The 288,358-nt window shown below is 41.9% G+C and overlaps 3 protein-coding genes, 1 non-coding gene and 1 pseudogene across 5 annotated transcripts; 3 read left to right on the top strand and 2 right to left on the bottom strand.

Moving 5' to 3' along the window:
- The first annotated feature begins 3,265 nt into the window (after positions 1-3,265).
- LOC138800236 (U2 spliceosomal RNA) lies at positions 3,266-3,455 on the top strand. The gene has a single exon (XR_011364431.1). It is a non-coding gene; the product is annotated as a U2 spliceosomal RNA (small nuclear RNA).
- A 44,385-nt stretch (positions 3,456-47,840) lies between these two features.
- REEP3 (receptor accessory protein 3) lies at positions 47,841-172,961 on the top strand. The gene is made up of 8 exons (XM_069980278.1): positions 47,841-48,112; positions 101,974-102,046; positions 139,694-139,770; positions 142,955-143,075; positions 146,528-146,641; positions 158,302-158,443; positions 167,405-167,553; positions 169,775-172,961. Exons 1-8 carry the CDS (start codon positions 48,081-48,083, stop codon positions 169,829-169,831), a joined length of 765 nt encoding a protein of 254 aa, XP_069836379.1. The 5' UTR covers positions 47,841-48,080; the 3' UTR covers positions 169,832-172,961.
- A 44,676-nt stretch (positions 172,962-217,637) lies between these two features.
- LOC138800023 (C-type lectin domain family 2 member B-like) lies at positions 217,638-227,839 on the top strand. Its single transcript, XM_069981833.1, has 6 exons — positions 217,638-217,720; positions 220,870-220,953; positions 221,253-221,372; positions 222,777-222,925; positions 225,782-225,891; positions 227,716-227,839. The coding sequence occupies exons 1-6, from the start codon at positions 217,696-217,698 to the stop codon at positions 227,837-227,839; spliced, it is 612 nt and encodes a 203-aa protein (XP_069837934.1). The 5' UTR covers positions 217,638-217,695.
- A 1,679-nt stretch (positions 227,840-229,518) lies between these two features.
- LOC138798548 (uncharacterized) lies at positions 229,519-250,002 on the bottom strand. 2 transcript variants are annotated; one of them, XM_069979060.1, is made up of 10 exons: positions 249,908-250,002; positions 247,610-247,693; positions 246,821-247,012; positions 245,462-245,533; positions 240,424-240,705; positions 238,798-238,881; positions 235,453-235,644; positions 234,412-234,483; positions 232,919-233,200; positions 229,519-230,162 (listed from the first exon to the last, which is right to left on the bottom strand). In XM_069979060.1, the coding sequence occupies exons 3-10, from the start codon at positions 247,002-247,004 to the stop codon at positions 229,630-229,632; spliced, it is 1,701 nt and encodes a 566-aa protein (XP_069835161.1). In that variant the 5' UTR covers positions 247,005-247,012; positions 247,610-247,693; positions 249,908-250,002; the 3' UTR covers positions 229,519-229,629. The 2 variants fall into 2 exon arrangements, with proteins under 2 accessions (XP_069835161.1, XP_069835162.1); XM_069979061.1 differs by lacking the exon at positions 249,908-250,002 and adding an exon at positions 249,599-249,662.
- A 16,186-nt stretch (positions 250,003-266,188) lies between these two features.
- Positions 266,189-267,289, bottom strand: LOC138798547 (programmed cell death protein 2 pseudogene; annotated as a pseudogene).
- Positions 267,290-288,358: the final 21,069 nt, after the last annotated feature.

Below are 288,358 nucleotides of genomic sequence, written 5' to 3'. Positions count from 1 at the left end.
CTGCAGGACATACAGCAGCTGACAAGTATGGGAAGACTTGATATTTTTAATTTGAAGTAAATTACAAATCTATATAACTTTCTGAAACTAGATGATTTGAAAGAAAAAGATTTTCGCTGGACAACCCCTTTAATGAAGTATAAACACTGTTGAAATTGCCTATATTTTTCATTTTCATTTATTTATGATGGTTACATATTAAATGAGTTCTCTCAAAAGACTTATCCAGGGTTAGAAATACATAGCCGCTTTATTCCAGAACAAATACCACTTTTTTCCTTAGTTTGTGTGTGCCATTGGAGTTCAGTTCCATTGAGGTGAATGAGTTATTATAGTGCACACAATCTGAGGACACATATGGGGCTATTTTTACAAGAAAGCAGTTTTTTTCTAATCCTGGAAAACTCCTTTAAGCTGACCATATACAATACATCACCCATGCACATGCATGCTCAGCTGAGCATGTATCTGTTTTCAATGGAGAGAGATTAGGCTGCTGCCAGACTCTTGACAGTGGTTTATTGCTTCAAGAACAAAAGCATTTGCCATTCAAGAAGAGTCAGGATGCCCCCAAACACATTAGATCATTTGCCACTCCCACCAAAATTGACCTTATGACCTATTCACAGAATGAGTGCTAAGTGTCTGGGCCTCATTGCTGGGACCACCCTAGATAAAAACAATGGGGGTTCCATGTTCCATGTTTAAAAACAAAGGCAGTCAGTCATGTACAGTGCGATTATATCCGTTAGTCCCATAGAGTTAAATGCAGGGGCAGCGCCCAAACACAACCACTGTTCAATTCAAATAGAGCACACAAAACAAGACACTTATCGCATCAGACACTTAACACTTAGGTCAGAAGTGGTGTTTGTTAGAAAAGGTGTTTTGTTTATTGTAAATGAGACTTTGAAAAAAGAAAAAACATTTACACTTTAAAAAAAAAAAAACAGGAGAAGTCCGGCGAAAATTTTTATTTAAATATTGTATTGCCCCCCAAAAGTTATACAAATCACCAATATACACTTATTACAGGAAATGCTTATAAGGTGCTTTTTTTCCCTGCACTTACTACTTCATCAAGGCTTCACTTCCTGGATAGAATGGTGATGTCACGACCCATTTCCCAGAGCTGTGCGGGCTGAGGATGCTGGAGAGAATGATGGCAGGGGGACACTGAGGGACACAGGGCACTGGAGGGACACTGAGCATCCTTCTGCTATCATCCTCTCCAGCAGCCACAGCTCGCACAGCTCTGGGAGTTGGGTCGTGACATCACCATTTCATCCAGGAAGTGAAGCCTTGATGCAGTAGTAAGTGCAGGGGGAAAAAAGCACTTTATAAGAATTTCCCGTAATAAGTTTATATTGGTGATTTGTATAACTTTTTGGGGGCAATACCATACTTTAATAAAAATTTAATAATTCCTTTAATAATTCCAGACTTTTCTTGACTTACAGACATAAGATGGACATTTAAATCCTTACAGCATTAAATACATAGTAAAAACCCATATCAAATGCATATTTCTGAATATGATCATTCTATGGCTGGGTTCACACGGCGTATGACACCGGCCGTGTCACTGAACGGCCAGTGTCAGTGAAGATCATCCCGGATGATCTTCATTTGTGCTGAATTGGGATGTGGGCGCATCCGTGTGCGCCTGCATCCCAATTTACCATACCCGACAATGGAAAGTGTGGCCGGAGCCGCACTCTCCATTGTGTGACCTGTCAGGCTTGTGCGACCGCTATTCAATGAATAGCAGCCTCACAAAACTGACTTGTCAGTTTATCGTGCAGCCGCTAGGGATCCCGGCCAGAGTGTATACTATATGTATACACTACGGCCGGGATTCTCTCTAAATGCAGTGCATGTAAGTTGTATATTAATCATGGCTGTTGTTGCACATCGGCAACAACGGCCGTGACTAATACTCAGCTTACGTTGTGTGAAGGAAATATTAACAATTTCATAAGGAAAAATTATTATTGATGTGTAAAAATACAAAAACAGCACTAACATGAAATCTCCTGGTTAGAATCTATGGATCTGGTCAGCGATTTGAATGGCTGGGATGTAATGCTACGTTTCCCTTGTAGATAGGACTTCCCCCTGGAAATAACAGCTGATCCCTGGGAATTATAGAAGCTGGAGCTGTCAATATTAGCTGATCGCATTGCCTGCTTCTATTCACTACCACCCTACGATACTACCCTATGTATGAGGGTCAGAGGGCAGACAAGGACTTTGCTTGTCGTCAGTATGTAGTTTACTGAACACACTGACATTTTACTGTTTGGAAATCATAGGTTCTACCAATATAAGTAATTATCTTTGGAATGACTTCAAGATCCAAATAAGAAAATTGTGTTTGGCCATATCTCCTAAGTCGTTTCTGGCTAATATCCATCGTTCACTGCTACATTTGCTAAATGTTAGAGCATTAGGCAAAAATAATTCCAGGACTTAGTAAAACTACTTACTGTTCTGCCATTGGTGAGTCCTCGGATGACGTGTATACATTAGTCAGCTGCAACAAGACACAGCTGCATCTCCAAAATGAATGCCGGAGCTTGTACATCAGGTTCAGATAACATTAGAGATATTTATAAAACAGAACAACATTTCTGCCACAAAAAAAAAATTGAAGTATATCAAAGATGTAATATGGTATTGCAGTAAGTCGCCTAGAAAACACAGATGTTCCAGATCAAATGGTTCTTCATTTTCAGGGACAAACCAAACATTTCTAAACAACGTAAGAGGATTCACAAATGGAGCCAGGCCCACACAGAGACTAAATTAATCTCAGTCCATTCAATTTCCACCCTTTTTTTCGTGAAGGGATTACAGTGTTCTCCAGGACGGAACAAGTGATGAGGATAATTATTATTATTACTTAATATATTCGACATAAAAAAGCTCATAGTTTGACATTCTGAATCCTACAGAGCCATTTCTGTATTATTTATACCTAATGTGGAAGATTTTATTGTGGGGGAGGGGGACTCTTTGGCAGCAGTACTCACACAGAGACTTCCTTTCCCTTATTTCTATGGCCAGTCATAGCCCAGTAGATACTGCTCACTACTGTACCTTGACATAGTGCTAGTAAAAGTGCACTGAACAGGCTGCGCTGTACTGGCGGATGATTTACACAGTACACATTTACATTTACAGTAAAGATTGAATGTTGAGGGAGAAAGGTGAAAGATGCACTGGCTCTGCAAGGTACTGTGTGACTAGAAAGATAAGAAACATCGCTTTTTTGGACTTTTGGCTAAGATCAAGTGTAGTATCTGTTCTTATCAGTTTTATATCTGATACGTTGTCTAACTGGGGACCATATAGTAAATCCATCTTTAGAACAGGGCAATGGAAAAAGAGCTTGCTCTGTTATCTCCAGGCATGGGCAAGATCTGCAAAACATACAGATAGGTGAATTTAGATTGTGAGCCCTAATAGGGACAGGGACCAAAACTGCCAAACTATGTAAAGTGCTGCGGAATCAGTTGGCGCTATACAAATAAAAGTATTATTATTATTAGTAATAATAAAATAGAATTTATTAGTAAAGTAAAAGAATCAATGGAGCTGCAACACAGAAGGGAGGGGATATGGTCCCACTGGGGGGTGTCGGGCCTGCCCCCAGTGCATAGCGTACGACAAAAGAACAGCATTGAGCACGGGAATTGGGCAGTGTTTCAATAAAAGACAGTGCCACAGGGATCCCTGTGCCAGCACCGATCTGCTACTTTAAAAAATAAAAAAGTGATATGTCTAATAGTACATTCACTTTTAAACCGAGATACAGTTAAAGCAAAAAATCTTTAGCACAAATATCCTTGCTGTACTAATGACTGGCCATCAGTGCTGTAAAGGCAAATAAAATATTTATTTTCCATATCCAAGTAAACACTGTGGACACCATGGACAGCAGCTAGATAAGCCAGGGTGACTCAGTAAGGTCCTGGTAGGTTGTCACAGGTATCTGGAGCCATGTTTACTGCAGTGCATCCCACAGCTGCTGAACAGTGTACCGGCCGAGATGATCCGGCCAGAGACCGGCCGTTCCGTGACCCGGCCGGGGTCACGGAACGGCCGGTCTCTTACGTAGTGTGAACATAGCCTAAGGTTGCATTCACACGTCCTGTAAGCCACAACCACGGACAATTTTAGGAAGCATTAAAGTCAATGCAGCCATTCACACGATCCATGCCGCTCCCCCTACTGCGAAAAAATAGGACATGTCCTAGTGCAGATGGCAGCACGGATCCCCCCACCCACCCCTGGCAGTAGAGAGGACAGGGGAGCATAATGTGCACTCCTTTCATCGCATCTGACTACTCACCTCAGTGGCCCCCCTTGCCACTTCCTCCTGTGCTCCCCCAAACCGCCGGACCTCTTTCAGTTCAGTGAGCTTCCGGGATGCCGGCCCTGGCTGGAAGCTTACTGATGCAGGACCGCGGCGCCGGGACTTCTCCTCCTCCTCCTCGGCAGCTGACATGTGACGTCATCACGTCACATGTCAGCCGCCGTGCAGTAGAGAGGAGAAATCCGGGCGCCGCGGTCCTGCATCAGTAAGCTTCCGGCCAGAGCCGGCATCCCGGAAGCTCACTGAACTGAAGAGAAGCTGCCAGGCCTGAGGGAGATCAAGGATCCAGGTGAGGTGAGTTTATTTAGTTTTTTTCATTTTTTACATAAATGTTGCAATGTGGGGGGCTGCACAAGGGGTCTATACAGGGGGGGGGGGCTGCACAAGGGGTCTATACTGGGAGGGGGGCTGCACAAGGGGTCTATACAGGGGGGGGGGGCTGCACAAGGGGTCTATACTGGGAGGGGGGCTGCACAAGGGGTCTATACTGGGAGGGGGGGCTGCACAAGGGGTCTATACTAGGAGGGGGGGCTGCACAAGGGGTCTATACTGGGGGGGGCCGCACAAGGGGTCTATACTGGGGGGAGCTGCACAAGGGGTCTATACTGGGGGGGGGCTGCACAAGGGGTTTATACTGGGGGGGGGGGGGGCGCACAAGGGGTCTATACTGAGGGGGGTGCACAAGGGGTCTATACTGGGGGGGCTGCACAAGGGGTCTATCCTGGGGGGGGCTGCACAAGGGGTCTATACTGGGGGGGGCTGCACAAGGGGTCTATACTGGGGGGGCTGCACAAGGGGTCTATACTGGGGGGGCTGCACAAGGGGTCTATACTGGGAGGGGGGCTGCACAAGGGGTCTATACTGGGGGGGGGCTGCACAAGGGGTCTGTACTGGGGGGGGCTGCACAAGGGGTCTATACTGGGGGGGGCCGCACAAGGGGTCTATACTGGGAGGGGGGGGGCTGCACAAGGGGTCTATACTGGGGGGGCTGCACAAGGGGTCTATACTGGGGGGGCGGCACAAGGGGTCTATACTGGGAGGGGGGGCTGCACAAGGGGTCTATACTGGGGGGGCTGCACAAGGGGTCTATACTGGGGGGGCTGCACAAGGGGTCTATACTGGGAGGGGGGGCTGCACAAGGGGTCTATCCTGGGGGGGGGCTGCACAAGGGGTCTATACTGGGGGGGGGCTGCACAAGGGGTCTATACTGGGGGGGCTGCACAAGGGGTCTATACTGGGGGGGGGCTGCACAAGGGGTCTATACTGGGGGGGCTGCACAAGGGGTCTATACTGGGGGGGCTGCACAAGGGGTCTATACTGGGAGGGGGGCTGCACAAGGGGTCTATACTGGGGGGGGCTGCACAAGGGGTCTATACTGGGGGGGGGCTGCACAAGGGGTCTATACTGGGGGGGCGGCACAAGGGGTCTATACTTGGAGGGGGGGGCTGCACAAGGGGTCTATACTGGGGGGGCTGCACAAGGGGTCTATACTGGGGGGGCTGCACAAGGGGTCTATACTGGGAGGGGGGGCTGCACAAGGGGTCTATCCTGGGGGGGGCTGCACAAGGGGTCTATACTGGGGGGGGGGCTGCACAAGGGGTCTATACTGGGGGGGGGCGCACAAGGGGTCTATACTGGGGGGGCTGCACAAGGGGTCTATACTGGGGGGGCCGCACAAGGGGTCGATACTGGGGGGGGCTGCACAAGGGGTCTATACTGGGGGGGCCGCACAAGGGGTCTATACTAGGGGGGGGCTGCACAAGGGGTCTATACTGGGGGGGCTGCACAAGGGGTCTATACTGGGGGGGGCGGCACAAGGGGTCTATACTGGGGGGGCCGCACAAGGGGTCTATACTGGGGGGGCTGCACAAGGGGTCTATACTGGGGGGGGCTGCACAAGGGGTCTATACTGGGGGGGCGCACAAGGGGTCTATACTATGAGGGGGACTGCACAAGGGGTCTATACTATGGGAGGGGGGCTACACAGGGGGTCTATACTGTGGGGGGCTGCACAAGGGGTCTATACTATGAGGGGGGCTGCACAAGGGGTCTATACTATGGGAGGGGGGCTACACAGGGGGTCTATACTGTGGGGGGCTGCACAAGGGATCTATACTATGATAGGGTTACACAGGGGGTCTGTACTGTGGGGGATCTACACAGGGGGTCTATACTGTGGGGGGGCTACACAGGGGGTCTATACTATGTGGGGGGCTAGACAGGGGGTCTATATCTACATTATCTGTACTCAGAGATATCACTGTGTTGTCTGTGGCGTTACATAGGATTGCAGGTGACTACTACATTACCTGTACTCAGAGATATCACTGTGTTATCTGTGGTGTTACATAGGACTGCAGGTGACTACTACATTATCTGTACTCAGAGATATCAGAGATATCACTGTGTTATCTGTGGTGTTACATAGGACTGCAGGTGACTACTATATTATCTGTACTCAGAGATATCACTGTGTTATCTGTGGTGTTACATAGGACTGCAGGTGACTACTACATTATCTGTACTCAGAGGGATATCACTGTGTTACCTGTGCTGTTACATAGGACTGCAGGTGACATCTACCACATTATCTGTACTCAGAGATATCACTGTGTTATCTGTGGTGTTACATAGGACTGCAGGTGACTACTACATTACCTGTACTCAGAGATATCACTGTGTTATCTGTGGTGTTACATAGGACTGCAGGTGACTACTACATTATCTGTACTCAGACATACCACTGTGTTATCTGTGGTGTTACATAGGACTGCAGGTGACTACTACATTATCTGTACTCAGAGATATCACTGTGTTATCTGTGGTGTTACATAGGACTGCAGGTGACTACTACATTATCTGTACTCAGAGATATCACTGTGTTATCTGTGCTGTTACATAGGACTGCAGGTGACAGCTACTACATTATCTGTACTCAGAGATATCACTGTGTTATCTGTGGTGTTACATAGGACTGCAGGTGACTACTACATTATCTGTACTCAGAGATATCACTGTGTTATTTGTGGTGTTACATAGGACTGCAGGTGACATCTACTGCATTATCTGTACTCAGAGATATCACTGTGTTATCTGTGGTGTTACATAGGACTGCAGGTGACTACTACATTACCTGTACTCAGAGATATCACTGTGTTATCTGTGCTGTTACATAGGACTGCAGGTGACTACTACATTATCTGTACTAAGAGATATCACTGTGTTATCTGTGCTGTTACATAGGACTGCAGGTGACTACTACATTATCTGTACTCAGAGATATCACTGTTATCTGTGGGGTTTCATAGGACTGCAGGTGACTACTACATTATCTGTACTCAGAGATATCACTGTTATCTGTGGTGTTACATAGGACTGCAGGTGATATCAGGTGACTTCTCCAGGTTGCAGAAGTTCAAACTTCATCGTGCCCTGCTGACAGTTTATTATGGGAGTTTTGCAGCATGTGGCTCTTTAGGTTGCAGCACTACAACCCCCATCGTTTCCAACTGGCAGTTCATGATGAGAGTTGTAGTTTTTCAGCTGGAGAGTCAAAGATTGCAATCCAATGATTAGACAATGACACAGTACAGTCCATTAATTATAGGGGGCAGTAGTGCAGTACATGAGGTGGACGCAGTGACAGTGCATTAGAACATGGTGGCACATTAGAGTAATTGGATATAACGTTAGATATGACTTTGCCTGATCGGGTGAGATGGGGGGCCCCAAGGTAACATTTTGCACCAGGGCCCATCAGCCTTCAGCTACGCCCCTGACTCACCTACTTGATAGCCGACATTGACCTCTCACATCAGTGGCACGTGATGCTCTGCAGTTTCCCCATTGCTTGTTCACAATTGATCCATTTGTCCACTCACAATGCATTATATATAACCAGCAGCACAGAAACAGTTCCCACACTACACTTTCAGAAATACTGCCACCCAGGGTCCTAAAATTATCCCATTTTGCAGCTCTGATAAAGCAACCCTTTTACCTATGAAAGCAACGAGAGATATGTATCCAGCCTATCTCACACCTTATTTACCCACCAAACCAGCTCTCCACATATGATATTCTTTATAAGCCAGGCGCTCATAGTCAAATGTAGGAAGCAGTCATAATAATGTGACTCCATTGTATGACTCAGAAAACAATAGGATGAAAACTGATCCTGCAACTCAAATACTGATGTTCCACAAAGTAAATAACACTATACCCCTATGGTTACAAATCATCCTGATACAGGTGCATCAATAATACAGGCAACGCTGTGCCCATAGTATTGTGTTTGAACAACTCAAGATTATATTGAGACATAGACAGAATGTCCTGAATGAGGGGACAGTAAAAGAACTAAGGCCATGCACTTCCTTTACCCATTTGTACTAACAAGAAGCAGTAGTTAAACACGGACAGTACATATCTAAATGTTTGTACTGAGGATTAATTTATGACAAATTATAAGAAGAATGTTTCTTTCTGTTTATTGCCTGTTAGTCTCTTATGCAATTTCTGTAGTATTAGAACTGATCTAAGAACATGTTTCATCACCTTTTGGGGTTGTTGGGCTGTTAATAATAGTAGGGGGCGCTGTAGAGAGGATGCCCTGTATGTTAATTGGTTTGTTGTCACATCTATGGCAGTGTTCTTAAGAAGCAGTCATTGACTCATCTACATAATCCCTCTCGGCCACTTAGTTGGGAGGGAAGTGCTGACTGATATACATTAGCACCTACTAGCTTACTTTTATTAGGATATCTAATGGCCCTATTCCACGGATCGTAATAGAGGAGCAAACGAGCGCTGTCAGCGCTCATTTGCTCCTCGTTCCCCGCTCGCTGCCGGGGGGGCTGCCCGGATGATCGCTGATTGTCCGGGCAGCCCATAGGATATTCAATGGAGCGACGGCAGCAGATCGCTGCTATATCAGTCGCTTGTTTTTCAACATGTTAAAAAACAGGCGACTGCAACGATCAGCCGACATGAACGATGTCGGCTGATCGTTGCACTCTATTCCAGGGGACGATTATCGTCCGTAGCGGCCGATATCGGCCAAATAGGCCCATAATCTTTCCGTGGAATAGGGCCTTAAAGGATATTGGTAATGACAGATCTGTTCTTTTAAAAGCCTGTACCTATTTCCAAAGCAATTGCAGAGCTAGCCATACACACTGGACATGTTTTGTCTGAATCCTTTCATTTTGGTAGGACAGGGCGACCATCTAGTGTGTATGGGAGCTTTCCAACCATCCCTTCCCTGGATAATGTTGAGGGAAAGTAGGATTGGACACGTTGAATTCCAACTGCCACGTCCTTTTGTTCTTGGTCTTCTGGAAGTGACAGCTGTAGAGATAGTTATTAGCTGAAGATGTTTGGCCAACAATGATCTTACTTGTATGACTAGTTTAATGGTGCATTTACACAGAGAGATTTATTTGACAGATTTTTGAAGCCAAAGCCAGGAATGGATTTGAAAAGAGCATACATCCCAGTCTTTCCTTTATGACCTGTTCCCTGTTTATAGTCTGTTCCTGGCTTTGACTTCAAAGATCTGTCAGATAAATCTTTTGAACAACTTTTTGTTCAGATGACACCTGTGGACATATCGGACAAAATAGAACATTTAAAGGGGTATTACCTTTAAACAATAAAATGGTTTTAAACTGCATTCAGAGTGCACTAAAAACAAACAAGAACATACTCCTCTGCCCTGATTCCCCCATAGCTCTTGGTCAGACAGGTCCCAGTCCCTGCTGTTTTCTTCTTCCAGTGACATGTCCGCTGTGGCCAGTGATTGGCTGAATGGACATTTGCCACTGGGACAAGCGGCGGGGGCAGGGAACTATCAGACCGGCAGCTTGGGGGAGGGGTTTGTAGATTCTCTAATACACAACTCTTGGCTCACATTTTAAAATGCAGTACACAATATTATGATATATATTATATATTACTATATAGCTATGTAACAGCATACTATTGGTGCTATGGTGACACTGTACAGGTCTTTCTCAAATAATTAGCATATAGTGCTAAAGTTCATTAGTTTCCATAATGTAATGATAAAAATTAAACTTTTATATATTTTAGAATCATTGCACACCAACTGAAATATTTCAGGTCTTTTATTGTTTTAATCCTGATGATTTTGACATACAGCTCATGAAAACCCAAAAATCCTATCTCAAAAAATTAGCATATCATGAAAAGGTTTCCTAAACTAGAAAAGGTTCCCTAAGCTAGCTAATCATCTGAATCAACTAATTAACTCTAAACGACGGGGATGTGGTCATGTGAGCGGACGTGAGCACGTAGCGTCCGCCCGCCCCCCCCCCGGACCTGACCGACGAGACCGAGGGTTATGGAGGAGGTGTAGAGAGGTGATCCGCGGCGGGCGAACTGACGGCAGACGAGCAGCAAGGACGGAGTGAGCGGATGGTGGCCAGCTGAGGACCTAACCGGGGACGCGCAGTGGAGATGGAGAGCGGACGTGTGGACGAGCCGAGTGGAGTCTGAGGCACGGCGTGGACGCGGTGGCATCGCGGTGGAGAGGACAGAGGGAGACCGGGTCCGAGGAAGTGCTGTAGCCGGCAAGGGAGTGAAGCAAGGCAGGAGCCAGGGACGGTGTGGAGACGGAGTGACGCAGGGGTCCTGGCGGTGTCGGTGTGGAGCGAGTGGAAGTCCTGAGAGCGAACTGTGCCACCGGGTGAGATCTTCCTGAAGGGGGGCCAGATACGTGGAGGACAGAGGGCGCACTTGGGGAGGGAAAGAGAGGAAAAAAAAAAAAAAAAAAAAGGGGGGGGGGAGTGTTGGCAAAGAGAGACATTTCAAAGAGTGACATCAAACCCAGGTGCCAGAGTGTTGAGTTATTGGGGGGAAACGAGAGGGAAACTGTGTCTTCAGTGGATAGGAGATCCATCTATGGTATCAGCTGGCTGCTGGTCTGAAACGTGGCCTGCGGGAAGGACTAGAGACTGGCATATTTGCCGTGGCCGCAGGCAGCCTGCTGGGGGGACTTGGCTGGTAATAACAGCATTAGGTTATACCTAGCACGTTGGTATATGGTCTATCAGTAGTACTATGAACTTTGGGTATCATAAATGAGAGCTGTGGTGGATTGGGAGGTTTGTTTCATAGTACAAATAGGGGGTAATAGTGGCATGTGTTTGTCTCTCTCTTCTCCTTTTTTCTACCTACTTCATTTTTTATGCCGTAATTGGGTGTATTCGGTTGCTACTCTGTTTATTTGCTCCTTGTCCTGAAGGGTGTACCGCTCACTGTGTTCGTCTCTCTCTTCTCCTTTGTCCATCTACCTCATCTTATATGACATAACTGGGGGAGTTCTATTGTTGTTTTGTCTGTTTGCCTTTTTTTTTTTTTTTTTTTTTTTTTTGGAGGGTGTATCGCTAACTGTGCAACTTGGCCCCTAAAATGGCCCCTAAAAAGGCTAAGGAGGATCCTAATGTGCGAAGATCAGGGGGAGGGGGATCGGGGGCTGGGAGTCAGCCCAAACTGAGTGGTCAGAAAATGGATAGATTCTTGCAATCCCCGTCAACGAAAGACAAGCCCTCAAAAGTTACCTCGGTAATACAGGGGGAGGGCCCTGAGGAGGAAAGAGAAGAAATAGAGGGGGGTTGCCCACGGCCTGTCTCATTAGAGGCAGAGGGGGAGTTGGGGGTGGGCAATACAGACCAGTTGTCAGCAATGGTATCCATGATTCAGAAATTGGATTTAGCAGTTAAGGAAGTTTTGGTGCAAACAGGAAGTATTGGATCGGATGTGTCTATTATAAAAAATGAATTAAGTAAGATGAGAGAAAGGGTGGGGGAGGCGGAAATCAGAATATCACAGGTAGAGGACGAACAAAACATTCTTAAAAAAGAGGTGCAGGATTTGAAAAAAACAGTAGACTTGAACCAGAAGAAAATCTTGGACATGGAGGATAGACAGAGAAGAGCCAATATCAAATTGGTGGGATTTCCTGAGAAGGCGGAGGGGGAAGACTGTGTATCATTTATCTATAACTGGTTATTGTCTGTCTGTGGAATGGATATCCTGTCAAAGTTCTTTGGGATAGAGAGGGCCCATAGAGTCCCCATGCGTCCGTACCCTACAGGATCTAACCCTAGGCCGATATTGGCTAAGCTATTTTTTTATGGCGATAGAGATAAGCTTCTTGCCTTCAGTAGGAGGAGAGGAGACCTACACTTTGAGGGCAGTAAGATCGCAATTTACCCAGATTTCTCGTATACAACAAACAAACTTAGAACGAGTTTTGTTGGGGTAAAAAAGAGATTGAGGGAAGCTGGGATAGGTTATTCCTTGCTGTTCCCTGCGAAACTGAAAGTCATTTATGACAATAGATCTCATTTCTTCACAGATCCGGGAGAAGTGGATAAATGGTTGGAACTAAAAGGGTTATAGACAGTAACAAAGGGTAAATACTAAGTCTAGGGTTAAGTAGTATTAGTCGGTTGGGGGGGGGGGAGGGTTTTGATCAAGTAAGGGGTTTTTTAGTCTGAGCCTAACGGTGAAGTCTAGCCAGATGTGGGGGTGGGGGGAGGGGGGGGGGGAGGGGGGGGAGGGAGGGGGGGGGAGGAGGGAGAGGGAAGGGGGGGGGGGGAGGAGGGGGGGGGGTGGGGGGGGGAGAGGGGGTTGGGGGGGGTTATTTATTGATTTATTTATTTATTTTTTTTCCTTCTGTACCTGGGTTTCTTTACATAAGTAAGAGGAGTAAGTGGAGGAATAGAGGGAGCGGATTAGGGCGGTGGAAAGGAGGATGGGCAAGTTTAAAATTGTGACATGGAACATAAGGGGTTTGGCGAGTAGAGAGAAAAGGGTTGCTATCTTTAATGCCTTACATGGATACTTGCCGGCGATCATATGTCTCCAGGAGACCCATTTGACACAGGAGTCCCTGAATGGTATTAATAGAAGATGGGTAGGTACTAGTTTCCACTCCATTTTTTCTAACTACTCTAGAGGAGTGAGCGTGCTTATCCATAGATCCCTGAAGGTGGAGGTATTTCAGAAAAGGGTGGATGAGTTAGGGAGATATATTATACTACACTTAGTTTGCGAGGATGTGGAGCTCCTCCTCTGTACGGTATATTGCCCCCCACCGTTTACAAGGAAACTGTTTGTGGAGATAGATAGAATAATGGATAGGATGGCAGGGTGCCCTAAAGTGTGGTTAGGGGATTTTAATGAAGTATGTGATATTGAGAGAGATAGATGCTATACGGGGGAAAGGGTTAAGGGGAAGGGGAGATCACAACTGGCTAAGATCTGTGCAGAGCTGAATTGGCATGATATATGGCGAATTAAAAACGGTGACAGGGAGGAGTTCTCATGTGTGAACAAAACCCATAAATGTATGTCTAGAATAGATCTGGTGCTGGGCGATAGACAAATGGTTGAGTATGTTAAGAAGGCTAAATTTGGCCATAGGGGGTTCTCTGACCATACACCCCTGATGATAGTAGTAGAAAGCAAAGGAAGTGGCCCAGGTAAGCCATTTAGGTTGAATGCAGCATGGCTGAATATGATTGACCTAGATTGGCGGGATAATATAGAAGAGTTTTTCCGGGTTAACAAGGGGACAGCAGAGAGTAGAATAGTGTGGGATGCCATGAAGGCAACACTGCGGGGTTTGCTCTTTCAGAAAATCGTACGTAAGAAGAGAGAAACGAAAGAGAGAGAAAAGAAATGCTATGAAGGGGTGGAAGAAGCAGAAAGAGAGTATAAAGCGGACCCAGTGCAGGAGAGGTGGTGTAAATGGGTGGAGGAACAAGAACAGCTGGAGAAAATACTTTTGGAGAAGAGTGCGGTTAGGCAGATGTTTTGGAAGGCTAGAGGGGGAGTGGAGGGAGAGCGCCCAGGAAGAATGTTGTCTAGACTGGTGGAGAGTAACCGGGGTTTGGTAGGGATAGTGGCATTAGAATGGCAGGGAAGACAGGTTTCTACAACCAAGGAGATCTTGGAGGCCTTCGTACAGTACTATAGCAAGATATATACCTCGGAAGGAAGTTATGGTCCAGAGGAGTTAGAGGACTATTTGGAGGGTATCCCACTACCGGTACTTGAGGACAATGAGAGGGAACAGTTAGATGAGCCATTTACGCTGGAGGAACTTAAGAAGGCATTGGGGGAGATGGGGGACGGTAAGGCTCCGGGCTCGGATGGTTTACCAGCTGAACTATATAAAGTAGCTGGAGGGAGGGTGTTAGAAGAACTATTGGAGGTGGTAAATGGTGCATGGCAGAGTGGGAGGCTGCCAGAATCCATGAAGGAGGCTATAATTATTATGCTGCCTAAGGAGGGGAAAGGTTCTAGGGGCCCGGAGTCTTACAGACCCATCTCCCTTATTAATGTGGATGCTAAGGTGGCCACCAAGATGTTAGCCAATAGGCTTAAGAGTGTAATTAGTAAATTAATACACAAAGACCAGTCGGGATTTATACCAGGGAGAGGGGTGTATTATAATATTAGGAGGGCCTATAGTAATATACAGGAGGAGAGTAAGGATCCAGGGGGTAGGGCCATTCTTACCCTGGATGCGACAAAAGCTTTCGATAGGGTGGAATGGCCCTACCTGTGGAGAGTCATGAGGAAAATGGGTATTGGAGAAGGATACATCAACTGTGTTAAACTTTTTTATTCAGAGCCTAGAGCAAGGATATCGGTCAATGGGCAGGTATCAGATCCGTTCCCGTTGTCCAGAGGTACAAGACAGGGGTGTCCGCTGTCCCCTCTCTTGTTCGCAATAGCAATGGAGCCACTGGCGGAATATATTAGACGCTCAACAGAAATTAGGGGTTTCGAGCATTCCTCACGATCCGAGAAAATATCCTTGTTTGCAGACGATGTGATGTTGTTTCTGGGGTGTGTGGGGCCCTCAATAAGGGGGGTAATGGAGGCAGTTGAGCTTTATGGGAGGTTTTCGGGCTTCTCCATTAACTGGGGGAAGTCATCACTTCTGCTGTTGGATGGTAGGGAGGGAGACAACTATGGTCAGCTGAAGGTTTGTGCTCCCGAGGCTCCAATTAAATACTTAGGGGTAGAGGTGTCACCTAAGTTGGAGAGCTTTATAAAATTGAACTGGACCCCGTTAATGAGGAAAATTCAGGGGAAAATTAAAGTCTGGGGGAAGTTCCCGCTTAGCTTGGCCGATAGGGTGGGGTTAGTTAAAATGATCGTGTTACCACAGGTTCTGTATGTTTTGGCCAACAGCCCGGTATGGTTAGGGAAAAAAGCCCTGGGTGAAATAAGGGGCCTATGTAACGAATTAATTTGGAAGGGGAAAACCCCAAGGGTTAAGTATGAAATGTTGACGAAAAAGTGGGAGCAGGGGGGTTTTAACCTTCCGAATTTTGAGATCTACTTCTTGGCGGCGCAGTTGGCCTACATAGTGAAATGGAAAGAGTATGACTCTGGTAGAGTGTGGCAAGATCAGGTAGATATATGTAGCCCAAATTTAATGGCAATGTTGGAAGCAGGGAGAGTTGAGGTGAAAAATAAACCCCTGAATGGTCTTTATAGGAAGGTATGGTCTTATAGTAAAAAGTTACTGGGCCTACATAAGAGTAACCAATTTACTCCACTATGGTGCAATAAAAACCTAGACCAATTTGGTACATTCTCAGAATGGCCATTTTGGGCAAAGCGGGGGGCAGTAAACATAAATGATATATTTAAGATTGATGGTGAACTAAAATCCTTTGAGGTCCTGTCAGAGGAGTGGGGATTGAGTAAGGGGGATGTTTTACGATACTTGCAGCTCAAACATCTGGTGAGAGATTCGGTTGAAAAAGATAGGTTCGTGGTGGAGGATTTTTTTTTATTTAATGATATGATAATGAAAATGGGTAAAGGCACGGTGGGGAAGTTGTATAAGATGTTGATAAACACGGTAAATGAGTCACTGGAGGAGAGGTTTAAATATAAATGGGAAGAAGATTTGGGGAATAATGAAATAGATTGGGGGAGTGTTCTGAGTAATATAAAGGAGTGTAGTTTGAGAATGAACCACAGAGTGTCGCAGATATTTATAATTAGAAGGTTACACTATACACCAGATAAGCTATTCAAAATGAAATCACGGGATACAGATTTGTGTGATAGATGTAAAGTGGATAAGGGAGATTTAATTCACTTAATGTGGAGATGTCCTAAACTTAAAAGGTACTGGGGAGAAATATTTGGTAGAATTAAAGATAGATTAGGGTTGGAATTGAAGGTATGTCCGAAGATTGCAGTGTTGGGAGATATGGGGGGGTTAGAGATAACTAGAGTACAAAAGAATATAGTAAATAGAGTAATGTTTGCAGCTAGGTTTTGTGTACTAAAAAAATGGATTTCCCCGAGTGCACCGTCAGTGGAGGATTGGGAAAAAGAGATAAAGAACTTAAAATTAATGGATTATGTAAAAGCCCTACAGTCCAATAGACTAGAGGAATACGAAAGCAAGTGGTTAAATTGGTAGAAGGAAGAAGCCCGGGGAAAGGGGGGAGGGGGGTGTTTTTTTTTTGGGTTGCGTTGGGTGTGGGGGGGGGGGGGGGGGAGGGTAATATGGGGGAAAAATAAGGGATAGTGTGGGTAAAAAGGAGAGGGAATATTAAGGGTAGAACAAGTGGTAATAAATAGGAAATACAGAGAAAGGAAGAGGGTAGATGTTGAGGTGGGCTTAAGCTTTCTGTAATTTTGTATGTATTTGTAATGGAGGGCAGGCCTGGATAGGTAGGTAGTAGGTGAGGATAAATTATGGGAAAGTGTAAAAGGGAAGGGGCGCCAACCCTCTCCGCATGGTTAGGGTTTAAGAGGGTAGGGGGTATACGGGGGGGGGGGGGGGGACGCGCGAGGTGGCGAGGTTGAGAGTGTAACGAGATCAAGAGAAACCCCATGAAGAGAAGTTTAAGTAGTAATACAATAATTTGTTAATGAGAGCATAGGCTGGCCAGTGCCCTCTGTTGGGGACGGGTGACCTTAATATAGGGTTATCTGTGTGCCCGGGGGAGGACTAGGGACCAGCCTGATTAAATAAAGGGCCCAGGGGGTCGTAGCTCCCATGAATGGGTCCTCCTGAGAAGGGGGTGCCAGGCGGTGGGGGTGAGACCATATGGGCCAGGACAATAATTAGAGGGTGTAATAAGGAAAAGGGGTTTAGTCGGTGAGTAAGAGTTGAGTAAGAGTTGAAGGAGTGTGTTGCCCGGCGCGCGCCCTCTGCCCCCTCTGCCACGAACATGTCTCCCAGGGGCGGTAGATAAAGATATGAAGTGGAGGGTGGGGGAGTAATGGGATACCTTTGGAATATATATTAGTTCTAATGCGGATTGGGGTGGTGGCTCGAGTAATCGAGAGAGGATTTAGGGGGTAGAAAGGAGGAGGGATGGGGTAAGTAGTTGTGATAGCTATTTAGAGAAGGTTGTACCATGCCGATCCAGGTCTGTCCTTCTAGAGGGGAAGAATGTAAAAAAGGGGAAAAGGGAGGGGGGGGGGTAGATTTTATTGGGAGTTTTGTTGGCCTCCCCTTGGATTGGGGGAGTAAAAGAACTAAAGCCCTACCTCCTATGGGAGAGGGGAAGGGAAAAGGTTATTGTTAAACCCTGGATGTTCATTTTTAGTGTTGGTGTATATATGAGAAGCTTAATAAAAACTATTTCTTGTAAAAAAAAAAAAAAAAAAAAAAAAAAAACTCTAAACACCTGCAAAAGATACCTGAGGCTTTTAAAAACTAGCAGCCTGGTTCATTACTCCAAACAGCCATCATGGGTAAGACTGCTGATCTGACTGCTGTCCAGAAGGCCATCATTGACACCCTCAAGCAAGAGGGTAAGACCCAGAAAGAAATTTCTGAACAAATAGGCTGTTCCCAGAGTGCTGTATCAAGGCACCTCAATGGGAAGTCTGTGGGAAGGAAAAAATGTGGCAGAAAACGCTGCACAACGAGAAGAGGTGACCGGACCCTGAGGAAGATTGTGGAGAAGGACCGATTCCAGACCTTGATGGACCTGCGGAAGCAGTGGACTGAGTCTGGAGTAGAAACATCCAGAGCCACTATGCACAGGCGTGTGCAGGAAATGGGCTACAGGTGCCGCATTCCCCAGGTCCAGTCACTTTTGAACCAGAAACAGCGGCAGAAGCACCTGACCTGGGCTACAGAGAAGCAGCACTGGACTGTTGCTCAGTGGTCCCAAGTACTTTTTTCTGATGAAAGCAAATTTTGCATGTCATTCGGAAATCAAGGTGCCAGAGTCTGGAGGAAGACTGGGGAGAAGGAAATGCCAAAATGCCTGAAGTCCAGTGTCAAGTACCCACAGTCAGTGATCGTCTGGGGTGCCATGTCAGCTGCAGGTGTTGGTCCACTGTGTTTTATCAAGGGCAGGGTCAATGCAGCTAGCTATCAGGAGATTGTGGAGCACTTCATGCTTCCATCGGCTGAAAAAATTTATGGAGATGAAGATTTCATTTTTCAGCATGACCTGGCACCTGCTCACAGTGCCAAAACCACAGGTTAATAGTTTACTGCCCATGGTGTTAGTGTGCTCAATTGGCCTGCCAACTCTCCTGACCTGAACCCCATAGAGAATCTGTGGGATATTGTGAAGAGAAACTTGAGAGACGCAAGACCCAACACTCTGGATGAGCTTAAGGCCGCTATCAAAGCATCCTGGGCCTCCATAACACCTGAGCAGTGCCACAGGCTGATTGCCTCCATGCCAAGCCGCATTGAAGCAGTCATTTCTGCAAAAGGATTCCCGACCAAGTATTGAGTGCATAACTGAACATAATTATTTGAAGGTTGACTTTTTTTTTATTATTATTATTAAAAACACTTTTCTTTTATTGGTCGGATGCAATATGCTAATTTTTTGAGATAGGATTTTTGAGTTTTCATGAGCTGTATGCCAAAACCATCAGTATTAAAACAATAAAAGACCTGAAATATTTCAGTTGGTGTGCAATGATTCTAAACTATATGTAAGTTTAATTTTTATCATTACATTATGGAAAATATATGCTAATTTTGAGAAGGACCTGTAATTTTGAGAAGGACCTGTAATTTTGAGAAGGACCTGTAATTTTGAGAAGGACCTGTATAAACTGCTCCAAGTATTCGGAGAATTGTTCTGTAGACCACATGGAAGCCAAATAAACATCAATATTCTGAGGATTGCTGAAGAATTAGACCTTTTGCCAGTCTGGCAGAACACTAAATGTCCCCATCATTCTTTCACCTGCCACATGAAGCAACACATACGCATGATGCAAAACACACTGGGTTTGGTAAAGTATCCATTGTTTATTTCAAGCTTTCTTGCAGTGGTTGAGTTATATGTGCAAGAACTCTAAAGGAATTGTGGGTACTGGCAGTAAAACCAGCCCGCAGAACACAACAGTATTTTAGTTTCCAAGGCAAATTTCCAGAATCTCTTCTGTTACAGTAATAGTAAAAAGCTGTTTCACATGCAAACCTTATATAACTCAGCTGTGAGTTGGAATTCTGCATGTGTTGTTGTCCTAGAGCAAAAAAAAAAAAAAAAAGAGAGACTTTTATTATAGTGATGTGTGTGACCATCCTGCACATTCACATTTCCGGATAGCAACAAATCTAATATGCCATGTGGATGCCAAGAGTGGCATCTGGATCCTTTGCATATTTCTGTGGCAGCTGTTGGCAGCTCTGGAACTGGATATGATGCTGTCATGGGGCAAAGCTGCAGATGGTCTGCCTTTTTGCTTTGGAAGCATTTTGATTGAAATTTCTTTGCGCACAAATTAAATTTGGATGATCCTATGTATCATGCACCCTCCTTTTTTTATACTATATTGACTATTCACTTTTTTTTTTGTTTTGTTTTTTAGAAAAAATAAACTTTACAAAAATGTTTGTGCATTTAAGGCCTTGTGCACAAACATGCGCATTTCTGTGTGTAGTACAGTGCACAATATGGCCCAATAGGGCTGTCTAGTCCTGTGTCATAGATGCAGTTTTCCCCTGATAGACAGAGCCTGTTGAGTCATATGTAACACTGTGTTTGGGATGCATATATACAGGCTCAGACTGGCCCACAGGGGAACAGGGGTATCCCCCGGTGGGCTCTACCCCTTGGTGGGCCCCTGGCAGGAGGTAGGCCTCCCAGTCTGACTCTTTCTACCAAAGAATAAAAACATTTTCTATGCTATAGAATCAAAGACAAATATATGTAAGGTACCATGTGTCTTCTCGACCTAACAGCATCTAATAGTGTCAGCAGTTTGGAATTACAGCTGACAGAAGTCTCGTAACAAATGATAGGCAGGCAGTGGAGTGTGGGAAGATAATAAAGAAACTATACTCACCAGTCCCTGTGCCCCTGGATCACTCTCTCTCCTCCAGCTGCTGGAAGTAATTTTCAGTCATTTTCAACCAGGTTCTGTGTATGTCACGGCCCCAGCTCAATGTCACATACTCGGCTGATGGATCGCCTGCTCAGCCAGTCAATGACTGCAGCGGTATCCATCCTCAGTCAGTGATTGGCTGAGCGGGCGATCCATCAGCCAAGTATGTGATGTTGTAGCTGGAGGAGGCTGGTGGCTACAGGATATCATTAAGAAAGAGCTTCGGGGGCACAGGGATGGGTAAATATACTTTCTTTATTATGTTCCTGCACCCCCCCTGCCTACCTGAGATTTGTTTGTTTCATGGGACTTCTCCTTTCAAGAAGCTTAAGTGGCATGTTATGCTGCTTGCATAGACTGACTGAAGAGTTACTAGTAGTGAGCCAGCATCACTGGTCACATACACAGCTCTGTGCAAAGTTGCTGTAGTAATGTGAAAGGTTTGGTGCTGGTTATATCTGGTTATGTAGGGTGGGCCCTCTAGTATTAAATTCCCTGGTGGGCTCAAGGTACCCCAGTCCGACACTGCATATATATATATATATATATATATATATATATATATATATATATATATATACAGTTAATAAGGGTAATAAGCATCAATTTAGTAGATCAGCGCTAGTTAAAGGGGTAGCTCACCCAAATGTTTTTTCTTTCAAATCAAATGGTGCTAGAAAGTTCCAGAGATGTGTAATTTACTTCTATTTTGTCTTTCTGTACTTAGCAACTGCTGTATGTCCTACAGGAAGTGGTATTCTTTTCAGTATGGAGAGCAGGAGAGGTTTTCTATGGTGATTTGCTACTGATATGGACAGTTCCTGACACTGACAAAGGTGTCAGCAGAGAGCAGACTGGAAAGAATACACCACTTCCTGTGGACAGCTGATAAGTATGGGAAAAAGTTTAGATTTTTTCATAGAAGTAAATTACAAATCTCTGACACTTGCTGGGACCAGTTGATTAGAAATTTTTTTGTGAACTAGCCCTTTAAAGATGCCTTTTACACTGTTCGGACAGGGCCACTTTTTCTATCACTGGGTCGTTCGTGCAGCCCTTCACATCATTGTTGCTTATATTTACATGGTCTTTTGCACAGTGTAGAGCCTCTTTAATGGCTGGCATTTCCATCTTAAGCATGTAGGATATATCTGCAGGATATGGCATAATTGTCTGGTAGATGATATTCCTAAGTCTGGGACCCACACCTATTTCTAAAACAAGGGCCCTCTGGCCCTTTCCGGCTTCACATATAGAAACAGCATAGATGACCGTTTTACACTGTTTCCCTAACTCCCATAAAAGTTAATAGGAGTTGCAGAAACAGCCAAATGAGAAAATAAAATTGTTAAACATACCGCCCTGGTGTCACCTGACAACAGCAGTCAGGAACCAGCTGTCGCTATGGATAACAGTATGGGCAACACATTGTGGCCTTGTCCTTGCTTGGCTGGTAAGTGGCTGACCCTGGCACCACGAAGAAGAGTGCAGCGGAGACCGTGCTCCAGGATAACAGAGGCTGCGGAGAAATGAGAGTGATATGTACAGGCTCTTTTTATTTTGTCAGGCAGCCTGGGAATATTTTACTATACAACTTCTTTAAGGCCATGTTCACATTAACATATGTTTTTCATAAATCACGGCCATTGTTGCAATTTGCAACAATGGTCGTGATTTATGTAAAACATACGTATTGGAATGAATGGAATTCTGTCCGGAGCATATACACACAGTATACATTTCAGCTGGGATTCAATCCTGCCGCACGAAAAACTGACATGTCAGTTTTCTGCGGCTAAATTCATTGAATAGCGGCCACACAGAACATGTCAGTTCACACAATAGAGCATGCAGCTCCGGCCGCACACTCCATTGTGTGCAGCATTGAATTGGGATGCGGGCGCACCCCGAATTCACCAGAAATTAAGATAATCCAGCCGGTTCTGCAGTAATGGGTCACAGAACGGCTGGTTTCTTACATAATGTGAACATGGCCTAAGTGTGTAAAAAGATGTGAATGTGCCTTTGCTAAAAATAGTAGTGTCACTTACTTAATATGTATGTAAAGTAAATAACATACATTCTGTAGTGAAGAATACAAAATCAGTATGTAGGTTAACAACCATTTGCTCCTAACTGAGGTGCCAGGTAGGGGAGCAGTTCTGAAGAGGCACTGCAGCCCCACCTACTGGACAGAACAACACTAAAGCACGAATCACTCATTGTCCCAATGATCTTATAGCTTATTTTTTCTGAAACTTTTTCTAACAAATAAAATAAAGGTCTGTGGTTGGTTGGAGCCACTTTAAAAGGTATTGTTACTATGTTACAAATTTACTGTAAATCCCAAGAATATGCCATTATTTTGTGATGACATCTTGAGAAAGAAGGGGACGCAACAGTGGTGTAAATGTAGCTGACAGTAGTTGCCTAAACAACCAAGTGGTTGGGAGAGATGCTGTGCTGGGAATCCTTACACGGAGACTAAGTGCAGTGGCAGTGCTACATCTTCATCCACATGATATTGACACCGACTGATCTATAAAGTGATGGCACATCCTTGTGATATGTCTTTACATTTTAGGAAGCAAAACTGACAACTGCTGTGTGAAACCCGGCATAAGAATGTCACAATGGTCAGATTTGCTGTTGGAAAATTCAGCAGCAAAACCACAAACAATTTGCAAAGACATCCCACACCATTGACACCAAATCAATAGTATGGATTTTGTTGCAAAATTGGTGCAGAAGTGGCACTGCATATTTTCCTACAAATATACAAAAAGAAAAAAAAAAGAAAAAATCAATGTGATGTGAACATGGATTTTGTTGCAAATCTGCAACAAATTCCACAACAATAAATATATATATATTATTATGATTATTATTATTGTAAATTTAAAATTTTTACATATAGTCACATTGCAGGTCGCAGTGCAGGCCGACTTACGTGTTGGAAAATTCCTGCAGTGTGTGGATGAAATTATTTAATCTATCATTCACTGATACTATATCCGGCTGAGGATTATTCTACCTCGAATCCACCGGAAAAATTTGCAGAATTTCCATCCTGTGAGAACACTGGAATAAGGTCTAATATATATGTATTTTCTTTCACCCAGTCTCAAAATGCAACCTTCCATGAAAAAACAGATAGGTAATGTGAGCCATGTGCCTTTAAAGGCTTAGATCTCTATGTGAGAGCAAATTAAAGAAGTCGTCTAATGAAATCACCCTCTTTGCTTGGAAGTCAGCCAACGGGTCAGCTGTTTTCCACAGTTTTGATTTCTAACCTTCAGTGATTTGCTGTTAAGCAGGAGAAAGCCACATCTGGTTATACTTGTTATCTACAGCTGTCTCCAATGGCCACCACTGTAAAGCTTGGATGTCCATGTTCCTATGTAGTCCAAAAATGGTTGGTTGGTTGGTTGGTTTCTTGAGGGTGCGTTCACACTTACCGGATCTGGAGCGGATCTTTAGCAGATCCGCAGCAGATTTCATGGTCCAGATTGGATTTGCCTTGAATCTGCAACTTTAAATCTGCGCCATCAAATCTGCTGCAGATCCTGTATGTGTGAACGCACCCTTAAAATACAAAATGCACAATAATGCCCCAAAATGTCCTGCCATTGAGATGGAAGCTCTGTACATTATGTAGTGGCTCTTCTGGGTTACTGCACATTAGCTCTCATTCACTTCAACAGACACAGAGCTGCAGTAAGCAAGAATAACCACTATACAATGTTAGGGTGCCTTTACACAGAGAGATTTATCTGAGAGATTTTTGAAGCCAAAGCCAGGAATGGATTTGAAAAGAGGATAAATTTCAGTCTTTCCTTTATGACCTGTTCTCTGTTTATAGTCTGCTCCTGGCTTTGGCTTCAAAAATCTCTCTGTGTAAAGGCACCTATAGGATCTGTCTGCTTTCTGCTGTCTCTCTGTGCCACCAAAATTACATCAAGCTGATCAGCTGGGGTACCAAGTGTCGGACACAAACAGATGAAAGAGTAATGGCCTAAGTAGAACATATGTCATCTATACAGTGTGTATAGGCAGAGTTTTGACCAGCAAACCAAACACAAGAGAAATAGAACATATTTAAGAGCATCCTGGGTAAATCGTGTGAACGACACATACCATATGGGAATAAAAGTAGTAGAAATAAGAGAAATCCAATGTGGTTAACTTCAGCTGTAAGGGGTGCAATAAGTGATAAGAAACAAGCATTCAGACTACTAAAACAAGAAGGTAGTGGGGAAGCATTGAGCAACTATAGACAGAAGAATAGAATGTGTAAAAAGCAAATAAAAGAAGCAAAAATAGCAACAGAAAGAAGGATAGCCACAGAAAGTAAAACGAATCCCAAAATGTTCTTCACCTATATAAACAACAAAAGACTTAAAACTGAAAATGTTGGTCCCTTCAAAATAATCTGGGTGTAATGGTGGAGGGGGAAGAGGAAAAGGCCAATCTATTAAATACATTTTTCTCTACTGTATTCACAGAGGGGAATCCCATAACAGACGACATGACTAGGGATAATATAAATCCTCCCATAAATCTCACCTGCCTAACACAACAAGAAGTGGGAAGACGCCTTAAAAACATTAAAATCCATAGGTCACCAGGCCCAAAAGGTATCCATCCTAGAGTTTTGCAAGAATTAAATACTGTGTTAGACAGACCGTTATTCCTAATATTTGAAGATTATATTACGACAGGGATTGTTCCACAGGACTGGCGCATAGCTAATGTGGTACCAATATTCAAGAAGGGGTCAAAGAGTGATCCTGGAAACTACAGGCCCGTAAGTCTAACATCTATAGTAGGTAAAGTATTTGAGGGGTTTGTAAGAGATGCTATACTGGAGTATCTTAATGAAAACAATCTTGTGACGCAGCATCAGCATGGATTTATGAGGGATCGATCCTGTCAGACTAATCTGATCGGCTTCTATGAAGAGGTAAGTTATAGACTGGACCTGGGGGAGGCTGTGGATGTTGTGTATCTGGACTTTTCAAAGGCATTTGATACTGTGCAGCATGAAAGGTTGGTCTACAAAATGAGGATGCTGGGACTCGGTTAAAACGTATGCAAATGGGTAAGTAACTGGTTGTGTGATAGAAAACAGAGGGTGGTCAATGATGGAACATATTCAGATTGGGTTTTATTTACTAGTGGGGTACCACAGGGGTCAGTGTTGGGTCCACTTCTTTTTAATATTTTTATTAATGATTTTGTTGAGGGGCTACAGAGTAGAATCTCCATTTTTGCAGATGATACTAAACAGGGTAAAGTAATCAGCACAGAGGAGGATAATATCATATTACAGAGGGATTTGGAGAAGCTAGAGGCTTGGGCGGTGAAATGGCAAATGAAGTTTAATGTGGATAAATGTAAGGTTATGCACTTGGGCCATAGAAATAATAAGTACAGTTATGTGCTAAATAATAAAACACTGGGTAAAACTACTTCCGAAAAGGACCTGGGGGTATTGGTGGTATATAAGAAGGACACAGCTGAACTGGAGCGGGTGCAGAGGAGGGCAACAAAGGTCATTAAGGGAATGGGTGGGTTACAGTACCAGGACAGGTTATCACGCTTGGGGTTATTTACGCTAGAAAAAAGACGTCTTAGGGGCGATCTGATCACAATGTACAAATATATGAATGGACAGTACAGAGATCTTTGTAGTGATCTTTTTACTCCTAGGTCTGTAACCATGACGAGGGGGCATCCTCTACGTCTAGAGGAAAGAAGATTTTATCATCAGCATCGACGCGGGTTCTTTACTGTACGAGCGGTAAGACTGTGGAACTCTCTGCCACATGATGTTGTCATGGCCGATTCATTAAATAAGTTCAAGGGAGGCCTGGATGCTTTTCTTGAACAATATAATATTACAAGTTATGGGCATTAGATTTCCGGTGATACGTTGATCCAGGGATTATTCTGGTTGCCATTGGAGTCTGGGGGGGAGTTTTCTCCCTGTGATGGGGCAATTGTCGTCTGCCTCATGGGGTTTTTTGCCTTCCCTGGATCAACACAGTAGGGTTCCCCTAGGTTGAACCTGATGGACTCTAGTCTTCTTTCAACCTTATTTACTATGTTACTATGTATGTTAGTTTAATTTTACGGCTGTTAAATTAATTGTCAGGTACTTTTTAGATGGTGACGTGCCACAATACATCTATATAATGCCCAAGAAAACTAAAGCTGGCTGTATGTTTTAATGTCAGCCAGTCCTGCTGATTTCAGTGAGATTAGCTAACCATCTGATGGAGGTCTCCCAACTTCCAACTGGATTTCAAGATGCCAATAGTTTTGCACCTCATGCCAGCTTTCTGCCCACTGCCCATCCAGGCTACATACTCACTCAGCAAAACTAAACAAGTTTCGGGAATCAGGAAAGATAGTTGTTGGCACCTGTAGATAGTGTTGGTACCTGTATGAGGGGGCCTAAGGATATCAAACCTTGTTGATGTGCTCCATTATAGAGTCCCCCCTCTTGGAGAACACCGCATTAAGACTATATTGAGATGGGTAATGGCCAAACTCTTTCCATGGTTATAGGAGGAGATGGCCAACAGTTCTGGAACCCAAGACGTGCAATCAACTAGAAAGGCCTATAGGGTCCAGTCTGTTTTGTGAGGCTCCTATCTAGCACTGGGCAGAGGCGATCTCTTTAGACTCATCCATGTACCTGTTGGACAATCAAGCCCAATAATGTATCAATTCTATACAACAAACTGGATGTGAGGGTATATTTTCCAGCTCATATCTCCATTTAAATGTAAATGCCTTTCTTCACTGGGGACAGTCAGACTGTTTCCATGGCGACGGGGAAAGGGAGTAAATCAATGTCTTCTATGGCGCTGAATTCCTTTTGTTTTCTGAAGTAATATTCTTTGCCTTCAAGCATCACACTATAGGACCGTCTGCAGTGATCCGCTATATTGTCCGTGTAAAAAAAAAAAAAAAGTCTAGACATATAACTGCATTAACAAGGCTAGTTTTTTTTACCAAGAGCGTTTTCACTAATAAAGTCACAGGAAAAAAAATAATTTCATAAATTAAAATAAACAATATAGTTATGTTTCACTTAATTACATTTTAGGGCTATTTCCTAATAGATGCCAATACTCAACTGGTACTAAAACCTATAGAATAGTCTTTTAAACAGTCTTTAAAAAAAAAAAAAATTCACTGTACAATTGGTGTACATTATAGCAACAATCTTTATACTTTGATTTTAATATATGAACAGTAACCCTGGCCATACACATAGGCATTCAGCCAACGGTCATGTCCTCCGACACCCCTTAAACATGTATGCTGCCATTGGCTTGGCCCCTTTAAAGGGGTTGCCTGCTTTAATACATTTATTTACATATACTCAATGAATTCTGGGTTAAGGGTATGTGCACACTGAGGAAAAGGCGAGGAATTCAGCTTGAAATTCAGCTCAAAATTCAGCTTGAAATTCCTCCCGTAAAAAATGTGCAGAGCAAAGTCCCATTGTGTTCAATGGGTTTTCTGCTCTGTTGTTCACACTGCAGAATTTCCGAGCAGAATTTTCTGCTGTAGATCTGCTAGAGGAATCCTATAGTAGTCAATGGGGGCTTAAATTCTGCTTGAATTCTGCCTGAAAACTTTCAGCTACAATTCCTCGAGAATTGCTCAGTGTGCAAGGGCCCTAACAGAGGAGGTCCTATGTTCAGGATACAAGGGGAGAGTGGTTACAGAGAATGCGGTGTACCTGTTGTCATGCATTACACAAACAACTCATTGGTTGTAATGGACAATGTGTAATACCTAATTTCTCCTGTGGTGGCACTGCATGGAAATTAAATACTTATTGCCAGGCTTCTGCACAGATTAGCTAATTGTTTGATATCCAAACAGAGGACTCTGTGATCAGATTATTGTCAAGGGACCTTGTAACAAGCAGAAATTATCCAAAGTGGAGAACCCCTTTAAGCCAGGCTAACTAATGACAACATGGGTAACTACTATTACTAAATACTTCTTTGCCTTTTCACTAAAGCCCCTATTACATGGGGCAAATCAGAGGAGCAAACGAGCGCCAACCTGTCAGATCAGCGCTCACTTGCTCCTCGTTCCCCGCTTGCTGCCTGCACTATTACAGCGGCAAGTGGGTAAGAGCGGGGGGCTGGGGAGCTGTGGGGGGCTGCCTGGGTGATCGCTAGATCGTCCAGGCAGCCCATAGAAGATAGCAATGGTCTGCTACATGGAGTGACGGCAGCAGATCGCTGCTATTGTGATCGTTCAGCTCAATCGATCAGCTGGCAAATATTTGGGTTATTAACATAACATTCTGTTTTGGGTAATCTCTGTGACTTTTAGAATAACTATCGAGTGTAAAAATGAGAAGCTATGGATTACTGAGATGCTTCTGTAATTTATACTTTTCATACTAACGTTCTTTTATAAGTAAATTTTAGAGGTTTTATAAGCAGCTTTATTTTATTCTACAACCATCGTCAATAATTTATGTATCCCATTATCAGTCATGTCCTCTGGTTTGCATAGAGGATGTTAGTCTTGTCTTTTGAAAACCCCATGGCAAGGAGTGAAAGATCTTGATAAATAACAACTTCTCCTTTTTTTGTGTCATAGCTTCTGCCATTAAAAAAGGTTATTTGTTAAATGTTGGCAGCCGTTACCCAACGTCAATGATCATTTATTTAGATGGACATTAAGAATCCTTAATGGCTTACAGAGCTGAACTGGTGATCTTTTCTTTTAACTGGTTACTTTTAAATTCTAGACCATGCTCTGTTCAATCAATTCCAAAGAGATGTATATGTTCCATAGTATTAATTATTGAATTTGATAAACATGACTTGCTAAAGAGATGTAAGAATGGGTAGCTCCGCCATGTGTATGTAATCTGAAGGATGCATTTCTTTCTGGCCTAATTGATACACAAATGGAATATAAATTGAATTTTGAAAATTTCTTGTTAATGTTCACGCTGTAAAGTGCAGCAGACCTCTGTCACCTACCAAACAGGTAATATATTTTTCCAGAGCAGAAATAATTCATTTTTCACTCAACCAATGAAATCAAAGCCTATTTTTCAAAGGTCAGCTGGCTAGAGAAAATCTTCCTCTGTATTGCTTGGCAACAGAGAGAGTAGTGAATTGCAAAATACCAATTGTGCTGAAATGTTATTTTCTGGACTCTAAATCCTCACATCACTATTATCAAAGTTGATGTCCAGGACATTAAGAAATTAAGCTATGGGCTGGAGATCATAGAAAAAAAAAATAGTACTCACCTCTTACACCTTCTGCAGCTCCAGTGCTAATGCTCTGGTGGTCTCTACCATTATTCTTTATTTTTTTCACAGCTGTAATATGCCACACATCTATGTGACTGCTACAGCCAGTCACTAGCTACAGCGGTGATAATAACATGTTCAGTATCAGACCAGCAGGGACCACTGGCACGGGAGTGGTGGGAGATAAACAAGTGAGTAATGTGTGTTTTTATCTGATTTTCTGCTTTTAGATTTACTTAGTACAGTTCTTTTAAATATTTACTTTGCTATGTGCAAACTATAATGCTTTTGTATTTATATCATACATATGTACTTCCTGGGGTTAAATATTAAATATTTTATATATGTAATATTATCATATATGTAATATTATATAAACATATATATCTATACGTGTGTGAAAGGACATTCCATCAGGGGTTTAGCAAGGTTCAATCACAGGAGGAATAGCAAAGCATGTAGAGTTATTATTATGGTCATAAGGACTACAACCCATTATGAGGCAATAGGGTCTGTCGGACATGATGCCAGTGTTTACTAGTGATGAGCAAACATCCCAATGTTCGGTTCGGATCTCAAACGAAAAGACTGAATGTGATCAGTTCGTGTTTGCCAAACATTCACGAACATTACGCAGGTGCATACAAATTATCAGGTGCAAAGTGTAAAATATGTAACAGCGAAGGAAATTGTAATAATAATAATATTTATTTGTATAGCGGCAACAGACTAGAATATCTTTTATTTTTCCTTGCATATATACGCAATGACATATATACTACTATGTATATTAATTACACTCAGCAATCACTGGCACACAGCAGAGTGAGACAGAAAGATTCATGGACAAAATTTTTTTATATATATATATATATATATATATATATATATATATGATTTTTTTTTTATGAATTAGCCCTAAAAAGAACTGTTGGGTTAAGTTGTTTGTTTTCACAGAGAATGCCTGGTCACTACAGGGTTAAAAAATTAATCCTTATAGTGCTTAAAGCGACTTCGTACCCACAATCTGTCCCCCCCAAACCACTTGTACCTTCGGATAGCTGCTTTTAATCCAAGATCTGTCCTGGGGTCCGTTAGGCAGGGGATGCAGTTATTGTCATAAAAATAACTTTTAATCCGGCAGCGCTGTGTCTAACGGCCGGAGCTTAGTAATGCCTGTACTGAACATGGCTACTACATTACCTGATGTGCCCTTCCATCCCCACATGCTCATTGGCTCTTTCAAATTGGTGGGAGGAACCTTGCGCAGTTGCGTACATCCGCATGTTCGAAAATGTTATAACCATTCCAATCATCCAGCAAATTAGTCGTGATCAGCAAACACAAACAATTTGCGGCATACGAACATTTACGAACATGTTCGCTCATCACTAGTGTTTACAGAGTCTAAATGTTTCAACTGGTACAATAAGTAAGGCTTCTTTAACTTGACATTTTGCTAATCTATTGATAGTATATGTCTTAAATTGAGTTTGGTGGACTGTGTTTTGCATAGTGAGCTGTGAAAGTTGTTCCCAGACAGCTGGCCTCAAAAATGATTGAAATTAAGGAAAAACAAAATAGTAAGGTCCTAAAGGGAAAATATACAGTAGACCAATGAAGATGTCAAAGCATCTGGGTTAAAACTCCAGTGTACTATGTCTTGGAAATTACTTAGTAAAAGAAAAGGAAAATAAATGGGTGGAAACAGGAGCTGGTGACGAAACAGTAAAAAATGGCTGATTGAAGTGATATATATATATATATATATATATATATATATATATATATATATATATATATATATTAACTTCCTTGTATTTTGCACTCTTGGTAATAAACACTTTTATTCATCTATGCTGGTGTGCTGCGGACCATTGCTTCGTATATATATTAACTAGAGATGAGCGAACCGGGTTCGGATTCGAGACAATCCGAACCCGAGCATTTGGTATTTGATTAGCGGGGGCTGCTGAACTTGGATAATGCTCTAAGGTTGTCTGGAAAACATGGATACAGCCAATGACTATATCCATGTTTTCCACATAGCCTTAGGGCTTTATCCAAGTCCAGCAGCCACCGCCAATCAAATGCCGAAAGGTCGGGTTCGGATCGACTCGAGCACTCGAGGTTCGCTCATCTCTAATATTAACCTAATTAAAAACAGCACAAACAGATCTCATTTCCTCATTCGGTTATTATATGAGGCTACAAGATTTCCCATTTCATAGGTTTGGTGATTAGGTTGTTTGATGATGGAGAAAACTGTTCACATCTTAATCTGATGTAGACTCATATGGTGGAAACTAAAAATAAATTGGTGCACGACAAAGTTAATTCCTGCAAACCTTCTCTGTCAGCACTCTTTAAAAAAGTTGGAACCAACTTTGAGGCATGCCTCTAATACTTCAGATCATCATAAAAGCCCAAGGTGCAACAACAAAGTAATAGTAGTCGATGACCGCATCATTTCTTTTCTTATTGTTGAGTGATTCTAGAACTGTTCACTCTACTTGACCTGTAAAACATAATTTATTAATTAAAATATGTTCCTCTTATTTGTTTGAGGTATATGTCATGAAGCCAGAATGTTCAGCTATTAACCCCTTCACGACCTTGGGTCATTGATGCCTCGATGCTTAGGTCAAAATTTTTACTTCAGTCATAGGATCAAAATGATCCCATAATCTGAAGCGCTGTCCCTACCTTCTCTTCTCCCTCCCCTGTCTCTGTCACAAGCTTCCCTTAGCTGGGGGATCTTAAAATCCCTTACTGTAATGACAGAACTGGTTCAGTCATTCCAATAGCAGCATCATAAAATATAACATAAACTGAAGAGCACTGCTGTGATCTGTGCCCACCCTCCCTATTCTCCCCTGTCAATCAGCTGATCGGCTTCCGTAGCAGGACATTGGAGGCCTCAGTGAAGCCTGGTGTCCATGATGACCATCTGGACTCTGCGATCATTTCCCAGAGCCCTGATCATGATCAGAAGGAGAATTCCTCTGTTAGATGCTGCTGTCACACTGACCGCATCATCTATAGGGTTAACTGACAGGATCTGAGTGCAGTCGTTACACAGATGCCCAGCTATTACTGACAGCTTCTGTGCCCGTGTTATCCTCTGCACATTAAAATTAACATGGCTGCAGCATCAGGCATTGATTAACTGTGCAGCGGAAGGAGGGGGTTAAACATTTTTGTGCCCTATGTTTGATTTGTCTATTTCCTATAGAAAAAAAAAGAAGAAAAAGCTTGGTGACCATTGTCTAAGTGTGGTAACTCATCATTTTGGGTGCTGTAAAGGCTTTGGATTATTGCATTTATTTTATAGCTTCATATCCTGAATAGGAAAGGAGGAGGCTGGTGCTAAAATATAGACATATATGAACTATGAATTCACATGTCCATTCATGTGTACAGAATCTGCTAGATATCATTGTAACTAAATTACTGTACACAACATTAAATCTGCAGCTTCAAATCTGTGCAATCAAATCTGCTGCAGATCCTGTACGTGTGAATGGACTCTTGGTCTCTCCTGTTCAACTTTTTCTACAGGTCAGATACCTGGACAACCTTATAGAGATCCGAATACTTCTGACAGCTACACAAAAAAGAACAGCAGAATTGTCACTCTTAGGCAAATGGGATGGGAGGCTTCTTGATAAGAAGTAGTTGTCATGCCCTTTAAAACCTGCCACGACCAACAGATTTATGAAGCAAACCATAATTTTTTGACCCATTTTCTATTCCTAAAACACCTTGCAGCATTTGAATCTTACCAAGACAGTTGCCAGAATATGTCTGCACCTCCTGTGGTTGTATGGGTTTACTCGTATTTGGGTGGGTCTGAGGAACAGAAATCCATTGTGAGCAACATATTCTTTGTACAGCACAGCAGAATATGTTGGCTCTATGTAATCGGATAAAGTATATTGGTTTCTTGAGTATCTCTACTCCCTGGGGGGAAACAGTCAGAATGGTAACTATAAATAAATCAATAGGCTAATACATCTAATGCTACTTACATCACATCTAAGTGCTGCATGTGTTTTATGATGGATACAGGGGTACAAAAATAATATGTGTGCGCCAGTTAGTTTTTGTTTTCATTTTCTACATTTCTAATGTTGAACGCTCAGGCCAAGACTGGTGAACCTGGACCTCTATTCTCATGAATGGTGAGACTCCCAGACACTTATCACTTATCCTGTACCTATCTTTTTTGTCATTTCCAATGCTTCATATATAAAATAACACCACCATACTGTATTTGTGTAATCCTACAATAAAATACCCTTATAACCATGACATATATTGCCTACTACCATTCAGTGTCTACATAATACTGCCAAATAATGCCTTAAAAATCTATACATTGTCCATATAATATAGCCATAAGCTCAAACAATATAGTCATATGGTGCAAAGCAAGAAACAGAGTGGAATAGCTCTCAGTATTGTTAGGCCATGTTATTTGACCTATATTTTTATACTAGCCCTAAACAGGGACAGATCTCAGGAAACCAGGCACATAAACCAATCTGTCAGCGCTCAGGAGTTTGATAAAGGGCTGGGGATTTCATTTAGCATTAACCAATTCTTATTGATGCAGAATATACCATTTCACATTTTCGAAAGTGCTTGTTAAAATACTATAGGATTAATATATTTACAGCAGCATGTAATATTGTCCATTTATCCTTGTAAAATGGAATCTTTAAATAGATGGAGTAGACAGAATAGCCGATCACAAGAAGGAATTATGCGCCATTCGAAACCACTGTGGCTTTTTCAATGCTCCATTCTGCTGATAAGGAAAGGGTAGGTTACCCCTAAATGTTTCCCTGGAGGGGGCAGAATTGCATCTGACATGAATCAGAACTCTGCTCTGACAGTCTGAAGACCTATTGAATGACCATCAAAGTGCAAAAACCTTTGTGAGCCTGGATTTCAGATATCATGGCCCTGTGTTTCCTGGCACATTAAACAGATTCCACTCAGGTTTCAAGCTATGCCTCACCGAGCGAATACTCCAGATTAATTCAAAACCAGTGCCGCACACACATGGTCCTTGTTCACATGCTTACCAGGAACATTGAAAATTACATGTGTGTTTTATTATTGTCATCCATCACATCACTCCCTGTTACCAATGGGCTTCCCATTCTAGCTTCCCAATCTCAAACACATAAAAAATACAAGGACTGCCATTTTTTATTAGTATGTTTTATTAGTATGTAGTATGGCACAGAAAGTTCAATGGTTGGAGTCATATCTAGACATGATACATAATTTTAAACCTGGGCACAGAATCTTAGTGCTTTCAGCAAGTTGCACTGGTATAACCCTGTACTCAAGCTTACTCCACAGGTACCACACACCAGGGCTGTGTTACTTCACAGAAGCCTCAACTCTCTCTCAGGCCCACATCTTTAAAGCTCTCTACATTTTGTTTATCACTCTAAACAGCCCTATTCTTCTTCTCCTAGTCCCTGCTCCTTCATCCTCACTCCCTGCCATCAAGAATTCCCATTCATACACACTGTGGTCTTTTTTCCAAGGGTTCCTCAGCACCCTAGACCTGCACTGAAGGGTCCTATTTGCACTATCCACTTAGTCTGGAACACTACACAACTGAACACACTAGTCTGTACCTTTGGCCTCATAGAACCACCTTATCTCACAGCCCAAAAAGACCCAGCTAAAAACTCACCTTGGTGTGAGCTCAGTACCATTTAGCCCTCCATGTCTTAACATGTACAGTGGACATCTCTATAGCCACTCCACCCAGGCTGACAATACACACTCCAATACAAGCAACTTCCATAGACCTATCTCACAAGTGCTCATCGTCCAGGTCCGCAACAAGCAGGCCGCACACAGCAACGCAGCCAGACCATTTACTACAAAAGACTTGCTCCACCCAAAAGGCACCCTGTATAGCTCTCTATAGACTCTACGTCACACTCCTGGCCTCCAGCCCACTGCCATTCTTTCCATTGGGCAACCCCCTGACAGCCTTCCATGATGTCCCAGCCTACACTGGCTACATCACACTCCCAGGTAGAACAACCTTACCAATCCACAAGCAGTTTCAATAGGCACCAGATGCAGAACATCTGCTCATCTATCTATTGGCGCCAAATCTCTATTTTTCTCCTTCTTATAGACGTTTTACTTAAAGCTATAAAATAGTAAAATCAGAACAATTTTCCCAACAGAAGACAGTTATGCTCATGTACAAGGTATGAGAACAAATCCCCTAATATTGAAACATTTGTCTTATCGGAGCCATAACCTGCCTGTAATTGCTCAGGTCAAGATTCAGGATGTGACTCGAATCCATTATTTCCTTGAGTGAAAAGGTGTTCTTTTTATCACTTACAGGAGAACACTACTGGCTATATTCCATGTTATCTTTTGTGAGATAGGAGATTAGCTGTCAAATGAACTCTTGCTTGCAATTTCCATTGATAGTTTATCTCCTTTAGATAATGTACATTGGCAGTTCTCCTATCTTAACAAATATGGTAAAAAATGCAAGTGATCTGACATCTCATAGGATCATGTATTCTAATCTAAATATAACAGGTAACAATATGGACAAGTGTATTTTTCTAAAGTAAAAAAAACTTCCCACCAGGACCAGCTTGGGGCAAATATGAAACCAATATGACACCAAGCATGCTAGTTGGAAGCAGTGTCAGTAGCATAGGGTTAAATGCCAGGATGGCATACATCAAGGGATACAAAAAATGGGTATATTCTCATATCTGTCATGTTGGTTACATGTTTTGCAGAATTGGTCATATTGCCATTTATGTTACTAAATGTTCTTGATATTTTTGAATAGATGAAAAGCCATATTTGGTACCCATGTATATAGGATAAGATAGCAGGCATAGTAGAGGTGGCAGGTGGTCTTAGAAAGTTAAATAGGACTCTATTGCACACAGGGTCATCATTGATTATTGTACCCACCATGTCCTAACTATGTTAGACTCCCAACTTGCGCAGTATTCCATCATCTGGTGCAATGCGGATCTTAAAAATGTTATAAGCAGATTAATCATGTGATAATGTTTAAGTTACAAAGTATTTAGGCATATAGAAATGCATTTTTTTAAACTTCATTGTCATTATTATTACTGCCTTTCTCCAAAATACTAGTGACTGCCTATCCGCTCTCTCTAACACTATGACCTCTCTATTTCTCAAACTTAATCTCTCTAAAACTGAACTTCTTGTATTTCCTCCCTCTAACAAACCTAAACCCGACATCTCCCTCTCAGTCTGTGGTACTAGCATCACTCCTGTGCATCAGGCTCGATGTCTGGGGGTTATGCTAGACTCTGACCTATCCTTTACTCCCTATATCCAAGCTCTTATACGCTCCTGTCATCTCCATCTCAAAAACATCTCCAGAATCCGCCCATTCCTCACCACTGACACTGCTCAGACTCTGACTGTCGCCCTGATCCACTCCCGTCTTGACTACTGTAACTCCCTACTAATCGGTCTTCCTCTGTCTAAGCTCTCCCCTCTCCAGTCTATCCTGAATGCAGCAGCCAGACTCATCTTCCTCTCCAGCCGCTATACCGATGTCTCTCCTCTGTGCCAGTCACTGCACTGGTTACCCATCAAATCCAGAATCCATTTCAAGCTCCTCACCCTCACCCATAAAGCTCTCCACAACTCTGCCCCTCCATACATCTCCTCCCTCATCTCCACCTACCATCCTTCCCGTGCTCTGCGCTCTGCAAATGATCTAACCTTAACATCTTCCATAATCAGAACCTCTCATTCCCGCCTCCAAGACTTCTCTCGTGCTGCACCAATTTTCTGGAATGCCCTACCCAAACACATCAGACTCATACCCAATACCCACAGTTTCAAGCGTGCCCTGAAGACTCATCTCTTCAGGCTCGCTTATAACGTTCCCTAAACTGTTTCCCCCTTCTGTTTCCCTTGCTCTATTTCTCTGACTGTTCCTGCACTTTATATGTTTACCTGCATCAGACATTGGCGTTGTTACTGGCTCATCCTGTAATTCTAATTATGTACAATGGCTGGACCATGGACAAATAAAGCACTTATGCCTGGTGTCTATGAAAATTAGTCTGTAAGCTCCAACGAGCAGGTCTCGTCTATACTCTGTATTTTGTATTTTTTGTTATTTTTATTAACTATGTACTTATTTATTCCAATTTAACTGCGTATTATGTACCTCTGTACTGTATGCATAGAAAAAAAAAAAAGCGCTGCTGAATCTGTTGGCGCTATACAAATAAATTTATTATTATTATTATTATTATTATTATTATTCTTTTTTTTTCTGGCATAAAAATAAGAATAATAAAATAAGCCTAACCACCTGCCTGATCCTTTGCCATTGCTACTCCAATGGTGCCTGACCCTGCTGCTCACCACTTCCTAGTCCCTGTCTTGAAAGAAAGAATTGCATGCTCTGCCAATTACTGGCTATGGTGGGTGACCAGTCACGCCAGTGGTCGGCTGAGAGGGCATTTCCTTGTATCCAGAGTGGGACCAGGAAGTGGTGAGCAGTGGGGACCAGGCAACGGTGGATCACCATTGCCATGGGATCAAGCAGGTGAGTACAGCTTTTTAAACTTGGCCTGACCACCAAAATGCATGAATCTGGTGTATTGAGTCTAATGGGCTGATAGACAAGTAGCTATCGCAATATATTTAGCTAAATTCATAGTAACCATTAGGCTTTGCCCTTAACAGCAGCATCATTTTACATGGAAATACATAATTTACTGTCCTGTCTAAAAATCTTTGTTCTTACTTTAATTCACTGATCTGGACAGCCAAAAATATACTGTTGCAGAAATTAAATTGTCTATGTGGGTTGGTACTTTAGTTTTCATTCTGTTTGTGAATGAGAAATACATACATATCACTGTCACTACATTAAATGCTACCCCCTTAATCCACAGATGGCCTCAATGGGGAATTTATTAGGTCAATCGCAGAAAGTTTGCTTTTGTTTCCACACCATTAATATGCATTCCAGGAAGGAATTACATTTACTCAGGTCTGCAGGAAAATGCAATATATACTAATTTAAAAGTATATTTCTGTAAAATATCCTTTTAGCGTCTGTTTCTGCCAAGAAGGTAATGCCGTCACAATATATATCAGACCTTTATTTACGCTACTCTGTGGAAATTTAATACCTAAGCATGTCCTTCCTAAACTCTGAACAGGTAGCTGGTCTTTTTATGAAATCAAATTTAAAGAGGTTGTGCGGGAAGCAGGGGACATCTCAAGCCTTCTGCTTTCTGATGCTAACTCCCCATTTTTCTAGGTCTTGAAAGTATACTTTCCAAGACAGAAGGGGGAAGGTGATAGTCCTGATCATGATGACTATAGCTGCACAATACTGCCATAACATCGTGACATTGTCCATCTATCGGACATCATGGGTGGGTGTTGTTTTACACACATGTCATGATCGGGACATACACCTGTTCCTTCCCTGTGTTCTACCATATTTTACCGAGACCTCGAAGCACAGGAAGGTGGTGCCAGGGAGCAGAAGGCTTGAGCTATCTTCTGCAAAACCCCTTAAAGGGGCTATCCCATAATCACTGAGACCTCCATTGATTACTAAAACTGTACAACTGTTGGGAGGAGTTTTAATGTATTCAAGCATGCTCCCTGCTGCTCATTTAATTTTTAAGGAGTCACAGGGGTGGATTAAACATACCCTGGACCCCATGTGCCACTTACGTCAAACCCTAGAGAGACAAGCTTGCTTGTGTCAGTACGTCAATGGTGCATCAGCAAGATTCGGACAGTGAAAGGGCCTTTTTGACCCCACTGCCACTGGAATAAAAGTCCTCTTCTTCAAAAATGCCCCCCTGTGTAGTCCCCTATACAGTAAAGTGCGCCCTCTGTGCATCCTGCCATAGTAAATGGCCAATGTGTAGGTTCCCCTATAGTAGATGCCCCCCCCCTGCTTAGTTCCCCCTATAGTAGATGGCTTCCGTGTAGTCCCACAATAGTGGATGGCACCCACTGTAGCCCCTTCATAGTAGATAGCCCCCTCTTTATTCTCCTTTAGTACATAGATCCCTCTGTAGCCCCCTATAGTAGATAGCCCCCTCTGTTTTCCCCTTTAGTATATAGCCCCCTCTGTATTCCCCTTTAGTATATAGCCCCCTCTGCAGTCCCCTATAGTAGATGTCCCCCTCTGTATAACCCTTTAACTAGATGGCCCCCTCTGTAGCCCCCCCCCCTATGGTAAAAAGTCTATTGTGCATTCCCCCTATTGTGCATTCCTATAGTAGATAGGCCCCTGTGTATTCCCCCTTTAATATATGTCCCTCTCTGTAGTTCCTTTAGTAGATGGCCCCCTGTGTACTCCCCCTTTAGTTGTCCCCCTCTGTAGCCCCCCTATAGTAGAGACCCCACTGTGTATTCCCCCTATAGTAGATAGCCCCCTTTGTATTACCTTTTTAGTAGATGTCCCTCTCTGTAGTCTCCCTTTAGTAGATGGCCTCCTGTGTAGCCCCCCACCCTTAGTAGATGTCTCCCTTTATAGCCACCCCTCTAGAAGATGTCTCCATTTGTATTTCCCCTTTAGTAGATGGCCCCCTCTGTAGTCCCCTTTTAGTACATGGCCTTCTGTGCAGCTCCCCTATAGTAGACGGTAATAAATGTTAAAAATAGAAAAAAAAACTCACCTCCTACACATTCCCCCGTTTCTGCAGTCTCGGCGCATGCTCTCCTATTCTGTTATCAGGCACAGGCAGCATGTGTTAGGGTCCTATTGGACAATGTGAATTTTTACAATTAATGATCGCGAACGAGAGCTACCTGAAATTGTTCACCATTACACAGAGATTTTTAGCACAATAGTTGTCTTGTGTAATAGGGCCCTTACAGACTGTCCCTGCACCAGAAGTCCTGTCTGTCAGCAGTCGGTCCATTGCGTGTGTACCTTAAAGGTTAGATGTTGGTGGTTTATATGGCCCCAGAGCCCCCCAGTGGTCTTGGGCCCTGGGCAGCTGTCGCTAAACCACCCACATTACAACCTGCCCCTGTAGGATCAATGGAAACAACCAAGTTGTACTTGCCACTGAATGAGGCCCCCAGTGATCATACATATACTGCATATCCTATACCTATACATTTTAACTGGTCCTATAGATAAGTGATAAATGTTTTCCTTGTATAACCCCTTTAATACTTGCTATCATAATCCATATCGCTGAGCAGGCACACACATGAAAAGTGAAGGGCACAAACACATCATCTTCTCATCTTCAAAGTCAAATGGAACAAAAAAAATCTTGAAATGTATTATATGCTAATTTATGAATTCTTATAGCAGCATGGGGTAACAGGGAAGTGCACAATTTCAAGGTTGTAGCGCTACAAAAACAAATGGCATCAAAATGTAATGTTTATCAGGCTTTAGAAATAGATTGAAAGCCTGAGATGATGTGTTGCCGGTGTCCCGCACACCATGTGGTAGAAAATGTTTGTTTGTTGTTTTATGTTTTGCAATATTTTTTTTGCAGCCAGATGTTACATCAAAGTCTTTAGTGAAACATAAAATGCATTACATACAAAGTCTTTTAGCACGTTTGTGGCACATCTTTAAGGGTCTTGCAGCATGCTGTGGGTATGGTATTTTTTCCTGCTGTTTAACCTATAGGCTTCTCTTGAAAAACACCAGGAAAAGTACAGGTATAAAATGGCACTAAATAAAAAAAATGCCACCAAACGGCTATAATATATACATTTAAAAACAATGAAATTTTTAGATGTATATTTTATACATTTTAAAAACATAAAGTATTGTATTTAGAACCTGACATGATGCTCTCTGCTGCCACCTCTGTCCGTGTCCGTGAACTGTCCAGATCAGAATAGGTTTTCTATGGGGATTTACTACTTTTTTGGATAGTTCCTGACATGGACAGAGGTGGCAGCAGAGAGAACTGTGTCAGACTGAAAAGAATATACCACTTTCTGCAGGACATACAGCAGCTGATAAGTACTGGAAGACTTCAGTTTTTTACAAATCTGTATAACTTTCTGACACCAATTGATTTAAAAATATTTTTTTTTCTCTCAGGAGTACCCCTTTAAATCAACAAGTGTACACACGACATATGGTATAGATTCACCATCTTGAAAACTATCATTGTTGCATTTTGAAAGTTTAAAGGGAGTCAGTCAGCAGACACCAATTGATTTAAAAATATTTTTTTCTCTCTGGAGTACCCCATTAAATTAGCAAGTGTACCCACGACATATTGTATAGATTCACTATCTTGAAAACTATCATTATTGCATCTTTAAAGTTTAAAGGGAGTCAGTCAGCAGTTTTGAATCCTCAATATCACTAACTATGGGTAAGGCAGTTTAAACATACTTGAGTGGATGCTTGTGCCATTGGGTGGTCCCTTCAAATGCAGGTCTCCTGGATGGATGCTGGAGCTGCTAGCCATAGCAGAGGGGAGAGGTTAAGGATTGCCAAGCACCCAAATGACAATTGCATTTGCAGCACATGGAGGATAAAATATGTTTTCCCCAGTCATGCAAGTGGCATGCCCATCCACTGAAGTATGTTTAACCTTGTTTAACCCTCGCCTATCATAACTGCTGATAGATTCCCTTTAAAATAGAAGTGGGATCATGTAACCTAGGTTCAGTTCTCTTTGCAATAAACGTGTTGCTTCTATTTCTAACAGTCTTGAATACTAAGCTGGGTTCATGTTTTAATGGATCCCAATATATCTTAAGGGCTCCTCTTGACAGATGTGAGTTTTTCATTGAAGTTCCTCAGCACTTGGTGGCAGATGCCTATTATAGCATGGTGGTTCATTGGTTAACACTGTAGCTGTGCAGTGCTTGGGTCCTAGGTTCAAATCTCTCCAAGGACAATATATGCAAAAACATACAGATAGGTGAATCTAATGGGGACAGGGAACAGATGACTAATACCAGTATGAACAGATTCTTGGAAATCCAATGGTGAGATCCGTTTTGAGACATCATTAAACCATATTTCCAAACATCATTAATAAAAAAAAATTATATTCACAGACTGCCAGCTATGGTGATCTCTCCAAAACATCAAATATATCATGAATCAACACTTCCTGGTAATCCATGTTTTTTTACTATAGTGGCTACAAATTGGAATGAAGACACTGGGTTCTGTCTGACACATTCCGAAGGGACAACCACGCATCTTCTTACTGTTACTAGCTCATGCCTCTATATTAACTCCGGAAATGGATTGAAGAAGGGTCCTCTAGCTGTAATGGATTTCCAGGGAAACCCAAGGATTATTGTTTCTTCTTGAGGAAAGCATCCTAAAAATATTTGGTGACTTACAGGCCATTCATGCTCCATTGGGAATTCTGGGAAGGATATGCAATGAAACTCCTTAGGAAACCTTTTGGAGGCGTTTGCCTCCAAAAAAGAAGTTGGAACCGATTTCTTGCAAATGTATGCTTTTGGGAATGACCTGAATTCATTCACCATAATACACAGAACAATAGTCGTTAGTTACAATCACAATTATGATTGTTCGTATGCCCTAGTTAAAAACTTCAATCAGCTTGACAGGTACTGCTTCTGTTTGGCTTGATAACCATATTACTACATTGTTTTATCTCTTTCCTTTTCAGAGTACACAGCTATGAGGTAACACTGAGCGGTACCATTGGAATGGCCTGTTTAGTGTAATGAAATGTTATATAAGATTAAGGTATTTTAGATCTCTGCTTCCTGTCATTCAGTAGGAATCATCATTATTCACTAGTAAATCTAACCTGTCATGTGGTGATCACACAGGTAATCTGCGACACAGCTTTAAGTGTCATCAGCCATTTATCTGAGTGTCCATCACATAACTGTGGTAGTATGGGCGTAAACAGGAGTTGCAGTAGACTGCAGTAGACAATGAAGGGTTTGGTCTAAGGTAGAGATGAGCGAACTCTCAGCATCTGATTCCTGCTGTCTGCCCACTCCGTGGAGAGGGTGGATACAGGTTTGCTCATCTCTAGTCTAAGGGCGCTATTACACGGGGCAATTATCGTGAAAAAAAATCGTTATATCGTTCGAATTTAAATGTTAATTGTTCTGTGTAATTGTGGGCAAAGATCGAAAAATCGTTTGTGTGTCGTTCATCGTTTATTTAAGGCCCTATTCCACAGAATGATTATCGCCTGTATTCGGCCGATAATTGTCTCATGGAATAGAAGGCAACCATCAGCCAACATCGTTCATGCCGACTGATCGTTGCAGTTGTTTGTCTTTCAACCATGTTGAAAAACCAACGACTGTTATAGCAGCGATCTGCTGCCGTCTTTCCATGGAATAGGAGCGTTGGCAGCAGACCGCCACTATCCTCTATGGGCTGCCCGGACGATCTAGCAATCACCCGGGCAGCCCCCCACAGCTCCCTGTGCCCTCCTCAACCACTTGCTGCCGCCGCATGTACTAGCAGCATCAGCAAGTGGGGAACGAGGAGCAAACGAGCACTGATAGCGCTCGTTTGCTCCTCACAGTCGCCCTGTGATCTGAACCTAAAATCATCATTAATCTATCGCTAATCGTTGGCTAATCGTTCGCTCATGTTCCGCACTTTTTTTCTAATCGTTCAGTGTATTTGCACATTGTTCATTGTTTTGCTGGGATCGGATGGAGTAAACAATCATAGTAACGATCACAATAACGATCGTAGTAGCGTAGCTAACGATTATCGTTCTGTGTAATATGGTGAACGAATTCAGATTAATGATAAACAATCTTGTTTGTGATCGCTTATTGTTAGTCGTTAAAAATCACCCCGTGTAATAGGACCCAAAAATTGCCCACAGTCTGCAGAGATATAGTTATGGTAGCCTGCAATGTGGAAATGAAATCTAGACATATGGAACTGTGGGGAGTTTGAAATGAAGATTCAAGGTTTTATGGTTAAATTTAAAGGTGTTATCCCATGATCGAAAGTCATCCTCTATTCACAGGATAGGGAATAACTAGCTGATGAGTGGGAATCCATCATACAGGTGCCATGTGATATACAGTACTTGCCTAGCCTACAAAGAATGCTAACAATTTTACAATGTACATATTACAACGGCAGTTTCCTCTTCTCTGCCTGCAAATAACTGCACATAAAGCGTCACACTCAGACCAGTTTACATTAATATGAAAACCCCCAGGGCAGAGGAGAGTGCCCATGGCTTCAGGTGACCACATATAGGTGTCCCCTATTTATGTAAAAATCTAAATCAATGTACCGGTGGTACATTTGCTTTAAATTCAAAGAATATTGTCTTGACCAAAACAACTAATACAACTGACTAACTTTATGAGCTGTAACAATTTGTTCTGATAAAGAAAGAACATTGTATTTCTCCCATTCCAGACGTCACAGAGGGATATAGGGCACAGTTACCATTGAGCTGTTTCCTCTACAGCACCTAATGATCAGACACAATGTACAGACTCCCTGTTTTTGTGATTGTCATGCCAAGGGCTTTACATGAGGGTCTCATCACCCTGACGGCCGGTTCTGTATGTGCGCTCTAGACAAGCCTTGCTCTCATAACATCTCCCTCATAAATTGCTGAAATGCTAAACATGTGATCGTAAAATACGTGTGCTCCTAAAAACACATCTGAGCTGTGAAGAGTGACCAGTTTTAGCTCTACCAATTCTGCTTGAGGAGAGCATCATAAAGAGATGTGGAGACTTAAAACGGTCTTACAACATTAACTAAAGATATATGCCAAGCCAAAAATCTCTCCAAAAGGAAAGAATATCTATCTACAGACAGCTGAAAAGCAGGTTTGCCGAAATGTACTGTAGATAAAAAATATTACGTTTATTGTTTACATTATAAGGACCTTACAATGAGAGTAGTATAGAACAAGGCGATTGCCCACAACTGAGATCTCAGATGTTATTTGCTTGTAAAATTACAGTTCACTTCCGTCCTTTACAGCAGTACAACTCCACTTCATCTCCATATGGGCTGATAGGACACAGGGTACTTTTGAGAAGTAATGAATACTGATTGCTTATCCAATAGGTAATGGGCATTTTGAAAAAAAAAACAAAAAAAAAAACACCCCCTGACCTCATTTACATTTGACGTGATTGGTGGGTTTGACCAGCAATTACTAAAACATTGGCAGCTTTAGGTTACAATCACCTCTGAAAACTACCTTTACACTCCTGTATTACATGGCCTGATATTATTTGTAAGCGAGCGCCGATCTGCTGCATCAGGTATGGGAGACTACCTCCCTTGAGGCTAAAACTTACCAACCAAATTTTTGTGCAACAAAACCGATCATGCTTGCAAATGTACCGAATGTTGATGCTATAAGACTACATTTGGTTTGTTAAAATCAATGCATCTGGCACAGATGTGCTCTCTGGTACAGGTTGGTATACAGGTCGGTCGGTTTTCCAGGTATACCACAAAGCTTACAGGTAGTTTTAGGGTGCGTTCACATGTACAGGATCTGCAGCAGATTTGATGGCCCAGATTTGCTTTGCATTGAATCTGCAACTTCAAATCTGCTTCATCAAATATGCTGCAGATCCTGTACGTGTGAACGCACCCTTAGATGTAAATTTAGGTTTAGAAAAACCGAATTATGTTGCTCAATAATCCATCCAGACGGGGTGTAGCATAATGTAGGATGGATTATTTATACCTCTGTTGTTATGCAAAGTTTTGACTTATGAGGAGTCTTTGCCTACTTGAGTTGAAATGTTGCATTTTTTAGAAGAATAAAGAATCTTCTGTACATTTTGCTATGCCCTGCCTGGACTGTCATTGTAGAGGTTTTAGGGACCTGTGGATTCCTGATGCATATCATTGTGTCAGGACCCCCCTATTTACCTTGTAAGACTTTGCTGTTGGTAACCCCCTTTTTGTTGTTAGAATTATATAGCATATCATAACATGGTGCATTGCTGTGCCCATCACTATGTAGCAGTCTGTTCCTCAGTGCTGAACCCACCCATACTGCTGTTTACTGTCTGCACCAGTTATTAACCTGGCTATGGACACTGTTGGTGGAAACAACTAATAATCTACAGAAGAGCCCCCCAACCTGTGGCTTCCTAGCTGTTCCAAAACTACAACTCCTCAGGTCATGATAGGAGTTGTAGTACTGCAACAGCTGGAGGGCCACAGTGAAGAACACTGAGGGTTGTCCCACAACTAGTCTAGCAAAGTGAATTATAAGTAGCTGCAAAGATTATATATATATATATATATATATATATATATATATATACTGTATATATACTGTATATATATGCTGTATATATATATATATATATATATATATATATATATATATATATACATACTGTATATATATGTATGTATATATATATATATATATATATATATATATCTTGGAGGTGAAGCCCTGAATAGCCTGCATTATGAGCAGGTAACTGCCTTGTTTAAGGAGAATCATTTTATCTATTAACATAAATGTATATGTGTAATGTAATCTGTAGGATGCTGAGAGTTGTAGTGTGACAGCAGAGGATGTGTACAGGTAAGAAGCAGGTAGCTATACCCATCACCGGCTCCGGTCACCTCCGCACACTCCTCCTCTCCCCCCTCCCTCGTCTCTCTGCGCTGCCGGGCAGCGGGCCAGGAATTCCTCCAGCAGCCAATCAGGGAGCAGAGAAGGGCGCAGAGGGGCGGGGCTTATTCGGTTCCCATTTTTTTCTCCTTCTCTTTCAAGCCCGAGAATTCGGGAGTGGGGCGAGTGACGTAGCGATAGTTTCACGGGATCGTGGACGTACGGCAACAACAACACACCGTGCAAGGGGGCCTGAGCCGGCCGGGCCGTGCGGTGTGTGTACCGGGGGCCCGCTCCGGAGACTGGGGACCCTGCAGTGCCCGCTGTCGGAAGGGGGAAGCAGCCTGTGCCAGCTTAGATCCCGGGCGGTGCCAGCGCTGTCAGCAAGATGGTGTCGTGGATCATCTCTAAGGCCGTGGTGTAAGTCATCCTAGAGATTGCATGGGACTGCATGTATCCTGGGCCTCATCTGTGGGTGGCACATCATACTCATCTATCTATCTCCTATCTATCTATCTATCTATCTATCTATCTATCTATCTATCTATCTATCTATCTATCTCCTATCTATCTATCTATCTATCTATCTATCTATCTATCTATCTATCTATCTCCTATCTATCATCTATCTATCTATCTATCTATCTATCTATCTATCTATCTATCTATCTCCTATCTATCTATCTATCTATCTATCTATCTATCTATCTATCTATCTATCTATCTCCTATCTATCTATCTATCTATCTATCTATCTATCTATCTATCTCCTATCTATCATCTATCTATCTATCTATCTATCTATCTATCTATCTATCTATCTATCCATCCATCATGATTGACAGCTGCATAGTGTCGCCCCTTTGCACAGAACTCTAGAATCTTTGACATTTTGATACAATTGTTTACATAAATAGACAATGTATGAAGATTCCATAGCCAGGTATAAGCCCCCCAGTCCTAGATGATACTGGATGATGTCCTTGAATTGCTGAGTATGGGACACACAGGCTTGGGAATGGCTTGGTGTGAATGGGCCTCTATAGAGTTTGCATCTGACATCACCTTGTATAAGAATGAAGGTTTATACTAAATCTAAATCTGGGTGATCACACCTTCCCCTATAGGAAACTATAGACATTGAGTAGACCAGTGTTGGCCAACCTGTTGCAGAACTGCAACCTTTGGCGTTGGGAATTGTAGTTTTATACAGTTATAGGTTGGAGAACATAGAAACCTAGAAACAGAAGAAGACCACTGGGTCCATCTAGTCCGCCCTTTTAGTATTTCCTTTCTTATTATATTAGGATAGATATATGTTTATCCCAGGCATGTTTAAATTCTGTTATTGTAGATTTACCAACCACATCTGCTGGAAGTTTGTTCCAAGTATCTACTACTCTTTCAGTAAAATAATATTTTCTCACGTGTCTTTATATTATCAGTAGATTTGAGGAACACCAGCACAGAGTGAAGAACAGCGAAGATCATAGAAAGTGGATTTGCATGAAAGTTACATCATGTTTTTCACTTTGAGCTGGGATTTGTAGTCTGATTTTCAATGTCTTGCAGTGATTATTGGTTTGCTCTGGAGATGACAAGTTCAGTATCAGTTCTTCCCAACTTGAAGGTTTTAAGCTGTTGCAAAACTACAACTCCTATCATACGTGGACAGCCTATAATGGCTGTGGGGAACACGCTATATGATGGTATAAGTGTTTGTTATCACTATATGGTTTTTACCTAAAGCTCCTGAGAAGGTTGAGGTTGGAGATCAATGCCATGCAGTGATTTGGGCTTGCAGATGTGAAGGTTTTATCTTATTTCTGGCACTATGGCCTCCAACCTGTGGCTTTTAAGATGTTCTGTAACTACAACTCCCAGCGTCACCATTGTGGCCGTGCCTGCTGCTGCTGTCGCTGTTACTTTGAGTTGGACGCTGTTTGTACGAGTTGTATCATGCTCTGCTGCTTATGTTTTTTGATCTTTGCATTTAGGGCAATATTTGTCACAGATCGTTTTGAAGTCTGACGTATATAATAGTGGGCGTAACAAAATAATCCGCTGTAACTTCTTATATATTTGATGTGGTTTTGTGGACACTGTTCTTAATGTAAATGTTTACACTTGTGAAATAGGTTTCCCACGTTCAGGGCTCCTAGTGATAGTGTCACGTGGCATATTTGCTGAAGATCTTCCATATGGACGTAGCCAATACAGTAGCACTCATGTGAACGAGGATTACAAAAGTTCTCATCCACATTCTGCATAAAAAATTTGCAGCGGAAATAGACCTGGTTAGAGTTGAGCAGAACTGCAGTAAGTCCGTTCTAAAACTGCCTGGATAACATGGATACAGCCTTTGGCTATGTTCACACAACGTCCAAAAAAAGAAAAAAAAAACGTCCATTTTTCGTGTTTAAAAAGACGTCCGTTATTGCATCATTTTAAGTTGGTTGACAAAAATGCATTGAAGTCTATGGAATAACGGATGTCTTTTTCTCAAATTGTATTAAATGCGTCCGCCTCAAAAGATGTCAGTCATTTAATACAGTGTGTGAAAAAGACGTCCGTTTTTCCATAGACTTCAATGTATTTTATTTAAGTCACTTAAAATGATGCAATAACGGACGTCTTTTTAACCACAAAAAGTGGACGCCTTTTTCCTTTTTTGGACGTTGTGTGAACATAGCCTTTGGCTGTAGCCATGTTGTCCAGGCAGCTCTAGGGCTGCATCTATCTTTTCCAGGCATCTGAATTCAAATACTAGACTTGGAGATTTTTTTGAACCCGAACTTACTGTAGTTTTGCTCCTAATCTCTAGACCAGGACAGCACATCATTTGATGTTGGATTTTGTGGATTTTTCTTGTTGACTTTAGTGAGGAAGGTAAAATCCACAATAAATCTGCAACTGCAGATGTGATATATATCGATTTTGTTTATTTTACTTTTAAAATAATAACATATTTGTCCACATGTTTGTAACATATAAGTCCACAATTTGGTGCGGATTTGCCTCTGTGAATCCTTTTCTTTCTACCCATAGAAATCTATTTGCATCAGATTTTCCTACTAGTGAAAATCCGATGTCAGTTTTTGTGTCCACAAAAATGTGTTTTCACTTTTCTCCTATTGACGTTAATGGAAGACATTGAACTGGGTGGAAAACAAGTGACATATTACTTGTTTCCACCTGATTCCCCTCTGAATTATAATAGGAGCTTCAGCACTGGATTCCGCCATGCTGCTTGTGGCTCAAAGAACGCCATGGGACAGGAGTGCACGTGGGTGCGGTTTTTGCCTGTGTGCACCACCTATAAGGTTATAGCCAAGGAAATCATGGAGGCATTTAGAAGCCGAGAGTACACTGAATAAACAAGTTAGATGTTCATCTATGCCTGGATTTTGATGGCGGATCAGTAAGTTGATAAACCAAGGTGTTCCAACACAAAGTTAAAGGGGTTATCTTGGTAACAATAACAATATTCTAAACAATCCCCCTTCCCAATACCACCCTATGTCTAATATACATGTATAACCTATCTTGCGCCATTTCCCTGTTTTTTTCTCATTCTTATCCGCTCTTGATGTCTAAAGTCCTCTACTCTGGGTCCACTCTGACCATGCTGAGCTCCCTCTCCCCCCTCCCTTTGTAGTCACAGGACGTGATCTCCTCTTTGGGGGCAGGGTTAGCTGTCTGTTGACCTGGTAACTGAAACCCCAGGAGACATTATCTGCATCATCTCCATGCACCTGTGCTGCTTCCATAGACTTGCATGTGTCCCAGAGCCTAGGTTTCTGTAATATGAAAAGTTTTAGTTCTATCTCTGCTTGCTGTCACTGAATGCAGACATATATACCTGTCTTTGTGTCACAGCTCTGTATATTGTAAGTGTTATGGAGGTTTTTAGTGTCTGGATGGAACTAAAATGTTTTCATTCACAGTCAGCAAGCATAGATCTAAACCTACACTATACCCCTGGTAAACAGATGCCGTTATGCAGCACATAACTACACCATGCACGCGTCAGCTCTGCTACTTCATCAGCTAGTATGGAATACATATTGGGGTAATATGATGCAAAATTAGTGAAAAAACTGTCCTGTGATTATGCAATAGTAATGACAGCAGTGGGCAGGAAAGAAAGCTAAGGGAGCGAGTACACAAATGGACCAATCAGGCAGATGCATGATGGGAAATGTAGTTTCCTATCTTGGTTATAGATCGGCTTTTAGAAAAACGTAGGAATGACAGCAGCTAGTAAGACGGGAGACAGCTCAAAATACTTAGGGGGACTTGGTGAGTAAGAGCAGCTAGCATTTCATTTTTTGCTCTTAGGTGGAAAACCCCTTTATTGTCATGACTGAGCTTTCCACCTCCTGGACCTCCAGTGATGGAATTACTTTACATTTCTGTCATTGCGGAAAATTGCTTTAAGCCGGTGACATATGTGAAGATTTGTGGCCCACTTCATGGTCATGTTCTTTATCTGTGACCATTTTTATGAGCGACGGCTTCATGATTGAAATAATGGCTGTGTGATAAGATAATGTTCTTCTGAGAACAGTCAGAATAATCTCTCCATTCTGTGATAGTTATCATTGGCAAAGAATTCTTTCTTTGGTGTGTGTCCTCTGTAAAAGTCATTGTCAAGTTAAGCTCTGGTTCAAAGCCAAATCAATGGAATGGGAGAATTGCAATAGCAGTGATTTTCTGTTGTAGTGTTATAATTGGGGTTATATATTATGGGGATCATGGGTAGACAAATCCCAGGAGCCAGCCAGGTATTGCACTTAGAAGTTTGCTACATTGTTTATGTGTTAATGGTTTCTATAGATTGGCTTACTGTAGTGTGCACTGGAGAGCACAGCCCAATCCTGCTATGTGAAGAAAATAAACTTAAACTGCCATGTGGTATATGCCAATGAGCCATAACCAGGCATCTGGGTGGGCAGCTCTGGACACCTATTGAGTCGTGATTGGCAAGATAGGGGTGGCAAGGACGGGTTGGGCTTGGGGGAACGTCAGGGGCGCCGCAATCATGAGGCGACCTGAGTCGTCTGCCTCAGGCGGCGCCACCAGCTGTCTTCATGGGGGCGGCATTCCAGGGCCGCTTTAACCAGAGGGCACATGGTGCACGTGCACCGGGCCCACTGGTTAAAGGGGCCCCCCCGAGCAGGCCGGCCGTTGCTATGTGCGACCAATGCGGTCGCACAGGGCTCCGGCCACCAGCCTGTCAGGGGGGAGCGCCATGGATGGGTAATCTACTTACCCCTCCATGGCGCCCCCTGCAGGGCCCCCCCGTCCGCCGCTGCCCCCGCCCGCCCGCTGCTGCTGCGGCGCGTCAGCGCTGCAGCAGCAGCGACACTGACAGAGAGAGAGCCATTGGCTCCCTCCCTGTCAGTCACTCTTGTGGCCGCACTTCCTGCGGTCACAAGAGGCCGCACTCTCCCTCTAGCGCCCGACGTCACTGGAGCGTCGGCGCGAGGGTAAGGGGAGTGCAGCCTCTTGTGACCGCAGGAAGTGCGGCCACAAGAGGGAAGAGAAGAGGAACGCGTGGACCCAGGTGAGTAACAGTGTTTGTTTTTTTCAATGTTATATGGGAGGAGGAGCTATATACTATTGGGGAGCACAGGGGGCTATATACTATGGGGGAGAACGGGGGCTATATACTATGGGGGAGAACGGGGGCTATATACTATGGGGAGAACGGGGGCTATATACTATTGGGGAGCACAGGGGGCTATATACTATGGGGGAGCATAGGGGACTATATACTACTGGGGAGCACAGGGGTCTATGTACTATGGGGAGCACAGGGAAGCTATATACTATGGGGGAGCACAGGGGGCTATATAGTACTGGGGAGCACAGGGGGCTATATACTACTGGGGAGCACAGGGAAGCTATATACTATGGGGGAGCACAGGGGAGCTATATACTACTGGGGAGCACAGGGGAGCTATATACTACTGGGGAGCACAGGGGGCTATATACTACTGGGGAGCACAGGGGTCTATATACTATGGGGAGCACAGGGAAGCTATATACTATGGGGGAGCACAGGGGGCTATATACTATGGGGGAGAACAGGGGGCTATATACTATGGGGGAGAACAGGGGGCTATATACTATGGGGGAGCACAGGGGAGCTATATACTATGGGGGAGCACAGGGGGCTATATACTATGGGGGAGGACAGGGGGCTATATACTATGGGGGAGCACAGGGGAGCTATATACTATGGGGGAGCACAGGGGGCTATATACTATGGGGGAGGACAGGGGGCTATATACTATGGGGGAGCACAGGGGAGCTATATACTATGGGGGAGCACAGGGGGCTATATACTATGGGGGAGGACAGGAGGCTATATACTATTGGGGAGCACAGGGGAGCTATATACTATGGGGGAGCACAGGGGACTATATACTACTGGGGAGCACAGGGGTCTATATACTATGGGGAGCACAGGGGGTCTATATACTATGGGGAGCACAGGGGAGCTATATACTATGGGGGAGCACAGGGGAGCTATATACTACTTGGGAGCACAGGGGACTATATACTACTGGGGAGCACAGGGGTCTATATACTATGGGGAGCACAGGGAAGCTATATACTATGGGGGAGCACAGGGGAGCTATATACTACTGGGGAGCACAGGGGAGCTATATACTACTGGGGAGCACAGGGGGCTATATACTACTGGGGAGCACAGGGGGCTATATACTATGGGGGAGCACAGGGGGCTATATACTATGGGGGAGCACAGGGGGGCTATATACTATGGGGGAGCACAGGGGACTATATACTACTGGGGAGCACAGGGGTCTATATACTATGGGGAGCACAGGGAAGCTATATACTATGGGGGAGCACAGGGGAGCTATATATTACTGGGGAGCACAGGGGAGCTATATACTACTGGGGAGCACAGGGGGCTATATACTACTGGGGAGCACAGGGGAGCTATATACTATGGGGGAGCACAGGGGGCTATATACTATGGGGGAGCACAGGGGGCTATATACTATGGGGGAGCACAGGGGGCTATATACTATGGGGGAGCACAGGGGAGCTATATACTATTGTGGGAGAGCACAGGGGGGGCTATATACTACTGGGGAGAGTGCACAGGGGGGCTATATACTAATGGGGGAGCGCACAGGAGGGCTGTATATAACTGGAGGAGCACATGAGGGGCTATATACTACAGGGACACCTTAAAACTATGGAGGCACAGAGGGGTGTAACTATGTAGGAGTACAGAGGGGTGTAACTACTGTATAGAGGTACAAGGGACCTAACTACTGTATGTGTTGGAGCCTAAAATATTTGTCTGGCAGATTTTGGAGAGAAGATTCACAGCCAGGAGAAGACTTCAAGGTGGCCCAGGCTGGATGGAGAGAAAAAGAAAAGGTGACAGACTCTGATCGGAGAAGACGCCCCCGGTGAGTCACTGGATGTAACTGCACTCTGTTATAGGATTGTAGTGTTAGGGGTCATGATGTGGCGGTTTTATGTAATGGTATCATTGGTGATATCTTTCTGTTTTGTTTAGTGCAGTTTTTATGTAATATATAATCACTGTATGGTGGAAATAGTGTTATAAGGTAACTACTGTATGTATTGGGGCTCTTGATACAGTGTGGGGGCAAATTCAGTACATTATACAATGTGCCGAAAGGGAAGGGGGGGGCCCACTCTTGAGGGCTGTGCACTGGGCCCACCAATGTATTAAAACGGCCCTGCGGCATTCAGTGGCAGACTATAATATGAGCGGTTCGGGCGGCCGCCCACATTATAATCCGCCACTGATTGTACCATGTACCGGAGTCCCCCTGCGCCCGGACAGCATCTGTAATGAGATGCTGTGAGCGGGGGAGACTGTATTCATAAGCGCCGCGCTGTAATAAATCAGCCGCGCGGTGCTGTTACTACAGCGCGGCGCTTATGAATACAGTCTCCCCCGCTCACAGCATCTCATTACAGATGCTGTCCGGGCGCGGGGGGACTCCGGTAAATGCATTCCACGTCCGTGATCCGTCAGGATCACGGAACGTGGGAATGCAGCCTTAGTCCCCCGGCTGATGTGCGGCTGCCGGAGGTGTCCCATCCTGTCCCCGGCAGCGCACGCATCAGAGAGATCCCCGTGCGCCGGAAGTCACAGCCACAGGCACACGGGGAGCTCTCTGATGCGCGCGCTGCCGGGGACAGGACGGGACACCCCGGGCAGCCGCACATCAGCCGGGACCAGACCAGAGAGGCTCGACGGGGGAACGGAGGGCAGGTGAGTTGTGTGCTGTTTTTTGTTTTTGTTTTATCTGCTGTGCAGGGGGGGGGGGAGAGGGGGACCATATATAAGGTAGGGGGGGAAGAGGGGGACCATCTATAAGGTAGGGGGGGAAGAGGGGGACCATCTATAAGGGAGGGGGGAAAGAGGGGGACCATCTATAAGGTAGGGGGGGAAGAGGGGGACCATCTATAAGGGGGGACCATCTATAAGGGAGGGGGAGAGGGAAGAGGGGGACCATCTATAGGGGGGGGGAAGGGGACCATCTAGAAGGGAGGGGGGAAAGAGGGGGACCATCTATAAGGGGGGGGAAAGAGGGGGGCCATCTATAAGGGAGGGGCGGGAGGGGGACTGTCTATAAGGGGGGGGGAGAGGGGGACCATCTATAGGGGGGGGAAGGGGACCATCTATAAGGGAGGGGGGAAAGAGGGGGGCCATCTATAAGGGAGGGGGGAAAGAGGGGGACCATCTATAAGGGGGGGACCATCTATAAGGGAGGGGCGGGAGGGGGACTGTCTATAAGGGGGGGGGAAGAGGGGGACCATCTATAAGGGGGGGGGGAAGAGGGGGACCATCTATAAGGGGGCATCTATAAGGGAGGGGGGAGAGGGGGACCATGTATAAGGGGGGGAGGGGGACCATCAGTAAGGGAGAGGGGACCATCGATAAGGGAGGGGGAGAGGGGGACCATCTATAAGGGAGAGGGGACCATCTATAAGGGGGGGGAAGAGGGGGACCATCTATAAGGGGGGGGGGAGAGGGGGACCATCTATAAGGGGGGGAGAGAGGGAAGAGGGGGACCATCTATAAGGGGGGGGAGAGGGGGACCATCTATAAGGGGGGGGGGAGAGAGGGAAGAGGGGGACCATCTATAAGGGGGGGGGGAAGAGGGGGACCATCTATAAGGGAGGGGAAAGAGGGGGACCATCTATAAGGGGGAAAGAGGGGAGAGGGGGACCATCTATAAGGGGGAAAGAGGGGGGAGGGGGACCATCTATAAGGGAGGGGAAAGAGGGGGACCATCTATAAGGGAGGGGGGAGAGGGGGACCATCTATAAGGGAGGGGGGAGAGGGGGACCATCTATAAGGGAGGGGGGAGAGGGGGACTATCTATAAGGGGGGGGGGGAGAGGGGGACCATCTATAAGGGGGGGGGACCATCTATAAGGGGGGGAAGAGGGGGACCATCTATAAGGGGGGAGGAGGGGGACCATCTCCTAAAAGATCAGCACCCTCCTCTCCTGACATTCTCTGTGCTGCTGTGACCTGTCCTAAAAGATCAGCACCCTCCTCTCCTGACATCCTCTGTGCTGCTGGGACTTCTCCTATAGGATTAGCACCCTCCTCTCCTGACATCCTCTGTGCTGCTGGGACCTCTCCTATAGGATTAGCACCCTCATCTCCTGACATCCTCTGTGCTGCTGGGACCTCTCCTATAGGATTAGCCCCCTCCTCTCCTGACATCCTCTGTGCTGCTGGGACCTCTCCTATAGGATTAGCCCCCTCCTCTCCTGACATCCTCTGTGCAGAAAGGGACCAAACATTATGTTTATTGGGGACAGCAGTGGGGGGGGGGGCAGTAGTGGATTATAATGTGGGCGGATTGACGGGGGGGGGGGGGGGGCGTCATTCTATAGTTCGCCTCGGGCAGCAGAGAGGCTAGAATCACCCCTGGGGAACGTCATGAACTGCACATGCTCAGAGGTCCCAGAAAGGACAGTGAATGAGGGGGTGAGACCCTCCCTAGTTGATCACTGCTCACTTGTGAATACGGTTATGATACCATGAGTAGTTGTCTGGAACTGCCTACCCGGATGATTAGTTAGGTTATGTGCATGGGCACAAGAACCATCACACTGTAGCTCTTTCTGAGCTGCAGGCAACACAAAGAGGCCAGCCCTGAAGTGCCTATGACCTAAATGGAAGCTTCATTGCAGAACCACTCTTAAAAGAACTGGCATGTCACTACTTTTCAGCACTAAATCTCCCATTAAAGTCAGTAGGTGCAGGATTTTCTTACTAAACACTGCTATTTTTTGATAAACAGGTGGATTATTTTGCCTGTGTGAACCTTCTCTTACAGGTCATTAGTATGCAGCGTGCACTAGTTCAAAAGTTCATTTTCTTAACATATTGGGATCGGGTTGCGCTCTTTGACACACAGTAGGATGAGTTATTTTGTGCTGCTGCCACTTTTCCTGGCGTCGGGTTCCCTTTAAGATTACTTTAATTGGTTTGTGCAGTCTACAGTATTTTGTCCAGCTCTGTTGAGCCTTTAACGTCTATCAGATTTTCATCACAGTTCATGGGTAACACATGCAGATTTTGTTGCGGATTTACTGTGACCAGATCTGTTTGTCCATCTCCCTTGAGCACAAAGCATTTCACGCCAACTATCTGGTGAATTTTGTTCCTGCTCCATGTAAATAGCATTTTTTAAAACCTGATTCCAAAAGGCCAGCTTTTTTGGGTTACACAATGTCTGACAAAATGTTCTTATCTTATGTAACCTAAAGGGATGGGCCTTGTTTATATAAGTAAGAACATTCAGCCATACTTCTGCTGCTCCTGCCCCTCCTACATGTATTATATCCTATTGTTATCTTGTAGTGAATCCGCCCTAATGTTATACTTAGACATGGAAGAAAAGCGATCGTGAATGCTGCAGAGTTCATTGACCTTTGAGTTTATATGAGGTATAGTAGTAAATTATTGAATAATATTATGTAGCTAGGTGTCTGACATGGACAGGTGCCTGCTGTAGTCTGGAGCATTTGTTGCTGGCTGTTTGTATGACATCTTGTGAGCGCACGGTTGTGAAATAGTTTGGATGGTGTTAGTGGTTACCAGCTTAAGAATAGATGACTGATATTTTTGGGAAGGGTTCATCACTCAGGACAAAGCAGATGTGTCAGCAGTGTCACTCTGTTCTACAAAGGCCAAGTTATGGCATATTACTGGTCTAGAAGAACTTGCAATGATGACATGGTTCCTTTTCTTTATTCCAAAAATTACATGAACCTAAATGAAATTAAATATATTGGTTAACCAATACAATTATGCTGGACAAGGCTCTTTTTACATTGAAAATGTATGTTTTAAAAAGGATCTGCTGTTCTTCCTACATCCAAGTTCAGAACACAATGAGCAGCCAACAGGCACACATCGATACATGTAATAGTAGTGATGTTCTGCCAACGGCTGATGAATGGGTCAAGAAAATAATAAACTATACTTACCTCTCCGCGCTCCCTGATGTCCTGCTAGCTTCTGCCCGATCCCTGCAGTGTCTGAAGTGACAGGCCGCTCAGCCAATCACCAGGACAGTGCCGCGGCCAGTGAGTGGGTGAGCGGCATGTCACTTCAGACACTGCGGGGAGCGGGCAGAAGCTAGCAGGACATCAGGGAACATAGAGAGGTAAGTATAGTTTATTATTTTACAAAGGCTGTGCCGACATTCATAACAATAGATATATACAGCCCTTGCCATACAATTATTGGGCTGTATATGGGCTCAGTAAGCGAGCGCTGGTCTAGCAGATTGATGCTCGCATGCACCAAGTCATTGTGTAATACGGCCCTTAAAGTGTCTGGTCTCCTTGCTCAAGATAAACAGGAATTTCCATATGAGACATTTATGGCATATTCATAGGTTGTCTTCTACTGATCTGCTTCTGATCAAAGGGGTTATCCAGCTTAAAGCAAGTGGGTAAGAGGCGGTGGAGGTGGGTGGGGGTGGGTGATCATCCAGGCAGCTACCTGGCTAGATCATCCAGGCAGCCCATAGAGGATAGCGACGGACTACTGCCATCGCTCCTATTACACGGAGCGACGGCAGTATATCGCTGATGTCCTCATCGCTGTTGTTGTTGATCGTTCTATTACAATAAGCGATCGGCCGTAACGGTCGCTTTGTGTAATAGGGCCTTTTAGCTTTAGAATGATTTTTTTTTTCTATACTGACCACAGGACCTCTTTAAGGCTAGGGCTGCATAGTCATTTTGGTCATGACAGAGGTTGCATGATCAAAGATGGCTGTGTGAAACGCAGTGCAGCCAAGGCAAGTGAACAGTTAACCCAAAGGTGCAGTGACTGCAACCTGGCAGTTGCCTAGCAGTGGACACGGCCACTTTTGGTCACAATACGACCTAAGTTACTATTATTAGGTGTGGTGTAGCACGATGCACACTGTGTAACACAGTGATCTTTGGTTGCTTGACCTCTGTTGTAGCCAATATCACCGTGTAACCCCAGCCTAATGGATCTATTTTTCTTTTAGTACAATATTTATTTCATGCTCCTCCTTTGAAAAGGTTTACGTTTACCATATACTATACTATATCTGCAGCAGAAGCATCCTGAGAAGAGGTAACCATCTGGATAACCCTATTTCACATGATATACTTTCACGTTCAGTCCATTGCTAGTTGACCGATTGTAATATTATTCTCTGCTGATATATATATTTTTTTATTTGCTTAAATCAATGATCATGGTGGATCAATTGTGTGTCCAATACAACGATGCTCCGAGCCCTCTAAATGATGCATAGTGTAAGAGAACACCGTAAAACCATCTAGTATACATATTTTATAAGCCCTCCGCTTTCAGCAAACAGAAAACCTAAATCAGTTCAGTTTACAGCTCAAAGCTCTCAGTGAAGTCAGCCACTTACTCATATACTTCTCCCCCTCATCGGTTGACTTATCCTAGAAGTGATTCCAATCCAAGGCTCTGATGTCAAAAGTTCAAGTTTCCAAGACGCATTGTCTGGGGAATAAATATTGGCGAAGGCCATTCTCTTGTTAAGTGACAGTATCTTCCCGCTGGATTTATAGCACACAGCAGCTATACTGAATATATCTCATGTGACAGGAGACACAATATATATAATATAGATACATTCCATTTTTTTTTAATGATGGCTGTAGGGAAGGGAAAGGAATGGAGGGAGGCACTAGACTGATAGGTGGGATAACAAGGGACTGCTGTGACTACTGTGGATGAAGAAGGAGGCAATGGCCTGATGGGACTATCTGGTGAAAACTTACTTTTATTAGGTCCCACACTGTATACAAATGATCTTCATCTAGACATTGGATGGTCTTTGTCTCCTGAGTAGATACGGCTGGCGGGTTGTAATTGTGCCTCTCTGGGTGTGATTTACAGTGCAGTCAGGCCATGTTACACAGAAACTTTATTGGCCGAATGATTGTTAAATAACGTGGTGCCTTGAATTACGAGCATAATTTGTTCCAGGACTGTGCTTGTAATCCAAATCCACTCTTAAACCAAAGCAAAACTTCCCATAACAAATCATAGAAATGCAAATAATTGGTTCCACACCCAAAAAATTATTATTATATTTTTTTTATTCTAAATAATATGTAAAACAAATGAAACAAAGATTTAGAAACAGCTTATTATGTGATATTGTAAGTTACTTACAGTATAGCAAACAGCATGTGGAGTATAATGTATAGTAAGGGCATAAACCTGAAAAACAGCAGAAGTTTGTAGGTACAGGATGAAACTGCTGATCCCCATAATGGCGAGGATGGGAAACACAAGGATTGACAGAGACTGCAGGGAGCTTGAAGGAATGAGCAGGGCAGATGTGGGCACATACATGCAGCACTCTCTGTCCGGGGAGAGAGAGGTTACAGCTATGAAGAGATTACCTCCACAGTCCTGTCCTCTGATGCAAGCCCCAGCCTGAACGGGATCTGCTATGATTTGAAAGGTGAGGGAGACTTCCTGGGTCAGAGTACAGTGCTGTAGACCACCCTGTGCAGACTATGCCCCTCCCCCACTCCCCCTGGTGATGACGTCACAGGGGGGGGGGGGGCGTATCCTACGACGATGATGTGGGCGGGGCTAAGTGGCGCTGTTGCAGTGAAGCCCCGCCCACTTAACACGATCTGCAGATGATAAAAGATCACTTTTTACTGAAACATGCACCATGATGTATGATATAAAATAAAGTATGAAAACTGATAAATTTACCCTTTACACCTGTGTAGAGAAGTCAGAATGCAAAAAGGGGGTGACAGTGTCACTTTAAACTTAGGTTTTTGGTGTACACAATTGTTGAGTTTAATGGTGAGTTTACACAGAAAGATTTATCTGACAGATTTTTAAAGCCAAAGCCAGGAATGCATTTGAAAAGAGGAGAAATCTCAGTCTTTTCTTTATGACCTGTTCTCTGTTTATAGTTTGTTTCTGGCTTTGGCTTTACTGATCTGTCAGATAAATCTGTCTGTGTAAATGCACCATAAGGGTTCTATTACACGAAACAATTATTGGCCTTACGTGGCTTTTCCGGACGATAATTGTTTCAAGTAATAGCTCATATTGAAGGGCAACAATCAGCCGTCAATCGTTGTTTTTCAGCATGTTCTAAATACAGAATGACGATAGCGAGGGTCTGCTGCCGGGTTCTCCGTGTAATAGGAGTGGTGGCAGCTCTCTTCTATGGGCCACTCATAGATCCAAAGATTCTCTCGGCTTGTTGTATGTGCGTGTAATAGCACAGACAGTGAGCAGGGAACAAGGAAAAAGCGAGCGCTGATCTGACAGGTCGGTACTTGCTTCCTCCTGTAGATTGGGCTGTGTAATATGGCCCCAGAGTTTGGACTAGAGGGTATTTCATCTCATTTCTTTATGATATAGTTCATGACCATCTCTGTACTGCACTTAAGAATATGTTGGTGCTATAGAAATACATACAGTGGTACCTTGGTTTAAGAGTAACTTGGTTTAAGAGCGTTTTGGTTTAAGAGCTCACAGTTTTTCAAAATTGTGACTTGGTTTAAGAGCATTGCTTTGGTTTAAGAGCTCCATGTTCTGGGTGGGAGCGCGAGTGGAGGAGGGGCATGGTCTGCATAGCGGGGTCTACAGCCCTGTACTCTGACCCAGGAAGTCTCCCTCACCTTCCAAATCATAGCAGATCCACTTCAGGCTGGGGCTTACATCAGGGGACAGGACTGTGGGGGTAATCTCTCCATAGCTGTAACCCCTCTCTCCCCGGACAGAGAGTGCTGCATGTATGTTCCCACATAAGCCCTGCTCATTCCTTCATGCTCCCTGCAGTCTCTCTCAGCTCTTGTGTTTCCCATCCTCTCCATTACTGTACAGTAGTTTATGATATCACATATTCTGCTGTTTCTTAATCTTTGTTTCATCTGTTTTACATGTAATTCAGAAAAATAAATCATTATTTTTGGGGTGTGGAACCAATTGTCTGCACTTCTATGATTTCTTATGGGAAAATTTGCTTTGGTTTAAGAGCAGATTTGGATTACAAGCACGGTCCCGGAACAAATTAAGGCACCACTGTATATGTTACAGACTCTCTTAACACATAATTCAGCAGAAGAGTCGGAGTGTCTGAGCCAAGTTGATTTTTCTTATTAACCCATGTGCTAGATCAGCATCCTGTAAGGGAACATTTTGGGTATAATAAAAATATTTTTTGGAAATTACTTATAGACCCTCATATACACATCTGAATATTGCACAGTGGTGGCCGCCTCTTTGGTCACGGAACAGTTAGAGCACTTTGTGAAATATTTCACTGGTGGGCTGTAGATGTGACCTGGGTCTGACATGGAGTACCGCAGTAACCAGAACCTCGTGAGTACTGCCTGATCTCTTATCACATTAGTTTGTTTACTGGAAACTTTCCCTGCGCTGACTTTTCTGGGTTACATAATGTTTGTTCCGTATGGTCTGTGGTATTTTACAAGCACAAACCTGCTCAGCTATGTACATGATAATCCGCGCTTCAAACCTGTTTTTCATAACTGACATTGCTATAAGGAGTCCGTCACAAAGACTTATATAAGGTCCATGTCTCAACCTTTAGTATCGGAAGGTGACCATGCTTACTATCCCACCTGTCCTGATATTGGACGGGGAGAGTCGCAGCTGTTTGCTGGGTGGTCAGGTTGGCAAAGAAGCAGCTGGATGCCCATTGAGTGTTGAGCACACATCCTTATAATTAGAATGTGACTTGTGCATGATGCTTGCAGGGCTTGGAATTATGTATGTATGGAGTTTGTATGCTTGATGTCAAATCAGGTGGTAGTGTACCTGGCCAACCGCTTGATGGTGGAGAATGCAGAATACAGGTTGCTGTAGACAGCAGTCAATATATTACAAGTTTATAGCATTGCTAATGTTAGTAAAAGAAACAACTCTGATCTAACTAAAATTCTTTAAGCAAGCTTCTAATAATTAAAGAAGTCTGGTAATTGGGGTAAGTGGGCCCTTTTTTCTTTAGCTGCAATAGGATGTGGACAGTCACCCTAAGGTCTTAGTTGCCCCTAGCAACCAATCAGATTCCACCTTTTATTCCTCACAGACTCTTTGAAAAATGAAAAGTGGAATCTGATTGGTTGCTAGGGGCAACTAAGACAATTCTACTTTACTTCAGTTTGATAAATCTCCCCCTATGTCTATTTTTTTGTCACCTGAAGCTACTGTAGCCTTCCCTGTAAGTCCCTATGAGACGCCCCACTTATTATAAGGCTCTAGTATAGTATGGGGAGAGCCACACAAGTGATTGTTTGACTGGCTCTTAACTACCATCACTCGTTGGCCACACATCCCCTATTACACAAGGAAAAGTCTAGCCAACAAGACATTTTATTTTTTTAAGAGGTCAAAATAAGTCAGTAGGATTTGCTCATTTGTCGGCTGATCATTGATCCTATTACACAGGGAGATGTCCGTCTGATTTGCTTATCATCATTATACTTAGTAGGGCCTTAAAGAATAATATATTTAATTATATTGTAAAAAGCCCTTAAAGGGCCACAGTAGAGGCCCATGAAACCTGTACTATACCCAAATATGCCTCAACTCGGTATGTGTGAACGTACCCTTAAAGAAAGTTTTCCATTCATTCAAAGATAAACAAGCACCATACTAAATCTGTTACATGCTGGGTTCCTAATATAGATGTTTCTCCATATAGTGAACCATCTGTGTTTCAGGTGTTTGAAATGAGAACCACAGTGTCCATTTATATCTCTTCCCATTGAGCAGCTGTCCTATCTCTAACAGAGCCTCTCATTGTAGTACTGATATAAAGTGTCAGCGGTGCAGCTGGCAGGAGTGACGTCTAGACTGTGCATGCCTCCATCATGTCTGTTTACAGGGAATCTGTCTGCTGTAATTCATGGTCCTAACTGTTGACACTGTTAGATAGCTGTTAGGTCAAGAAGATACACGGTACCTTTCATATTGTCATATTCTCTGGAGCAAAGAGGCTTTTCCAAGCTTCGGCTCTACAGCAAGCTGTTATGCTTCCTTAAAGGGGAACTTTCAGCAAGGTAGACAAATCTAACCTGCTGATAGCTCCCTATTGCACATGGGTCGGTGAGGAAGATGGTATGTCTCATGTCTTCATCTTCAGTGCTGTTCCCATGCAGTATGTAGTGTAATCCTGTGTCCGGTAAGGCGGTTTGGAGCACTGGGGGAGGGGCTACGGCCCCCAGAGCACCGATTTGGACTGTCCATGGCTGGCCTGCTCCGCTGATAATCATTAAAAGGGACGGGCCGCCTGGGGATGAATCAGCATTCTGGGGCAGTAGTCCCACCCCCAGTGCTCTAAATGGCCTTACTGGAGGAGGCGGGATCTGAGCGGACTTGAAACGGATCCCGCCTCCTTCACTGAGTGGCTGAGCGGACCTGAGACGTCAGACCCACGTCAGACACCCTGAAGCGGCCGGGAGCGCTGCGATGCGGGACCCGCCGCTGAAATCGGGGAGGTGAGTGGACGTCTTTTCCCTCGGCCACCTCCTCCCCGGTCCCAGCAAAAAAGTGCCCCCCCCCTATCCCCCCCGCTGGAATACCCCTTTAAAGCTTGGTGCAGGGAAGCAGGAGCTATGGAAAGCCTCTTTGATTCTTTTTACTATAGAATAAAATAATTTTTCTACATTATAGAAGCACAGACTGATATATAAAGGTACCATGTATCTCCTTGACCTAACAGCTACATAACAGTGTCAGCTGTTTGAAATGTGTATTGCAGCTGACAGATTCTCTTTAATTTTTATCCTTTTACTTATATTTACCATTAAGTCAAATTCTATTTTAGTAGCTCAATGGGAGTCATAAAGTCATAAAAGTAAACTAGTGCAGTAGGTAGCCTTCTGCAGATGTGTGGTAGCAGACTTGGTTTAATTGAATGGCTTTATATGACATAATAAACAGTAATAGAGGAATTACCATAAACTTTTGGAACCAGTTGGACAAATTCAGGATCCAATTTGATGACCAAGCAGGCATAAGTAGCAAGTCACCAGAGGCATTGGCATTGCTGGCATAACTTTTGGCCATTAAAAGTACATAGACACCTTTATAGACATATGCTGCTGTACTGGGTTTTCTAAAGAATAATGGAACCAAGCTAGGAGGATCAAGTAATGGAGGACCCCAGGGTCATGGTATCTCTTCAAATGCACAATGTGGGCTTTTTTTCAAGCAGAGTGCGGGCGAGCTGAAACATTGCTTTTGAATGGGTGAATAAATCATGTTTTTTCATGTCTAATTGGAGTGCTGCCGTCATAAAATTTTTCCTTGAAGTTGCACCTTGATCACGGTGAGGCGGCAGGCACCCACTTTATTTTTCAAGTTGAGTGCTGCGCACTATACTTTTGCTCTACACAGTAAAGGGATATTATTGAGGGTTATTTCTGAGATATATGCTTTATTAGACTAAGGGCGACATGTATCATCCAGCGTACGGATGATTTTCGGTGGAAAGTGCCGATTTGCGTATTTTTTTTATTCGCAAATGGCCGATTTGCGAATAAAATATTCGCATATTGGCACTTTCTGCCGAGTACGCCGGGGGGCGTGGAGGGGGCGTTACGGGGGCGCGGACTCAGAGTCCGCGCGATTTATCATTTTTTCGGCGCAAATATACGCCGAAAACCTACTCCACCTTTCAGGTGGCGTAGGTTTTCGGCTGTGCGCACCGACGCGCACGGGATTTATGTAGAGGCGGTCCACCTCTACATAAATCTCCGTAGCGCCGGAGATGCGGGGACAAACGCTGGACTTAGGGGGACATTTATGAAGTGTTTAATAGAAATACATGAAACTGAAATATTACATGTTCTGGCATGTAGAAGAGGAGACTCTCCTATAGATTATACATGGCTAAAACTACATAGCATGTTATGTCCTTGTGTCTTAGCATGTAAAGATGATTCTTTGTCATGTCTTGGAAATATGCTCCCAGTTTCCTTATAATAAGCCTGTCGTCACTGTACAGACTCATATCCTGGGCATGCAGAGGCAGATGAGCTAAGTATCCAACTCCGTGCTATGAGATTTAATAACCTCTTGTAAGAGATACTCCCTTTACTGGAATGTATCCTTAATTCTCTGTGTTTAGTAAATGTTACATCATGTTTTGTAAGGAAAAGCAAGAGCCAAACAGCACAAATGTGTCACTTTATTGTGTTATTTGTGTTGTAACAAGTAACCTATTAGACTTCAGTGTGCCTTTCTCTGGGACATCAATTAACAACAACCTCTCTTGGGTGGGTTAGGGGTACCCGCTTTACTTAGGCAAAAACACCAAATACCCTCAGGTACTTAGCCTGGGGTAAAACACCCCCTTTTTTAACCACACCCCATTTAAAATGTATTAAATAAAAATAAATTCAGTGCATTTTTTCATTCACAGTCCCCATTGCTTATAATGTAGACCACAGGTGTCACACTTAGGCCCTCCAGCTGTTTTCAAACTAAAGCTTAAGCATGATGGGAATTGTAGTTTGACATCCCTAATGAAAAACATAAATGTGGAAGGTCCTCTGTCTCAGGCCTTCTTCACATGTTCAGTGTTTTTACCAGTCTGCATAAAGGTCCGCTGTTTTTACTCCATGCGATTTGGACCTTAACTGCATCCTGGTGCCTCAGTATCCACATTAGCATCGTAAATGTTGCTGGTAAAAAAAAAAAAGAAAGCTGGTAAAAAAAAAAGGAAAAATTGACTAGTTTGCTTTGATTTGATCTGCATTTTTACGGAGGTCATAGATGTGACATCTGTGATGTCCCTGAAAAACATCGATCTCCTAGACTTCTATTGGCTTATCCGTTCCGTGATCACCTCCGAGTTATGACATGTACTATTGTTTCCCGACATGGATCGTTTGAATAGACTCATAGGATTCAGTGGCCCATAAAACTGTCCTTGGTTGTGGTTCTGTGATTACAGACAGTGTGAATGCAGCCTCAGTGTGCTATCATTAGAGGCTGCAGTATTCTACTGTGATAGGGAACTGCTAATTTAGAACAGGTATATTTCCTCTCACATGATTCTATTCCAGCTCTTCCTTTGGGGCCCAGCTGTGCCCTGTAAGATGTCATACAGATTTTATTATTTATGTCTTATGTTTAGACTTATGTTTAGAAGTATGGCAAGATAATAATTGTCATCATTATCCTATTGTTTATATAGCACCAGCATATTCCAGAGCTTTGAATAGAGGTGAATGGCATCAGTCCCTCTGGCACTCACCTTAAATCCAAAATAATCTATCTCTGATATTCTTGACACTCAGGAAACCAAGAAAACACTGGAACATACAGTTCTTAAACCTAAGACCCCAGTACTACAATGCAACAATCCTAATCACCGTGCCATATGTTCCATTGCACCCTATAGAGGTACTCTCCCCAAGAAACATTGGTTATTCTCTACTACAGTCATGGAAACAATTACTTCTGACCACCACTGGCAGGTTTGATAGGGTGGGGGATAGGGATACCCCTTTAACCCTTCTTTGGCATCCTGTATTTGTGTTATGAACACCTGCAGCAATAGCCAGTCTGAATTTTTGTGTATGTCATCACTTTGCTGTATAGTTGACTGCGGCCCACTGTAGGATATAAATAGCTATTTAGTGATTGGGGGTAGCTGACTGTGCCGGTCTTTAAAGGGATTTGTAATCAGAAGTCCATGAAAATGCTTTCTTGTATATCTCCAGCTGTAAACACCAACATAAACATTCACTAACATATATGTGAAAGATTTTAGTAGCTTCTATTGTATACTATATATATTAGAATGTGTTGGATTTTGAGCCCTTCTCATATAGTCCTGGGAAGCCCTTTAAGCAAACCAGGAAATTAACTTGGAAGAATCCTGGCAGTGGTAAATGTGGGATAAATCAAGCTGGAACATTTCTTAGATGAATATCCCTTCTTGATCACATTCACAGACTGTTCCACGTACAGAAAACCATGAACATTTATAATACAGCCAGAGAGTTTTGTTGTCTGCCTACAAAGGAAAACTGCGGCCTCTGTTCCAGCATTAAACGCCTGAGGATCATTTGGTTGTTCCCGGCGTCGCTTTACAGCATCTAATGGCTTTTTGTTTTTCCTGCACTTTCCAGGCAACCATTGTTCTGTCATTTCTACATTTCTCCTAAAGATTATCACATTGTGTGACCAAACTGATGCACATGTGTTTTGTTTGACTCATCCCTCGCCGTTCGTTTATTTTGTCAGAGGATTTCAGAATATTTCCAGATGTACGTGGGTGTGAACATGTGTAAAGTGGAGAGTGATGTAACCCTTATTATCTGTCTTGCTAATATCAGCCATTCTTCATTATTGTTTGGTTTTATGGGGGCAGCGGCCTACAGTCTAAAACCCTGTTTCCCCAAAAATAAGACATCCCCTGAAATAAGACCTATTAGAGGTTTTGCTGAATTGATAAATATAAGGCCTCCGCGGAAAGTAAGACATAGCAAAGTTTTTGTTTGGAAGCATGCCCGCCATACAAAACAACAGGACATGCATCTGTGATCCTTTCTAGCCCGTCGCCGTTGTCCCCTACCTTCACCATCTCTTGCAGAGCAGCTGCATGCAGGACATGAAGACCGTCACCTGCCGCCAACTCTGTTGACCCCTATTGCCAGATGTACAGCTGCACACAGTGTGCTATTATCCCATCGCCTGCCGCCACACCGTATGCTGTCCCTGCTGTGCTGAATGAGTGTACCGGGGTGAGCTCCCCCTGGTGGTTGGAAGTCGCCATACAGTGCGCTCCCTGCTGTGCATGGGTCATGTGAATCCTTCTTCATGGAAAAATAAGATATCCCCTGAAAATAAGACCTAGCACATCTTTGGGAGCAACAATTAATATAAGACGCTGGGAAACACTGTATGTATGATGGCCTCCGTACCAGTATAAGGGGAGGGGAAGGAATGGCCATGTTGTATTTCAGCAATGGCATGTACATGGCTCCTGTATGACAGTACATGCCATTTCACCGATTTATGAGAACTCAGTGTGTCACCATATGGTATCACTATGTACGTTCATCATGTAATGTGAACAAGCATGCCTCTGCTTAAAATTGGACACACAAACGTACAATATGGGCCCATATACTTCTAAGGATGCTTTATGACAGATGCGTTCTACAGAGTTCAATAATATGCATAACGCCTTCATGTCAGCTTCAATTCACTATCCAAACTACTGACGCTGCCAGATAGTTGTAACGGCAAAGACACATGGTACCTTTCATATACCTGTCTGTGCTTCCACAACGTGGGAAAATACTTTTATTGTTTGGTGCCTATTCCTGCTTGATTGACATACAGATGGAAGGTAAGCCCGGCTTCCAAATATCACACCTGTGCATCGGAACAAGATTTGGAAGCAGGGCTTATTGCTGGAGTTGTAAGCGAGGATAGGAATGGATATCGAAGAGGTTTTCCAGCCCTCAGCACTTCAGGGACTTGGGAAAGCCTCTTTCATTTTTAGCACCAGAGTATAAAAGCATTTTCTATGTTATGGAAACTCAGGCTGCTATGTAAAAGGTATTGTGTGTCTGTTTGCTATTATAGCTATCTAACAGTGTAATGATATGTAGTCCTGTGTGCCCATGATATGCAACCAGTAGGTAAATTTAGATTATGGATATAAAGGTCCAAAAATAAATTTGAAAATATAAGAATTAATGAGGAGGCCATAATACTGGAGAATACATTGAGATTTTTGACATTGTGATCATTCATTCTATTATATATGTGTCAGACAGGAGTAGCCTTCTATTAACATATCCGTGTTGGTCAGTCCTTATGTTAAGTGGATGAGTGTTTCTCATAATACGACTTCAGTTTCATTTGTATGGACTGGAGTAGTATTATTTAGGACAGGTTTTCCTATGCTGTAATTAGAGATGTGGAACAATGGACATTTATCATGTCCCATGTGGATGGTTGAGAAATGTTTCATTTCTGGGGACTGCATGTCTAAGACCCCATATATTGTATGGGGAAGGTTTACGAAGTCTCATATTAGGCCCCGCCCCCTTTTCTCCGGCAGGATTCACTAAGGGGCGCACGCTTCTTAGTGAATCCGGCCGGCCGGGCGCCCGAATCTGCGCCCGGCGTACCAAATCTACACCTCCTCCCCACCTTATCACCCCCCCCAAAGCTCCGCCAGCCCACCCATCGGGGAGGCATAGGCCAGGGAGAAGGGGCGAATTTGCATTTCTCCCTGGTGTACACCTCTGGCTTACCTTTTATAAATCTCCCCCTATGTTTTAGCGTCGGGTGTGGCAAAAGGTAGTCTGACAAGATACAGACAGTGAACCCTAAGCTGACCCCGCCCACTGTCCCTGCCTACTTGCTACAAGAAAGCCCTAGGCAGCTGCAGACAACCACGAGGACGGTCCCTATGCTGGTAAGGTGTGACACAAAACAGAGACAGACAAACACAATAAAGGGAGGTCTGGTCAATAACAGCGGGTAGCTAAGGTACAAAAGCGGACCAAGCCAAAATGGTCAGGGCAGGCAGCAAAACAGAGAGGTCAGAGAATGAGAAAAAGGATGAGGAGAACTACACGTAACAGCAAGAAAATGCTTAGCCTAGCAGGAACACTAATAGCCAGCGTCTGTCTGCTGAGGTTACACACTATTTATTAAGGATCAGGGACTCAATCCAGCAGCTGATTGGACCGGCCCCTGATCCTCTACACAACTCACCTGCACAGCAGCAGCTTAACCCTGAAGCTGCCAAGGCATAACAAGCAATATGGGGGGGGGGGGGGGCTAAACAAACCTAAAATAGACCTGTGTTCAGGCAGGGTTCTGGAACTGCACAGAAACACCAACTCATTGTCTTCGGCCGCACTGCCTGAACCGAGGAGCGCCAGTGCACTGTCCTGACAGTATGTCTGTATTCAGAACTGGTGTGTGTGCACTTTTGTTTTTTTGTGTAACTTCATGGAAAATATTAGAGAGAGGTGGGCACACATGCATCCACCTGTGCCTGAATGCTGCAGCCTGTGGCCATCTCACCATACAGGAGGAGGGGTCAGATAATTCTTATCTTAAAGGGGTGGTTCACCCCAAATTTTTTTCTTTCAATTCAAATGGTCCCAGCAAGTGCCAAAGATTTGTAATTTACTTCTATTAAAAACAATCTCAAACTTTCTAGTACTTATCAACTGCTGTCCAGCAGGACGTGATGTATTTTTTCCAGTCTGACACAGTGCTCTCTGCTGCCACCTCTGTCCATGACAGGAACTGTCCAGAGCAGCAGCAAATCCCCATAGAAAACCTCTCCTGCTCTCCAGACTGGAAAGAATACACCACTTCCCGCAGGACATACAGCAGTGTAATAGACTCACTGGGTAGTTTACTGTAGTTATTAATAATTATGTAATGTTCTGTAATAGTTACACTTATTGCACAGTTTACTGTACTTAATAATTAAAACATATCTTTTGTTTCCCAGCTTATATTAGTATATTTTCATATAAGTAAAAGTTACATTATTGTTTTATGGTTAAATGGTTAATTTCAAAGAAGCTTACAAAATTTGGCGTGAAATCCATCCAAGTGGAAAATGAAGAAAGTATCTTGAAATAAGTACAGATTACAGTGATGCATTGTGCTGTTTTGTGTTGATCCATCATGTGACACGTCTAGACTCGGTGGACTTTCAGTGACAAATTCCATCTGTCCAGTGAAACTACTGCAAGCCTGGGAAACAAAGTCAGACATACAGCTTTCTTGTATTTGGTTAAAACAACCCTGTATCATTGAGCAAGACTGTTATTAACTTGTTCATATATACAACGTTGTTGCATAAGAATACGTTCACACCTGTGCTTTTATTGTGACCGATTCATCATTCGAGAAAACTTAATGGTGACCCTCTTGACTTTTAATTGGGTCTGTTGGGGTTTTGTCTATTGATGCTATCAAAAGTGAAGAAAATGAGTTGAACAGAGCCAATACTAAATTTATTTGACTGTGCTGTCATTGTAATATAATAGTACTGTGTTTTCCGGCGTATAAGACAACTTTTTTAACCTTGAAAAATCTTCCAAGAAGTTGTGGGGTTGTGTTGTACGCCGGGAATGGTCGCCACATACAGTGGGGGAGCTCAAAAGCGGTTGCATCGCCACCGTGTGTGGCGACCGCTATAAAAAACAATAATTCAACTCACCTGGCACCCGCTCCTGGCAGACGCGCATCTTCCGTCATGTTCCCGGTGCAGGCAGTGTGATGCAGAGACATTGCCTGCATCAGAGGTCCCCGAAGCTCTTCCCGAAGCGGAGCCTCTCCGAGCTTCTCCGATGAGACACTCGGCTGCCTTGGAGAGCTTCCGGGACCTCAGGCACAGGCAGTTGATGCAGTTATTGTCCTAAAAAACAACTTTTAAACTTAAAGCCCTGTGTCAAATGGCTGTGGCTTGGAGTATCTGTGCCCTAACTTTGCACCACCCCTCCGTCCCTCCTCCCCACCCTCTTCACCATTTTTCCTATTCCTCTGCAGTGAAAACTACACAGGTGCCTTAACGATCCAGCCCATGTGCCGTGCTCACACAGCTGATGAATAGGAGACAATCTGCCTGGAGCATTCCTAATAATGAGGAGGGTGGGGAGGAGGGACAGAGAGGTTGTGCCAGCCTAATGCATACACAATCTAGGCCACACTCGTTGGGCACAGAGCTGCCAGTTTAAAAGTTGTTTTTTAGGACAATATCTGCATCACCTACTGAACGGACCCCAGGACAGATCTTGGATTAAAAGCAGCTATCTGAGGGTACAAGTGGTTTGGGGGGGTCAGATTGTGGGTACAGAGTCACTTTAAGGAAGAAATCGGCTGCTGATCCCTTGCCTGTTAGTTTTTATGAGAATCCATACTCACAGCGGAATTGTCATCCTGCTAGAAGTATGTAAATGCCGCCCCTTAACTTCCTACCGGCCGGAGCATACATTAACTGCTCCACTATCTGGCTTGCTTCATTGGCTGATTGGCTTAGCGGGATGTCCAGACACTGGGAGCCCCCAAAGCAAGCCGGATTGTGGAGCAGGTAATGTATGCTCCGGCTGGTAGGGAGTTAAGGGGGGCGGCATTTACATACTCACAGCGGGATGACTATGTAATCGGATTAAAAATGACAGGCAAGGGATCCTCAGCAGGTTTCACTGCAGATCCGGTATGTGTGAATCTGGCCTGAAAGTCAGGGGTCGTCTTATACGCCGGAAAATATGTTATATAATATGGAGCCATGGACATATAATAGTGTATGTGTCTTCTTTGAAAATACACAAATCCTTACTTACTGTAGCTATTAGCTTATAAAAACACTTATAAAAAAGCTTGGTTTGTCTGTTTCATAATTTATAAGTGGGTTCCAGGGCATGGGGGTAGGAAAGTTAGGATGAGGATCACCTAAAAAAGTTCTTAAAAGTAAAGCTTCGGGAAAACATCAATGAGACAAGTGGAATGGCAGTATAATTCTAGTGGAAGGTTTTCTTTTAAAAAGGCTGGACAACCATTTCAATTATCAGAGGACTTATATACCTATACTACTTGAAAAGTGATGTATTAACATCTGGAGAGTTAATGGGTCTATATTCAGTGGGCTAAAGGTACCTGTATATGTTTTGTTTAAAGCTTATGAAAGGGTGATTTCCCAGGGAGAAAGATGGGAGTGGGTGACAGGAGTGGGGAGAGACAGGAGCGGCGATAGGAGTGGGGAGGGGCATCTGTGCAGTGCTGTGCACTATGACTTGTCCTATTTTTTAGCGACAAGGTTCACGGCGTGGATGGTATGAATGTACACATAGGATTTAATGGTTCCTAAAATTGTCTGGACAATTTCATGGGATGTGTGAACAAGGCCTAACAAGAAATTATCTTTTTAGCTGACTAATGGCAGACTGTCCTTGGCTGGAGACAAGTCGGCAGTATTTGAAATTTTTGGCCAATAGTCAGAGAAAAGATCTTTTGTTCGGGAAGAATCAGGAAAGAATGTTTTGAGAACATTTCCAGAAATATTGTTCGTCCTTTGCCAGGTTTTATTGATCATGCATAGTCCTTACGAACAACTGTAACGGGCAGAGTGGAGTAAACTCCTATACTATATGTTATTTCTTTGTGCTCTCTAAGTATTTAGTTCGGTATTTCAGAGTTTTAATTAAGTGTTAGTGAAATGGGAAGTAGTCTTTTACGGTGCTTAATGGGTGTGTAGATATTTAACCTGCTTTAAGATGCTGCTGGGTTTATGACAATAATGTGAAATATCTGGAAAAGCTGGTGGCTTCTTCTGCGTGATCGTCTTACAGCCTTGCTGCCACGTAGCTTATGTCTGGAATTTCAACATTTTATGGAGTCAGAGTGGAAGAGTTAATTCTAGGCTTTCTTCCTGTGCTGGTAGCCTTCTTATGCTCTAAAAACAAAGTATTCTCCAGCGTATGTTAGAACCTGGTATTCTGAAAATGAGTATTAGTTTAATTGGATACAAGTACTCTATTTGTTAGTGTTGAACAGATTTATAACATGACTGGGCAGATATCACGTTGGTGTTAAATTTTGGAACATTATAGGTCTTTACTGAGGAAGACAATCTTTTTTCTTATGCCTTATTACAAGAAGGTGCACACCAGGGCCATTTACTTCTCTGGACAGTTCCTGACATGAACAGAGGTGGCAGCAGAGAGCACTGTGTCAGACTGGAAAGAATACACCACTTCCTGCAGGACATACAGCAGCTGATAAGATTTTTACATAGAAGTACAGTATCGTCTGATGCGCCAGCTTGGGATTTGGAGGGACAGTCATTAATTATTTTTTTCTTTCCTGCTTTTACATTCTTGAAAAGTGTCATCCTTTAAAAGAGTTATCCAGACCATATTTTTAATGAACAAATGACTTATATTGTTATAAACTAACAAAAGGTGTAATACTCACCTGCTGACTCTTGCTGGATCCCCCACAATCTCTCTTCATCCAATGCCAGCAATGACGTGTCTACATCACATTTCAGCAAATCACTGGCCATAGAGGTGACATCAGTCATTTGGTTTAGTAGTGATGTTGTGTGAACAGAGACTGGCAGGGAAATAGAAGGTGATGCCAGAGATGTGGCAGAGGACTGGTGGGGCTTGTATTACTAAATCCTTTAAAGGGGTAGTGTGGCGCTAAACAATTATTCACTAAATAACACACAGTGGCTGAGCAACTGATGACGCGGCAGAGGGGGGCCGGCACAAGGGACGGTTGGAGCAGTTCGGCCGGCCTCCTGAAGATGACATCATTGTCACAAGATGGTGGACGGGGGTCGACACGAATTAATTGAGTATAATGCACTACACTTCCGGGTTTAGCGTGGGTAAGGGAGAACACGGGGAAGAGGGGCCATTCACTAACATAACATACATTACAAAGTTGTATGACTTTGTAATGTGTGTTATTTAGTGAATAATTGTTTAGCGCCGCACTACCCCTTTAACTTCTAGACGGTATAGGACATACCGGCAGCCGGGCCCTCACTGTTAATGACAGGCTGCAGCAATCGCAAACGGAGCAAAACAGATGCATACGAAAAAGGATTGCAAAAACGCAGTGTGAACCCAGCCTTAATCAAAAACTGGGCCATGGAAGACGAAAAGAAGACTGGTGCTGGGCTCTGCAGTTCTGCCAGTACAGGTGCCTATTAGCAGACACTGAACAGGTTCCCTATACAATACATAGCATACTGCTCCAACACCTTCAGTTACTAAAGTGGAAATGTAAGAAAGTGTTTTCGGGTCACCTTTTAGTTTTGTTGTGTATATTATTTCTCTTGTCACTATCATCATTTATTGGTAAAATTACAGTAAAAGCAAATATATTATTTTCTACCTGTGATATCGGTGATTCCACAAAGACAATAATTCACATGTCTAGACAAACAAATAATCTATCTGGTAGATATAGAAAACCTGCTGCTACTCAGGAACGTCTCAGTTTATACTTGTGGGAGTAAAAGAAGGACAACCACTTCATAACAAATCACCCAAAATGGAATTGAATGTCTTAAGGGTTGAGACTGGCCATATAGCAAATTCCATTTCGAGTACATAATAGAGCACAGCTACTCTGTTTTAAGGGCTATGAATTTGTCCCCTCATAATAACATAGGGCATAGTAGTAATCTAGCAAGAAGTAATGGTCCTTTACTTCAAAAAAGTTAAAAGTAAAATAAATTGATTTGCTGGATCAGCACACTGAAATTGAAATCTCATTTTATTGCTTCTGCATAGAATTTGATACGTTTCCATGTATTTTTTTCAGAGTCTACCAGCATGAAGGACTCTTAGCGGCTATTGGAATGGCTAGGTCCATCTTTACAACCATTATCTTTCTTCAGCTTCAATGTATGAAAAACTAGCCAATAATTAAAATGTCCTATTGTTTTATTTGTCTCCATGGTAACAGACAACTTACCAACTCTTTGTAGTCTGATCCCTGAACACAACCTTATCTATCTGTTCTGTACTGTCCCTTTATACTTAGGGTAGGATATGAAAAAAGGGGAAAGACTAAAAGATCACCCTTCACATAAGGCCCTATTACACTAAGTGATTAGCGGCTGTATTTGGCCGATTTGCAGCCATTACGGATGATAATTGCTTTGTGTAATAAAAGGCAACAATCAGCCCACATGCCCACTTACCAGCTCGCTGTCGGCACGTGTAATAGAGAGCAGGGAATGTGCAGCAAGCGAGCACTGACCTAACAGGTTGACACGACCCCAAAACAGTACGGCACATTGCACATAGCCTACATTGTCTAGAAAGGTGATTTTAGCCTAGCAAATGTACAACCCCCCCTCCCCTCCTTTTAAGCAGTGCTTACCTGCAATTTATTTCTCATATACTGGTTTCAAACATGACCAGAAGTGAATTTAAAGTAATGAGTAAAAAAAAAGGAAGCACTTATATGTCTCTTACCTGCTGGATCCACTCCTGTAGCTGTGGCTCAAAAACTGCAGCGGTAGTTTTCCAAAAAACTGCCATGTGTGAAACCCGCATTAGGCTACAAACCCACTTGGCGGGTCTGCAGCGAGTCTCCTTGCTGCGTTTTTGCAGCGAGACTCGCTGCAGATCCCAGCCCTATACTTTCATTAGCAGAGAAACCCGCAGCAGGGGCGGGGACCTGGTAATGTATATCCTGCCCGCCCCCCTGCAGCCCCTATCGCCCCCGGCCGCATGATCACCCCCCGCACCCCCCGGCCGCATGATCGCCCCCCGCACCCCCCGGCCGTACGATCGCCCCCCGCAGCCCCCGGCCGCATGATCGCCCCCCGCAGCGATCGGGGCAGCAGGGGGGGCGGGCAGGATATACATTACCAGGTCCCCGCTCCTGCTTGCTTCGGCGGCTCCCGGCATGTTCCGCCCGGCCAATCAGTGCGCTGCCCCGCCGCAGCGCACTGATTGGCCGGGCGGGCCGTGAAGACACCGGGAGCCCCGAAGCAAGCAGGAACGGGGACCCGGTAATATAATATGTCCGGCGGCTAGGGGGTTAATGGGGCGGGCTGCAGACAAAATCACAGCAGGGATGTACATCCCTGCTGCGAGTTTCTCTGCTAATGAAAGTATAGGGCTGGGATCTGCAGCGAGTCTCGCTGCAAAAACGCAGCAAGGAGACTCGCTGCAGACCCGCCAAGTGGGTTTGTAGCCTTAGGGCTGCACGGAAATCGCTAACGATATATATACAGCGCTTTCTGCATGATGGTTGAGCTGTGTAAAATCTAGCAGATTGGCAGGCGTCTACAGTTGTGATCGGGCCATCTAATACGGCTTTTAGCGTTCTTTAGGAAATAAAACTTACAGTAAATTAATAGGGGAAGAATAGTGGTATGTTTATACAGGTAAATTTCATGTAAAAACTGCATACCATTGTTGTATGTTTACATAGCCAGGCTTTTTCCATTGTGGATTTGTAGCTCTTTGTATCAGGTAGCTTAGATGCAGGTTGGCCTCTTCGAATGTGGCAAGTCTGCACCCGAAACCTTGACAAAATCCATTGCTTAAAAATTGAAAAAATCTGTAATCTGTGTCTGTTAATGTAACCTAAGAATTTTTTTTGTTTTTGCATTGCTGCGTTCAGAGATTTTCCCTTTGATGTAGCTTATTTTTGGGATTAGTTGTACCGTTGCACTATATTGCATTTGGTGGGTACATATAGCCTATTGTTATTAATTACATTAAATTTTTTGGAGCACAATGGGGAAAAAGTATCAGTTCTGCCTTTTTTTGTGTTATTTATGCCAACACAGTCTTATGCCATCATCATCACAAGACATTGTTTACCTTGGTACGCAGGGTTATGTGCTCCCACTGCAAACAATTGGATTTTCAGCAATCTCTATCCTTTCAATCTTTTAAATACGAAGCAGAGGAACCAAATTTTTACATGGTGTCGTTCCTGAATATTTAAAAATAAAATTGAGGTGCATCCTGATATTTGCTGTGTACAGCTCGGAAATATATAGTGTAAAGTTGACTGTATAGTAATCAGTAACATAGAGACAGCAGCAGCTTCTCGCAGCATTTGCTATGGACTCTTTCTTAGGATTGATTTCTAGTCTGTTTCCATGGCAGTATTCTCAAGTAGAACAGGGTGTGCAGCCAATGAGAGGAGCGGCTCTTCTCCCAGTGGTGCCAATGAGCCTAATCTCCTCTCTTCAAAGCATCTGTTTCTATGATGCTTCTGTCACTAGAGTGTGACCTTCAGCGCCCGGCAGTAGCTGCACCTTACCCATCACCGGCAGTGTTGTTTTGCTGGCGTATGTGACAGATGTTCAAAACTCTGTATAGCAACAGTGACCCTGGCGAGGGTATAAGCCGCTTGATAGAAGACAAATTACCATAACAACAATAAATGGTGACATCACAATTCACCACCCATAAGAAATGTATATTACAGTGTATTTATCTGCATATCATCCAACAGCACAGAATTGTGGCACTGAAGGCATTAACTATTAACATACTGTATAAGTATATCCAGATTGGGTTATGTATTGGTAATAGTAAATGGCAATTCTCTGATGTATGGGTGTCAGATATAATGTAGATGCTCTTAGTTCTTGTATATAGATTATACTCTTATATCTAAGAGTAGCATAAACTAGTGACACATACATGTATCACATTGTTCTGTGCAGCTGATTCAGTATTAAGTATTAAGTATTCCTCTCCACTATGTAAGTGAGCCCAGTAGTCCTGGATATTCATGAGAAGCAGAAAACTCCGCCCACCAGCTTATGATTGGCAGTTATCTATACATGCTGTGCATAGGCAGTCAATTGCTAATCAGCAGCTGGAGGGCAGGGGGAGGGGTGTGTGGGTGTCAAGAATCCTATTCTCCTGCATATCAGGAGAACGGCTGAACAAGTATTACACCGATCTGTTCAGCATTTCTGTCACTAGTTTTAGCTACCCTTATTTAAGGCATTATAAACCTGACAGATTCCCTTTAAACAAGCGCAGATCAAGGGAAATATTAAGACCTGCTCAACCTGTTTGAAAGGGCCTCTAATATTTGAAGAAATTCTCTGATTTGAACAATTCCAATCTGTTTAGAACAGGAAAAACAATGAGCTGATCACTGGGAGACCCCCTGCCCTTAGTTTAGAATGGAACAGCATGCATTTATATGCATAAGGGCATAATCTGTCACCCCCTAATTGCATACTAAGCTTGCGGCACTGCTGGATAGCTGTCATTAAAAGCAATCAGAGTAGTATTGCCTGAGACTTTTTATTTTCATAAAAAAAAAACACTTTATTAGGGCCATGAAAGGTGTCAATGAGGCGGGCCTATCATATTGGTGGCCCTAGAACCACTATGCCTCATTGTGCTATATGTCCGCTCCTTTGCTTACAGTGCTTACAGTAACACAGTAACACATGGTGCTGGTGCCCAGGAGATGAAAGGCCCCACCTCATTGACAGTATTCTTGGCTCGAACAGGTTTTTTCCCCCCCTTTTAACATGACTTTTTGTGTCAGAAATTTAATTAGGATTTCCTATGTGGATTTGCACACAGAGTCAGACAGATCAGTCCTTGGTGTTAATCTGCGTGTCGCTACCTGACACAGTTCTGGTGAAAAGAAGTGAACTTAATTTTTTTTTTTCATTATAAAGAAAAAAATGTGTGTATCATCTGTGGCTTGGATTCCCATAAAAACTAGTTGGATGTGGATTTCATGTACATTCCACCATAGAATCCACTTAAAGGAACAAACTGTGAACGTACCATAAGGCAGGACAGGTCGTCCATGTAGATCATCTTTGTTCATCACTTTGAGAGACTGGAAAGCAGCAACAGAGGACCTATCTCCAATAACAGAGAAATACTTTATCCTATATACAAGCATAGATTTTCTAAACTGGACAACCCCTTTTTATGATAGTACAAGGTAAAGAATCTGTAACAAAAACCGAGATCTCTGAGGCCCTGAAAGGGTTAACCAGGCGTTATATGAAGTACTTTGTTAAGACGATAAAAGAGAAGTTGCATTCTTCCTCCTGTCCTCACTCTTCTGTGCAAAGGAAATAATAATGGAAAATTCAATGTCTCCCAAGCAATTGAGAAATCCATTCCAGAGAGCTTTCAGAACAGAAATAGGCCAAACATTTACAGCTTCATCTAAATTCTCGGCAGAAAGGAACATGTTGTGTGCAGGCTGCCAGAACAGACTGTTTACTTAATGGTGGAAATGTATATACTGTGTGTTCTACGTTTTATCCATATGTCTTCATCATTAGCCTTTGTCAAACCTCTGCTGTGTAAGAGCTCCACTGTAACAGCATTTATGTTTACACTATCTCACAAGTTCATCTAGTGCCATCTAAATAAATATGCCTCCATATAACGTGACCTGAACATGAAGGAGACCGAGCGGCGAGATGTTCGCTTGTAGACATGAACACGTTGTACTTGCAGATGATTCTTTTGTTGCAATAAGAAAATCATTATGGTTTTAGTGAGGTAGAACACAATGAAACTGAAATGATGCAAAAGGTTTCAGCCGTCTGATGTCTGGCGGAGAATGATTGCACAAGGTCTCTGATAGATATGAATTGTTCCCGTCTTCTACTATAAAAATATGCGGTACAATGAAATGATCTATTTTATATTATCCTTAGAACAGACCCTAAGGCGGGGTTCACACGCTGTAAAACACCGGCCGTGTCACAGAATGGCTGGTGTCTGTTGAATTGGGGTGCCCGCATGCCAATTCACCATAGCTGACAATGGAAAGTGCAGCCGGAGCCGCACTTTCCACTGTGTGAACTGTCAGTGTTGTGCGGCCGCAGTATATACTGATCCTTAAAAACCCACAAATCTGTTGTAATCTTTATGAAAACCTAATTTCAGCCCCACCACAATGAAAATGAAGCATTATATGGTGCCAGTTGAAGTTATTGGGTGTTTGATGTAACCAGTAATTTGGTGCTCCTGTATTTGCTGCTTGCATCTAATAGGAATGCCCTGCCTGCAAGACTGCCTTCACCTCATCACTTTATAGATAAGACATGGAAATATTTATTGAGTAAATCTAGTGGTGCATTCGATATAAGATCTCAGCCAGGCCCTCTTTATAGAATGGCCTCTGCACAGGTAACAGAGCATGCCTAGAAAATGCTCCCATTCCTATCCTAGTGATCAGTGTCTGTTCCAGACTAATGTGTCTATATCCGTAGGGCTTGCTGTAGAGCATATGTCCTAATGCTACTTACAAACAGCTCAGGCAAGATGGTTGCCTGAATAATAGAGTGCTAAAATAAAAAATTACAATCAGAAAATATTAACTGATTAGAAACAAAACCTGTATCTGGCTCTAATCAGTGTGAAAAAAAACTAGGTTATACGTTAACTTTCCCTTTAGGCTAGGCTAATAGTCATCTTACATAATAGGTAATTACATCTGATGACAAGTACTCCGTACTCATGCCAGCAACCCCCCCTCCGAACCATTCATACACATTCCTACTCGTTTCGGCCAAGCATCAATATGTTCTAAATAGGAAACAAAGATGTCGGCAGTAGCGGATTATAATAGGTCCGTTTTGGGCCCTGAGCTCCAGGGGGGGCCCATGGCCACCCAAAAAGACTTATACTTTAGTGGTGTCTTGTCTCCTGGCTACAGTTCTGCCATGATTTGCTAAAAAAAACATCAGGGCATCATGACATTATTCTGTACTATTAACACTACGCTAGTGCTGCCATAGTTACAGTGGGGTGGTGGTGGGGGGGGGGGCAGGCTTGGTGAACAGCCCGGGGCCTATGGTGAAGTTAATCCGCCCCTAGATGTCGGCACCTCTTACTGCAGCTTATCTCCCCTGAAAACAAAAGGATCGGCATATTGAAATCCAGCATGCCTGATCCTTCTCTCCCTGACATTTGATATGGTGATAAATGTTCTACATGTAGCTGTGTATGTATGATATGTAACAACAAGCTATCCAGTAAAGCAAAATATTGAATTCTCCCTGGTAAAGAGTAATGTTTGTGTCTGACCGAGGCTTGCTGTGGTTGTCTTTGCTTTCCTTCTTCCTTTGGTTTGCTGCCATGGTGTGAACCCATCAGAAGGGGCAGGTTTACACTGACAGGGTACTAGTATGTAGGAACCATAAATGTCTTTTCAAGTCTTTGGTAAAAAAAACAAAAAAAAGCAGAACAGTTCACAATTCTTTCTTTTTATGTATGCCACCAGCACATTAAGTCTTTTGTGAACAGGTAGATACACAGTGCCTTGGATTACGAGCATAGTACTTTCCGGGACCGCGCTTGTTATCCAAATCCACTCTTAAACCTAAGCAAATTTTCCCATAAGAAATTATTGAAATGCAGACAATTTGTTCCATACCCCAAAATAATCAGGTTTTATTTTGAATAACATGTAGAACAGATGAAACAAACTATGAGAAACAGCTGAATATGTGATATTATAAGTTACTGTACAGTATAGCAATCAGCATGGGGAGTATAATGTATAGTGAGTGCAAAATCCGGGAAAAAACTGCAGTTTGTAGATACAGAATGGAACTGCAGATCCCCATAATGCAGTAGCATAGGCTAGAATAGAGAAGCACAGCTGCTGTCAGAGGTCTGTGTGGTCACATGACAGCAATGAGGGGGGGGGTTGTTCAGCATAGACCAGTCAGGAAGTGAGAATCACAGAGCTGTGTAGGAGGACCGTGACAGAAACTTTTCTATACAGCAGTGTGAGTGGCTGAGTGTAAGTGCAGACACATTATAGCAGCAGTGTGTATAGCTGAGTGTAAGTGCAGGCACATTATAGCAGGAATGGAGAGGATGGGAAACACATGGGCTGACAGACTGCAGGGAGTATGAAGGAATGAGCAGGGTATATGTGGGCTAGTGATGTCACGATACCAGAATTTTGAGTTCGATACCAATACCAACTTTTTTTTTTTCAATGCTCGATACCAATTCGATACTTAATAAATTATATATTTTTTAAAAAAACACAAGAGTAGAGATCCCCCCGACTGTCAGGTCTGTACGAACCATATTACTTTATAAATAAAGTTTCCATTATTTCAAATAAATGTTCTTAAAAAAATAGCCCTATTCTGATTCTTAACATGGCTATGGGGCAATCTGTAGTTTTATTTAGTACCACGTTTTTATGTGGTACTGAATTTGGTGGTTTCTCCGCTTGCACCATTTACCATGCGTGATCAGGAAGGTGATAATCCTATAATATGCACAATAACACTTCAGCTATCAGGGGGGATGATGGGAACTGTAGTCATGTGATACACCCTTTAGCTATCAGGGGGATGATGGGAACTGTAGTCATGTGATACACTTCAGCTATCAGGGGGATGATGGGAACTGTAGTCATGTGATACACTTCAGCTATCAGGGGGATGATGGGAACTGTAGTCATGTAAAACACACTTCAGCTATCAGGGGGGATGATGGGAACTGTAGTCATGTAACACACACTTCAGCTATCAGGGGGGATGATGGGAACTGTAGTCATGTAACACACACTTCAGCTATCAGGGGGGATGATGGGAACTGTAGTCATGTGATACACTTCAGCTATCAGGGGGATGATGGGAACTGTAGTCATGTAACACACACTTCAGCTATCAGGGGGGGTGATCGGAACTGTAGTCATGTAACACACACTTCAGCTATCAGGGGGGATGATGGGAACTGTAGTCATGTAATACACACTTCAGCTATCAGGGGGGATGATGGGAACTGTAGTTATGTAATACACTTCAGCTATCAGGGGGGATGATGGGAACTGTAGTCATGTAACACACACTTCAGCTATCAGGGGGGATGATGGGAACTGTAGTTATGTAATACACTTCAGCTATCAGGGGGGATGATGGGAACTGTAGTCATGTGATACACTTCAGCTATCAGGGAGATGATGGGAACTGTAGTCATGTAACATACACTTCAGCTATCAGAGGGGATGATGGGAACTGTATTCATGTAACACACACTTCAGCTATCAGAGGGGATCATGGGAACCGTATTCATGTAACACACACTTCAGCTATCAGGGGGGATGATGGGAACTGTAGTCATGTAACACACACTTCAGCTATCAGGGGGATGATGGGAACTGTAGTCATGTAACACACACTTCAGCTATCAGGGCGATGATGGGAACTGTAGTCATGTAACACACACTTCAGCTATCAGGGCGATGGTGGGGGTTGTAGTCATGTAACACACACTTCAGCTATCAGGGATGATGGGGGTTGTTGTCATGTAACACACACTTCAGCTATCAGGGGGATGATGGGAACTGTAGTCATGTAACACACTTCAGCTATCAGGGGGGATGATGGGGGTTGTAATTGCACTATTCCAGCTGGATTCGGGCGGCAGAGTAATGTGCAGGCTACCGCCCCCCTCCCACTTCCCTTCACAGTCGCAGCCAGGCCGACCTTTTGTTCACCCCCCACATTGCTGATGCCGGCCCCGGGGATGTCCTGACGGCCCGGCCTCACAGCTACCTCCTGTCAGATCTCCTCCTCGCCTCCCCCACCTCCAGCCTTCTGCGTTCTCCTCTCCCGGACCGTGCAGCTCTCAGACGCTCTCCTCCCTCTCCTGCCGCCGACCCTGTGCTGCCCCTCTGCCCTTGTCAGACACTCACCGGCCCAGCTGTGTCTCATGCTCGGTGCCTGTGGAGGGGGGGGGGAGGTCCTCATCTTAGCCCATAGGACCTGCAGTGACACACACGTGTCCCGGGGCTGGCGATGTCAGAGGCAGGAGCGGCGACCTATAATTTGCCGGCGGCAGCTGCATGGTAGGTGGATGATCTGGGCCCGAGTGAGCGCGCAGGGTCCCGGGTCTGTGTTCGCAGGGGTGGCACAGAGAGAACATGACAGGCGCTCAGGTAGCCACCTGTCATGTTCTCGGCACTATATGTTAAACTACGCTATTTTGTAGTTTAACATAAAGTATCGATACCAGGAAATCCTAGTATCAAACTGTTTTTTTGCCCCGAAAATCGATAGTAGTATCGATTTTTCGGTGCATCGTGCATCCCTAATGGGGGCACATAAATGCAGAAGAGAATACCCCCACAGCCCTGTCCTCTGATGTAGGCCCCAGCCTGAAGTGGATCTGACATGATTTGGAAGGTGAGGGAGACTTCCTGGGTCAGAGTACTGTAGGGCTGTAGACCCCGCTATGCAGACCATGCCCCTCCCCCACTCCCCCTCCCACCCAGTACAGGGAGCTCTTAAACCAAAGCAATGCTCTTAATCCAAGTTACAAATTTGAAAAACTGTGAGCTCTTCTTCCAAAATGCTCTTAATCCAAATTACTCTTAAACCAAGGTACCACTATACTTTATTTTATTTCACTGTAAAGTTTCTTTTCAAACTGGCAAGTGGAAAGTCTCTTTAGCCTTGGCTCAACTTCTGAACAACGTCTGATAGATTGCTGTACAGGAATCACAGTGTGCAGAGCGTGTTCTGATTACTTGGACTCAATGCTATCAAGCATAATGTAGCTCTTTCTGCTGACTCCGCACTCCACGTAACCATATGTGCTGTGAGCTCTCCTGATAGCAAAGAACACTGCAGACAGATTACAGGTTTCACAGTAAAGTCATAGACACATTTTCCTATTTCCTTGTTACTAATATGTAGGGAACAAACTAAATCTTGTATAGAATCAATCACAGACATTCCTTTTTTTCCAGCTCTTGGAAATGTCTCATCTCTCCATCTGTTGCAGAACTACAAGTCTCAGCATGCACAAGGAACCAGGGTCTTTTCGGACAGACAGGTGGAGAGACGCATGTTGAGGAACACTGTCCTTCTTCTTATGTTGTTTTTTTTTTTTTTTTTAAGAGCAACGTTCTCTATCATTGCCATAATACCAGTAAGTGCTATTATATGAAAAGGCTATAGAGTCAGATCCTAGGGGGGACGGTAACTGCAAACAGGAGGCTTAGTTGTCACGCCAAGATTACCTAATGCCATAAGTATATCTGAATGCTGCATCTGGCATACCTATATCCAGCTGGACAGAGCTGCAGTATATTAGGTTGCCCTATTCCTGTCTTTGGTGCCTTACTCCCACCAAGTTTAGAATTTTGGTAATTATGGATCGATCAGTTGATCAGCGTTATCGAGAACACAGCTTTGGTGGCAGCTTATCTCTCCCAGAACAAACAGGGTAATATTTATGTGACCACTAAATTCAGTGAAAAAGCTACAGACTGTGCATGAGTAAATGTGGCCTAAATGTTCCTTGCCTTTCCAACTATCCTGAGGGTACTCTCACACTTGCCTCCCCCCCCCCAAAAAAAAAAAACACCATGAAAAACCCATTTTATTTCATATTGATGTCTGTGGGAGAAGAAAGCCACAATTTGCCCAAATAAAGCCACATGCTCAGCATGCTGCGTTTTTGGAAAAAAAAAAAAAAAAAAAAAGATCCTTAAACACGCCACAAAAGAGAGAAAACTTCACACAAAAAAATCGCTGTAGTGACCTATGCTCTAATTCTGTGTAAGGAGAGTTAAAGCGTAACTGTCATATTTTTTTTTATTGCAGAAATCAGTAGTATAAGCGATTTTAAGAAACTCTGTAATAGGTTTCATCAGCCAAAAAAGCCTCTTTCTGTACTCAAGAAGCAATCTCCCAGCCTCCCCCCCTGACTTCTTATCTGTACATTATCAGGCAAACACGTCTTCATTACAGGGAAGCCAATTCAGGCGTCAGAAAGGTCAGTGCTTATCTATGAACTTACTGAGAGAAGATTGCAGGGTGTCGTGCTGTGCAGGACTGCTCCGTGCTCAGTCACTCCTAACAGCCCCTCCCCTCTCCATAGCCACATAATGGAGACAGAAATCCTGCTTCATTTGATGTGAGGGGGGAGGCTGGGAGATTGCTTTTTCACTACAGAAGGAAACTCTTTTAGTACATAAAACCTATTACAGAGTTTCTTAAAATCGCTTGTACTGCTGATATTTAATGTTTTCAGAAAAATGACCCTGAAATGACAGTTACGCTTTAAGGATTTCTTTCTTGCCTCTTTATAAAGTTTGGTTTATTCTATGTGGGTGAGAAGGAATAGTTGGGATTTCTAAACCCTGTATGGCTGCTTGTCTGCTGCTTAACTCTTGGATATTCTTGGAATATGGAACATATTTTTTTTTCTCCTTGCAGACTCAGAACTCTGCGTTCTCTTCTTTGACTAAACACTAATGTTCCAGGTCTGTGTAAATCTGCCAGGGATCTTTTTTTTTTTTAAGACTCTGTGCAAAAGTTCCTAAAATGAAGAGATATAAGCCTGTCTGTAAGTCGAGAGCACAAATAAATAAGGTTGGCTTGGCCACTTGTCAGCGCCATATTTACCATTCAATTTCTGCTGACATCCAGCTCTGTGCGATATTTGGCAGGAGGGCAATGATGTTTTCCAGCTGGTCAGCCTCTGTCTGTCCAGATATTCCGCTTTTTTTTTTCTTTTGGCTCAGACATGGAAACAGCAAATGGAAATCTCTTCCATGAAACTTGCTAACGTTGGAAATGAAAGAACGTGAGAGAAGAAGACAAATTGACCAATAATATATCGATTGCGCGGCTTTATGAGTAGGTAGCGCTTTTCTGCCAAAGATGGATGGGTGTTTTAAAGAGAAATAGCTTGGTGAGAATTTATCTTGTTTAATTCTCAAGTAAGGCATTGCTTTGTCTTCAGGGCTGGGGTTCGTGTTGGGATCATAGTATAGTTATAGGGAACATCAATCTCCCTTTCCCAACACTTAATTGGGTTGTTTCTACTGTGGGGGTAAATAGCCAAAAATATGATCTTATTACTGGCTCACTGTGTACATACCAGATGTTATCGGCTATTTATTATACATCTTGGCTTACTAGTATTATCTCGCAGCAGGAAATATATTGCTTATTGGCTGCCCCACATCTTGTACGATGAATTGTTGTGGCTAACCAGTACACTGGATCTTGTTGTGTGTTGGTTTCCTTGGCTGCTATCCATATCCATATAACTAAACATGGTGTGTTATTGTATTATTACTCGCTACTGCAATAATGCTCAGAGGTATGTTAATTGTAAAACGTCTTCTCATTACCAGCAAAGATGATGGCAAGATGAGAAATCTGTGTGAGATGTGTCTTTGTTTTTGCACCTTACCCAATATCGGGAAGAGAAAGCAGAGTATATAAGATGTATTATCTTAGTTCGGGTGTATCACCAACAAAGTGGTATATTCATAGCGAGATTACCAATAGCTTGTACAGTTTTAACTTTACTAGAGATAAGTCCAACTTAAGCATGCTCGGGTCCAATCCGAACCTGAGCATGCTGCATTTAGTTAGCAGTGGCTGCAGAAGTTGGACACAGCCCTAAGGCTGCCTGGAAAACATGGATACAGCCATAGCCTATGTTCCCACAATGTTTTTTCTTGTCCGTTTATAATTTTTTTTTTTTTAATGACGTCCATTATTTTGCATTTTTTGCATTTTTTTTTTGGGTGTGTCTTTATTTTAAAAGTCCATTGAATTTAATAGTAAGGGCGATATAAAAACTGTGTGTGAACAACTAAAAAATAATGCCTGTTGTTTGAAAAAGACGTCCACAAATAACTGTCATGATCATTATTTGGCATGTCAATAATACACTGTGTGCAAACAATGTCCGTTATTCCATAGACTTCAATGCAATTTATTGACGTCAGTTAAAATGGTGTAATAACAGACTTTTTTTTTATTAAAAAGCGTATGACTTAGTGTAAACATATCCATGTTTTCCACGACCCCCTAGGGCTGCATCCAACTTCCTCAGCAACCACTAATCCAATGCTGAACGCTCGGGTTTGAATGGACCTGAGCATGCTTGAGTTGCGCTCATCTCTAAACATCACCATTGGTTAGGGGGAAAAATTGTTTACTTCCAGATCCCACTTACAAACATAGATGTATTTGGTAAATGTTGCTCCATAAATGGTTTGATCATAGTAGGGAGTTTAGAAAGTAGGGGGTGCCAGGTTGTAGAAAGTATATCAAAAATTCTTGCCTGGATATGGAGAGTTGTATTTGTTATGGTATGGTTTCGAAAGAAGTCGTCGTTATAAGTAATATGTGTAGTAGACCAGTTGTATGTTGGATATGTTGGATATTAGGATGTCTAGTATGCCTATGCAGTGTTGTTCATGTTGGCCAAAAGTCAATCATTATTGTCATTGGGAGTTACTCATAATGCATAAAGACCCAGCTATTTCTGTTTCCTGACCACCCCCTGGTGTTGCCATAGGGGCCAGGGAGCCCTCGATTTTGGGACAGGTGCAGGTTACCTAGGTGGAGCCTACGTCTATCAGACCTATATGAAATGTTCTATAGATATGCTATCAATTTTGAAATGAGAATATCCCTTTAGTTTATAATAAGATATAGTAACAGATTCCACTGCGATGTCATATGTTGCATGGAAAGGAGATGATATTTCAGATTTAGGAACTGGTAAGTCTGATTCTATGGGGCTTTTTATTATAAAATTGTAAACAGGTGATGATCTTATATGGGACACCATTTTGAACACAATCATATGTATATGTTTGCTATATGCTTAGAGAAAGCTTTTGGCTTATATAGTAATTGCATCTGTAGGTCCCCATTACCTGGCTGAGGCCAAAAAAAGTTATGTCAGCATCTGATTATTTTCTCTCTCTCTCTCTCTCTAAATATATTTTATTTATTTATTTATTTATTTTTATTGCTGTATAGCTTAGCATGATTTGCTCAAGTAGCCTGTTCATTGTGGAGATTTGGAGATGGTCCTAAACACTGGAGAACTTGATGTAATGAGTATGGATCTTAGTCATCTCATAAATATCATACGATGTACATGCATAAAGTAATAGGTCTATATGTAGAATTTGTAAAGCGTTTTGTATGGCTGATAGTGATTGTGTTAAAACGCCACCTTTCATGTGCTGTCTGAGATATTGGGTAAATCTTGTATGCAGAGCACACTAACTAAGCTGTGAAGATAAATGACAAGTAATGACTAGCAGAGAGAGATGTGTGCTTGTGATGCTGCGTGCATGCATAATAGCTTGTAATATGTGCTGTTACCAGCCCTCTTTACCACATTAATAATTCCTCTTGCATGTGCAGGTTTCTCTTACAGTTAATACTGTACTATTTTCTGGTCTATCCTAGAAAGCAGAGCCCTATGGGACTTCAGAGCCTGATAAAGAGCATGTTAATTTCTGTATTGTATGGGGATAAAGGGCATAGAAATAAACTTCTCACTACTCCTAAATATATATGTTGTAGGATATGTTTCCATGCTGTGGCTAATGTGTGCTCCATTGCAGTAGGCAATGGAAGAACTGTGCATCCATTAGCCACTACATATTGCTATGGTTCCGCCCCACTTTGGCAGCTGTGACATCTGTAACACCTTTATCCAGTCATTCAGTACCTGTGCTTTGACATCCTGCTGAAGTATCCTGCCATGTGAACTGTTTTCATTTGGCAGCAGTACTGTCCCCTTTCTCCCCTCTCCACCATTGGCAGCAATACTGTCCCCTTTCCCACCTCTCCACCATTGGCAGCTTTACTGTCTCCTTTCCCACCCCTATTCTACTGGCAGCATTACTGTCCTCTTTCCCACCCCTCCACCATTGGCAGCAGTACTGTTCCCTTTCCCGCCCTCCACCATTGGCGATAGTACTGTTCCCTTTCCCGCCCTCCACCATTGGCGATAGTACTGTTCCCTTTCCCGCCCTCCACCATTGGCAGCAGTACTGTTCCCTTTCCCGCCCTCTACCATTGCGATAGCATTTTTCCTTTTCCCGCCCTCCACCATTGGCGATAGTACTCTTCCCTTTCCCACCCCTCAACCATTGGCAGCAGTACTGTTCCCTTTCCCACCCTCTACCATTGGTGATAGTACTGTTCCCTTTCCCGCCCTCCACCATTGGCGATAGTACTGTTCCCTTTCCCACACCTCCACCATTGGTAACAGTACTGTTTCCTTTCCCAGCCCTTCTCTACTGGCAGCATTACTGTCCTCTTTGCCACCCCTCCACCATTGGCAGCGGTATTGTTCCCTTTCCCACCCCTCCACCATTGGCAGCAGTACTGTGACCCCCCCCTCCACCATTGGCAGCAGTACTGTTCCCTTTCCCACACCTCCACCATTGGTAACAGTACTGTTTCCTTTCCCAGCCCTTCTCTACTGGCAGCATTACTGTCCTCTTTGCCACCCCTCCACCATTGGCAGCGGTATTGTTCCCTTTCCCACCCCTCCACCATTGGCAGCAGTACTGTGACCCCCCCTCCACCATTGGCAGCAGTACTGTTCCCTTTCCCACATCTTCACCCTTGGCAACAGTACTGTTTCCTTTCCCAGCCCTTCTCTACTGGCAGCATTACTGTCCTCTTTCCCACCCCTCCACCATTGGCAGCGGTATTGTTCCCTTTCCCACCCCTCCACCATTGGCAGCAATACTGTCCCTCATCCCACCACCACTTGCAGCAGTTCTGCCCCCATTTGGGCTGACATTATCAGTGCAGTTCCTGCTTTCTGACAATGCCCAACACTGGCAACCCATGTCTCATTAGTAAGTTGTTTGTCTCAGCTGTTTAAGAAGCTCTGATTTAAAGTGATTGACTATAATCTTTGTTAAAAGTTAAATACGACCTTAAGCTGCAAACAAAATTGGTTAAAAAACACACTATATAAAGGCACCCTATACTAGACCCCATGACCATACATCCTTCAATGAAGTGGCTGCTAAAAATAGACATGAAAGCTTATAGTAAGAGATGTTACAGGGTCATGACTTCCTCTAAGCCACTATAGTGTCATTAATCCTTTTACACTCTTCAGTTATTATTACAATCACTTGTAAACTAACAAATCTTGACAACACTTGGTTCATGTAGGGTGCAGCGTTACACATTTTTAGGTGCCATAAAGCACCTGTTTAAAATACATAAAAAAGAATATACAGCCTCACCTTTTACTGGAATGTGATTCCCTTCCACAATGATTTTCCCTGTGCTCAATAACACGGTACATTTGCTGTGCGCGGTGCTGACACAGACATTTTACTATATGATTTTCGTGCATTATTCTTTTCCTGAAACTTTTTCTTTTGTTACCCTGTAGATTTTTTTTCTTATACTTTATTTTTGCTTTTTTTTTTTTTTTTTCTTCCCATTTTTTTCCATTCCCCCATCCCCCCACATAGATGAAACCTTGATAAACAGAAAGCCTGGAGTCTGGCCAACTGCAAGCTCTGCGCCGCTTCCTAAGGCCGTGAATTACAATCTGTTGTTGCTGTGCTGTTCCTCGGGTTGCCAAAGCAACAGCAGAAGAGTGAATTAAAGGCTGGGTGGACCTCCTCATCTAAACCACTGGAGAGGAAAAGAAAATAAGATTGCAAGGGCATAAAAGCAAACGTGATATCAGTGCGGCGAGCCTAAATGAGGAAGTGGGGTGTATTTACAAACTGTGCATACGTTTGGATGGGGATAATTATGTGTTTTTGAATTTTGTTTTGAAATAGAATTTGCTTGGCTGCTTCCCAATGTGAAACAATAGCTTTTGTTTTGGCACATGATGTGCGGTACTGCGGCTCGCCATCGTCTTTTGCTGAACGCTGTTATTTCATGCAGACCTGGAAATGAAGGTGTAGGAACTGCTTCGTGACAATTGGCAATCTAGAGCGTTCGCGCTTAATTCTTGGCGGGGCTAAATGGCCAAAAAGGACTAAATGGCCAAAATGGACTAAATGGCTCAGTTTCATCTGGATATATATACGTAATCACATGATAACTGTAAAAGGGTAGAATTGCATCGCCTACATTTACGTCTTGTCTTATCTAGCTGTATATAACATAGGAACCTGTCCAGCTGGCCCTTTTAATGTTGCTTGTATCTATACCGTGGGGCAGTGTAAATGTAGATAATTGTCTGTTCAATATTTTAACATCTGCCCAATCCAGTATTCATTGAATTGTTGTGTTCTACCATTGTAGTTAAAGATTGTATAGATTTCATTGACTATGGTCAATGAGAAACTTGTGGTATTTGACAGCTCCCAAAGCATAAAGTTTGTTTTTACTTAGTTGATGGTTTTTAAGTTGCAAAATATGGATGTATTTTTGTTCTAGCAAAACCTATATCCCCTTAAAATGTCTATTTTTATCAGGCCATATTTTGGCCCATTTAAAAGTATGGCCAGAGTATGGCCATAGCTAAAAGGCCTGATACTTAATTTCACAGCCGTAACAATTACATGGAAACATAAAAGATTGTCATCAAAAAAAGACCACTGGGTCCATCTAGTCTGCCCTTTTATTTCCCTTTTTATTATCTTAGGATAGGTATATGTGTATCCCAAGCAGGTTTAAATTCAGTTTACCTACCTATTTGTGCACTGGTCTTAAATAAGGCCCAGTCCCCATTAGCCTCATTAGATTTACGCACACCTCTCTGTGAATCCGGCAGGACTTGCACCTGCTGCTACGTGGGCACAAATATCTGCACCTTGTCCGGAGCAGGTGTTACATTTCTGCCATTATTTATACCCGTTTCCAGGCGTAAATCATGATAAGTTGGCCATGCCTCTTTTCTGCCTTGTCTCTTTTCCATTGCATATGGCTCACTTGCGACGGCTCGCATATCAGGCAAGTAAGCCATATGCCATGGAAAAGACACAGAATCTGCACTTGTGGGGCACGCGAGGGTCACATGTGATAGTTGTGTCCCAAAGTGTGCAGCATGTGCAAATAGTCATACTAGGCTTTAGCATACTTACCTGAGGACCACCCAAAATACTTGTGAACAATATTGGCAGTTTCTTTTTACTATTATAACTTTCCATATTTGTACTAAGTCACTTTTTCCATAATCACCCCCCCCCCCCCCCCCATCCTTCTCCAGGCTGAAGCACAGACCAGCTTTTTAGTATCCTGCTTGGCAATGGAGCTTTAACTGTAAACAGCTGTGATCCAGTGAGCTTTATTGTGAAACTAAGGAAATACTGGGGCATGCTTTTATCCCTGCAGTAAAATAACATATACTAAGCTGAGTGAATGCTATGGTAGCCCTCCAGTAATGGGAGTCCCAATGGTAAATGGACAAATGCCCTTAATCGTGACATTTATTCACTAATTATATCATATCAGATTGACTTTTATTTATTTTATTTTATGTCTTTTTTATGTATTTTATGTATTTTTTTTATTTTATGACTTGTGGCTTTATATCCATATATATATATATATATATATATATATATATATATATATATATATTTTTTTTTTTCCTGTATGTTTATAACAATGTGAAATTGAAATGTGTAAAGAGACAAATTGGTGCCTACACAGCAAGGGGTATTGAGCCCTAGTATCCTGTGTTCTTCCAGGATCATTAACTACATGGGGTTTGTATGTTGGCTGCTTGTTTTCTGGGATTTCTCTAGGTGTCCTGGCTTCCTCTCGCACGCCATAAAGATGCTTGCTAATTGGTTTACAGGGGAATTTGTCCGGGTGGATGTCTGTAGCTTAGATTCTAAACTGTATTAGAGACAGGAGTTGACGTGAGACAGTACTGTACGGATCTGCAGAACGGATCGGGGAGGTAGATTAGATAGGAAGAATTGCAGAACTAATTGTGGCTCTGCGTTTCATAAACCCGACCCTATAGCTCTGCTGGGTCTTCCTGGATGCTTGGGTGATTGTGACATTGCTTTTGTTAGGCTTGTGGTTTTGTTTTGCTGGTGTGAGCACTTTTGAGGACATAAAATGAAAGCCTTGTGATAAACAAGTTGTGATTTAATTGCGTTGTAATGTGGATGTTTATAGGAGGTTTTAGAATGATGCTTTAAATACAGTGGTTCTGGCTGATGGGATTTTTGTTGCTTGCAGCATTAATATTCTATGGAAGCGATTTGCAATAAAAAGGGCAGACAGAATGTACTGTATATAAAATACAGGATCAGAGCGGTCTGTAATAATGGAGATGTGACTGGTGAGCTGATGTGAGTTGTTTACTGAGGAAACTTTCTACTGCTACTTAGTAGCAATGCTTCTGGGTGGGGGTGGGGGGGATACCTCTGTATATGCAACATCTGATGAATCTTGCCACAATTTTATGCCTTTATATGTCATCAGATTTCCAAATTGTCAGTCATGCACTTAAGTCTGCTATAGAAGGAAAAGCACTGGACGGTCTTTTGTGCCATAAAGGTTATGGAGACTTCTCTTTGGGTTGATGGCTGCACTAAGCGGTGGTGCAACTCCTGGGCGGATTGGAGGGGTTTAAAGGAAATGTATCATAAGAAAATAACATTTAAATAAGGCTTTTAATTATAAATATGTAACAAAATAATTGGTGGTGCACAATTTCTTGTTCTACGTTGTTCCATGTGTCTACTTTGTATTATATACAGATACAAGATTAGAAGAATCATCACTTTATCATTAGAGTAAGCTCATGTTTTCATAAGGATCAGCTATCTCTCCCCTCCTCCCCATACACAGCCAAGCGTTCCTGTGTTCTCTATAGAGAGGGTTGCGCCGCAGTCATAGAGCTCTGGTTGTGGCATATCTCTCCCAGAACAAAGTGGTCGGGCGGTGATTTTCCACCATGCCTGACCCTATCTTCACCAACATCATCTGTTGGTGGATGGTCAGGAGAGACCTAACACCGGCGGCATGTACAGCCGACAAAAGTATAACGTGTATGGGAACCTCTAGAGGGAACTTAGATGGTTAAAATTTGTCAATACAATAGAATAGTATAAACTGGATCTTGTAAACAAATCTATCTATTAAACACATACCATATTAGCCTATGGGTGATGGATGCCACTGTATGGCATCTTTCACAGACATCCATTTAGTGGATAAATCATGAGCTTTTTAATAGCTTTTCATGATGTATCTGATAAACTGATGCCATTATAGCCCATGGGTGATGTATCCTTTAAATGAATGCCTTACAGTTGTATCCATCACCCATGGGCAATCATGGCATCCATTTAACAGATAAACAAAATAGTTTACAGTGTATCTGTTAAATAGATCCCATATTAGCCTGTCAGTGACGGATGGGACTACTGGATATCCTTCACAGCTTCCGTTTATCGTGTCGGTAGTGTTTTCTCGGCAATATGTTAAAGGAAAGTCACAGCATCTCAAGGGCAGGGCTTAAATGTCATGCTTGTGCCATATAAAATGTTGTAATTGTGTTGTTGTACTGCTGGAGGCAATAGGATATAATAAAGGCCCTTTTAGGCCGGTTGATGGGAACTTGGTGACGAGCACCAATGTCAGCGATTAGTGCTTTACTTTAAGCCTTTACTTAAAGGGAACCTGTCACTAGGTTTATGCTGCCTTAAATGAGGGCAGCATAAACTAGTGACAGAAATGCTGAACAGATCGGTGTATTGCTTACGTCATTTTGTTCAGCCGTTCTCCTAATATGCAGGAGAATAGGATTCTTGCTACATCACTTCCCCCACCCTCCAGCTGCTTATTGACAGTTGACTGCCTATACACAGCATGGATAGATAACTGCCAATCAGCAGCTGTTGGGCAAAGTTTTCTGCTTCTCATGAATATCCAGGACTACTGGGCTCATGCACATAATGGAGAAGACTACTTATTGTCCATCTATGAATCAGCTGCACAGAACAATACAAGTGATACATCATCCTGTTCAGCTTCTCTGCCACTAGTTTATGCTACCCCGAGATAGGACAGCCTAAACCTGCTGAGTCTCTTTAACCCACTTTCTGGTTCCTGGTCCCATCTTAACAGAAGGAAATGCCTTTTTCTGTGTGTTGGGACTAGGTAGTGGAGATTATTGGGGACCTTGTGTCAGAATGGTAGTGCTGTTGAATCAAGGCAGTGACAAATGTTATTTTTTTTTAACAAAACCGTATTACACCACACAATTCATTTAAAGAGGCTTCCAACAATAGGAAGGTTACGTCCTAATCAGCAAGGGTAATAAGTGAGAAGTCAGCTGAAACCGATGATTGAAGCGGGAGTGGCTGACCACCCAATGTGGAGGCCAGTCTTAGATTGCCAAGGAAGAGAAGGATTAGGCATGTTGACTTTCAATTGACTAAAGCCCCTATTACACTGGGCGATTTAGAGAAGCAAAGGAGCGCCGACCTTTCAGATCACGGGAAGCTGCGGGGGGAGGGGGCAGTAGGGGGTGTTGGCTGCCCGGGTGATCGCTAAATAGTCCGGGCAGCCCATAGAAGATAGCGGCAGTCTGCTACCACCACCCCTATTACACAGAGCGACGGTAGCATATATCGTTGAGCTTTTAACGTGTTGAAAGACAAAAATCAGCCGACATGAGCCGTGCATGTCGGCTGATTGTTGTCTTCTATTACACAAGACGATTATCGTCCATAACGTTCTATTTCGGTCAAATACGCTGATAATCGCTTTGTGTAATAGGGGCTTTACCTTTTTCTTTTTGGAGAGATAAAGTGCCACCAGAGGTGTCTGGCAGCAGCTTACTTCACCTCTCCCTACTCAGAACACATGAATGCTCAGCTGAGCCAAATGTTCATGTGTATGGAATGCATTGGAGAGATAGCTGTCGGACAAGAGAATGTTCAAATGACAGCTATCTAGGAACGTCAAAAGGCTGCAGCACTTGGTAAACTCTAATACTAATTTAATCTTCATCAACTCTATCCTTGATCATTTCTAATCCTGTAGATAAGGCAAAGCATTCTTAAATAGTAATGCCCTTTAGAGTACCCATAGGGATTTGATTGCAGAATTATTAAATTGGTTATGTCGAAACAGAATATGGCTTTGTCTCCTCGTCAGATGATATCTTCACATCTACTTTATCCTTCTGTTTTTTCCCCGATAAAGGAGATTCTCTATGCATACAGCCCACCCCCTGAGTAGCCTCCATCAATACTTGTATTATTAAAAAGACCATAAAGCTGTCATCCGAATACAGGTTGTGTTTTGTTGCGGGTTGTTTGCATATAGAACTGTCATAATTATATGTAAGCCCCCGGTAATTTATAAAAATGACACTCCAAGAGCGAATTCCCCCCGCGTTCCTTTAAGAACACACTGTCAAGGTTTTTTAAGGTTAGGCTGCAGTGGAAGAATGCTACATTAATTGCTGTGTGCAGCCGGGAAGCTGAAAGCAGGGCATTTTACTGGCAGACATGGCCAAGCAAGACTAGCCATAAATCTCACAGTGCGGAACGTAATAAATTAGATTCAGCTGAAACCCGCTTCCAGATTATATTAAAAAAAAAAAGTTTCTTTGTTCCAGTTGGTATATCAAATCTGTGACTCTTATTGTCTGCAAGCAATATATTCTTTTTTTTTCTAGAACATTTGCTTGTTCCATGTGCAGGCTGCAATGTGGGGAAATGGGATGTAGGCAGGGAATAAAAAAGAAAAAGTTTATGATTTCAGATTACAACCATTTCCTTCCTTCCTTCCTGGTCTGGCAGGAGTGTTAGTGACTTGGTATGAGTGCAGTTACGTTCCTGTTCTCCCCTGGTTTCCAGACGGCAGTAGATAGAGCTCAGTGGGTAATGGTAAATGCATGTTGACATATTTAAAGGGGTTTGCTGAGTTTGGAGTAACGTTTTTCAGGCATCAGTTCGGAACATGTTTATCTACACAGGCAGGCCATGTTCACATGGCATAAGACACCGGCTGTTCTGTGTCCCGGCCGGGTCACAGAACGACCAGTGTCAGAGAAGATCATCCCTGCCGCTACTTTTGTACCGGCTGAATGAACTTAGTTTCTGATGAATTGGGATGCGGGCGCATCCGTGTGCACCCCAATTCCCCGCTGCACAATGGAGCATGCGGCCAGAGACGCACGCTCCATTGTGTGAACTGACAGGTTCTCTGTGTATGTGTATACCCTCCGGCCGGGATTCCATTCATTCACATACAACATATGTGTTGTATAAATCATGGTCATTGTTGCAATTCGCAACAACAGCCGTGATTTATACAACACCTACACTGTGCAAACACGGGCATAAACTGTATGATCGAGTGAAACAATTTCTCATAGGGATCAGTCAGCATACAGGTTTGATTTGTCAGAGCCTTGCAAAAAATTAAAGCCATACTGGTTGCTAGGGACAGCATGTTTTGAGGATATCCCATACAACGAACAGCTGTGGTGATACCTGATGCACTGACTATACCACCTGTGAAATACTAATGGCCTATTCCCACGTCCCACGTACCTGTGTCATTACAGTGCCGTGGAGATTCAAAACATTTCCCTACTTCCGGCAGGATATTGATACATCATGCCGCGTGGGGAAATACTCCATTACAGGACTTCCCCGTATTCATATGGGATATGGGAATAGGCCCTTAAGAAAATCCTCAAAACATGACCTGTTGGTGGGTCTTGAGCCCCTCCTGCAGCTCCCCACTCTTACCCGCTAACCAGACCCCCCACTCCCCCAACCCTGTGCGCTCTTACCTGCACCTGTAATAGCACCTGTAGGGAGCGAGAAACGGGGAGCTAGTGAGTGGTGATCTGACAGGTCGGCGCTCTCTTGCTCCTCCAGATCGGCCAATGTAATTGAGCCTTAACACTTAACACTCAGACAATGTAGACAATGAATGGGGTGCTGGTCGCTTATTTTGGAACCCATTTTACCTCTGTTCTAGCGATTTTCAGGGGTGCCAAGATTGGGATCACCTTGTTATCCAGTATCCTAGGGACAGGGGATGACTTTTGATTGTGAGAATACCCCTTTTAAGATATGGTGTGGATTTGCCACTACATATTTTGGCGAATAGTTGAAAAAAATAAAAAATAAAATAAAAATCAGTGTGTTTGAAATCCTTGTTTCCACAAAGGATCATGGATTGTTACTCATTGTGGAAACTGTGAAATAAATATGCAGCATCCCATAGAGGTGCAATGGCAGTGTATTAGGAAATTCCTTTATGTACAGGTGCATTGAACCATAGGGAACCTCATTTATCGGTATGTTTTTTTGCTTTCTAATGCTAATATTCTATGCTCTATTAGAATCTGAACATGTCAGCATGCACAATTGGCATATCATCATGTATGCTCTTCTCTAAGTGTAACCCCGCTTTCCTTCCATTGCAGGCTGGTGTTTGGTATGCTGTACCCAGCTTACAATTCATACAAGGCTGTGAAGACGAAGAATGTGAAAGAATATGTAAGTAGCACATTATAAAATTCAGAATATCTAAGGCTTGTTACGCTCCAGGTACATTCCATATCTGTGCTGTGCAGGTCTTTATAGAGTTTGTGTTATTCATGCCTTTGTGCAGATGTTCTCGCTCTTCAGGGAGGTGATACTCTGCAGCTGTATCGTTTTACAGAACCTGTTCTTTTAGCATTTGCTGGCTTGTTGGTTTAGTCATTGTGTCTGTGTTTTTCAGACACAATGGGCTGGATCTATAAGAGGGAAAAAAAGGTTAGAGCTTAGCTATGGGAATAGGGAAGCTGGAAGCATATATATATATATATATAGGAGTCCTGGTCTGGACTACAGAAGTCTACAAATTCCAGTCGGATTATTAATATTACTTTTATTTTAATGGGGGCGTTATCAATAAGACAAGGGCTACAGGAATTAAGCAGCTGTCAGATACTGTTGCTTGTATATCTTTCCCATTCGGAACAATTGAAGTTGTGTTGTATATGTGCAATGTGAAACCCTATGCGTTAGAATGCGGTAGAATCTAGCACATTTATTCATTAATCTATGTAGTTGTTACACTGAAAGGGTTAAAATCTTCGATAAACCCACAATATAATTGACAAACTGGGGATTTGAGAATCCGCAGCATGCTGAGTTTTCTGTTTGGAAACCGTCTATGATTTGTGCATGAGACTTTTCCCATCTCATCCACATATATTGTAATATAATCTGCTGTGAATTGTACCTGCACAAATCGACAATGTGTAAGTTTAGCCTAACAAGAGAAGTGGGCACTGCAGAGATGTTCAAGAGATGTTACTTTTGTTTTACACACGGGCTAGGTTCACACTATGTAAAAATGACGTCCGTCATAATAATGGCCGTCATTGCGTAAATAATGTCCATAGTCTTTAAATGTTGGATATAGGCAAGACGGCACTTTGTGATGAGGTAGTGTTTGTGGTAGGAGCAAGTCCAAGTAAGTAGTAAAAGGATATCCCGGCACTCACCAAGTTCTTTGTGCTTTTTAATAAAGTGTCACATCATACAGGTACAAGTAAGGAGGATGTGGAAAAGCATCCTCCGTACTTGTACCTGTATGAGGTGACACTTTAAATAAAATAAAAACTTGGTGAGTGCCAAGATATCCTTTTACCGCATAGTTTTTTAAATGGCGGATGTTATTTGCACAATGACGGCCGTTACTATGCAAGACGGCCGTCGTTTTTACATAGTGTGAACCTAGCCTCATTTTAGTGAACTTGAATACAACATAAGGCTAGGTTCACACAGTGTTATTACTGTAGACCAAGGTGTATGTTGGCAACCTGCTAAAAAAAATGGATGGCTATGTATACGGCAGGGGACACCAGCAGGTCTGTTCACTTTAATATCCAGAACATGGTCATCTAGTTACTACATTCTAGACGCTTTCTTCATGTACACATAATTTTGCTGGACTAAACAGCATGGTCTGCTGCATTATCGGGGACAGCATAATAATGTGTACATGTAGAAAGTGGCCCGAAAGGAGTCACCAGCTGACTACATCCAGAACATCCAAGTGGGTCCACCTCTTCTGTACTTTGTGATATTTACCGACTTCCCTTTTTTGGCTGGATGAGGATGTATACCTGGAATATACAGCTATAACTGTTTGTGAACTGGGTTCACATTGTGATTTAGTGTTCATTTCACTGTTTCTGTTTTAAAGGGGTTATCCAGCACTACAAAAACATGGCTGGCCACTTTCTTGCAGAGACAGCATCACTCTTGTCTCCAGTTCAGGTGGGGTTTGCAGTTAAGCTTCATTCACTTCAATGGAACTGAGTTACAAAACCTACACCCAAACTGGAGACAATAGTGGTGCTGTCTCTGGAAGAAAGTGGCCATGTTTTTTTAGAGCTGGAAAAACCCTTTAATACTTTTGTGTTTTTGCTGTATACATAAGTATAGCAAAAACCTATACATTACTATTCATTTTTAGAAAGCGGGCATACAGCAGCATAAATTTTGATGCTGCATTATGATGTCATTGTTATGAAATGACATACAGTACCAGGGACAGCTAGGGTGGGTAGTCCTCGACTGACAGCTGTTGTGTCTGTTGCCTTTTTATGGGACTTTTTAAAGGCCCAATTTGTAAATGCTGTCTAGATATCAGCAAAGGTCTCTGCTAGACTAAAAGCCTGTATATACACATGGTCAGGATTTGCAAGATCTAATTCCATTGTGGCTTTCCTGTGGAGCTCAGTATTTCTCAGATTTGCAATTTCTATATATGGATTTGCACAAGAACTGGCACCAGTAAAATTCAGTGGAGCCAATCTGCGGCTTTTCAGCAGATTTTTTTTTTTGTTCAGTGTATGAATCAGGATTAAAAAAAGAAACCCATTCCCATGAATGCCTGGTAGAATTGCAGTGGATTCTCTTCTGATTTACTCATGTAATAAAAGGGGTTATCCAGGGAAAATCTTTCTCTTTCAAATCAACTGGTGTCAGGAAGTTATATAGATTTGCAATTTACTTCTATTTAAAAAATCTCCAGTCTTCCAGTACTTATCTGCTGCTGTATGCCCTGCAGGAACTGATTATTTATTTCCAGTCTGACACTGTGCTCTCTGCTGACATCTCTGTCCAAGACAGGAACTGTCCAGAGCAGCAGTAAATTCCTATATATAATCTCTACTGCTCTGGACATCCTGTCTTGGACAGAGATGTCAGCAGAGAGCACTGTGTAAGACTGAAAAGAAAACAACATTTCCTGCAGGACATACAGCAGCTGACAAGTATGGGAAGACTTGAGATTTTTTAATAGAAGTGAATTACAGATCTATAGAACTTTCTGACTCCAGTTGATTTGAAAGAAAAAGATTTTCCTTTAACCTGTGAACATGGTCCAAATAGTAAACTTATATAGGAGGTTGAGAAGCACCTGGCCACTTAAAGCAGAAGCTGGGCTCGCAAACTTTCCTTTTTGGCCACCTACGTTGAATTCCAAGCAGCTAGTACAGAGGCAGCTGTGTATGAGGCCATTTTTAACTTTGCCAGCATTAAGGGTGCAGTCATTTAGTGAATGGAAGTAGCAGCTTGTAGTGTATGTGAGCCATTAGTGCTGTGTTATTAGCACTGTGTTCTCAATGCTGTGACTTTTCTAACTTATATCGTCTCTGCTTTTATTTGCTACTGAATTTGCCATTCCTCTTAACACCTTATGTGCGTAGCGCTTGGATTCTAGAGGCAATTCTACTCTGGGCGCATCCATCTGAGATGCCTACATAACCACAATACGGATTTTGTGGAAAACAATATATGTGTAAAAGCTCCTGCAGAGTTCAAGAAAAAAAAAGATACTGTGCTTGTAATATTTTCATCATGGCTGCTATATAGCATGGCTGATCTGTAGTTCTGATGCAGACCTGTTTGTAGAACCCATGTGTAATGTTTTAGATACTCTCATATACCGTACATGCATAGATCAATATGTGAATGGTTAACATGGAGGCTTCCTGACTTATGATTCTTCTAAATAAATGAGCATACGGAATTCCCAAGGATAAGGAAGCCAGATGGTCTTGCTCTCACATGTGAATCTTGTGGCAGCAATAACATGCATACAAGAAGAAAAGTTCTTGCCAATAATAATTCAGCAAAACTCCCTTTCGGGCCTCAGAGTCATAATTTTAGATCAGAATTGCTTCCCGTATCCCGACGTGTCTCAGTTTTTTTGGCAGAACATTTGTTGGGTCTGAGGGAAAACTGCTGCAGGATTCTCAAGACTTGACAAACATAAAGTTGGCAAGTTTTGTTGTTTGTTGCAATTGTAGAAGGAAATGTTTGCGGTTTTTGTGTTTATTATGTCGTTCCAACTCACTGTTATGTCTTATCTTGGTGCTTAGACCATAGAAATAGAATTTCTATATACTTTTTTTTTTAGTTCGCTGCTTTCTACATAAAATCCACAACCTACCTATATGTAAATTTGCATCAAAGTTTACCTGTCGATTTAAGTTTCAAAATGTAAATCAGCAGTAGGTGTGATATAACGCAAATTTGCAATTTACATTCATTATTTTGTTGTTCTTATCATGCTGTAAAACAAAGCTGTACTTACCAGAAATCCAGGTCCAGTCTCCTGAAGGCAGATATTTAGACTTGTGCTGGTTGAAAAAAAGAGACTAAACACAGGAATTCCGGCCAGTACAGAGAGTCACGGCTCAATGTGTCCGTCAGTCACATGACTGCCTTCTCTCTGTGAGCGCTCAGATGGCCTGGGATACACTGGTCAGGAAGTAACGTGTTTTCTATGAAAACTGAAAAAAAAAAAGAATGGAAATTGCAAACTTGTGTTATATCACTGTATATCTACTGTTGATTTAGGTTTTAAAAGTTATAACAACAGTGACCCCTTCAATGTACAGATTCCCTTTAAGTGCTATTTCTCCTGAGTATTTTGAGAAATCTATCATCCAAGGCAGGTGGGGTGGGCAGACGCCAACAGGGACCACTCCATTGATTTGTGGTTCAGTTACCATGAAAGTGATGGAAAATGAAGTGGATTCAAAATGACGGACGTCATTTTAAAAATGATAAAGGGACACGAGAAAATGTTGTGGGAACATAGCCTTTATGTTAAAATAATTAAATAAATAAATAAATGTGAGTTATTCTAAAGTCAACTTCACACTGATTACTTTAGGGTTCATTTTTGCAGGTTTTTGTGTTTAAAATGGGCAAGTATTTTTTTTTATTCATTAAATTTCATATCGTTTTTTTTAAACACATCCAACGAATCCAGTGATAAAATTATTTGTTGTTCTTTTATGCAATAGTAATCCACTTGACAAGGCATCAATAATGCCCGGCCCTAGCTAAATGAATGAGATTTAATGTGAATGATTCATGAATATTTTACTAAAGTCCCACAGTACTCGGCAGCCGGTGCATAAAAAAATGTATTTCCCACATCTGTCAATCAGAAAACAGGAATAGGTTACTGAGTGCAGAGATTTGTTTTTCTAATTTCCAGCTCTGGTCTGTTTCCCATGCTGCCTGGTTTTCCTGTGTCCAGTGAGAGATGCCTTCTCTTGCTGTCTAGCGCTGCAGATAGACATGAGCGCACCGTGGCAGGCTGCCAGAAGAAAACGCAAAGTCTTAAACCCTAATTTGTTTAATTATCGTGGTGGTTAAAACGAGAAAAACTTTCTGTCACATCTTTTCAGCCCTGTTGGCAAGGATGAGGAATCCTAATATAGCTTCCAGTAGCCAGGATCCCTGAAATACAAGCTTACTCATTGTTAGTAAAACTCACCAAAACTTTTGCCCTGCAGAACATTCTTAGTGTATTACAGTAGCAGCAGATTATATTAAAGAGGTACTCCGGCGAAGATCTAAAAGTTATATAGAATTGTAAATTTACTTCTATTTAAAAAGCTCCAGTCTTTCAGTACTTATCAGCTGCTGTATGCCCTGCGGGGGTTTTCTTTTCAGACACAGTGCTCTCTGCTGACATCTCTGTCCGAGATAGGAACTGTCCAGAGGTTTTCTATGGGGATTTGGTGCTGCTCTAGACAATTCCTGTTTCGGACAGAGGTGGCAGCAGAGAGCAGTTTGTCAGACTGAAAAGAAAACACCACTTCCTTCAGTACATACAGCAGCTGATAAGTATGGGACGACTTGAGATTTTTAAATAGAAGTAAATTACAAATCTATATAACTTTCTGAAACCAGTTGATTTGATAGAATTTTTTTTTCTCCCGAGTACCCCTCTAAATATCAGACAAACACAGCTGAAAACAATGTGCATAGAGTATGTGCAGAAAATTGATCAACAAATGCAAATGCAGTTATTTTCCCCCACTACTTTCGCACCACAATCACAGCTGTATATCTGCAGCAAGTTCCAAACCAGGTCTGACTGCTGGGTTTCCCTGTAAGCTCAAGAAAGGAGCAATAAATGGAGCAGCAATGCTCATTAAAGAGTCACCAGTCTGATCAAAACCAATTAGCTGGGGCCCCATTCTCCAGATGACTGGGGTCCCATCGGTCAGACTCCCTGCTATCTGGCACTTGTCTCCTAACTTCCCCATACATTGTTAGATGATGATGTTTGCCATCTTATATGATTAGATGAGATGTTGAGGGCTAGTTAATGTTCTGCTAGCAGCTACTTATTATCAGAAGTGGTAAAAAAAAAAATACTTAAACTAGCCATACACGTTAGCCAATTTGCCAATGTGTTTGGAGATGTCCGACCTTGCCCGAATATTTTTGATATTAAAATATGAAAACTGTTAGAAACATACAAATGGGCTGAGCTGCAGAATGCACAGCCCTGCATGATTGATGTACAGGGCTCAGTGCTAGAAACTGAGTAGGGAGGGGTGGGGGAGAGAGAAAGCATGCATGCAGCAGTTCAACACGTTCCCTTCGACTCTTGAGCATGGAAGAAAAACATGATTTTATAACTTTACAAACAGCTATCAGCTAAGAGACAGGTAGGTATAATATATACAGGTAGGATATAATATATCAGCTGTCTACCCATGTGTGCAGCTCTGAGTATGAAAAAGATACAGATTCCCTTTAAATGAGAATTTTATTTAGCATAGAATCGGGAAACCACCATAAGTAGGTAATTGGCGGTGCTATGTTGCGTTATAACCGTTTACCGATTCCATATACATTTTTCTAGAACAATTTTTTTAAAGCAAGGTATACCTTAGCAACCACTGATTTACTTCATCTGAAATAAACTAAAATGATCAGCTTTACAAATAGGCTTGATTAAAATTTCCTTCCTGCTGGTTTAGAACTACAGCTTTTATGCAGACCTATGTGTCCCATGGATTCAGACTACAAACAAGCCCTGTGCACCCTCCTACTGCTATCACATCTGTCTCCACCTATTTCTTATGTATTAACCCCTAGACGACCTAGGACGTACCGATACGTCCAGGAAGTCTGTCCCCAGACGACCCTGGACGTACTGGTACGTCCTGAGCTATGAAGCGCGCTCCGGAGCGGAGCGCACTTTATAGCAGGCGGGGGCCGGATGCAATTAGCAGCCGGAACCTCACCGTTAATGACATGCTGCAGCCTGACATTAACTCCTTATACGCCGCGGCACGGAGTCCCCTGTCACTTACCGATCGGGACCCCTGCAGTGTGACTGCGGGGGTCCCGATTGTTAAATTGGACTGCCGGAGGTCTCTCACCTGCCTCTGTGTGGTCCGATCTACGCTCTGGTCACTGAGCCAGCACAGGCAGGCTCAATCAGCAGAGCGCCGATAACACTGATCAATGATATGCCTATGGCATAGCAATCATCAGTGTAAAAAAGGAAAGCAGTGTATGTACAAGTCCCCCAAAGGGACTTAAAATGTATAAAAAAAAAGTTAGAATCACTAACACACTACCCCGAAGCCCCTCCCCCAATTAAAGTCTAAATCACCCCCATTTCCCATTATATAAATAAAACATATAAAAATAAATAAATAAACATATAATATACCGTAGCGTGCATAATTGTCCAATCTATTGAAATATAACAAGCGTCATTGCGAACGGTAAACGGCGTAGACGAAAAGAGGGAAAAAGTGCGCGGATTACCGATTTTATGTTACATTATATATAAAAAAATAATAATAAAAAGTGATCAAAACGTCCGATCTTCACAAATATGGTATTAATAAAAACTAGAGATCATGGCAGAAAAAATGACACCCCATACAGTCCCGTAGGTGAAAAAATAAAACTGTTATAAGTGTCACAATAGGCCCATTTTATTAATATTTAATTGCAAAAAAAAAAAAGGATTTCATTAAAAAATATATATATAACTTTAGAAAATCTGTGTTACCCTGCATATGGTTGTGTTCGGACTGACCTATAGAATAATAGTATCATGTCGCTTTTACCATATAGTGCATAGTAGGAAAACTATTCCTGTAACAAACAAGCCTTGTATGCCTTACATGGCTTTGTAGATAGAAAACTGAAAGTGCTAGAGCTCTTAGAAGGGGAGAAGGGAAAAACAAAAGCGCAAAGATCAAAATTTGCGCGGTCCACTGGGTCATTTTGGGCCTGGTCCTCAAAGGGTTAAGTGAAGGATTACACCACACAAGCCACACATCTGCACAGGAGCTGTTACGTACAGCATGGTTGGAGATGATAAATTTTGTTTTCGTAAAGTTGATATTTTAGAATTTTTTTTGCATTTTGTAACCATTACAAAGGTTTAGGGCCAGTTCACATGGAGTAAAACTGGCGGAATTCGCCACAGAATCCCGCCAGCCTCTGTGTCATATGGGCAGTCTATGGGAGGCTCGCGCGCCTTCTCTCTCTGCGCAGAAGAATTGACATGTCAGTTCTTCTGAGTGGGAGGTGCGGAAAGAGGAGGCGCGCAAGCCTCCCATAGACTGCCTGTGTGACACAGAGGCTGGCGGGATTCCATGGCGGAACTCTCAGCCAGTTTTAGGCTGGGTTTACACTATGTTTTTGCAATCCATTTTTGCAAAAAACATATGGAGAAAATGGATGCATGTGTTTGCATCCGTTTTGATCCATTTTTCCATTAAATTCCATTATACAAAAACGGATCAAAATGGATCCGTCTTCTTTAACGTACACAAAAGCGCAGTCGACCTCATTTTTTTACAAGCCAAAAAGACAGAAATGGCTGCACATCGCACCCATGGTTGACACGAAAGCTTGTTCAGCTATATTAAAAACAAACATCAGATGTTAGTATATAATTTGATCAAATCATATTGCCTCATGTACCACATGCAGGTCTCTGTTACACATGAGTCCCTAACCAAAAAACATCACTGTGCCGGTCAGCGAACACAATCCCCGCAAAGCGCACCAAGCAGAGAAGGGGGGCCACGGAATGGCCTGTAACCCCAATGTCAAAGGGCCAAACTCCAAAGGTCCCCCCCGCCGGTGGAGAGAGTGGGCGCCAAACAACACAACAAGCTCTTACCTCTCACCATGTGAACAAGCTCTTACCTCTCACCATTACTCCTGCAGGTAGAATGGGAGAATCAAAGGAGATACTTACCATATGTACACAGGTGTTTCCTGCTAATTTGGATCACATGAGTCCTGATTTTTGTGTCTGTTAAAAAAACCAGATCCGTTTTGATTTTTTTTTTTTATAATGGAATTCAATGGAAAAACGGATCAAAACGGATGCACACACAAGCATCCATTTTTTCTTTCAAAAAACGGATTGCAGAAACATATTGTGAACCCAGCCTTACTCCGTATGAACTGGCCCTTACATAGTTTATAGACAGAACATTCATCAGAATATCTAGTAGCTAAGTAGGACTAATACACTTTGCCAAACAATGTACGACTTCTCTTATGGGTACATGAGTTTAGTGTAAAAAAAAAAATCTACGTTTTACTTTCTCCTTGCTTTTACACGTCCCTTTCAGGGAGTCGTTTTTTTCCTTGGTGGAGAATGGAGAAGCATACATGTTGAGCAGAATAGATGTTTGGTTAAATAATTCATAGGACTTGCATCTTGAAAAGCTTCCAGAGGACATAGGAAGCCACTAGGGCTCACATTCCTGAAGACAAATAACTTGAGAGCACACAACGGGGACATTTAAAGTACATACAGAAAGCTGAGTAGAAAGGCTTCATTTACATATAAATAGTTTCAGAATCCAGGTCAGGAATCTGTGACAGTCGGTCTGATTGATGAGGTCTCCAGCTGTCCATATGAGAAGTTTATATGTGCAGCTGTGACTCAATTACGACAATGCAATCATTGCGCTAATCTCTGTAATGTGAGGGTCTTGCTAAATACTTGATATAGAATCTTCCTCCGCTGTATCCAAGCTAAAAAAAACACAAAAAATAAAATTTGGATTTTTTTTTTTTAAAATGTTTATGACGATGTTGGTTGTCTATGAAACAGTTTTTCCTGTGGTCTGCAATAACAGACTGGGTTCTAATCTGTCGCTAAGGAAACAATTGAACGAGACTTGAATTCGCTTGAATGAGACGGGGCTGAAATACGGTACACATGCCGTGGACTAGAGTGCATGGCTGTTTCTGAATGAAAGGAGCCATGTTTGGTCTAATCTCATGCAACCCCCTTTAATAGACAGTTGCTTTGTTGTAATGATTTTTTACTGCGATTGGATTGGAAGGATTTTTACAAGAGTAAATAGCCATAATCGGAGAATATGTATGCTCTGGTAGTATATCAGTGATTTCTTCTTCTAGCAGTGATTTCACTGGCAATTGGACAGTGCTATGTCTTATAAGGGGGAAGTGCACAATCTGAACTAATAACACCGCAGGACGATGAGTAGTGTTCAGTGGCTTACCAATGGACACAGCCATAGGAAGGCACTGTGGCTACTTGTAGAAATGCAAACCAAAAAAGAGAAAAAGCTATGCCAACAATATACCAAAGCACACCAAAGGATACATATCAGAATAAAAGTACTTTATTATAACAGGTTCAATGTTATTTGCCATTTACTTGTCAGGTCAGTGCTCGCTTGCTCCTCATTCCCCGTTTTCTGCTGGCACAAACCTTTATGACAGGTTGCCGACAAATACCTTTGATGTATGGAGAATGTTCATGTGATTGGGGCCTTACATTGCCCCATGAATTTATATTTTTCCAAGGTGGCTACCTTGCACCTCTCATCTTTAGAATATCTCAAAACAGTGAGGAAAGACAATCTGTACATATGCAGAACCACACTCCATCACGCCACAGCGTAGAAGAAAGGTCCCAGGTTTCTTTCCAGTGATGCTTATTAAGTCCACACAATAAGAAAAAGCAGCAGTGGATACAATGCCCTTTGTGCTTAATAAAGGTGGTTGTATCCACCGGAACGTCGCTATTTTTTCTTATTGTGTGGACTTAATCATAAACATCGCTGGAAAGAAACCTGGGACCTTTCTTCTACGCTGTGGCCTGGTGAAGTGTTGTTGTGTTTTAACGGGGTTAACCCCCTGTTAGCCACGTGCGAAGTCAGGGTATCCAGTGCTGGTTCTCTTCTTGGATGAGCTTTACATATGCAGCAAGTCTTCTCAAGTAATGGATGCCAGCAACCAGCAGAGAAGACTTGTCTCTTTTGCGAGGAATTCAAGAAATATGCCCTATTCATGATATGTGTACATGGGTTTTATTGGTATTGCTGCTAAGCATCATTGAAATGAGTAAGGCTAAAGGCCCTATTAAATGAAGTGATTATCGTCCGTATTTGGCCGATTCCGACCATTACAGCTGATATTTGCTTAGTGTCATAGAAGATAACGATCAGCCGACATGCACAATGTTGGCTGATCGTTGTCTTTCAACATGTTGAAACGTGAACAATCCTGATAGCAGCGCTATCCTGCCGTTGCTCCGTGTAAGACCGCCGCTATCTTCTATGGGCTGCCCGGATGATCTAGGGATCATCCTGGCAGCCCCCTTGCAGCTTTCCCATCCCCCCCCCCCGCTCTTGCTTGCTGCCTACGCACGTAATAGCTGCGGCAGCAAGCTGGGATGAGGGGCAAGTAAGTGCTGACCTTACAGGTCGGCGCTTGTTTCCTCCTCGGAATCACACCATGTAATAGGGGCTTTAGCTCCATCACCCCACACATCCCTTGAATAGGTGTGGCACTGTCTTTGAGAGTTGACAACTAGAGATGGGCGAATCTCGAGCACACTCAGGTTTTTCCAAATGCGAACGCTTGCCATTTAGTTCACGGTGGCTGAGAAGCCAAGAAGTTGGATGCCTGGAAAACATGACCATAGGCTGAATGGGTCCGTGGATCTGCAGGGCTGTTCATTGCAGTATCCATTTTTTCCAGAACTCCTTAGGGCTGCATCGAACTTCAGGTTAACATGGCTGTATCCATGTTTTCCAGGACTCCAGGGCTGCTTCCAACTTCTTCAGCCACCAAGAATCAAATGCAGAGAAGTCGGGTTTAGATGAACTTGAGCTTGCTTGAGGTTTGAGGTCAATTGACAACCAAAAATGCTCTTCAGCCCCCTGTAAATATTGTCATCCCTTTGACATTAATAGTACCAATGACTGATAAATTGGTGACATTTAAGAATCCATAACCTATGTTATAACCATCACCCAGAGTAAATGAATACCCATACCTTGTGGGTGACATAGCCGAGTTCTCACTATGTTTCTACATCCTACTAGGTTGCAGCTACATAATAGTTTATATTTTAATGAATGAAAGTTCTTAGCGAACGTCATCCTACCCAAACAGGAAACTTGATTTGTTCTTTCTTTTAGGTCTAGCTAATAATTTGGTGCTTCACATAGGGGAAAACTCGCCGTTCATTCATCCCCCCCCTAATTACAATAAGTTGATTTTGTAGACTATAGGAGGAAATGAGAAAATAAAAATTCTGTCAGAACATCTCTCCATGGAGACTGGATATATTTTCTCCTGTTTTGAATGATAAAATTACATTTTGCTAGGATACAGAAACTAGGCTGATGCGTCGCTTTCTGTGTTTCCATGGAAACTAGCGTAAATGAAGCTTGATGGTAAGGTGAAAATTAGCCTTCCCGCTAGTGTTAGCTTCTAGCCTTGAAATAATCAATCATCTTTTAAAGTAACGCACATAAAGGAGAAAAGTTATTCATTTTTTTTTTTTAATTTGACTAATTTTACGATTTTATTTCGGTGACCGTGTAATGGGTTTTTATGTCTTTCTTTTACTAGTTTGTAATCTCATTAACGGCCTCATTTATGATTCCCATTGAAAGTACATAAGGTCGGCCCAAACCATAGGAGGATAGATATCTATGCGTATTTTTGGTATTTGGATATAATAAATATGCAGACATTTTGATACCTTGTATATAAGATTGTCTTTTGTATAGTTAGGCAGTGTTTGCAAATGCCAAAGCCATTACTAGTACACGCGATTAGATCTCGGAATTGACCTCGCTGTTGTAGTTGCTATGTGCGGCATACTTTGGTTACTGTTGCTAGGGATTTGGAGCCTTGGGGAGAATGAATGCAGCAGATCTATATATGTAGCTTGTGAACAAGAGCTGAAAGAGCAAAATATAGAAGTATGGGAAAAGCAATGCACATACATCAACACAATTCTAACCTAGCATTGAATGCGGAAGCGACCCAAGGGTCAAGGCTCCAGGAGACTAGAGAAGGAGTTGTGAATGTTAATGGTATTTGTAGACAATATGGACACGTACAGACTATTACAGATGATAATAAGTGATGTGGTGTAAATAAAATGTTTAAAGTAATAAAAAAATCACATAATATTTAAAATATACTATTAGTGCATAATGTTAAAGGACTAACGTCACATTTAGCCTACAAAGACAATTTTTTTTTTTTTTTTTTTTACTTAATATACATACTTGCCAGGAAAGGCAAGCTACAGAAGACATTTGTGTCTTCAATTAATGTCAACCTTGTAAGCAGAAGTGTATACCCCCATAGATCTTTGGCTACATTCACACGTTCCATAGCTATAGAGCCCTGCGGATGTGCATCCATAGTTATCTGCAATCCACGGACCCATACATTAGAGAATAGTGATCTCAGATGCTATTGAAGGTCGGAACTAGGACTTGTTAGTATTTTTTGTGGCATGGATCATGACCCCATAACATGTGTGAACTAAAATTGCGTGTGAATGCAGCCCTAAAGGGAATGTATCACCTAGATTTTTTTTAGTGATCAGATCCAGATATAGAAGCATGCTCTTTGAATTTAATAATCTGCTTCTATTTTTTGGTTTGTACTTCAGCAGGGGTGCCAGTCATTGGCAGCCTACTGATCAGTGACTGATAACCTACCCTGTGGATAGGCCTTCAGTCTGTTTTGCGAGGAAAACCCCTTAAGCCTACTGACTAAAATAAAAGGGCATGATGGGACATTTACAGCTAGAGAGCCACACTTTATCATTAGTTTTATGGGTCCAGATTCCAGCATTAACAGAAAGCCAATGTTTGTGCCATGGGGTCGAAGACACCGCTGGCACATCGGACAGGACTGTTACCATGCCCAAAGCCTTTTGTGCAAAGCAGTAGAGATGAGGGAACCTTGAGCACACTTAGGTTTTTCCAAACCAGAACACTCTGCATTTGATTACCGGTGGCTAAAGAAGTTGGATGCAGCCCTAAGGCTGCCTGGAAAACATGAATACAGCCATGTTAACCTGAAGTTGGGTGCAGCCCTAAGGAGTCCTGGAAAAAATGGGCACAGGTATGAACAGCCCTCCAGATGTGCATCCATAGTTGTCCACAATCCACGGACTCATTTATTAGAGAATAGTGATCTGTGATGCAATTGCGGGTCCGTACTAGGAATTGTTAATTGTTAGTATTTTTTGTGGCCCAAGCTGCATCCAACTTCTTCAGCCACCGGTAATCAACTGCGGCACGCTCAGCTTTAGACGAACTCGAGTGTGCTCATGTCTACAAAGCACAACTGCTTGAGAGAGCATGGTTTATATTAGAGGTTCACAATTACTGTCAGTCCTTTAAGGACTTACTTCAAGTGTCATTTGGAAATATGGCTCTGGCGCATTTGTCAGATGAATAATGACAATTTGGTTTTATTGTACACAGTCATACACTTCCGAGAAGAGCCAAGCAAATCTGAACAGATACTAAGGGGTTCTGCTCCTTGTTTTAGTGGTGAGTGTGAGCATAAGCGCCCAGATCAACACCAACCAATTTTTTTTTGAATGATAAGAATCCTTTCACCTCGAAGTGAATCTATGCTAATCTTCCCAGGAAGCTATCGTGAGTGATGTCTTGTAAAGAACTGAAGGGCCTGGTATAAGATGATGGATGATCCAGTGGAGAAAGAAATAATTAAATGTACTGTTTTTGATAATAAACTTCAGTATTCAGGTTTCCTCTATTCAACACGACATCATTGTGTCTGCTTTTCAATTTGCTTCCAGCTGCATGAGCCAATGTATAATGAATTCCTGAGGACGTACTGCATGTCTGTGGTGTTTCATTGGGTCTGCAATTCCATTTCCCACTGAGCGGTTTATGTAACATGCTTCAACATCTAGTTATTGTACACCCTATTTTGGAAGAACGCCTTCTGCTACATTTTCAGGTTATCGAGTGTTTATTTTATTTCAGATGGACTGTGTAATTACACAGCCTTATATTACATTGATGGGAACAGAGAAAATAGAAGCTTTGACTCACTAGGCTTATTTGCTACAAAGTGAAAATTTGCCAAGAATCTTTCACTGATCTACCCAAAATGAGAGAGATGCAGCCATCGTCTCGTGCAGTAAATTCTTACGTTCTTGTTTGTGCAGCCTACTATAGCATATTATACATTTACATAAATGGCCATTTATAAAAGATCAGTGTATGATCATTCCCATTATCACATTCTTAAAGAGATACTTCAACTATTTTTAAATATATATTACATAGTAAATAAGAAACACCCTATTCGTATCTTACAACACTCCTCTGGGGTCCTCCTGTGGCACCTTCGGGTCCCCCACTGAACACTCCCACTGCCACTCCTGAGACAGACTCCTCCCAGCAGTGACTGCCCGCTCAGCCAATCGGTGACACAGGACAGCACTGTGGCCATTGATTGGCTGAGCATGCTGTCACTTCAAAAACAAACCCATCTTGGAAGTGGTGGCAGAATTGTTCAACGGGGGCCCCGAAGACGCTGCAGGGGGGAACCAGGAGAGCATGGTGAGGTAACAATAGGCTCTTTATTATGTTCTTTATAAGGGCAGCAATATATAAAAAATGTTAAGTGGTAGGAGTACTCCTTTATTAGTCAATCTGTCCTCAGTAAGCTTCTCCTATTGGTGGCCTAAGCAGTCACAATTAACTTGGCTGTGGAAAAGAGGGATTTTGTACCTTTATAACAGAAGAATCCAGGTTCGCCACTATAGATCGTTGCTGAGGCATTTTAGAAAAGTAATCAGAAAATGTTAGACCTAGTTTGGAAAAATAAACTATAACTCGTAGTGTCTCCATTCTAACAAGCAATGCCCAGGAATGACTTGCCTTCAGGGCTGCGTATCTGATCAGCATTCCAGGCAGGTATCACTAGTCAATATGATTTGAGGCCATGCTTCCATTACCACAGTGGAAGCCAGATCTTCAAGGCAGGCAGAGCTGTCTGCAGATGAGGTCCCCTGCCTGCATCAGGAGTCAGGTGCTGCCAGCCGACAAGGAAAATAAACATGTCTCTCGGCAGTGCCTTCCAGGGGGTGTCAATCACCAACAAAGTTCTGGACATTCATTGTTTAATTTTTAATTTAGATTTTTTTCTTTTTGTTTGTAATTTATATGCCCCTCCTGATGACACTTAATAGAGACTTGTTGTGCGTTTGCCTTGTGGCGAATCAATGATGTGTAAAAACTCTCGGCTATAAATTGCCTGGGTCCCATCCCCCATGATCTGGTTTTTATCCTATGTAAAATTACTTATTCCTGTGAGTATATGAAGCTGCCTGCCGTTGCTGTTGTGTTGCCTGCCACCTACTGACTAAACATATGCCTGTTTTCTTATGTTACTGAACTGTGTTGGTTTGGGCTTTTTCTTATGGCTTTAAACTGTGTTTGCTGGAGTTGGCAGATTAAATTCCTAAATTTAAGGGAATTGCATATACTTCAGTCTGTAAGCATAGTGGACATATGGAAAATGCTTCACAAAATGGATACATAGACAGTCAGGGACATTTCTCTTTGTTGCAAAGCAGAATAGTAATAGGGTTTTCTTTCTATATATTCCTTTGTATAGGTATAAGTGATGCCCCCCCCCCCCCCACACACACAGGTCCTACTCTAGACCTAACAGTGTATCTGTTTTGTCTGGGGTTGTGTATCCACAAGCTAGTCGGTGAATGGAGTGGCGGTGCATGTGTCAGACTGCTATTTCATTCCAACAGGGGCTTTAGGAATCCTGTTCTTGAGATCTTGAGATAACAGAAAGGAGGGGGTGTCTCTGCACTCGGACCCCATGCAATCATTCTTTGCTTTTATGTTATTTTAAAAAAAGAAGTAAGCAAGATGATCAAGAGTTATGGAAACGTCCTAATCAGGGGCCATAATAAAAAAAAGCAACAGCTGTGTTCTCTCCTGACGCTGTACTGTGACCCAGGAAGTCTCCCTCACCTTCCAAATCATAGCAGATCCACTTCAGGCTGGGGCCTGCATCAGGGGACAGGACTTTAGGGGATAATCTCTCCATAGCTGTAACCCCTCTCTCCCCGGACAGAGAGTGCTGCATGTATGTGCCCAAATCTGCCCTGCCCATACCTCCATGCTCCATGCAGTCTGTCCGCCCTTGTGTTTTCCATCCTCTCCAATACTGTACAGTAACTTATTATATCACATATTCTGCTGTTTCTGAATGTTTGTTTCATCTATTTTACATGTTATTCAGAATAATAAATCATTATTTTTGGGGTGTGGAACCAATTGTCTGCATTTCTATGATTTCTTATGGGAAAATTTGCTTTGGTTTAAGAGTGGATTTGGATTACAAGCACAGTCCTGGAACGAATTACGCTCGTAGTCCAAGGCACCACTGTATATATATATATATATATATATATATATATATATATATATATGGAGAATATTAGGATTAGGTCTAGTGGTTGAGGGTAATGTGTTGCAGAAAATGGATGCAGCGTGAGAGAAGTCCTACAGACGAGAATGAGAGAATATAATTAAGGAGAGTGAGGAGTAGGGGTGAGCCATATAATTAAAGCTACAGCTGTACTTTTAATATGTGTTGTAACTCACTTTAAGGACACTTGAGATATACATAATAAGGCTAGGTTCAGGCTAGGTTCCCACAATGTAACAAAAAGAGCGAATAACGGATGGTTGTTATTACATGATCCTTAATAACAGCAGTTGTTTTGCAACAAGGACCATTTTCTGCCCTTATTTTTACATTGTGGGAACATAGCCTCAGACTGCGTTTTTGCTGTCAGTTTAAGGCAGGGGTAGAGAACCTTGGCTCTCCAGCTGTTGCAAAACTACAACTCCCATCATGGCTTGGACAGCTAAAGCTTTAGCCAGGGTTCCATACTCCTGGTACCGTATCAGTTTTATGGGGAAAAAAAACTGAAGCTACTGGTCAGGATCTGTTTTCCATTGACTTACATTATAAAAAAAGGTTTCGTAATGGATCAGTTGTTAAAACATTTTTTTAGTGTACACAAAAACACAGTTAACCACGGTTTTCTGTAGTTAAAGTGAAACGTTCCAAAACAGATACAGTGAAACGGATGCAAATGCGAACCTAGCCTAATAGTGATGTAATAATAATTTGCTAACCCTGGTTACAGGCGATAGAGGCTTATTAGACTTGCTGTTGTCTATGCTACTGAAATTTTAAGGGACGTTGTACAATCTTCACTTTGAATGCAGGAAATGGACAGCAAAAGCATACCTATAGGAAAATCAATGCATTTGCTATATAGTGCATTAGCTTTTCAGCTCTGTTTTCATGCATTTAGTGTCCATGAATACATTTGTTATATTCTTTGAAACCACGCGTCAGACGGTTTTCAATGTGCCTTTTGTGGTGCTTTTGCACTCATGACACCCTCTTAGACTGTGATGCAGAAACACATGGAAAACCACTTACATGGTGTATAAATGTGCATTCATATAGCCATGTTATAGACCTACTGCAATCCCGTCACAAACACGTGGAAACCAGGAGGCTTACATCCTCATTTCCTTGCTGAGAAAACATTGAACAAAAATGTAGGTTTATGGTCCACAGTAAAAAAATTGTTAAAATGTCACAGAGACACGTCAGGGTTTTGGCATTCAGACACCCACCAGTCACTAGAATGAGCCAGCAGAGTTGTGCAGCTGTACTCTTCTCTCCCCAGCTTGCTGCTCTCCCAGTCTTGTTGCAGAAGATGGGCGCCATAGGACAACAGGCGGAAATTCCGAGTGGAATCCCTGCTGCAGACTCCGCTTGGAATTCTGACTGCCTCATTGTCTCAATGATAACTATAGGGTGCCTTCACTCTCCGCCTCTCTCCGCTGAAAAAATTTACATGTCAATTCTTTCATCGGAGAGCCATGGAGATTGGAGGCACCCTATACTTATCATTGAGACAGTGAGACAGGCAGAATTCTGAGCAGAGTCCACGGCAGGGATTCCACTCGGAATTTCCGCTGTTTTTCCGCAGTGTGAACAGGCCTTTAGACTTACTATAAAATCCTTTACAGATCCCCCACCATTCCTATTCCAAAGAGTCCCAGGTCCCTCATCATTCTCTATACTTTCCCTACCCTCTTGGCTGGAACATATGGTTACTGCAGCCAATTTTTGGTCACATTGGTGACCGACTGCAGCATTTGTATAGGGACCAAATAGTATAGAAACTGTCCGGAATCGGGAAGTCTTAGAACAGGAGTGGTGGGTGATCCATAACACGAGTATGACTTTTCTTACATTCTACCTTTCTGAGCTATGAATGGCCAACACCACCTTTTAGGAGGTTCCACACATTGTTTTATGGTAGAGAAGTACTAGTCCTTCCTTTATATTTTCCATTTCTTGTGAATCCACTGCTGGCTGCGGCTAAAAACAGAATGAAAAAGTGGCGATGTTCTGTATGGGAACCACCCCTTAAAGATGGGCAATATACTAACAATAATCACTTTGTTTCTGAGTATAATAACAATTTCATAGTGGCAACATATTATAATAAACATCCGAAACAAATAAACAAGGAGATAAAAGAAAACGTTTCACAACAGCTTACAGTCTTAATAATCATAAGCTCAATAGTGGATCCTTCTTTATGTTCCACTGACAAAAGCAAGACAATGGTGGCGCGAAGGGAAAAGTCTCCGACTGATATTTTAAAATGTATGTTTATTGTGATGCAGTTTTTGCATCTGGGCCAAAGAAAAGTAGATCAGACAGCAAAACACACACAAGTTTAGCTGGCTCAAAGAAAAGCAGCTTTTACTAATCACTGGGGCTGCTTAGGTTTATGGGTCTGCAAATCACAATCTAAACATGATGTTTATATTCCCATAATTTCTGCAATCCCTTAGAAAAATGGGTACGGAAATGTAGTTCCTCTCGATATTTAACAAGAAATGCACAGCCTAATAGGATGTTCAGAGAAGGGTTTTGTAGCTGGACTGAAGTTGACATTCACAGATTCAGAGTTGGAGCTCTTCCTGAAGTTCAGTTAACAGATTTTACATGATGAACATGAACATGCCTGATTCTTCTCTGTTCCGACTTCATCAGGAGTGAATTGAGAGTCCCCCATACACGTTGGATAATTGACTGGCCCAGCTGGAATTGTCTTGTTTAGGGTATAAACCCACACACCGTATATGCAGCAGATATGCAACAAATACGCAGCAGATTTGGTGGTGCAGATTTGATGCTGTGTTCAGTTATTTAGATCTAATCTGCTGAGATTTTGCTGCGAGTTTGCTGCGAGTTTGCTGCGAGTTTGCTGCGAGTTTGCTGCGTATCGCAGCAGTAAATACGCTGCATATACGGTGTGTGGGTTTATACCCTTAATGTGTATATGGGCTTCTAATGCTGCGTTAACACGGAACGATTATCGTGCGAATTTGCACAATAACGATCGAATTCTAACGATAATCGTACGTGTAAACGCAGCGAACGATCAAGCGACGAGCGAGAAATCGTTCATTTTGATCTTTGAACATGTTCTCAAATCGTCGTTGGTTGTTCGCAAAAAATTTGCAGATCGTTCTGTGTAAACAGTTGTTCACCGATTTAACCTATGTGCGAGATAGGCTTAATCGATCGCGAAACGATTTTTCCGTACCATATATGGTTCCGTCTAAACGCTGATCGTTATAAAAGAAATTGTTATTTCGAAATCGTTAATCGTATGATCGGGCGAATTATCGCTCCGTGTAAACCCAGCATAAGCCAGCCATCGATATGCAATGTATGTCATCTGTCCGCCATGAATTTATCCTATTGTATAATAAACTGACTACTGTTAGTCTATTAAAAAAAAATAAAAATCTTTGTGGAATCAGCATGTGGCAAGAAACATTCAAAACAAAATTTTTCTTTTGAGAAGAAGTAACATCAATGACATCAGTGAGGTGGCCGAGACGCCTTGGCTAAATGTTAAGGCTCTGTTACACAAAGCGATTATCGGCCGTTACGGCCAATAATCGTCTCATGTAATAGCAGACATGCACAATGTTGGCTGATCGTTTTCTTTCAACATGTTGAAAGATCAATGATCAGGATAGCAGCGATTTGCTGCCATTGCTCCGTGTAACAGGAGCGGCAGCAGCAGACCGCCAATATCTTCTATGGGCAGCCCAGACAATCTAGCGATCACCCGGGCAGCTCCCCGCCCACACCCTCGAATCTTACCCATCCTCGCTCATTGTTGGTGCGTGTAATAGCATTGGCAGGGAGCGGGAACAAGAAGCAAGCGAGCAGTGACCTGACAGGTCAGTGCTTGTTTGCTCATCTGAATTGCCCCGGATGATCGATAGATTTTCCAGGCAGCCCATAGAAGTTAGCAGTGGTCTGCTGCCGTCACACCTATTCTGCAGAGGACAGCTGCAGATCATCTTAGTCGTTTGTCTTTCAACATGTTGAAAGACAATGATCAGCCGACACCGTTCATGTCTGCTGATCAGTGTCTTCTATTACACAAGACGATTATTGGCCGATAATCATTTTGTGTAATAGGGCCTTTAGTCATGTGCATCTATGCATCTATTTATGTCTCAGACCCTAAGTGGTCAAACTGTGTAGTGTAAAATGCAATAAAAAATACTCATGTTGCTATACCTTAATGTATTCTGCAAAGAGCCATAGAGCGCCAGGTGAACCATACTCCATTATTCTTAATTATGGTCTAACCATTATGCCAGTAAAAATACTGTTTAATTCTAAAATAGGTAATGTGTAGGTTTTGGGTTTCAAGACAATTTTAAAAATATCAACTTTCCCCTAAAATGTTTGAAAACTAAATATTTTGTAGTCAGTGCATAGCAAAAGCTAATGTGTGCTTACCCCCCACAGCACAAATGACCAGCTCCACTGTGCTTGCTAGGAGCTGCTATTTCTACTACAGTACGACTGTAAATTTGTCGTGCCAGCTGTGCTGTTCCAATCTACAGAGCCTCTTTATATAACCCTTCTCTGACCCCGGATCGGAGTACGGCTTTTATGCAGGGATAGACTTGAGGATCTGGTGCTGCTTTGTTTGCACGCAGATGTAAACACATGGATTTGGTAGTTTCAGCGCAATCCTTTTATTATGGAAGGTCAAAGAAAAGATGACTGTCAGATGACAAAATAGCAGCTTCTGATGAGGTTTTGAGTGCCAGTAAAACACCAGTTTGTCCCTAGTACTTTTTTATGGGTCAAAACAACTATGCCTTTTGCAGCCGCTTCTTGGCACTGAGCATGCTGATATAAAGCTGTGTACTCACTGATTTATCACATATAACGTCGTGTGTGGCCTCAGTTCACATGTTGTAAAATAATTACATCAATGTGATAAATGTAGTTGAAAGATAGCAGCCAAGAGTAACAATGCAGATGTTTACATGGCAGACATATATTTATTTTTTTATTGTACTTACAGTACTGACTGTACTGAAGTGTGAATGGGGCATGTCCTGAGCATATTTCTGCTTGGTGTTATCTTTTACTATGCACCACTGAGAAACTGAGAGTTGTTATATGTGTATAATACTATTATATATAGTTATAGGCACATTCTTATGGGTGGTCCTGCTTGAATGGTGCTAGGAGAGGTTGACATACTCCACACCTGCCGAGCAGAGAGAGAGAGAGAGAGAGAGAGAGAGAGAGAACGCACATAGCAGCTGTCTGATGACAGCTGCTGCGTGCTTGTTCTGCATCGATCCCTACAATGTTTTTGGTCTCAAAACTTTAAAGAGGTTGTCTAAGGACTATTTCATATATAAATGTGGGCAGGCTGAGCTAAAAAAAAATTAAGGAAGCATGTACTCACCTGCCCTGATCCCCTGCTGCATCAGCTCAGATGTTGCTTAGTCCCCTTTTGGTCTTGGTCTCAATGCAAAAATGAGTCCTCACTAATCTAAACTAATCTAAGCTAATCACTGACTTATGGTGCGTTTACACAGAGAGATTTATCTGACAGATTTTTAAAGCCAAATCCAGGAACAGACCATAAACAGGGAACGGATCATAAAGGAAAGACTGAGATTTCTCCCCTTTTCAAATCCATTCCTGGTTTTGGCTTCCAAAATCTGTCAGATAAATCTGCCTGTGTAAACGCACCGTTAGATGAGACATCACTGAGGCCAGTGATTGGCTGAGCAGGTGCTTCCATGCTTTCAGAGCAAGACCAGAAAGTGCTGAGCAGCAGGACTGAGTACATGGTGGGAATCGATGTAGGTGAGTACACATTTCTTTAATTTTTTTTTTCTCCCAGACTGGACATATTTACAAATGTAAATGATGTTTACAATATGGATTTTTCCATTGAAAAAAAAACTCTCCCAGGGAATTTGTGGAAAATTAAAAGCACAACCTGAGATTTTTGCAGTGAGTTTTCACTTTATATGACATAGATTTGGATGCTGCTTTGAACATGGATTAGCCTAATTGAATTGGGCTTTTCTGCACATTTGTCACCCGTAGTATTTGGAATTCATGCAAAAGCTGTAGTCAATAGTCTACCTGTTTGGTATCAAGACATTAATACACTACCTATTTGGCATCAAAAAGTGAAGTATAACCTATTTTTCTTTTTTTGTTCTATGGCATGCATTTTAAACCAGTGTCAGGTTAGAATCTATATTGTATGAACTAAAGCATTTAAAACTGTAAATCCACAGCAGAAATCCAAGGGTCTGCCTTAGATTTCTGTCCTGGATTATCTTCCAAGTCTGCAATGGACTTTTTAGTAGGAAAATTCCATTGAGTAAACATGCCCTTATACGTGCAAGGAAAAAATAGTGTGCTGTGAAAAGATCATAAAAAAACAAATCCAAATGATCCAAAATTTGCAGTTTGCTGGTTTTACTTTTCACCTTTTAAATTTGAAAATCTGGCAAACTAACAGCAGATTAGAGGAATCTAACATGCTGTTATGTTCTTATAAAGCAAGGGATGCTGAAGAAGAAGGTAATATTCTTACCTTCATCCTTGGGACTGTTTTGTCTCTGTGTCAAAAGACATAGTAACAACGACCTGTGTTTCAAGCCTTTTAAAATGTTCACTATTGTTTCAACAAACCTTACATAAACCAATAGTTTAAGCAAATGTAAAAAAAAAACTTTGTAATGCATTTTACCAGAGAAAAGTTCTTTCTTGGCAAGCTTCGTTCCTCCCTCTGCAAAGTTTTTATTCACTCTGGAAAAAAAAACAAAAAAAACAGCGCAATTCTCACAGTGAACTAGCTGACCACTTGAGAGATCATGTTGCGTGCTGCCTATACAAGTTTATTGAAGAGGGGGTTTTGAGATGGAAAATGAGTTTATAGAGCAGAAGCAGACAGAGAAACACAAACTGCAAGGTGACTACACAAGCTTACTGTAAGTCTAACTCACAGTTTAAAGGGAATCTGTCACTAGGTTGCCACCTTAAAAGAGGGCAGCATAAACTAGTGATGTATTACTTGTATAATTCTGTTCAGCCGTTCTCCTAATATGCAGGAGAATAGGATACTTGCCACACCCCTCCCCCAGCCCTCCAGCTGCTGATTGACAGTTTACTGCCTATACACAGCATGGATAGATAACTGCCAATCAGCAGCTGGTGGGTGGAGTTTTCTGCTTCTCATAAATAATGAGGACTCCTGATAATGGAGAGGACTACTTATTGTCCATGTTATTCAGGAGGATATCCCTGGATTAGCTGCACAGCACAATGTAATTGATACATCATTCTGTTCAGCCTCTCTGTAACTTGTTTATGCTACCCCTAGATAAGACAGCATAAACCTTCTCACAGAGTCTCCTTAAACTGCCATAGGAGAGAATGTGTGTAGTATAGGGAAGGCATCATAGAGGCTAGGCCTTACCTACTAGCTCTGGGACAACTGAAATTTAGAAATAAAGCCTGCAGAGGTGTGAAAACTGGCAAAAATGCAATGTACTAGTTATATAATGGTTAAAAATAGCACTACTCTACTATTACTACTACTACTACTACTACCACTATGTAGACACACAACAGCTTTGTTTTGGTACGTTGTAATTCTATTGTTTGTTTATGCTAGGCCTCCTTTGATGTTGATTCACAGTTTTCAGTTTTATTATATTGAGAAATTTTAATGTCTAATTACAAACTGTTTATCTGAATTATAGTAGGATTGAAGTTAGCTCTTGGATTACTAGGCATCTGGTCTTCAAATGTGGTTTTTATTTCTTTATTTAATTTTCACATCTGCAATAGCTGATGATTCTATTGCTGGATCGATAACTTCAAAATGTGCTGCTTTTGATCTTTTTGGATGGAAATGGCCTCTAATAACAATGGTAGAAAAGTTGAGAATTTACATCATTTAGCTTCCTATGTATTCTATAGTTTGCCTCGCATTTTCTGAATAACCGAATCCTGTAACCACAGCCCTACTCTCTCATTAGACTGCTAAAAATGTGAAACAACAATCAACTGGGCTAAAAATATTTTAATATGGCCACAGAATGGAGTATGTAATTTTAAAGTAGCTACATTTGGTTGTTATGTGTGTGTGTGTGTGTGTGTGTGTGTGTGTATATATATATATATATATATATATATACACTGTATATCAAATTTTTTATGTTCATAATCTGTACATGTGGTTTTATTGTGTGGATATTTCATTGTTATAATTTTTACTGCTTACAGAAAATTGATATTGCATTGGTGAGATCTATTTCATCTTACCAATGTGCATAGGTGACAGGTTTATGTTCAAGCGAAAAAAAAACTATTGCACTTTTTTCCTTTCTCTAATTGTGTTTATTTAGGTTTCATCCCAGGCACTCTGAAAATGTGTCAGTTTTTCGTTAAATTGCATTGGAAATAATAGTGTGGGAAATGTTTGGGAACAGTTTTGGCTATGAAAAGTAGTCTGCCCCTATCCACAGTTCAGCAATGAAACAACATATCTACAGCCCTACGTGTTTTGCCAGTCTATAGCTGTGGGCTTCCCAGGGGGGCTGTAAAGTATACATGCTGTTAAAAAACCAACACCTTGACAGAAAGGGAAAGTCCAAGTTAAAATAGAAAGTAACATAATTTTTTCTAAATATTTTCTTGTAGCAAACACCCTTTAGTCTGGTACAACATACTGGTATTGGTTATTTTATTGGTTTAGGAGGGCCTTCATAATATACATTATAAACGTAATGCTGAATAGCTTACCTCGGTTTTTGTGGCTGCATTGTAAAATGTAAGTATGGCTTTAGAGGCACTTGTTCTTTTTTGTGGCTTGTGTTTTTTGCTAAGTGTAGAATTCTGCACAGCAGGTTGCAAATTCATTCTAGAATTTTTTTGCCCCATCCAGCAATGGGCTATAGTAATGGGAAAACCCCTTTAAAGATTGTTGTCCTGACTAGAGAGCTAAAATTAAAAGTATTGGCTATAAATGAAGTTGCAGTGGAAGAAAAAATGTGAATAAATAGTGGGCGGGAAATAATGAGTTCAAATGATGTATTTGGGGCAAATCTGGCTGCGGCTTAACCCTCCCCTCCCCATAGAGAACACAGAATTGCTTGGCTGTGCAATCTTTTGACTTTCAGTTATTGAAGGTATATGGCCACTTAAAGTGATCCGAACAGAAATAAGTGACAGATCACCCCAGTAGATATTTAGCATCAGTATAAGACAATGAAATGACCCCTTCAAAGGTCACAGAGTATGCTCAGTAATGTTTCATATTATCAAATGATTTGGTAAATTTGGAACTAGATTCTCTCTTTCCCGGGTAGGGGGTCCAGTATAGGAGAAATATATGGTTCCAAACACATAGGGGGGTATTTACGAAGACCGGCGTACAAGTACGCCAGTCTTATATAAGGCCCCGCTCCCTTTTCCTTGGCAGGATACACTAAGAGGCGCAAGCGTAAATCATGCCAAATGATGCACGGGAGGAGGCTACACCTCCTCCTCGCCTTATCACACCCTCATAAGCTCCGCCAGCCCGCCCAACGGGCGAGCGGGGCGTACGCCAGAGAGAGGGGTGAATCTACACCTTCTCCCTGGCGTATGCTTCATAAATGTCCCCCGTAGTGTAAAGGGGAGAACGTGCTAATGGCTGAGGAACTGTCATATCAGAAATGTTGCCTGGCTGAGGAAGTGGGGGTGATCTGGCGTGTGACCCTCTATCAGGAATCTGCTAACACCGGAAAGGCCATATTAGACAAAATGATTATCGGATGTATTCGACCGTCACGGGCGATAATCGTCTTGTGTAATAGAAAACAATGATCAGCCAACATGAACGATGTCGCCTGATCGTTGTCTGTCGTTTGTCTTTCAAGATGTTGAAAGACAAACGACTGTGATAGCAGAGATCTGCTGCCGCCGCTCCGTGGAGTAGGAATGGTGGCAGCAGACTGCTGCTATCTCCTATGGGCTGCCCTGACGATCTAGTGATCACCCGGGCAGCCCCCCCCCCCCCCCCCCCCTGCAGCTCCCTGCTCGCTGCCAAAGCATGTAATAGTAGGGGCAGCACCCGTCACCCTGTGTAGGGGCTTAAAGTGTCACTTTTGTTAAAATTTTTATTGCAGAAATCAATGGTCCAGGCGATTTTGAGAAACTTTGTAATTGGGTTTATTAGCCGAAAAATTAATTTTTATCATGAAAAAGCAGTTTCAAGCTCTCCCTCTGTCTTTATGGTTTTCCTATGGAGAAAGTAAAAGCAGCAAAACAGGACAACAAAAAGTTAATTTACATTCACATTGCAGGCTCTCTCCTCTGACAGTCACCAGGAACCTCTCTGACCTCTGAATAGCACTCTGAATAGCTTCCCTGCTGTGTTGTCCTTTGTTCTCTGCTCTCTGCTGCCCGCTAATCTCGCCCGTTCCCCCCCCCTCCCCTCTTCATAGACCAGACAGATCTGACTGATGAAAAAACAGTCGAGATTTCCTGATTCTGAGCAGTGGATGACAGAAAGGAGAGGAGGGGGGGGGACCTGGGAAAAGGCTTTTTACATGCCTAATGCATAATGGCATATTTGTCTAATAAACCCAATTACACAGTTTCTTAAAATCGCCAGGACTATTGATTTCTGCAAAAAAAAAAAAAAATGTTAACGATGTTAGTGGGAAAGTGTAGTAGGTGTTATGAGGGGAGATTAATGTTGGGTTGGGGGTATTCGGGGAGTACCTCTCGGGGGTATAAAAATGAGTAAAACTAGATTAAAAGTTATATGAAGTGGATAACAACTATTTATATCAATTGGTTTGCTTTAAACATCCTTGTGTCTATTGTATGACCCTTATTGTATGGGTGTGGATTGATTACATATATTTGTATCTGTTTCTTATATATGAAAAATAAAAAATAAATTTAAACTCAATGTTTCACATTCATCAAGGGGACCGGTCCTGTCATTTGTCGTCTATGTCCATGAGGCTTGCTGTAAAGCATATCACTCAGCTCAGGCAAGATGGCAGCCTCCATAACAATGACTAAAATTTTAAATAACAAAAAAATTACAATAAAAAAATAAAAATATATTAGAAATATTTAGTATCTGTGTGTAGTCAGTATACGAAAATCTAGAAGATACATTCTCTTTAAGTAAATTTTTTTATACATTACAGATTGGGATTGAAAGGTTGGGCTTATTATTCCCTACAGAATTCTAGTCTAATCTATTAAAAAGCATTAGTGACGGCGGCATATCTTACCTGTCAGTTTGTACTTCTGTCTTGCTCTTCTAATTCATACTTACCTTGAAATGCACTTGGCCGTTTGTATCTCAGCAATACTAAATGCAACTGGGAAAGACATTACTAGATTGAAAAAGCTATTAGTGTTGTAGCTAATGCCATTTCTTTAGATGTATAGAAGGTAGGCCATATAGACCTATAAAATGATCTGCAAGTCAAGTACATCAACATCATCTCTGAAATACGCTGATATAGCACATAAAGCTCTATTGTCATCAAAGAAGTAGACTTCCATTAGCTACCGAGTGCTAAGAAACAGGGACACTTTGTCTGTCCTTATATGACCTTAAATCCAAGTTGTAGGGCAGGCAGCAGACATTCAGATGATGCCCTTTTCATTGTGATCAAGAACAGTGTTTTGTCTTGTTGTTTAACCTTAAAGTGTACATACAAACATTTGTCCTAGAGAACTGTCTAGAGGTTCTATCAGGGGGGTCTTTGTGCTGAGACCCCAACCAATCGCTAGAACCAGCAGGGAGAAGCAGAGAGATGAGTGTTTTTTTCACTGGGAGAGAAGCCGTGGGAGCAGTATATATAGCAAAGAGGAGACCACTAGGAGCAGTATATGGGGGGTGCTTTAGGGAGAAGTGTATTTAAGAGGTGCTATAGGGAGCAGTATATGGGGGGTGGGATAGGGAGAAGTATATGGCGGTGCTATAGGGAGCAGTATATGGGGGGTGGGATAGGGAGCACTATATGGCGGTGCTATAGGGAGCGGTAAATGGGGGGTGCTATAGGGAGCAGTATATTGGGGTGCTATAGGGAGCAGTATAAGGGGGATGCTATAGGGAGAAGTATATGGGGGGTGCTATAGGGAGTAGTATATGGAGGAGGTGGAGGTATTATTGGGTCTCTGAAGCTGGCAGTATAAGGTGGTTTGAAATCTATACTATTAGGGGGTCTCTTAGACTGGGGTCCCCATATGTCTCCACCACTGGGGCTGGCACTATTAAAGCATCTCTCTATGTCACCACTACTGAGTCTAAGACTGGCACTAATATACGTGCATAAAACTATTACATTATATGCAATGTTGGTATATAATCATATATACAATATGTTTACTGCTGGTATATAGTTATGTATGCAGGGAGTACTGTTCCAACTTTTGCCTCAGGCAGCATAAAATGCCCTAATGCATAGTCTGTATTGGAGGCTTTTCACTGCTACCTGTCATTAATATTACTGGTCTCCTCATATAGGGTTGAGGCCCCTTTAGACTTCATGGCTCTGGTGCAATGTCATGCTCAGGTTTGGTAAGTTAGAGATCATTTGTTTTTTACAGTTGCTCCTGCATTATAAAATAGAATAAAAAAATCCCAGAACCCCCCTCAAACTGCAATACAAACACTAATTTATATAGTGTTATTTTTATGATTTCTAAAAGTAGCACACTGATTGGGTACGGGGATAGTAAGGTTATGATATGCTTTAAATTTAAGACCTAATGGTTGCAAAATAAAATTTTGAAATAAAGTAATAATTAAAAAAAAATTTTTCTGAAATAAGAAACAAGTTTTCTTTCCCTTAGAATTACTATTACCCTTATCCACCGTGAGATGTCTGTGATTTGCATCTCACCCACATTGACTTATAATACCAGAAACAGCCCAGGGACAATGATCTACTTTACATAATATAATGCAATAGAAGTGGCATCTTCTAGTTAGATTAGATTTTAGTTGTTGGATTCTGATTTTAATGGGATCTGAAAACCATCTAATCACTTTGGGGGCTTAACAGACAGTGCCCCAATATCTGGTGTTCGGGTATTAACATAGATGGAACCCAGTTGGATTTTACCACATTCTATCAGTTCCCCAACATGTGTGAGCCACACATCTGCCTGAACTCTATTCAGCTATCATGGCCATTTGGCGAACCACCAATTTCTGTATGACAAGGGGATTGAATCGCTTTGGGCATCAACATTATTTGCAATAATTTGATACGTGGCCCCAATGTGTCATCAGCTATATCATCGGTGCCACATGCAGAGTCCTTTCACAACCATTTATTGAAGACACAGTTGGCTGAATTTCTCACCAGCTCGACATTTCAGCGTCAGTATTTTGCATCTGGTCGCGGCACTGTGGTCAGTGCTTTACATACAGTCCGTTCCATTTGAGATGAACTAGATCATGAGAGCCTCTCCAATTATCTGCTGACTTGTATGGTGCTATTTAGAGTCAGCGGGTCATGATGACTTTGTTCGGGGGTCAGAGCAACTGAAAGACAAAAGCGTAGAGGAAAAACTGAGTTGTATCTGGTGTTCTCGTCAATAAGACATCTTGAGCTAAATTAACAGGCTGTTTTGTATAGTGCTTTTGGAAAAATAAACCTGATGTGCGGCTACGAAAAAGATTTCAGTGTATTTAAAGGGGTACTCCAGTTTACACAGGGAGATGTACCACCAATAGTGATAAATTCATAGCATTGCGTAAAAGATGCAACAAGCCGATGAGTGGGAAAACACCTGCTCATCAGCAGATCACTGTTACTGTTCCATTGGCCGATTATCGGTCTCTAGAAGGGCTCCTTGCCTATAGTCAGCCTTTGTAAAAGGGCCTTAAAAACAAATAAATATTTGGTGGTTTCAGATTTTGGGCAGGCCGGTAAGTAATGCTCTTTGCTTCTGCAGCATATTTATTTTTTCTTTATCTTTTTGGCTCATGGAATAGGGTTGCCATGTAGGTCTGATCTGGAATAATGGGTACATTTTGTCTGATAAAAGGGACTTATCGGGAAGTTCCTAAGCAGGTCCCTTTTCTGCATGGGCACAATGGGGGACGTTTATTAAGTCCAGCATTTTTTTGTGACGGGCTTAAAAATGTCCGTGTGACACAAAGGCTCCCAGGACGGCTCCCAGGAAGTCCGTAGATTCCTCACGCTATCCACCCTTACAATCCTCTAAAAATTACGGATTAGGCATATATAATGCATCCTTGGTGCATTTGTATTTTTTTTTTTTTTAAACATGTCAATTATAACATATTATTTTTATTATTATAACTTATTATTTTTTACAGAAATACGGATGCCAAACAGGTTACAATCTGTAAAAAATAGCGGACCCCATTGATTTCTATAAGAGGATCCGTAAAAAAATCTGCATCTGCACTAGGACATGTCCTTTTTTTTTCAGCATTGGTTTGCGTCCTTGTAATCTACTGATCGTGTGAATAGCCCAAAAGACAACAATGTGCACTAACTCGAATACGGAAATACGGATCTGTAGATTACAGGACGTGTGAGTAAGGCCTTATGTATAGGCGCAATGGCTCTACCGTAAACCAGTGCACAGCGGAGCCTCTCTGTTGGCACATGGTGAAACCTACACCAGCCCAGAGCTAGCGTAGGTTTCACTGACATTTTTTTGGTGGAAAAATGTTAAATGCAGCTCATGCAGATGCCACGCAATCTGAGCCTGAGGAAGATGGCGGCTCACAATTGAAACGCGCCGTTCTGCACTTTTATGTATTTGTCAGACTGAGGTTTTATATTAAAATAATCTATTTTACCACTTGGAATTTCCTCCTTTCTTTTGCACCAAGGCCATAAGTGTGATCCATCCCTTTGGTTGAGGTTCATTTTGTGTGACCAATTTAAAATTTTACTGTGTATTTTAGTAAATAATAATTTATTTTGTAAATCATTAATTTGGGTCACATATCTATGATACTTTGCTGTACTAAGAAACATTGCTGATTGCTAAGGTGAAACATATGACAAGGCAGTTTTTTGGGTAGTGAAACTGTAAAATTCTGTTGTGTACTAATATCACGTCACCTAAGATTTGTTCTGACATTGCAGTTAATTCATTTTATACCTGACCCATTGGCAATCATTCTGAAGATGTCTGGGACGCATTACAAGGTTGGAGGGTGACTGCTTTAGCAAGAAACCCATGACATGAGTGACAGGGCATTTAAATATAAATGGGATTCCTAAGATCAAGGAAGTGTTATCGACCAACATGTCGTGCTTCTGTCTGAATTATTATTGCAGTGAAATTGCTGGTTTTAGCCCTGTGCTAGGGGAATGTCTTTTCATCATTTTCGGTACAGGATGAACCCATATGTACTCCACTGTTATTTAATTTTTTTTTTTTGTAACTGAAAAGATGGGTTTCTCTATAATTCGGTACATGAACGGTTAATCTTTCAAACTCTTGATCTATCATGTTGGATTATTTCAGCTGATAGTCGGCCCTATTGGAACATTGGCCAAAGTAGGGTTTTACTGCTCCCTTGTGAATCTAGCAATCTTTTTATGTGTCTAGTGTATGTGGTGGCGTTGTACTGGCCTCTTATCGCCCTGTCACTTTTTCTGTCTTTAGTTGGGTATAGGCTTTGGATGTGCAGTTGCAGTACGTGCAACGTTTTTTTTCTTAGGGAAACAATTGTACAATTGGAATTGGTAGGTGTGCTCAGGTTATTGCTTTCTGAGCATTTTGAATTATATAAATGCCTCTTTTGACAGAGTTGATCAGTTTCATATCAGTTTTGTATATGCAGGTATATTGGGTCGGTGTGTGTATATGCAGCCAGGTTATATATCTAAGGAAACCTCCAGTGATTCACTTAAAATCTTCTTGAAATGTGCACCACAGTGTGAAAAATCCAGTTTGTAATGTAGATTAAAAAAGGAGTGCTGTATGCTTTTTATTAGCTTCATTTACTTGCAGGCTGCACACTCCATTTATTAGAAGACTTGAATTACTGCAGCCATTTACTTCCTCCCTTCTGATGTCAAATACAGGAGAAGGCACAGTTTACTAATTAATAAAGTGATGTGATTGCAGCAGCCATGGCGCTCACTGAAGAATTGTATAGCAAGGTACTAACATGGGAGGAGGGATGGGGAAGAGTACCAAGTATAATCTGAGGAAGCAGTCACTGATTCTACAACTGGCATAGATCACAGGACATATGTGTGCAGGCCTCTAGTGAATTAAAGGGGTTGGCCGGCATTTGTTATTTTTCTGATATACTGCTCCTGGTGCATATAAAACAAATAAACATTTTATGCTTGCCTCTTCGTGATTCCTGGTGTTTTCCAATGGTTTCCCCCACTGACTGCAGAGCCCCCACATCAGAGACAAATTAATCTTGGAAGTGACAGCCTGCTCAGCCAATCACTGGCCACAAGGCTGTCCCCTCTTAGTCAGTGATTGGCTAAGCAGGCTCTCACTCCCTAGACGAGTTTATCTTGGAAGTGGAGGGACACCAGCAACACCAAAGGAGGACATTGGAGGAGCGTGGAGAGGTAAGCATATGGTGTGTATATGCACCAGCAGCAGTATATAAAAAATACTGAATGCCAGACAACCCCTTTAAAAAGGAAGAGAGGTTTTAAGCACAATGTTCAGAGCCTGTAAGTTAGGACCATACAGGATGGCAATAATGTGGATTTCTCTCAGTGGGGAATCTTTGGCAATTCCACAGGTAAATCTTGGGCAAATTTGCCCCATCCCCCACCCGTTTTTTGTTTTAATTTTGTTAATGTGAAAAAAAAAATCCACTGTATGTGGATTACTGTATGCAAATCTGCTATGGAGCATATACGCCTTTTTAAAAAAGGTACTCAGCATTTGGATCTAGATGCGCTCTTGTGTTTTAAAGTCTTGCCTGTCATTTTTCTATTTTTCATTTAATCTCCCATTTATGAAAATGACATATGCAAAAGAGAAAATTCAGTATGTGGTTTGTCCCATGAATATTTTATTACTGACAGCAAAATATGGGGAACTTGTGCTTTTAAACAGTGCAAGGTAATAGATCTCTAAATAATTTAAGAAGCAATCAAAGCCTGAAGCCTAAACCGCTGCCTGACGTCCCCCTTCTCATCTTTAATTTGAGATAAATATTTAAATCTTTTAATTGTTTTTAACATTTTTTTCTTTCTTCAAAGAGGACTACAGGCTGTAAAGAATACTTCCCGTCACTCTTGCTATAATAGGCATAAATATTCCTAAAACGCTAAAGACATTGTACAATATGTTTTTCCTAATTTTAAGTTTCAATACAGTCATGCCTCAGGGCAGACCACTACTTTCCTCTTTATTGCCATCTCTATCACCACTACTTTACTCTTTATTGCCAGCTGCTATGTGCAGGGTGGGGGTTGACAACGGCGGTAAACATTATAATGCTAATATAGTGGTAAAGGTTATTTTTCATTCTACTTGGACTATTAGAAATAATGCCTTGTTATCTTGTATGTAACCATTAAGGACAGTAGTGTGCGTGCTCAGCGACCACTCTATTCAACTCCTCCTTATCACAATGGACATTCTTGTGGTCATACCTGTCAAGATGGAAGTGCTGAATCTGTGCTTAAATCTGGACAGAATCCTTAACATGTGAGCAAGTTCGCAACCTCTTTTACATCCTAAAATAGCAGCTGAAGCATATTGGATTAATAAATGACACATTTAAACACCAATAGGTTTTATTTGTAATATGTGAGCTTATAAAATAGTCCAACCATATCCTGAGGGGTTCTTCTTGTATTTGCACAGTCTCTGTGGCCCACAGTTCAGCTGCTTTGCATGCCTATTTCTCAATCACATTTCTGGCTTTTCAGAATATTTGAGCTTGAAGCAATTTAATTGCAAGGCTCTTATTCAGTCATGTGTAAAGACTAATTCAGAACTGGGAGACTACGACAATATTACACTCAAATATTATGATGTATATCATACTAGAACTAGATAATTCTTTTTTATATAAATCAGATTCAGTGGGTAGCTGCTCAAATTCTAATTTCGTAACATAGGTTTGTTCCCTTTTTTAAGGGGTATGTGCACAGGAAGTATTTTTTCCATCAGGAAAATGCACAATAAAAATATAAGGATACCCTAGGATTTATGCTGCATGTTTCATGGTCTGTTGTTACAGATATACTGCAGATATACAAGAAATGGCTTGACCCCCTTTAACCTTTAGGCTATGTTAACACACAATAAAATAATCCTAAATACAACTAATTTTGAGGTAAAAATTCAGCCATATTTTAAATGTAATTACGCACTCCATTGAAGTCAATGGAAAAGTAGCTAACAACACACAGTATAGAATAACGTCTGTAATTGATTACACCGTCACAATAATGAACATACTCATCATTTTGCAAAAAACTGTGTGTAAACATAGTCTTATTGTTTTATATCAGAGGTGTATAGAAGCAAACAAATTGCCATGTTCCATTGTATGTCATATTACAGCATTATTCTCACCTTGATTTGTAGGATAAAATAGGATGCCTCATAGAGGCTGGCTATGGTAGCACATAAAACTGCTACAGATCATACCATGCCCATCTACTGCAATGAGTTTTAGGCTATGTTCACACACAGTAAAATAAAAGCTAAATATGACAGTAAAATAGGTATAAAACGCATCTGTATTTTGAATCTAGTAATGTGCCACAGATTACTAGATTTCACAATGTGAACATTGTCAAAAGACTGACATTTTCCTGTAATGAAGCACATTAATAGATTCAAAATACTGATGCGTTTTAAATATATTGTACTGTCATATTAGGCTTTTATTTTACTGTGTGAATATATTCTAAAACTGTATTCCCTCCTTCGTCCTATTTTATAAACATATTCACATATAGGCACCATATGGCGACATAATAAGTGCCTTATGGGTCTATAATACCATGCTCGCAGCTTACTATGTGACAAGACTCTAGTTTCGTATAAAGTTACATGGAGACATTGTGCGGCGGTGCTGTTGCTGTCTTTTTTTTTTTTTTTTGCATGTTTCAAATTTTTTTTTATTTATTTTTTTCTTGCTGATCCCCCTGAGCTCAGTGATTGTTGTGTTTTGCTGGTCTACTTTTTATTTCCTCTGTTAGCCAGAATCCTGCTCCAAACTGATGAGGGGCAATACCCCCAAACAGCTGTCTGTGGATGGATGCCTGGCTTTGGTTATCCCTATTTGTGTCCCAATACTCGCAAATTAGTGGGACTTAAGGGGCTATGTATCGGGTGGTTTGGTGATCTCCTCACTAGGAGGCACCCCTTAGCAATGAGTTTCCTTTCCAGGAGGGATATCTGGCTATTCCCTTGTTATGAGACTCTTGACTGAGGCCCCACGGACCCCCTTTTTGTGTGTGTGTGTGTGTGTGTGTGGGGGGGGGGGGGTCAGATACAGAATACACCTGTTCTAAAATAGACTGGGGAATTAAATATTCCGTGCCAGCTCCTCTGCTTATTATTTGGATATCCCTACATGATAATTTAGAAAGTGGTGTCCTCAGGACAATGCCTGTCCTTGTGCCCCATTAGGTCTTAATAGTTGTCATGGAAGATAGTCCTTACTTAAACCTTACTTAAGCCACAATGTAAGACTCAGATCTCTCATGCCTTCACAGCTGTATAGCTAAACGGCTGCAATGCAATATTACATTTTCACTGCAGGGTAAATGTCTGGCTTGTTGCGGCTCCCCCCATTAAAGTCAGCCATAGCAGCTCCTATGTTAACTCCTTTAAAACTGATTTAAAAAAAAAAAAACTTTAATGCTCAGAAAATGCCAATGTCTGCAAATCCCTGTATTCATTAGCATTATTAGAATATAATGTGCATTCGTCTAGACAAGCAATGTTCAGCCATAGTGGTGACCTTATATAACGTTACGTGTTATCTGAGAACATTAAGACTTGGGCATTTAGCATTCAGTGCAGCGGAGAAACGTGACATTTGTCTGTTTCCTTGTTTTCTAGGTACGCTGGATGATGTATTGGATTGTTTTTGCCCTTTACACTGTGACTGAAGCATTAGCAGATTTCACAATATCCTGGTAAGTTCCCATAATGACTTTACTAATGTTCTTTTAGACAACAGCGTATTGCTTTGGTGCACAAGACTCTATGAGGATATATGTATTACAATACGAGAAGAAGCTATTTGTTATAAACTTATGGCGGTTTTCTGTAATGAGGTTTATAAGTAAAACCTCCATAGAAATATCTGACCGAGGCTAAGTTAACATTCCATTTTCTGATCCTGATGTTCCTCAAAATTATAACACGGGGGTACACAGTGTAGCTTGGTTTTCCTTGGGGAGCTGAATTCTGCAGGACTAGATTTTTTTTTCATGTTTGTTTGTTTGTTTGTTTATGTATGTATTTTATTGTATCCAGTATTTACCTATGATATGTTCACACTTTCAGGAGTAGTCATAGGCAACTCACATGTATTTTTCACAAAAATTTCAGACAGACACCTGGATTTTTGCCATGGATGTGCCAGCAAATTCCCCTGAGGATTACATTAGCGCTAATTCTTGGGTTTTCCTACATGGAATCTGCCCAGATAATAAGCATTATACTAAATTATAAATCCACTGAGCAGTTGTTATTACACACAATAACCACTACTTATACATGGGGTATGAAATATACTATTCACTGGTATCAGATGCAGAATGCCAGTGGATTTGATGAAGATATGAACGATGTTGGCTGATCGTTGCACTCTATTCCACGGGACGATTATTGTCCGTAGCGGCCGATATTGGCCGAATACGAACGATAATCATTTCGTGGAATAGGGCCTAGAGGTAGAATCCATGCCTAAATCCTCAATGTGTACACATAGCCTTATTGTATTCCCTTCCAGGACTGAAACAAACGTTTAGAAATTCCACCCAGCATTTGTTTCCATAAGAGCAGGACACATAACACACACTCTGCCTGGTCTTCCTGGAGCCGCCGCCATCATACATGAAAAACAGACTTGGCAGCGGCCCCCAATATATAATTGATTTCATGTGTTCTTGCTCTTGCCAGAGTTGTGTTTCACAATGTTGAGTAAGGAGCCAGAATACACTGAGGGCTCTCAATGTTTTATTTCATTTATACATGGGCTTACATTTCCACTTATCCAGTCATACATGACACGGGATGTTTACCATTGGTTCCCCTGTGGATGAAGTTCTCCATGCGGTTTCACGATTGCTAATTTAAAATATCTGTATGTTAATGGCAAATGTGAATACTGAAAAAAAAACTAGTATGGGAAATTAACCAAAAACAATATTTACTTTTTGGTGGTTATGAGGCTGATTCATGGGCGGCTAACCCCCACGGTAGTGAACCACCACCACTCAGATACAATATAAGGATTTATTCACACCATATTTCAACTTTATAGGATACATGTGTGAAATGACGAAATTGGATCGGATGCTCAGAAAAAAAATAGGTGCATCTCTCAAAGATCACATGAATTGCATGAATTACAGACTGACAGCCTATCCTATATGAGTGTATACATAGAAATAGCTGTTACTGTCATATGACTGCCCACTGGACTCAGAATGGGCATAAATTAAAGTATGTGGATTATAAATTCTTGGTCCCTCCTGAGAATAAAAATGTGGTAGAAAAAAAGGAAGCTGGATCTCTTAGTATGGCACTGCTGGAGCCCTTAAAAGATCGGCACTGTGCTACAACATACAGCTTAGTTTTTCCACCACATTCTCCTACTGTGATGGACCCCCACTTGCGGGAGCACCGCTGACCAAGGATTCTCCTTCTCTACACATACTCCTATGGGGTGATATGCATCAAGCCCTAGGGTGAGAGTCCACTTTTACTTAAAGGAGAAGTCCGGCGAAAATTTTTATTAAAGTATTGTATTGCCCCCCCAAAGTTATACAAATCACCAATATACACTTATTACAGGAAATGCACAAAAAGTGCTTTTTACCCTGCACTTACTACTGCATCAAGGCGTCACTTCCTGGATAACATGGTGATGTCACTTCCTGGATAACATGGTGATGTCACTTCCTGGATAACATGGTGATGTCACTTCCTGGATAACATGGTGATGTCATGACCCGACTCCCAGAGCTGTGCGAGCTGTGGCTGCTGGAGAGGATGATGGCAGGGGGACACTGAGGGACACAGGGCACAGGAGGGACACTGAGCATCCCTCTGCCATCATCCTCTCCAGCAGCCACAGCCCGCACAGCTCTGGGAGTCGGGTCGTGACATCACCATGTTATCTAGGAAGTGAAGCCTTGATGCAGTAGTATGTGCAGGGGGAAAAGCACTTTATGTGCATTTCCCGTAATAAGTGTATATTGGTGATTTGTATAACTTTTGGGGGGCAATACAATACTTTAATAAAAAAAATCACCAGACAGGATTACACGAGGCACCGTCTTCTGCATTTTTCCTTTCTCTCCCCTACTTTCATCCTGAGAATTGATGGGACTGAAATTTTAAATAATAAGTAATAATAATAAAAAGTATTATTGTTATTATTATAATTATCATTATTTACGTCTACTTGTGTACTAATATTCTGATGTTGATACCAATAGTGACTGGCAGGGGTTCAATGGCAACAGATATCCCACACTATGTGGGCTTTTTCTGGTCCGCTACTACCCTATTATTTGTTTCACCACCACATAATGTGATTGACATTTTTAGCTTTATAGTTTATTTTTTATGATCTTCTTCTATATCAGAACTTTTCACCATGACTTCACAGCCACATGAGGCCAGAAACGGGAGATGAAGGGAGAATATGAAAGTATGACAAGTTATGTGAACAGCCACGTCTCTTCAGGCAGTCTGGGAGACAGGGTCATCGAGCATGCCACATATAATTGGATGGCGCTCTCTGTCTCTCACAAACTCATCAAAACACGTCTATATGCGACATAGTTCAGATTTCCAGCATGCTTTTTTCCTTCTTACTGTATTCTGACTCGCTGTCCTCAGCTGACCTCATATTACTTGATACGTTCAGAACCAGACACTGAACAGCGGTGTAGATAATCACAGATTTCATCTATTTTTACTCCTCGTGTAAACCATTTGGCATTTTCATTTCTCTTTATGTGCATTTGTCTAATATATTTTCTTTTTGGCATACAAGATTGTTGTATTATGAACTATAGATAGCTGGATAGCATTATGAGAATGGGCAATGGTATCTACCTTCTTTTCTCTTGTTGCTTGTAGGTTTCCTTTGTATTATGAACTGAAGATTGGTTTTGTAATCTGGTTATTATCTCCATATACAAGAGGCGCCAGCTTATTGTACCGGAAGTTTTTGCATCCTCTTCTTTCTAAAAAAGAAAAGGTAAGTTGGAATATGTTGTGTGTGTGTGTGTGTGTGTGCGGACACTTTGCTGGACCATACACTAAGGATGGCTTCACGCATAGGTTTTTGTGGCATTTTTCTGGCAAAAAACGTCAAGATGATCTTGGTGTTTTTTCAGGCAAAAAATGCAAGGGAAAGGCGCCATACACATAAGCACTAAAAGAGGAGATAAGCATAGGAGGAGAGAAAAAACACCACAAAAAAAGTCAAGGCTGTAAGGCATATCATAAATGTCCATTGACTTCCAGCTAACATCTGCCTTCGAACATTTTTGCTAAAATAAATGCCATGATTTTTTTGGGAGGTTTTGCGAAAAGTTAAGGCTGTGTGAAACCAGCCTCAAGTTTCCAGACTAGCTGGTCCAACAGTCAGTCTGTGACTGGAAGCAGCCACGTCTCTTTGCCAGGTGAATTGTGTTTAAAGGAGAACTATCAACAGGTTAGACGAATCTAACCTGCAGATAGCCTCCTATAGCGTCGGGGACGCTGAGAAGGAAGGTGTGTGTCTTAACTTCCTCCTTGGCAGCGATCCCACATTGTTAGGCTGGGTTCACACACAGTATATTTCAGTCAGTATTTTGGACCTCATATTGCAATCAAAACCAGGAGTGGATTGAGAACACAGAATGGCTATGTTCACACAATGTTGAAATTGAGTGGATGGCCGCCATATAATGGTAAATAACTGCTATTATTTCAATACAACAGCCATTGTTTTTAAATAACAAATATTTGCCGTTAAATGGCGTCCATCCACTCAATCTTAACATTGTGTGAACATAGCCATTCTGTGTTCTCAATCCACTCCTGGTTTTGGTTGCAATATGAGGACCAAAATACTGACTGAAATATACTGTGTGTGAACCCAGCCCTAGGCAATGTTCGTATGGTGTATTGTACCGGCCGTTCCGTGACTGGGCCAGGTCATGGAACAGCAGGTCTCTGCAAAGATCATCTTTATGATCTTTATGGCCGTAGAGTTCTGTTGCGGGCGCACTAGCGCACGCCCGCATCAGAACTCTCCATAGCACACTGTGAAGCAAGTGACCGGAGCCGCTCACTTCATAGTGTGCACTGACATGGTTTCCTACAGCGGCTATTCACTGAATAGCGGCCGCAGAAAACTGACATGTCAGTTTTTTGTGGCGCCGCGAGGGATCCCGGCCGGAGCATATAAGATGTGTTTACACTCCAGCCAGGATCCCATAGGCAAATAGGCAATGTATTTTTTCGTTTTAATTATGGTCGTTGTTGCAAATACGAAAAAATACGATGTGTGAACATAGCCTTAGTCCGTGTATTCTCTGAATGGGAGCACTTTTAGGAGCACTGCCACTGCCCACAGTGTAACCAATGGAGCAGTTGGGCCGAATGACGAGGACAGCGCAGTGCTCCTAATAGTGCTCCTGGTCGAAGATTACACAGACTAACACCACAGGATCGGCACCAGAGAGGAAGGTAAGACACATACCTTCCTTCTTAGTGTCTTGGGCGCTATAAGGTCCTATTAGCAGGTTAGATTCATCTAACCTGTTGATAGTTTCCCTTTAAGTAGTTATTGTCAACTTTTAGCTTGTTAAGTAAGGATGGTCTGAACCTGCCGAGGTTCGGGTTCGTATGAACCCGAACGATTGGCATCATATTCCCGCTGTCTGGCTTTTGACTTGATTGACTTGATTGACAGTCCTAGTTAGAGCTTTGTTGGATAACGCAGTCACCCTCAATCAAGTCAGAGGGGCGGTGCTAAGCTTGGACAGTGGAGAGACGTTGTGGACACCTGCAGTGAATCAGGCCGCTCATTGGACACATATGGCTCATTAGCATATTAGAAAAACATTGATTATCTCCTTACAGGAATAAAGCCTCTTGTCAGTAAAACTATACTTAATAATGCTATTTGAGCTCCTATCCACCATTGTAATTATTTGCATGCAGTATAAAGGGCCCAGGCAGCATTTTCCGGACAAGCACATATTTGGCCATTAAATATAATCTTCAGCGAAAAATGTAGCCGAGCCATCAGGAAATGAAGTGACAAAGTTCTGATGCTGCTTCATCGGCAAGGCTGACATCCAGGTTCTAATAGCAAATTATGTGGGATTTGGCAGGTCAGATTAGTGGTCATGTGATGTCAGAGCCGAACCATAATGAGAGCATATAGTGAATAGAAAGCCGACGGTAGGGGAATTACAGTGGTGCTTTGGATTACAAGCATAACTCGTTCTGGGACCATGCTTGTAATCCAAATCCACTCTTAAACCAAAGCAAATTTTCTCATAAAAATCATTCAGATGCAGAAAATTGCTTCCCTACCCCATAAATAATTATTTTTTATTCTGAATAACATGTAAAACGAAACAAATATTCAGAAACAGCTGAATATGTGATCATTTTCAGTTACTGTACAGTATAGCAGTATAGCAATCAGCATGTAGTGTATAATGTAAAGTAAGTGCATTAACCTGATAACACAGCAGCAGTTTGAAGATACAGGATGGAACTGCAGATCCCCATAATGCAATAGGGTAGTACAACAGGCTAGAATAGAGAAGCAGGGCTGTTGTCAGAGGTCTGTGTGGTCACATGACAGCAATGGGGAAGGTGGGGTGTTTAGCATGTACTCATCAGGAAGTGACAATCACAGAGCTGTGCAGGAGGACAGTGACAGAAACTTTTCTATACATCAGTGTGAATGGCTGAGTTTAAGTGCAGGCACAGTATAGCAGCAGTGTGTATAACTGAGTGTACGTGCCGGCACAATATAGCAGTGTGTATAGCTGAGTGTAAGTGTAGGCACATTATAGCAGAAATGGAGAGGATGGACAACATAAGGACTGACAGACACTACAGGGAGCATGAAGAAATGAGCATGACGTTTGTGGGCACAGTATAGCAGCACTCTTTCTGGGGAGAGAGGGGTTACAGCTATAAAGAGATTACCTCCACATTTGGAAGGTGAGGGAGACTTCCTGGGTCAGAGTACAGGGCTGTAGACGCCACTATGCAGACCATGCCCCTCTCCCACTCCCCCTCCCACCCAGTACAGGGAGCTCTTAAACCAAAGCAATGCTCTTAATCCAAGTTACACTTTTGAAAAACTGTGAGCTCTTCTTGCAAAATGCTCTTAATCCAAGTTCCTCTTACACTAAGGTACCACTGTACTGCCATACCTATTTACATTATGCACAGCATTAGCAAAGAAGGGGAAAAAAGCTAAAGTGCTGCTTCAACCTAAATAAAGAATAAAAAACATCAAATTCATCATAGAATTGCAAAATATTGAAAATATGACTGGGGACGATCCGCCTGGACAGCCAGGACGTGGTTTACCTTCTACCTGAAACTCTGCAGCCTTTTACTTGCTATTCCATCAGATGTGTTGCTGGGTTAATTGTCACGTGTTACAGCAGATGTTCTGTGTTTCCTGAACAGGAGATTGATGACTACATTGTACAAGCCAAAGAAAAGGGCTATGAAACCATGGTGAATTTTGGCAAGCAAGGCTTGAATCTCGCTGCTACTGCTGCGGTGACGGCCGCTGTGAAGGTGAGAGTCCCACTTTATTACGCATTAGCGCACGGTTCTAATTATTCCTTCTTGTGCAGCGCAGTATAGATCATTACCTAATTGTAAAAGCCATTCGCTATTCTTAGCTGGTCTTTAGTTTCTTATTAAATCCTGGCTGATAATGTGGATGTAAACCAGCAAGATGCTGGATTTTACAATTAAAGAGTTATTGGTTTCAGTTTAAGGAGCTGCTTAGTTTTGTAAATATAAGAATGTTACGGATTTCATAGTTTATACTCATTCCATGTCTATGGATGCCAGATGGAGGAATTGTGCTATGAGAACACACATAGAAGTACAGCATGATTTTCAGTCATATCTATTACATGAATTTCCGCTTGGAATGGACACACAATTATTGGTCACACAGGTTAATAGCTTTACAAATGCATTGCATTACTAGGCATCAACTGATCCTGTGTTATGGTCCAAGTATTAATCACTATCTTGGTTGTCATCAGAGATGAGCACTACTCCAACAAGCTTGAGTCAGATTGCTCGGATACTGGTGGCTGAAATCATCATCAGCAAGGTCTGTGCAGACATTAAAGGGGTAGTCCACCCAAAAATTTTTTCTTTCAAATCAACTGCTACCATGAAGTGCCAGAGATTTGTAATTTACTTCTATTAAAAAATCTCAAGCCTTCCAGTACTTATCAGCTGCTGTATGCCCAACAGGAATTTGTATTATTTCCAGTCTGGAGAGCAGGAGAGGTTTTCTATGGGGATTTGCTCCTGCTTTGGACAGTTCCTGACATGGACAGAGGAGGCAACAGAGAGCACTGGGTCAGACAGGAAAGAAAACACCACTTCCTGCTGGACACACAGCAGCTGATAAGTACTGGAAGACTTAAGATTTTTTAATAGAAGTGAATTACAAATCTCTGGCACTTTATGGCACCAGTTGATTTGAAAGAAAAAATTTTTTGGTGGACTACCCCTTTAAGGTAGAAAGTAATACAGGAAAATTTCACCTCTGAAGACAGAAAATACAACTTTAGAAACCTCTGAATTGAAAAGACATCTTTGGATTATAATAACAGCCTGTAATTCAGGATTAGTACAGGATTTGTAATGTAGTTGATTAGATATGGCTATTGTTTTATTAACTAAGAAAAATATCTGCTGTTCCACTGCTTACAATGGACAGAAAGGCTTTAGCCACTAGTCTTAAGAAACTATTCTTTAGGATATGTGTACACTACAGAAATCACATGGATAACTTGCTGCAGATTCTGCCTCTTGCCCACCCTTGCGCTCCCACTTGAAGTTCCACCTGTCACATAGAATCCATTCTATGCTTGGATGGATTTCGTTGTCCGCAAAAAGAATTGACATGTCAATTCTTTGGGCGGATGGCGGAATCAGCCCAAGCCTAGAGAGGAGTATACAGGGTGGGCGGAGAGTCAAACAGGAAGGCGCACGGAATCCGTGGCAAGTTATCCATGGGATTTCCGTAGTGTTCACATAACCTAAGGTTAAGCTGGCCATACACGTGTTTTCAGTTAGAATGGGGGGGGGGGGGGTTGTGGTAAACCGCTGTCAGACACCTCTGGCGGGGGACTTAACCCCTGTGAGACCAAAGGATTGGTGGTGTTGAAAACCAGCATCTACCTCCATAGTCCTGGTTTTCCTTTTATAATGACCTTGAAATGCCTCATGCACTTCGGTGATCATCATCCCTGAGAGCAGTGCTTTATCCATCAACAAATCTCCCTCCATAGTTTATGATGGGACAGCCCATTAATAGAGCACATATACAAACGAAAGAAGAGTCCAATAGATGTCCGCCTGTTGGTTATGTAGAAAGGTCTTCTTCGTGGCTTGTTGGAGTAAATATTTTGTGGTATCAGTAGTTGATATGGGAACTATCCCTTATTAAATTACTTCTTCTCTCTTTTCTCATTCTGCTATCCTTGGCTAAAACTCAGCAATCTATCTACTGTCCTCCTTGAATCAAGTAAAGGTAAATAGTCGCCAACTCCGAGCATGGAATATGGTTTTAACATACTAGAGGTAGCATACTAGAGAACAATGGTTTAACGTACTAGAGCAAGCATACTAAAAGTGCAAATGACCGTACACGTGGTGCATACATTTTGGGTCGGTATTATAATGGCCACAGAAACATGGCTGCTAAATGAGTAAGCAATTAACAAATCATTAAGCAGATCAATTGACTCAGGCCGCTCACAATAAAAAAATAATACTTGTGCTTTTTACTTTGTGTATTTGAAGTTATTCATTGGAAAAGGCCATTAATCCCTGCTAATTTCATTGCTATATAATATTCTTCTTAATCTTTATTTAATACACTGGTGGCAGTTGTCCAGTTATGAAAATCCAATAGGGTGTGAATAGTTTACATAGTTTTCATTTTACCATTTTAATAATAAATTATTTTCGAGTTCCACACAACCCTAGACTTCTCTGGTGGGGTTCTGCAGATTGGTTACTGGTGATGGTAGACACTTTGTACGGTGTGTACAAACATCATTAGGGGGCGCTCCATGTGAGAATTCTGTTAACCTGCCTTCTCACCGTGCAGGAATGCAGCAAATTGTGTCCTGTTCCTCCATCCAGGCCATTTCTACCACCTGTTGATCCTTGATGCCTTGGTCTGTTCTTGGGGGTCTGCATTTAAGGATTTGATATGTAAATCTTAACTAGTTTCGGAATCTGTAGAGATGAGAATGCAGGATAATGGATTGTATCATTAAAGGGGTTTTCCAGGACTTCCTATTAATAGCATCTCCTCTGGTTAAGCCATCAATATCTCATTCTGGGGGATTTAACACCCCCACCAATCTGCTGTTTGCCCGAGCCGCAGCACCTGCATATATACAAATCAGAGCTGAAACCAGTTATGTCCATTGCAATGAAAGGTTTCTTAAATGTGTCAATGTCTGTAAAACATATAGGGGAGATTTATGAAGACTGGCGTACAAGTACGCCGGTCTTATATTAAGCCCGGACCCTTTTTCGCGTCAGGACTCACTAAGAGGCGCACGCCTCTTAGTTAATCCGGTCGGGCTCTTTATCACGCCCGCCCATCGGGTAATCAGGGCATACGGGAGGCGTACGCCAGGGAGAAGGGGCGAATCTGCACATTCTCCCTGGCGTACGCCTCGGGTGTATCTTTCATAAATGTCCCCCATTGGGTTTACTCTACACTATATGCTATATCGATATGGTAGCCATTTGGAGTCTACAGATATAACCTGCTGATAGCCCCCTATTGCACAGGAGGCGTTCAGGATGAAGGTAGGTCTCTTATGTCTTGTTTATTCCTTAGTCTGGTAAGACCGCTTGAAGCACTGCCCCGTCCCCATAGCGCCGATCTGGCCCACCCCTCTGCTGGCCTACTCCATAGATAATCATTAGAAGGGGTGGGCTGTCTGGGGGCGTATTGGCGCTATGAGGGCTGGGCAGTGCACCTAATGATGTCCCAGTGCTCCAAACAGTCTTACTGCACGGGAATGGTGCCTAGGATGAAGGTAAGAGACATACCTTTATCCTCAGCGTCTCCTGCGCAATAGGGGGCTGGTTAGATTTCTTCCCCTTTAACGCAGTTTGCAAAGAACAAGTGAAAATAAGAAATCTTTAGAAAATATATATAATATATAATGGGCAGATATACTGCTTGTCCTCATGTGCACACACGGTAACTTGAAGTCATGAAGTCACCCAAACACTTACAGTACAGTATAATGCTGTGAAAGTTTATATTTGAGGCATCTAGGGTATATGATGTGGTTTTACGAGATGGCTATCTTTCCCGCTATGATCCCATAGTGAGAACATAGCCTAAACCTGTAATTTCACAATTGTCCAATGATCTATCTATGTAGAGAATGATACAGCCCCATAAAGCAAAGGGTGGAAGAATATTGACAATTTTAATTTAAAATTACAGTACAGTACCCAGAAGGAAAGCGGCGCTCTGATGTATTGTATTGCATTACATGCAGAACACAACTTGTAATTGGAAATGACTCATTTGTTTGCAAATTACAGAAATTGGACTCTAAATGTCAGGTGGCAGCCTGTTATTTTCTACCTCGCCCACTGATGCTTAATTAATTGAATATAATCACAAAGCTGAATTCAAATAAAAAATGGTGTTTGCTGTTTTCTAACAAACAAATTCTATCGAGGAATACTTAAAGGGGTTGTACAGGATTAGAACATGCCTGCTTTCCCCCAGGGACAGTGCTGCCCCTGTCCATACATTATGCCTGATTTTGTTTCTTAGTTCCAATAAACTAAATGGGAGTAAACTGCAGTACCTTTCACAGCCTGTGGGTGTGCAGAAGTGCTATTTCTAGAAGGCTCAGATTTATCAAACTGTGTAAAAAATAAACAGGTGTAAACTGCTTAAAGGACACCTGTCACCCCCCGTGCCAGGGGGACAGGCTCCCGGCCCCCTGTTAGATCCCCCTATACTCACGTGATCCCACCGGGTCCCGCTTCCTGAGCCGGTCGGGTCACGGAGATATCAGCGCCCAAAGCCCGACACACGTGCTGAGAGATGAGTCCGATGCCCATAGAAAATGACGGAGCATCGGACTCCCCATTCATTCTCTATGGGCATCCGAGTCTCCTGTCAGCACGCGCGCCGGGCTTCGGGCACTGATATCTCCGTGACCCGACCGGCTCAGGAAGCGGGACCCGGCGGGATCACGTGAGTATAGGGGGATCTAACAGGGGGTCCGAAGCCTGTCACCCCGGCACGGGGGGGTGACAGGTCCTCTATAAAGCAACCAATCACAGATGAGCTTTCATTTTTACCAGAATAGTTAAGTTTTACCTGTTTAATAAGTGTGGGCCAATATATTTTCTTTGTAGTCATCTTTAGTTAGCATTTTTTAGGCTTGTTTATTGTAGAATACGAATGTTAATGATAGCATAATAACATAAAACTCTCTTCTATGGGTAAGTTCACACTGAGTAAAAGTGGCGGATTTCCGCGCGGAGCCTCCTGTTGCGGACTCCGCTCGGCACACCGAGGCAGAGGGGATTCTGAGTGGAGTCCGTGGCAGGGGCTCAGCAGAATTTTGACACTTTTACTCAGTGTGAGCGTTCCCTATGGGCCATAGTTGCAAGAAGAGTCATAGAACAAGAAGCTATGAAAAGCTGCGATACAAAGACTGTTGACCTACAAAAACCCCAGACATCATTTGCATATTTATTTTTGTGTTCTTTTGTGTATTTTTTTGTTTTTCGATCAAAAAAGTCTACAATTATTTCAATAGATAGAATGTACGCAGTACGCAGTTGTCCCGTACTCCATTAAGGCTAAGGGCCATATTACATGGCCTGATCAGTAATGTAAACAAGCGCTGATCTGCTAGATCGGCACTTGTTTACTGAGCCTATTACACAACTCATAATCGCACATCAAGTAAAAGTCCTGTAAAAGTTTATACGTACCTCTCCACGCTCCTGGTTTTCTCCTTGCTTCTGCCTGCCCTCAGAGCCAGTATCTGAAGTGACAGGCTGTTCAGCCAATCACTGACCACGGCTGTCTTGTCTCGGCCAGTGATTGGCTAAGGGGCTTGTCACTTCAAATTCTGTCTCTAAAGTTCCACCAGCGGCCTGCACACAGCAGACAAAAGCCCGGAGAGCGATGAGAGGTATGTATAAAATTTTTTTTTTTTTTTTTACACTTAGCTGTCGGCCACACATCGCTATTACACTTAACGATACACAACCGTCAGATGATGATTTTAGGTGTGGATGAATCACAACGATCAGCTGATGATCATTTCATCAGCTGATCGTTATCTTTATTACACAAAGCTATAATTCTGCCGAATCGGCCTGATTTGGCAAATTATAGCTCCGTGTAATAGGGCCCTAAGGATATATGGGGACTTTGGTTGTAAAACATGAAGATTACAATTGCATTCAATGATTGTCAATGTGGTCGCAATACGACTTGTGACATGATGCAGCTGCAGCACGACAGTCAGACTAGAGCAAACTTCTTCAAATGCAAGTCTTGTGCAGGTCTGCCAGCCTTTGGGCCCTATTACACAGAGCGATAACCCATGGTATTACACGGAACGATTATCATTTAAAAAGTTGTTAAATCGTTTTTGAACGATAATAGTTTTGTGTAATAGCAGACAACGATTAAACGACCAACGAGAAATCGTTGGTCATTTAATAGAATTTGGATCTGTTTTTATCGTTGATTGTTCGCAAATCGTTCGCATGTAATAGGACGTTGTTTGGTCGTTTGCAGTAGCGACGACAGGACGAACGCAATAACGGTTATAAGTAACAATCATCATTCCGTGTAATTGGGTAAACGATTTCAGGTCGTTCGCCATAACGGTTGTTTATCGTTAATTATTGATCATCAAAAAATCACTTTGTGTAATAGTACCCTTAGGGCCCATTTACACAGAAAGATTATCTGACAGATTATCTGCCAAAGATTTAAAGCCAAAGCCAGGAATGTATTTGAAAAGAGGAGAAATCTCAGGCTTTCCTTTATGACCTGATCTGTGTTTATAGTCTGTCTCTGGCTTTGGCTTCAAATCTTTGGCAAATAATCCGTCAGATAATCTTTCTGTGTAAATGGACCCTTACAGCCCGATTATTGGGCTGTGTAGTAGGTCCAGTAAATGAGCACCGATCTAGCAGATTGGCGCTCGCTTACTAAAGTGATGGGGCCATAGTAGGCCCGTGTATTAGGACCCTAAGTCTCATTGTAAGTTATGTGCTACTGCGACCTGCTTGTGACTTTTCTGCAACTTGGAATTTTTTTTTTAAGTCAAATCACAACTGTACTAAAGTTGCATGAAAGTTGCAAAAAATATTTTGGTTGTGCGACTAGAATGAGGCCTGCTGTCACACAACATGTGGTTACGTAGCCCGAGGCTTAAGTATATTCACTAGTGTTTATTTACACTTTTTAAATTAACTAGTTGCTTCAGCAGCCAAGAGCCAAGAATGTTGGAACGTTCTATCAGTATCTAGAATGACTCGCATCACCATTTGAAAGGTAACAGGAATCACACGCTGAATTTACCACAATTTGCATTACCTATTAATCTGGAGGGTTCATAGCTGAATGCACACGCTGGAATCAGGCGTCCTTAGGCGAATCATTTTGTAAGTAAACATGAATGCAAATGGAAAACAAAGCATCTTCCCTGAATGGCCCTTTCAGTGGAGCCTTTCAAACATTCTGTACAATTTTGTGACTAAACCGAACCTCCCGCATTCTGTCTCAGCATCACTTAATTGTATTACAGGTTGTTTCCGACTTCTACTTCATGCTACATCTGCAGCTGTCACAGTATATTGCGTGGCGTGTTACTGGGCTCTGAATGCAAATGAATAATTTAGCTTAATTTGTTTGTGTTCTGTGTCATGTAATCTAGCTCATTGAGGCAGGCAAGACGTCGGAAGTGGTAAACATGCCAGCGAGTTCTTGTTATGTATTATAGTCCCATAATCTAAAATCGCCATACCTACTGTAATTTAGTCATTATGTCAAAATGGTGTAAAAACAAAGTTGTAGACGCTGAAATGTGTTGCGGCGTTGCCAGCAGGTCTGTCACTTAGCAGAGTGTATTCAAAGCTAATGTCATCCTAAGTTGAAACCAAGTTGAAACCACATTTGGTGTTCAGAAAAGCATAATGGGCCCTATGTATGGTACAAGAGATATAGTAATTATTATTTTATTTTTAGGCTATGTTCACACTACGTATATGTCCGGCCGTAGTTCGTACACAGCCGGACATGTGCGGCTGAAACTACGGCCGTGGGAAAAATAGACATGCGGCCGGATTGTGAACATGCGGGCGAACCGCGAACATACGCCCGTAGTACAGTTATGGATCTAAAAAGATCAATTTGGCTGAAATAAGTACTTCGTATGGGACCGCATTGAAATCCACGGCCGTGAGTTGGAACAGTTCCGTCCTCAAACAATGGTCTTGTTCATTTTTCACGGCGCTGTAAACGATCCGGCCGTAAGCTCATACGTAGTGTGCATTGTGCGGCCGGATATCGTATACTTTCAAGCGAACGCATCAACCTCAAAACTACGGGCGTATATTCCCAGTTCGCACTTCGGCTGGAAATATACGTAGTGTGAACATAGCCTTACTGTAGAAGATTATATGCAAAAATATATGGGTGGTCCAAAAGTAGGAGGATAGTATGTGTAATAGGGTTATGAAATTGACTGTCCACTTACTTTTACATGTACACCAGCCTTGATAAATGTCCTGCCATATGTTGTCAATCTAATGTGTACTGGTACAACTAAGGTTGATATTTTTTAGACTTTTTTTTTTATATACTTCTTAAAAGGGTTATTTAGGCATTGGGCTATGTTACATGCCTTAAAAATAAAGAAAAATGTGGCTGTCATTTTCAATATAATTATGTGCTCCATAGACATCAATGGAAAATTCATTAAGCAGTGCGACTGAGAGGAGCAAACGAGCGCTGTCAGCCTCTTCCCCACTCGCTGCCGGCACTATTAAACGCATTGGCAGTGAGCGGGTGAGTACAGGGGGGGAAGGGGGGGGGGGCAGCCCATACGGCAGCCCATAGCAGATAGCAAAGGTCTGCTGCCGCCGCTCCTATTCCGCGGAGCGACGGCAGCAGATCGTTGCTATATTAGTAGTTTGTCTTTTAACATGTTGAAAGACAAACGACTGCAGCGCTTCCTGTCGGCTGATTGTTGCCCTCTATTACAAAAGACGATTATTGGGCAATAATCATTTCGTGTAATAGGGCCTTTACTGATTACAGCTGCCAAAATATTGAACACACTTATTATTTATGACCTTTACAAATTGGCTAAAGTGTTCATACAAGTACTACAGCCTCTTCAATGGTCTTATTGCTTATATTTGCAATTTCCATACTATTTGTAGTTGGGCTGGAATCCACATTTTCCATAGTGGTTGGTTACTTTTGGAATTGACAGTAAGCGAATCATAGTGCGAGAAGCTCCCCATAGAGAAAAACCTATCAGTGTTCAACTTCACTGCAGCGCCACCACAGGATAAATAAAACATTATATGGGCTGATTCAAATCAATGGATCTTTAGTGTTAGGCTCGGTTCACACTGCGTTTTTGCAATCCGTTTTTCTCATCCGTTTTTTGAAGAAAAAAAACGGATAAAAACGGATGCATTTGTGTGCATCCGTTTTGATCCGTTTTCCATTGACTTCCATTATAAAAAAACCCGATAAAAACGGATCCGTTTTTTTGACAGACACAAAAACGTTACTGACACTATTTTTTTTGTCCCTTAAAAAAACGGATCCGTTAAACGTATGCTGAAAACGCAGTGTGAACCCAGCCTTACAAGGCAGGACAAGTCCTCCAGAAACATAATCTTTGTTCAGGATTCTCATCTATGGCCTAAAAGTATTACAGAGACTCCTCCTAACAGTTTCCCACTCGGGTATATAAAACCGGAAATTCTAAATTAAACAACCCCGTTTAATGCATTTTTTTTAGTTTAATAAATCTCTAGAAATGATTCTCTGCCAGACTTCTTTGGTAAAGGAAAGTACTGTATATTGTTACAGTATGTTCTGTGGCTTTCCCTTGATTTTGTACTGTTTATATGTCTTTTTTTATTGTGGTGTAATAAACCACACTGGTGTTTTTGCTTTGAAATGGCACGTGTGCAGCCGGATGTACATGTACTAACTATTGCTAGGATATGATATAGCACCGTGGCAGTAATTTAAGTTCATCTTTGGGATCCTCTTTCTCATGAAACTTAAAGTGAATCCGTCACCCCCAAAATGTCGATCACAATGCAAATAGATAATGCCAGTAAATCTTGGCTACATGTCTTTTATTCTCTAGAAAAGTTATCCTTTATGAGCCATTAGAGAGTCAATGAGGAGTGGCATTAGGTCTGGTTAGACCTATAGCCTTATCGCTTCTGTTTCAAAAATCCCCACCCTCCTGCTGCTTGATTGACAGCCAGGGTTCGGCTAAAAATACCTTGCTTTGGATCTATTGTGGTGCAGGCACAGTAAGCGAGCTGAGTTGTATCTGGTCTCACTCACAAGGGCTGCCCCGCAATGGTATAGCATACACAGTAATCATATTTTAATAGGTAATAATAATAATCTACCAGGTTATGGTTCTGAAATTGAGACCTCGCTGTTCATTAAGAAATGAGAGTTACCATAGTCCACACCTATAATGACTAGAGATGATCGAACATTGAAAAATCTTAGGTTCTATCGAACTCGAACCTTGTAGAACCTTCTGCATTTGATTCCCGATGCCTTTCTGGTCCGTGGGGAAGGAGGAAATAGCTGAATCCCGGAATTCCAGGACCGGAAAGGTATCGGGAATCAAATGCGGAAGGTTCCACAAGGTTCGAGTTCAATAGAACCTAAGATTTTCCAATGTTTGATCATCTCTAATAATGACAGATTTATCTTAATGTTGTTAATGCTGTTTTCCATTAAAAATCCATCAGTCCATTTTTTACTAATGGAATCTCATGTAGGAGATTTTTATGTTACTGTATATACAGAAGAGCTTGCATGGCTTGCTACCAGCGGATATCTGTACTTTCTTATTAAAGCCTTCATTTACTTTATTTAGTTGTAGTTCAACTTTCATCATTTTTGACAGCACGTTCTCTCTATAGGCATCAATCCAATAGTGCACTACAGGCAAAATTGATATTTTGTGTTACAGAAATCAGAACGGGTGGGATCCAGAGAATACCAAAGCTAGAACCTCGTACTATCTATCGGGCTCTTTACTAACTCAGTGTTTCAGATGTGAGCAGGCAGAAATCCTTGCTTTTTATATAAACTTTTTTTTTTCTCTTTATATTTATTAAAAAGTTTAGGAATCCTAAGGCTTTGTTTACACATAACAGGAGATTTATCAAACCGATGTAAAGTAGAATTGGCTCAATTGGCACTAGCAACCAATCAGATTCCACCTTTCATTTTTCAAAGAATTTTTGAGGAATGAAAGGTAGAATCTGATTGGTTGCTAGGGGCAACTAAGAAAATTCTACTTTACACAGGTTTGATAAATCTACACCCTATGGTGTTTCTGTCAGTATTTGTAGCCAAAATCAGGAGTGGAACAGACAGAGAAAAACTATAATGGAAAGGTGTGTTTTTAATCCAACCCCTGGTTTTGATCAAAATACTGATCAAAATACTGCGTGTGAACATAGCCTAAAAGGGAAATTCAAAACAAAGCCATGAATAAGATACATGTCCGATAGATGAGAGTCCACCTCCGTGACCCCCACCTTTGAGGAAAAACAGGGTTCCTTAACCAATTTGATGAGCCGCATCCAGGCCGGAGGAGGCTGTGCATAGGCCATTATTGTTTAACTGTATTCTATGATACTACTCGTGCTTGTTTTCATTTGTGCTGACCCATGATGCATTGCTTGTACTGGAGTCGTTGTTTCTGCTGTTTCTGCAACCCACTTTTTGTTTATCACCAGTCTTGCTTCCATGTGCCAAGCATAAATCGTTCATCGCTTTGGAGAAACCTTTAATGCTTGCCTTAGCTTGCTTTCACTTATATTTAATACAGATGTATTGACAAAAATGCACATATTACATTTAACGTTTTTCCTTTGTCTGTGTCCTTGCTCAGGGTCAAGGGGCTATTACGGAACGGTTAAGAAGTTTCAGTGTGCATGACCTGACAGCAATACAAGGCGATGAGACTGCTGACAACAGATTGTACTCATCTGAAACACAAAAGAAATCTAAAAATGCTGTTGGCGAAGGGTCTGGTATGTCTATTTTTTATGTAAATTGTTTATTGAATATGTAAAATATTTCTATTGATGTGACGTTTTATCACTACATATGACATATACTGACTGGGAAGGCACCTGGTACATTTAAACTACATGAAATGGAGTTGTAGACTATGGGGGATATTTAGTAACAAATCTAAAAACACGATTTTGTCAAAGATGTTTTGGCATCATTTCTAATCTAATGTGTTTAGTCAAATTTATGTAAATTGTCTAATAGCGTAGTAAATGTGTCTTAAAAATAATGGTCTTAATTAATTAGTCTAATAAATTCACCTGGTTCGGAGCAGACATAGCGATGCGCCAATATATGCGACTTTTTTAAAAAATTGCGCAGTTAATAAATTTAGCTAAAAAAGAATTCTGGCGCACTTTCGATCTAATTAACAACAAAAAATCTAATCCAAAAAGTCGCATCTAATTTGGATAGTCTTGTCTAAAAAAGCTTCATAAATTCATATAAGATTTATTTTGAGCGCAAACTAGATATATTAGACTAAAAACAGGCACAATTAGTTTGATAAATGTCCCTCTATGTTCTTCTTTTCTGAGGCATTCAGTAAAAAAAGATACATAATTTGCTGCATACTTTGGGTACCTATACCTTGGAGCCTTTGGCAGATTCTAGGCCCCCTTTACACATCCGTGGCTATTTTTATGGTCAGGAAACACTGATCAGGTAGCCGTTCAGGAGGCTTCAGGAAACCATTAGCCTTTCCTGGCCACAGAAGAAACAAAAGCTATACTCACCTCCTGCAGGCTTCAGTGGTGCTTCCATCTGGCTTCTGGCTTCCAGCTTAACAAGCGCACAAATGATGAGCACAGCGCTGCCGGTGTGGCGCGGGGAGGGGGGCCTTGTTGGCGGGATAGGGCAGCCGATTCTTAATTACGATGGGAGAAATCTTGCAGACACATGCAGATAAGTAACATGGTGGATTCTTTTCTTTTTGTCAATCCTAAAAAAATTACAGTGTGGTTTTAAAACATGGAGATTTTACAATGGAGGTGTTTCCAATTTAAGGATTTTCATGTAAAATGTGCTACTTTAGTCGATATATTCCCTGCTAATGCTGCGTCCAAATCAGCAAAGATTTTAGCCATATGAACGTCTCTTTTTAGGAAAATAGGTGCAATGTATAACTCTTGACAGAAGTCTTTTATATAATGTAAGAGTCTTATTATAGTAAAGACTTAGCATATACCATTATATTTTCATGAATGGTATTATTGGTATTGTTTCTGGAACGTTTGTCCCTTATACGGCCTCTGGGCAAACACTATTTTATGGTACTGGGGCTTTCATACAGAGCCATTTTTTTGTAGATATACCTTACAAACTACACGGACACAGTTGTTCGTGTTGATTCTAACTGGGGTTTGTACTAGGCATTGTGTAGTCATTGAAGATTCTTTTGTGATTTGCTGCAAAATCAGAATGGAATTGGCCTGCAGAAGACTAGACTTGTCGCTCTGGCGCCCTCCCCCAGCTTGTTGCTAAAGGTTGTGAAGACTATTGATTCATCACCACCTTGTGGGTCTGGGGTATTGATCTGCTATTTTTGGAAACCCATCTTTCTCCCCTCCAGTTATTTCTCAGTATGATGTGATAGCATACAATTACCATAAAAGATGGCATGCCCCATTTCCGTAGCAATATAAGTGTGACGGCAGTCTCGGGCAGGCACCTGGCTTGCTAACTTTTACTGCAGCAGGAAAACAAAGTCCTTCTGTATAATACATTATCACACAGTGTGTTAATCTCAACATAATTTGCAGAATGTCTGGCTGATATATTGCTATTTTTCCCCAGACACTTGACTAGCCTATCTAGCAAGCTTCACGGTGATAGAATACAATGTAGAAGATGTGAATTCATAAGCAAGTAGGAAAAAAAAAATGGAAGATAAAAAGATTTCAGAGAAGCTAGTCTGGAAATCGTTCAGCGCTGTGCAGACATGACTGCAATACACAATGCACTGCTAGTCTACCAGGAATTTTAATGGTGCAGCAGAGTCTCACACCGAGCGCCTCATCCTTGCAAAATAGGAAATCTGAAGCTCCCATAAAATAAAACACATTTTTTGATTTTAGACTTAGTCACTGTAGACGATATTACCAGTAAATAGCTATGTGTTAGTAATGGAAAAAGCCTTAACTAATTCTTCTGTTCACCGCAGGGACTGCAGTTTCATCAAGTAAAACAATTCATATGGCTATTGTAATCCAAATAATTTAGGACGTTTCATAATAATCCGTGTGTTCGGAGATGTGATGTAGAACGGTTTGTTTTGAAGAAAAGAAAAAAAAAAGACAGGAAGTAGGAAATAATATAACCCAGATGTCTGACTTACTGAGAATTTCTTGACGCCATTGAATGTCGCTTGTGCCACCTAGTGGTTCTTTGTGGAATATAATTATACAAATATACATACATGTGCATTCTATTTTTTTGGTGGTATTTTTCCATAAAGGGAAAGTATGGGGGGAAACCCCAATGATTCTGACAATGGGTCAGTACCTGGAGTGCACCAACTGTATTACCTGAAGCTCTTTGGCCACAATGCAGAGTCTGGGGGCTTTCTTATGTGGAGAGGGGCTAAAGGGGTATTATATAAACATGCAGGTAGTTTTATTTTTGTGTGTTCCTTTATGGAAATACATTTAAAGGGGTTTTTATTAAAGGGGTGTTTCTATCTCAAAATGTTATCCCCTATCCATAGGATAACAAGCTGATTGGTGGGGGGTCCCCACCTATTACAAGAATGGAGATAAAATTGTCCAGAATGAATGGCGCATACTGCAAGTGTACAGTCAGTGCTCTATTCACTCTCTATGGAGCCGCCAGATGTTTCAGAGCACCGAATCCAGAAATGTTGAGTGGCCCCATTGAGATTGAATGGAGCACTGGCCATGCAGGCGTGTTGGGCCACTAGGCCCTGGAAAACCATGTCCCTCATGCTATGCCATACCCTATTTTTGAGCATGAATAATGTAGAATTAAAGTTTATAAGCAATTTATTAACAAAGCTTGATAAATTTCCCCCAATGTGTTTATTGTACGAAGCACACATACAAAAGACATATCACACAGCATACATAGAGAAAATTGGACAACTCCTTTAAAGTTCCACACCAGCAGGCCACATTTGAGAAAATACAATTGTCCCCATGACAACACTTAATATCCTGTGCCCAACGTTTAGTGGGATATTGCTGACCCAAATCTTCAGTGTCTGTATTATAGCTATAGAGTGTTAAAACCCCTGATAACAAGGAACATATGCTGGCTTTGTTACGAATTGTCAGTCAAATATGCAATGGGAAAATCTGCCGCAGGTCGACCGGTCCTAACAGAGATGAAGTTATAAGTACTAAAGCTGTAGATTTTAACCATTTATAGTGTGTGTCATAATAAACTGCTGCTTTAAGGGGACTGTTTGCTGTGCACGATACAAGACAAAATACATATGGCGTCTTATGAGGATCACCAGAATTCAATGACTCTTCAGTAAGCATAGGTATTTATATTGGTTTTCCCTATATTTACACTGAGCAGTATCGTTGCAGAATACAGCCTTACTATTACATTATGACCATTGAACTGCATGCATGCATGCATGCATGCCTCCTCCCTCCCCCACCCCTCCCTGCCTTAACTGATTGATTTACAGGGCAGGAGTGTGGGAAGCCACGTCCTGTAAATTAATCATGCAGGACAAGGAGGGAGGCATGCTTGCTGCAGCCAGGCACTACCTTCTAGATACCTGATGTATGATATAGAGCTGACAAATTCCCATTAAAGTAAGGTGAGCAACTGACCTGGGTTGGTATCTCTCCCTATTGGCTGCTTGGGTCACTTTTATGCTCCATATGCCTTGGTCTGGAAGGGTGTCAACTGCTTCCCAGCAGTCATTGATTGGTTGTACTCAGGATAGGTCATTCATATCTGATTGATGGGGAGTCTGACACCCATTATCTGTGTTAATCACCTGTTTGCCATGACACCAGCATATATGTGAATGAAGACAGAAGCAGACAGCTCCCATTGAAACTGCAGCATGGCCCTGGCAGTTGATTGGTGTAGGTGTTGAGTGTTGGAGCCAGAGGATAGACCATCAATGAAAAAGTTCAAGAAAACCTTTTTAAAATCCATGGTATTTTGTCGTCTTTACATTACATGGTGCTATAGAGCTACAGCCATACATATACAAATATACAGGTCAGGCCACAAGCCCATTATCATTTGGAATGCTAAGTAAGTCATAAGGAATAAATCCCACTTCATCACATTTTGTCATGGGGTTTGGGTATATGCCAGGTAATCTCCAGTCAGACGGAAGGTAGCCCTGATAATAAAATCGCATTGTTGAAAGATAAATGATGTCGTCTTCATTCTGTGTTTCTTTTTATTCCACATATTAAACTATGGATTTTACACTTTAATGGGATTCATGAGATAGACCCTTCTGGCTTGTAGGCTTGGAGCATGCAGAGTCCCAAATAGTTAATTTTCCCTTTATACCTCACCGGTGGAAGTGTTTAAACCATATAGTCATTTTACTGTTCCCCAGCTTCTGTTAGTCTTGGCTTTCTCTAATGTTTTATCTGCCTTTTAAAAAGTTCCACTATTCCAAGTACAACAAGGCTCTTGCCTGTGAAAATCTGTTTATCCAAGACAGACCAAAGAGCTGTCCGGCATTGCTTTGTGCGTCGCTCATTCCAGCTTGTCTAGTCTCTTCTCGAAAGTATATCCAAATACAGCATGCCAGCGCCTCATATAAAGAATCTCCCCGGGTATTGCTTCCTAACTATGTATATACATATATGGAGTGAGGGAGTCTGTTTAACTTGACTGTCCTCACACTTTGACTAGCTCCAGATTTTACTTTCCATATTAATGTGAATTATAATACACAGCTGCCATTTGTCCCCAACATCCAGACATGGTACTTGGTTTTCTAACTTTGAACCTAGAATCATTCATGCTTAGCAGACTATGATATTGAATGTGGAGCTGATCCAAGGGGACATAACTGGTCATGCCAACAGGGACTAAGGTCCAGTTCTGCTATCTGCTTTTTTCTACTTTGTCTCAGTCCATAGCAGCTAATAATAAAGATACATATGACCATTTAATGCTCCTTCAGTGCTGATATTTGGCCTTTTCTTTGTTCAAAAAAAAGTCCCCGCTCACACAAGAAAACCTGCAGGTTGTATATTAACTGAGGGCAAAAACTTTAGGCTAATTATATTATCAGCTATGCATGCTTACAGGAGACATTGCTCTTTGTTATGCAATAATTCATTCAGTATGATGTCACTATGTGGCTTTGGTGCTATGTGACAGGAGAGCTGACCATACAATGCGAGCGACGCCTGGATTCTTTGCTACTGAATGTGGACGCGCAAAAGCTGTGCACATAGGCAGTGAAGACTTGTCCTACTCCGTGCACGCTCAGGAATGGCTGTAAGTCAATACCAAGCCATGTCTATGAGCGTGCAGTGGACTGGGACTTCCTGTGTTTGGTAGAGAAAAGATGAAATATCGGGACAGCGGGAGCATGGACCACAGTTTGACAGGAAGGATGACACCTAATGGCCATATGTTGCCCATCAAAGCAGACAGGGTAATGCTGAAAAATGCGTTCTCATGCCCTACGGGTCTGGTGATCCAGTGTCTTGACTGAAGCACTGGATATTATGAACTGGGCCACTTCAAATGTTTGTTTCCCTCCGGATATATGGACCACCGGATATATGTGAAGGGGGCTGTAAAGGGTCAAAAGTTTGATTGGTCAGGATCTGGGTGTTTAGACTCCCATTAGTCACTAGATAGAGCCAGGAGAAGCACTTAGGTAAGTGTTTTACTCCCTGACTGACTGTCTTTCCTTAAAACTCTTGACATGTCTATGTGATGTTAACAGTTTTTTTTTTTTTTTTTTTTAAAGTGACAAAAATGGTTTAAAGAATAATCCCCTACACTTAACTTCAACAAAACATTTTTCAGGAACACTTAGCCCCTTTCCTTTGCTAAGCCCCCCCCCCCCCCCCCCCCCCCCCCCTTAATCCAATGAACCAAATTACTCATCGTGTTCTCTAAGACTTCTACAAGGTTGTTTGTTTTCTTCCAGAACACAGAAAATCACAAGATTGACAAACATTGTGAACACGTTTATCTCCTGTTCACTTTCCAGTCTCCTGCGGAGGCGTGAAGAATAGGCCGCTCGGTGTTATAATACAACCATTTATTTCCAGCTTAGTTTTGGTATTTTTTTAACATTTACGTCTAAAACTTGTTTTTGCCAAGTGGTATTAATATTTGTACTGCTGTATGCTTACAAAGCTGACTTAGAACCTTCTAGTGTCCCATTTATTAGTCTGTTTTTGGTAATGAATGCCGTCTTTGTTGGATATTGTAATATCTTTTTGAACTATTTCAGTCCATGGTCTAGTTGGGTTTTTATTAGTGGGGATTCAGAGCCAGCTATAGAGGTCATGACATTAGAAACAAAGGGGATAAACACTTGATGGGTCACCCACTGATCACTACAATGGGTGACTCAAGTGCCCCCGCTTCTTCACATCCACATGACAATGGTGATGCAACAGTAAAGCGTTCATACTGCCACTCCATTTAACCTCTGTTCCCGTTAGTCCCTTTGAGTGGCAGCACAAATACTGGACTGCTGCACCATTTCAACTCTTCCTCACTGTGATTGGTTTGTGCCGGTACAGAAGGGCAGGGAAACTATATTCTATGGATCTCTGGTGGTTCCAGAAATCAGATATATAGAATCTATTCAAAGAAAACCCTCTAACTTTATTTTCATTTCAACTGATAATCTAAGATCTTTAAAGCTGAGGGACACAGCTACTGGGGGATATCAGCATGTTCTCTGGGAAGAACCTGCTGATATCCCCCAGTAGCTGTGTCCCTCAGTACTATATGGCCATTAGTTTCACCCCTCTCCTTCCCCACATTGTTTCTTAAATTGGTAAATGCTCTAATGCAAATTACTTGCATAAGAGCATTTGGGGCGTTGTCACGGGCTGGCGAGCATCGCCACGTCCCGCCCAGCCCGTCCCCTCCACTATGCATATTCATATATGCATACTGGGCTCTATACACGGCGGATGCGCAGGGAAGCAGTCCCGCCGCCGATCCTCCCGGAGGTCCCTTCGGAGCGTAAGTATAAGATATACTTATACTTACGTCTTGAGGGACCTCCGGGAGGATCAGCGGTGGCCCGGGGGATTCTCGCTTGTGTGGGAAGCAGCCTGTCTCCAACGGGACTGCTTCCCTGCGCAGCCGGCGTGTATAGAGCCCACTATGCATATATGAATATTGCATAGTGGACGGGAGGGGGCAGGCTGGGCGCGGCGATGCTTTCCGACCCCGAGCAACGCCCTAAATGCTCTTATGCAAGTAATTTGCATAAGAGCATTTAGCAATTTTAGAAACAATGTGAGGGAGGAGAGGGGTAAAATTAATGGCCATATACTACTGAGGGACACAGCTACTGCAGCATATCAGTAGGTTCTCTGGGAAGAACCTGCTGATAGTGCCACTTTAAGTTGTGGTAGTCTATCGAGAATGGGGATAGAATGGGCTGACAGCAAAATAAGATTTCTATGTAGCTTTACACCACCCTAAGATCTCATACACCTGCACTTTAAATTGTACTGATAAAAATGTACAGGCCCATACTGTATCTGTGAATGCCTCTGACATCATACCAAAACATATTTCATTTTCTTAAACAATTTAAAGTGAAACTGTCACCCCCTTTGTGCATTCTGACATCTCTACACAGGTGTAAAGGGTAAATTTAGGGTTTTTCATACCTTATTTCATATCATACGTCATGGTGTTTGTTCAAGTAAAAAGTGTCCTTTTATCAACAGCAGATTGTATTAAGTGGGCGTGGCCTCGTGGCATTAGCACCACTTAGCTCCACCCACAACGGTCCGCTGGCCCCGCCCCCTTGACGCCCATTGGTTGTCCAACGTAAAGGGGGTGGGGTCTAGACCTTTCGGCCAGCCTGTTCCAATGGCTGTCGAGGGGACGGGGCCAACTGTGGCGTTATGGGCGGGGCTAAGTGGTGCTAATGCCACGAGGCCCCGCCCACTTAACACAATCTGCAGTTGATAAAAGATGACTTTTTACTTGAACAAGCACCATGACGTATGATATAAAATAAGGTATGAAAACCGCTAAATTTACCCTTCACACCTGTGTAGAGATGTCAGAATGCAAAAAGGAGGTGACAGTGTCACTTTAAGTGGTTTTCTGGGCAAAAATCATTGATAACCTATCTTTGGGATACTGTAGCTGATCGCCAGATTGCCGACACTTCTTGTCAGGGCTGTCACAGTTAGATCTATGATGTGAAACAGGCCGGAAGCTGATGGCTCCATGTGCAACAGCTGACCACAAGGGTGTTAGAAGTCATCTCCCTGCGAATCGGTTACTAATGCCATAAAGATAGGCCATCAGTCATTTTTGTATGGAAAACCCCATGTAACATTAAAAAAATGGTGCCCGGCTCCTTCAGGTCCATTGTATGCAGACATAGGGGAACCACATATTGCCATACAATAAGTACAGCTCTGCCATCTGTATAATGACTTTGGATGGTTCCGATTTTCTACACAGTACTCATTTTACAGTTTGTGTCTCCATATAATTTATGAATATTTAATTTTTTGTGCTGATTTTGGCTTGTCATGTTCCCTTCTCCGATCACGTTGAAAACGGCATTAAAAATTCTACTCAATGTTTTCCTGTAGTCTTAAATAATAAAATAGTGTTGAGGAGAGCGGTGTTGCGCTTTTATTTGTAATCATTATTTTCGGTTCCCGCTACAGTTCAGCCTCTTACTCTTCTTCATGTATCACAGTATTTTTTATTTTTTTTTGCTTTGATTTTTGCAGGATTCAGCTCATCAAGAAAAGGTTCTGGAGATGACAAATCTGATGAAGAAACCGAAGGGGCACAATCGGAAGATGAGATGTATGCACACAAGGGGCTTCGTAGATCACAGAGCATGAGATCTATAAAGGTCATAAAAGGCCGCAAAGAGGTATTTGTTGTTTTTTTCTAAAGTATACATTAATAAACAGAGCTAGTTTACTTTGGCAGAAGTTCATACTGAATAGCACAATACAGCTCCGGAGTTTGTATGTGTTTTATTAAACTTTAGATGAACTGTGCATCACTCCCCCTCCCTTCTCCATATGTTCTGTACGGATCATGTTCCCTGCCAGATAGCAGAGGCAGTGATGATTCACAGCAATACAAGCTAAAATACACTGTTAAGTTTCAGGTTAACACTATTACATTGCCTTTTCTGGAGAGCCTTCTGGCAAGCTGTTGTTGTAACTATCTGTCATTTATTTTTTATTTAAACTTTTTTATGGACTTCTTTAAAAATAAAGGTGAAAATACAAATTAGGTGCAATTTGTTATTGAGATATCGAGGCATCTCCACGATAGCCATGCTACTATTATAGTATTTAGTATAGTAATCAAACTGAACACTTCTATTACAGGTAGGGAACTGTTTAGCCTATTTTTACAGTGGACATTTACCATATGCAGAAGAGTTTTTCTATTCCTGAGTAATTCCTTTAAGAACTTTTGAGTATGTTTGTTTTATAGATCAAATAGTTTTGGTTTAGAAACCACATGGCAACATCAGACTGAACTGTGGGGGCAGCTTGAATTTACAGCATTAAAAACTTTTTGTACAGTTGTGCTTGGAATATTCCAATGCTTGTGTTTCCAACTTTCTGGGCTGTTTATATGACAAAAGCTATTAAGCTGTTAGTAGCAGACAACACCTACATGAATTCTAAAGAGTATGGAGAAAATGTGTCTGGATCTTGAATTTATTTAATTTTTTCTTACACTTATTCATGATTTACTTTTTTTTTTTTGCTTTATTTAACCATTTGTTTTAATAAAATTTGCATTTGTTTTTACATTTTGTGGCAACTAGAGCATAATTAAAGGAGAAGTCTGGAAATTTTTTTATTAAAGTATTGTATTGCCCCCCAAAAGTTATACAAATCACCAATATACACTTATTAAGTGAAATGCTTATAAAGTGTCCCCCCCCCCTGCACTTTCTACTGCATCAAGGCTTCATTTCCTGGATAAAATGGTGATGTCATGACCCGACTCCCAGAGCTGTGCGGGCTGTGGCTGCTGGAGAGGATGATAGCAGGGGGACACTGAGGGACACAGGGCACAAGAGGGACACTGAGCATTCCCCTGCCATTATCCTCTCCAGCAGCCACAGCCCGCACAGCTCTGGGAGTCAGGTCGTGACATCACCATTTTATCCAGGAGGCGAAGCCTTGATGCAGTAGTAAGTGCAGGGAAAAAAGGACTTTATGTGCATTTCCTGTAATAAGTGTATATTGGTGATTTGTATAACTTTTGGGGGGCAATACAATACTTTAATAAAAAAATTTCTCCGGACTTCTCTTTTAATGTGGACCTGGCAGTTTTTTTATTTTTGCTATGGAACCCCATGAATCCTAGCTACGCCCCTATACTTAAGACTTTTTGTTATTATGCAAATGAGACTGAAGTGCCCAGGGGGCTTTTCCAAGCTTGGCAAAAGCCTATGTCTAGCCAGACCATGGCCTGTTTATTTATTAAGCCACGGGCAGGGTCCTCTTCCCCCATTTACCAGTCTGCCATTTACCTTTATGTAATGTGTTTTTGATCTTATAATGTTCCTGGTTGTCACCCCCTATCGCTTGTATTGCTCTCTGGAATTAAGGGCGCTTTATAAATTAATAATAATAGATCAAACATAGTAGGCAAATAGACCAAGGAGTGGTGACATGGGATGGACTAATCTGGGCTCTTGATGTGCTGGAGAATGCCCCCTGGGCACAATATTTTTCAACCACTGGGGCCCCCATCAAACAGCAGAAAGAAGCGGATACCTATAAGCTGCTGTATCTAAGGGTAGACCGTCCATTTTCAATGCTTGGAAACCCCTTTAATGTATACTTCCAATCATTGGCAGGGGGCATAAGGTTTTCTTTTGGTTTGTGCTGCCCTCAGAGGTCAGTGTAAGAGTATGTAGGGTGGCTTTTATTTGACAGGTACTCCACTGTATTTGTTGAGTTTGCCTGCCTGGGTGTGACGTGTTGAATGAAGTTGATCCCTATCAATATTGTTGGGTTTCCTTTCACCAGGATGCATATACAGTATCTGTTCTGCACACGTCCTGTTAGAGTGGTGTGAAGGGTAGACAGTCACTGGTTGTCCTTGGTGTTTTTCAGGTACGGTATGGATCACTGAAATACAAAGTAAAGAAAAGACCCCAAGTTTACTTCTGAAGGGAAATAATGGAACACCCTGAACTGCTGTACTACAATCACTTTCTACGCTCTACGTGCTGTACTAAGAAATTGTAAATTTCAGAACCAGCATTATACCCCAGGAAACGATGACAGCTTTCACTATTCTCACTATTGTGTATTTTTTATGTTCTGTGGGATATTTTATATCTGTAACTTTATAGACACTTCTAAGATTCAGTACTAATGTTAGTACAAGAGTGGTTTATTCTTAATATGTCCGGAATGGATCTAGGTTTTCCTAGTTGTGAGGTTGGGGGGATCAGTATCTGGAGGACTCGACTGTATTGTTAAGGATTTTCTTACCTTTTTATGCAACATACATAGTCTTATGGATAAGAAATGATCCAAATGTACTTACGGATAAGAAATGTTTTCTATACACAAAGATGCCTTACAAAATTCTGACCATTCTGTTTAATGGGAGCTGCCTTTAAGGTTTTCTATGGACCTACAGTTTACAGTATAATTCCTATAAGGAGCTTACTAAATATCGGTTATTCCTCATTGACTAGATACAGTTCATCAAGACCAAAAAGATCAAACTTTTAAGCTTATACGTATATTTGCAGACAGTATCAGACCCAATTTGAAAGCATCACAGCCTATGAACAAGGAAAATGGTAACACCCAGTTGTCAATTTATTCATATAGTTCCAGGAGGAATAACAGGGCAAGCACAGAGATCTAAGAAAAAAAATGTTACGATAGCTTACACCAAAATAAATATACTAGTCAGACTAACTTTTATATTACCAAATACCTGCACATAATAGTCTGTTTACTGTTGAAACATATTTCTTGGTTATTGGAACCAAAGTTGATCTTTTATTTTACCTCCGTGTATAATTTTTCATTTGTTTTTCCTTTTCATTGTTCATCCTTTGTATTTGATCTCTTTTCTTCTCTCTACATAGCCAACTATTGAGCTTGCTTTCAAATAGAATTTTGCTCTTTGATGCCTGTACAACCACTGCGGGCGGTGGACTGTGCCGCAGGGTGGAAGGCCTGATAGAGCAAGTTTGTATTTCTATTTTGATTTTTTTTTTGCATTTGTGTATTATGTGGTTTGGGATTTGTTTGTTTTTTTTACTTTATATTCTACCAATTATTAATTGGTTTTCTCTCAGTACTGGTTTACCTTATCATCTATCATTTGGGTTATTAAGACAGACATCTCGTAGTCAGTGCAAGGCTAAGCTTTATTTTACTGCAGTGCACAGTATGTTGTCTGTTCTGTTTCTTATAATATTTCTCTGAGGTCCAGAGTAGATGCTCTTAATAATTTCATAGCCGTTATGCGTTGGTTAGTTTACATGCATATGTTTAATTGCAATGGGCTTTATTTTTGGGAGTGGAAAATGTTATTTTTTTGTGTGATTTAATTTTAAAAGCATGTTTTGTGTTTTATGTTTATTATGTTGTAATGTTTAAATGTTTTGGATCCTCATTTTTTAATCCTGGAAACAACCAGATAAATGTGTGAAAAGGCTTTTTCTGGGTAAAACATAGACTTACAGAGAAGTTACCCTCCAGTAGGTGGTACTAGAGGACCAGCTGTTTTCCTTCTGGGAGAGAGCTTCTTTGCATACTTTTTTTTCTTATGGAGCATTGTCTGTCTGGTTTCCTTATGCCAGGTGTGGTGGTCTCCCCAAAGAAACCCCTTAAACACAGTTAAAGGGTATAAAGTACATTTATAGTGTGTTTCAAGGGATGGTGAAAATCTTGCACAGTATTAGATACTTTACATTAGTTATAAAGATTGGTGATCACAGATCTCCTGCTAGGGCTGCATGGACAAAAGTTAGGTAATAGCATGTACTCCATCAATACTCAGTTGCTGTTTTGCATTGCAATCCTGGAGGCGGGATGGGGTTGCAGCATCCCGCCATTTTGACAATTTGTTCCAAATTCTGTAGCAATGTGGCAAACAGCCTGTTCTGAGGAAGTAATATCCACCAGCTGTATAGCCAACAGTTAGTCCTTTAGGATAGTATATGGGCTCTTTAAAGGGAATCTGTCAGATCTAGATCATGCTTAAGTGTCAAAAAAAGACTTCCCTAAGCTACAGCATGCATGCCTCATCCCTCCCCCACCCCTCCATACCATGACACACAGGGCATAGTGCTGGAAGATGAGCCCTGTACATCAGTTACTCAAGGTGGTGGTGGTGTCAGGAATGCTACCGCTCAGCACAGTCTCTTTGACAATTAAGCTCTGGGCAAGATTGCCTTTGAATAAAAATATTGCATTGAAATTGTTGGAAATTATTGTCCAGGAAAATTGTCTTGTCAGTTTACTGCAATTGGTGTTTTTTTTTTTTTTGTTTTTAATTTCTGGATTAAATAGCAAAAAAAATCTGTCTTTCAGAATGGGTTTCTCAGTACAGCTCCAGGTTTGGGTATGTCTTAGTTTACAATGTTATAACATGTTGATAATCCAAAGTGCCTACAAGGAATGCAAGGAAATATGTATTTACTACTATATTTGTACCCTGGCACAATTTCAGATTGTTGTATGTCAATTATGTATGTGTAGACTGAACAATACAGTTACTTGGAGTAATCCTGTAAAATGTGTTTGGGGAGGGTTTCTTCCTATCATTATAATAGTACTGGAATCATCAATTCATCTACTGTATTCTTTAAAAATTGTGAAAGACCTGCTGACTAGCTTGACTCGGAAAGACCACAGAGCCCAGCAAATTGTTTTATATCACATTGTTGAACAACACCAAGAAGTATTTTATCACTTTACTTTAACCATATGGAACATGGATTCTTTCTAAGGGAAGTATCTCATGGTTCACATCTCGCAGTATGATTTTTTTTTTCATTTTACATGTAACAATATATAAGAAACTGGTTTAGCTATATGAAATTGCATTTTATTTTCTTTATCATTTTAATATATGATAAAGTGAACAGTACTCTCACATAGTAAGAATAAAAAGAAAAAGCTTTACAAGTATTCTAAAGCCAATGTTCAGCATTGCCTGTGGTATTGACTTACTTGATCAACAGCCTTGTAGCACTCGGTTGTCTGGAGTCAAGCCGACACTTAAAAAAAAAAAAAAAAAAAAAAAAATATATATATATATATATATATATACACTGAAAACACTTAAACCAGTTAAATTGATTTAAGATACCAAAGTAGATACAGAACAGTAACACATTGACAGTGTGGGACCCACCTGGAATATGCACAAAACACTGAAGCAATAAGGACAGATGGGCAACTATAGGGATTTATGTCAATGCTCTGTATACTGTAGTATATGCAAGGCAGTTACAATATTTTGAGTATTTTGCACTAACTTTCTATGGAGATTCACTAATATAGACTACTTTATATATTATGGATGGAGTTCTGTTAATGTTTTTTAAACATATGTACAGCTGATGAAGAGGAGGTTGACAAGGAGGATTGGTATATTATAAGGGATAATATGTATTATTGGGTGTAGTGACGTAATGTCACACTATGAGTTTAGGTGCTCATATACATTAGATCAGACGAACCTGCTGTTTCTGGTGGGACTAGCCAACATTCTGATGTGTATGGAGGGGTATCCTAGATTTCTCTTGCAGGTAGACAAACAAGTCGGATCTTCTCAAGGTAGAAAAGCCACAGCCAGGGGGTCTGGCAATGACTTAGTCTCTTCTTCCTATTTGATGGCCACTTACGTATGGTCATACGTAGATTTAGAGTTTTGTGTTTTATAAAATCCTAAGTTGGTCAAAGGGGATCCACTCTTTAGGCTACTACATAGAGGTACCAATACACTTAATCAAAAGTTGGCCAAACCTGCCTACTTTGGTAGAACCAGTTAAAGGAGAAGTCCGGCGAAATTTTTTATTAAAGTATTGTATTTTCCCCCAAAAGTTATACACCAATATACACTTATTACGGGAAAGTGCTTTTTCCCCTGCACTGACTACTGCATCAAGGCTTCACTTCCTGGATAAAATGGTGATGTCACTTCCTGGATAAAATGGTGATGTCACGCCCGACTCCCAGAGCTGTGCGGGCTGTGGCTGCTGGAGAGAATGATGGCAGGGGGATGCTCAGCGTCCCTCCAGTGCCCTGTGTCCCTCAGTGTCCCCCTGCCATCATCCTCTCTAACAGCCACAGCTCACACAGCCCTGGGAGTCGGGTCGTGACATCTCCATTTTATCCAGGAAGGGACATTACCATGTTATCCAGGAAGTGACATCACCATGTTATCCAGGAAGTGAAGCCTTGATGCAGTAGTAAGTGCAGGGAAAAAAGCACTTTTTGTGTATTTCCTGTAATAAATGTATATTAGTAATTTGTATAACTTTTGGAGGGCAATACAATTTTTTAATAAAAATTTTCACTGGACTTCTCCTTTAACTTTCATAACTGTATGGTAGCCTCTTGACTCTCCCCCAACAGATATTGTGGGAGGAGAGAAGAGTTGGTCATGTTATATTTCCACTGCCTGACCCCTTTTGTTCTCTGAGAGATAAGCTGTCTTACCCCTCCCCATAGAGGTCACTTGAACATTCAGCCAAGGTGGTCGAGAGAGATAGCTGTGAGTTGAGCAAAAATTCAGTTAACAGATTTTGAGAGCTGTATGGCCATCTTATGCAAACAACTTCTCTTGGGATATATGTAGCTAACCTACAAAATAGGAATGCGTGAGAATACATTCTTAATTCCGCTATAAGGTTGGAAGTATTTAGAACCTCATTCTTGCCATTTTACCTCTATCATCTCTTTTCTCCATAATCAGCAGTATGGAGCATCATCCCGTACCCAGGATACAATATTCCCTTAATTACATCCCCAGTTCTCCTTACTCACCACCTCTTCTGACAGATCTGCGGATTATTTTGTGATTAAAAGTACGGTTTCACAGCAAAGCATAAAATCAGTGCTGTAATTTGTGCTAGAATTTTCAGAATGCTTGAATTTTGTTATAGGCTATAACCCTGGATGCTGCTTGTTAAGCACAAGAAATGCAAAAATGCTGGATCTTTTTGCAAGTGAGTCCAATAAAAAAAAAAATCCTAAATATAGAAAGCTGCTTGTGTATTTTTTTTTGGCGTGTGTGGGAATGTCTACTACATTTAATCTGCTTGTTAGTTTTATGCTTTGCATGGTAATATGCACGTCAGAAGTATTGCATTAAAACCAAGTAAGTGCCTTGAGTGCTACTAAGAAATCCATTGTACAGTATGGCTATAGTAGTTGTGGTTGTGCATTGAATGTTTGTGTTGCTGAATTATTTATGGCTATATGGGTACAGAATTTTAATTTCCTATTGAGTTTAATGGAAAATCATCATGCGTGTTTATGAGATGGATCTTTGTCCACCTGGACTTGACATCTACAATGTGAAAAAAAGTGACTTGCCACTTACTAAGGTGTATTCCAAATAAAAAAGCCAGTAGTTTGCAGAAGTAAGAGGGTTTCTTCCTTGGATTCTTTTGCAAATGATTTTTTTTTTCTTTCTGGATTGATCTAACAGTAAAGCTAGTTTGGCCATAGAATCCATTGAGAGCACAGCTTGCACCTCTTGACCTGCTTTGGACAAATGTTAAAATGCTCCATCTGTGACCACTAGAAACCACCGATGTTATATCTATCATGAGTATGGATAATGTGGTCACTGATACTAGAGAGCTCTGTATAGTATTAGGTGTGAACAGCACTCATCTGGTAACCGGTTTGCTGCATGTAGGAATAGAAGTTGGGAAGAAGGATAAAACCCTGTTGCTCACCAATATGGAAGTAAGTTATTCTTTGTAACATCCCTGTTATAGCTGGCCTTACTGATGCGCCCAACCATGCTAGTGATGTTACAGTACATAACAATTTCAATATCAGTGAGTACCAGGATTTCAGAAGGAACTTGGAACAGTGAATTTTTACAAGATAAAAAAAGAATGTGTAAGTCGAATTGGGATGAGGAAAAACATGCATACTCTATAAAGATAATAGAATGGGATAGTAAGTACATATGTAAATAAATAGTGTATGACTACTAGGTACATTAGACTTTCAATACAGTTTCGATGTTGTATTGTTTCTGTTATACTATAGATTGGGTTTACAGTGTAAGGCCAAGTTCACACAAAGTATTTTTTTTTTTTACTACACAACGGCCATTGTTGCAGGTTTGCAAGAACGGCTGTTCTTTAATCACAGCGGCCGATTGCATTAACCCCTATAGAATCCCGGCCCTAGTGTATACACTCTGTGGCCATGTCTATTTTGTGCTGCCAATACTATTCAGTTAACAGCGCCCGCACAAGATAGACTGTGCACACAATGTAAAGTACGGCTCCCAGACGTACTTTACATTGTGTACTATGGCTAATTCAAGTGCGGGCACACTCGAATGTGCTCACATTCCAATTAAGTTGAAGTGATGTTCAACCAGCCTATACTGCAGTATGGGCTGGGTTGAACATCTCAGACAGTGGCCGTTCTGTGGCACGGCTGTGTCACAGAACGACTGCTGTTTTGCTATGTATGAACATGGCCTAAGATGGAAATAAGAAGTTTCCAGACCCCTTTGGCTGTGGCTTATGTCTTGTGGTAACAAAGGTTCTAGCATGCAGTCCAACAAAGGAAACTTCCTCTTGCCACATACACACACCTACTGTTAAGAGGCCACCTTACATATCCGATCAGTAGGTTACCCTATCATGATTAGAAGGCTTCCTTGAAGATGGCCTAATGTCCAGGGATAGCTTAAGATAACCAGAGAACTCAATGGCAGTCTAAAATATATTCAGTTGGACCCTGGATGGATTGGGTTATAACTGCCATGAAGATAGATAAACGAAAAAGCAACGTTTAAAGGAGCTTTAGACAACCACTCCCCATAGAGGGCTTATGGATGTTATAGCTCTTTCCTGTAACCAGTCCATTGGTTATTTAGGCAACCTGTTTAACCAACCTGCTGTAGTACTGTAAAATGCAACAGTAATGTGACAATAAGAAGGTAATGGGTATTGAATAAGACCCTTGTATAGTCCTAAAGCAGGTCTGTAGATTGAGGTTCTAGAAATGATTTATATAAGACAAGTATTGGAGAAATATTTGATGATGCTTACTTAGAGAGAAAAGAATGATTGATTGACTGACTGATTTATTTAGAGATGTAATGAAAAGAAAGTAAGAGAACGTGTAATAAGAGTGATACTTTTTGGGAGGCCTAAGTGGAGGTGAAAAATGGCCACAGATAGGGTAAAACAAAAGACTGTTCATTTCAACCAATGAGGAGCAGATGGAGCAATAACTGCTGAGCTTATTGTGAACATTCTTTTTTACTTTTGACTTGATAAACATATCTTTGATAGTCTAGAAAACTACTTTAAGGCTGGGTTCACACTACGTATATTTCAGTCAGTATTGTGGTCCTCATATTGCTACCAAAACCAGGAGTGGATTAAAAACACAGAAAGGATCTGTTCACACAATGTTGAAATTGAGTGGATGGCCGCCATATAACAGTAAATAACTGCCATTATTTCAATATAACAGCCGTTGTTTTAAAATAACAGCAAATATTTGCCATTAAATGGCGGCCATCCACTCAATTTCACCATTGTGTGAACAGATCCTTTCTGTGTTTTTAATCCACTCCTGGTTTTGATTGCAATATGAGGACCACAATACTGACTGAAATATATGTAGTGTGAACCCAGCCTCAGACTTGAAGGAAAAAGAAATAGAACATTCCATTCATAGCATAATATGTATGGTCCCCTTAAACTAACGGGAAACAGAAAACATAACTCTGTATAATAGGAGTGTGTGACTTGTAGCCATTTATGTCTTGATCAATCAACATCTTAATATAACTGATGGATTCTTTTCATTTTATTGAGCATTTGAATGTCAAGATTTTTATACTGACATAGCATGTACACTGTTTCTCTGTAATGCAATAAATTCTAGTATCATTTTCTTTATATCTTTAAGTATATGTTCATTAAAAATTTTGAAACATAAGGAACAAGGAATAGAAGACTGGAACCTGAGAATGGTAAGTAGAAATAAAAGGCATGTATACAGTCAACTGGATTCACCAGGTTAGAAAAATAAAGGTAAAGCGTGCAATGGCGAGACTGGTCATCTTTAAAAATCTTTGGTAGTTAAAAATGTTATATAAGTTATATATAATCTATATTAGCTATATAATTTATATAGCTAGATGCATTAAAAGTCAAACAAACCAGAGGAATTACAGATCAGAATGACAGAAATTGTCTAAGGTTACTGGTACGGCCACATCTCCTGCCTAAAGTTTTTAAAGTGTTCCATGTTTTTAAAACTGGTTAAAAAAGGTCAAAAAATACACAAAAATGACAAAGGAACAGTATCTCACCAATTCTGCACTGACCATGCTCCAGTAGGCTTCCTTGGCTTCTTTCTGGAGCACACATCACATAATTGCTGCAACCATGTGGTCACAGGCCAAACACCTGGCATCATGGCTTCTGATACTGAGTCGTGATTGGCTGCAGCGGACTGCTCCCGAAGTCCAGAGAAGAGGAAGGATCAGTGCAGGATTGGTGGGATGAGTTACAGCTCTAAATATGGCCTTTAGTGTGTTTGAAACCTTTTTGTTTTTTCATTTAATTTTTTTTTATTTTTTAATTCAAATATTTTATTGAAAAAAGCAATAGACATCAACATAGATCCAAGATGATAGGTCACGTGGACCTTACACATAGAACGACATATTTTGACAGTAGATAGATTGTTACCAAGGACCAGCACAACTGCCTAGAAGAAGGTAAACCCCAAACCAAGGGGTATGCTGTACAGGGCCCCGGCAAGTCAAACAGCAGTAAGTTCCAACCACACTTGGTATCTCATTTCTGCTAGCCCATCATCAGGATTTAAAGAACTGAAACAAAACAAAAGGTAACTAAAAGAGTAGATTGTAGAAAGAAGGGGGAGGGAGAGACCAGCACAGTCCCAGGGGGTGGGGAGAAAAGGAGAAGAGAGAGCAAGGGCCATGCTAAAACTATCTGCGGAGAGTGAGCGCGCATGATAGCTCAGCCGTCCTGTATGTCCACCTGGGGCGCCACGTAAGAGCGGTATAGAGGAGTGTCCATAAACGCCACCCAGTGCGTCCACATAGCCGTGGTAGCAGGGGGTGAGCCAAGATGGTCTGCTCTCAACTCCTCCATACGATGGAGGTGTTGTATTTCTGCAAACCATTCTGACACAGATGGGGGGGTCTCAGACTTCCATTTCCTAGGGATCACTGTCCTAGCCGCCACGAGGAGGAAGCGAGTGATACCTTTCTTACATTGTGAGAGTGTGCCCAGGATCATGGACAGTAGATACGTAGAGGGCTGATTAGTGAGATTTACTCCTGCTATCTCATAAATGAGCTTCCCTACCGCTGACCAGAAGCTTGTCAATTTAGTGCAGTCCCACCATATATGGCTCATGGTGCCTGGGCTTTGCCCACATCGCCAGCACATCTCCGAGACCGCCGGATAGTAAGAGTGTAGCAAAGTCGGTACCCTGTACCATCTCGCCATTCATTTAATTTTTTTAATTTTAACATGGATAATCTCTTCAATGGTTTAGATGGGAGACACAACCAAGACAGCAGACACTCTACTATACTGCTTCATCTATAGCGCCCCTTAAACCAGACCTGTCAGCTTTTCTGAAATGGTTTAGGGTCCTTTTTTTACACACACAGATTTTTGAAGCCAAAGCCATTAATGGATTTGAAAAGATGAGAAGTCTCAGTCTTTCCTTTATGATCTGTTCTCTGTTCTATAGTCTGTTCCTGGCTTTGGCTTTGGTCAGATAATCTGTAAGATGTCTGTGTGTGTAATGGGACCCTTAGTAAATGCCAATATGGCCTGTGAAATAACAATGCTTGTGCATCTTTTTTTACTCTACATTGAGCTGTTCCTTTTATTCCTTATGAAAATGTATAAAAAAAAGAGGGAATGCAGTTATTTACTAAATTCCAATATTGTACTGTTGTCTAGGTGGCCAGGCTACATAGTACACTCTCTTAGCTGTGTCTCCCACTTTCATGTTTAGGCTTTTATAACAGAAGATGTGTCAATTATTGTTAATGAAGATACAGTGTGAAACTTATATTCAAGCCTTTCCAACCTGACAGAAGACGACCAATTAAAGGGTAATATGCCAGACAGGTGTTGTTCTAGGGGTAAAGAAAAGGGTTCTTATATCTATAAACATAACAATGAGCCAAAACTCAAATTACAGCTTTGTTGGTAATTTATTTTAAAAATGGCCCATCAGGATATTTTACCCCTACTAACCTACAAACAGAGCTGGATAGCAGTTAACAACAACAAGTGAAAACATACACATCATAGCCACTGGATATAGCTATTGGGGCTGGGGTGTCTGGTGACATAATAAGATAGAATAAAAAGTGCCAGAGTACCCCTTTAATCAGCCATGCAAGTGTCCTTGAGGTGGATTAAAAATTTTAAAAAAGGTGGAAAAAAATAATTATACTTAAAGGGGTAGTGCGGCGGTAAGCAATTATTCACCATTATGTCAGCCATCTTCGGGCGGCTGTCCGAACGGCTTCGACCGTCCCTAGTGCCGGCCACCCTCTGCCGCGTCATCAGCTGCTCAGCAGCGATTGGCTGAGCATAACTGCTCAGCCAGTCAGGTGAGTATAGAGCACTACACTTCGAGGGTGGGGGAGAACACGGGGAAGGGGGCCATTCACATACATAACATACATTACAAAGTTATATAACTTTGTAATGTTTCTTATTTAGTGAATAATTGCTTACCGCAGCACTACCCCTTTAAGCAGGTCCTCCACTGCTCCCATTCACTGTCTTTCAGTCTCCTGCTCTTCACTTCTTGTTGCTACTTCCTGAATGAGTCTTCTTAGTAGCACCTGCTTGCTCAGCCAATATATGGTCAAAGTAGTGTCCTGCCTCAGTCACTGATTGGCTGAGAGGGCAGGTCCTGCCAAGAAGACTCATCCTGAAAGTAGTGACAACTGGTGAGACTGAAATGGGAGCTGTGGGGTGTCTAGGTAGCAAAATATTTACAATGCTGAAATGCCCCTTTAACTAATTTTTCTGTTTTATATGCCTCTGATGTTGAATTAATTGTTATCAAAACATTGTTAATTAGAGAGTATCTCATTTTCTCTGTGGTTCATCTCTGTTATCCTGATATCTGTGAAGGCGACGCAGGGTCTGGTTAATTAGCTTACTAATCTGATGCCTTTTCAATAGAACATCTCTGATAAAAAGCCATTAGACTAGATCCGATTACGAAACATGGAAAAGGCAGAGCGGACAATAAGATCATTTTTTAGGTTTACATAAAAAAAAGAATAAAACAATAAGATAGTGAAGATTTAATTTTTAGTGATTATTTTTTTCTTTACAAGTGAGTCATTTAAGAAAATGATCACTCTAACAACTTAAGGTCCCTATACGCCTTCAATGCATTTGAGTGGGCCTGTTTTCTCTATGGGGAGGGGAGGGGTAAGCCACAACAAGAACGCTCATTCAGCGGCTTATCTCTCCTGAGACAAAGGGGTTGGCCGTGATTTGCCATGACATCTGACAACTATCATCACTAACATCATCTGTTGGTGGTTGTTCGGGAGAGCCCCATGCACATCAGATTGAATGCTGAATCCGCCACAAGTCTAAGGCGTATAGGGACCTTTAGTAGCACTATACAAACCGCTTGTATTGCTTATATGGCGGAAACTACTGTTTGTTGGCTGCAGTATCATTGTTTATGCAACCTTTGATATGTTACTGGAGCTGACATGTCACAACCCGGCTGATGGACTGGTCGCTCAGTCAGTCAGTGACTGGGATGGGACGCCGCTCCAGTCACTGATTGGCTGAGCGTCCAATCCAGGACAGGCCTTTTCCCTATCACAACTCGGGGAAAAATCCCTTCCGATGGGGGGGGGGGGGGGGGGGCGATCCCGTTGCTTACCGTGGGCACAGGGAGAAGTAAGTTAGTACTTGTAATCAATTTCCCCCCTGCTGGCTGCCAGATTTTATAATTCACCGGACTTCTCCTTAAAGGCTGATCAATCTGCAGAACACAATATATTAGACAACTTATGACCAGTCAGATGTGTTTGGAGCAGGAATGGACATTCACCAGGATCTAAGGGGGAGAATTATCAAAGGGTGTAAAATTTACACTGGTGCAAACTGGCCACAGCAACCAATCACAGCTCCTCTTTCCTGTCACCAGAGCTGAAAGCTGAGCTGTGATTGGTTGCTGTGGCCAGTTTGCACCAGTCTAAATTTTACACCCTTTGATAAATCTCCCTCTAAGTGTCTAGATTGTGATGACTAGAAAACTGGGTCAGAGGAGATCTTGTGTGGTGTTTCTGGTAAGCAGAGGCTACTACCTACCAGAGTCATCCAAGAAAGGTCAACTGGGGCCAAAAGCTCAGTGGTATGTGGTGGGAAAGAGGGCTATCTGGTCGCTACTTTATTGAAAGTTAGACACCAGAATGAAATGCCTAGAAGAAAAAACCTCTTCAGGGCAGGCTAAAATTGTCTTGGTGTTAGAGAGATGAAGTTTGACTTGGATCTACATTCCCAGCACCAAAAAGATAAATGCTTCAGTCAAAAAAAAAAAGAAGAAAAAAAAATCATTTTACATATTGAGGGTGTGTGAAAACTCAAAGCAGTGAGCTGTGTTTTTTTTCCCACAATAAAAGTTTACATGAATCTTTCTTTTCCATGCTGGATTTCCTTTTCTTGCAGATGTTTTCTATGACTATTACTGGGTTAATGAAATGCAGAATGAGGGGTTTCTTTGTGGACAGATTTTCCCATCCTTGTCTTTTTGACAATATTGTGTAAGTATCGTTTCTTTTCAGGCTTCCAAGCTCTCCTCTCTCTCATCTGGAGTCGATCATAGAATCCTCCTGTGTGGCACAGTCATTTCCGCTCTCACCCTGAAGAACTTTTCACGTTGAGGGATTTTCACTTAATACAGGAAGACATTTTACAGCTCAGGCTAGAAAGGTCACTGCTTAGTTGCTTTAACTTGTTCTCTAACTTCATTCTGCACTTGAGAAGGGCAATGGAAGCAGAGTTTAAATGAAACTGCCTAAGGAGTCTATTATATGGCCCGAAACATGCTGTAAACAACAACTCATCTCATAGTTTGGCACTCATTTAAAGAACCTCTTATAAGTCTTCAATATAGTTAGGCCCCCTCTTAGTCCCCCCCATACTCTACAGTTAGGTTTCTTTTTATTGTCCCTATGTTTAGTTACAAAACACAGGACTAGTCAGATATCCTTCTGGGAAAGACCAAGCCAAGGGGTGGCTCCTGTAGGGAAACCACCAAAATCACCATATTAAGTGGCCCTATAAGTTAATGCTATGACAAGGGAAAACCAAGGCCGGGTATCCATCCACAGACAGCTGTTTCAAGGTGTTGCCCCTCATCAGTGTGGAGCAGGATTCTGGCTAGGTGGGAGCAATGCCCAGTAAAGCCATAAGAGAAACAGATTACTGATCTCAATTGGACCAGCCAAAGAAAAACACTGCCAGCTGCCACTTAAAGCGTTTAATGAAGTAAAATCCTAGATGCTCCTTGGCAAACACAAACATGCAACAAAGGAGCCTGTGGCGCCTAATCTAAGAGTCTTGAAACACAGGACTAGACATATATCCCTCCAGGAAGGACCAAGTCAAGGGGTGGCTCCTGTAGGGAAACCACCAAAACCACCATATTAAGTGGCCCTATAAGTCAGTGTAATCACAAGGGAATACAAAGGCCAGGTATCCATCCACAGACAGCTGTTTTGGGGTGTTGCCCCTCATCAGTGTGGAGCAGGATTCTGGCTAGGTGGGGGCAATGCCTAGTAAAGCCATAAGAGAAACAGAAACTCAAGACTCTTAGATGAGGCTCCACGGGCTCTGTTTTTGTGTTTCCCAGGGAGCAGTGCACCTAGGATTTCACTGCATTAAGCGCTTTAACCGGCAGTGTTATATTTGGCTGGTCTTCCTGAGATCAGTGATCTGTTTCTCTTATGTTAAGTTAGCCCCTCTTTGTGCCTTTATCTGTAGTTTGGCCCCTCCCCTCTTTTTAGTCACCTCTTTTTAGTTGGCCCTTCTGTGCTCCCATCCAAAGTAAGGTCCCGCTTTTTTGCCCCTATCTGCTGTTAGTCCCCTTCCTTGTGTACCCAACTGTAGTTAGGCACCTTTATACCATCACACTCTGTAATTAGGCCCCTTCTTTGTACACCCACACTTTTTAGTTAGGTGCCTTATTTGGGCCCCCATATGTAGTTAGGCCCCGACTTTGCGCCCCATTTGGAGTTAGGCCCCAAATGGATAAAAAAATAAAATAAATAGGCCTACCGGATGAGCATTTTCTAGGTAATTAATACAATACCTGTAACCTAAGAGTTTATAAACTTATGACCTTAACTGATAGAAGAGAGTATATGTTTAAGTAATTTAAAAAATATATATATATTTGTTTCTATGGGCAACCTTTTTGTTTCTAAAAATCCTTATCATTTTTTTCTTGCAGGTCTTCTTATTTACATTAGAAGCTCTCTTTTAGCATAGTCTTGTATTGCACGTCTAGGGAGTGAATATTTTCCATTGCTGGGTGATAAATTAAAGGAATAAAAAGGTTACAGCTCTGTATAAATAAATATCACTGCTGTCCCTTGCCTGTGGTAAATGCAGATGTTAATATGGACAAATATAGTGTCCATCCAACACAAATAGCAATGAAATGTGTGTGTTACAGCTGTGTTTTTCTTATGTGCTATTAAAACACATGGTCATTGGCTGATGCTGGTGATGTATTCGTGTTAATGCAAGGTACATTGCTCTCACACAAACCTTATGGGATGAGGTTATTCAGTAGAAAATCATTACATAGAAATTACAAATAAAAGGAATTCTAATACATAACAGAATTTCATGTGTGTGATTTTATGAAGCTAGAATGTTCAGCTATTAAACCTTGTTTTGTCTCCTTTCTATGATTTTGTTCAGTTACTAGAAATTATAAAAGCTTGGGTGACCACAAGTTGGAGTTTGGAAGGATTTTTTCCCTAATATGGGGCAATTGTCATCCACTTTATAGCTATTTTTTCCTTCCTTTTTTCTGGTTTGTAGGTTGATGCGCCCTATGGGGATATGTATTATAAGGCAAAAATGCCTTTTTTCAGCGCAGATAGACCCGATCGGCGGAAAAATATTCGCAAAAGGTCTTTTTGCGAATATTTTATTCGCATTGGGCCGATCTGCCCCACCTTCGCCAGCGGAGCGAAGAGGGGGCGTTACGGGGGGTGTGACAGCACACAGAGGGGGCGCGGCCTCTGCGTGCGCCACATTTATCGTTTTTCCGGGGGAAAAATTATAGGGAAACCTACGCCAGCTCTGAGCTGGCGTAGGTTTCTGGTTACTCGCACGGACGGGCTCCATGCATACGGGATTTATATAGAGGCAATGCGCCTCGACATAAATCCTCTGAGCTCCGGAGCTGCGGGGACATTTGGAAGACTTAATAAATGTCCGTCCTATGTATAAAAATTTCAACACAATTTATCAATTTCGTAATATTTTTGCACTTACTATGATAATAGAAATGTTGGGATTCGGGCCATAAAACTGACAAACATTGGCCAAACTGTAACAAAGATAAAGCCATAAAACTGATGTATTTAATGGCAATTTTTTTTATTACAATTGAATACTTGGGGTAAGATATAGCAATGAGCAATTGAGCACAGCGGGTGGGAACTGGCTACAGCAAGAGCGAAACATCTTTCCCCCCCCCTTTAAATGCTTATTAGATCCAGCTTGTCTGCAGTCTGAGAGGGAAAACTTTCATTTACATTACGTAATCTGTGGCCAGGAAAACACTAATTACTTAATCAGTTCAATATAAGATTATATATACTTTCCCATATATTTTGTAACGCTTGAAAGATTTTTTTCAACTCCTTCCTGCCCATACCAAGCAAAACAATTCACTGATAGGATGAGGTTTTTGGTGTTGGCATGCTGTGTCCTTTTTCATCCAAACAATGCATTCTACATTTGTGCTTGAAATGGTTATTCAGGCTTAGAAAACCATGATTGCTTTCTTACAGAAACAGCACCACTCTTGTCTTCATTTGTCTGATTGTGGGGTGGGGAACAAATGTTGGGACCCTCATGATCATGAGAACAGGAACCCAAGTCTCCTGTGAGAATGGAGTGGCAGTCATGTAACACACTCATACTCCATTCATTCTTTATGATAGCTGCCAGAGATAGCCAAGTAAAGCGCTCACTTTAGGGCAACTGCTTTAATTGCAATAGAAAAAATTCATTGAAGCCCATATCATGTTTGCCCAAGACCAACTTGGTTTTTCACCATGCTTTTGACAACATTCTTTGAAAAGGTGACATAAAAGTTTGACATAAAATTTACTCAATGAGAAGTTCAAGAGCGCATTAAAAGCGGGACGTGCGGGGGACATGGGGGACATGGACCAGGCACCAGCTTTGGAGGTCCACGAGGGGATTAGGTAGGTCCTGGGTGGCTGTGGCAGGTGGCAATGGGCGTCCTTACTTTTGGGGGGGGGGGGGGGAGGAGGTGTCTGATTTTCAGGGGGGATACTTAGACTAGAGGGTAGACTAGTTGGGGGGTCTTATTTTAGGAGGGTGTTTTATTTTCGAGGAGACATGTTAGATATCAATAAACCACATATTATTAATAATCATTGAAAAAAATCAAGGCAATTCCAAAAGGTTTACTTGCACTCTCCCCCCCCCCCACCCCCCAAAGAAAAAAAATCCATCAGTCTTCTCAAAGTTGTCGGACATGAACTATTTAAAAACTGTTGACAGATGCCCTTCAAAGGAAAGGTATCACTTACATGCTTATTATAATCAGAAACACACATATTTTTGTTCTTATCAGTATTATAAGGAACTGCCTTACAACAGCCACATGGACCATAGGAGAAATAGTCAGGGGGTGAATGAATTATTTCAAATTTTCTAGGCATGCTTTGTCCCCCTTACAGAGATAAGTGTACAGAAAGAGGAGGGAGGGACAGGTGAATGATGCAAATATTTTTTATTTTTTATATTTATATACATTTCACCTAATCCTGTTTGAGATGGTATTGAGTATACTATTTTAAAGTGAACTGGACAGAACAGGGAATGAATATGAATTGTGCCTTGTGGCCAAATAGAAGACTGAATAATCATAATAATAATTAACAAAAATATATAGTTAATAAATTCTGAAGCGTTAGGCTAGCTCCATGCTGCATCTTACAATCTATTGAAATATTCAGGTTTTTTTTTGTTGGGCAGATTTACTAACAAAACCTGATTGTAACAAGACACAAAAGTTATGTAGATTCCTATTCTGTTTCCCCTTTAAGGGGTATTCTGGCATTTTGAAAAAAATATGTTGCTTGGACTGTGGAAAAAATAGAAAACAAAGCTATACACCTGTTCCCTGCCAATCTAGCCTTTTCTGATTCCCCCGATCTCCTCCAAATTAAAGCAATGTTCCTCTTTGCTTCTAAGAGCCATAGCGCTTTTATTTTTCCACCTACATGGCTGGTTGGGGTGTCATTTTTTGCGCCATGATCTCTAGTTTTTATTAATATCATATTGGTGTAAAAAAAAAAAATCTGATCGCTTTTCATTAATTTTTTTCTGATATACAATTTTTAAAAATCAGCAATCCTGGTGTTTTTTTATTTTTTATTTTATGCTGTTCACCGTACAACAATAAGGTTATATTTTAATAGATCTGACAATTCTGCATGCTACTGTATATAATACGTTTATTTATTTATATATATACACTACCGCAGGGGCGTAGCTAAAGGCTGATGGGCCCTGGTGCAAAATTTTAGCTTGGGGCCCCCCCATCTCACCCGATCAGGCAAAGTCCTATCTAACGTTATATTCAATTACTCTAATGTGCCACCATGTTCTAATGCCCTGTCACTGCCTCCACCTCATGTACTGCACTACTGCCCCCTATAATTAATGGACTGTACTGTGTCATTGTCTAATCATTGTATTCCAATCTTTGACTCTACAGCTGAAAAACTACAACTCTCATCATGAACTGCCAGTTGGAAACGATGGGGGTTGTAGTGCTGCAACCTGAAGAGCCACATGCTGCAAAACTACAACTCCCATTATAAACTGTCAGCAGGGCATGATGAAGTTTGAACTTCTGCAACCTGGAGAAGTCACCTGATATCACTTGCAGTCCTATGTAACACCACAGATAACAGTGATATCCCTCTGAGTACAGATAATGTAGTAGTCATCTGCAGTCCTATGTAACACCACAGATAACGCAGTGATATCTCTGAGTACAGATAATGTAGTAGATGTCACCTGCAGTCCTATGTAACACCACAGATAACACAGTGATATCTCTGAGTACAGATCATGTAGTAGATGTCCCCTGCAGTCCTATGTAACACCACAGATAACACAGTGATATCTCTGAGTACAGATAATGTAGATGCAGCACAAGCTGGAGCTCAACGCGGTAAAGATACGGCCATAGGACATAGCTTGGGCCGCCAAGGCAGATGTCTGGAGGAGGGGGCGCTGGTACTTGCTGTCATCTGATTAGGTAAGAGGACCAATCAGATGACAGCATGTGCCAGCGGGCGCAGCGGGACAGATTAGCGCAGTGCTTCCCAACCTTTTCCATCTCGGGGCACCCCTACTAAATGATGTTCTACAAAATAAGAAAACCGTCATACAGGGACTCACCGGTGATGTCTTCTTTGATCTGAGGCGTCACTTTCCCTTTTCCTCTCCATCCGGCCCAGTCCTCCATGATGAGTCCTTCCAGATACTTTTCATCCCCTTAGAACCTGCGAGACAAACAATTTAGGCTCCGCACATTTCTAGCACCTTCCTTCCCTTCCTCCCTCCTGTAGGCTCCCATAGTAACTGCACTGTTTGGTGTAATGTGCAGTAAAGTGAGTAGGAATGTGGGATGCCCCCTGTATGTAGGATCCCCTGCTGTGCCCCATGAGCTAATAATGGCCCCAGAGGTGCCCCCATACAATAATAATGCCCCCAGAGGTGCCCTCATGAGCTAATTATGCCCCCAGAGGTGCCCCCATGAACAAATAATGGCCCCAGAGGTGCCCTCATGAGCTAATAATGCCCCCAGAGGTGCCCTCATGAGCTAATAATGCCCCCAGAGGTGCCCCCATGGACTAATAATGCCCCCAGAGGTGCCCCCATGAACTAATAATGCCCCCAGAGGTGCCCCCATCAACTAATAATGCCCCCATAGGTGCCCCCATGAGCTAATAATGCCCCCAGAGGTGCCCCCATGAGCTAATAATGCCCCCAGAGGTGCCCCCATACAATAATAATGCCCCCAGAGGTGCCCTCATGAGCTAATTATGCCCCCAGAGGTGCCCCCATGAACAAATAATGGCCCCAGAGGTGCCCTCATGAGCTAATAATGCCCCCAGAGGTGCCCTCATGAGCTAATAATGCCCCCAGAGGTGCCCCCATGGACTAATAATGCCCCCAGAGGTGCCCCCATGAACTAATAATGCCCCCAGAGGTGCCCCCATCAACTAATAATGCCCCCATAGGTGCCCACATGAGCTAATAATGCCCCCAGAGGTGCCCCCATGAGCTAATAATGCCCCCAGAGGTGCCCCCATGAACTAATAATGCCTCCAGAGGTGCCCCCATGAACTAATAACGCCCCCAGAGTTGCCCCCTATGAACTAATAACGCCCCCAGAGGTGCCCCCATGAGCTAATAGTGCCCCCAGAGGTGCCCCCATGAACTAATAATGCCCCCAGAGGTGCCCCCATGAGCTAATAGTGCCCCCAGAGGTGCCCCCATGAACTAATAATGCCCCCAGAGGTGCCCCCATATACTAATAATGCCCCCAGAGGTGCCCCCATGAGCTAATAATGCCCCCAGAGTTGCCCCCATCAACTAATAATGCCCCCAGAGGTGCCCCCATGAGCTAATAATGCCCTCAGAGGTGCCCCCATGAGCTAATAATGCCCCCAGAGGTGGCCCCCATGAACTAATAACGCCCACAGAGTTGCCCCCATGAACTAATAATGCCCCCAAGGGTGCCCCCATACAATAATAATGCCCCCAAAGGTGCCCCCATATACTAATAATGCCCCCAGAGGTGCCCCCATACAATAATGATGCCCCCAGAGGTGCCCCCAAGAACTAATAATGCCCCCAGAGGTGCCCCCATACAATAATAATGCCCCCAGAGGTGCCCTCAAGAACTAATAATGCCCCCAGAGGTGCCCCCATATACTAATAATGCCCCCAGAGGTGCCCCCATATACTAATAATCCCCCTGCTCTGCCCCTAAAAAAACAAACATCCTACTCACCTAATCCGCGCTGTGGCTGCAGGCAGCAGCTCTCCTCCTCCTCTTCGGGCTCCATCTTGCGAGCCGCAGGGACGGGACTTCCGGCAGGCGTGATGACGTCACATGATCACGCCTGCCGGAGAGGTCACGGCCCGGCCTCCCATAGGCTGCTGGTATGAAGTGCGGCAGCCTATGGGAGAGAATACAGGAGGAGGACACTGACAGGTCCTTCTCCTGTATTCTGATCGCTTCAATGTTCCGCCCGCTCACTGTGCGAGCGGAACATCAAAGCGATCTGTGCATCCCGAGAAGCTGCGCGGCCGCAGCTTCTCGGGATGCTTAAAGTGACAGTGTCACAAGTGGCAAGGGGGGGCCGTGCGGGCCCCCCTAGCGTAGGGGCCCGGTCGCCATGGCGACCCCGGCGACCCCTATAGCTACGCCACTGCACTACTGTTCAAAAGTTTGGGGTCACCCAAACAATTTTGTGTTTTCCATGAAAAGTCACACTTCTTCACCACCATACGTTGTGAAATGAATAGAAAATAGAGTCAAGACATTGACAAGGTTAGAAATAATGATTTGTATTTGAAATAACATTGTTTTTACATCAAACTTTGCTTTCGTCAAAGAATCCACTTTTTGCAGCAATTACAGCATTGCACACCTTTGGCATTCTAGCTATTAATCTGTTGAGGTAAGCTGGAGAAATTGCACCCCACGCTTCTAGAAGCAGCTCCCACAAGTTGGATTGGTTGGATGGGCACTTCTGGCGTACCATACGGTCAAGCTGCTCCTACAACAGCTCAATGGGGTTCAGATCTGGTGACTGCGCTGGCCACTCCATTACCGATAGAATACCAGCTGTCTGCTTCTGCTCTAAATAGTTCTTGCACAATTTGGAGGTGTGTTTAGGGTCATTGTCCTGTTGTAGGATGAAATTGGCTCCAATCAAGCGATGTCCACTGGGTATGGCATGGCATTGCAAAATTGAGTGATAGCCTTCCTTATTCAGAATCCCTTTTACCCTGTACAAATCACCCACCGTACCAGCACCAAAGCAACCCCAGACCATCACATTACCTCAACTATGCTTAACAGATGGCGTCAGGCATTCTTCCAGCATCTTTTCATTTGTTCTGCGTCTCACAAATGTTCTTCTTTGTGATCCAAACACCTCAAACTTGGATTCATTCGTCCACAACACTTTTTTCCAGTCTTCCTCTGTCCAATGTCTGTGTTCTTTTGCCCATCTTAATCTTTTTCTTTTATTGGCCAGTCTCAGATATGGCTTTTTCTTTGCCACTCTGCCCTGAAGCCCAAAATCCCGCAGCCGCCTCTTCACTGTAGATGTTAACACTGGCGTTTTGCGGGTACTATTTAATGAAGATGCCAGTTGGGGACCTGTGAGGCGTCTGTTTCTCAAACTAGAGACTCTAATGTACTTATCTTCTTGCTTAATTGTGCAACGCGGCCTCCCACTTTTTTTTCTACTCTGGTTAGAGCCTGTTTGTGCTGTCCTCTGAAGGGAGTAGTACACACCGTTGTAGGAAATCTTCAATTTCTTAGCAATTTCTCGCATGGAATAGCCTTCATTTCTAAGAACAAGAATAGACTGTCGAGTTTCAGATGAAAGTTCTCTTTTTCTGGCCATTTTGAGCGTTTAATTGACCCCACAAATGTGATGCTCCAGAAACACAATCTGCTCAAAGGAAAGTCAGTTTTGTAGCTTCTGTAACGAGCTAGACTGTTTTCAGATGTGTGAACATGATTGCACAAGGGTTTTCTAATCATCAATTAGCCTTCTGAGCCAATGACCAAACACATTGTACGATTAGAACACTGGAGTGACAGTTGCTGGAAATGGGCCTCTATACACCTATGTAGATATTGCACCAAAAACCAGACATTTGCAGCTAGAATAGTCATTTACCACATTAGCAATATATATAGTGTATTTGTTTAAAGTTAGGACTAGTTTAAAGTTATCTTCATTGAAAAGTACAGTTCTTTTCCTTCAAAAATAAGGACATTTCAATGTGACCCCAACCTTTTGAACGGTAGTTTGTATATATATATATATATATATATATATATATATATATATAAATATTTTTATTTTTATGATGGACAAGGGGGTATATTAAACTTTTATGGGGGGGTTATAAGGGATTTTTTAATACTTATTTCACTTTAAAACACGCAATCAATAGATTGCATATACTGATCTATGCTATGCTTTGGCATAGCATAGATCAGTGTTATCAGTGATCTATGCATAGAGTCTGCCTAAGAGCAGACTGAATACATAGATTAGTAAACGTAGGAGACAGCACTTCTTGTGAAAAAACGTGATTTTTTGGGTCTTGTGCGGTGAGACGTGCACTCCATCTAAATATTCTTGATTTTATTTTCCACTTTTTCCAGTGCTGTCCCAGTTTGATTTTTTATGTGTATACATAGATTGCCCATTCAACAGGACGGAGGTAAGAGGCTTACCCCTGCCCATCGGTACAAGCGGTTGGGACCCGATCACTGCGGGGGGTCCCGATCATTCAGTGACAGGAGCTTGTCCTGTCACTGAGTACCTTAAACGGGATGCAGGATCGCCGCTGCCTGTCATTATGCTGGGATCCCCGGACACTGATGTGTGCGGGACCGCTCTCACTGCAGCGGTCCCAAACACATCAGTCAGCCCCTTAGTCAGGAACGTGTATGTACATTCCTACTGCACAAGGAATGTGCAATAGGAACGTATATATATACGGACGTTTTAACTTTCAAAATCTAAATGAACAGTAGATGTGATATAAAGCAAGTTTGCAATTTACATTCATTATTTTTTGTTGTTGTTATCATGCTGTAAAACAAAGCTGAACTTACCAGAAATCCAGGTCCAGTTTCCTGAAGGCAGATTTTCTGACTTGTGCTGGTTGAAAAAAAAATGACTAAACACAGGAATTCCGGCCAGTGCAGAGAGTCACGGCTCATATGTCCATCAATCACATGACTGCCTTCTCTCTGTGAGTGCTCAGATGGCCTGGGATACACAGGACTTCCTGTTTTCTGACTGTCTCCTGTTTTTTGAAAAAAAAAAATTAAGAAAACAGGAAGTGCTGTGTTTTCCGTGATAAGTAAAAAAAAAAAAAAAAAAAAAAGAATGTAAATTGTAAACTTGCTTTATATCACATCTACTGCTGATTTAGATTTTGAAAGTTACAATGACAGTGACACTTTAAGCAGGTTTCATGGGTGAAACATACCCCTGTTAAAAGGTCTATTAAGATGTGTTGTAATCTATGTAAAAGTCTATTTCCTGTGATACACAGCTGGGGCCAACATAGGCACTTATATAGAGGACCCCTGGTGATAAAACTGATGATAGTGAAGTAGCAAACCGCTGGAGTGGTCATTAGTTAGATGGCAAGTTTACACCTTATATTTGCTGCTTTCTGTTGGCTGGTTCATATGGCAAGTCAATGGAGCAATCCAGGTCCTGGCTTCCTATGCATATCCCATGTAAAATACAAATTAATAGGTGTCATGTCACTTATTCACACATTTTAAATCTGTGCAGGAAATTACAATTCATTGCATTTCACAACAACAGTGAGAACAACAATTTCTATTCTCATTGAACAGTAGGACTGCATTGTCCTTGTTTTTCATGTACATTCTCTAATATATATAAAAAATCTCCTGTGTAAACCTGGTCTAAATCCTATAGCCAAATATGTCCCTGTGTTTCCTTCTAGTGGCCTAAAAAATTGTCACACAATGGACATCCACTAGATGGCAGCACTGTATAACATTTAGATGAATTTACTTTGGCTTATATAATAACTCATACATATATCACTGTAAAGAAATAATCTTAGAAGAGATTTATCTTAGTCCTTTACAGTTTCTACAATCGCAAAGCATACTGTATATCCAAAATTAACGGTTTTAGAATTAGAAATATCTAACTATCATTATGTTCTGACTTTTATGAATAGCATTGTAGCTTAACCCTTTCAGGATTGGTCCACAAAGTGCCTGAAGAGGTTGCTCAACAAAAAATATTTTCTTTCAAATCAACTGGTGCCAGAAAGTGGCAGAGATTTGCTTCTCTAAATAATCTCACGTCTTCCAGTATTTATCAGCTGCTGTATGTCCTGCAGAAAGTGGTATTCTGTCCAGTCTGGAGATTAGGAGAGGTTTTCTATAGGGTTTTTTACTGCTCTGGACAGTTCCAGAAATGGACATAGGTGGCGATCTGATTGCCTGATAGCAGGCATATTATATTGCAGTGTAATTACAATGGAATGTAATGTGCCTGTCAAAGGCATTGCTGATCAGACTCCGGGCTGAGCCTGATCAGCCACCGTAGCTTTGACACTGGAGGCCTCAGGGAGGCCTCCAGGTGTCATAACTACCATCGGGGCTGATGATGAACAGAGGAAGAATTGGTGAACAGAGGGAGAATTTTTCCACTGTTCTGCTCTGAGTCTGTTCGCACTGATCAGGGTAACTGCTACGATCCGAGTTCAACTTGGGTCTCAGCAGTTGCGTGGGGTTCCTGGCTATCACCCACAGCAGGGACCTGTCACTGATAGAACAGGCGCAGCTTCTACACCCGTTTCATCCAAGAACAAACTGGACGTCCAAGAGAGGTAATGCACGGTAAAAACGGACGTACAGTTCTATCATTGGTCGAGAATGGGTTAAAAAAGACAGAAAATTCTAGAAAACAAAAAATATACTGTTAAAAGACATTTGGCATGTCATAGAAGTGTCAGATGTTGATCAGCTCAGGGTTTTCAGATTCCCACCTTTTGCTCGAAAAATGGGATGGAAGTGTTTATTTAGCAGACAGGCTTCTTAGATATAGAATCTTTTTTCTGCAGCCAAGAGATTATGGGAACAAGCACTTGGCTGTCTGTTCTCCATGTTTGTTCTAGCAATTAGCGGTGTCTCGCCCGGTCATTGTCATCAGAGTCTGTTCACATGGGCAAAAAACAACAAAAATATCACTGAGTAATAAAAAACAAAACAAAAAAACAACAACATAAAATTTGCTACTTCATGCGTCCCAATCTCCTGAAGATGCTGCATATATGCAGTGAAACATGTTGGGGGGTGCATCATTGTTAGTCTAACAAATGGGGGGTGGCTAAAATGGTTAGCCGGGTGACTAATGCCGGATATTCAGGAGCTAGCATATCACTGTACAAGGCTACAGGCTACAGTTCTGCCACGATTTGCATAAAAATTGATGCTTTTTACCGCAATTTTGCACAAATCAAGGCAAAACTGCAGCCAGGAGACAATAAAGTAACATTAGAGAACATACTGAAGGACCTTATCATGTGACAATGATATCACCACAGGTCCTATACAAAGTGCCGCCATACTGTAGTTACAGTGGGTTGGGGGCCCAAAATTGGTAAACAGCCCTGGGCCATGGTAAAGTTAATCTGCCCCTGGTATAGTTAACTGGGTGTTTGGTATCCATCAAATCCAGTGTCAAATAAACCTTTCATTTTTTCTCCACCTGTTATTGGAGGGCCAAGGACTTTATAAGGGCCAAGACAAGGCCTTTAGGATAATCATTTTCCTAGTAATACTTTTCCTTCCCCAGGTTGGATATACTGGATGTTCTGATTTCAGGGATGGATAAGTATAATGTTTGTACACCTGCATACAGGCTGCTCTTCTATGATGGGGATATACTGTAGTAATATAAGCTTTTGTAATTATTCTCATTCCTCAACAGCAATGCAATGTCTGATAAAGGGTTCTGAAAGTTAAGTCAGTTAAATCAGATTTTACATTATATCTTAAAGCCGGCTTAACAACACAAGGTTTGGAACAATAAACCACAGTAAAAAATGTTAAAATAACATAGATGAGAACTAAGGTTGTTCACAATATAGGATTTCATGGGAACAAATAAAGAATTAGCATTGACATTTGATTTTTTTTTATTCATTTTAGAATTCTTGCAAGACAAATGTCAAATTTACTGATAAAAAAAAAATAATTATTGATGCAGAGTAGACGTGGCATAGAATACCATACCATACCATACCAAAGTGTACTTGTCAATCTACCATATGGAGAAATGAGGTCATGCCATATAAATTTTATTAATTAAAAATGAACTTTTGGTAGAATTATGTTCTAAAGCTTAATTTTCTTTTGATATTGTTTTGTGCTTTTTTTTTATCGCTGTGAAGATAGTGTACAAATTTGTACAGGCAGATACATAGACCCGAAACGGTGGCTTTGGCTGTCCAGGCATGATGGAAATTGTAGTTTTGCAACAGCTGGAGGACCGCGAGTTTGACATCCCTGCTATAACCAAAATTTACTGATTTTAATCTGACAGCAATATACACAACTAACTATAGCAGGACAAAAAGAGAAAGGAGCAACTGCACCTCACACCTATGGCTGACACTAATGCCTCTTGGCTTCATTTAAAAACCAACGCCAGGATGTTGGTATATAATTTGATCAAACCATATTGCCTCATGTACCACGTGCAGGTCCCCTGGTTCACATGAGTCCCTACACTAACTCAACACTGTGTCAGTGACCGCTAACCCCGCAAGCTAACACTTGTGTTGCTTTGTGGCCTCTTTCACCGCCGGTAGTGCCTGCTGGGTTTGGGGAGGCCCTTGGGGTTTGGTCCTGTGACAGTGGGGTTGCAGGGCCATTCTATGGCCTCCCTTCCCTGTTTGTGCTCGCTTTGCGGGGTTAGCGGTCAGTGACTGACACAGTGTTGAGTTAGTTTAGGGACTCATGTGAACCAGGGGACCTGCACGTGGTACATAAGGCAATATGGCTTGATCAAATTATATACCAACATCCAGTGACCACTTGTAAAATAAGGCTTGGGTGGCTGGTCATCAAGGAAGGGGATATGCAGTGGCCCATGTAGACCATTGCCTAAGCAGTATAGTTTGTAAACCTAGTGTTCTAGCCTTAGGCCAGTCTGCTGAGACCATAGAGATGCCAGCTTCAAAGAGAGACAGTGACAGGTGTAAAGTATACAGGTTAAAAGCAGGAAAGTTATAGCTGGGTCCCATCATGGCAGTGCGATAAGCCAAATCTATTGGGACATATGAGGAGCTATGGTCAATGCCCAGTTACCTGGAAGCCTTAGGTCTTATAGTGCTCCAAACAGAATGAGTTTGTACTTCTGCAAGGCATTGTGTGGATGGGTAGAGCATCAGTGGACAACCCAGTTTCAGACAGCTTGATAAATCTGGTGCATAGTTTTGTTTTGTTCAGTTAGGGTTCTGCAATATTCAAGGAACTGTGTCACCTTGTGTGTATTGCAACTGCCAAGAATCCATGCCTCAATCGCTCAAAAATGCCCACCCTACAGGCTTACTAACTTATACATGCGATTTGTATCTAACCAAATTAGTCTTCCTCCATCAATGTTCTGGCAGTTCCATAGGACATGTTAAGGCTTTGACTGTATGTAATATGAACTAATAGACTTCTAGTAAGTGGGAGTGGTGTTCTTATTAAGGTGAGGTGTAACTAAGCCAGTTTCGGATTGCATATAAAGCTACCCCCACTTCAGACCGGTGCTGCATTATCGGCTGGCTGTGTTTCCTGGCAATATGAAGGTAGGAGGTGTGACATTTCTTCTTGGCCTGGCATTGATACATGTCTGCTTGGCAGGTAAGACTTCATAAAAACTATTTATATAACTTCCTTTTTAACATCTTTAAAGTGCAACTGTCAGTTTTTTTGTTTTGTTTGTTTTTTGCACAATTCAGTAGTACAAGTGATTTGAGTAAACTCTGTAATAGGTTTTATTAGACAAAAAAGCCTCTTTCTGTACTCAGAAAGCAATTTCCAAGCCCCCCCCCCCTGACTTCTTATCTGTTCATTATCAGGCAAATCCGTCTTCATTACAGAGATGCCAGTGAAGACGGGTTCTGCTGTGTCCATTATATCCTATGGAGGGGGGAGGGGCTGAGGGCGATGAGTAAGCAGGAAGAGGAGACATGAAGGTCAGGTGTTTGTAGACTGTCTGGGCACCTAAAATGCTGGATTCAGAGGTCAGAAAGGTCAGTGCTTATCTAGGAACTTGCTGAGAGAAGATTGCAGGGTGTTGTGCTGTGCAGGACTGATATTACACTTCTCTGTACTCACTCCTCTCAGCCCCTCCCTTCTCCATAGAGCATAATAGACACAGAAATCCTGCTTCTTCTGAAGTCAGGGGGACCTAGAAAAACAGCTTTTTCAGTACAGAAGGAACCTCTTTTGGTAAATGAAACCTATTACAGTGTTTCTTAAAATCGCTTCTACTATTGATCTTTATTGTTTTCTGAAAAATGACCATGAAATTACAGTTACTCTTTACATTTTAGGAGACTATTGTACAGAAATTAGGTGGTGTGGTTAGGGGTGCCACTAGACCGGTAACCCCCAGGTAAGCTGGTATTTACACTGGGAACCTTTCATTTTGGTGTAATCCCTTCATCAGGCCACATAGTATCTCTTCTGAAGTAATGGTCCAAACCCTAAAATGCATAAACATAAAAAGGAACAGAGTGGCACTACACGACACACGTTACCGCCAACAGCTTTGGGATGTCAACCCATCCAAGAGATTACACAATACTTAGGTGGTATATGCTTCTTGAAAACAATCAGCCAAATCTTTGCAATGCAGATAATGAACAAATGCAGCACTCACCACTTCTAAGTGTAAACGATGCTTTATTTCATGGTGAAAATTGACATAACAGCAAGTACGATCCACAGAGCAATGACCGTTTCACAGTTTTTGACAAGGTTTTTGGAAAAGAGCAATCATGATTTTTTAAATCTTGGAAACCCCTTTAAGAAAATAAAATAACGTCTGGTCTTCTTTTAGTAAAGTTTAAGGTTGAAGTCTGAACACAGATTTTAAAGGGAAACTGTTAGCAGCTCGCAAAAGGCTCCCAGATAAAAAAAAAATATCTGATGGTGTTTTAGAGAAAGCATTGCTCTAAATACTAGTAGTTCGAGATTGATCGAAATAGTGACCAACTTAGAGTGGAACCTTTTTGCATTACCAGACCTCGGAATGGGATCTGTGCTCACAGGGTATGAATCCAAATAGCCGGGAAGGGGAGGGGGATGCTGTCACTATGAATTCAATTATTTAACATATAGAAAAGCAGTCAGCACTCACCCCTGACAGCTGAACAAACTAAACTTATTTCTTATTTTCACGTATGAGAGGGAGGGAGGTGTAAGCAGGTGCATAAATATTTATTATATTGTCTGTGTCTTACTCCAGAAAGGAGAGCGGCCGTGAGGTGAGGGGGCCTGAAGGGTGTGTCTTAAAATGAGACATTCTGTGCCAAGATGCACCAAATTTAAGGCACAGATTATTTAAGTCAACCTCAGGCTGGTCTGAAAGTCAGACAGGTGTAATAACTAGACAGTGTAAAGCTCCACCAAATTGATCAAATAGCCTACGAAAAATGTGCATCATTCTTAAGGCCCTATTACACCAAAAGATGTCTGACAGATTTATCTGACACATTTTTTTCAGCCAAAGCCAGGAATGGATTTGAAAAGAGGAGAAATCTCAGTCTTATCTTTACGACCTGTTCTCTGTTTATAGTCCATTCCTGAGTTTGGCTGAAAAAATCTGTCAGATAATCTGTCAGACATCTTTTGGTGTAATAGGGCCCTTAGTCTAGTCTCACTTTATCTTGTCTAGCTTTTAAACCAAGTTAATAAACATGGACCTGTCTATTACAAGTAGTGCTTCACATTGGGCCACAAGTGACTCCACAGAGCAAAGTTTCTATAGCAATTGATTAAAATCAGTTTTTGTTGGTGTTTGGTGTCAGTGGTGGTGCCCCCTTGCTGTTCCTCATTCTGATGATTGCTGGGTCCTCCTTCTGGTGGACACACAGGTTCTCGTGTTGGCCTTTCCACCAGGTGCATCGATGCCTTTGTTCATTTATATCATACTCTTCCTTTATTTCCCTCCATCAATAAAAATGACCTGATTAAAAAGAGAGAGAAAATAATATAACACATAAAAAGAGAGAATATTGATGCCTAGTACTATTTTTCTCTCTATTGACATATACATAAAAAATAAGGGAATTAGAGGGGTACCTTTGAGGAAAATATATTGTTTTAAAATCAACTGGTATCAGAAAGATGTACAGATTTATAAATTACCTCAATTTAACAATCTCAAGCCTTCCAATACTTATCAGCTGATGTATGTCCTGCAGGAAGAGGTGTATTCTTTTCAGCCTGACAGTGCTCTCTTCTGCCAATGCTGTCCATGACAGGAACTACCCAGATGTTTTCTATGGGGATTTGCTGCTAATATGGACAGTTCCTGACATGGACAGAGGTGGCAGCAGAGAGCAATGTGTCATACTGAAAAGAATACACTGCTTTCTGCAAGACATATAGCAGCTGATAAGTACTGGAGAAGATTTTTTTTTAATATATAAAAGTAATCTACAGATTTGTAAAACTTTCTCACTCCAGTTAAACTAAAACTTTTTTCTCTGGGGTAACCTCTTAAACACCATGTGTCTGGAACTACTTTCTATCCAGGTAAGGTATACAGGTAAACTGAGCTGTCACATGATCACACTAGTGCACACCCATATAGAGTGAAGAGACCAGAGCCGCACAAAAAGTAAAAAAAAAAAAAGACCAAGAGGGCTAAAAAAATATACTGGAAAGCTACATATTGATGATATTAGAATAATGGTGTGCATTACTCCAGAGCTTGATTTTTTTTATTTTGTGGAATAACCCCTTTAATAGTAAAATTTAAACTACTTGTTTAAACATTGCTATTGTAATTGCAAACAAATGCACTATGTACTATTCCAGGCAACTCAACTGCTGACACAGACGAGGAGCCGGCAGCGGCATTGGCAGACGGAGTCATTTTTAAAGATGGTTATATATTTGATGGGGATATGAAATTTGCTGAAGAAGCAGATTCACTTATAAAATACACTGTAGAAGTTATGAAACTTGATAGTTCAAGCGAGAACTCCAACTACACACATTGTATCAGGGTGGAAGAGGACTATATCTGCTTTAATGTGAGGCTCCGTAAGTATCACCTCCTATGATGCAAAGAAACATTCTATTCATTTACTTATTTAACCTCTACTTGCCGACTTTTGAGCAGAGATACCGGGCAGATTCTGAAGAGCAGAGAATGAGGTAGCAACATTTTAACTTTAATTCTCACATATTTATGTAGGACACATCCCCAATACAAGACATTAATTCACAAATATGACCCTTTAATCAGACATGATGGTGATAGATTAGATAGCATTGTCTTAGTGACAGGTTCCCTTAAAAAAAAAAAAAAAAAAAACAACAACTGCAGCCTTGAAATCTACTTTCAACACACTTTTGGACTCTATTTGGGGTGTCATTCAAAGCACCATTCAGGAGCTGCCAGCCTTAGGCTATGTTCAGACTACGTAAGAGACCGGCCGTTCCGTGACCCCAGTGTTTTTGTTGTTTCAAAAGTTTTTTTTTTATAAACTGCATGATTTTTATAGATTACCCTCTCGCAGTGGTGACATTTTAGTACACCCACTTGTATTATGGAGCCCCTAAAAAACCCTCTGTATGGTGCACAGTTAGTTCTGATTTGCTCCATTTTCGGGGGCAGAACCAGAGTTGGGCTGTTTGCCAATGGACATACAGTAGTAGGTACACCGCTATTTACACAAGGGACAGTTGTTTTATGGGTGGTCAAGGATAAGAAAGAAGCCTTGATTTACCTTTGAATAACATTGCAAATCATCTTCAGAAGGCAGACTGGCTCAGTTTCAGGTGTACAGGCCCTCTGGGCCTCTCTGTCTTACTCCGGCACAAAGCACAAGATAATCTCCACAACTTCCTATACTTTTCCCTGCTTTGCATGGTACGCAAAACAAATTTCCCCAAAGTAAAAGTAGTGGACAGAAGATTGCCCACAAGTAAGGCACCTTTACATCTGTTTTTCTGGGATAAAGAAGTTTAGTTAATTAAGTGATTTACATGTGATTTAAAGGGATTATCCTGCATTAGAAAAACATGGTCACTTTCCAGAGACAGCCTGACTCCAGTTGGAGGGATGGCAACTCAGTTCCATTGAAGTGAATGGAGCTTTCTCTGGAAGAAAGTGGCCATGTTTTTCTAACGCTGTATAACCCCTTTCATATGCTGGAAATCACACAGGCTATCAAATGGAGGGAAGTTGTTTGAAACTAAAGCATCCATTGAATGACAGTACTATGATAATCTTATACATGATAAATCCCTTAAAAAACACAGCAGGGCCTTTGGGATGCCTCCTCCTAAATTCTTTGTTTTAATGCAACATAATTATACACAGTTGTCTTGTTGCAGTCAACTCAACAAATGTTGAAGAAGAACTTGGAGACCTGGAAGCTTTGAAATCCGGTGCAATGTTTCAAAGTAGAAACATGTTTGATCGGGATACAAGCTTTGCTGATAAAGCACATGAGCTATTAATGTACAGTCTCAAAGCTATGGATAATTGTACCACCAAAGATTGCCGATACTACACCTATTGTATCAAAGTGGGTTCCGACGTTGTATGTTTGACTATAAAGCTCAGTAAGTATCAAGCTCCTTTATCCTGTTTCATATTTACTGTGAGATAATGTTAAAGTGTAACGGTCATTTAATGTTTCAATAATTTTTATTGAGTTTTAAAAGTATAATTTTAACAATAAAGGTAAAGTTAAATTGCAGGAACATAATGCTGTAACATGCTGTACATTAACACAGATATGTAAAGCTGAGGATAAATAATAATGTTTACAAGACATAAAGAGAACGCAGACAGAGTGGCAGGTTTAACTACAGGACACATACAGTAAAGTGGCTGTCATCAGCGCTGTCTTTTGTGGCTGGTTAAGGTGAAAGCTATAGCTTAATGCTTGGGTAGCAAAAGAGAAGAAGAAGATAAAGTAAAAGTTGCATGCCAATTACGAGAAAGATAAATGTGGAAATGAGAACTATACCCTATGCCGCTGTGCCAAAACAAAGGTCTTAACAATATAGTGCTAATTCTGCAGATACCTTAGTAGATTGTCAATAGCCATAAATTGCAATAACACACACTCACAGTAACCAAATTATGTTCATAAGAGCATTAGGCATTGTTTAAGCTATTAATAAAATGCTTTTAAACAAAGCGCTGTAGAGTTCCCGGTACTGGGGGAACAATGCAGCGACATGTCATAGGGGCACTAAGTCCAGTTTCGACCGAAGAGAGGAACGTTAAGGGTTGTAGAACAAAGTTCGCTGTAAGGGGTCCTGCACAAGGAATCTGGAAAATATGTTACGTCCATTGTAAAAACGTCTAGCGAACCGTAGCCCCGCTCAGCAGTGAAGCAGCTGTGTTGCCTCCTTGGCTGCAGGCAAGGTTGTTATCACTTAGGAATTGGAGGCCAGCCGCGACATCCGACAGCAAAAGAGAACCAGAGTCTTGGTGGACCACCAGTCCGCCCGATCTCCCCCATTTGTATGATATCCCATGTGACCGTAAGGAGGCAGTTACTGAGGAAAACTGACGTCGCTCAGCCAGAGTGTGAGCTGAAAGGTCAGGAAAGACCGAAATATGAGTGTACCGGGGAGAAGTTGCAGGTTGCTTCCTAGTAATCGTTAGGAGGCGGTTCCGAACATAGAGATGTCTTAGTCTCACAATGACGTCACGAGGTGCATCCATAGAGATGTAGTTTGGTTTGGGAACCCGGTACACAAAGTCAACAAGCAAATCACTTTTTTTAAGAGATGGGTCCATGTGCTCAATAAAGCCCCTGGCGAACTCAGGAAGCTCAGATGTAGAAATTGCCTCCGGTATACCTCTTAACTTGATATTGTGGTCTCTTGTACGATTATCCACAGCAGCTAATGTTCGTTTAATTGCCGCCAGATCCGACTCCAGTTGGTAATGGGAAGTCAAAAGTGAGTTATGTTCATTAATGACTGAAGAAAGCGTGTCTTCCAGGCACTGGATCCTTTTTATAGCAGAGCGGACCGATTCAGATATTGCTGAAGTAGCTCGATCTATGTCTGCACGAATAGAGTCACGAAGAGCTAACATCATCTGCTTCAATGAAGGTGTAGCAGACAAGCCTGAAGTAGAAAGTATGTCATCTAAAGGATCGTGCTTGTTTGACCTGGCTTCCCCATGGGCCGGTAGTGGTGGATGCATAGAGAGCCGTTGTTGGGAGTCCTGCGGATAGTCAGCCGGTACCGAGGCTGCAGGGACGCCCAAATAAGTGCTAGAAGTCTCTGAAAACAATGTCTGCAGACACAGGTCAGACAGCGAGTTACTAGGGCTGATATCTCCGGATGGCGAGAATGGAGGCATCGGGAAGGGTGCAGCATACGGTGACAAAGAGTGTGTCTGCTGCTGCTGATTGGGTTGTGTAGCAGGGCCTAAGTTGGTCTGGCCAGCGCCACTACCAGCTCCCCTTCTCCTCCGCTTCCTTCTTTTTAGCTGGGAAGGATTTGGTTGCTCACCCGGTAGGGTCTTTTGCCGGTGATCCGTCAAGTTGGGTACCGGAGCAGCCCGACATGTAGTCTCCGCACCTAAGCAGAGCCGGTCCCGCTGACAGCTCTTGTACGACACGGCGCCATCTTGGTGAGGTCCGGCCGACGGCATGGATAAAAGAAATCTCCGTTTAGCGGCTGCAGAGGCTCTCCTCGAAGAGGTCATCTTTACCGGGAGGGAGTCGGGAAGATGAGATCGTAACGGTCATTTAAATGGCAGCATATACCTTAATAAACTAGCGGGAAACAGATTAATCAAATGCAAATACTCCAGCTGAGTCGTTGAATAGCTCAATCATCTCCAAGACCTATCTTTGCAATGAATTGTGTCATTGCATTGGATGTTTCAGTTGCGGCAACAACTGTTTGTCCATTCCTTCTGCAGTCTTAAAACCAGATTTTTGACAGGTAAAAGAAATGCAGTGTGAGGCTATGTTCATAAAGCGTAAGAGACCGGCCGTTCCGTGACCCGGCCGGTCTCTGGAAAGGTCATCCTGGCCGATAATGCGGTAAAGGCCGGATGATCTTTTGGGCCGCAGAGTTCTGATGCAGGCAGGCCCGCTTCTGCCATGAGGCGGAATGAGCCTTCCGCCTCAGGCGGCAGAATTTGCGGTCCGGCTGGGGGCGGCATTATGTCCCCCCTGCTGTCATTTTTGTTAAGTATCACTTAACAGCTGCAGGGTGACATCGCGGGACCTGACGGGATGTGGAGACAGCAGAGATCGCGGGCCGGCTGCAGTGTGGGACAGGTGAGTAGATGGCTGCTGCTGCGCTGGCAGCGGGGGGTGTGTGTAGGGGGGGTGGGGTTTGGGGATGGTCCGGGGGGATGCCGGCTATCACTCGGGGCGGCCGCCTGAGGTTTGCCTCAGGCGGCAGAAACCCTTGAATCGGCCCTGGATGCAGGCGCATCTGTGCGCGCCTGCATCAGAACTCCTAAAAGCACACAATAGAGCGTGTGGCTGGATCCGTTCGCTCTATAGTGTGCACTCACATGTCAGTTGTTTGCGGTGCCGCTAGGGATCCCAGTCGGAGCATATACTATGTGTATACACTCCAGCCGGGATTCCAAAGGCAGCAAAGGCACATATATTTTCACAATAATCGAAAATATACGTTGTGTGAACATAGCCTGAAGCTGGAAACCAACCTTTTTCTGTATGTTCTGTATGTTCCACTTTATAAACCACCTTTTTGCAGTGAGTTATCATAACCACTGCATTGTTCTCTATGAGCATCTAGAATGTTGTGCAGCATTACTGGAAGAACCTTGTTGTAGCTGGAACCAGAAAAATGGAGAGGCGATTGCTACGTTCCCCAAGAGAATCGGACTGCAGCGGGTACATCATCAGTCAACTTGACTTTATAACTTCAATTAAAATAACAGGGAATGGGTGGGTTGCAGTAGCAGGACAGGTTATCAGGTTATCGGGTTATTTAGTTTACAAAAAAGACGTCTTTGGGGCGATCTGATCACAATGTACAAATATATGAATGGACAGTACAGAGATCTTTGTAGTGATCTTTTTACTCCTAGGTCTGTAACCATGACAAGGGGGCATCCTCTACGTCTAGAGAAGAGAAGGCTTCACCATCAGCACAGATACAGATTTTTTACTGTACGAGCAGTGAGACCATCAAACTCTCTGCCAGGGCCGTTTTAATACATTGGTGGGCCCAGTGTGAACAGCCCTCAAGAGTGCCCCCCCCTAACCCAGCGTTATCAGAATCGGAGCTCCACACACAGTATAATGCCCTGAAAATGCCCCCACACTGTATTAAGAGCCCCAATGCATACGGTAGTTACCTTATAACCTTGTAAAGATATTACCAATGATACCATTACATAATACCGCCACACCATGCCCACTATCACTACAGACCATATAACAGTTACATCTATTTACTCACACGGGGCGTCTTCTCTGATCATGAGTCTTTCACCTTTTCTTTCACTCCATTTAGTGTGGGCCACTTTTAAGTCTTCCCCCGGCTGTGAATCTTCTCTCCAGAATCTGCCAGAGAAACATTTTAGGCTCCAACACATACAGAAGTAAGGTCCCCTGTACCCCTACACAGTAGTTACCCCCCTATGTACCCCTATATAGTAGTTACCCCCCTCTGTGCCCCTATTTAGTAGTTACACCCATCTGTGCTCCCACTTAATAATTAGGTATAATTGTTCTGATCGCCATGTTTCGAGTTGGGAGTGAGTTTTCTCTCTGTGATGGGGCAATTGTCATATGCCTCATAGGGGTTTCTGCCTTCCTCTGGATCAACACAGTAGGGTTTCTCTAGGTTGAACCTGATGGACTTTTGTCTTCTTTCAACCTTATGAACTATGTTACTATGTAACAGGGAACATTATTAAGACCGATGTACTTGAATGCTGGTCTTAAATAAAGCCCAGTCCCCATTTCCCCAGCCGGATTCACTAAGAGGCACATGCCGGTCAGACCTGCACCTGCTGCACAATTGCACAGAAATCTACTTTTACTCTGCAGCAAACTTCACAGTGATTCACGGGACGCTATGACTAGAGGGGGAGGATCAGCCCCAATTTCTAAGTGAAGATTGTGCATTTTGTCCTTTATTAGCAATTACATCCACATTGAGTTGTGGGGAAGGAAGAATTCCTTTTGTCATGAGAAGTGGCTATGGATGTTAATGTAACCTGTGCACTTCATATATCTAATGATGACAGTACTGTATTGTTCATTTACTACTCAAATAACCCCATAACTAGCAAAATATAAAAATTTTATTTCAGGCAAAATTTCAGATCTCATTCATAAAGAAGCTGAAGAGCTAAATGGACATCACAATGTTGTGGCTGTAAAAGAAGGCTATATATTTGATGATGACTTGATCTTTGCTGTAAAAAGTCAATCCTTGTTACAATACAGTGCCAGAATAATGAAAAATTGTACCACAGACTCCTGCCGCTTCTATACACTCTGTAGCAAAGTGGCCTTCGACATCATTTGCTTGTCTGTATGGCTTAGTAAGTATTAACAACTTATACAACTTATCCAAAGAACAATAGCTGTATATTAAGATTTTCTAAAAAATAGGACATCTGTTCATATACATCCAAATGCAAATATATCGTAATAGAAACAATGTGACTGGTTTAATTTGGTAGAACTCCATGTAAATATAAAAACTATTGCTCAGTCTACCCTTCATTTGTCTCTTAACCCTTAGAGCACTGGGCCAATTTCAATTTTTGGCAATAGAGAATATAGCGAAGGCGGCACTCACCAGTATCGGTTAAAAGATGCTTTATTGGGACAGTAAAGGCATCAGCAAAAGGTGCTTTCCACAAAAATAAAAAATTAATTTAAATTTTTGCTTTTTCGTTTTTTCCTCCTTGTGCTTACAAGGCCATAGCACTTGCATTTTTTCACCTAGAAACGCCACTAATCGTACTTTGCAAGGACAGGCTGAATTTTTGGATAAAGTACATTGCAAAATCAGAAAAAAATTGTGTGGTGAAATTGAAAAGAAAATATGCATTTTTTTTACGCCGTTCGTCCTGAGATTAAACTGTCTTGTTATTTATGTTCCTCAAGTTGATACAATTACAACGTTATGTAACATGTATAACTTTTATTTTATTTGATGGCTTATAAAGCCAACAAAATTCAAACCATTTAAAAAAAGGTATGTTTCTTAAAATCGCTCCATTCCCATGCTTCAAGCACTTTTATCCTTTGGTCTATGGGGCTGTCTGAGGTGTCATTTTTTGCGCCATGATCTGTACTTTCTTTCGGTACCTCGATTGCATATATGCGACTTTTTGATTGCTTTATATTACATTTTTTCTTTATTTGATGTGACCAAAAATGCTCAATTTTGCACTTTGGAATTGTTTTGCGCTTACGCCGTTTACTGTGCGAGATCAGGAATGAAATAAATTAATGGTTTGCGCGATTACGCACGGGACGATACAAAACATGTTTATTTATTTATTTTTATTTATAAAATGGGAAAAGGGGGGGTGATTCAAACTTTTATTAGGGGAGGGTTTTTTTTTTTTAAATTAATAATAAAACATTTTTTTTTACACACATGCTAGAAGCTCCCCTGGGGTTAGGGTTATTTCCCCTGGGGTTAGGGTTATTCCCCCCAGGATTAGGGTTATTCCCCCTGGGGGACTTCTAGTATAGCCACACTGATCTCTCATAGAAATCTATGCAGTATAGTTATACTGCATAGATCGATGAGATAGGCATTCTATTGCTTTCGGCTGCTGCAGCCGAAAACAATAGAATGCTGAGCTGGGATCAGCGCCATTACAACGCAAACCCTGGCCGGCTCCAGATGCGGGGATCTCTCCTCCGCGATCCCCACCACTGGACAAGGTCTGGCATACATACCGGCTCCTGCGCTTCCCGCTCCCAGTTTAGGTCCCACTGCAGAGATATGGGATATGGCCGTCTGTCTCATACTATAACAGCAACTAACTATTCACTTACATTATATCTCTGTAGATGACATGTATTGTTTTTATTTCCTAGCACCTATTGAAGACATCATATTAGCTGGAGACATTGATAGCTTTCCTGATTTGAATGATGCTGATGTTGATGCTGCTGCTGCTGCTGATGAAGAACCATATGATGATAACCCAAATGAAGAGGAAGAGCCGGACAATAAAAATATTGATAGCTCTCTAGAAGACAACAATGAATCAGAAGAAAAAGACAGTGATGAGGAGCCTGAGACACAACCACAAGAAAGTGAAGAAGCGGAAGAGGAGATGAATAGAGAGGATTCATCTGAGGAGAGAGCTGAGGATTAGAGATGAGCGAACCTGGAGCATGCTCGAGTCGATCCGAACCCGAGCTTTCGGCATTTGATTAGTGGTGGCTGCTGAACTTGGATAAAGCCCTAAGGCTATGTGAAAATCATGGATATAGTCATTGGCTGTATCCATGTTTTCCAGACAACCTTAGAGCTTTATCCAAGTTCAGCAGCCACCGCTAATCAAATACCGAACGTTCGGGTTCGGATCGACTCGAACCCGAACCCGGTTCGCTCATCTCTACTGAGGACACTCCCCTTGCTTGAAGTTAATATGCTGTATTCTAGTCGTCATTTGCTTTCTAGTTGGACCATATATAATTTTACAACTATTTGTAGGTGTCTCATTCAATCAGTGGTCCTTATGTAGTTTATACTCCTCAAATACTATAGCAAATACTAGAGTTAGACTGGCCAAATAGATGCACTGTCCAAATCATTTAGGATTTTCACTGGAGGTCATTACCAAACTATAGTTTAGTAGTCTGTAGAAGTAGAGTTGAAGAACATACTAAGTAGTCTAACAAGTTTAAAAAGTGCTTTCAAATTAGGACATGGATTGAGTTTTACCAACCAAATGGAAAGTGGCTACCCAATAGTATGATTGAAGCAAAGTGTGGCCTAGTTAGACCATAGCAAATACAGCTTGGCAAGTAAAGACATGGATACAAACATGAATATACTGGAGAACTAATAAAAGTGCTTAGATGACCCTGTGTACTGATTTCATTTGAACAACATGTGCTGCATACATTTATAATGTAACAGTATCATTTTCTTACTGCTGAAGGAAATATTAAGAATGTGGGCGAATAAGTTAATATGTGGTATAATGCAATATTAACAACTGGACATAGATCAGATTGCCATAAACTGTGCCTGGTAAAATCTTAACTAGGCCTGAAAGCTCTAAAAGATAAGCACCAATCAGGTGGGTTTGCGTTAAGGAGGGGCACTAGGCAGGGTTGCCCCCTGTCGCCCCTCCTTTTCGCACTCACAATAGAACCCTTGGCATGCTTGTTACGGTCTACTTCAGACTTTGAGGGTTTCCGTAGGGGAGCATGGGAGGAACGTGTATCCTTATACGCTGATGACCTCCTACTATACGTCCATGATGTTAGCAGGTCACTACCAATGATTATGTCACTTATTGAGGAGTTTGGCCGTAACTCCGGCCTTTTAATAAACTGGTCTAAATCAGTTGTTATGCCCTTGCACCCGCTTTCGGACACTACACAATTGGTCTGGTCCGGCTTACAAGTAGTTACATCCTTTAGGTACCTTGGTATCATAATAACGCCAGATGCTAGAGACTTCCTGAAGATCAATATGACCCCATTGCTGCTCAAGTTCCGCTCTAAAATTGACATATGGTGCAAACTCCCGCTCTCAGTCATAGGCAGGGGTAATCTACTTAAGATGATCTTAATGCCACAGCTATTGTATATCATTCACAACTCCCCAGTGTGGATCCCTCAGAGGATTTTTCACAAAATACAATGCTTATTTAGAGAGCTAGTGTGGCGAAAGCGGGCGGCGCGAGTCAAACTAGAAACCCTGCAGAGGAGTAAAGAGGCGGGAGGGTTGGCCTTGCCTAATCCGTACATATATTTCCTTGCTTCCCAACTACAGCAGATTAGGGGATGGGGACTGCTACAATCCATGGGACAAGCGGGGCGGCTGGTGACCTGGGCCAGTGGCCATAGTCTGCCTATTATGGCATTGGAGGCGGGGGTCACAAAATGGGGTGGGAGAGAGGCCCCTACACTGGCCTTAATGGTACGGGCGTGGAATAAGGCCAAGGCCCTGTTGGGCGTTACTGGATTCACGATTCATACCCCATTGTGGCGGAATCCAAAACTGCCTGAGTTTTTTATATTGGAAGGATTCTCCCCATGGGAGAGGCGAGGTATAGTATATCTGCATCATCTAAGACAAGAGGATAATTTTGTATCCTTTGATCATATTCGGGAGACTTATAATGTCCCTAACACACAGTTCTACCGATACCTCCAGGTACGTCATGCGTATGCGGCCCAAGAACGCACTGGACCAATGACTACCCCCTCCCATAACTCCCTAGCATATATCTCCACTGACAACTCGGCCAGGGGTCTTATATCGACAATATATGCAGATCTATTGTGTAAGCACCTTCAAAAGCACCCTCTGTCTGTCAAAGAGAAATGGGAGGCGGATGTGGGAGACATCTCAGATGATCAATGGAATGATGTACTTGAACTTACTACTAAGGTATCTCTGAGTGAGGCACAACGTCTCTTACAGTTGTATCTCCTCCACAGGGTATACAAGACCCCAATTCTCCTTCATAAGATAGGCTCCTGGCCGGAACCTAACTGCCCCCGTTGTGGTGCTGAGGAGGCAAACTTATTGCATATGCTGTGGGGGTGTACACAATTGGAGGACTTCTGGAGGGGGGTTGTGGAGATCGTGAGGAGGGCTTACTCGGTGAGCCTTTCTTTTGATCCCAGGGCATGTATACTGGGGATCTTGGAGTTCCCGGATGCGGATGAGCACACTCTCCTGGCGGTGCAGAGAATGCTTTATCAGGCACGTAAGGTTATAGCTGCCCATTGGATACAACGTGTCCCACCTACCAAGCAAGAGTATTTGCAAAAAATGAATAATACCTTGAGACTGGAACGCGCAGTGTATATAAAAAGGAAGTGTCCTCAGAAGTTTGAAAAAATATGGGGAAGATGGGTGGATACCCCGGGTCTCCTATCTAGGGCGCTGTTGCAGAGTTGCAGGCTACCACCACTTCCTCCTAGTAATATCCTACCCTAGTTCCCCTGTACAAAGATGGGTGTCATGTGCAGACACATAGAGTCTCTCCATGAAGGCCTAGGAAGCAGTAGTGAGACAGCTTTACTTTATTTCAGGTCTATCTTTTACAATGGTTTTTAACAATACTCATATAAAGTTTGGATGCAGTATAGTGCTACATATACGGTTGTGTATCTATATCGAGTCTATTGCTGCTGCCTCCTGCGTGTGGTCATATAGAATCTTGGCGTGTTCTTTTTCTCTTATTCTTGGCAATGTCTTAAAGTCTCTTGTTTTGTTTTTGTTTTTTTTTTCCTTGTGCAAAGTTGTATGTCTGAAAATGGAAAAACTTTTAATAAAAATCATCTCATTTAAAAAAAAAAAAAAAAAAGATAAGCACTAGTGCACTGTAGGGCCAGGCCCATAAAACCCAATGGAGAAGTGATGAACATTCTTGAAAAAGTCAAGGGAATCTGTAAGCGTGGACGTATAAAGCATGTCACTTTAAGTGTTGCCTCCCTCCCAGCAGTACAGTTTACTATATTAAGGTAATGGCCCTATTACACGGAACGAAAATGGTCCATGTTCAGCCAATATCATCTTTTATGGGCGATAATCGCCCCTTGTAATAGAAGGCAACGATCAGCCGACATGAACCAAACGGTTGATTGCTGCTGTCGTTTCTCTTTCAACATGTTGAAAGACAACCGATGGTAATAGCAGCGATCTGCTTCGGTTGCTTTGCGGAACAGAAGAGGCGGCAGCAGGCCGCCGCTATCCTCTATGGGCTGCCCGGATGATCTAGTGATAAACCCGGGCAGCCCCTCTGCAGCCCCCCTGCACTTACCCGCTCACTGCCAGCGTGTGTAATCGTGCGGGCAGGGAGCGGGGAACGAGAAGCAAACGAGCGCAGTGTAATAGGGGCTTAAGAAAATTGAGCTACAAAGTGTCTTTATCAGTAGATAACCCAACAAAAAGTGATCTCTTTGCTTATACTGACAGCTTGGGTTACCGCCTCAGCAATGGTTCGGCGTGGGTGGTACTTTAACCCACAATTCTTGTAGGGTGTTAGCCAATGTTCACATCCAATAAGGTTTAGGTTATACGTTGGCATACTGGCAGAACCTTATGTTGATGGTGTACCCATGCCAGGTCCATTGACTTTAATATACTAAATGCAATTTACCAGTGACTATGCTTGTTCCATTTCCAAATGTTGGAATACTCCCAATGCTGAGTCGGTTATATTCCTTGCTGCCTGGGTTCAAAAGGTTTCAACCAGAAACCATAAGGGTACAATACAATGGCAATATAGAAATGCATAGCACCCTTTCCACCTTATCCCCCCCCCCATATCATTTTTCTATGACTAAAATATATATATATTTATTTATATATATATATGTATATACTGTATATATATATATATATATATATATATTTTTTTTTTTTTTTTGAGTAGAAAAAAATAAATAAAAAGAGACTATGTAGCCCACAAAAGGAATTGTTTACCATTAACACGTAAAAAGGCCAATAGACATCAGATTTCTAGTGGTTTGGACATTTGTGTTAAAGGGGTTGTCCCATTTATTTTTCATTCTGTGCAAGTTATATATTTTCTGACCGGAAACCTCTATACCTAACGTAAGAGGTGTCTGTGGTTGGTAAAATGGCTGTGGTTTTGTAAAATATGTCAGAACACAATATCAGTTTGAAGTCACATTCTTCTGTGTTGCAGGGGAGCTCAGGATAGCAGTGTCAGGGATCGTATTTGTAAACATATGGTTTTAAACCATATATCCTTTGAAATGTGATGTGCTTTCTTTATATTGTGCAGCAACTATTTTTTGTTGCCTGAAGAAATTTTGCTGAATAATTATTACTTTCTTAAACGTCTGACATGTCAGAAATTTTGATTGCTGAGGACCATTGCTGTTGGCAGCATATACCAATCATCCATGCTGGGTATTTAACCATTTAAAGGAAAACTATCAGACAAATATAATCTGTTGACAGTTCCCTACTACACATGGGGCATTTAGGGTGATGGCAAGTTTCTTGTTTCTTACCTTCATCTTCAGTGCTAGCATTTATCAGTGTTTTCTGCGATCATCGCATAGACCCTGCCTGTGGCAGACTCTATGCGTAGATCGCAGAGCTGACTGCATGGAGGAAGGTAGGAGATCTCCGGCTAGTTAAAAGTGCAACTACTGGCACCGTCAGTTAAATGGCGTGATTGCGGCATTGAAAGGGTTAATGGCAGGCAGTCGCGCTACTGCGGTGGCCCGTCATTAACAGTGAGGACCCAGCTGCTGGTATCAGCCAGTCTCCACTCTCTATGAAGCGAGCCCCCCTCCAGACTTACTGGCATACTGGTACATCATGGGTCCTTAAGTGATAGGCTCTCATGATGTATCGGTACGTCATGGGTCCTTAAGGGGTCAAGAACTGGACTGGCTAACTGTGGGTATTCAGCTTTACAACTACCCCTGTTATAAATTCTAAAATTCGTGTGTCAGTATACCTGGGGGTGGGCATACCATATCTGGCCACCGTTACAAGTGCCTAGTTAGTATACCTAACACCTAGCCCACTGCTATGTCTAACAATTAGCAAGTCCAGGTTACTGCACAGACACCTCTGGAAGGGGTACAGTATATCTCCTGCTGACTCACCATATAACCTTTTTGCAGGAAACTACAATACATGTCACTATTACATAGAAAGTGTGGATCTTTTGAGGACTGAGTCTGCTTCTAGATAGCCAAACAAACATATTTTCAATACTTTCTAGCATCTGGTTAACTTAGTCTTATTTGTAGACACTATTGGAGGCATTTATTAAGTCCGGCGTTTTTTACGCCGGACTTAAAAATGCCCCCGCAGCTCCGGCGGTACAGGGATTTATGTAGAGGCGGACTGCCTGTACATAAATCCTGTGCGCGCCGGTGCGCACCGCCGAAAACCTACGCCAGCTGAGGACTGGAGTAGGTTTTCGGCGTACATTTGGGCGGAACGGATGATAAATCGCGCGGACTCTGAGTCCGCGCCCTCCGTTCCGCCCACTTCCCGCCTACTTTCCGCCCCCTTTCCGCCCCCTGGCGTACTCGGCGGAAAGTGCCGATTTGCGATTATTTTATTCGCAAATCGGCCATTTGCGTATAAAATAATACGCAAATCGGCACTTTCCGCCAAAAATCATCCGTCCGCCGGATGATACATGTGGCCCTATAGCTGCAGTAATGGAAACTAGTTCCCCAGCGCCTCCTCTCCCTGCTTGGCATGGCAGGGGTGTGGCTTCCAGCGGCGGGCAGCGTCTCCCGGGACACACCTAGGACATGGTTTTGCTGGGGCTGTCTCCTCAGAATCGGGACAGTCCCAGCCAAACCAGGACTGTAGGCAACTATGCTGTTTACATCTGTCTCGGACAAGATGCTGTATGTACTACTATTAAGGACCCCAACAAGATTCTGCAGGCATCATATGTTTTTGCCAATACAGCACCACTGCCATTTTTGTTGTTCTGCCCTGATGATGAATGTGAAGCACAGATGTGAATAATTTTGAAGTCACATGTGAAATATGCAAATTCCTGAGAATGAGAAAATCCAATTTTTTCAAAAAATTACAGTGGTCATAAGCACAGCTATGAAACTTTTTCATGGGTTGTGACACATCACTGTAGAGGTAAACTGTATTTTCAAGGAAAGTTTGTTTTGGTTCTCAAACTCTTGTTCGGTTCTCAAACACTTTTTAAAAAGTACTTGAAGTACTCAGTGTTTAAATGTTTTTGTGAGTGTGGATGGTAGGTCGTACCTGGTGAGTTTAGCAGTGGTGAAGATTCACATACAGTACAGTACAGTATAAGATTGCTGGAGTGCATATACAGTACAATAGTAGTACAGTCAGTGCACCACCATCTCCCATCCTGTACTGTATAATACTGCTGGAGTGCATATACAGTACAATAGTAGTACAGTCAGTGCACCACCATCTCTCATCCTATACTGTATAAGACTGCTGGAGTGCATATACAGTACAATAGTAGTACAGTTAGTGCACCACCATCTTTCATTCTTTACAGTACTGTATAAGACTGCTGGAGTGCATATACAGCACGGTAGTAGTAGTACAGTCAGTGCACCACCATCTCCCATACTTTACAGTGCTGTATAAGACTGCTGGAGTGCATATACAGTACTGTATACTAGTAGTACAGTCAGTGCACCACCATCTCTCATCCTGTACTGTATAAGACTGCTGGAGTGCATATACAGTACAGTAGTAGTACATTCAGTGCACCACAATCTCCCATCCTGTACTGTATGAGGCTGGGTTCACACACAGTACAGGATTCAACTCGGCTGCAGCGAGCGGGTGAGTGCGGGAGGGGCGGCGGGGAGCTGCGGGGAGCTGCCCGGGTGATAGCTAATCGTCCAGGCAGCCCATAGGATATAGCAGCGTCTGCTGCCGATGCTCCTATTCAACAGAGCGACGGCAGCAGATCACTGCTATATCAGTCGCTTGTTTTTCAACATGTTGAAAAACAAGCGACTGCAACGATCAGCCGACATGAACGATGTCGGCTGATCGTTGCACTCTATTCCACCTGACGATTATCGTCCGTAGCGGACTATATCGCCCGAATACGGACGATAATCGTTCCGTGGAATAGGGCCTTTAGACTGCTAGATTGCATATACAGTACAGTAGTAGTACAGTCAGTTAACCACCATCTCCCACCACCACCATACAGTAAAGGATAAGTGAGGGGTTGGTGACTACTTGTACTATAATTGCTGGTTTTGTTGAATGTTTCTTGTGTATAATGTACTGTACAGTATAGTGCTGCTCTGTAATGTACTGTACAGTATAGTGCTGCTCTGTCCTGTACTATAGAGATTAAGTTGGACACTTATCAATGTAATATATGGGTACTGTAGGTTATTATTGGTGGGTGCTGGAACCAATTAAACACATTTACATTATTTCCTAAGAGAAGACACTGCTCGGTTCTCAGACTGCTCGGTCCTCAAACTGCCTTCCTGAACCAATTAAGTTCGAGAACTGAGATACCACTGTATATATATATATATTTATATATATATATATATATATATATATATAATACATGGCATAGAATAACTTGATCTTCTATAGAGTAAGCTTCTCACTTGTGTAAAATGCTCCACCTACTGACCTAGCTAAACATCCTGTTGACATAGATTGGAATATCAGGACTGAGTCTTATACACATTACTTTTATTCATCTAACTCTTTATTCTACCAAGATGAGAAGACTCAGGAAACAAAAAGGTAATGATGTCTAAAAAAATCCCTAATGATGGCTTCTTTACAGCTTAGATTGTACTTGTGTGCAGATGGTGTAATGCTTGTTACCTTTGGATGTCACAAGTCTATATTGATGGATATTGTACATGCACATTTCATGACTTTGCTGTGCACACTTGGTGTTGTGTAGGCCGCCGTGAGGGTATGGGCAAAATATGCCACTGTATATTTATATAATGGTGTAAGTCAGAGGTATACATTAAAAATGAGTCCAAAACCAGCGCTTTAACTCTAGCAAAAAAGTAATGCATCTAATATGGATAGATACTATACAGAGATCTTGTAGCACCCCGGTAATCCTTGAATCAAACAGTGTTTATTGTTCGATAGTTAAGCATACAAGCGACTTTCAATTGACGTCTTTTTCAAGCATAACAAAGTGAGTACAAAGCTACAAATATATAGGAAAATATTAAAGGGAACAAACAGGGTGATAAATTCCCCCCATTGTTTTTACTCGAATTAGGTGAATGTGAAAATGTAACAATCCCCTGTGCACAGGATAAACTATTATAAGAACAGAGTCAATGTGTAATAATAATAAAAAAAAAACTATACAGACCACTGCAGTAACTTCACTGTGTTACAGGCTCAGTCCACACACAGGCACAGTAACTTCTCATATATAATATTTTTTACATGAATTTTTTTTTTTACTTGAACTGTATACTTCTGTACAGTTTTTCTTTACATACTTCCTAGGTATTCCTATCTATGGAAGTTATGTACTAATCAGATTATACACAGTATAGGACATAAGAAAGAGATTGCGTGTGGGGGGAAGTCTGACGCTGAACAATGGGGTCGCCCATGATTTCTGAAATCCCCATAGAATAAAACTGCAGGCTGCATATGTGGCCCCCAGCTTAATCCTGCTTGGATATTGGGGTCTCCATGATTAAGATCGTGGTGTGTGTGTGTGTGGGAGGGGGGTGGGCTAATCTGTGCATACTCTGCATAAAACATAACTATATAACTATGTTCTATTAACTCTAAAAGGTTCCTCAAATACAACTTCAGGCTATGTTCGCACTTTGTATAACACCGGCCGGGTCACAGCCGCTGAATTAGGATGCTGCCGGAGCCGCACGCTACATTGTGTGAACTGACAGGGTTTTATGCTGCCGCTATTCAGTTGCGGCGCTGCTAGGAATCCCGGCTGAAGTGTATACTATGGGAGTATGAAATGTCCACCCAAAGCGTATGCCAGGGAGAAGGTGCAGATTTGTCCCTTCTCCCAGGCGTACACCTGACGTATGCCCCCCATGCCCGATGGACAGGCTGGGGGAGCTTGGGGGGGGGGGGGGGCAAGGCGGGGAGGAGGCGTGGCCTCCTCCTGCACCTCATTTATCATGATTTCCGCCTGCTCACAGGCGTAAATCATGATTCAAATAAATCTAGTACGCTGGGTGCAGGTTTGGGCGCCCGGCCAGCTGAATTCACTAAGAGGCATGTGCCTCTTAGTAAATCCTGACGAGGAAAAGGGGTGGGGCCTATGTGTATACACTCCACCCAGAATTCCTTAGAAAGCAGCACTATGTAAGTACTGTAGAAATCACGGCCGTTGTTACAACGGACGTGATTACTACGGTACTTACGTAGTGTGCACATGACCTCAAGTAACATTGTGAAACCAAGTGATTATCTTAGCCTCTTGACTAGCTTTCTTGGACATTTTACACCTTTGTCTCTATGTGTGATACATTCTGGCGTGTACATTTGCATTATGTTACCCTTATAACACATTCACCTTTATATTTTTTGCTTACAAATAAAGCTAGAGCAGCTGAACCAATACAAGTAAAGCAATAAGGAGTATCTGGTCACTAAAGGGGAAATCCTGTGTTTAAATGTATCCCCTTTTCCACACGTGTGCATTTATCCCCAATGGCTTCATAGAGAATCCATGATGCATGTTACAATCCATGGTCCATTCAGCCAAGAAAGTTGGATTTCCATTCTTGAGGTCACCGGGGGTTCCAGAGGTTGGACACCCTGCAGTCAGACCCTTATATCCCATGTTTGGATAGAGGATAATTTTTAAATTACCACAGTTCTCTACTTTTCCTAGTGCTAAGGCTTAATCCACACTGTAATGTGCCCAGATTTTTGCTCAGAGCTGGTGTAGATATCTGTGACTGTAACCTCCCAGTAAAGCTGCGTGGATCACACTGGTGGGTCTTTATGTTAAACCCATTATGTGCTCGCTGCTGGGCATGCTCCCCAGGTACTTAGCATATGTCAAGCGAATTTGGTGATAACGGTGACCCAAAGCTGGAAATGTTCTTAGGTCATGTTCACATGGCGTAAGAGACCAGCCGTTCCGTGACCTGGCCAGGTCACGGAGCGGCCTGTCTCTGAAAAGATCATCCCAGCTGGTACTGCAGTACCAGCCGGATGATGTTTCCTGCCGCAGGGTTCTGATGCGGTCGCATCCGTGCGCGCCCGCATCAGAACTCTCCACTTTACACTATTGAGCGTGCGGCCGCAGCCGCTCGCTCCATAGTGTGCACTGACATGGGTTTCTACAGCCGCTATTCACTATATAGCAGCCACAGAAAACTGACATGTCAGTTCTTTGCAGCGCCGTGAGGGTTCTCGGCCAGAGAGTATACTATGTGTATACTCTCCGGGTGGGATCCCATACAAAGCAAGGCAACGTATGTTCTGATACGGCTGATAGGGCCCTATTTCACGGGACGATTATTGTTCGCATAATCGTTAACGATAAATGATCCTGAAATCGTTCACCCATTTACATGGAAAGATAATCGTTACTTATGATCGTTCTTGCGGTCGTCTTGTCGTCGCTATTGCATTCGTCACTACTGCGAACGACTGAACAACTTCTTATTCAATGCGAACGATTTGCGAATGAGCAACGATAAAAATAGGTCCAGGTCTTATTAAATGACCAACGATTTCTTGTTCGGTCGTTAGTCGTTAACTGCTATTCAACCAAACGATTATCGTTTAGATTCGAACGACTTAACAATAATCTGAATGATAATCGTCCGGTGGAATAGGGCCCTTAGGCTTGAAAAAATGTGGTGTGAACCTTGCATTACTTCGTTATGTCCTAACTCTGAACTTTTTTCCTTTGTTTTCTATAGCTCCAACACGATACCACTATGTGGTTTTTGTGATTGTAGTTGTTGTTCTTAAAGTGGTGGAAGTATCTGCACTATTACTCATAGGTAATGTCAATTATTTATTTACTAGAAAAGAACTGCACGTAAAACTATATAGGAAAGATACATTTGGGATCTGACCCTGCTTACAATGTGATATTATGAAAACACTTACCAATGACTTACATCAAATCATATAACAAATTAATCAGCACAGAATTTTGTCTCAATTAAGATAAAAAAAATTTAAATAGTGTTGTGGGTGAACATTCGCTTCAATTTAAAGCACAGCACATTTATAAATGCAATTGTGCCGTAAAATCTTATATGCATTGTACAGGAAGTTTTTTTCTATTTCTTTACAGTCCAAAAAATTCCATGTAACACCACTATTGGGGACCCTGGACACTTTGTTGAGAGTGAAAATATCACGAAACAATACAAACATGCATACTATGCCATCATGGACTTATGTGCTGCCACAGGTAAGTCATAATTATTTAGCTAGACATATAGGCAGAGACACACACATATATCAGCCAAAACATTGACAGGAAAATGCACAAATACACAAACTTCACTATTACCAGTGACATCACTATAAGGCTACGGTCCTGATTTACTAACATGTTTCGGTTATCTTTAATAGTTTTCCCTGTCTTTTCTTTTGTTTCACCACATTTACTAACATCTGTCAAAAAATGTCTAGAAACCAACACACCCGTCATTTTGTGCTTTAAAAGTGAAAAATGGTCTTTCCGTGGGTGTGTCCTTTTAAGACCTGCCACCATATTTATCAAACATTTTTTAATGTTTTGGAGGCTGTTTGCCGACCCTCTCCAGTTTCAGCAGAGCCCCCTCCATGGATGGAGTCTCCCTCGCAGTGATGATGGGGGCAGTTTGGGCGAGGACCCTTGGGCCCTGGATGGCTGCCCAAACTGTCCACAATATAATCTGCCCTCAGCTGAACATTTCCAGGAATATTTCCAGGAATATTTTTGTAAAATGTTTTTTTTAATCCAATCACAGTTTAAATAATAAAATCATAATATAATTGGTAATCTAACTGAAATAACAATCTAATACTATGATAATTATGATTACATCAGATATTGTAATTTATACCTGACGCTCCTTAGCTGATCCTGCACCTGTTAGGAAAGGGCATTACTAATGTGAAAGCAATTATACTTTTTCCATGGACTCCACTACCGTAAGGCCTAATGAATGGTTTCCCTAAACCTAGGCCTAGAGTGGACTCTGTACTGGAATCCTACTGTATGGGTAAACTAAGTTACATTGTATAAACACTATACTGTATCTGTGTCAGATTTTAATTGGTCGATAGTGAAATAACATTTTTGATGCCAGGCAATTTTTCTTATAGCTTTTTTCAGTCCATGCTGGGAGACTCTATATACACAACTTGTGTGTACGCGTGTCACTCCACGGCAACCGGTGGTCTCTAATCCTAGAGGCCAACAACTTATTTGGTTCTTACAGGCAACTGAGTCTAGGCTTTGGGTCAGGAAGCCTACCCAAATTTCCTGCAGTGACACTAAGGATTTGCTCTAATATTGATAGGGAATCCAATAAAAACAACCACAATACAATTTTGTCATCCTAAAAATTAATATTCTATACAATATAGCCAAATCAAACACCATGGAGTTCAACCAAAACATTGGCAGGTTGAATTGTTATATCCTGAAAACTAGGCACCTCAAGGTTTTCAGTTTTTTTTTTATAATAAAAATTTTTAAATTTTAAATTTAATACAAATAAAATGTTTTATGACGTGTATATACCATTTATAATTTGTGGTGATTCTTTTCTTAGAGTCACATACGGATAGATAATTAGGTTTCGTGTGTTTCTCTCCACCACAGAAGTTTGTGAGCTTTGTCCATTGGACTGGGATGCATACAATGGCAATTGTTACTTGTTTTCAGAAGAGAGAACTGACTGGTCTGTGAGTGACAAAGACTGTAAGCAGAGGAAAGCAGAGCTTATTATCATTGAGGATTTCAAAGAACAGGTTTAGTTCATATAACATATATAAAATTTTAAATCATGCTTACTGTATTTTCCAGCGTATAAGACGACTTTTAACCCCGAAAAATCTTGTCAGAATTTGTGATTTGTGGTTGTCTTATACGCCGGGTATGGTCGCCCCATATGGTGGGGCGGCTCAAAAATGGCCCGCATCCCCATTGTATGGGGCGACCTTTTAAAAAAAACTAACAGTTAACTCACCCGGGCCCGTTCTGCGTGCTTTCTCCTCCGCTCCCGTTGCTAGCGCAGCCAGTGTGACATACACTGACTGAGCCTGGGATGCCTGAAGCTCTCCCCAGCAGCCGAGCGTCTAATCGGAGACACTCGGCTGCTCGGGAGAGCTTCAGAAGAATGACAGAGGCTTCAGGAGGCTCCAGAAGTACCCGAAGTGTGACATACACTGACTGCGCCAGCAACGGGAGCAGAGGAGAAGACGCACGGAGGCCAGGAACGGGCCAGGGTGAGTTAACTGTTTGTTTTTTTCATTAGTTTAGCTGCAGTTAACCCCTGCCTGACCACAGCAGGGCTGCGGTCAGGCAGGGATTAGCATTTTCCGGCTTATAAGGCGAATCCCTGAGAATCTGATTAAAAACCAGGGATCGTCTTATACGCCCAGTTGCCTTATACGCCGGAAAATACGGTATGTAATCTGCAGCTTGTATAGAATGCACTTACGAAGGTTTCTGTCACAAACTGGTCCAGCATATGAGAAAGGCCATACATATGAGATAGCATGACTGATCCCTCTTATGCCAGCGATAGACCCCTAGACATATTAGGCCATGTTCACACAACGTATCTTTTGCATAAATCACAGCCGTTGTTGCAATTTGCAACTATGGCCATCATTTATGCAGATGATACATTGTATTTGAATGAATGGAATCCTGGTCGGAGCGTATACACATAGTATCCGCTCTGGCTGGGATTCCAACCGTCCGCACAAGAAACTGACATGTCAGTTTTGTGTAGTCGCTATTCAGTGAAGTCTAAGTATCCTACTGTAACGCATGGCTATTCTGAAAAACCCTGGGAAGTCTGCTCAACCCAGCCGCACACTATAGGGCATAAGGCGGTCAGATCAGAGGGTTCTATACGTGAGTATGAGTATCTTCTTCTTCTCTTCTCTACTACGCTATCCCGGCAGAGTAGACAGCTACATTGGACAGGGCTCTCAAGACACTCCTCTACTCCACTCTACTCTTACCTACACAGTCTATTACCTCTACCTCCTGCCTGCACCTGCATTTCAAAAGTGTTATCATTGCCTTGTATTGCACTGAAGATTATAAGTAAACAGAATTTATCCTGTTTAAGCTACTGGACTTGGGCTATTGTAATTGGGCACCAGGTTACACTTGGGCTATCCAAACCCAGTAGCGCAGTGTCCGTTTGACCGGGGGTGAGTTCCAACACCATTCCAGGCTACTGTGACAAGTGCCCAAGTGACCCAACACCCACAGAGCTGCCTCAACACCACATAGGCTACCCTCAAGGATGTTAGGTAGGAGGAGGGGTCCCAGATACTATGTACGCTCCATTGTAACCCTTAGGGTGATTCACTAGTTCACTGACTTCTCCTCTGCACAGTGCAGGTCTTTGTAAGAACTGTAGCTTGGTAGTTACAAGGTGTGTAGACCAGGCCCAGAAGCTCTGAAATGTCCTAGAATGCTATGGGCTTCTGTACAACTCTCTACAGTAGTTGTCTCTGTCTCATTTTCTTCTCTTTTGATCTCTCAAAAAAGGGCTAGGAAAAGGTTCGCCTTCGTTACAAGGGGCTGATGTACCCGAGTGATCCTGAGTTTTAAAATTTAATTACACCATTCTTCTTCTATAGAGAGGCAACACCCTACCTCAATGCATAGGGCCCTATTCCACCTGACCATTATCGTTATAATTGTTAATGATTAATGATCTCAAACGACCGCTATTGCGAAAGACCTGAAAATGTTCACTCATTTCCATGGAACAATAATCGTTACTTATAATCGTATTTGCGATCTTTTTGTCTTTGCTATTTCTTCGCTATTGCATTCGTATCTACTGCGAACGACCAAAAGACATCTTATTAAATGCAAATGATTTGCCAACGTTTTGCGAACGAGCAACGATAAAAATAGGTCCAGGTCTTATAAAGCGAACAACGATTTCTCGTTCGGTCGTTAAACATTAACTGCATTTCAACTGAACGATTATCATTTAGATTCGAACGATTTAACGATAATCTGAACGATAATTGTCCGGTGGAATAGGGCCCATAGTCTCAGCTTGAGAGACTGGCTAGCCTAAACTAGTTTCATCTCCCTGGTAGAGCTAAGCGAACTTTGAGCATGCTCGAGTTCGTCTGAACCCAAGCGTGAAGAATTTGATTAATGGTGGAGTCCACTCTACTCCCTAGGAAGAGGGGCGGGTGGGTTACCATTGGTTTCTTCCTTAAACTTAACTGTTCACAATGTTGAGCTATGGGGCAATACAAGTAAATGGACTCCCTCACTCACAGCCAGTGCTAGGTCCAAACAATGTAAGACAGCACAATCATACACGATAGGAAAATACCATAAACACATGATTATTAATGACAAATGTCTGGCAACCAAGTCACATGTCCTGTAGAGATATGCAGTTGGACACTGCACATACACTTGTGACCACCACATGGTTATTCATGCCTTACGTAACTGTCAAGAATCCAGAGTGGCTCTCATTTCTGATTCATAGAAGAAAGCTTAGAGTTCCTGAGATGATGCCTATAAGTTGCCGACTGGCTTGATCTAAGTTATCAGAACAGATTTCCTATTAAGTATATGACGGTTTGTATTTTTGTATTTGTATTTCTCAGGATTTCATTTTAAGCCATGTTTCCTTGAAGAATGGACATTTCTGGACTGGACTTACTAAAAACAGTTTGCACTGGTATTGGAAGACAGGTGAAAAGTTTGAAGGAAACATGTAAGTTAATCTTTACCTGCAATCATCAGAGCTGCTCCTAAAATGCTCTGTAATTACCTGTAGTTATCTATAAGTTAGCTATAAGTGATTGTATTATCTTTAGTGGCATATGCTCATTTCTAAGGTCGCACTAGGTGAGAGTTCCAGCCCTAAAGTACTCAACCTCTCATGTATTAGCTTAGGTATAATAGACCCTATTAAAATAGACACTATCATTTGCTTGTTAATAAAGTAGAATGTTTATTTCTAAAGATGAGCGGGTATTAGGGTACTCAACGGTACTCGTTACTCAAGATACTTGAGACAATGGCATCTTCCTCTTCCTGCATGTTTGGCGGCTTTTTTTCGGCCAATCATCATGCGGCAGTGTCTTTGGGAGCTCGTAGCATCACGTGGGAACCCTACATGTCGATAGCAGCGATTGGCTGGCCAGATCATATGACCTGGGCATATAAGAATCAGGTCCCGCGGTGCTCGCGTCAGATGCAGGCTGAATGAGCATCGGGAGAGAGCTGCTGTCGGTCAGGGAGAGGGTTAGGCAGGGAATTAGTATGCGGTAAGGCAGGAATTCGACACAAAAAACCCAACAGTCCTTCTAAGGGCCTAAAAATTGTTTTTTGCTGCTCTTTGCTGGTGGCTTGGACTTGTAATGCAGCTGTCAGTAGTCAATTTGTCCTGTTGCTGACATTCTCTTGGCTGGCTGAGATCTGTAGTTCAGCTATACATATTCTCACTGTACTACATCCTGTGTATGTGATGCCTTAAAAAAAAAGCACCAGTTACATACATACCCTATACGACTACCCCCAAATCTGCTGTCAGTATTCAATTTGTCCTGTTGCTGACATTCTTGGCTGGCTGGGATCTGTAGTTCAGCTATACCTATCCTCACTCTGCGATTAGTCAGCCCCAGAGATGTCCATGCATGTTTCCCCTGCTGTTTCGAGTCCATTTCCGTGTTGTTTCCATCATTTTCTGAGGTTTCCAGGTTTTCAGGCAACCTTCCCTGTGCAGAGCTTTGGTCCCCTGCAAAAATGCTCGAGTTTCCCATTGACTTCAATGGGGTTCAATGGATGCTCGCACATGGGCATCGGGAAATATTGAGTATCGAGCACCCGAGCATTTTAGTACTCACTCATCTCTATTTATTTCATATGTTTCTTATCACTAGGAAATTACAGAAGTGCTTTTACCACCACTATTCCTGCAGTGTCATCTGTTTCATCCCAACTCTTCCTTTCTGTATATGGGTCATGCGACACTTGATCACCCACCATACTGACTTTCGGATTTAAAATAGCATTATTTCCCTTTCAAACCTGCTATCAACCCCATTATACATTAGCATAGCATCAGATAGGTAGCTAAAGCCAGCGGCATATTTGCCGTGTGGGAGGACAGTATAATAACCCTCATCTCTGTATATTTCTAGTCAAGTTAACTGGGACATGGAGGGGAAGTGTGTCTCTGTATTAGTAGCACTGTGGTATTGCTTGATCAGAGTGGGGGAGTAGGGACAAAATCTTGGACAGCCATGCAGTTCCCAATATTAATGTTGGTGGCAGGAGAGGGGCCCTGTGACGCCCCCTACTGCCATTGAACGAATAATAGATGATAAATAAAACCTTATACATTTATATGAATCAAGTTATATTAAAAAGTACTTTTTTCTTATTGTTTCTCTCCAGAGTACCCTCCTATATAATTAGAATAAACGTGTCGCTTAGCAAATACTTACTAAGCATATAAACCTCATTTATTTCACCTACTATATTACCACTGTAATTCCAATAAAATCATGCAATCCTCTCGTTCCATCACCAGATCTGTTACATCGGAAGAGCACCAGTGTGCCACCTACGGAAAAGACCTGTCAGCAGAAAGCTGCTTTAACCCAAACAAATGGATATGTAAAAAGAAAATGTCCAGATTTGAATACATTTTGTAATGAAACCTCTAGGTTTATTTTACATGTATATTTCATTATATTGAACAATGTCATTGGATTTGTTTTGTATAAAGGGAATCTAGCAGCAGATTCGGCAATCCTAGTAGGGCGGGGACATGGAGACTGTACGCACCATTGTTATGTCAGTGCTTTTTGGTGTTATTGAGTAACTTTAACTTTTGTTAGTCTGTAAATGTAGGTGTTCAGTGGACTAGGGATGCTCCTTTAGCCCTCAGAGCACCAATCAGACCTCCAGCTCCTGCAGAACACCTATTCTGCAGTGAACGGCAAGTGATGTCCCAGCAGAGTGCACAGTGAATATTCATAAGTAGGTGTTCTGCAGGGGCAGGAGAATCAGTTCACTGAGGACTAAAATACTGTCCCATGTGCTGAATTCCCTCAATTACATATTACCAGAGAATTGTGAGCTACCCGATGGCTACATCACAACCCGGCTGACGGATGCCCAGCTCATCCAGTCAAAGGCTAGGACGGGTCACTGATTGACTAAATCCTACCAGTCTGTCATATGGATCCCAGAACCAGGGAGAAGATGACAGCCAGAGGCGTCTGGGAGCTTTGTGATGGGCTCGGGGACCGGTAAGCATATTGCTTTTTTTAATTTCCCCCCACGCCCTGCACGTAGTGGTTTTTTTTAACCCCACCCCCACCCCCACCCTGTCCGGCCTTCTACTTTAATCAAAAATGTATGGCCACCTTTACTCGCTGCAGGTATCATTGGTAGTTATGATAACTCTACCATTCCATTCAGTTATTTCCTGTGACATAGAAGCCAGTTACTTTAATTGGCCAGGTTCACATTATGTAAAAATAACAGACTTCATTTGCTCAAAGACAGTCATTTTTACAGAGTGTGAACCTAGCCAATGAATGTTTATCCAAGACCTAGACCGCACCAACAGCGCTTGCTTATTTATATGGCAATTCACACTGAAAGTAACTGTGTTTCTTGTTTAGCCCAGTAGCATGAACAGAACTGGTCCTCTAAAGCCAGGTTCAGACTATGTAACTGTGCGGCTGTATTTGCAGCTGTAATTGTGCGGCGGTATTTTTGGTGGTTCATGTGTACGCTGGAAAGTATAGGATATACGGCTGCACAGTGCACACTATGTATGAATCTACGGCCCGATCGTAAACTGACCCGTAAAAAATGAACAAGACCATTGTTTGCGGCTGGACATGCGGCCGAGGATTGACAGGCGGTCCGTACGGAGTACTTCAAAAATAGCCGGCAATGATGCCGAATGCCGATGCCTCTAATAGTTAATATATTAAATTAATAAAACACATTTTCTTTGTAATAAAGTCCCTTTCGTTGGTCAATAATTTAATTCTAACAAATCCATCATTTTGCAATTAAATATACTGTTAAAATAAATAGATATATAAATAAATGTATATTTATATATATATTTATTTTTTGACAGTATATTTAATTGCACAATGATGGATTCGTTAGAATTAAATTATTGACCAACGAAACTGAATTTATTTAATCGAAAATGTGTTTTATTAATTAAATATTAATTAGTACAGGAAGCTCCATAAGCCGTTAATTCATATTCCCGGCAATAGATCTTTCTACACTAAAGTGTATCAATGATCATTCCAATGTTACGTTTTTATGGTTATCATTCTGATTTTATTTTCAGCATACTTTTTATTTTATCTTTTAATGCTTGACTAGGTTTAATCACATAAAATCCAATAGTGTTATGTACTGGCTATAAGACTATGATTACATTCTTTTATTGTTAGGGTTCTTTGACTTACTGGGCACCTTTCCCTGTTTTCTTCCCTTTCCCCTTTTCCTTCCCTTTCCCCCTTTTTTCCCCTTTCCCCTTATTTTTTCCTTTGCCTTCTGCTTTTCTCTTTACTTTTTGGGATCCCTTTCCCAATTCATTTTTACCTTGACCTAGATTTCCTAGAGATCGCTTTTGTCTGAAATGTTCTTCTTGACCCTGATCCTCATGCCCTTGGGCTTTCATTTGACCTTTTCCACGCCCCTTTCCATTCTCTCCTCCTTTTTTTCGTCCCTTCCCACCTTCTCCTCCTTTCTTGCATCCCTTCCCATGCTCTCCTCCCTTACCATTTTCGCACTCTCCTTTACCCTTGCATTTTCCATGCTGTCCTCCACTTCCCTTACCCTTTCTATTTTTTGACCCTTTCCCTTGGCCCCTTCCATTCCCATGGCCCCCGCCACGCTCCATTTCATTGTCATCTTCATCTTCCACTTCTCTCTTCTTCCTGTTCTCTTTTTGTTCTTTTTTACCAAAAGAGAACTCATTAAAGTCTTCGTTTGCTGGAAAATATAAAGAAAATGTTAATCTTAGATATGTTTTTTTCATGATAGAACAGATGAAAACCACAAAGAATGGACAGTCTGAGTAATGAAAAAACGTTTATCCTGGGTGTTTTTTTTTTCGCTTCTCCAATTTATTATTATTATTATTATTATTTTTTTTTATTAACACATTAAAAACAATAATAATAATAAAAAAAACATAGGTAGTAACATATACTTCCATCCCACACCATCACTAGCTGACGTTACCTCCTTTCAGTATATTAATTTGATATCCTTAGCAAGGTTATCTAACTATTTCCATTCATTAGTTCCCAGAAGGCAGACCTGGTTTCACCGACCCTACGCACTCTAATACATTACTGGACTCATGGATCATCACCATTCATTCTTCAGATTCACTGCTCCACATTTCATTATATATATTTTTTCTATATCAATTTTAGCCTCCCATTCATATTTCACCTTCTTGACCCTGTTCAAAGTCTCAGGCCTCCCACCTGGACTCCCCTCGAACTATCAATGAGGACCCCAACTCTCCCCAGTACACATCCCTGGGTCCCACCGTTCTCCACTGAAATTGCGGCCCCGCATAAGGTACCTAACTGGATTTACTACTCGAGTCTACAGGTCCATATATAATGGAGCCCTATGAGCCGAGCAGGTCTCCAGTCGATCCATTATGAGGCTTCTCTGTCCATTAAGTTATTATATTATAGTGCACCAGCTATTAATCACAGTCAGGAACCACTATCCATCATTCTTACATCCTATCATTCACATTCTACCCTGTTCGCCACTCCAACCTTCTCTTTCCCTTACCTTCCTACTGCTATTTCCTACCTTTTTCTGGGGCTTATGTCACCTAACTAATATTAATTAGTAATATTTAAAAAATAATATTAATATTAATGTATTGCCGGTTCCACCAATCTTGCCCTCTATTTACATCTACTACTTTAACCTTACTTAATTCCTTTGTTCATATACCTTCTGATTTCTTATTTCCCTTAAACAAACCCCGCCCCCTTCCCACCCTATCCTGCCCCACCGTCGGTCTGGGAACAAAAGGAAAATAAACAAATAAATTAATAAATAAACAAATGTATATATATATATATATATATATATATATATATATATAAATATATATATATATATATATGTATATGTATATATCCTTCCAACTAAAACACAAACTACCTCAGATGGTCTACACGCTTTCTTTGCCCCAAAATTTCCACCACAAATTTACACATTCTGAGTACCTCCCCATTTCCTTCTGCTTTCTCCTTTTCCAAAGTTCTGCTCTTAGTATTTTAGTGCCAACATTTCTCCATTTCTCAATATGAGGAGCTCTAGTAGCTGTCCAATTTCTTGCTATTACCAGCCTTGCCGCAAAACATAATATTTTTAGTAATATTTTTAATATTATTTTTACCCCCACCCCCAGTAGTGCACATAAGCACCTGTCTTTTATCTCCATCTCAAATACGTTAAACATAACCTCAAAAACCTCTCCACAAAATTTATTCCAGCACCCCCACCCAAAAAAATTGAGTTATTTTGTGCCTTCTATCTGTGAGACCCAAACATCCCCAGTTGTAGACTTCTTCCCAAAGTTATCATGATTTCCTATAATCACTTCCCATTTCTTTTGAGACTTATCATGGGTGTTTAGACCCCCACCGATTACTAGAACAAGCAGAGAGAAGTGCTTGCTTAACATTTTCTTGTCCTGCTTTGACTTCCACTGCCTCCTGTAATGAAAAGGGAAAAGAATCTCTCTTTTCATTCAAAGCACTTCTTCTGGCTTGTTCTAGTCATCAGTGGGGATCTGAACACCCGCCTGCTATGGGTGAAGAGTGAAGAGGAGGAGTGAAGTGAAGAGTGAAGAGGAGGAGGCGTGGCCTTCTCCCGGGCCTCAATTATCATGATTTAAGCCTGCTCGCAGGCGTAAATCATGATCAAACTCTATACCTGCCGGAAGAAGGTGTAGAGTTCGTACGCCGGGCACAGATTCGGGCACCTGGCCGGCTGGATTCACTAAGAGGCCTCTTTTTGAATCCTGCCAGGGAAAAGGGGGTAAGTACTTGTACGCCAGTCCTTGTAAATCCCCCCTCCAATCGTTCAAAACTTTTTGACTATCACTAGAATATTACAAAAGTTTTCTTAAAAGACAGGGACCCTTTATGTGCAGCCTCAGGCAATTGTTACACTATGTTTGTTTCTGGAAAAGGGCCTCTTCTTATTCACAATGATCAACCCCTTTTAACACAGACATGAACCAATTTTTTATTTCTTTAGAGATGGCATGGGCCCCCATACGTGGTACCCCTAACGAAAGGTCTTTTTGGGCTGATTATTGGCAGGCAAGAACACTTACTGGTGATAATCAGTCCATGTAAATGGATCAGCAATCTACCGACGGACAAGAATCTTTTGCACAGCCATTTATTAGTCAGTTGCACATCATCCCGTGTAAACAGAAATGTGCGTATGACTATACTGAACAATCCAGCTATCGTTCATGTGGGCAGGTGGCACAATGAATTGAGTCTTGTAAAGGCATTGCAAACGATCGCTGATCTGGCTAATTGACGCTCATTATCATGGCGGTATTGGGACATATAAAAGGGCCCTAACACTGTATATTAGTTACTGGCTACATGGAGAATGCATTTTGAAAATTGGCACGAGACTGTTCTTCAAATGTTTAATAGAGGCTGTATGGTTAATGAGAGATTACTTACTGAATACTCCCTTCACGCATTTCTTTCCACACATTGTTTCACAGCACCGCATGCCACTGCCACAATCCCCATCAGTCGAGCAGTCAGTCATGGCTGTGAAATTTCTAAAGTGCCCATGTTTCTTGTGGTGTGAATGGTTTCCAGAACACCGTTCACCATGTTTACATTGTTTATCCGAACAATTGTGTTTCCAGTTCTTTTCCATTTCTTCTCTGAGTTCTGGATGTGTTTTGATGTAGTTGTTGGGGCACATTCCATATTTTTTATCTTCCTCTGTAGTCTCTGTTAGGAAAAAAACACAGGGAAAATCGGTTTGAGTTCTTATTTGTTTGGTATTTTTAGTGGATCCTGCGATGGAGCAACCGAAAGGTGCCTCCAGTACAGGAGTAAACCTAGGCTAAGTTCACATTATATTTTCACATCTGAAAAATAATGGGTAGAATTTACTTACACCGACATCTCACGCGCCAGTCTCCAAATTCTCACTGCTGTTGGATTTGGCAGATTCATTAAGTGGCCTGCACATCTGAATGAATCTGCCACTGCAGCTGCTGCTCATGCATATGAATGTTGAAGTCTATGCTAGCTTGGAGCTGGCATTAAAGCCATTATCCAGCGCTACAAAACATGGCCACTCTCTTCTAGAGACATCACCACTCTTGTCTCCAGTTCAGGTTTTGTTGCGTTGGAAAACCTCTTTAATTTCCGCTATAGTTCTCTCCAGTTACTGGGACTAATCATAATAAATCTGCTAAGCAGCCGAGAAACCGCCCCTTTTAGGTTAAGCCCTCCTACTTTTTCATATCCGCGCTAATGAGGCTTGCACGAAAATGAGCGACTATTTTTTTTTTCATAAAAAAAAGGTAAACCTAATAGTGAATCCTCCCTTCATGGTTTCTTCTTCTCCTTCAAAAAAAAGGTCAGTATTTTGCCAGAAAGAACACAAAGCTTTCTAAGATTGATCTACTTTTTGGCTAAGTTCACACAATGGATTTTGTGTACGTCATTGTCAACGACCACCCAAAAGTCAAAAGATGTCAGTTATTTGCTGATGACCATGATCATGATCATTATAGACGGCTGTCATTAGCTGTCGTGGGCGGCTGTTGGCAATTATGACCACAAAATCCTGTTATGTGAACTTAGCTGATTATATCCACATTTTAAGGTTATGTTTACCCTGCAATGTTGCTTCCTGTTGAAAGGTTAAAAAGTTTTCTTTGTTGTTGTTTCCATTAAAACAGGACACAAAAATGACACCAGTTTCTATTTTCTGTCCCATTTAAAAACGACACCCTGGTTGCTTTTGTTTTTGTTGTTGTTGTTGTTGTTGTTGTAAGTCTGGGTTTTTTTACCCTCGAAATATCAAACTAATACATTAACAGATGCTAAAAGCTAATGGAGTAATGGCATACAGACACTGGTCTGTGTGCACAAGTCTTTATACAAAGGATAATAATGTTATTAAGTAATTGACATAGTTTTATGGTTACCGTATGGTGCATCAGCAGGTCCCATGCCTATTTCTTTGCTTAACTGTTCCAGTGTCTCCATGGCATTGCTCTCTAAAGACAAGAAAATAAGATGTTAACTCTTGCAATGTTACAATAGTTAGGGATACAATATACAGTTGCTGTTTTAAAGATGTATGGAGCTTAAAGGGGTACTCTAGAAAAAATGTTTTAAAATTATCTGGTGCCAGAAAGTCATACAGATTTGTAAATTACTTCTGTTTTAAAACAATTAAGTCTTCCTGTCTATCTCCTGTATGTCCTGCAGCAAGTCATGTATTCTTTCCAGTCTGACACAGTGCTCTCTGCTGTCTCCTCTGTCCATGTCAGGAACTGTCCAGAGCAGGATAGGTTTTCCATGGGGATTTGTTAGTGCTCTGGACAGTCCCTCTCACAGACAGAGGTGGCAGCAGAGAACATATTTCATTTATTTATTTTATGTAAAGTAATGGTAAAATATATAGGAGCAATAAAAATTTTGAATACAGTTAATATTAATATTAACTATTTATCAATAATGAATATTAATAAAAAAAAATTATTGCAACAAAAACTCAACGTATAAATTCAGACTATGGTCTATTTCACGTGAACATTTTATAGTTTTAGCTTAAAAAAACACCCCAAATAGCTTACTAAGAGAATTGGTACATGCTGCAAAAAATTCTGTACGGGTCAGTTTTAACAGCAAACTTTCCCCAAGCCCTATCGACATTGCCTGACATCGACAGAGTTATTGGGGTATGTTCATACAGATCCATTGCAGAACTTTTTGCAAACAAAACATGTTCTATACGTCTGAATATGGCTGTTTCTGTAATATATGCAGGAATTTCCGCAACCCCCATTCATATAAATAGGACAGTTATATAAATGCAAAACATCTACCAGGTGTGCACATGCCCCAGTAGGAAATATATCTAGAACCTGCTTTTCTGGAATCAGCTATGGTTATTTATTACTGAATTTCCCCAGAATATCTTTTTCTCAGTTTAAGAGACTGATTGCCATAGGGGCACTTACCGAACAATAGTGGCATACACTTCATACCACACGGCGTATCACAGCATTTCCTGCCATTGTCACATTGTTCATCACTAGAGCAGCTTTTCAGTTTGCTAAAATTCGGGAAGCCATATTTCTTATGTAACTCTGTTTTCTTTTTCCACATTTCTCGGTGGTTTTTGAAGTATTCTCGTGGGCACACGCCAGTATCTTATAATCAAAAGGGATGAAATTTTAAATTATTATCAAAATGAAAAAATAATATTATATACAATATATGTGGTGCATTTTATTATTTGATCTGTTCTGTGCCCTACAGTAACTGCTGAAAATCTTTGGTAACTAAAAGTAAATAGACAATAATATATAAAAAAGCTAATTTATTGCATATATTGCAATTGCTGTGAGGTTAGATCATGGCCACATAAATGGCAGCCAGCCATTTCCAATTCTTGCAAGATCAGTTGCAACCTTCTTTACTGTAGGGAACCAATGAAGTTGCAAAAAATGTTGCAGCAACCCCACTCTGAACCGCCGCAATGCCGGGTGCTATGTGTTGTTTGAGGCTATTAGTGGGCGTGGTCCGATTGCTGCGCCCGCTAATTATCCATTTAAATGCAGCTGTCAAAACTGACAACTGAATTTAAATGTACTATTTGCCCCCTGTCCCTGGTGTCTAGTGGGGGGATCTCCCCCCGGGATCACATCAAGATCACTTTTACTGAGCCGGCCGGGGCTCAGTGTCGCACTGACACTGATCCCGGCTCGACAATTGATTCATCTGGCCTGCTGCAGACCAGAGTAAAACAGCAATGATCTGATCGATCATTGCTGTATTAAGTATACTGCAAGTCCCCCAGGGGAACTAAAAGTTAAAATATAAAGTTAAAAAAGGGGTTTTAATAATAAAAAATTCCCTCCCCTAATAAAAGTTTGAATCACTCACCTTTTCCAATTTTATAAATAAAAATTAATAAATAAACAAACAAACAAACAAACACATTTGGTATCGCCACATGCGTAATCGCCTGAACTATTAAAATATCACATACCTGATCTCGCATGGCAGATGGTGTATGCGCAAAAACCCGCCAAAGTGCAAAATTGTAATAAAAAGTAATCAAAAAGTCACATATACGCAAGCAAGATACCAGTAGAAAGAACAGATCATGGTGCAAAAAATGACACCTCATAGACCAAAGGATAAAAGCGTTCTAAGGATGGGAATAGAGCAATTTTAAACACATTTTTAGGGTACAAACCCACTTGACGTATTTGCTGCGTGAATCAGTCTTAAAAATAAGCAGGCAAAACGCAGGTTGGCTTTGTATAATTGTTCTGCGTTAAAATACGCAATTGCGTATTTTTGAAGCGTGAAGCTTGTTGTTAGCAACGCATCAGTTGTTAACAACCTGTGTGAAAAACGCATGTAGCTTCACACTTCAAAAATATGCAATTGCGTATTTTAACGCAGAACAATTGTATAAAGCCAACCTGCGTTTTGCCTGCTTATTTTTAAGACTGATTCACGCAGCAAATACGTCAAAAGGGTTTGTACCCTTATAGTTATAGTTTGAATTTTATATAAATTACATATCATTGTAATCAAACTGACTTGAGGAACATATATAACGTGTCAGTTTTACCATAGGGCGAATGGCATAAACAGGAAACCCCCATAATGAAAACAAATTTCTTTCTTTTTTTTATTTCACTGCACGAAAAAAATTTCACGGTTTTATGGCATATTGTATGGAAAAATTGTCTGCCATTGCAAAGTAAAATTGGTGGCGCAACCAATAAGGGCTCATGTTGGTCTGTAGGTGAAAAATGCAAGTGCTATGGCCTTTTAAACACGAGGAGGAAAAAACGAAAGCACAAAAACAAAAATTTGCCAGGTCCTGAAGGAGTTAAGGTGTACCTGTCGTTATAACTTTCAAAATCTAAATCAACAGTAAATGTGATATAAAGCAAGTTTGCAATTTACATTCATTATTTATTTTTTAGTTATCATAATTTTTTTCTGGAAAAACAGGAAACAGAAAGTCCTGTGTATCTCAGGCCATCTGAGCGCTTAAAGTAAAAAAGGCAGTCATGTGATTGATGGACACATTGAGCTATGACTCTCTGTACTGGCCGGAATTCTTGTGTTTAGTCTGTTTCTTACAACCAGCACAAGTCAGAAAATCTGCCTCAGGAGACTAGACCTTAATTTCTGGTTTTACCTTAAGTTCTTTGTTTTACAGCATGATAACAACAACAAAAATAATGAATGTATATTGCAAACTTGCTTTATTTCATATATACTGTTGATTTAGAGTTTGAAAGTTAAAACAACAGTGACACTTTAAGCCAAATCCAAAAGTGGACCCTAGACACAGTAAATATTTCAACTCACTGTTAATTATGGTTTAAAAAAATGGGTGAAATATCCTGACCTGATCTACGTGAAACAGACCTTATTATAACACCTCCCCCCTCTAGGCTACATTCTCACGTGTCACGACTGTATATGATGTCTGCAATCATCCACAATCTTCATCTTCAATCCGCAAAAAAACAGTCGGTAATGCATTCATAAAAAAATTACAGATCCGCAAATACAAGGGATGGATCCCTGCCCCATTCCATTATTACCGAGTGAATGCAGGAATCACTTTTATCTTAAAGAGGACCTGTCACCCCCCATGCCGGGGTGTCAGGCTCCCGACCCCCCGTTACAGCCCCCTATACTCACCTGATCCCACCGGGTCCCGCTTCCTGATCCGGACGGATAACGGAGATATCAGCGCCCGAAGCCCGTTGCGCGCGCTCACAGGAGAGTCCGATGCCCATAGAGAATGACGGAGCATCGGACTCCCCATTGATTCTCTATGAGCGTCGGACTCTCCTGTGAGTGCGCGCAACGGGCTTCGGGCGCTGATATCTCCGTGATGCGACCGGATCAGGAAGCGGGACCCGGCGGGATCAGGTGAGTATAGGGGGCTGTAACGGGGGGTCGGGAGCCTGTTACCCCGGCATGGGGGGGGGGGGGGTGACAGGTCTCCTTTAAGTATTTCTCTTCTTGAACCTGATCCTCATGTTCTTGGGCTCTCATATGACATTTTCCACATTCCTTTCCATTATTTGCTACTTTTCTTTATTCCTTACCACATCCTCCTCCTTTCTTGTGCCCTTTTCTCCTTCTCTCCTTTCCAGCATCCCTTTCCATGCTCTCCTCCTCTACAGTGTCCGCACTCTCTTTGCGTTGTTTTTTTTTTCATGCTCTACTCTTTTTCCCTGACTCCTATGTTTTGCCCCTTTCCTGTGCTCTCTGCCATGCTCCATTTCATTGTCATTTTCTATGACAATGGTAACCTTTACCTTCCCCTTCTGTCTTCGTCCTGCTTTTCTTTTCCTCTTTCTTTTCTCGTTTACCGAAAAGTGACTGTTTGAACTCTTCGTTTGCTGAAAAATACAAAGAAAATGTTAAACTTAGGTATGTTTTATGAAAAAAAAAAAAATAAGACAAAAAGTACAGTCAATGCCCAGTCAGAGAAAAGAAAAATGTCTGTAAATTTAAAATCACTGAAATGTTGGTGAATGTCCAAGAATAAAAAATATATTTCCATTAGAGGTGGAAGTGATGTTGTTTAGATATGAATGAATTGATTTCAAATGTAACACCACCATTTCCTGTTTCTGCTCACTGTCATGCTCCTATCTGCTCCTCTGCTTAACTTCATTCTGGTCTCAGATCCCTTCTTCTTCTCCAGCATCCTCGTGTCTCCTGGAATCTGCTTCCTTCTTCTGACTGCTGCTGCAATGCCACGTCGGTTCACTATGGTAAGCGCAACAGTCTGCTTGGGATTTAAGGGACCAGTATGTCTCTACTTGCTGCTGCCTTCTACCAATCCTGTTCCAACTGTGCCTATTTAAACTTGTGCTGCCTCTTCCCACTTGCCTGAGTGTTACTGGCTTCTTGCCTTCCAAGCAAAGGTGTGTTTATGATATTATACTATTTCTGTGCATCCTAACCTGTGCCTGTTCTTTAGTTTACGCTTTTTGCCTGATCCCAGTCTGTAAAATTTGCCTCTCCTGTTGCTGACCCGGACTACCTGACCTGCCTTGGGATCTGCCTGTCCTTATATTTCGCCTGTCTGACTGTGATTGCTGTCCTATTTCTGATACCGTGTTGACTCTCTTGATGATGATCCTGCTTGCTGACTTCCTTTACTTGGCTTGCCCCTCAGTTCTTCACACAAATCTGTGTGGTCCTTGAGGAACAGCTGCTGCTACCCCTGGAACATGTGGAACAGCCTGGTGTCCTCTAGCTGCGGAAGTCCAACTTCCACATCCTTGAGCAGAACAAAGCGTGAAGATTGCCCAAAGTCAAATCGGGTCCATGCTCGCTGTCCGTTACACAAAAGAAATCCGTACCAAATTTTGCACAAAAATAAAATACTTTAATAAAGAACCTTGATTCACATGATCAAATAATTATATGACTTATACAAGGGAAACCACAGAAGAGAAAATGCAGATATGCACCTATTTTTATTTTTTTAGAGATGACGTGGGCCTCCATACACTGTACCCCAAACTGAAGGTACTTTTATATGGGCTGATTATTGGCAGGCAGGAACACTCACTGGGGATAATCAGTCCATGTAAAAGGATCAGCGATCAGCCGACAAACAAGAATCTTTTGCGCAGCCATTTATTAGCCAGTTGCACATCATTCTGTGTAAACAGAAATGTGCGTTTGACTATAATGAACAATCCAGCAATGGTTTGTGTGGCCTGGTTGAACAATGAATTGAGCCTTGTAAAGGCATTGCAAGCAAGTGCTGATCCGACTAATTGGTCCTCATTATCATGGCGGTATTAGGACATATAAAAGTGCCCTAACACCGTACAGTAAATAAGTTACCAAAAAGAGAATGCATTGCCACAAGACTGTTCTACAAATGTTTAATAGAAGCCGTGTGGTAATAAGAGATTACTTACTGAATACTCCCTTCATGCATTTATTTCCACACATTGTTTCACAGCACCGCATGCCACTGCCACAATCACCATCAGCCGAGCAGTCAGTCATGGCTGTGTAATTTCTAAAGTGCCCATGTTTCCTGTGGTGTGTATGGTTTCCAGAACACCGTTCACCATGTTTACATTGCTTATCCGTACAATTGTGTTTCCATTTCTTTTCCATTTCTTCTCTGAGTTCTGGATGTTTTTTGATGTAATTGTTGGGGCACATTCCATATTTTTTATCTTCCTCTGTAGTCTCTGTTAGGACAAAACCAGGAAAAATAGTTTTGAGTTCTCTTTTTTTGTGTTTGTATAGTATAAACTATTGAAACACCCATCATCCACACACTCTGCACAATCACTTGAGACACCGCTGAAAAACACACATTACTGAAACAAACACTGACTGATACACACATTGCTAACACACACAGTAGTTACACAGTAGTTACACACAACCGGCGGCCCGGGACCACAGCTATAAGTGGGTGCGATCAATCGCGGCAACCGCTGATTAGGACAGTTAAATGCAGCTGTCAAACATGACAGCTGCATTTAAATGTCTCTTACAGCCCCATCTCTGGTGTCTAGTGGCTGGATCCCCTCTCCCCCCCCTGTGATGCGATTGTGGAGGGGGGATTCGTTGTACTGGCCGAACCGGGACTCAGCGTCGGAATGACCCTGATTCTAGCTCGAGCTCGGCAATCTATGTATCTGGCCTGCTGCAGACCAGAGTAATAGAGCACTGATCCAATGATCCAGCGCATTTGTATTAGAAGTCCCCCAGGGGGCTTCTAATTAATGTGTATGTTTTAAAAAAAAGTTTTTTTTTATTAATAAAAAAATCACCTCTCTTTTCCCATTTTATAAATAAAAAAATAAAAAAATAAACATATTTGGTATTGCCATGTGCATAATCGTGCAAACTATTAAATTATCACATTCCTGATCATGCCTGGTAAACGGTGTAAGTGCAAAAAAAATTCCAAAGTGCAATATTGTGCATTTTTGGTCCCATCAAATCTGCATTTTGCATTTTTGGTCCCATCAAATCCGAGAGCATACATTACCTGCTCGTCGACGCGGCTGCATGTGATGCTTCCGGCTACGGTGCTGCTCAGTCAACCAGTGTTGCTGTGCACTGCTTGTATGCGCAGGACCAATTGGAGCCGGGAGCCTCACATGCAGCCGCGTCGTCACGCAGGTAATATATGTTCTCGGCAGCGGGCTGCGGACGGCAGGGGTTAACTCACATAATGACAGCGGGATGTCAAACCTGCTGCGAGTATGTGCTCCCATAGGGATGAATGGCACTTGATCCGCAGCGGATTTTGCTGCAAATTATTTTACCGAAAGAGTAGTAGATACCTGGAACAAACTTCCAGAAGAGGTGGTTGGTAAATCTACAATAACAGAATTTAAACATGCCTGGAATAAACATCTATCCTAAGATAATAAGAAAGAAAATACTAAAAAGGCAGACTAGATGGACCCAGTGGTCTTTTTCTGCCGACAATCTTCTATGTTTCTATGAATCCGCAGTGTGAAATCCGCTGCAGATCTTGTAGGTGTGAAGGAACCCTTAAACACGAGGCAGAAAAATGAAAATGCAAAAACAAAAATTAGCCTGGGAGGGAAGGGGTTAAAAATATGGCTGCGTTTAATACCTTACCTATTGTTGTATTTGGCTTTTGTGAACATAACCTCAATCTAATAGTATACCCTCTTGCCAAGATTTTTTCCCTTTCCTTTATGTTCCCAAGTAGTGGGGGAAGGCGGACGCATCATTTTTAGAGATTAGCGAACCGGGTGCGGGTTCGAGTCGATCCGAACCCGAACGTTCGGTATTTGATTAGCTGGGGCTGCTGAACTTGGATAAAGCTCTAAGGTTGTCTGGAAAACATGGATACAGCCAATGACTATATCCATGATTTCCACATAGCCTTAGGGCTTTATCCAAGTTCAGCAGCCACCGCTAATCAATTGCCGAAAGTTCGGGTTCGGATGGACTCGAGCATGCTCCAGGTTCGCTCATCTCTAATCATTATATAGATGGCTGCTAATAAAGATCATGACCACACAACGTCTTTTTTTTGGCCATTAAACTTAATGAAATGCAAACAGTGAAACATACAAAAAAATACAGAATCTGTTGAATTCTGTTTTTTTTTTGTCCCAGACAGATAGCAATCCCAGCCCATTATGAGAAATGAAAGCAAAATTTTAAACAGGTTAGGTCTAGGTAAAGTCAATTGCAAGTTTAACCCTTTAAGGACATGGCCCATTTTCGTTTTTACGTTTTCGGTTTTTCCTCCTTGTGTTTAAAAGGTCATAGCACTTGCATTTTTCCACCTAGAAACCCACATGACCCCTTATTTTTTGCGTCACTAATTGTACTTTGCAATTACAGGCTGAATTTTTGCATAAAGTACACTGCGAAACCAGAAAAAAATTCGAAGTGTGGTGAAATTGAAAAAAAAAACGCATTTCTTTTATTTGGGGGAAATGTGTTTTTACGCCATTCACCCTGGGGTAAAACTGACTTGTTATGCATGTTCCTCAAGTCGTTACGATTAAAACGATATATAACATGTATAACTTATATTGTATCTGATGGCCTGTAAAAAATTCAAACCGTTGTTAACCAATATACGTTCCTTAAAATCGCTCCATTCCCAGGGTTATAGCACTTTTATCCTTTGGTCTATGGGGCTGTGTAAGGTGTCATTTTTTGCGCCATGATGCGTACCTTGATTGCCCATATACGTCTTTTTGATCGCTTTTTATTACATTTTTTCTGGATTTGATGCGACCAAAAATGCGCAATTTTGCACTTTGGGATTTTTTTGCGCTGACGCCGTTTACCGTACGAGATCAGGAATGTGATTAATTAATAGTTCGGGCGATTACGCACGCGGCGATAGCAAACATGTTTATTTATTTATTTATTTGTTTACTTTTATTTAAAACCTGGGAAAAGGGGGGTGATTCAGACTTTTATTAGGGGAGGGGGCTTTTTACTATTAACAACACTTTTTTTTTTTTTTTTACACATATACTAGAAGCCCCCCTGGGGGACTTCTAGTATATACACTGTGATCTCTCATTGAGATCTCTGCAGCATAGATATGCTGCAGAGATCCATGAGATCGGCACTCGTTTGCTTTCGGCTGCTGCAGCCGAATACAAACGAGTGCCGAGCCGAGGACGGCGCCATCTTGGACGCGTCCCCGGCCGGCATCAGTAACGGAGATCGCTCCTCCGGGACAAGGTCCCGGAGGAGCGATCTCCCCCACTAGACACCAGGGAAACGTTGCCTCCGTTAATCGGAGGCAGCTGTCAACTTTGACAGCTGCCTCCGATTAGCTAATTAGCGGGCACGGCGATCAGACCGTGCCCGCTAATAGCGGCGGTCCCGGGCTACACGCGGCACCCGGGATCGCGGCACTTCAAAGCTTTGAAGTGCAAGTGAGGACATAGGACGTACCGGTACGTCCTATGTCCTTAAGAGGTTAAAGCGTAACTGTCATGTTTTTTTTTATTGCAGAAATCAGTAGTATAAGCGTTTTTAAGAAACTCTGTAATAGGTTTCATCAGCCAAAAAAGCCTCCTTCTGTACTCAAGAAGCAATCTCCCAGCCTCCCCCCCCTGACTTCTTATCTGTGCATTATCAGGCAAACACGTCTTCATTACAGAGAAGCCAGTGAAGACGGGCTCTGCTCTCTCCATTGTAAGCCTATGAAGGGGGGAGGGGCTGAGGGAGATGAGGTAGCAGGAAGAGGTGACATGAAGGTCAGCTGTTTGTAGACTCTCTGGGCACCTAAAACGCAGGATTCAGGTGTCAGAAAGGTCAGTGCTTATCTATGAACTTACTGAAAGAAGATTGCCGGGTGTTGTGCTTTGCAGAAATCCTCTGTGCTCGCTCACTCCTAACAGCCCCTCCCCTCTCCATAGCCACATAATGGACACAGAAATCCTGCTTCTTTTGCAGTGAGGGTGGGGGCTGGGAGATTGCTTTTTTAGTCCAGAAGTTAACTCTTTTAGTACATAAAACCTATTACAGAGTTTCTTAAAATGGCTTGAACTGTTGATATTTAATGTTTTAAAAAAAAATGACCCTGAAATGACAGTTACGCTTTAATTAAGAAAGATCAGATGTCCAACAGGATGCAGGTGCAATCTGTTAAGATCCCTGTTTGTTCACAGGACTGAAAAATAAGTCTCCCTTCATGTATCCTGACTCCTGACAAAGTTGTCATATGGACACAAGTAGACTCATTTAACTACGATGGCCATCAAGTGGACTCTAATAGCCAAATGTAATGTTAATAGTTGCTTAAAGCGTAACTGTCATATTTTTTTTAATTGCAGAAATCAGTAGTATAAGCGATTTTAAGAAACTCTGTAATAGGTTTCATCAGCCAAAAAAGCCTCCTTCTGTACTCAAGAAGCAATCTCCCTGCCTCCCCCCTGACTTCTTATCTGTGCATTATCAGGCAAATCCGTCTTCATTACAGAGAAGCCAGTGAAGACGGGCTCTGCTCTCTCCATTGTAAGCCTATGAAGGGGGGAGGGGCTGAGGGAGATGAGGGAGCAGGAAGAGGTGACATGAAGGTCAGCTGTTTGTAGACTCTCTGGGCACCTAAACCACAGGATTCTGGGGTCAGAAAGGTCAGTGCTTATCTATGAACTTACTGAGAGAAGATTGCAGGGTGTTGTGCTGTGCAGGACTGCTCCGTGCTCAGTCACTCCTAACAGCCCCTCCCCTCTCCATAGCCACATAATGGAGACAGAAATCCTGCTGCTTCTGCAGTGAGGGGGGAAGCTGGGAGATTGCTTTTTCACTACAGAAGGAAACTCTTTTAGTACATAAAACCTATTACAGAGTTTCTTAAAATCGCTTGTACTATTGATATTTAATGTTTTCAAAAAAATGACCCTGAAATGACAGTTACGCTTTAAACATCACATAAAAAAAACTAGCAAGAAATAATTCACATAGTTGTATGGTTACCATATGGAGCATCAGAAGGTCCCATGCCTATTTCTTTGCTTAATTGTTCCAGTGTCTCCAAGGCATTGCTCTCTAAAACCAAGAAAATTAGATGTTATGAGATGACCACTATTTAAAAAGAATTTGTATTTTCTACACAGTTGCTGTTTTGAATATGTATGTAAGGGTCTTATTACACGGGTCGATGGTGACCTGATTAGTGATGAGCAAATACTGTTCGATCGAATAGAAATTCGATGGAATAGTAAAGTATTCGATCGTATCGAATATGATCGAAAAGTTTGCAGAATATTCGATAAATATTCGATGAGCGTTCAAATCCACCTTCTTCCCTGTTTTATTCAGTTTTTTTAGCCAATCAACATGCAGGGAAGCTGCCACAGCGAGAAACGAGAATAACAATGATTGGATGGCATAGTCACATGACCCAATAACATATATACGTGTGTTCATCCAGTGCTACGAGCTGCTACGTCATACATAAATACAAAGGATAGTGCAAGCACTCTGCTCACCAAGTGCTTTGTGCTGCTGATACGTGCTAGACTGCTAGATCTAAAAAAAAGAGTAGTACGTGTGTTCATCCAGTGCTACGTGCTGCTACGTCATACATAAATACACAGGGTGGTACAAGCAGGCTGCTGTGCTACTATAAGGCACTCTGTTTACCAAGTGCTACGTGCTACATAATACAGCCGTCCAGCTGTACCTATAAAATATTCATACACCCTTAAATAACCAGGTAATTCACCTGTATAACATCGACTTGAGACTTTATTACCGGCGATTTTGGGGTGTCACATGCTTCCCCTGCTGTCCCAGTTGCTTTCCAGTGGTGTTGGCATCATTTCCTGAGGTGTCATTATGCACTTGGTGACGCCCAAGTGGTCGAATAGATGTTTTTCAAAAAACGAATACTTGTTTCCATAGACTTAAATGGGTTTGAATATTTGATCGAATAGTCAAATATCGGGGAGATATTCGAACAAATATTGAATATTTCACTATTCGCTCATCACTAGACCTGATCAATCCGATATATCGGCACCCGTTTACTCAGCCTATTACACGGCCCGATAATCATATGGAAGGGCTGCACGGACATTGTTAAACGTTAAGCATTAGAGATTCATTGTAGAAGTTTTTGCAAATAAAACACCTGTTTGATACATCTGAATTTGGCTATTTCTGTAGCATATACAGGGATTTTCACAAACCCCATTCATATGAATAGGACAGTTGTAGGACATGCCCCAGTAAAACCTGCTTTTCTAGAAACTACTATTGTTATTTATTATGTAATTTCCCCAGAATATGTTATTTCCCATTTAAGAGACTAATTGCCATAGGGGCACTTACCAAAAAGTTGTGGCATACACTTCGTACCACAAGGCGTTTCACAACATTTCCTGCCATTGTCACATTGTTCATCACTAGAGCAGCTTTTCAGTTTGCTAAAATCCGGGAAGCCATATTTTTTATGTAACTCCATTTTCTTTTCCTTTATTTCCGGGTGCTTTTTGAAGTATTCTATTGGGCACATGCCAGTATCTTTTATGAACAAAGGGGATTAAGTTAAAAATTATTATCAAAATGAAAAAAATAATATTATATACAAGATATGTGGTGCATTTTATTGTACAACAAATTTAATTTATGGTTAATCACATAACATCTAAGTTGCTTACATACTGGATTTAATACTCTGGATACATTTATTCTTGTGCTTACTGGACACTTCCCCCCTTTTCTTCTCTTTTACTTTCTATTTTACCATTCCTTTTCCTTTTTGATCCCTGTCCCATTCCATTATTTCCTCCAATTTGACCTAGGAAATTTCCAAGTGTTTTTAGGAATCACAAATATATTCCTTTTCTTGAACCTGATCACATGAGAGTCCTTGGGCTCTCATGTGACCTTTTTCATGCGCCTTTCTGTTTTCTGATATTTTTCTTCATCCCTTACTACATTCTCCTCCTTTCCTGCATCCCTTCCCATGCTCTCCTCCTCTAGCGTATTTGCATTCGCCTCTTTAAAATTGGCTCTTTTCATGCTCTACTTCTTTTCCTAGAGCCCTCATATGTTTTACCCCTTTCCTGTGGTTTCTGCCATGCTACATTTCGTTGTCATGGCCTTGATCACCTTTACCTTCTGCTTCTCTCTTCCTCCTGGTTTTCTCTTCCTCTTTCTTTTCTCGTTTACCAAAAAGTGACTCTTTTAAGTCTTCATTTGCTGAAAAATACAAAGAAAATGTTAAACTTAGGTATGTTTTTTTGAAAAAATAAATAAATAAATAAATAAAAATACAATACGGACAAAAAATACATTAAATGCCAAGTCAGAGAGGTGAAAAATGTCAGTAAGTTAACAACTGAAATGTTGAAGAATATCCATGAATGAAAAAAAAAAAATCCCCTAAATGATGTTGGTTAGATGTGAATGAATCAATTCAGAATGTAATGCCGCCGGATTGGAACCCAGTAGCGCTTCAAGGCTATGTTCCCACAATGTCTTTTTCAGGTTTAAGACAACTGAAATGTCTTTGATAAAGACGGACATTTTTCACAAATAAAAAAAGTTATCCCAAGCCCCATTCTGATCCTTTTTCTGCTTACTGCTGCACTCCTGTCTGCTCCTCTGCTTCACTTCTTGCTGGTCACAGGTCCACTTTTCCCCACCAGCATCCTTGTGTCTCCTGGCATCTGCCACCACCTTTCCTTTGCTAAGGCCTTATTCACATGTTCCGTAATTTACGGATCTGTATTTCCGTATCCGAGTTAGTGCACATTGATGTCTATTGGGCTATTCACACTAGATGAAACGGATGAAAATCAATGCCGAAAAAAAAGGACATGCCCTAGTGCAGACCCAGTGCGGACCCAGATTTTTTTTACGGATACTCTCATTGAAATCAATTGTTTACGGATTGTTTACAGATTGCAACATGTTTGGCATCCGTATTTCCGTATTCCTGTAAAACCACAGGCTGACAAGCGATCATGTGACTTATTTTAGGGGTTGGGCAAACTGGTGCTATTTTTTTTTTAACCTACTCAACTTTATTAACTTGTATAAAGCAGTCAGTAGTAAAAACGGATTTACGGAAATACGGATGCAATACGGATATACTACGGATGTCCAATCCGTAATTTTTAGCGGGTTGTTTCAGGACTAGAAAATATTACTGAATGTGTGAATAAGGCCTTAATGTTGCTGGATTCTTGCATTTCAGATGAAGATGTATTTCTGATATTATCCTATTTCTGTATACCCTGACCTGTGACTTTTCTTGCCCTAATCCATTGCCTGTCTGACTACAATTGCTGTCCTATCCCTGATACTGTGTTGACTCTCTTGCTGATGATCCTGCTTGCTGACTACCTTTAATAATTACAGTATATGACTTATACAAAGAAAACCACATAAGAGAAATGGCACATATTAAAAACCACATACAAACAGGGTGATGATTAACTTTACCATAGGCCCCAGGCTGTTCACCAAGCCTGGGCCCCCCATCTTACTGTAACTATGGCAGCACTAGCGTGGTGTTTATAGTACAGGATAGATAATGTCATGATGCCCCAATTTGTGCAAAATTGCTGTAAAAAAGCATAAATTTTTTGCAAATCATGGCAGAACTGTAGCCAGGAGACAATACACCACAGAATGTTAAGGTTGGGTTCACACTATGTTTTTTTTCCTCCATTATAAAAAAAAATGAATCAAACATGCACACACACATGCAAACATGCACACAGTTGCAGCCGTTTTTTATTATCAGTTTTTCATCCATTTTTCGCAAAAAACGGATTGCAAAAACATAGTGTGAACCCAGCCTTAGCATGTTCTCGTCCTGCTCTGACTTCCACTGCCTCCTGTAGTGAAATGGGAGGAGAATCTCTCTTTTCGCTCAAAGCACTTCCACCCAGACTCCAACCTTTCCAATCAAAACTTTTTGAATATCTCTAAAACATTAAAAAGTTTTTTGAATGACAGGGACCCTTTATGTGCAGCCTATGGCAAGTATGGCACTATGTTTCTGGAAAAGGGCCTCTTATTCACCCTGGTCAACCCCTTTTCAAAACAGACATGCTCCTATTTTTAGAAAGATGACGTGGGCCCCAGATACTGTACCCCAGACTAAAGGTCCTTTTATATGGGCTGATTATTGGCAGGCAGGAACAAAAACTGGTGATAATCAGTCGATGTGTAAGGATCAGCGATCAGCCGACAAGCAAGAATATTTTGTTCAGCCATTTAGACTAATGTTAGTGAGCTGGACATCATCCCGTGTAAACAGAAATGTCCGTCTGACTATAATGAATAATCCAGTGATCGCTCGTGTGGCCTGGTTGCACAATTGATTGAGACTTGTAAAGGCATTGCAAACCATCGCTGATCTGGCTAAATGGCGCTCATTATTATGGCCGTATTAGGACATACTGTATAATTAGGCTGGGTTCACACTACGTATATTTCAGGCAGTATTTGGTCCTCATCTCAGGTCCTCATAGCAACCAAAACCAGGAGTGGATTGAAAACACAGAAAGGCTCTGTTCACACAATGTTGAAATCAAGTGGATGGCCGCCATATAACAGTAAATAACTGCCAACTGCCAACAGTAAATAACTGCCAAATAACAGCAAATATTTGCCATTAATTTACAGCCATCCACTCAATTTCAACATTATGTGAACAGAGCCTTTCTGTGTTTTCAATCCATTCCTGGTTTTGGTTGCTATGAGGACCAAATACTGCCTGAAATATACGTAGTGTTAACCCAGCCTTGAAGGGCCCTAAGGCTATGTTCACACTGCGTACGAATCCGTATGCATTTCGTACGAAGCCGTACTTGTGCGGCTGAAACTATGGGCGTGCGAATATTCGATGTGCGGCCGGATGCGTACGCAATGTGTACACAATGCGAACGTACGCCCGGAGTCTACTTACGCTTCCCGAGCGCCCTACGAAGCGATCTGACAGCGGTCTTTTACTTGAAAATCTTCGCCTAGCCCCGGACACCCTACAGAACCTTTTGGATCGGCATAGAAGAGTGGAAAAATTAAGAAATCACCACTTCGTACGGATCAGCGCGATACGTAAGTTACAGCCTTCCGGCCGGAAACAGTGGTCTGGTTCATTTCTTACGGCGCCTTATACGATCCGGGCGTACATTCGGGCCGCATATTCACGGAGTGCACTACGGCCGGAAGCTTACGTAGTGTGAACCTAGCCCCAAACTGAATATTGGTTACTTGCTACAAGGAGAATGCATTTTGAAAATTGTCACAAGACTGTTCTTCAAATGTTTAATAGAAGCTGGATGGTTAATGAGAGATTACTTACTGAATACCCCCTTCGTGCATTTCTTTCCACACATTGTTTCACAGCACCGCATGCCACTGCCACAATCCCCATCAGTCGAGCAGTCAGTCATGGCCGTGAGATTTCTAAAGTGCCCATGTTTCCTTCGATGCGAATGGTTTTCAGAACTCTGGTCACCATGTTTACATTGTTTATCTGAACATTTGTTACATTGTTTATCCGAACATTTGTGTTTCCATTTTTTTTCCATTTTTTCTCTGATTTCTGGATGTGTTTTAATGTAATTGTTGGGACACATTCCATATTTTTTATCTTCCTCTGTAGTCTCTGTTAGGACAAAACCAGGAAAAATTGGTTTAAGTAATTTCTTTCTTTTTTTTGTATATTATTTTTGGTGGATTCTGCAATGGGGGAATGAAAGGATTAAACCAAGCCCATGCTTTTCTAGCCTAATGTGCTACATTAAAGCCATATGCGCACGCATTGTAAATATATATATATATATATATATATATTTTTTTTTTTTTTTTTTTTTTACAATGTGCGCACAGACTGACATTTTTTTGACTTTAGTGTAGCAGATAATTATTTTAAAAATATGGCCGCGCTTTATGACTAATTTATTGTCATATTAGGCTTTTATTTTACTATGTGTGAACATAACCTCAATCTAAATAGTGAGTCCTCCTTCCAATATAATTTTCCTCACCTATGCTCCCACTTTGGGAATGTATGGGGGGAAGTGGGCCGTCTTTTTATATACAGTATATACAGCCGCTATGATCTAAGATTATGATAGTTATTGATGGCCATTTATTTAAAGAGTCACCCGTCCTTTTTTCTAATATGTTCCTGAAGTGGAAACATAGCCTAAAGCTATGACAACATGCCTTTTTTGGTCATTTAACGTCCGGTTTTTTGCATGTCCGTCATTTTGTACCCAAATAACAGCTGTTATTTGTGTGTGAAATGACAGTCATCCAACACGGCCAATACTTAACTTACATTGTGCTGCAGTTAGAGGGAATCACATAGTATACACTCCAGCTGGGATTGCTAGCGGCCACGCAAAAAACTGACATGTCAGTTTTCTGCGGCCGCTATTCATTGAATAGCGGCCGCAGAAGACATGTCAGTGCGCCCACAATGGAACGTGTACCTTTGGCTGCACGTTCCATTGTGAGCTGCGGTGAATTTGCATGCATGCGGGCACTGCAGTACCGCCCGGGATAATCTTCTCTGACACCGGCCGTTCTGTGACCCGGCCAGGGCACCGAATGGCCGGTGTCTTACATCATGTGAACATGGTCTAATACTGGATATTATAACAGGGAGAATAATCTTAATAAATAATTGATATAGTTGTATGTTTACCATATGGTGCATCAAGGGGTCCCATGCCTATTTCTTTGCTTAATTGTTCCAGTGTTTCCAAGGCATTGCTCTCTAAAGACAAGAAATTGAGATGTTAACAGTAGTCATAAGGTAGTTGGGATTACATCATGCAGACAACGCCGTTTAAAATAAAGTAGTATTTTCTATATAGTTGGTGTTAGGCCAAAAGATATCAGTTTTGAAGACGGATGTACTCCTGGCTATAGCTGCACAATAAATATTGTGCATTTAATTTTATTGCCCTGATGTAAATTACATATTTTACCGATGTAAGAAATGTTTAAAGTTTTGATTGGTTAAAAACATGGAACCTATTTTGCCAGGCATTTGTAAAATCAATAACTTAAAGTGTCACTGTCGTTATAACTTTCAAAATCTAAATCAATAGTAGATGTGATATAAAGCAAGTTTGCAATTTACATTCATTATTATTTATTTATTTTTGTTATCATGGAAAACACTCCACTTCCTCTTTTCTGACTCTTTTTTTTCTCAAAAAACAGGAAAGAGTCAAAAAACAGGAAGTTTTGTGTATCCCAGGCCATCTGAGCGCTCACAGAGAGAAGGCAGTCACGTGATTGATGGACACAGTGAGCCGTGACTCTTTATACTGCCCGGAATTCCTGTGTTTAGTCTTTAGTTTTTTTTTCAATCAGCACAAGTCAGAAAATCTGCCTTCAGGAGACTGGACCTGGATTTCTGGTAAGTTCAACCTTGTTTTTTAGCATGAGTAAAAAAAATAAAATAAAAAATGAGTGTATATTACAAACTTGCTTTATATCACATCTACTGTTGATTTAGATTTTGAAAGTTATATTGACAGTGACACTTTAAGTTATTGGTTTTACAAATGCCTGGCAAAATAGATTCCATGTTTTTAAACCAAATCAAAACGTTTAACGTTTCTTACATACAGTAGGTAAAATATGTAATTTACATCAGGGCAATACAACTAAATTCACAATATTTATTGTGTAGCTATAGCCAGAAGTAAAAAGAAAAGACTTATTTTTGTCCCCATTTTTATATCCTCTCTTGGCTTCTTAAAAAAACAAACAAACACCAAATACTGCATCAAAAATCAATGTATGTTGTCACTCCAAGCTGTATATTTCTTGTTCTGTACTGTTTGCAAATTTTTGTCAAATTTTCTTAATAAAACTGATTTACACAAAAAAATGTATGAATTCAGACTATGGTCAGTTTCACATTTTATTATTTTAGCTTAAAAATACTACAAACTAAGGATATTTGTAGAAACTACTATTGTTATTTAACATGTAATTTCCCCAGAATATGTTTTCTCTGTTGAAGATAAGAGACTTATTGCCATAGGGCCACTTACCAAAAAGTTGTGGCATACATTTCCTACCACAAGGTGTTTCACAGCATTTCCTGCCATTGTCACATTCTTCATCACTAGAGCAGCTTTTCAGTTTGCTAAAATTCGGGAAGCCATATTTCTTTTTTAACTCCATTTTCTTTTCCCAAATTTCCGGGTGCTTTTTGAAATATTCTCTTGGACACATGCCAGCGCCATCATCACCAGCAGCTCCTTTATGTTTAAAAGAAATTAAATAAAAAAAAAAGACTATTAAAACGAAAAAAATAAAAATAAAATAAATGTACCACGTAAATGTCAGCCAGCCTTTTCCAATTTTTTCAAGACCAATTGCTGGACCTTCATTTGCTGTCGAGAAAAAAAACTACCACTCTGACTTACAGTAGGGCTAATCCTATTTTACACAGTGAATTTTTTTTGTATTTGCTTTTTTATGCCAAATCCTGAAGAAGACTCTAGACACAGAACATGTATACCGGAAGTTAAAATGTTTTTACCCATTGTTGACTAAGGCATAAAAAAATGGGTGAAATTTTGGGACCAAGTGTATGTAAAATAGACCTAACTGTAAAATCCCCTGAAAATAAGCCTGGATTGGGATTTGGTCAATTGCCACAATTCCAGCATCTGAACTCCTGTCAATAATAGTTATGGTTATTGTTGGTAAAAAGTTGTGTCCAGTCATTGAAAGAGAACAGTAATATTAACACAGCAACATTCAAATGATTGGCCATTAGAGATGAGCCACTGAAAGTCAAATGATGAGGGTTCAGGGGTCTATGAATCTAAACTTACTCTAATGGCCCTCCATGCAGTGCATGAGTGGGTCCGGTCTGCCAGAGAAGGTTAAACTTTTAGGCACTTCCCCGAGCAGATCATTGTAGGAGCTCATAGGGCTTCAGTAATATTGAAACCAAATTTGAGCTTCAATCCACTGGTAGGCCTTATTCCAACATTCTGTGCACCGTTTCTAAATACAAACAATGTGCTCTGGAACAAAGTAAGGAGCTCCCAGCATCATGATTTGTTATGATGTAGTGGGTTCCTAATCAGTTTAAGGCCATGTTTATACATGGCATAACAGAGGCTATTCTGTGACACTGTCTAAGATGTCTAAGATGTTCAACCTAGCCGATACTGTAGTATCGATCGGGTAAACATCACTTAATTGAAATGCGGGCACATTCAGGTGTGCCCTCACTCCAATTAACCATAGCCCACAATGTAAAGTATGGTTGGGAGCCGTACTTTACATCGTATGCACAGTCTATTTTGTGCGGCAGCTGAATAGTCTGAATAGCGTCCGCATAAAATAGACATCGCAATTTTCGGTGCAGCCGCATAGAATTCTGGCCGTAGTGTATACACACTGTATACATACGGGTTAATGCATTTGGCTGCTGTCATTAAACAACAGCCGTTGTTTAATGTAAAAATACGCGGTGTGAACTTGGCCTAAATCTTCATGCTAGTGTTGTCAGTAATGTAGCGTGAAGTTTTAAACTGATTCGGAGTTCCTGGCATAATAATGAAGCATGATGCCAGGACTTTTGTGAATCTGGTCTGTAGAACATCGTCTATGTGCGGACCATAATTATGGAACGGTTGAATGCCCCCTTGTAGTCGACAATGATAAATGTACAAATCTAACATGATGCAACTGCAAAATTAATGCTTGGATTTTAGGATGTACAAAAAGACACCTGAACAAGAACAATAAAAATATTTCACAGAATTTACCTACTCTGCAATTTTCATAAGGGAACTACAAAAGGGAGTGAAACAAGGCCAATATGAATAAATGTGAATAAAACGTTTCCATAATTCCCCTTGCTTGCAGACTCAGTGGAGACCAACTGCCAGTACTTCCTGGAGATTGTAGTTAAACTCAGCATGCCTGAGCCACCTTAGTGGGTCATAACCAAGGACAGCAAGTTATCAAAGCAGACACATGGGGAATTAGTAACTCTATATCTCTCAAACTTTACAGTCTGTAAATTAATTTTACTAATTGTATTAGTCTAGACAGCCCCTTCAATATTTAAATATGAGCTCTGGTTGTTAAGGACAAAGGAAAGTAAGACTTCTTGATAAATGTCCCCAAACTGTCTTACCATCCAATGATGCCGCAGCTACAAACAGCAGGGTGACAAGAATTTTCATCTTCATTTTGCTTGGTGTGCTGGTCATCCAGCTATGGAAATAGAGGGAGACACACACATTGCTATATACTGTAGGTCCCATTTTATACAAAATTGAGAAGGCTATGCCACTGGCCAGGATCCTAAGTTGAGGATTAAATAATTATTCCACTTCAAGAAGCTTAAAGAGGAGATTGTTTTTAACCTTTTAATGTAATTGGGATTATTATTTGTGTAATGTAATATGTTTGATGGATATGTTATTAAATCGGATTAATGTCACAAAGATCATTATTAAAACCCACAGTATGGTTTAAGCATTATACACGTCATAGCCGTCTGCACAGAGCCTGTACTTCTGTGTGACATTATCACCCTGCTAACTCTATTGTTTTACAGGTCTCTGGAAACACACTATGGTCAGGGCCATTTTTCTCATGAGGCAAAATTTGTTTATTGCTCAGGTGGCAGATTTTATAGAGTGGCCATAAATTATACTGTCTGCTATACAACACTGACTTCATTGACCCCATCACCTGCAGATGATAGCTGGACACAGACGTAGAATGCAAGTCAGAACTGCAAACTCTGCAGGTATTGTAATATACGTCACACATCAGTATACTACGAGTGATCACTACCCCTATAAATGGAGCACAAGGTGTAATGGTGGTGGTGGTGGGGGGGGGGGGGGGCCATTTCAAGTTTCACCTCAGGCAACAGAAAACCTAAAACTATGGTCACATGAACCACAAGAACCTTTTTTTTCTTTTTTTTAACTTTTGACATGCATTTTCATTTATTTTACCAGCTACTGTTCTATTCCTACTTTATTTGTTTTTATCCAGTCATACGCTGGGAGAATTCTGTGTGGAATAAAAGAATCTTCTCTGCTATTTTATATTGCAGAAGAAAAGGTATAGTGATTAGAGATGAGCGAGTACTAAAAAGCTTGGGTGCTCGATACTCGAGACGAATATTTCCCGATGCTCCAAAAATGATGGAAACAACATGGAAATGCACAGGAAACAGGAGGGGCAGCATGCATGGATGCCCCTGGGGCTGGCTAGTTGCAACATTACGCCAAATTATGGGCTCCCGGCTCTCTCCCCCATGTTCCTGTAACTCTTCCCTCGCTCCAAATTCTGTTCATTGTCGGGCCAGTAATCTCCTGAGTTTATTGATGTCTATCAGGGTTTAAAGTACAGCCTTGGACACACTGATGCAGTAGGTGTACTTCGCTGATCCCCATTTCTCTCCCCATACAACGACTTCGCCTTCTTCTCAGCTCTCTCCTTACTGCACAGCCAGCTGACCTCCATGTGATTGATGGCTGTCAGGGGGTGAAGACGCACAGCAATACATACACTGTTAGGAGCTGTGCTTTGCTGATTTCCCCCTCTTTCTTCCTGCATCGGAGCCCTCTCCTCACTGTGCGGTCATAAATGGTCAATGTGATTAATTGCTGTTAGAAGTTGTAGAAGGACATCGCTACACAAGCTTAAGCAGGGGCAGTACTTTTCAATCCCTTGACTCTCTCCTCCCCACAGTAAGTAAAAGTAAAAAATAAAGAAAACTATCCATACCCCATTTGCCCCATTATAAATAAAAATAAAAAAACAACACATTTACCCTGCATGGTTAACAGTATAAAACAAAAAATCATCAAAATTACTTCCTTTTTGCTAAACCCATCCCCGTAATATCAAAATAGTCTTACAATGCCATGTGTACTCACATGTAATTCCAATAAAAGCATCATCCCACAAAAATCAATCTCCAAAACATCTTTGCCAGTGAAAAAATAAAAAAATTACAGCTCTCAAATTACAGTTCTCCATAATTTCTGAGGCCTGTGTTTGAGCCAAACAACACTCTAGGGTGACATATGGGATGTTTATAAAAACGGTATAAATATGTTTATATTTATTGAGTTGTATTTCTTTGTCAACACTTGCTGTGCTACAGAAAAAATCTATTTCAATGAAATATCTGCAAAACAATTGAACTTTTTAATTATGTCTGTTTCTTTGTGTTCATTTTTGTAAAATGCCTAAAGGGTTAATAAACTTCCAAAATGTTACGTGGGATACAGTGAGGGGTTTAGTTTTTAACATAAGGTGATTTATGAGGGTTCTAACATATAGCCTCCTCAAATCCACTTCAGAACTGAACTAGTCCATGTTTTCTGAAATCTTTGAGAAAATTTGGAAAATTGCTGTTAAACGTATTAGCCTTCTAATGTGATAAATAAGTGAAAGGGCATTTAAGAAATCATGCCAACATACAACAGACATATTGTAAATGTTAATTGACAACTAACTTGTGTGGCCTGAGTACCCTTTTACAAGCAGAAAATTTCAAATTTAGAAAAAAGGAAAAAAGCTATTTTTTTCCATTTTTCATAAAATTTTAGCATTTTCCCACAAAAAATAATGAATGTATCAATCAACATTTACTACTAACATAAAGTACAAGGTACCACGAAAAAAAGTATATTAGAATCATTTAAAAAAGTAAAACCATCCCAGCGTTATTCTCACAAGAGGTGCCACGTCAGATTTTTAAATCAGCTTGGTCATCTGGGCCAAAATCAGCTTGGTCATTAAAGGGTTAAAGAGTATCTAAGAGAAGGCAAATTTAAATTGAATTTGATGGAAAAACCACCGCCTACTACCTCATCTACCAACCTGATTGATCCTGCCTGCTAAACAGTGACTTTTTCCACCTAAAAGCAAAAATTGATTTTGTGGCCTTTGAGCCCTCAAACATTCCCATTCAATTTGATTAGATTTAATAATAATAAAAAAGGTAAATGTAAGATTGAATTCGATTTGATTTGAAATTTGAAATCGAAGATTAAAAAACCAGCCGACGGATAAAGTGGCCTTTACCAAGCTGCTGGCTTCTGCCTTTGAAAAAGCTACAAAATGAAAGAAAGGCAGAGGACACCCACAGCAAGTTTGTATCCACAAATTGTATGGTTTGAAATAGACAACACAAGGATTCTAATAATAAATTATGCCTGACATAGCATGGTAGTGAGAAAAACAAGGTAGATGAGGCAGGTGTGGAACCTCCCAAAAATGATGCCTAACACAGCATGGAATGCCTCTGGGGCTGGCTAATTGCAACATTATGCCAAATTATAGGCAGCAGTGGGTGGTGGCCCTCAATACAATTTTGCTGACCCAGACCAAGATGGGCAAGGAACATGTGCTGGCACATGTTAGCAAAGCACCCAACTAGCTGCGATGAAGCATGGCAGTGACAACAGAGTGACCAAGTTAGACTGATGTAGCACCTGAACCACTCAAAAGAAACATTGTCATGCACCCCTTTAAATCACGTTGCCTATGACAACTACAGATGGCATAGGCAAGGGGGAAATCAAACAGCACCCACCGCTAACTGACATTTTGTGTGTGTTATGTGGTCAGACACATTCAACAGTGGTGTGGTTCTCATAGAAACCATGTAAGAGACCCTGTAATTTTAATGTTCACACTTTAAATCCTTTAAAGAGTATCTAAGAGAAGGCAAATTAAAATTGAATTTGATGGAAAAATGACCCACTACTATCACCTCTACCAACCTGATTGATCCTGCCTGAATTGAATTCGATGAGTCATTAACCCCACTAGAGAATCATTATACTCAACTCTCTGAGTTTCTACAGGAAATTAATGAAATGGATAGCTGTTACTATGTGAACCTGAACGTAGAAACTCCCAAAAATTAGGCCTGACACAGCATTCTGGTGAGAACTCAGTGAACAACGTAGATGAGGCAGGCGTGGAACCTCCCAAAAATTAGGCCTGGTGTGGGCTCGTGTCACCCTCTAGGACGGGTCACCTGACACTGGTGGACAAGAGGTGGTGTAAAGACCAAAATAGTCAACACTGGCACAAGTATACTCTCTCTTTAATCTGAAGTGTTCTTCTATTTCTACCTCTGAAGTTCCGGCAGAGCACAGTACTACTTGGGTTGGGACTCTCTTGACAGTCTCCACTCTACTCTCTATTATACCTCTCATCATGCAACTCAGGCAGCACAGCTGTACCACTCCTTCTACTCTCAGTGCAGATCTGGACTCTAAAGTATTAAGTAACTTATCAAGTGTAAAATATTGTATCAAGGCAAAGCTGTATTATCTGCTGCCTACCTCAAGTATTTTAAAAGTAAACAAGATTACATTTATGCTAAAGAGACTCTGTGATTCCTCATTAAGTACCGACACAGCACACACACCTTCCTTGGGTCATCTTCCCTTTTTATGGGTGGCAGTGCCAATGGTCCGGGTGGGTCACTATTCCACCGTGATAATTACCCAAGTGACCCCGCAACAACCCGGCAGGTCACTGTCCACGGGGGAACAAATTATAGCCAGCCCACCAAAATAAAAGCAGGTGTGCCACCATACCTGTGTGCCCTACCGGCACTGGCCTCACAACAACCTAACATCGGGCAAGGCTATATCTCGGCCAACCACCACGGCTGGCGTCACACCTAACCATCTGGCAAGTGAATGGCCACACCTCCACTCCGGGTGTCACTACATTGACACAGCATGGCGGTGAGAACTCAGTGAACAAGGTAGATGAGGCAGCAGTTGAACCTCACAAAAATTATGCCTTACCCAGCATGGCGGTGAGAACTCAGTGAACAAGGTAGATGAGACAGGCGTTCAACCTTCCAATAATTATGCCTGACACAGCATGTCTTACACCCAGGAGGGTAAACACCCAGTAATCGTTGTTGGCAAAAATGTTTAGCACTCGAGGGTCACAGGAAAGGCTGGCTAACATGAAGTCAGCCATGTGCGCCATACTCCCAACAGGCTGACTCTCCATATCCTCCTCCTCCACCAAGTCCTCCTCTTCAGCCCATACATGCTCAACAGATAATAAGGATTGAGCATAGGTACCCTCTTCAATCTTGACAACAGTCTGCTCCTCTTCCTCCTTCTCCTCCAATACGCGCTGAAAAACAGACGTGAGGGTTGTCTGGCTATCAAGCGACGCATTTTTCCCCCCGTCTCCTGGGACGAGTCTTAGGGCCCTATTCCACCTGACAATTATCGTTTGCATAATCGTTAATGATTAACGATCTCAAACGACCGCTATTGCGAAAGACCTGAAAATGTTCACTCATTTCCATGGAACGATAATCGTTACTTATGATCGTAATTGCGATTGTATCTATTGCAAACGACCGAACGATGTCTTATTCAATGCGAACGTTTTGCGAACGAGCAACGATAAAAATAGGTCCAGGTCTTATAAAGCGATCAACGATTTCTCGTTCGGTCGTTAATCGTTAACTGCATTTCAACCGAACGATTATCGTTTAGATTCGAACTATTTAACGATAATCTGAACGATAATCGTCCGGTGGAATGGGGCCCTTAGACTTCAGGCTGAGCAGTGAGGTTTTCAGCAGAAACAGCAGCGGAATGGTGACGCTGATAATGGCGGCATCGCTGTTGACCATCTGTTGACTCCTCAAAGGGGCTTAATCCACATCCACTCCTCATTGTATATTTGAGGAAGCTGACTAACCTTACTACCGCTTCATCTGGCATTCCACAATGGTTCTGCGTTACTGGTAAACCCTGGCTACCATGTGTAAGGGGAAATTCCATCGCATGGGCACGTCACACGGCAGTCGGTGAGCTGGCAGTTGTTGACCCTTAACCCTGGGGTTCACCATCTTGTCTAGTCAATAGACGAGAATAGAATAGAATAGTATAGAATGGGCACCACGTAAACAGGACACGGCACAGTGAGGATAGGTACAGCTGAACTACAGATCCCAGCCAGCCAAGAGTATGTCAGCAACAGGAAAATTTGATTACTGACAGCAGTTTTGGGGGTAGACGTATAGAGTATGTGTGTAAATGGTACTTTTATTTTCTTTTTAAGGCACCACATGCACAGGACACAACACAGTGAGGATAGGTATAGCTGAACTACAGATCCCAGCCAGCCAAGGTAATGTCAGCAACAGGACAAATTGCAAAATGACTACTGACAGCTGCACTACAAGTCCAAGCTAGCAGCCAAGAGTAGCAAAAAAAAAAAAAAAAGGTTTTTTAAAATTTAAGCCCTTAGAAGGACTATTGGGTTCTTTGTGTCATTCTTCATGCTGTATGACACGGCCAGTGTCATACAACATGTGGACCCAGCCTTAAACAATGGGCAAGCTTTAAGAGTAGTATTATACATTTTGGAACAGCTAGAACTTGATATTCCTCAGCAATATTATTAACCTACCAGTCAGGCACCTATTTTTATGGCCTTTATATAACAAAACAGAATTTTCCTGACCTTAGGGATTAGTGAGACTTTGGCTGGCCTGTGCTATCATTATTTCTTATAAATGGACAAAACTGATTTAAATGTCACGGGTTTACCAAGAATCCTTGTGAGTCACAGTCGTGACATTGGTACAAAGGGAAAGTCTTACACGTCTCCTTACAAAACATGAGGTGTGCTAATATTTGCCGGCTTTAACCTCTTCCTGCCTGTAGACAAATGATACATGGTGCATTAAAGGAGGTATGCTATATGGACAAAGGTATTGTGGCACCTGCACATTGCATTTACAGGGGCTTTTAGGACTCCCCCATTCTAAATCCATAGGCAGGAAGGAGTTGGAACCAATAATACTTAGGTAACAAGGAGTGGGTAGCTAAGTAAAGGATTAGGTAAATGTGCACTAGAGGCAACAGAGGCAACTGCAACAAAGAAGAAAGCATGGTGATGGTGTTGGCCAGGAGCCTTGGTGGCCACAAAAGAGGTAAGTGCCAAGATGGCGTCAGATGCCAACCACCAACATTACAATGGTATTAAAAAGAAACAGCCAAATTAGGAGGGTAAAAAATGACAAACTTATGTGAAAAGCATTTCTTGCCTCCTCCTGATATGCTGCCTCCTTTTATCCTCATATTGACAGTTTATTGTCTAGATTACAGACCACAACTATGTTTTAGAGCAGAGTGGTGGTCGGTAACCTACCCAGCGAACTGTCAACAATGGGAGGGAAAAAGTGGCATATCAGTAGAAGGAGGCAAGTTTGCTCAATCAATGTATTTGCAAAAATATTTGTCTTAGCGAACCCTACAAGTATAACTGTGTTAGTTGACATGGTAATGATTGCTGTGTGAGATAAAATAAAGTTGTAAGAACTTGTGATACAATAATTCCTTAATAGGAAAAAACATTGCAAACAACTTTGAGGCTGTCGAAAGAAAACTACAACCATGCTGGAAGTTACGAGATAGTTGCAAGGTTGCTTTTCTCCCTATAAAGAAAAATTTAAGTTGCATTTTGATTTTCAGTCACCATTAGCTTTAAGGGTCCGTTTACACTACGGAATTGGTGCAGAAATTCCGCTCAGAACCCCTGCCCGCGAACTCAGTGCTGAATCCCACCTGTTATTTCTTTCAATGGGAGGCCTTGCGCGCCTCTGCTCTCCGAGACTCTCTGTATGAAGAATTGACAAGTCAATTCTTTGAGCTAAGAGGTGGGCGGGGGTATATACTCCCCCCCCCCAATCCATTTTGTTCACAGCTCATTGTCTAGGTTACCAACAACCACTCTGCTCTAAAAGCAGTGGTCTGGCTGGTGTATATATATATATATAGCTTTACTGGAGATGTATATTGTATATACTGTAGCCATAAATACACTAGCTGGACCACTGCTTGAAAAGTCCTACAAATATAACTGTATTAGCTGAGATGAGAATACCCCTTTAAGATTGATAAAGGGACTCATAAGAACACATTTCACTGCTAATCTTACGTCTGAAATAAATGTTGTGTCTTCCATTTCTTACACACCAGTCACCTTCTTGTTTTTACTACAAGGTGGGATTTTTAACATGAGATCGACAATAATTGTAACTTGTTTTATCATGGGAGGATGATGAAAAAAAGTCCACATAGCTAAGATGGAAACACTCTATGGAAAATGTTGCATGTACTCCTGGGAAAAGGTCACTCGATGTTTGCTCTGGGAGATGTGGACTGTGCGGTGTCACAAGGTGTGTTCCATAGATCTCTCATCAAGTCTACTCATTGATGCCGTCATGGAAAGTACAGGGTTTGTGGAACTATAACATTACACATTAGGTACTTTCTCATCCTTGTTCTAAATACATGGCTTGCGCACAAAGCAATTCCATTAAAATAAAACCTGACACTGGTTTAGCTGTAAGGGTATTCAGTAGAAATCTCTAGTATACAAGGATCTGTGTAGTAGGTTTCTACTCTAGTTTTGCTGATAAGGGTATTTTATGAATCCAGATCACCGTTCACATCAATATCTACATCTGACTGCAATTGGTAAACCAGTTAGGTTTCCCGAGATTAAGGAAGCAAAGATTCATAGAAGACAATGACTTACAGTCTCATTTAAATGGTTTTATTCATACTGTATCTATGTTTTTCTATGTATATTTTTTATGCAGATGACCTTTTTCCAATACGCAGTCTGTTGTAACTGATCTGTATTGGTACTGCCTTTAGCTCACAAAAGACAATGGGGGAGATTTATGAATGGGTGTAAATATACACCTGGTGTAAAGTGCCCACAGCAACCAATCACAGTTCCTCTTATATTTTACCAGAGCTGAAAGCTGAGCTGTGATTGGTTGCTGTGGGCAGTTTACACTAGGTGTATGTTTACACCCTTTCATAAATCTCCCCCAATGGGTTGAATTTAAGTATGCATAATTCTTTTTGTATAGTGTTTACACGTCTTTATATGTTCCATTTTATTTTACATCTACATTACAATAAAATAATCAACAAAAACTGTTCAATTCATAATCAAAAAAAATTAACTTATACAGATGAAAATTGGAAAACGGTTAAGTAGACTTCAGCAAAATTGGTAAACCAGAATCAAATGAATTGGCCATTTGTTCCTTTTTTTTTTTTTTTTTTTTTATATATAATATAATATTTTATTAAATTGTTTTACCAACAAGACATAATACTCATGTGTAATGTAACATGAGTGAACCGAGAACAGCAAAAAGTTTAACAAGTTTTACCAATTATTTTGAACATGGTGGGAAAAAAACAAAAATTATATATACACCGGATAAGTGAAATGTTTATATATATTTTTGTTATATTTATAATAGATGGACCATTAGGTAACATTTACTATTATTCTTATATAATTTACAAATAATAAAACAGAAAACCATTTTTACAACAAGATAGGAATATAATAATATTCTCTATAAAATAAAGTGCAGTCAGAAAACACTTTGGGCTGCCGCCAGCCATATCCTTTCAGGCTTGGGCAAGATCTAGTTAGTTAGGTCTAGGAAGAATGATTTACACTGAAATGTGATAGGAATAGCCTGTAAGTGTAAGGCATGTGTCTGTAGCCTGTTGTGAGCTACAGCCAATCATAACCTGTCACTGCAAGTGAAGAAAACAGAATAGGCAAGATGGCACTGTTTAAGGGTAATAAGGCACTAAGAACTTGACCTGTGACCTATTAAAATAAGAAAAAAAAAAACTGCAGATGCCCAGAACAGCATTGAGGCACCATCCCACTGACTGATCATCCCAATATAGACTGTCACTATGTAAATGACTGACCCTATTCTAAACGGTCTTTTACACAGGCTGATCATCGGTCAGGAGCGTTGCTACAAACGCTCCTGCGGACGACAACCTTCCCATATAAAAGGAACAATGATCAGTTGAGGATCGGGAAAACAATCGATCCTTGGGTGAACGTATCTTTAGAGCAGGCTTCAAAATTTATCGCCATAAGCCGCACATCTTCCTGTATAAACAGGGGATGTGATGCCGATAATGACACAGGCAAACTGATAGCACAAACACACATATATCCGTGCGCTCAGCCTCCAGACCACACAGCAGCACACACCCACCAAGAACGCCGCCGCGATCCGGCATCCCCCCCCCCCGGCCCTCCCGTCTAGCCACTATCTTCAGAACACTGCCTGCACACACGGGCCGGAGAACAGGACGCCGGACCACAGCAGCAGCCCACCAGGCAAGCACGCACCGCCGCGCGATCCGGAAACCGACAGCACAGAGAAAGTATCCGTGCCTTCTAATCCCGGTTAACCCCCTTAACTATGTGTTGCAAAAAGCAGGATTTTATTTTTATGCAGGAAGCCCTTAATATTCTTACAGTTCTAAAATACCCTTCCTCATTTGGACTCACCTTTCAGTTTCCTAAAACTTTGTAAACAAAGCTGCCATTTTGATAAGCTACATAAATAGATGAGGACTTTTCTTATCAAGACATAACTCTGAAGACAGGCTTTGCTTTGAACACACCAAACGCTCATCAGATCTACCTAAGTGAGAACTGTCCTTCCAGGCACCACATGACAGTAAAGCAGGGATGGGGAACCTGAGGCCCCCCAGCCGCCTTTGGCTGTCCAGGCATGATGGGAATTGTAGTTTTGCAACAGCTAGAGGGCCACAGGTCCCCCATCCCCGCTGTAAAGCAAGGGGGTTGCATGCTTTACATTGAGTCTGCTGGTACATCTTGCTTCCATAGAAACTCCTCGACATAACGTGTTTCTGCATTACAATTGGCCGAGCAAGTGTAGACGGCCAGAACACCCCAGTCAATGCTCTTCTGAAGGCTATCCACTTTTAGATGATTCAGTAGCTGTGTCATTAACTGGAATTTAAAAGCCCTTTTGGCTCCACACTCACAATTAAGGACATCATTTTCACCTGGAACATTTTGGAGAGAAATCCAAAGTGGCTGACCGCCTTTGCAGTACCTTAGAACCTGCTCAGGTTCAATTGAGATCCACTTCTTGAACCTGCTGAAAGCCTTGTCTTCTTCGCTCTCATGCTTTGCCATTGCAGTCAACTCATCCTCACTTAATTTCAGCTCATCCATAAAAGACTCAAGATTCGATGAGACGTTTGAGCTCATTGATTCCACATCCATTTGACTCATTGTGGAATCATCGTCCAGACTTGCGTCAGAATCCAGCTCCTCGGGTTCTGTAACAAGCTCATATTCCGGAAACAGAAACCCGTGATCTGCAACCTCAACTCTGTGCACATCAAACTCCTGACCACACAGTTCCTTATGCTGCGACTTCCAATCCATCAGCTGATGCAGTCGGTCACAGTAATTCACCTTGTGACATCTGGAGCAAGACTTGGGCCCCAGGCAGCCACACACCCTACATAGTCGCAGACCACATTTCAACTGGAAGTTAGTAGGGTATTCCCCATGGGGTGGTGGGGAGTCCGGAGGGGGGCCGTATGAGTAAGTGTCGTTTTTTCTTTGTAGATTGTTTCTAAAAACTTTATAACAGCGGTTCTCCGCCACCCGGTGACACGTGGGGTCCCGGCAGGTGAACACGAAGATGGTTCTGTGGAAGCTGCCGGTACATGGCGCGTATACCTGCAGGAGGAAAGCCAGGGGCTTCTTACACAGCCCGCACTGCAGCCTCTCAGGCCCCGGTACCCCCACCTCACTTAGCCAGGCGGGCCGACCCCCGACTTTACTAGGGAACTGGGGGCTACGCAGCCGCCACTGCTCACACTCCTGTACGAAGCCGAGCTCTATTACACTGATGGAGGCCGCCATCTTGGCGCGGTCAGCGTGGAGTAGCGCGGGCCGGGACGGATCGGCCATTTGTTCCTTTTGTCTTTCATGAGTAGTTCTAATTTCTAAGTATTCTGTTTTACCAGAGGAGACTGGTATAAGGGTCCGTTTACACTACGGAATTGGGGCTGAAATTCCATGCTGACCCCCCCCCACAGACGTGGACTCAGCACCGAATCCTGCCTTCTCACAGGGCTCGCGTTCCTCCGCGTCTCTCGGCTCAAAGAATTGACATGTTAGTTTCTGGAGCGGAGAGGAGTGGAAAGCGTAGGTGCACTGGCCCTCCCATTTAAACAGACAGAAGGCCGGATTAGGTGCCGAGTAAATGCGGAGGGGTTCCACACGGAATTTCAACGACAATTCCGTAGTGTTAATGAGCCCTTAGGCTCATATCAGGCCTCTTCAGGGGAATGAAACAGTAATTTGATTTACTAAAAGTAATTTGATTTACTAGGTATGGGTTTGGCCAGTCATGGTGTAGATTAATTTAATTATGGAACTGTGGTGTCCCACTATGGGTGTTGCAGTTGCATTACACCCTTCGCAAAAATCTGTACTTCTGTCTGGTCTTATCACTATGATAAAAGTAGTACTAAAAGTTAGCCACTAAATGTCGCTGTATTATTTATGTGTGTGTGGAGGCTGCACAGCTGAAGGATCGTACAGGTTTATTGTGTTCATGTGTCACCAGAATTTGTAGACCAGTAGGATTTCTGCTTTCTTCTTTCCTATCATCTCCCTTCTTTCTTCTTCTGTTGCACTCTTTCACCCACTCATAGTGCACCATACACACTAGAGAGGAAGTAAGTCACATAAGTGGAGGAGGAGCATGATCTAAACGTTGTGGAGGAAGGACACGCTAGATAGCTCTCCACAGTGATCCTATGCGGGCCCTGGTCCTCTGCCAGGTCCACATACCCCAAGTCAGTCTTAGTCAGTACCCCGCATGGGGAGGACACAAGACAGCACTCTGCTACCAACCTCTTTATTAGTTACACCCCAAAGCACTATGCACTGTTAAACTACTCTTAGAGAGGACAGGCCAGAGATAACCTCAACCCACGCTGTGGACAAAGAGAAGTCACAGAGCAGGACAGTATCCTTAATAGAGCCATAGAGCCAGTAACTGATCCAGACAGAGCAAAGTTGTGATAAGTCTAGTCTATTCTACCTCATCCTCCAACATCCCGGCAGAGCACATTACTACAAAAGTTGAGGCTCTTACGGCATCCTCCTCTCTGTAGCTCTACTTCTTGTATTACTCAGTATAACTCAACCAACACGACTATATCCTACACTACACTTATAATACAGATCTGGTCGTTCTTCTATCAAGTGTTTATTGGAACTTTGTCAAGTGTGTTTCAGAGACTCTAACTAAGAAACCTTATATTGTATATTCTGTATCACCTGCTGCACATTTACAAGTAGTAAAACAACTCAACTTTATTCCAAGACTCTGTGATTATTCACCACTGCCACAGCACACACACCGCAACCTTGGGACATTCTCCCCTTTCTGTGGGTGGCCAGTCCTACTACCCCGGAGGGTCATTATACCACTCTAGCCATCCCTGATATAACCCCAAGGGACCTGATAGCAACCCGGCAGGACACTGACCACAGGGAAAAAGGGTACAGCCGACCTGATGAAATAAAAGCAGAGGTGCCATCACACCTGTGTGCCCACCAGGCAGTAGCGTCACGTGACAAATCTCAAGGTTCGTCTGTATCTCGGCCATCCACCATAGAAGTGGTGTCACACTAAAACACCTAGCAAGTGACCGGCCACTCCTCCGATATAACATCAAACTAGGGGTAAACCACAGAACAAAAATCGATCCAATGTTAAACCCAAAAAGAAACAAGTGTAAAAACAAGGTCTGTATCACACAATTGTATTTGATCTGTGTTTTTATACAGAAGTGTGAATGGAGTTTAGGAAGCATGATGTAGTAACTCATTTCACTGACCTTCCCATCTTGGTAGGATTGTACCATAGCTAGCTGAAAAAGTAACAAACAGGAAGGTCCAACCACTGCTGAGGAGGGATGCCTAACCCACTCTCTCAATACCAATCAGTCTTTTCCCACAGAGATTTGCCTGGCCAATAATGTGGGCCTTGGTTCAGGAATGGGCCCCTATATGTGTAGGAAGCATTTCCTAGACTTTAGGAATTCTAATAGCTTAGCCCTAAATGGTAAATGCAAAGCACAAAGACTTCTTAAGAAGGGAGGGACAGTGTAACCAGGCACAGAGAGGGAGGGACAGTTACAATTCCATTTAAGAACACCAAAATAATTACTCAAACATTCCACAATACACTATTAGTAATCATTTAAAGCGACTCTGTACCCACAATCTGTCCCCCCAAACCACTTGTACCTTCGGATAACTGCTTTTAATCCAAGATCTGTCCAGGGGTCCGTTCGGCAGGTGATGCCGGTATTGTCCTAAAAAACAACTTTTAAACTTGCAGCCCTGTGCCAAACGGCGTTTGCTTGGAGTATCTGTGCCCTAACTTTGCACCACCCCTCTGTCCCTTCTTCCCACCCTCTTTCCTATTCCTCTGCAGTGAACATTGCACAGGTGCCATAACAATCTAGCCCATGTGCCGTGCTGACACAGGTGATGAATAGTAGAAAATCTGCCTGGAGCATTCCTAATGATTAGGAGGGCGGGGAGGAGGAGGGACAGAGAGGTTGTGCCAGCCTAATGCATACACAATCTAGGCCACGGCCATTTGGCACAGGGCTGCATGTTTAAAGTTGTTTTTTAGGACAATAACTTAATCACCTGCGGAACGGACTCCAGGACAGATCTTGGATTAAAAGCAGCTATCTGACGGTACAAGTGGTTTGGGGGGGGGGGGGGGGGGTGTCAGATTGTGGGTACAGAATCGCTTTAAAGGAGTACAAGAGATGTTTCTACATGTGGGGGGCATATTAAACTGTAAAGTAGAAATGTGTAAACTGCCCAATGTTTTTCTGCACCACAACAAATCAATGCATTGCAGAAAATCAGCAATGTGTGAACATACTTTTAGGTTGCATTCACACTACATATATTTCAGTCAGTATATGTATTTTTTAGTCAGTATAGCAACCAAAACCAGGAGTGGATTAAAAACGCAGAAAGGCTCTGTTCACAAAATGTTGTAATTGAGTGGATGGCCGTCATATAATGGCAAATATTTGCTGTTATTTTAGAACAACGGCTGTTATATTGAAATAATGGCAGTTATTTACTGTTATATGGCGGCCATCCACTCAATTTCAACATTGTGTGAACAGATCCTTTCTGTGTTTTTAATCCACTCCTGGTTTTGGTTGCAATACTGACTGAAATATACTGACTGAAATATACGTAGTGTGAACCCAGCCTTATGCTGAAATATGCATGCTTCTGTCATTTTTTCATGCACTGTGCTGCTGATACTAGATTGTAGAATTTCAAAATTAAAAAGAGAAATGGAGTGGTCAGCACCCAGCCAATATAATCATCCTTCTAGGTCCAGTGCCAGATAATAAGAGCACAAAGAAGCCGCCCTTGGACTCTGGGGTAATCACAAAGAAGAAAGACAAGATCTCTTCAGCTCATGAAAACCTTTCAAGCTCTCTCTCCATGCAGATGTTGCCCAAGAGTTAATATTAACTCCACGGTGACCAAACAGATCACACTACAGACATATTCAGACCCAGATGCCATGATTAAGAACCAAGTTGGCTCGAAAAGCGTCAGTCATTTTGAGCATTCACAATAAAGGTTGAAATGTTTTTAGGAGCTGAAGATATCTGGTCTTTTTTTCTATGTACAATGGATCGCCTAATTAGCTGGCTGCCTTTAAACTCCACTTCGGTCCATGTCGCTCTGTTCCAGGTGCGTGGAAAAGCTGGATCTAATCCTGAGAAATTTCTCCAAGTTTCCCAAAAGTGGATATACTTTTTCCAGGCACCTGGAGAGGAGTGGCAGGGAGTTCAAAGACAGCTGCCTGATAGGCGGACTGCCCAGCTAACAAAGCAATTCGCTTGGTTAATACTGTAAATTCGTTCATCTCTACACACAATGCAACAAATTTTTTGTCACAATATATACTGAATGCCTGCCTGGATACACTGGTTATCACCTGCTGTCAATTATGATGTTCCACATCTGATCTCTACCTGCTTTCATCTCAGCTGGTCACCCCAGCATTTATGTTTAAGGGTATAAACCCACACACTGTATAAGCAGCGTATTTACTGCTGCGATACGCAGCAAATATGCAGCAAACACGCAGCAGATTAGATCTAAATAACTGAACACAGCATCAAATCTGTACCAACAAATCTGCTGCGTATTTGTTGCGTATCTGCTGTGTATACGCTGTGTGGGTTTGTACCCTAAGGCTAAGAACCCTCTCGGCGGGTCTGCAGCGAGTCCCCTCGCTGCGTATTTGCAGCGAGACTCGCTGCAGATCCCGGCCCTATACTTTTAATGGCAGACAAACACGCAGCAGGGATGTACATCCCTGCTGCAAGTTTTTCTGCAGCCCACCCCATTAACCCCCGGCCGCCGGAGCTGATACTTCACCTGATCCCGGCTCCGGCGGTTCCCGATGTCTTCAGCAAGCCGGAGCGGGGACCAGGTGAAGTATATGCTCCAGGCAGCCGCTCGCAGCCCCGGCCGCCCGATCGCCCCCCCCCCCGCAGCACCGATCGCACGCCCCCCCCGCAGCACCGATCGCACGCCCCCCCGCAGCACCGATCGATCGCACGCCCCCCCCAATTGCGCCCCCGCAGCCCCGGCCGCTCGATCCCCACCCGGCAGCGCCGATCGCCCCCCCCTGCAGCCCCGGCCACCCGATCGCCCCCCCGCAGCACAGATCACACGCCCCCCCAATCGCCCCCCCCGCAGCACCGATCGCTCGCACGCAGCCGGGGTTGCAGGGGGGCGATTGGGGGGGCGTGCGATCGGTGCTGCGGGGGGGGGGGGGGCGATCGGGCGACCGGGGCTGCAGGGGGGCGATCGGTGAGGCTGGGGGGCGATCGAGCGGCCGGGCGATTGGGGGGGGCGTGCGTGCGATCGGTGCTGCGGGGGGGGGGGGGCGTGCGATGGCTGCGGGCGGCTTCACCTGGTCCCCGCTCCGGCTTGCTGAAGACATCGGGCGGGGTTAATTGGGGGTGGGCTGCAGACAAACTCGCAGCAGGGATGTACATCCCTGCTGCGTGTTTGTCTGCCATTAAAAGTATAGGGCCGAGATCTGCAGCGAGTCTCGTTGCAAATACGCAGCAAGGGGACTCGCTGCAGACCTGCCAAGTGGATACAGAGCTGCAGATACAGGCAGATAATTGTGTCACTTCAGCTTTCAAGGAATAATGCAATTTTATAACTTTGCAAATGGCCGTCAAAGGCACCTATGCCTGCAGCTCTATACCTGGTATGGTCCTGTTATTTTTTTATTACATTTTTTACATTGTTATGGGAGCAACCATTTTGCCTGAAATGTTTTTAACAACGTTTAGAGATATGCTTTACAAAAAAAAAAAAAATCATGGCAACGGAACAAAAGCTGTTACATTAATATCAATGGAAAATATGTTTAGGCTTTCTCTGCAACATTTGAAGAGGCCATTCCACAGAGAGGGGGAGGCTGAACTGTGAACAAGGGGGAAATTTATTAAGACTGATGTAAACCATGACAAATTAGGTGCAGGAGGAGGCCACACTTTTTTGCCGTCTTCCCACCCATCAGGCAAGTGGGGCTTATGGCTTGTGATCACCACGTAAAAGGGAAGAATCTGTGCCTTTTCCGTGGTGTACTTCAGGGGTTCTCTACTGGTGCCACCTGTACAGTTTACTTTCCAGCAGCCTCCTTTATATCATCATAGATAAAATAGGAATTCGAAGCTTAATTTATTGTATTAATCCACTTCTCTCTAGGCATTGCCAAAAAAGGGGTTTTAGTCGGACAACCTCTTTAAGGGTTTTTTCCCAATTTCTTAAAGGGGTAGTGCGGCGCTAAACAATTATTCACAAAATAACACACATTACAAACCAAAATACATAATTATCAACCAAAGTCCTTTCATCTTGACTTTAAGAACTACTGATAAGTGATAAAGTGATGGAGGAAGTAGTGTTGCTGGAGAAGGTGCAGTGATTTACCCCCTCCTCACAAACAAGTACAGCATTAGGTTATCTTTTTATAAGCATCTCATAACTAACCAGTTTAGTTTTCAACTTAAACCTCCACCTACTGTATATTTCCATTATTTGGCTTGTCACGCTTTCTTGCTAAAATCCTTAAAACTCCATTAGAGCATGAAGAAACTCTAAAGAATCATTACAAGACCATGTCCTGGAAAACTGTACCTATACATGTCAGACCCTCCTCTAGATCAAATGGTACTACTCAGGAGAGGTGGGGTTACACACCCTCATTTAAAAGTTGGTTGCCTCTCCTAACCGCCTTATAAAGTAAGCTGTGGATAGCTGTGAACGACGCCGATGAGGATGAAAATTCTAATTATTCTCTCTCTGGCGGCTATTTGCTTGGCCAACCAAAACGCAGGTATGGAAAAAAAAAAGGATATTCATGTTGCATAGACATTAGGGAAAAGTGAGTTTCTAGGCCTTATAATTATTGCTTTTCTTGATGATCTACAGCATAGAATTTACATTTTAAAAGTTTAGTTACTAAAAATATTAAAATTTTATAAGTAAATTTGATCCAAAATTGAATGTGATTCTAATAGACTGTGTGTTAAAAATTCATTGTTTTTCCATACGTATTAGTTGGTGTGAACAATGCGTATGCATGTCAACAGTCTAAAATAGGATTGATAGCTATCATGCTCAGCTATACATCTATGAACATCTATATACCAATATACGTGTTGATGTGTGAACACATCCTGTCTGTTTTTTTTTTTTTTAATTGGGTTTAAAAAGCAACAATGCAGTTAATAAAAATGGTATATATTCAGTTCCAAAAGGACTTAGGTTTATACAATGTATGAGACCGGCTGCAGAAAACTGACATGTCAGTTGTTTGTGGCACCGTGAGAGATCCCGGCCGGAGTGCATACTATGGGGGAGATTTATCAAAGGGTGTAAAATTTAGACTGGTGCAAACTACCCACAGCAACCAATCACAGCTCAGCTTTAGGCAGTGCTGAAAGGAAAGAGGAGCTGTGATTGGTTGCTGTGGGCAGTTTGCACCAGTCTAAATTTTACACCCTTTGATAAATCTCCCCCTATGTGTATACGCTTCGGCTGGGATCCCATAGAAGGAAAGGTAACGTATATTTTCGTAATAATTTTTTGATTTTACGAAAATATACGTTGTGTGAACATAGCCTTAAATGGTATTTAAAAGTGACTATATACTTTTAAGCTATGTTCACACATAGTAAGAAAAAAAAAATACCAAAATACAGCCATTATTTTGAGTGGAAAAAAATTTAAAAAATTAAGGCTGATTTTTTGCAAAAGAAAGTCATCAATAATAATCATATTTGATATTTGAGCGGTCGTGATCAGTTACAGCTGTTATGCTATAGGGTGTGTGCACTGACGGCCATTTCCCACATTACTGCTATATTTTGTTATTATTTTACTGTGTGTAAACCTAGCCTAGCAAAATATGAACAAAAGAAAATGGCATTTTTTCTTATTTATTAATGTACTACATTAATATCTATGGACAACTGTCAGTCTACGCACATATTATAAAAAAACAAACATGTTTTTATAATATATGCAAAGACGGACATTTTTTCATAGACTTTAATGTAGCACATTATTAGAAAGGAGAATGGCCATTTATGCCCCTTATTTTACAGACATAGGCCTTGACCGCACAATGTCTTTCTTTGGCTTTTTGATGGCTGTTTTATTTTTGGATGGACGCTATTTTGGTGCCAAAATGTGCCCAGTTCATGCAAATGATGACAGTAATTTCCATAAGGATATGTTGTGTGGTCGTGCCCATATTCTGTTTTTATTTTACTGTCTGAACCTAACCAATATTTGAAAGGAAAATCTAGAATAAATCTAGAAGGTAAATCTAGAATTCTTCCTAATGCAGGGGTAGTTGAAGATCATGTGCAGCCAGTACAACAGGTAATCCTTAGTAGGAAATCACATAATTCATGTTTGTAAGTTACTCTTATATTCCCTTTTTGTTTGTGTCCCATCCTTAAACCTATATTCCCATCTTACATAAAGACAACTGTTTTCCAATTTATTTTGTCTAATTATACAAAGTTTTTGATATTGTGTTCATGGATTTATTAGACTTGTACTAAGTAAGGGTTCATGTTTTTTTTTTTAGGTAGAAAAGTGTTTCATAACCCTGGTCCCAGGAAGAATGCTTATGACACGCCCCAGATATCCTTAGGGTTCTCACTAAATCCTGAGAAACGTAGTAACATTGAGGAGTCATCATTCAGACCTGGCCCTGTGTTGTTTAATTCCAACCCACGATGGAATCATCGTAAGAGCCTTCTACAGTATATAATGATACAATCTTATTGTTTGTAAATAAATGTTTAACATGATGTGCCATGAGTCAAGGGGTATCCCATAACAAATACAATGTATATTTAATCAGTAGGCATCAACATAAGTGTTTCCTTTATAGAAACTTCTGTAAAAATCTGTTTCTATTGCCAGCCTTCCCCCTATCCATCATACTGTACATGTGTAGAAATGTGTGCATTGTATACTTTCCTTTACATACTTCTGTAAGCCTGTATATGTAGGGAGACAGACAGTGGCGGATTAAATGTACCCTGGGCCCCGGGCTGTCCACCCTACCTGGGCCCTGGGCCCCCCCCCCCTCCTTCCACTTCGTACACAACCAACCCCAGCTGAAAAACAACTCCTATCATGAACTGCCAGCAGGCCATGATGAGGTTGTAGTGCCGTAACCTGGAGAGACAGAAGACTGCAAAACTACAACTCCCATCATGAGCTGCCAGTAGGACATGATGGAGATTGTAGTGCTGCAATCTGGAGAGACAGAGACTGCATAACTACAACTCCCATCATGAAGTGTTAACAGGGCATGATGGAGGTTGTAGTTCTAGGTATAACCTGTCCATGTTTCTGCTCTTCTCTGGGGCTTACATCTACACATATAATGTACATACATAAACCATATACATACATTGTATACACATATACTGTGCATGCATACATACACCATATACATACTGTGCATGCATACAGTTACATCATTTACACACATACTGTAATGCATACACATACATCATATACACCCATACTGTACATGCATACACATACATCATATACACCCATACTGTACATGCATACACATATACATATACATACATCATATACACCCATACTGTACATGCATACACATATACATATACATACATCATATACACCCATACTGTACATGCATGCACATATACATACATCATATACACTCATACTGCACATGCATACACATATACATACATCATATACACACATACTGTACATGCATACACATATACATACATCATATACACGCATACTGTACATGCATACACCATATACATACATCATATACACACACACACTACATGCATACATCATATACACATACTGTACATGTGTACATACATCCTTTAAACACACATAGTACATTTACTAAGCACATTACATACAGAAACACACTTTATACACATACACTTCCACACTGCATGTTTACATCCACAGTTCTCATACACAGAGACATACAGTTCTCATACACAGAGACATACGCAGAGACAGGCGCGCGCGCACACACACACACACACACACACACACACACACACACACACACACAGTATACAGCCTGACCCAGTGTAACACCACACACAGTATACAGCCTGACCCAGTGTAACAGACACCACACACAGTATACAGCCTGACCCAGTGTAACACCACACACAGTATACAGCCTGACCCAGTGTAACACCACACACAGTATACAGCCTGACCCAGTGTAACACCACACACAGTATACAGCCTGACCCAGTGTAACACCACACACAGTATACAGCCTGACCCAGTGTAACAGACACCACACACACACACACACACACACACACACACACACTTACTTATTATGAAGAAACTCCGGGTTGTCAGCAGACAGCAGCTCCATGCCTCCATCCTCCATCTTCCTCCTGGTCCCGGCACCGGGTTCTTCCTCCCCTCCTCCTCCCATGCACCGACAGCAGAGGAGAGCAGATGGGGGAGGAAACAGGACCCCAGACTGCTGGCTGCGGTGGTGCTCACTTCCTGCAGCATCACCAGCTTCCTCTGACCGCTGCGCTGAGTCCCGCCACCTGGAGCAGCCTCACGTAGGACAGGAGAGCTAAGTGCGGCGATGGAGGGGGGGACTCCAGGGACAGCGCGCCACAGCAGCACATCACTCAGGGGCCCACTGGACCCCGTAAGTGATGTGCTGCTGTGTAACCTCATGCATAGTAATAATGTGGGCGGCATGGGCCCCCCAGAGCCTCGGGCCCCGGCGGACGCCCATACCGCCCATATTATAATCCGCCACTGGAGACAGAACAGTACTAAGTAAATTTATGTGTAGTACTATTTTTCTCTCTAGTTACATATACAGATTGATTAGGAAAGAATGTATATGCAGCATAGAACATGAATACTGAGGATATATTGGTGAGGACCTTCGAGGATACAAATCGGGAAAATAGAAATTAGATCTCATAGCACTATATATCAGTAAGCGGTATGTGTGAAAACAGATAGATGCAACCAGATCACCTCGACAGTGCAAGACTGCTGGACTTTTCAATCCTAGGACTCGAATGTTGAATGGCAACGATCAGCCGACATGCACAATGTTATCTGATCATGGTTTTTCAACATGCTAAAACAGCATGATCATGTCAGCGATGGTCTGCTAATCATAACTCCATGCAATAGGAGAGGAGGCAGCAGACCACTGCTGACGCGATGGGCAGCCTGAACTATCTAAAGACGGTTCGGGCAGACACCCTGCTCCTACCCATAGGCACAGGCAGCGAGCAGGGAACGAGGGTAAAGTGAGTGGTGACCTGACAGGCTGGCACTTGCGTCCCCAGGCAAATTGTGCCGTATAGTACGGCCCTTGCTTTCTATGCAGACCAGTGGAGGGGGGACACGAGAACTGAGTTCTGGTAACTTGGGAGTGACTAAAGGCCAAACTGCAATGCAATAGAAAATACATCTGCTTCCTGGTCACATGATTCCCACTGGTCCCAGCCTACAGAGAGCGAAAAAGTTGCAGAGGGGTGAAGAATGAGGCTAAAAATGTAGAAACAGAGAGGGTCTTTTTGCATTCAAAAAGTTAGTTTTAGAATACAGTATATTACTATGAATATATTATATGTACAGTATATTACTTCAGAGCTTTTTTTTCTCCATTCTGCAAGATTACTTGTATTCATATTGTATGTATTTTTTTTCTAGCTTTGGGATTTGAGGGTGGCGAAAAAGGAGCAAATATTAATTCAGAAGAACATAAATTAGTACAAGAGAATTCTCCTTCCAGAGAGGAAATCCAGGTTGTCGTAACTAACCAGGAAGAGTCTTCTAGTGAAGAAAGCAGTCCATTAAGTAAGTCAGAGATGAGCGAATTTACAGCAGTCCTCCAGGTGGAAGGCCAGTGCACCTAACACTAACCAAGAAGACCCATTAGTGCATATAGAAGGGTTTATGAAGACAGGTACAAGTACGCCGGTCTTATCTTAGGCCCCGCCCCCTTTCCCCGCATGCGACCACGCCTCCTCCCCGCCCCATCATGCCCCCCAAGCTCCCCCAGCCCGCCTATCGGGGGAGTGGGGCGCACGAAAGGCGTACGCTAAGGAGAAAGAGCGAATCTGCACCTTCTCTCTGGCATACGCCTCGGGCGGACACTTGATAAATGTCCCCCATAGGGTTTTTTTCCTGTCTTTTCATAGATGACATTACCTGATACAGAAAATGAGTATGTACCAATATAGAGGGCTCTCTAGAAGCAGGTGGTGTGTTACAAACACTGTCAAGACATATGATTTGTGCACCTGTATAAATTGTACGTCAACATTTATTGCTTGAATCTATATATCATATTGATAGTAGGTCATCGCTGTAAAAAACCTAGTAAGGTAAACCTAATAGTAGAAAGCAGTCTATATGCATAGGAAATACATAAAAATCACATATAAATGCCTAACTAGTATAAAGATAAAAATGGATAAAATCTATAAGATAAAATAAAAATTGTGTGTATATGGAGCCTAGTGAGGTTGCCTGCGCCGGGCCCAGCGCAGGCAGCTCACCTAGATGTATTTAGCAGTAGTCCCGAATCAAGAAGTCTGGCATAGGCTCGTATCGCTGGATGGCCGTTGGAATAATTATATTAGTGTCCTAGTGAGACAGCTTACTTTTCAGATCATACACTTTGGGTGAGATAAGGTGCTATAAATGACAAATGGTGGAATGTCCACCTCTCACCCTGCCGGCGGTAGCTCCCACGGTCCAATATAGTATTGTAGCGGCGGTCCAAGTCTCAGTCAGTGCGGCTTCTATGCAATCCGTGCAGTTGAGATCTGATTCAGCACAGTGGGTTGTCTCATGCTGTTTGCAGCATCCACATGCATGTGAGCGCGCGCTCTTGTTAACTGCCGCTTGGTTTGAATGTCCAGGCAGATACGGCTTGAGTTCGGGATATAATCAGTAAATGATAAAAAGGCTCTGTTATCCTTGGTTCTTGTACGCGTTTCAGGAGATCTACTCGCTCCTTTCCTCAGCAGAGAACTTGGATAACTCTGGTGCAGCCATGTCTGTTTGGACTTTATATCTGTTCCAAATCTAACAACAAGACCCGTAATGGATCGTTCCGGATGGTTTTGCCATGTTTTTCAGGTCAGAAGATAGAAGTGCTTAACTGGACCTATAAAGGGATGAGTGGCTCCCCATGTGTAGGTATATACATAAAGAGATTCGTTGTTGAGTCCCCTCTATGTTCCAACATGATCCTGTAGTGTCCATCTTTAGAATAGATGTGGGGTTATGCATGTTTTACATCTTCGGTGTGCAGATGTAGCTTCTCCCTTGTGTGAATTCTATATGTCTAGTTGTCCAATATGGCTTCTCTCCTGTGTGAGTTCACATTTCAAGATCGATTTTCCAATGTGACTTCTCTCCTGTGTGAATTCTGATTCTCCTAAGTCGGTTCCCCTATCTCTACTAGGGCTGAACCCAGTTTGTGTGTCGTATATAACATGAGTTTATATCAACTTGCACATACGTGTACATGTATGTATATAAATAAAAAAAAAAAAAAAAAAAAAAAAAAAAAAAAATAATAAATTTTTATACCCAAATAAAAATATAGGAAAAAAAAAAAAAAAAAAAAAAAAAAAAACTGAACAGAGTAAAAAATAAATAAATAAATGACGCACATGAATGGGTAGATCTTAATGGGGTGACGGGAGTCACCAAGGGGCGGTCCAGGCACTGATGAGACAGTCTGGCACTGTACCGTCCGTCGGTAATACCCCCGACGCACACATTTTTGAGGGATATAATGTGTAGCATCAGATGCTTCCGTATTATACGTTCTGCCTCCCAAAGGTACATGATTTACATCATGTAAGAATACACTGCCCCATTATTTACAGAAAACCGAAGATCTCTAGTTCGGCGTTGAGACCATAGGGTGTAAGCGTCTGAAATTCAAAGATAAATCTGGACTCCTGTCTTGACATTTTGGATATAAAATCGCCTCCCCTCCAATCCTTCTCCACCTTTTGTATAGCTGCATAAGTTGTACCCCTCAGTCTACTTTGGTGTGCTTCTTTATAGTGGGCCGACAGTGTGTGTTTGTCATAACCCCTTTTTATGTTGTAAAAGTGTTCTGTTATTCTCTTTTTTAGGGTTCTGGAAGTCCTCCCTATATACTGTTTGTGGCATGGACATTCGATGATATATATGATGTTTTCAGAATTGCATGAGAGTGTGTCTTTGATTTTATGTTCACATCCATTTGCTGTTGATGTTACTATAACAGTACGTCTCTGGAATTGTGTGGCTTTGCAATTGCTGCACATGCCACACCTAAAGAATCCATTAATCTCAGGACATATAGTAGGTTGGGAGCTACCATTCCTTGCTCTCACAGTCGGAGCTACCTGTAGACCTAAGTTGGGTGCCTTAGAATACACTATAGGCGGTCTTGGAGGTAATAAGGGGCCAATTAGTCGGTCGTCCTGTAAGTGGTGCCAATGTTTGGCAATAATTTTGCCTATGTGTTTGTAATTAGAGTTGTAGGGCAGGACTAATTTGGTGTCTTGATGTTCGGCATCTTTGGTTTCTATATTTGATGGTTCTAGAAAGAAAGCACTCCTGTCTAGCTCCCTCGTTTTATTTAGGGCCCTTTCAAGTGCTGCTTCTGGGTATTTCTTTTCTCTGAACTGTTCCCTTAATATGGATGCTTCCTGTTCAAATCGGTCATTTGAGGTACAATTCCTTTTGAGTCTCCGGAATTGGCCGAAGGGGACATTGAGCAGCCATTGAGGTAGGTGGCAGCTATCAAAGAGTATAAAACCATTTCTTGAAGTAGGTTTATGGAAAGTGTTGCACTGTAATTTGGATGTATGGGTAGTGATTTGTAAATCTAAATATTCTATGGAAGCTTGACTAAAATGTGATGTGAATGTAAGGTTGAATTGGTTCTGGTTCAATCGATTGACGAACTGTGGGAGGTCAGATGTTGTTCCTCTCCAGAAAATTAGTATGTCGTCAATATATCTTTTCCAGAGCACCAGGTCTGCTCCCAGGTGGGGCAAGATGTAGTGTTCCTCCCAGTATGCCATAAAAAGATTGGCATAACTGGGAGCAAACCTGGTGCCCATGGCAGTGCCAGACGTCTGGAGAAAAAACTTGCCGTCAAAAAAGAAAAAATTGTGTGTAAGAATGTATTCTATGGCTGTAAGTATGAATTCTGTTTGTTCTCTTTTGATCGAGTCATCTTTTTCTAGAAAGTGCCTGACTGCTGCAATTCCTTGTTCATGTCGTATGCAAGTGTACAAGGAACTGACATCTAAAGTGGCTAGGGTCCAATCAGATTGCCATTCATGATTCTCTATTAATTTGATTACATCTGTAGTGTCCTTGAGGTATGAATTTGTTTTTTTAACATATGGTTGTAGAAATCTATCAATATATTGCGACATGTTGGATGTAATGGAACCTATCCCAGATATTATAGGTCTTCCTGGGGATTTGTCGCATGTTTATGTACCTTGGGTAAGCAATACAGTACTGGTATTCTCTTTTCTGTACTTAAAATGAAATTGTATTCAGTTTCTGATAAAATACCTTGCTCCAAGGCTGATTTACATATTTCTTCTAGTTGTTTGTAGTACTGTTCAGTAGGATTATGTGTTAGTGGTCTGTAAGTGTTAGTATCTGAAAGTTGACGTGTGCATTCCCCCTTGTATGTGTCAGTGTCCATTACAACTGTCCCCCCCCCTTTGTCTGCCGGTCTTATGGTGATATTTAAGTCCAATTGAAGATCTTTCAATGCCTGGATTTCTTTCCATGTTAGGTTATTATTGAATTGCTTAGGTTGTGACTGGCGTAATTCTTTTTCTATATTACATTGGAATGTGCTCATTTCTCTACTGATCTCTTGTCTTGGGAAAAATTTGGAACGTGTTCTGAGTGTCGTATGTTTGTATTGGGTGTCGTTTGTATCTACCCTGGTTATAGGATTTTTCATATGATATTTTTTGAGGCATAATTTTCTAATGTACTTTTCTATGCCTACATATACGCTGAATTTGTCTAATTTTTGTGTGGGGGCAAATTTAAGGCCCTTATTCAGAAGTGATATATGTTGTGTGGTGAGATGTTTAGTACTTAAGTTGATAATGGAGGAGGGTTCTACTTCAGTTTTCCCAGTTTGTTCTTCTGGGTTTGGTCTAATTCTGAGTCTCCTTCTAGTTCTCTTTTTCTTGTATGGACCGGTGTTGTTGGTAGTACAGGATGTTGTGAGATGTTGGTCGATGTTGGGTGTTGTGGAATGTTGGTCGATGTTTGTTGGGTATTGGTCAATGTTGGGTATTGTGAGATGTTGGTCGATGTTTGTTGGATGTTGGTCAATGTTGGGTATTGTGAGATGTTGGTCAATGTTTGTTCTGGGATAGCCGTCTTTGTCTGTGTAGTATGTATCCGGTTGTCGGTGATGTTGTTCTGGTGTCTGGGCCTGGGTCTGGGGTGTGTGGGAGTGTGGCCATATTGGGGTGTCCGTGGACTCCCCTGGGTATATCTGTGGTGTATCGGGTGATGTGGTCGTGTTTGGTATGTGGGGTGACGCCCTGGTGGTGGGCGTCGGTGTGGATCTGGATGATTGTAGGTGGTGTTCTGATCGTGGAAAGATGGGTATCTGAATTGTGTCTGATGATTGTTGGATGGACTTAGATATTGTGCAAAGTATTTGTGTTTGGTCCTGTATGGTTGTCCAGGTGGGTTGGGTTCCCAGTGTTTGGGTTTGGCTCCTAATTCTAAAAAAGGAGTAGGTGAGTGCTGACTTAGTGGAGTGTACCTATTATGGGTAGTGACTGTAGGCACTGAGGTTTGATGTTGATTTTGTGTGGTGTGTGTTTGGGATCTATGTTGGCCCCATAAAAATTTTTTGGTTTTTCTTTGAATGATTTCTTGTTCCGTAGCGTCCAGTTTTTTGCAAATGGCTTCTTGGTATTTATGATAATCCTCATTTTTCTCAAAACCGTCAATGGTTTGTCTAATGTGTAAGATAGCCTTGTCTAACTCCTGAATAATTTCTTTTCTGCGTATAATAACTAAGTCTACTGTCGCCCGCGATTGTGACCTAAAACACACACCACACAAAATCAACATCAAACCTCAGTGCCTACAGTCACTACCCATAATAGGTACACTCCACTAAGTCAGCACTCACCTACTCCTTTTTTAGAATTAGGAGCCAAACCCAAACACTGGGAACCCAACCCACCTGGACAACCATACAGGACCAAACACAAATACTTTGCACAATATCTAAGTCCATCCAACAATCATCAGACACAATTCAGATACCCATCTTTCCACGATCAGAACACCACCTACAATCATCCAGATCCACACCGACGCCCACCACCAGGGCGTCACCCCACATACCAAACACGACCACATCACCCGATACACCACAGATATACCCAGGGGAGTCCACGGACACCCCAATATGGCCACACTCCCACACACCCCAGACCCAGGCCCAGACACCAGAACAACATCACCGACAACCGGATACATACTACACAGACAAAGACGGCTATCCCAGAACAAACATTGACCAACATCTCACAATACCCAACATTGACCAACATCCAACAAACATCGACCAACATCTCACAATACCCAACATTGACCAATACCCAACAAACATCGACCAACATTCCACAACACCCAACATCGACCAACATCTCACAACATCCTGTACTACCAACAACACCGGTCCATACAAGAAAAAGAGAACTAGAAGGAGACTCAGAATTAGACCAAACCCAGAAGAACAAACTGGGAAAACTGAAGTAGAACCCTCCTCCATTATCAACTTAAGTACTAAACATCTCACCACACAACATATATCACTTCTGAATAAGGGCCTTAAATTTGCCCCCACACAAAAATTAGACAAATTCAGCGTATATGTAGGCATAGAAAAGTACATTAGAAAATTATGCCTCAAAAAATATCATATGAAAAATCCTATAACCAGGGTAGATACAAACGACACCCAATACAAACATACGACACTCAGAACACGTTCCAAATTTTTCCCAAGACAAGAGATCAGTAGAGAAATGAGCACATTCCAATGTAATATAGAAAAAGAATTACGCCAGTCACAACCTAAGCAATTCAATAATAACCTAACATGGAAAGAAATCCAGGCATTGAAAGATCTTCAATTGGACTTAAATATCACCATAAGACCGGCAGACAAAGGGGGGGGGACAGTTGTAATGGACACTGACACATACAAGGGGGAATGCACACGTCAACTTTCAGATACTAACACTTACAGACCACTAACACATAATCCTACTGAACAGTACTACAAACAACTAGAAGAAATATGTAAATCAGCCTTGGAGCAAGGTATTTTATCAGAAACTGAATACAATTTCATTTTAAGTACAGAAAAGAGAATACCAGTACTGTATTGCTTACCCAAGGTACATAAACATGCGACAAATCCCCCAGGAAGACCTATAATATCTGGGATAGGTTCCATTACATCCAACATGTCGCAATATATTGATAGATTTCTACAACCATATGTTAAAAAAACAAATTCATACCTCAAGGACACTACAGATGTAATCAAATTAATAGAGAATCATGAATGGCAATCTGATTGGACCCTAGCCACTTTAGATGTCAGTTCCTTGTACACTTGCATACGACATGAACAAGGAATTGCAGCAGTCAGGCACTTTCTAGAAAAAGATGACTCGATCAAAAGAGAACAAACAGAATTCATACTTACAGCCATAGAATACATTCTTACACACTATTTTTTCTTTTTTGACGGCAAGTTTTTTCTCCAGACGTCTGGCACTGCCATGGGCACCAGGTTTGCTCCCAGTTATGCCAATCTTTTTATGGCATACTGGGAGGAACACTACATCTTGCCCCACCTGGGAGCAGACCTGGTGCTCTGGAAAAGATATATTGACGACATACTAATTTTCTGGAGAGGAACAACATCTGACCTCCCACAGTTCGTCAATCGATTGAACCAGAACCAATTCAACCTTACATTCACATCACATTTTAGTCAAGCTTCCATAGAATATTTAGATTTACAAATCACTACCCATACATCCAAATTACAGTGCAACACTTTCCATAAACCTACTTCAAGAAATGGTTTTATACTCTTTGATAGCTGCCACCTACCTCAATGGCTGCTCAATGTCCCCTTCGGCCAATTCCGGAGACTCAAAAGGAATTGTACCTCAAATGACCGATTTGAACAGGAAGCATCCATATTAAGGGAACAGTTCAGAGAAAAGAAATACCCAGAAGCAGCACTTGAAAGGGCCCTAAATAAAACGAGGGAGCTAGACAGGAGTGCTTTCTTTCTAGAACCATCAAATATAGAAACCAAAGATGCCGAACATCAAGACACCAAATTAGTCCTGCCCTACAACTCTAATTACAAACACATAGGCAAAATTATTGCCAAACATTGGCACCACTTACAGGACGACCGACTAATTGGCCCCTTATTACCTCCAAGACCGCCTATAGTGTATTCTAAGGCACCCAACTTAGGTCTACAGGTAGCTCCGACTGTGAGAGCAAGGAATGGTAGCTCCCAACCTACTATATGTCCTGAGATTAATGGATTCTTTAGGTGTGGCATGTGCAGCAATTGCAAAGCCACACAATTCCAGAGACGTACTGTTATAGTAACATCAACAGCAAATGGATGTGAACATAAAATCAAAGACACACTCTCATGCAATTCTGAAAACATCATATATATCATCGAATGTCCATGCCACAAACAGTATATAGGGAGGACTTCCAGAACCCTAAAAAAGAGAATAACAGAACACTTTTACAACATAAAAAGGGGTTATGACAAACACACACTGTCGGCCCACTATAAAGAAGCACACCAAAGTAGACTGAGGGGTACAACTTATGCAGCTATACAAAAGGTGGAGAAGGATTGGAGGGGAGGCGATTTTATATCCAAAATGTCAAGACAGGAGTCCAGATTTATCTTTGAATTTCAGACGCTTACACCCTATGGTCTCAACGCCGAACTAGAGATCTTCGGTTTTCTGTAAATAATGGGGCAGTGTATTCTTACATGATGTAAATCATGTACCTTTGGGAGGCAGAACGTATAATACGGAAGCATCTGATGCTACACATTATATCCCTCAAAAATGTGTGCGTCGGGGGTATTACCGACGGACGGTACAGTGCCAGACTGTCTCATCAGTGCCTGGACCGCCCCTTGGTGACTCCCGTCACCCCATTAAGATCTACCCATTCATGTGCGTCATTTATTTATTTATTTTTTACTCTGTTCAGTTTTTTTTTTTTTTTTTTTTTTTTTTTTTTTTTTTCCTATATGTGTATGTGGGTATATCAATTTATTATTTTTTTTTTTTTTTTTTTTTTTTTTTTTTATTTATATACATACATGTACACGTATGTGCAAGTTGATATAAACTCATGTTATATACGACACACAAACTGGGTTCAGCCCTAGTAGAGATAGGGGAACCGACTTAGGAGAATCAGAATTCACACAGGAGAGAAGTCACATTGGAAAATCGATCTTGAAATGTGAACTCACACAGGAGAGAAGCCATATTGGACAACTAGACATATAGAATTCACACAAGGGAGAAGCTACATCTGCACACCGAAGATGTAAAACATGCATAACCCCACATCTATTCTAAAGATGGACACTACAGGATCATGTTGGAACATAGAGGGGACTCAACAACGAATCTCTTTATGTATATACCTACACATGGGGAGCCACTCATCCCTTTATAGGTCCAGTTAAGCACTTCTATCTTCTGACCTGAAAAACATGGCAAAACCATCCGGAACGATCCATTACGGGTCTTGTTGTTAGATTTGGAACAGATATAAAGTCCAAACAGACATGGCTGCACCAGAGTTATCCAAGTTCTCTGCTGAGGAAAGGAGCGAGTAGATCTCCTGAAACGCGTACAAGAACCAAGGATAACAGAGCCTTTTTATCATTTACTGATTATATCCCGAACTCAAGCCGTATCTGCCTGGACATTCAAACCAAGCGGCAGTTAACAAGAGCGCGCGCTCACATGCATGTGGATGCTGCAAACAGCATGAGACAACCCACTGTGCTGAATCAGATCTCAACTGCACGGATTGCATAGAAGCCGCACTGACTGAGACTTGGACCGCCGCTACAATACTATATTGGACCGTGGGAGCTACCGCCGGCAGGGTGAGAGGTGGACATTC

The sequence above is a fragment of the Dendropsophus ebraccatus genome, chromosome 8, assembly GCF_027789765.1.
Source record: "Dendropsophus ebraccatus isolate aDenEbr1 chromosome 8, aDenEbr1.pat, whole genome shotgun sequence".
NCBI classification, from domain to species: domain Eukaryota; kingdom Metazoa; phylum Chordata; class Amphibia; order Anura; family Hylidae; genus Dendropsophus; species Dendropsophus ebraccatus.
The sequence above is the reverse complement of the archived record's forward strand: the minus strand, read 5'-3'. Positions and strand labels throughout refer to the sequence as shown.

Bases quoted from the DNA above. Each gene is read 5' to 3' on its own strand.
- LOC138800023 (XM_069981833.1), top strand. From the start codon at position 217,696: ATGAGAAGACTCAGGAAACAAAAAG. The intron at 222,926-225,781 runs GTTTAGTTCATA...TGTATTTCTCAG, and splicing joins TTGAGGATTTCAAAGAACAG to GATTTCATTTTAAGCCATGT. The intron at 225,892-227,715 runs GTAAGTTAATCT...TTCCATCACCAG, and splicing joins GAAAAGTTTGAAGGAAACAT to ATCTGTTACATCGGAAGAGC.
- REEP3 (XM_069980278.1), top strand. From the start codon at position 48,081: ATGGTGTCGTGGATCATCTCTAAGGCCGTGGT. The intron at 102,047-139,693 runs GTAAGTAGCACA...CTTGTTTTCTAG, and splicing joins CGAAGAATGTGAAAGAATAT to GTACGCTGGATGATGTATTG. The intron at 167,554-169,774 runs GTATTTGTTGTT...GGTGTTTTTCAG, and splicing joins TCATAAAAGGCCGCAAAGAG to GTACGGTATGGATCACTGAA.
- LOC138798548 (XM_069979060.1), bottom strand. From the start codon at position 247,004: ATGTGCCCAATAGAATACTTCAAAAAGCACCCGGAAATAAAGGAAAAG. The intron at 240,706-245,461 runs GTAACCATACAA...TTGTCCTAACAG, and splicing joins ACCTTCTGATGCTCCATATG to AGACTACAGAGGAAGATAAA. The intron at 233,201-234,411 runs GTAACCATAAAA...TTTTCCTAACAG, and splicing joins ACCTGCTGATGCACCATACG to AGACTACAGAGGAAGATAAA.